Source organism: Phyllobates terribilis, unplaced genomic scaffold (assembly GCF_046119375.1).
Source record: "Phyllobates terribilis strain yellow unplaced genomic scaffold, ASM4611937v1 Scaffold_11__3_contigs__length_659146591, whole genome shotgun sequence".
NCBI classification, from domain to species: Eukaryota; Metazoa; Chordata; class Amphibia; order Anura; family Dendrobatidae; genus Phyllobates; species Phyllobates terribilis.
Genome location: NW_027362771.1, coordinates 536,128,378 through 536,416,735, shown reverse-complemented (window position 1 = coordinate 536,416,735; position 288,358 = coordinate 536,128,378). Strand labels below are relative to the sequence as shown.

Below are 288,358 nucleotides of genomic sequence, written 5' to 3'. Positions count from 1 at the left end.
CTTAGTTTGACACCCTGGGCACGGACCGGGTCACCGCCACGAGGACTACCACCCCCAACGGATCCGGCTCCGGGTATTCCCCAAACATGGCCCAGGGGGCGCGTCAACTTTTGGCGTAGTCGGCAGGATTCCGTGCCCGCAACCACCGGGTACTGCGTGCCTGAAAAAGACTGTTAAACTTACCTGTGGTGAAGATTCCCGCCATCCGTGGAGTTTTCCCGCCATCCGACGCCATCTTTTGCCTTCTTCCCGCCATCCGTGGAGTCTTCCCGCCATTGGACGCCATCTTGAGGACGCCGCGCGGGAAGAAGAGGGGCGTGGACTCTGAAAGCGCGCGAGAACTGAAGCCCTGCCTCACGTCCGGATGTTGCGTAAGGTCCTGGAAGGAGCCCAGCAGACGCCGACGTCACAGGAGCGCGACGGAAGGTCCTCAACCCTGACAATCCACTGCGGAGCCGCGGCCTACGGAAGAGGATCATCGCAAGGTAGGCCACGGTCCACTAGGGGGGAGGAGGATGTCGGATACGGAGGAGAGTTTCACTGCCACAGCCACCGCCAGCACCACCGCTGCTGCGGTCATGCCTTTCACCATGCCCTACATCCCGGGGGCAGCCTGGCTACCCCAGTACTCAGGGGAGTCCCATACCCTAAATGACTTCAGAGAAAGGCTGGATAGCCTCTTCCAGGTGTACCCCCTCACAGAAGAGCAAAAAGTGAGCATCCTGGTGGCTCAATTAACAGGGGCAGCCCAAAGGGAGGTAAAGTCCTGGCCACTTGAGAGGAGGAGGACTGTCGCAGAGATACTAGCCCGGCTGAAGGACACCTTTGATACCCGTACCTCAGCCGAGATCAAGCTTAGATTCTACGGGTGCAAGCAGCGAGCACATGAGAATATAAGGGACTATGCACTAAATCTACAAGAGGCCCTGAGAGCTATTAAGCAGGCTGACCCTGACGGCGTGGGAAACGAAGACAAGCTGTTGACTGAACAATTTATAGAGGGTCTACATTGTAATGCCCACCGAACCCAGTTGCGAGCAATGGCCTTACAGGACCCTCATATGGACTTTGCACAGTTCAAGGACAGAGCCATCCGGGTGCTCCGAGAACCGGCACCAGGTGGCGCTGTGACCCACAAACGCCCTGCTACCATTTACCACCAGGAGACGGCGCCCTTGTCGGCAGGGCCTGTGGGAGCTGATGCGCAGGCTTTAAACAATGACCCGGCTACAGACCTGCACCATCAGGTCCAAGTACCGCAAGAAAGGACCTGGAAACCATCTGCAGTGACTTTGAAGACTTAGGCAAGAAAGTGAAAGAATTGGGAGCGCAGGTGGTCTTCTCATCCATCCTCCCAGTGGATGGCCATGGAACAATGAGGTGGAATAAGATTCTACAGGTGAACAACTGGCTACGTCGATGGTGCCGTCAACAAGGATTTGGATTTCTGGATCACGGAATGAATTACCTATACGAAGGACTACTTGCTAGAGATGGGGTGCGCCTTACGAAGACTGGAAAACATGTATTTGGAAGTCGCCTTGCTACACTCATCAGAAGAGCTTTAAACTAGAACAATGTGGGAAGGGAAGCAAAAGGCCAGAAAAAGCCATACAGCTGACAAATACTATTGAGATCTCTGCTACTGGAAGTGGAAAGGAAGAACAAAGACAAAACAATTTAAATAATAAAAATATGGGAGGAAGAGAAACCAATCACAAACTAAAATGTTTTTATACAAATGCACAAAGCATGGGCAACAAACAAGGAGAATTGGAACTACTAATGCAGGAAAAGGAATATGATGTCATTGGAATCACTGAAACTTGGTGGGACGATACACATGATTGGAATAAAAGGCTAAAAGGATACAACTTATTTGCAAGAAACAGACTTGATAAACGAGGAGGAGGTGTTGCATTGTATGTTAGAAAAGCGTATATCTGCACAGAGATTGAAGCTTCAGAGACTGGGAGTTCTGTGGAAACTGTTTGGGTAAGAATACAAGGAGAGAACAACGGAAAGGACACCATTGTAGGCATTTACTACAGGCCACCTGGGCAAGCTGAAGATATGGATGAACTCTTTATGTATCAAATGACCAAGTTCTCCAAAAAATATGACGTAGTGGTCATGGGAGATTTCAACTATCCAGACATTTGTTGGGAATCTCTCTCAAGTAAAACTAACAGGTCAAGCAAATTCTTATCCTCTCTTGCTGACAACTTTATCTTCCAAAAGGTAGGGGAGAAAACAAGGGGATCTGCTACTTTGGATCTAATCCTTATAAACAGGGAGGAAATGGTTGAGGAGGTAAAGGTGGCTGGGACCCTAGGAGGCAGCGATCATGCTATTATAGAATTTTGGATAACTAGAGGAGGAAGACATGTGAAGACTCAAACTTCAAGGTTAGATTTTAGAAAGGCAGATTTTAAGAGACTCAGAAAGAGAATAGGAGGGATCCAATGGCTGGATGTCCTTAAGGACAAAAATGTCCAGGAAGGATGGGAAATTTTTAAAAATGAGATTCTCAAAGCACAATCGTTAACAATCCCGAAAAGTAGGAAGAATGGGAAGCATTTAAGGAAACCAGGATGGATGAACACAGAACTTAAACACATGCTAAAAAGAAAGAAAGAAATGTTTATTAAATGGAAAGAGGGAGGCATATCTAAAGAAGATTATAATGCAGTCTGCAGTTCCTGCAGGGCACGTATCAGGGTAGCTAAAGCTGACAATGAATTAAGGCTTGCAAGAGATGTCAAAAGCAATAAAAAAGGATTTTGGGGGTATGTCAAAAGTAAAAGAAAAGTCAAAGATGCTATAGGATTTTTACAGGATGAAAATGGAGAAATGGTAAGATAGGATGTTGAGAAGGCCGAACTTTTTAATTCCTATTTTGCATCTGTTTTCTCTCAGAAAGAAAATGTAACATCAACTGATCTTCACTGTCCTTTTAAAGGAATAGAGGAATCCAAGTTATCTGTAAACAGAAAGATTGTGAGGGAATATTTAGCTAACATAAATGAGTTCAAGTCTCCAGGTCCAGATGAATTACACCCCAGAGTACTGAAGGAGATCGTAGAAGAAATTTTAGAGCCACTCTCCATAATCTTTGAAAATTCTTGGAGAACAGGAGAAGTCCCAGAAGACTGGAGAAGAGCAAATGTTGTTCCTATCTTCAAAAAGGGGAAGAAGGTGGACCCAGGGAACTATAGGCCGGTGAGTCTGACTTCTATACCAGGAAAGATCTTTGAACAAATTATTAAACAACATGTATGTAAGTACATGGATAAGAATGAAGTGATTAACCAGAGTCAGCATGGGTTTGTAACTAACAAGTCATGTCAGACTAACTTAATTTCCTTCTATGACAGAATCACTGACTGGGTGGATCAGGGAAATGCTGTAGATATAGTATATCTTGACTTCAGCAAAGCATTTGACAAAGTATCTCACACCATCCTTATTGAAAAAATGACCAAGTATGCAATGGACCAGGCAACTGTTAGGTGGATTCATAACTGGCTTAGTGATCGGACTCAAAGGGTGGTTGTAAATGGCTTCACATCCAGCTGGATGAATGTCTCAAGTGGGGTACCACAGGGCTCCGTCCTGGGACCTGTATTGTTCAACATCTTTATCAATGATTTAGATGAAGGAATTGAGGGTAAACTGATTAAATTTGCTGATGACACAAAGCTAGGAGGTATAGCTAATACTAGAGAAGAGAGAGAGAGAATTCAAAAAGACCTAAATAAACTGGAGCAGTGGGCAGCAACCAACAGAATGGTTTTTAACAGGGAAAAATGCAAAGTACTACATCTGGGCAATAAAAATGAAAAAAGCATATACAGAATGGGAGGAATAGGACTAAGCAACAGTACATGTGAAAAAGACTTAGGTATACTAATAGATCATAGACTGAACATGAGTCAACAGTGTGATGCAGCAGCAAAAAAGGCAAATACAATTCTGGGATGCATTAACAGAAGCATACAGTCTAGATCACGTGAAGTCATTATCGGTCTTTACTCCTCTTTGGTCAGACCTCATCTGGAATACTGTGTACAGTTTTGGGCACCACATTTTAAAAAAGACATAGACAAACTGGGGCAAGTTCAGAGAAGAGCGACCAGAATGGTGACTGGTCTGCAAACCCTGTCCTATGAGGAACGGTTGCAGGATTTGGGAATGTTTAGCTTGCAAAAAAGAAGACTGAGAGGAGACTTAATAGCTGTCTACAAATATGTCAAGGGCTGTCACATTGTAGAAGGATCATCTTTATTCTCATTTGCACAAGGAAAGACTAGAAGCAATGGGATGAAACTAAATGGGAGGAGACACAGATTAGATATTAGAAAAAACTTTTTGACAGTTAGGGTGATTAATGAGTGGAACAGGCTGCCACGAGAGGTGGTGAGTTCCCCTTCAATGGACGTCTTCAAACAGAGGCTGGACAGACATCTGTCTGAGATGATTTAGTGAATCCTGCTTTGAGCAGGGGGATGGACCAGATGACCCAGGAGGTCCCTTCCAACTCTACCATTCTATGATTCTATGATTCTATGATTCTAAGAGCTAACTAAAAGCGTTGCCGCGCTAACCCGAACTGTGCAGTCTTTACAGGTTTCTACTCCAGGGAAGATCCAGCTGGCATCCGGACCGGAGGATATCCCGTGGCGCCGACCAAGGAGGACCCCACCGGCCAGAGGAAGACCCAGCGACCGATACAACGAGGACGGACAACCCATCTGCCGCCGCTGCAATCAACCCGGACATATGGCAAGGTACTGTCCTTTAAACTGGCACAACCTGGGGTAGAGGGCCAACCCCTAGGAATAAGATCACCAGGCCCATCGAACTGGCGTGACAAATACGTGGGAGGACGTCCAGTTTTGCCTGTAGTACTGGATGGCATTCCTATGAGTGCCCTACTTGACACCGGGTCACAGGTCACCACCATCCCGTACGTGCTCTTCAAGCAGTACTGGAATGACTCGGATATAACCCGCTACCCAGACGACGACTTGAGTATCATCGCCAGCAATGGTCAGCCCGTGCCACAGATCGGATTTAAAGAGATGACCATTAAAATCGGTAAAGTCGAACTGGCAGCACAGGGACTGATCATTGTGGACATTGACAAGCGCGAGAGTCACCCAAAGATAACTCTAGGAACTAATGTGATTGAAAATTGTCTTGCAGAGGTGATTCTCATTTTACAGCAGGTTGCCAAGAACACCAGCTCCGGCCAGCAGCGAGTGCTCCAAAAAGAGATCCGGGCACTGATGCGACGGCAACAGGTGGAACTCTCCGGTGGTGAGATTGGTAGCGTGAGAATGTGTGACCCTTTCCCTATTGCCATGCCCCCGAAAAGTGAAATGATGATTTGGTGCCGGGCAGCTATTGGTCTGAGAGGTAGAGATTACCAGGCAATGGTAGAACCAGTCTACTCAGATAGTAGGCCCACCATTTTGACGGCACGGGGGGTGGTTGATGCATGCCATGGGAGGGTGCCCGTTCGCATAATAAATATCGGGAAGAGGGAAGTGTACCTGCCCCGGTATGCTACGCTAGCCAAATTGTATACCATCAACCAAAATTCTGTACAGTCTGTAGAACCCTTGCCTCCATCTCATCCAGAGGAAGGTAACGGCTCTAAGCAACAAATGGAGGACTGGTGTCAGCAACTGCATTTGGGTACTGACTCCACTCCTGCTCACCAAAAGCAGGGAGTCTACCGGGTGATCCAGGAATACGAGAGAGTGTTCAGTAAACACCCGCTAGACTTCGGGCGAGTGAAGGGAGTGGAACATCACATCCCCACGGGAGACCATCCTCCCATAAAGGAGAGGTATCGTCCCGTACCCCCTGCACATTACCAACACGCCAAGGGGATGCTTAGAGACATGAAGGAGGCTGGGGTAATCAGGGATAGCTGTAGCCCCTGGGCAGCTCCACTAGTCTTTGTTAAAAAGAAAGACAACACCATGAGAATGTGTGTAGATTACCGGAAAATCAACCGTATCACACACAAAGATGCGTACCCCTTACCAAGGATAGAGGAGTCTTTGGCTGCTTTAAAATCTGCTAACTTCTTCTCCACTTTGGATCTCACTAGCGGGTACTGGCAGGTTCCTGTAGCAGAGGCGAACCGGGAGAAGACCGCATTCACCACCCCGATGGGACTTAGCGAGTTTACCTGCATGCCGTTCGGACTCTGCAACGCACCAGGAACCTTCCAACGATTGATGGAATGCTGTCTGGGACACCGGAACTTTGAGACGGTCCTGCTGTACCTGGACGATGTTATAGTTTATTCCAAAACCTACGAGGACCACCTGAAACACCTGGCGGAAGTGTTTGAAGCCCTGGCAAACTACGGTCTGAAGGTGAAACCGTCGAAGTGTCACCTGCTAAAACCAAAAGTGCAGTACCTGGGACACGTGGTGAGTGCTGACGGAGTGGCTCCCGACCCTGATAAGATCACCGCGATTAAGGAATGGCCAAGACCCTCCAGCGTAAAGGAAGTGCGGCAGTTCCTCGGGTTGGTAGGCTACTACCGAAGATTCATTCCCGGTTTCACCAAAAAGGCAGCTCCTATGCGGGACCTCCTGATAGGCCAGTCCAGGAAGGCCAAGAACCAGAAGCCGCCCTTCAGATGGGAGAAGTTGGAAGAAGAGTCCTTCCGCCAGCTGAAGATGGCCCTCACGGGGGATGAAATCCTGGCGTACCCTGATTACAGCCAGCCCTTTATCCTCTACACCGACGCAAGTAACATCGGGCTAGGAGCCGTACTGTCCCAGATCCAGCAGGGGAGAGAACGGGTAATTGCTTATGCCAGCCGAAAACTGCGACCCACCGAAAGAAACCCTGAGAGTTACAGCTCATTTAAGCTAGAGTTCCTGGCAGTGGTGTGGGCAGTCACCGAACGCTTTAAGCACTACCTCGCCTCTTCGCGGTTCACCGTGTACACGGATAACAACCCGTTGACACACCTGGACACTGCAAGACTCGGTGCCCTGGAGCAGAGATGGATGGCCCGCCTGTCCAACTAGGAGTTCACGATCAAATACCGGGCAGGACGCTCCAATACCAACGCGGATGCCTTGTCCAGAATGCCAAACCTACTGGACGTAGGGGAAGATCCAGAGGAACTGGAAGAAGTTGAACTCCCCGCGTTTCACCGTCATGGGACTACCCAGTATTCCCACCGTGTAAGGGGTAAGCAATCCGCTACGTTCAACCCCTTACCTCATTACAACTGGGCGGAAACACAAGACAGTGACCCCGCCGTCCGACTAGTGAAGGAGATGCTGACTCGGCCAGATGCCCGCCTTGACCCAGACGCTCTGGAGGAGACCAAGCAACTGTGGGCTGAGAAGAGTCGACTGTTTCTTTACAAGGGGAAGTTGTGCCGCAGAATGGTTATCTCCCGGACGCATGAACTGATCTGGCAAGTAGTGGTGCCAAGAAGAGACGCGGCAATGGTACTGGAGGCATACCACGACGGAGCTGGGCACTTCGGATGGAAGAAGCTGGAGTTCCTGCTGCGCGGACGGTTCCACTGGGTAGGCATGAGAGGAACCATCGAGAGGTGGTGCAGAGACTGTGGCCCATGCAACCTAAGAAGGAAGGACCGTGCCAGCCAGAAGACTCCCCTGCAGTCCATCGTCACCAGGCAGCCGTTGGAACTGGTAGAATTGGACCATGTAAAACTGACCCCCAGCAGAAGTGGCTACGTCTATGCGTTAACCATCGTGGATCACTACTCCCGGTTCTTGGTTGTAGTCCCCGTCAAGGACTTAACGGCTCAAACAGCAGCTAAAGCCTTCCAGCAGCACTTTTGCCGTCCACACGGATACCCAGAGCAGGTGCTGACGGACCAAGGACCTGCCTTTGAAGCGGAAGTCTTCCAGGAGTTCTGCACTCTGTATGGCTGCCGGAAGATAAGAACAACACCCTATCATCCGCAAACCAATGGACTCTGCGAGAAGATGAACCAGGTGGTGATAGACCTTCTGAAAACATTGCCCCTGGAAGAACGCAGTCTGTGGCCTGAGAAACTGCCTGATCTGGTGGACCTATACAACCACATCCCTGTAGGTTCTACCAACTGTACCCCGGCTTACCTAATGAGAGCAAGACCTGGTAAGCTGCCTGTTGATCTGGATATGGGAGTCCTGACACCCGAGGACACTTCACCAGAAGCAGACTGGGACACAGAGAGGCAGCAGCAGTACCGGAAAGTACAGGAGAGCGTTGAGCGAAGTCTCTGTCAAGCAAGAGAAAGACAGGAGAAGACTTACAACCAGCATGCTCCCGCTGTTCCCCTGGTACCTGGAGAGCAGGTCTTGAAGAGGAAAAGACGGCTCCACAAGTTGGACGACCAGTGGGAGAAGGACCTATACACCGTACTGCCCTCAAGCCATGAAAACCCGAAAGTCTGCACAATCAGTAAGGATGGAGGAGAAACCACAGCCATTGTCTCCCGAGATCACCTGAAGAAGTGTCCCGAGCAGCTACGAAACCCTGAAGAAGATCAAGAAAACCCTCGACCCGCAGAGAAAAGGGAAGAGATGGTCAGTACTGTACTCGGAGACTTCCCTCGGTCTTGGACACAAGTAAATGGCGCTGTTGTGGTACCCGTCCTCACCTTCCTCCAGCCAGCATCCCAAGTGCCTACGGAAAAACAGGTAGAGCTGGAAGAGCAGCCGGTCCAGGAGGCAGAAGACCCCACACAAGCAGACCAGGAGAATCGACCCTCTGCTTATAGTGAGCCTGCCGTGCCCCTAGTGAGCCAAAGAGTCCGTAGACAGTTGCCCAGCTTACCTTTGACAGCTCCTACACCCTGTAGCTCAGGACCAGTTAGTGAGCTCCGTAGGTCTACTAGAACCACTAGAGGCCAGTTGCCCGTACTTCGGAGGATCTAAAGTGTTCAGACTGTTTTATTGGTATTTACCTGTTTACTGTTGCTTGTAAATAATTATGTTTTTCCAGTTATTTTATAGGTGTTTTTGTGGATTAACCGGAACTCTGTTGTATATATGTTTGGAGCGTAACCCAGGAACGGACTAAAGACTGTTAAAGACTCGGGGCAGAACAGACCCCTACCTGGTTACGGCTCCCCGTTCTTTGGTGAAATGGACACCCTTTTTGCTTCAAAAATTGCACCCGGTTGCGGACACTCCGTGACCACCCTAACGTGTTTTTCCTTATTGTATTGTTCCTGTTTATACCCTGTTATGTTTTCAAAAATATGTTTAGTCCCGGAGTACTAAATTTTACTAGGGGGGAATGTGGCACCCCAGGGTTCTGGTTACCACAGTAATAGCAATATTACGTCTGTGAGCAGGTGGGAGGTCTCCTGGTCAGGAACCCTAAGCATGCCACACCTCCTGCCCAGTCCTGGGAGGGGAAGAACTTCCCCTATATAAACTGGGGCTGAGGTGGGGTTAGAAAAAAGAAGAAGAGAAGAAGAGGAGTCCCAGACAGAGACACAGTCTGGTCTGGAGTGGAGCTGATACAGGGAGAGCAAGATCAGGAGCTCTGTGGGAGCAGTGATAAAAGGGGTCAGAGACTGGAAGCTGTAGAGCTCGTCCGGACTGGAGAGATCTCACCGGACATGGAGTCCGAGGCTGTGGGGACTGTTCCATACCCAGCAGCAGAAACCGACCGGCAGGGGATTTCAGGTCCTCTGGCCAAGAAACCCGAAGGCACGGTCACACGCAAGGGACCAGCACCGCCGTCGTGGAGCGGAGGCTACCAGAAGGCCCCGAGTCACCGGCCATACGGGTGAGCACCACACGGTACACTCAGGGACGTGGGCTACTTTTACCCGCTTCTAGCAAGGTAGCCAAGAAGAGTACAGTTAGTTGGGGAGGCCTACAACTCCGCCTGGCCAGGGGAGATCCTGTCTGCTCACGGACTGACCAGACCCCGACCGCTAGCCAGTACTCCCGGGAGGGTCTATCGTTGTCACCAGTAAAGACCCTGAACTACACCGCACCGTCTCTGAGTGGTTCCTGGTGCCTGCGTGCAATTCTACCATCCCCATCATCCACGTCCGCTGCCCTGAGGCCATACCCCTCCCGTTGGGGGTTATACTACCCACGCTGCACAACTGTACCACCGGCCTCAGCGGTCTGCCCTGCAGCGGCGGTTTTGTAACCGCATTCAACGGGTGGCGTAGTCGAACAATATCACATCTGCCATTAAAAACATCGCCACTTAGTTTGACACCCTGGGCACGGACCGGGTCACCGTCACGAGGACTACCACCCCCAACGGATCCGGCTCCGGGTATTCCCCAAACATGGCCCAGGGGGCGCGTCATAAGCAGGGAACACTCTGAACTATATTCTGGAGAACTCCCCTTAATTTGACCTTTTACATACTCCTCTGTTTTGTAACTTTTTTAATCTAATTTTTTTCTTTTTTTCATACCAGTGGCTTTGATGGTTAACTTTATGTCCTGTTGAACTTTCCGCCTTCTGGTATTCACCTTTCTACTCTCACCCGCTTAACTCTTCATTTGTAAAGAGAGCACCTAGTGACTTAATGTTTCCGTACACATCGCTACAGAAGTTTGCACAGCTATTTTCTCAGAGATAAAAGGGGTTTCTGCAGATATGACACAAATGTACGAGATGGGAAAAAACCTTCGAATCGCCACTATCGGTATACAATCAGAAATGAAAAAAATGCTTAAAACTTGCCATCAGTTTCCTTTGTGATATCACAATTCAAAGATGGAACAATACGATAACTATATATTGCATGTCACCAGGGCTGGTTTAAGGAAGGGCAAGGTGCAAAACTTAAAAGTGGGGCATGAAATTTTAATATATTGCATCATCACAGAAACATTAAGGGTGCATTTAGCAGCAGCTAGAGGACCGCAGCAGGCAGATGTCAGAAGCTCCTGAGCCCGCTCCAAAAGCTGTACCCTTCGCAATCATGTACATATTTGTGATTTAGTATTAAGGGGTTAAAGGAGATTTGCCTAGGATCACTTAATGATTGCTTGGCGGGCTGAAGGTTTAGCCTCTGGAACCCTCATGATCCTGATAATGAAGGAGCTTCATTACTGCTGCAGCACTGCATTCCCTTCACTGTCATTCCTCTGCACATTGGCGTTATCGGCCACCAGCTGGAACCTGGCTCCATTCAAATGAATGGGATGGCTGCAGTTCTCCCCATAGCCAGATGGCCAGGAGCACTGCACTGAGAAAAATTGGGAAGAGCGAAAATAGGACTCAGGCTCCTCCGTTATTGAGACTGGTGGAAGTCCTAGAAGTGGGTCCCTCAGTGATCATTAAGTCATGGCATATCCTAGTGGTATGTGACCACTTATGGAGATTATTATTATTATTATTATTATTATTATTATTTATTATTATAGCGCCATTTATTCCATGGTGCTTTACATGTGAGATGAAAAAATCTCTAGAACTGCTATTTTATGAAAATATATATAAGTATTTAGTAAAACAGACATATTAGGCGAGCTGTTGGGACTTCTTTACTTCCATATTCCTTTTTGAAAGTGTGAAATAAAGAATGTAATGAATGAATGAGGTTCTATTGGCATCTGAAAATTTTCCAGTCAACTTCTGGGGGCTCACCAATACGTTCTTGTATGTTATAATACATATTATTTTAATTGGGAACAAACTTTGCATATTTCAATAGTGCATGTGAATTTAAGAAAATTTGTAATACATCTGATCAATTAATTCTGCTTTCTCCACTTATGAGAGACTTCTCCATCCCCCTACCTCCTGAACTTGTCATCCTCTCTGAAAAACAGCTGAACTCTGTCTTGGAAAAGACAAGACAGCCTGCAAGCACAGTAAACTGTCAGGATACACCTCCTATTATACGCTGTGAAGAAGACCCCATGAAGAAGCTGAGTTTCTGCGAAACGAATGAGGATTTCTATGTCCCTCACAGAATTTTTTTCTTATCATTTAACTCCTTTATCCTATCCTTTTGACTCATATTTATCCAATGTATTCACATTTTTCTTATTACTCATGTGATATTTGATGTTGTGCTATTTTTTCCATTATTGTTTATATGTATATATTTTCTTTTATTTTTTTGCATTTGCTGGTCACCTGTTTCCCTAACAATTCCAAGTGTTTTTCCTTGGGTATTTGCTGATATTTCCTGCGAGGGAGTCTCTTGTCTCATTATTTGAGCTTAGACTATTATTCTCATTGTGGCACATTGATTTTGTGCTTGTTTTAAATTGGCTTTAATTTTGTCTGTATCTGGTGTTTTTTTTCATTGCAAAATAAAAATATTACATTTCGGAATGTCGATAAATAGTTTATTTTTCTCCTTATTATTGCTTTGTGAAGAGGAATCGTAAGGAGTGAAAAACAGGCAGAGGGAAACAGAGAAAGATTGTGCGCTATTTTCTAATAAGTCTTATACCTAACACCAGAGCTGGATTCACATGCACAGAGCTCAATACTGCGGTATCATTTCCTTCATGCTGCTACTAGTTCTTTCTTTATGGTAAGTAAGGAATGAAGAGCAGTAATCCCTCTCTGTGTGATGTGTATGGGAGAGATCATGGCAGCTTGTCTCCTCCCACTAGCTCAGAGTCAATTGCGAATTAAGAGATAGGGCCCGCAGAGGGGAAAACTAGTGAAAATGCAGTCATATAATGGCCAGAAATAGCGTTATTCCTCATATATAAACACAGGACTGCTTATTCTGAAAAGTTACCTGAAAGTACAGTTATCCTTTAAATTGAGCTTTTAGCAAAAATCATTTTGGTGAAATTGTAACTTCTGTAGATACAAGAGGGCACAATAAGGCAGTGAAAACATTGCAAGAGAATGACCATTTCCTCTTTCTCTCAGAAACTAGGCGTCAAACAGGAACCTACTTGCTTGCGCTATATTCAGAGCCTATAAAAGTGCAGACTTCGGACATACAAGTTTATAGTTCTCATGTAAAGGCAGAAGATTAGTTTAAGAAGTTAAGAAAGCATTGCAAGTCATGTCATGCACATCAGCTTATCTGCATTCAATAAGTGAATATTTCCATCACACCATCTTCAATCTGATACTACAAGTTTACCCGCCAAACACTAGAAGTAACCCTTTTCACAATCATGACTAGGGTATTGAAAAGTGTCTACGTCATCAATAAATAACAACATAGCACTGAGTGATGATGGAATATATATGGCCACAGCAGTCTTTATCAAACACAACAAGTATATGAACAGGAATAAAACACTATTAATTTCCTGAGGAGATCCTGGATGGCCCACCAACACTGGACAGTACCGAACACAACAATTCACAGTCGCACCACTCCAACTCGGATTTGCCAAGCTGTCATGCTACTGACCAAACAACAATTTCCTGTTCCCATGGAACCGTCCCAGTGGGAACTAACCACACAAAATAATGAGGGGGGTCACCATACCTCCGATGGGACCCCAACCCCATTATCCAAGGCTATCCCTGACCTCATCATCTCCAAGATGAGCCAACGCGAACCCTTGCGCCAGAGAGTCCTGCCAAACTTTAACCGCCTTCTCCACACCTTCCCTTACAAGCCCACCTCATTTTAATGTGCGCCATCCTTTCTGAGGAAATCCAGATCTGCAACCTCTGTGTCACACAACTAGACCGCCATTCCTGATAACAAAACTAGACACTGTCCTGTTCACACACACCCTGGTTTTGTTGATTTTATCCACCAATCGAGAGTTGCACCAGGTGAGACAGGCAGGCATTTCTGACCATACCAAAATGACCTTTGGAAATGATGTCTGTAAAACCAGTACTTCCGGGGCCCGATCCAATCTAGAATAATAATGCAACTGGGGAAGAACCCCTTCAAACAAACCTCTTTTAAACCACTAATTAAACTGCCAATAAACAAAGCAAAATAAATCGGCCTCCTCTAATCTTGAACTATGAAACATCTTTTGTAACCCTTTAAAGCTTGTTGAATCATAAAACCCTTCAAAACATCAATAATACCCAGTATTCTAAACCAAAACGACAGACTTGCCATCTTTTTCGATAACCCAGAACTAGATACCTGTCATGAGAAACAATCCCCGATAAAGTACAGAAGCAGCGACAAAAGATCACCACTCATCCCATCATTACCCAACCCTTTACAAAAAGCCAACCATTCTCTCCAGACCGAGTCGTAAGCCGTCCTGGTGGCTTTCCCTAATGACTGTAACATTAACTCCCAAACTATCTGAAGGCCAAGATCCATAGATGATCCGGGCACAGGGTGGCGCACTTCTCTGCACCCAGAGCCAGTGAAAGAAATCGATCCCACTGAAGCGAGAAATGAGAAAGAGAATCAGCTATACAATTTCATACACCTGGAACAGGCCTAGCATGCAACCATGTATTCAATTCCAGACCTCAAAACACTAAATGTCTAAACAGATTCACAACCGGGGTAAGACAAAGACAAACTGTTGATCACCTGTTAAGTTATCACCGCTAAATTATCGCAGCAAAACTTAACTCTTTTGTTATGAAACAACTCACCCCAGACCTCAATTGTTGCCACGATAGGAAATAACTCAAACAGTACCATATTATGTACTAAGCCATCTGCTCTGAAAATAGGTGCCAAAACCATGCATCAGTGAACAATTCTAACTCCTGTCGACCCATTTTTCCATTAAAACCAACCTAAAGTTATAGTGGTGTAAAAAAGGATGACCAGATTCTCAAATCAGCTATATGACTGGCAGATACAGTGGGGAAAAAAGAATTTAGTCAGCCACAAATTATTCAAGCTCTCCCACATAAAAAGATGAGAGAGGCCTATAATTGACATCATAGGTAGACCTCAACTATGAGAGACAAAATGAGAAAACAAATCCTGAAAATCACATTGTCTGATTTGGAAAGAAATTTTTTTAACATTTTGGTGGAAAATAAGTATTTGGTCAATTACACAATTTCATCTCAATACTTTGTTATATATCCTTTGTTGGCAATGACAGAGGTCAAACATTTTCTGTAAGTCTTCACAAGGTTGGCACACACTGTTGGTGGTATGTTGGCCCATTCCTCCATGCAGATCTCCTCTAGAGCAGGGATGTTTTGGGGCTGTCGCTGGGCAATACAGACTTTCAACTCCCTCCAAAGGTTTTCTATAGCGTTTAGATCTGGAGACTGGCTAGGCCACTCCAGGACCTTGAAATGCTTCTTGCAAAGCCACTCCTTCATTGCCCTGGCGGTGTGCTTGGGATCATTGTCATGCCAAAAGACGCAGCCATGTTTCTTCTTCAATGCCCTTGCTGATGGAAGGAGGTTTGCACTCAAAATCTCACGATACATGGCCCGATTCATTCTTTCATGTACACGGATCAGTCTTCCTGGTCCCTTGGCAGAGAAACAGCCCCAAAGCATGATGATGCCAGCCAAGGGCTTCACAGTAGGTATGGTGTTCTTTGGATGCAACTCTGCATTCTTTCTCCTCCAAACACGACGAGTTGTGTTTCTACTGAAGAGTTCCACTTTGGTTTCATCTGACCATATGACATTCTCCCAATACTCTTCTGGATCATCCAAATGCTCTCTAGCAAAATTCAGATGGGCTCGAACATGTAATGGCTTAAGCAGGGGGACACGTCTGGCACTGCAGGATCTGAATCCCTCGTGGCGTAGTGTGTTACTGATGGTAGCCTGTGTAACGTTGGTCCCAGCTCTCTGCAGGTCATTCACTAGGTACCCCGTGTGGTTCTGGAATTTTTGTTCACCGTTCTTGAGATCATTTTGACCCCACAAGGTGAGATCTTGTGTGGAGCCCCAGATCCAGGGAGATTATCAGTGGTCATATATGTCTTCCAATTTTTAATTATTGCTCCCACAGTTGATTTCTTCACACCAAGCTGCTTGCCTATTGCAGATTCAGTCTTCCCAGCCTGGTGCAGGGCTATAATTTTGTTTCTGGTGTCCTTCGACTGCTCTTTGGTCTTCACCATAATGGAGTTTGGAGTGTGACTGTTTGAGGTTGCAGACAGGTGTCTTTTATACTGATAACAAGTTCAAACAGGTGCCAGTACTACAGGTAATGAGTGGAGGACAGAGGAGCCTCTTAAAGAAGAATTTACAGGTCTGTGAGAGACAGAAATTTTGCTTGTTTGTAATTGACGAAATACCTATTTTCAACCAAAATTTGAAAAAAATTCTTTCCAAATCAGACAATGTGATTTTCAGGATTTGTTTTCTCATTTTGTCTCTCAAATGTGCTAAAGGTCTCAAAATATGAACATGAAATAGAGCAGCCCACTGGCAAACAGCAATCCACAAAGCATTCGTCGTTACACATACAACCCAAAAGATTAAAGCAATCCAGATGCACCAGTAAAAGGCGAAAGGCGGCCTCAATGTCCGTCTTAGCCATTAGAGCCCAGCGCCTGCATCTCCATAACCAATCCACTGCCTTATCAAATGAAACATTTGACACAGAGCATATATCATCGCTGATCCCATCATTTACTGATTGACCCGCAGGGTACAATAAATGATGTATCAAGCAAAATTTGTTGGGTTGTCTTTTTGGAACCACCCATAAAGGAGAGAACCGCAGGTGAGACCAAGGCAGTTCTTAAAAGGACCTGCCATGCGCCCCAGTGCCACCTCCTTGTTAAGCTTGTGTGTCACCACTAAAGGGTGGAGACGTGCAGACATAAGGTTATTTCGGCGAAAAAACTGCACATCTGACACAAAAGGTTTCTTAAAACCAAACCTAAATCCATCCGCTAACAATTCTGCTGCCAATCTATCCAGATAAACCCTTAGAAGCGGCAGCATTGCTTCACAGGTGTCAACCCCTTTCTGGTTATTGTCACCGGAAAGTCCTTTGGATTTCTTGAAACATTTTGCTTGGGCGTGGTTCCTGCTGCAAAAAGAGCACTCATGTTTAAGGTAACAGCTTGAGCCATATCGGCATTGACTGTCATTAAACTGCCAACAACATCCTGTCTACTGTTTGGCCGAAGGTGTCAACCCTGTGGTTAAATCCCAGGCCCCAGAAAGAAAAGGTTGGAGAGCAGAATGAGCAGTGACTATAATGCGCATCCATAATGAAATATCCTTATGGTCTCATTGTAAACCTGGTCTAACAGCCTTTTGCTGCTGAAATTGCTTGTCGTAACAAAGCCAGGCAGTTCCACCAAAAACCCTATAGGCTTCACCTATAGAGTCCATATAGTAAAACAAAGGCGATCAGTTCTAAAGGGCCTTTTCCCCTCTCACACTGACTATAAAAGCAAAGGCTTGTAGCCAGTTTGAAAATAGGTATGAGTTATTAACCGATACTGCCTTTTTTCTTCCTCCTCTTTCTTATTCTTATCTGATTTTACTTTTTCCAGTTTAAAATTCATCAATGGGAGTAAGGAAAAAATTTACACATACTCATCTTTCCGAATTATTTCCCTTTTTTCCTGTTTTAGATGAGCCTCCAAAAGGCCATCAAGACAGATTTATACCTCTCCATGAGCAGCCTCATCTAACCTAAACCCGGGGTCTGCAGACCACGTCAAGGCATCCGTCCCAGAAAGAGCCAATACAGAAACTGATGTACCAGGAACTGACGTACCTGAGAACAATGGTGTCACACTCTTACTCCACTTTAAGGAGTGACAATAAAACACTCCAAACCGACAAGAAATTGCATTTTACAGGAATCAAAATAATTTTTTCCTGTATAATGACTTGTATAGAAGAGCCAAATTTAAAAAGGATTTAAAAAAAACTATAATTTAAGTAAACCAAAATAGGAAAAAATAGGAAATGTCAGAAGAAAGCAAAAACTGCCAAACATTAGGGACTCAGAGAGACTCAGATACACCATGTATTAGACATAAAGGAGGGCCTCATATATATTCTGTTCAAATTATCATGTAGTGGTACTCCTACACTCATAAAGTCTATGCACTTTTGGGGGTTATATACCAATGAAATGTACTCCAGACCATGGAATAGTCTATGGGTGAGCAATATAATGCCGATGAAATTTTGAACCAGTTTTTGGCGGGTTATACAGTATATGAACGAAATCTACCTAAGAAGATGTAACACCCCATGGATGAGCAATTTAATACCGATACATTTTTAACACATTTTTTGAGGGTTATATACCAAGGAAATGTACTCCAGACCACGGAATAGTCAATGGGTAAGCAATATAATACCGGTACATATTTAACACGTTTTTTGAGGGTTATATACCACCGAAATGTACTCCAGACTACAGAATAGTCTATACATGAGCAATATAATAAGGATAAAGTTTACAACAAGTTTTTTTTAGGGTTATATACCACCGAAATATACTCCAGACCACAGAATAGTCTATTCATTAGTAATATAATAACAATAAAATTTTGACAAAGTTTTTTAGGGTTATATATCAACTATAATGTACACCAGAACACGGAATAGTGTATGGGTGACCAATATAATAACGATAACATTTTGAACACATTTTTTGAGGGTTATATACAGTACAGACCAAAAGTTTGGACACACCTTCTCATTTAAAGATTTTTCTGTATTTTCATGACTATGAAAATTGTATATTCACACTGAAGGCATCAACACTATGAATTAACACATGTGGAATTATATACTTAACAAAAAAGTGTGAAACAACTGAAAATATGTCTTATATTCTAGGTTCTTCAAAGTAGCCACCTTTTGCTTTGATGACTGCTTTGCACACTGTTGGCATTCTCTTGATGAGCTTCCAGAGGTAGTCACCGGAAACAGTCTTCCAACAATCTTGAAGGAGTTCCCAGAGATGCTTAGCACTTGTTTGCCCTTTTGCCTTCACTCTGCGGTCCAGCTCACCCCAAACCATCTCGATTGGGTTCAGGTCTGGTGACTGTGGAGGCCAGGTCATCTGGCGTAGCACCCCATCACTCTCCTTCTTGGTCAAATAGCCCTTACACAGCCTGAAGGTGTGTTTGGGGTCATTGTCCTGTTGAAAAATAAATGATGGTCCAACTAAACGCAAACCGGATGGAATAGCATGCCGCTGCAAGATGCTGTGGTAGCCATGCTGGTTCAGTATGCCATCACACCTCCTCCTCCATGCTTCACGGTGGGAACCAGGCATGTAGAGTCCATCCGTTCACTTTTTCTGCGTCGCACAAAGACATGGTGGTTGGAACCAAAGATCTCAAATTTGGACTCATCAGATCAAAGCACAGATTTCCACTGGTCTAATGTCCATTCCTTGTGTTCTTTAGCCCAAACAAATCTCTTCTGCTTGTTGCTTGTCCTTAGCAGTGGTTTCCTAGCAGCTATTTTACCATGAAGGCCTGCTGCACAAAGTCTCCTTTTAACAGTTGTTGTAGAGATGTGTCTGCTGCTAGAACTCTGTGTGGCATTGACCTGGTCTCTAATCTGAGCTGCTGTTAACCTGCGATTTCTGAGGCTGGTGACTCGGATAAACTTATCCTCAGAAGCAGATGTGACACTTGGTCTTCTTTTCCTGGGGCGGACCTCATGTGAGCCAGTTTCTTTGTAGCGCTTGATGGTTTTTGCAACTGCACTTGGGAACACTTTCAAAGTTTGCCCAATTTTTCGGACTGACTGACCTTCATTTCTTAAAGTAATGATGGCCACTCGTTTTTCTTTACTTAGCTGCTTTTTTCTTGCCATAATACAAATTCTAACAGTCTATTCAGTAGGACTATCAGTTGTGTATCCACCAGACTTCTGCACAATACAACCCCATTTATAAGACATGAATTTGTACAGAAAAAAATCTTATCCACACAAATAAAGAGAGAGTATTGAGGGTAATATAAAATCATTAATCTTTATTCAAAAATTAAAAAATAAATAAATAAATACCCGTACTTCAAACAAACAGGGGTACAGCCCCCTTAATGCTCCATCCAAAATAGCCAATCATATATAGATATAGACAATTATATTTTATACCCAGGCAAAAAGTAATGCAAATATATATATATGCTTTTGTATATTTTTTTATATAAGCTTATTTTGTATATTTTGCTAACTATGCATAAGCATGTATAAACAAATGACAAGAAGTGGGTTAAGGATGTCACTAAAGAGAGTTAGACAGAACAGTACTCCATACCAATAATCCCCACTTCCAAAAAGAATCTTTTGATTATAATAATAAATTTACCTGGAACAGGACTGCTAGGGATGAGCACGTGAGGGCAAGCCTGAACGGGAGCGTTCAGGCTTGCCCTCACGTGCTCATACCTAGCAGTCCTGTTCCAGGTAAATTTATTATTATAATCAAAAGATTCTTTTTGGAAGTGGGGATTATTGGTATGGAGTACTGTTCTGTCTAACTCTCTTTAGTGACATCCTTAACCCACTTCTTGTCATTTGTTTATACATGCTTATGCATAGTTAGCAAAATATACAAAATAAGCTTATATAAAAAAATATACAAAAGCATATATATATATTTGCATTACTTTTTGCCTGGGTATAAAATATAATTGTCTATATCTATATATGATTGGCTATTTTGGATGGAGCATTAAGGGGGCTGTACCCCTGTTTGTTTGAAGTACGGGTATTTATTTATTTATTTTTTAATTTTTGAATAAAGATTAATGATTTTATATTACCCTCAATACTCTCTCTTTATTTGTGTGGATAAGATTTTTTTCTGTACAAATTCATGTTTTATAAATTTTGAGTTGGGTATGATATATAATTACCTATGGATACCATTCGGGACCTTTTTTGTGCTTGTTAACCCCATTTATAAGGCAAGAAATCCCACTTATTAAACCTGACAGGGCACACCTGTGAAGTGAAAACCATTTCCGGTGACTACCTCTTGAAGCTCATCAAGAGAATGCCAAGAATGTGCAAAAAGCAGTCATCAAAGCAAAAGGTGGCTACTTTGAAGAACCTAGAATATAAGACATATTTTCAGTTTTTTCACACTTTTTTGTTAACTATATAATTTCACATGTGTTAATTCATAGTTTTGATGACTTCAGTGTGAATGTACTATTTTCATAGTTACGAAAATACAGAAAAATCTATAAATGAGAAGGTGTGTCCAAACATTTGGTCTGTACTATACCAACAAAATGTACCCAAGAAAATAGTAAACTGTATGGCTGAGAAATGTAACCCAGAAAAATTCATTTTTTTATTGTTATATATCCAAAAATTTACCCCTGAACACGGAATAGTGTTTGGTTAAGAAATGTAAAGAAGGAAAATTTTTAAACGCTTTTGGGTAGTATTTCCAGGTGCCTGGGCTGTAAGTGACCCAGCTTGAGGTAGTGCCGGAGCCCCCGACATATACAAATGGGCAACAGCTCTCTGTGTCACCTGCACCATTAGCTGCTCAGGCATAGAAGGTGGGGAACCCCAAGGACAATACAATCTCTCGGGGTGATGGTAGCCCTGTCAGGAGACGCATCAATGAGTCTCTCCCAAGCCCGTTCATTCCTGAAGAAGGGTTCATGTTGCTACCTTCCTTCCTAGGATCACATCCACTACATACCAGCAATGTTGCCCCTCCATTTTGAGAAACGTGACCCTGGTTCTAGCCTTCAGCTCTTGCAACCTTCGAGGCAAGTGTTTCGTCTCTACTGCACGATGGTTGAACAAGATGTGATGAGCCTGGTCCTGGCTCGCCTCCTTGCTTCCTCTGACCAGCTTAGGCCCCGCAGTCCGCTCAGCAGTTCCTGCATCCTGGATTTCTCATCTGCAGTGCACAAGAACCCCATCGCTAAATGATGCGGCCTGGGTTCAGGCTTGGTGGGTCAGGGATATCAGAGGGATCAGGACCACAGACTCATGCCACCTCTGCTGTTGCGCCAGCTTCCTCTGGCTGTGAAATTCCTACTCTCATTCCCTCAGGAGTCTTGCATGATTCTGCCATCTTTGTCACCCACTAAGCATGTAACACTGTATGGCAGAGAAATATTCACAGACCATGTTACACTCTGTGGCTGAGAAATGGAACCCTAAAAATTTTTTAACAGCTTTTGATCAGTTATACAGATCACAGACCATGTTACACTGTGTAGCTGAGAAATGGAACTCAAAAATTTTTTTAACAGCTTTTGATCAGTTGTACAGATCACAGAAATATTCAGAGACCACGATACACTGTGTGGCTGAGAAATGGAAGCCAGGAAAATGTTTCAACAATTTTTGGGAGTGTTATATAACACACAAAAGGACCTCAAAGCACGTAATACTTGATGGCTCAAAATATATTACATTTTTTCAGCCCCCATAAAAAAAAGCTGCAGCTATATTTTTTCCAACCAACTGCACAGAACTAATTCATGTCTACAGACTGTATTCTGCCACTCTTCCTGTTCCTGAGACTCTCTCGCCCTCCCTACACTAATTGCACAATGTATGTGATACAAACAGCAAAGCAAAGGATTAGCCCTGACAAGGGCTTTTAGTATAATGGTTCAGCTTCAGCACCAGTATCAACAGTACAGGACTCTGAATCGTTATACTGTGCACACACACCTGTACAAGCATTCTCTCCCTCCAATACGAACTGTCACAGAGCTATGCAATGGCATCAGTGTGCCGAGCCAGGCGTCGCCTGCTCTTTCAGTGCAAGGGGCCTGTACATTCACTGACTCTCCCACTGACTTAGAAATGTTCATTGCTGTCTTCCTCCGGTGCCCCCCTGCAGTCCAAGGACTGATCTGAGAAGTGGCTATTAGTGCTGATGACTGCATGAAGGGTGAAGCCGGCAGCTCCCCTGCGCCGTGGCATCAATTTGAGCACCGACCCTGGAACCTTCAGCCCACGGTTGCAGCCCCCTTACCGTCGCTTCCTGGCGCCGGGTCTTGTCATCACCCGGCACCTGGAGATTGGCCACGACTGGTCCTGATGATATTGCGCGATGAGAAGCAGGGGCCGTAGCCGTGCCCTTATCCCTTGTTTGTGTCAATGCCTGGACTCCCTCCGCCAGCTTTCCACTGTAGAAGCACTTACCGGTTCAGGCCTGATGCTGCTGGGGTTGGTGATGGACTCCTCATGCTCCTAGATCGTCGGGGGACCTCCGGGCTTAAGCGTTCTGGAGGTCAACAGTGTCAGGCAGTAGGGCGTCCTGCATTGCTGTGTGAGACCAACACAGAGTTCAGCTGCTCCTGCAGGCACTCACCACCATGTTTCTCTGGCACTTCTTTCAAGGAGGAAATCACAGCTGGACCCATGGCGTTGGTCCTGGTGCATGGGACCTGGATGTTCCCTGTTTGTGTATCCTGAATGACAGCCGTGCCCCCTGAATGACAGCCGTGCCCCAGGGATCCTCTTCTTCATATAAGGTACCCTGAGATACTTCACCCCAACTAACTGAATTAACAAATCCTGGGCCAAACCCACCCCATGTGACCTGACCTACCTCCTCTAACTGACCCCTTGTGGTGTACATGCAAAACTATCAATTGACCCTTACCTAGCCTCCTACTTTCAAACTCCTGTCATGTCCAGGCCTACTCTAGCTGTGCCCTTTCCAGTCCTATCTTTCCCACTGGTTCTGCTGGCATCATTTTGTTGGTACCTACTGATTATAATATGTACATAACATGAAACATTGACTCACGATAGTTAAAGAATTACAACTCTTCAATCAATGCAAACGAAACAACATTTATGGTTTGTTGACCACCACTGTGGTCCCATTAATGTTTATCATGTGAGGAACTGAATGTGAGTGAGATTGCAGCTCTATTACATAATGCGCGCTGTCAAAAAGATACATATATCGGTAGGAAAATAAAGTAAATACTTTACTTTCTAACACATTGTAGATAAAAATGGCATAAATTCATAACAAGCAAAATATCTATCCTTAGTATAACCTGGAAAATTACCTTCCTGGCTTCCTTTCCGAACTTCCAGCAAAATTACCTTCCTCACCATCGCAATGGAAACCAGGGACATAGCGATTGGGCCCGGAGGTTGATGGGGGCCCGCCAACATGGGCACCTATTTGAGCTGGATGTTCGTCCGAGTACGCACATTCAGCTGAATCATAGAATAGAATCATAGAATCATAGAATGGTAGAGTTGGAAGGGACCTCCTGGGTCATCTGGTCCAACCCCCTGCTCAAAGCAGGATTCACTAAATCATCTCAGACAGATGTCTGTCCAGCCTCTGTTTGAAGACGTCCATTGAAGGGGAACTCACCACCTCTCGTGGCAGCCTGTTCCACTCATTAATCACCCTAACTGTCAAAAAGTTTTTTCTAATATCTAATCTGTGTCTCCTCCCATTTAGTTTCATCCCATTGCTTCTAGTCTTTCCTTGTGCAAAAGAGAATAAAGATGATCCTTCTACAATGTGACAGCCCTTGACATATTTGTAGACAGCTATTAAGTCTCCTCTCAGTCTTCTTTTTTGCAAGCTAAACATTCCCAAATCCTGCAACCGTTCCTCATAGGACATGGTTTGCAGACCAGTCACCATTCTGGTCGCTCTTCTCTGAACTTGCTCCAGTTTGTCTATGTCTTTTTTAAAATGTGGTGCCCAAAACTGTACACAGTATTCCAGATGAGGTCTGACCAAAGCGGAGTAAAGAACAATAATGACTTCACGTGATCTAGACTGTATGCTTCTGTTAATACATCCCAGAATTGTATTTGCCTTTTTTGCTGCTGCATCACACTGTTGACTCATGTTCAGTCTATAATCTATTAGTATACCTAAGTCTTTTTCACATGTACTGTTGCTTAGCTCTATTCCTCCCATTCTGTATATGCTTTTTTCATTTTTATTGCCCAGATGTAGTACTTTGCATTTTTCCCTGTTAAAAACCATTCTGTTGGTTGCTGCCCACTGCTCCAGTTTATTTAGGTCTTTTTGAATCCTCTCTCTCTCTTCTCTAGTATTAGCTATCCCTCCTAGCTTTGTGTCATCAGCAAATTTAATCAGTTTACCCTCAATTCCTTCATCTAAATCATTGATAAAGATGTTGAACAATACAGGTCCCAGGACGGAGCCCTGTGGTACCCCACTTGAGACATTCATCCAGCTGGATGTGAAGCCATTTACAATCACCCTTTGAGTCCGATCACTAAGCCAGTTATGAATCCACCTAACAGTTGCCTGGTCCATTGCATACTTGGTCATTTTTTCAATAAGGATGGTGTGAGATACTTTGTCAAATGCTTTGCTGAAGTCAAGATATACTATATCTACAGCATTTCCCTGATCCACCCAGTCAGTGATTCTGTCATAGAAGGAAATTAAGTTAGTCTGACATGACTTGTTAGTTATAAACCCATGCTGACTATGGTTAATCACTTCATTCTTATCCAGGTACTTACATACATGTTGTTTAATAATTTGTTCAAAGATCTTTCCTGGTATAGAAGTCAGACTCACCGGCCTATAGTTCCCTGGGTCCACCTTCTTCCCCTTTTTGAAGATAGGAACAACATTTGCTCTTCTCCAGTCTTCTGGGACTTCTCCTGTTCTCCAAGAATTTTCAAAGATTATGGAGAGTGGTTCTAAAATTTCTTCTACGATCTCCTTCAGTACTCTGGGGTGTAATTCATCTGGACCTGGAGACTTGAACTCATTTATGTTAGCTAAATATTCCCTCACAATCTTTCTGTTTACAGATAACTTGGATTCTTCTATTCCTTTAAAAGGACAGTGAAGATCAGTTGATGTTACATTTTCTTTCTGAGAGAAAACAGATGCAAAATAGGAATTAAAAAGTTTGGCCTTCTCAACATCCTCTCTTACCATTTCTCCATTTTCATCCTGTAAAAATCCTATAGCATCTTTGACTTTTCTTTTACTTTTGACATACCCCCAAAATCCTTTTTTATTGCTTTTGACATCTCTTGCAAGCCTTAATTCATTGTCAGCTTTAGCTAACCTGATACATGCCCTACAGGATCTGCAGACTGCATTATAATCTTCTTTAGATATGCCTCCCTCTTTCCATTTAATAAACATTTCTTTCTTTCTTTTTAGCATGTGTTTAAGTTCTGTGTTCATCCATCCTGGTTTCCTTAAATGCTTCCCATTCTTCCTACTTTTCGGGATTGTTAACGATTGTGCTTTGAGAATCTCATTTTTAAAAATTTCCCATCCTTCCTGGACATTTTTGTCCTTAAGGACATCCAGCCATTGGATCCCTCCTATTCTCTTTCTGAGTCTCTTAAAATCTGCCTTTCTAAAATCTAACCTTGAAGTTTGAGTCTTCACATGTCTTCCTCCTCTAGTTATCCAAAATTCTATAATAGCATGATCGCTGCCTCCTAGGGTCCCAGCCACTTTTACCTCCTCAACCATTTCCTCCTTGTTTATAAGGATTAGATCCAAAGTAGCAGATCCCCTTGTTTTCTCCCCTACCTTTTGGAAGATAAAGTTGTCAGCAAGAGAGGATAAGAATTTGCTTGACCTGTTAGTTTTACTTGAGAGAGATTCCCAACAAATGTCTGGATAGTTGAAATCTCCCATGACCACTACGTCATATTTTTTTGAGAACTTGGTCATTTGATACATAAAGAGTTCATCCATATCTTCAGCTTGCCCAGGTGGCCTGTAGTAAATGCCTACAATGGTGTCCTTTCCGTTGTTCTCTCCTTGTATTCTTACCCAAACAGTTTCCACAGAACTCCCAGTCTCTGAAGCTTCAATCTCTGTGCAGATATACGCTTTTCTAACATACAATGCGACACCTCCTCCTCGTTTATCAAGTCTGTTTCTTGCAAATAAGTTGTATCCTTTTAGCCTTTTATTCCAATCATGTGTATCGTCCCACCAAGTTTCAGTGATTCCAATGACATCATATTTCTTTTCCTGCGTTAGTAGTTCTAATTCTCCTTGTTTGTTGCCCATGCTTTGTGCATTTGTATAAAAACATTTTAGTTTGTGATTGGTTTCTCTTCCTCCCATATTTTTATTATTTAAATTGTTTTGTCTTTGTTCTTCCTTTCCACTTCCAGTAGCAGAGATCTCAATAGTATTTGTCAGCTGTATGGCTTTTTCTGGCCTTTTGCTTCCCTTCCCACATTGTTCTAGTTTAAAGCTCTCCTGATGAGTGCAGCAAGGCAATTTCCAAATACATGTTTTCCAGTCTTCGTAAGGTGCACCCCATCTCTAGCAAGTAGTCCATCGTATAGGTAATTCATTCCGTGATCCAGAAATCCAAATCCTTGTTGACGGCACCATCGACGTAGCCAGTTGTTCACCTGTAGAATCTTATTCCACCTCATTGTTCCATGGCCATCCACTGGGAGGATGGATGAGAAGACCACCTGCGCTCCCAATTCTTTCACTTTCTTGCCCAAGTCTTCAAAGTCACTGCAGATGGTTTCCAGGTCCTTTCTTGCGGTGTCATTTGTCCCCACATGTATTAGCAGGAATGGGTAGTGATCTGTAGGTCTGAAGAGTCTTGATATCCTGTCAGACACATCTTTAATTTTTGCTCCTGGAAGACAGCACATTTCTCTTGAGGTTATGTCTGGTCTGCAGATAGCGGCCTCTGTTCCTCTTAACAGGGAATCCCCCATGACCACCACTCTCCGTTTTTTCTTCACAACATTCTTCTTTCTCCATCCAGGAGGATTCTGAGGGCTTACAAGGTTATTCATTGCTGGCAAAGTCTTATCTTGCTGTATTTCGTTCCTGAGCAGTATAGGTGCTGACTGCCTCTCTATCCTCCTGCTTCTCTGGGTCACATGCTTCCATTCCTCTGTTTCCTCAGGTGCAGTTCGAATTTCTTCTCTTTCTGAATCATGAAGAGATAATTCTGCTCTGTCTAAGAACTCTTCACCTTCCTTAATGATTTTCAAGGTAGTTAACCTCTCTTCTAGATTTCGCAACTTTTCCTCCAACAGGGACACAAGCTTGCATTTCTGGCATGTGAAGTTTGGCTTTTCCACTGGCAAGTCTGTGAACATGTAGCAGGATATGCAGCTCACCAAATGGCTCCTGGACTCTTCCATGTTCTTACTGTTAATGTTCTGAAAACAGTGAAAAAAGCTTTAAAAAAAAGCTTCAAAATGCGCGCGCCGGTAGGCGCGCGGTTTTCCGATGTCCTCTTTTCAGCTCCAACAGCCAAAATCCAGTGTTCTTTGAGCTCACGGAGACTCTTCACTTACCCCAAAATGCAGTGGGAATATGCAAATTATCTCCTCAGGACTCCTCCCCTGAAATGCATTGTGGCACAGAGACCTGCCGAGTCTCTGGGCTGCAATACAATCTGTCAGCCAATCGGAGGCTGGCAGCTGATGTCAGCATGCCTGTAAATGGGGGCGCATGGCAGTGATGCCATGGTAAGGTGAGTAAAATGGTTGAATTTTTATGCATTAAAGAACAGTTGAAGAATGGGGGACATATATACCAGGATGGACCCAGGATGCGAGACATACACACGTGGTCAAAATTGTTTGTACCCCTCGTTTAATGAAAGAAAAACCCACAATGGTCACAGAAATAACTTGAATCTGACAAAAGTAATAATAAATTTAAAATCTATGAAAATGAACAAATGAAAGTCAGACATTGCTTTTCAACCATGCTTCCACAGAATTTTTTAAAAAATTGGCCTGGACAGAAATGATGGTACCCCTGAAAATAATGTGACAAAAGGGACATGTTTAATCAAGTTGTGTCCACTAATTAGCATCACAGGTGTCTACAATCTTGTAATCAGTCAGTGGGCTTGTATATAGGGTTACAGATACTCACTGTGCTGTTTGGTGATATGGCGTGTACTACACTAAACATGGACCAGAGGAAGCAAAGGAAAGAGTTGTCTCAGGAGATTAGAAAGAAAATTATAGACAAGGATGGTAAAGGTAAAGGTAAAGGTTATTAGACCATCTCCAAGCAGCTTAGTGTTCCTGTGACTACAGTTGCACATATTATTCAGAAATTTAAGATCCATCGGACTGTAGCCAACCTCCCTGGACGTGGCCGCAGGAGGAAAATTGATGACAAATCAAAGAGATGGATAATACGAATGGTAACAAAAGAGGCAAGGATAACTTCTAAAGAAGAGATGAAAGGTGAACTTCAAGCTCAAGGAACATCAGTGTCAGATCGCACCATCCATCATTGTTTGATCCAAAGTGGACTTCATGGGTGATGACCAAGGAGAACACCATTGTTGAAAAAAATCATAAAAAAGCCAGACTGGAATTTGCCAAACTACGTGTTGACAAGCCACAAAGCTTCTGGGAGAATTTACTATGGACAGATGAGGCAAAAATGGAAGTTTTTGGCAAGGGACATCAGCTCTATGTTCACAGATGGAAAAATGAAGCATATCAAGAAAAGAACACTGTCTCTACTGTGAAACATGGAGGAGGCTCCGTTATGTCCTGGGGCTGCATCTAGCACAGGGTGTCTTGAATCTGTGCAGGGTACAAAGAAATCTCAAGACTATCAAGGGATTGTAGAGAGAAATGTGCTGCCCAGTGTCAGAAAGCTTGGTCTCAGTTGCTGGTCATGGGTCTTGCAACAGGATAATGACCCAAAACACACAGCTAAAAACACCCAAGAATGGCTAAGAGGAAAACATTAGACTATTCTGAGGCGGCCTTCTATGAGCCCTGACCTAAATCCTATGGAGCATTTTTGGAAAGAGCTGAAACTTGCCGTCTGGAAAAAACAACCTTCAAACACGAGACTACTGCAGCAGTTTGCTCATGAGGAGTGGGACAAAATACCTGTTGAGAGGAGCAGAAGTCTCATTGACAGATACAGGAATCGTTTGATTGCAATAAATCAAATAGATCACTCTGTTTGTAATGACTCTATATAATATATGAGTTTCACTTTTTGTATTGAAGAACTGAAATAAATTAACATTTTGATGATGTTCTAATTTTGTGAGATGCCCTTGTGTATACCAGGATGGGGGACCTATCACCAGGATGGTCCCAGGATGGGGGACAAATATACTAGGATGGAGATCATAAAGTGGGGAAAATAAGTACTGTATTTGATACACTGCCGATTTTGCAATTTTTCCCACCTACAAAGAATGAAGAGGTCAGTAATTTTTATCGTAGGAACGCTTCAACTGTGAGAGACAGAATCTTTAAAAAAAAATCCAGAAAATCACATTGTTTGATTTTGTGACATGCAGAAGTAGTGTTGTTGCTTAAAAAGCATCCAGCAACTGTTAGAAGTAACACAAGCAAAGGAGACAGGAAGTCTTGTGCTCCAGAAGCATCCAGCAACTAGAGGGGTTAACACAGTCACAGGAGAAAGAGAGTGTTTTAGCAGAGCCCCAGGAGGATTGTGGGGAAGTTGTTTACTGTCTGGCTGCAGCCAAATGGAGAAGTGGTGTGTGTAATCTGTATCTGTTATGTTCTGCTACCAGAGCTAAGGAAAGAGAGGAGATCTGTCCCTACGATAGAACTCAGCTGAATCCCTACGATGTAACAGGGAACCTGATCCTGCGATCAGACCTGCTAAAGTCCTAAGCTAGTCTGTACGAAGACCTATAGATGTGGGGGAGGAATCCCTACAAGTACTAAGGACTGGGAGGAATATGGGACACCTCCTAACAGAAATAGTAGCGGACAGACGAACAAACAAAATATAAAGAACACAGAGGTCAGTAAACCAAGCAAACTAACAGAGCAAGACACAGAGCACAGGCTAGCTAGAAAGTAGATATACAATGAAGTCCAGCAAAGCCAGAAGGGCGGAGCAGGATTAAATAGGCCAACAAGGTCATGTGACCAGCAAAGGAAAAAAAACCTAACAGCAAGGTTCTAACAGTACCCCCCCTTCTAAGAGGATCCTCCGGATCCCCTAGGACCAGGCTTATCAGGAAATCTCCTGTGAAACGCTCTGATAAGTCTGGACGCGGAAACATCATCTGACCTCACCCAAGAGTTATCCTCGGGTCCGAAACCTTTCCAGGCCACAAGATACTGCAAACTACCTCTATACCGTCTAGAGTCAAGGATGCGAGAAATTTCATATTCCCCGTCCTCCACCACCGGAGGAACAGAGGCAGAGGCGTCACCATCCGACACAACAGCTTTTTTTGACAGAGAGACATGAAAGACCGGATTAATTCTCCAGGAGGTAGGAACCTCCAACCTAACAGCAGATTGGTTGACAACCTGAAGCACCTTAAAGGGCCCTACAAACTTGGGACCCAATTTCTTAGAAGGAATCCTCAACCGCAGATTCCTAGAGGACAACCAAACCATGTCACCAACAGCGAACAAAACCTCCTGTCGTTTCCTATCAAAGTAGTCTTTAGATTTTCTGTTGGCCTCCTGAAGATTACCACGCACATCCGTCCAAACTCTTTCCAAATCACCGGAAAAATTCTCCTCCTCAGGCACGGCAGATCCCAACTTGGAGAACGACCCAAACGACGGATGTCTCCCAGAACAACAAAAAAAAGGCGAACAACCAGCAGAAGAAGATGTATGATTGTTCAGAGCAAATTCGGCAAGTGGCAGAAACTCAGACCACCCCTCTTGATTGTCTGCCACAAAACAACGCAAGAACTGCTCAACATCCTGGTTTTTCCTTTCTGTCTGGCCATTAGATTCAGGATGATATCCGGACGAAAACGACAAATGAATTTGTAGCACCCTGAGGATTCGGCTGCTACAGGAGTATTGCACCTCAACCCAGAGGTGTGATATTCCACTCCCGGGTAAGGAAGGAGTGTGGAACTGAGCTCAGATAGACTGCATGCACTACATACATCCCATTCCAGAGGAGCAGGCCGACGGCACTCCCACTTAGAAATGTGCAGGTGCGACCGAGCCTGTTCCTGGCTGGAGTGGGAGGGGGGAGGAACATCCCATGTAGTGTAGGGGCAGAAAGGGGGAGCAGTCTGGGTAGTGATAGGAGCTCATTGGGTGCTGGTCACCTGAGCTCACACATAGAGGGTGTATATAAGGTGGGCACCATCAAAGATCAGGGTCAGACGCAGAGAGTAAGTCAGATGCAGAGGACAAGCCTGCAGAAAGAAACAACAGCCCTGGAGAGAGAGTGGAGTAAAGAAGGAGACCCAGAGGGGGACAAAGAAGGGACCCAAGAACCCAAATAAGAACACCGGGTGAGGAGTCAGCAAGAGGGTACCGGAACCCAAGCTGGTGGGGGCAAAGACATTCCCCAGCCAGAGACCGGAGACCGTGGGCAGTGTCTGTCACGGTCACCCACTACATTCACCCTGAAGGCACACCACAGGAAGGGTCAGGGAACCTAAGGCCAAAGGTTGCCCAACAGAAGGCCCGAGGGAGCTGGACTTAGGTGAATCACTGGTGGGGACGGCTGAAGTAAGGACAGAGGGAGAGCTCAGGGCCACGCTCCGGACTTGTTTGGGGGTTGGCCGGATCCAGGACCTGGTGGACGCAGCACGGCTCGGGAGGTCACTTGGAGCTAGAGTGACCAGGAACATCTGCAGTAAGTAAAGACCCTTAACTGCACTACCCGAGTCTGTCATCATTACCGGCTGCACCGCACCACCACAACCCCCATCCTCTGCGCCTGTCCCCTCTGAGGCTATACCCCTCCCGTTGGGGGTTATCCCACCAAGCTGCGCACCCACCATCAGCCTCAGCGGACCCTGCAGCAGCGGCGGCCACAGTGACCGCATCACAACGGGTGGCGTAGTCGACACAACGAACTTTAATAACATCAGTAAAGACTGCCACATAACCCTGAGCTTGACGCCCTGGGCACGGGACCGGGTCACAGCCGCTCGGAGACTACAACCCCCCATCTGATCCGGTGCCGGGTATTCCCCTCAAAAAGGAATATGTCCCAGGGGGCGCGTCAACTTTGGCGTAGTCGGCAGGATTACGTGCCCGCAACACCCGGGTACTGCGTGCCTGAAGAAAAGTGCAAGTTTACCTCAGAAAGAAGACTCCTGCCGGTTCCGGAGGGTCCACGCCATCGGACTCCATCACCAGTCGTTTCCCGCCGATTGTCCGCCATTTCCAGCTTGTTCCCGCCATCTGCAGAGTTTCCCGCCATTGGGCGACGCTTCCCGCCAAAACCGCAGATTTCCCGCCTTGGAAGAGCAGCGGACGCCATTATGGGCGTGCCAAAGGAGGGCGAGAGGCCACCTCCCATCGTGGGCCGGGGCAGAAAATGGCGCCAAAAGTGGAAACCGCCCCCACCAACAGAGACTGTGATGCTGGAGGTGTCTGTCAGCGTGAAAGAACTACCCCTGGAGCTGACAGTCACCGAGTTGCCCCGGGACCGCCCTCGAAGTGGGAGGAGACGAAAGAAAAGAGCAAAGATGGGTGTCGCTTGGAGCAGTGTAGAACGAGCGCACCCGGAGGCAAGAGGTCTAATGAGGAGTAGCGGAGAAGCTCACCCGGAGTCGAGGAGAGAAAGAGTGGACCCGGGAATGGAGCGGCAGCAGAGCAGCACCGGCCCGCTGGCCAGGAGCCTGCTGGAGGAAGAAGAAGGAGAGCAGAGCAGCACCGGCCCGCTGGCCAGGAGCCTGCCGGAAGCAGAGCAGAGCAGCACCGACCCGATGGTCAGGAGCCTGCTGGAGTCAACAACCCCGCTAGGCTTAGCGGAGATCCTGGCGCAGCTTCCCCGAGATCGGGAGTGCGCGCGGAGTGCCCTGGAGGGCCTCGCGGGAAGGATGGCCCGAGTGCAGAGGGAGATCCTGGCGGAGTGGGGCCGGGAGATGGCCCAGCAAGCTGGAACCCGTCCACGGAACCCGCTCCCCTGGAAGAAGACACCGACTGCCTCTACGGATGACGCGGGAGGACCCAAGGCCGGAGACGGCGCAGAAGAGGGAGCGAGACGCATGGCAGCAGGTAAGGGGGATGCCTATACCCCATACCGGAAGACCGCTTACCTGCCCCAGCTCCCCGTCGCAGAGCCCGAAGGTCCCCCGGCCGTACCCGAGACCGCCATGACATCGCCACCGACTAGGCCCCGACCGGAAGCCGCCGTCGCGACCCCGATGACGTCACGCATCGTGACCCGGAGCGTGGCGCCGGAAGAGGAGCCTCCGGCCTGGTCACAGGGCCTAGCATTTCCGGGCGCCGCATCCAAAGCAGAGCCATCTACCTCCGCGGAGCCTCCGGCCTGGTCGCAAGGCCAGGTAACCCAGGGCGCCGCCGTCCTAACGGTGCCCTTCACCTTCCAGGTGCCCCAGGCCTGGCCGCAAGGCCTGGGCAACCCGGGCGCCACCACCACCGCGCCCGCGCCCGTAATACCTAGGGTGCCACATCTGGGAGAGGACCCCTTCAGCCAGCTAACGTGGCCGGACGGTCGGCCTTTCATCTGGCCCGAAGGATTCTTGGAGCTGGAGCGGCAGAAGCAACTAGGTCCCTTGTGTGAGCCCCTGATCCCGGCTCCAAAGCCCGTGACTCGGGTCTCGCCTCCCCTAGAAGAGGCTCAATTTGCGTGGGACCCCAAGGGAGAAGATCTGATGGGGTTCACCGGAGAGACTCGGGCAGCTGCAGCAGCGCGCACAGAGTGTTGCCGTCAACAGCTGGCAGAGTTCAAGAGAGAGCGGGAGGAGAGGCAGGCCAAAGAGCAATGGGCCCAGACCCGCAGCGCGGAGCAAAAGAGTCGGACCAGAAGGGACCCCCGTGCAGCAGATCGTCCCCGTACCATCGGGACGGTAATAAAGTTTAATGCGCAGCATGGGTGGGGCTTCATAAGGGACCGGAACACCATGGGTGACGTCTTCGTTACACGACGGGACGTCGAGTCCCACCTGCCAGAGGGTCACAAAGGCCGTGACCTCTACGTCGGTGATGAGGTAACGTTCACCCGGCACAAGTGTGCCAAGGGACCTTACGCCCTCCACGTGCATCGATTGACGGAGGAGGAGTTGCGGTGCGAGGAGGAGGAGCAAGAGGACCCGGACGGGTCTGAAGAAACCACCAGCCGTAAGATAAGAGCAGGAGGCAGACGCCGTTGAGTGCGGCAGAGCAGGAGACTGTATATAGTTGCCTGTCGGGGCACAGTGAATCGGAACTGAAACTGAAACTGGAACTGTTGTTGCTGCTAAAATAGTCCCCGTTGGGACCAGCGAACTGTTACCTGTAACCCTTTCCATACCAGGCTGAGGACTGTGAGCAGCCATCCCTTTCCCTTTACCTGGCCGGGGACTGAGAACGGCCAAAACTTCCCTGTACATAGTTGCGCTTGCTAAAGCGCCCCCTACCGGTTTTATAGGAAAAACCATTTTTCTAAAAGACTGTCGCACTCTACCTGGTCACGAGTTGCACGGTGACCAGAGGAACAGAAGAGAGAAAGAGACGACGAGAATGTTGTTTACCTGAAAAAGTTTATATATATATTTATATAGTATTTCGTATAATATTTAATATGTTTTACATGTTTATAAAAATTTGTATGTTTGGTGTTTTTATGTCTTGCAGCCCGAGGACGTGCTGTGATTTACCAGGGGGGAATGTAGCACCCTGAGGATTCGGCTGCTACAGGAGTATTGCACCTCAACCCAGAGGTGTGATATTCCACTCCCGGGTAAGGAAGGAGTGTGGAACTGAGCTCAGATAGACTGCATGCACTACATACATCCCATTCCAGAGGAGCAGGCCGACGGCACTCCCACTTAGAAATGTGCAGGTGCGACCGAGCCTGTTCCTGGCTGGAGTGGGAGGGGGGAGGAACATCCCATGTAGTGTAGGGGCAGAAAGGGGGAGCAGTCTGGGTAGTGATAGGAGCTCATTGGGTGCTGGTCACCTGAGCTCACACATAGAGGGTGTATATAAGGTGGGCACCATCAAAGATCAGGGTCAGACGCAGAGAGTAAGTCAGATGCAGAGGACAAGCCTGCAGAAAGAAACAACAGCCCTGGAGAGAGAGTGGAGTAAAGAAGGAGACCCAGAGGGGGACAAAGAAGGGACCCAAGAACCCAAATAAGAACACCGGGTGAGGAGTCAGCAAGAGGGTACCGGAACCCAAGCTGGTGGGGGCAAAGACATTCCCCAGCCAGAGACCGGAGACCGTGGGCAGTGTCTGTCACGGTCACCCACTACATTCACCCTGAAGGCACACCACAGGAAGGGTCAGGGAACCTAAGGCCAAAGGTTGCCCAACAGAAGGCCCGAGGGAGCTGGACTTAGGTGAATCACTGGTGGGGACGGCTGAAGTAAGGACAGAGGGAGAGCTCAGGGCCACGCTCCGGACTTGTTTGGGGGTTGGCCGGATCCAGGACCTGGTGGACGCAGCACGGCTCGGGAGGTCACTTGGAGCTAGAGTGACCAGGAACATCTGCAGTAAGTAAAGACCCTTAACTGCACTACCCGAGTCTGTCATCATTACCGGCTGCACCGCACCACCACAACCCCCATCCTCTGCGCCTGTCCCCTCTGAGGCTATACCCCTCCCGTTGGGGGTTATCCCACCAAGCTGCGCACCCACCATCAGCCTCAGCGGACCCTGCAGCAGCGGCGGCCACAGTGACCGCATCACAACGGGTGGCGTAGTCGACACAACGAACTTTAATAACATCAGTAAAGACTGCCACATAACCCTGAGCTTGACGCCCTGGGCACGGGACCGGGTCACAGCCGCTCGGAGACTACAACCCCCCATCTGATCCGGTGCCGGGTATTCCCCTCAAAAAGGAATATGTCCCAGGGGGCGCGTCAAATTCCCAACCTGTCACAAAAGGCACGCCAAAAACGAGCCACGAACTGAGGACCCCTATCAGAAACAATGTCAGTAGGAACGCCATGAAGTCTGACAATTTCCTTGACAAAGGCTTTAGCGAGAGTTTTAGCGCAGGGCAGTTTGATGAAGGGAACCAAGTGACACATCTTACTAAAACGGTCCACGACCACCCAGATGACAGTAAAACCCTCAGAGGGGGGAAGGTCAGTTATAAAGTCCATAGCCAAATGTGTCCAAGGAGCACTGGGGACCTCCAAAGGACAAAGCAACCCCGCAGCAGGAGTATGTGAGGACTTAGATCTAGCACATACAGTACATTGGCGTACCCACTTAATGACTTCCTTCTGCCATCCAGGCCACCAAAAACTGCGACCCACCAGTCTCTTGGTCTCAGAGATTCCGGGATGACCTGCCAACCGAGATTCGTGACACTCAACAAACAAATCTCTCCTAAAGGTCCCAGGCACAAACAACCTCCCATGAGGAGTGTTAGATGGGGCATTCTCCTGAGCTTTAAGAATCTCATCTTCCAAAACGGAGTCTAAAGCAGCTATCACAACACCTTCTTGTAAAATGTTTTCCTCTTTCTCAGCACCGACTATGGGAGAAAAACTGCGAGACAAGGCATCCTCCTTAACATTCTTAGTACCAGGGATGTAAGTAACGGAGAAATTAAACCGCAAGAAAAACAGTGCCCACCTAGCCTGACGGGCATTCAGGCGCTTGGCAGCGTCAAGATATATCAGATTTTTATGATCCGTAAGAACCTGAACGGGAAATTCCGCACCTTCCAAGAAGTGGCGCCAGTGTTCAAATGCGAGTTTAATAGCCAATAATTCCCGATTACCAATATCGTAATTCAATTCAGTCTCCGAAAATTTTTTTGAAAAAAAGGCACAGGGATGTAATCCATCCCCGTTATCCTGAGACAATACTGCGCCAACCCCCACAGAGGAAGCATCAACCTCAACCAAAAACGGCCTAGTAACATCAGGCTGCATAAGGATGGGAGCAGAGGTGAACCTCTCCTTGAGATACACAAAAGCTTCAATGGCCTCAGAAGACCACTGAACCGCATCAGCACCTTTCCTGGTGAGATCAGTCAGAGGTTTGACAATACTAGAAAAATTTTTTATGAATTTTCTATAGTAATTGGCGAAACCCAAAAACCTCTGTATCGATTTCAAACCAATAGGCCTAGGCCATTCCTGCACAGCCTGAACCTTAACCGGATCCATCTCAAAACCTTTGCTGGAGATAATGTAGCCCAAAAAACTAATTCTCTGTACAGCGAACTCACATTTCTCCAGCTTAGCAAAAAGCGAATTGTCCATTAATAACTGTAATACCTCACGCACGCTCCGCCAATGAGACTCCAGATCTGGCGAATAAATCAAAATGTCATCCAAATACACAACCACATTTTTACCGATCAAAGGTCTAAGGATGTCATTAATCAGATTCTGAAAAAATGCAGGAGCATTAGTAAGACCAAAAGGCATAACCAGATTCTCAAAATGACCCACAGGAGTGTTAAAAGCAGTCTTCCATTCATCACCCTCCTTCATGCGCAACAGATTGTATGCCCCCTTAAGGTCAATTTTAGAGAACCACTTGGCCCCCAATAACTGGTTAAACAGATCAGGAATCAATGGCAGTGGGTAAGGATTGCGTACCGTAATTTTGTTAATCTCACGAAAATCCAGACAAGGACGTAAACCGCCGTCCTTTTTTTTTACAAAAAAAAATCCAACCGCCACAGGAGACTTAGAGGGCCTAATGTGACCGGCGGCCAAACTTGTCTGTATGTATTCCTCCAAAGCCTTCCTCTCAGGAATAGTAAGGTTAAATAAACGACTTTTAGGAAGAGTCGCTCCAGGGACAAATTCAATAGAACAATCATAGTCTCTATGGGGAGGCAAAACCTGCGATTCCTTCTCAGAAAAAACTCTCCAAAAATCCTGAATAGGAACAGGCAATTCTCCCCTATCCAAAGCTGCAATACGCCCGTTACAACACTTGTCATAACATTTATGGCTCCAGGATTTAATTTCACTGGTAGACCAATCCAGTACAGGATTGTGACATTTTAACCAGGGCAATCCCAATATTACTGGAGAAGGCAAGTTATTCAACACTACCAAATCCAATTTCTCATGGTGAACACCATTAATAGTGAGAGGAAATTCACAGACCTTGAGAGTAATATTCTTCAAAGGGGAGCCATCCACAGAAACCACAGCAATGGGGGATGATAAAGGTTCAGGTTTTAAATTGAGTTTTTCCACGAATCCCCCATCAATTACATTCAGTGTAGACCCGCAATCAACAAACACCCGAAATTCCATTAATTTTTCCTGAGCAATCGTGGAAGCAGCTAAAAATACACCCTTGGAATTTAAACAGGCAATACGGGCATGACTGACCATTTTTTTTTCTTTCTTCATACGAAGCTCACAGCCTTTAATCAAATGACCAGATTTTCCGCAATAGAAACACAAGCCTTCCGAAAAACGACGGTCTTTTTCTTGAGAGCGAGGTGCCACCGATCCAATCTCCATCGGTTCACCACTGTTAGTACACACATTATCATAACCAGAAACTGACATAGCAGAGGATTTGCTCTCATTAACCCTAGCACGCAGTCTTCTATCCACCCGTATAGCTAATTGCATAGCCTGTTGCAAATCCTCAGGTGTAGGATAAGCAATTAGCAGGTCTTTAACCCTTTCACTGAGCCCAGCAAGAAATAGACTTTTCAGAGCAGAATCGTTCCACCCTGTTTGAGTGGACCAACGACGAAAATGTGTACAATATTTTTCGACATTACCTGATCCTTGTTTTAAACGTCTCAACTCAGTCTCAGCTGATGCGACACGGTCAGGATCATCATATAATAGTCCTAAAGCAGAAAAAAAACTATCCACTGATCTGAAGCATGTATCACTAGGTTGCAAAGAAAAGGCCCACTCCTGAGGCTCTTTGCGCAAAAGTGACATTATGAACCCTACGCGCTGGGATTCATCCCCAGAGGACTTGGGTCTCAAACGAAAATACAATAAGCAAGCATTTTTAAATGAAAAAAATTCTCGATGTTCGCCAAAAAATAAATCCGGCAAACATACCTTAGGCTCCAAGAAATGTGCTCCAGAACAGTTACTCACGTGCTGACGGAGCTCGGCCACTTCCAGAGAGAGTCCCTGCAGGCGATGAGCCAAATCCTGAACCGACATCATGATGGAACAGAAAAATCTTTCCTTAGAGAATTTGCTGGCTGGACTTACTGTTATGTTCTGCTACCAGAGCTAAGGAAAGAGAGGAGATCTGTCCCTACGATAGAACTCAGCTGAATCCCTACGATGTAACAGGGAACCTGATCCTGCGATCAGACCTGCTAAAGTCCTAAGCTAGTCTGTACGAAGACCTATAGATGTGGGGGAGGAATCCCTACAAGTACTAAGGACTGGGAGGAATATGGGACACCTCCTAACAGAAATAGTAGCAGACAGACGAACAAACAAAATATAAAGAACATAGAGGTCAGTAAACCAAGCAAACTAACAGAGCAAGACACAGAGCACAGGCTAGCTAGAAAGTAGATATACAATGAAGTCCAGCAAAGCCAGAAGGGCGGAGCAGGATTAAATAGGCCAACAAGGTCATGTGACCAGCAAAGGAAAAAAAAACTAACAGCAAGGTTCTAACAGTATCTCACAGAAGTGCAGGAAAGAGAACAGGATTCAAGTCCAGGGTGAAGCTCAACACAGGTCAGATACCCTGCACTGTTAGTTCAGGAAGTCTATCATTGGGCAGGAAGATAAGGACTGGAAAGAATCCTGTCATAGAGATCATCTCCCTCATCAAACCCTCTCCACCCCTCCATCTCCATGCAGGATAAAGAATGCTGTGCACTATTGTGTCCTTATGAAGGAAAACCTGTGGTTGTGTATGCATAGAAGTGTGCTGCAAAGAGATTTAATCTGTGCTGAATTATGCTACTGAAGAGACTGACATTACTGTGCCTGCTTTAATAGACTGTACTGTGGTGAAGCCTGTTGCATCAAAGAGTTAAATGGTACTGGCCGTACTTGATTAAACTCCACTGTTCAACTTTTTATGAAGACTCTTGTCAAATGTGTCTGGTCATCAATTGAATCTATCATGTGCCTGAGAGAAGCTGCAGCCTATGGTATCCCCTGGGTAACGGTTCCCCCAGGAATCCAACGAATTCATGAAACCCGTCTCGCCCTATCTGAACCTAGCGGCGTGCGTCTAACAATTTTACTGCGTGAAATAAGTATTTGATACAATAGAAAAACAGAACTTAATATTTGATACAGAAACCTTTGCTTGCAATTACAGAGGTCAGACGTTTCGTGTAGTTCTTGACCAAGTTTGCACACACTGCAGCAGGGATTTTTGCCCATCCCCTATAAAGCTCTTTTCCAGATCTTTCAGGTTTCCGGGCTGTTGCTGGGCAGCATTGAGTTTCAGTTCCCTCCAAAGATTTTCTATTGGGTTCAGGTCTGGAGACTGGCTAGGCCACTCGAGGACCGTGAAATGCTTCTTAAGGAGCCACTCCTTAGTTGCCCTGGCTGTGTGTTTCGGGTCATTGTCATGCTGGAAGACCCAGCTGCAGCCTATGGTATCCCTGGGTAACGGTTCCCCAGGAATCCAATGAATTCATGAAACCCGTCTCGTCCTATCTGAACCTAGCGGCGTGCGTGTAACATTGGTGGTCCATACGGGGAGTCCTTGGTATGATCTGCAACATGAACTAAGGAAAGATAAGGGAAAACTGTCCATGCAGTAAAACTAAGCTGAATCCCTATGATGTAGCGGGCTGCCTGTTCCTAGCGAATAGACCTGCCTTAGTCCTCGGCTAGTCTGAACGAAGACCTATAGCATAAGGGGAGGGGTCCCTAAAAGAACTAAGGACTTGGACAAAAAGGGGACACCTCCTAAACAGAGAAGTTGTTGCAGAACACAAAAAGAAAAACAGACAAAAAAGTACTAGAGGTCCCAGAAGGACCAAACGAACTGACAGAGAAAAGCACAGAAGCACCTGGCTAGAGAAACAGTCAAACACTGAAGTCCAGCACAGCCAAAACGGCGGAGTGGAATATAAAGGCGGATGGTCACGTGACCGCAAAACACAAGATGGAAAAACCAAACAGGAGGGTTCTAACAGTACCCCCTCATTTATGGGGATCCTCTGGATCCTCCAGGCCCAGGCCTATCCGGAAACCTCTTGTGGAAAGCTTTAACAAGCCTAGGAGCAGAGACATCATCCATCCTTACCCAGGAGTTGTCTTCGGGACCGAAACCCTTCCAGGAGACAAGATACTGTAATCTCCCTCTATGCCATCTAGAATTCAAGATACAAGAAATTTCATATTCGCCATCTTCCACCACAGGAGGAACTGAGACAGTGGCATCCCTATCTGATACATCAGCCTTTTTCAACAAGGAAACATGAAACACAGGATTAATCTTCCAGGAAGTAGGGACATCCAACCTAACAGCAGACGGGTTAACAACCTGAAGGACTTTAAATGGACCCACAAACTTAGGACCCAGTTTTTTAGAGGGAATCCTCAACCGTGGGTTCTTCGAGGACAACCAAACCATGTCACCCACAGTAAACAAAACCTCCTTACTTTTCCTGTCAAAATACTTCTTGGACTTCTTGTTAGCCTCTTGAAGGTTGCAACGTACATTAGTCCAAACTCTCTCCAAATCACCGTAAAAATTCTCCTCCGGCACCGCCAACCCCAATTTGGAGAATGAACGAAAAGACGGATGTCTCCCAGTACAACAAAAAAAATGAGACGAAAATGACAAATGGACTCCCAACCTGTCACAAAAAGAACGCCAAAAGCAAGCCAAAAACAATATCCGTGGGAATGCCATGGAGCTTGACAATCTCCTTAACAAACGCTTTAGCGAGTGTCTTGGCGCAGGGCAAATTAATGAATGGAACCAAATGACACATCTTATTAAAACGGTCCACGACCCCCAGATAACAGTAAAACGCTCGGACACAGGAAGATCAGTAATAAAATCCATTGTGAGATGCGTCCAAGGCGCACTAGGAACCTCCAGAGAGCAAAGCAACCCAGCAGCAGGAGTATGTGAAGCCTTTGACCTAGCACAGACAGTACACTGATGCACCCACTTGATGACTTCCTTCTGCCATCCAGGCCACCAAAAACTGCGACTGATAAGTCTCTTAGTCTCCGAAACTCCTGGATGACCTGCCAACCGAGACTCATGACACTCCACAAACAAATCTCTCCTAAAGGCTCTAGGCACGAACAACCTCCCATGGGGAGTGTTAGATAGAGCTTCATCTTGAGCTTTCAGAATCCCATTCTCCAAAACGGAGTCCAATGCCGCCACCACAACTCCTTTCTGTAAAATGCTCTCCTCCTCCTCGGCACTGACCGTAGGAGAGAAGCTGCAAGATAAAGCATCGGCTTTAACATTCTTAGTACCAGGGATATAGGTAACAGAAAAATGAAACCGAGAAAAAAAAAGTGCCCACCTAGCTTGACGGGCATTCAAGCGCTTGGCAGCATCCAGATAGATCAGATTCTTATGATCTGTGAAAACCTGAATAGGAAATCTAGCGCCTTCCAAAAAATGACGCCAATGTTCAAATGCAAGTTTAATAGCCAGCAACTCCCGATTTCCAACATCATAATTCAGTTCGGTTTCCGAAAAAAAATTCAAAAAGAAGGCACAAGGATGTACTCCATCCTTGTTCTCCTGAGACAAAACTGCTCTGACCCCCACCGATGAAGCATCGACCTCGACCAAAAAAGGCTTGTTCTCATCAGGCTGCATAAGGATAGGGGCAGAACTGAACCTCTCTTTGAGATACTCAAACACTTCAATGGCCTCAGTAGTCCACTGGACCGTATTCGCACCTTTCCTGGTGAGATCGGTCAGAGGTTTAACAATTACAGAAAAATTCTTAATGAATTTCCTGTAATAATTGGCAAAACCCAAAAATCTCTGTATAGATTTCAAACAAATAGGCCTAGGCCATTCCTGCATAGCCTCAACCTTCACCGGGTCCATCTCAAAGCCCTCGCTGGAGACAATGTAGCCCAAAAAGCTAATTTTCTGCACAGCGAACTCACATTTCTCCAGCTTAGCAAAGAGTGAATTATCACTCAATAACTGCAAAACTTCACGTACACTCTGCCAATGGGACTCTAGATCTGGTGAATAAATCAAAATGTCATCCAAATACACAACTACATTCTTACCAATCAAAGGTCTCAGGATGTCATTAATAAGGTTCTGAAAAAATGCAGGTGCATTGGTAAGACCAAAAGGCATCACCAGATTCTCAAAATGACCTACCGGAGTGTTAAAAGCAGTTTTCCATTCATCACCCTCCTTCACTCGTAACAAATTGTATGCCCCCCGGAAATCAATTTTAGAGAACCACTTGGCCCCCACCAACTGGTTAAACAAGTCAGGAATTAACGGCAATGGGTAGGAATTGAGTACGGTAATCTTATTAATTTCACGAAAATCCAGACATGGACGTAAACCGCCGTCCTTTTTTTTAACAAAGAAAAATCCAACTGCCAGAGGTGACTTAGAAGGTCCCAGAAGGACCAAACGAACTGACAGAGAAAGACACAGAAGCACCTGGCTAGAGAAACAGTCAAACACTGAAATCCAGCACAGCCAAAAGGGTAGAGTTGGAATATAAAGGCAGATGGTCATGTGACCCCAAAACACAAGATGGAAAAAACAAACAGGAGGGTTCTAACAGTCCTGAGCGGGAATTAGTGTGTAGAGGGAGAAGAGGAAACGTGTCTGGAAAAACACAGCAGCACAGCACCTCAATTCAACTCTGCTACACCAGTTAAAGGGGACCAGCCCTAAACAAAACTCACTAGCAGCAATGGATGTGGAAATACAAATGGATAGAATTAGTCAGCTGCTTCTTCAGTTAACCTGTGAAGAACTGAGAACTGTAGCAGAACATATAAAGATGTCAGCAGAACAGATTTCTAAAGCACACAATCGCAGGCAACTGTTAGCTGCCATTAATGCAAAAATGGATGAGCTGGGGGAGAAAGAAGCTGAAGACGTCATGGGGACATTCCTCCAGGAGATAACATAGTTTCTAACCAGGTTGAAGCTGGAGGATGGAGGGACGGCACCAATTAGCAAAAGTGGGAATCTCCATCCGCAGACAGAGCTACAGGAATTGAAAGAACAATTCAAAGCCCTAACAACAGCTCTGCAGGAATCGACCAAAACCTCTGAACGGGTGATAGACTCAGACAGAACCTTCAACCTGCTCGGGTTAGATAAATCAGGGAGACAGTCCTTTCTAACACCACAAACAAGGAAAGAATTCAAAATCCTGGGACAGATTGGAGAGTGTGAACAGAGAGAGAAACTGTCTTATATGAATTTGTTGCACCAGATCGATGCTGGCTTGCAGAAAGGCTACCAACCAGATGAGATCGTTGAGGGGGTGGTGAAAGCGATCAGCCCAGGACTGAACCTCCGCAGTATGCTAGAAATGAAAAGTCAATTGACCTTGCAACAGCTGAAGATGATTTTAAAAGGACACTATAAAGAAGAGAGTACGTCAGAAGAGTTCCACCGACTCATTAACCTCTCACAGAAAAATAATAAATCACCCCAAAGAGCAATTGAACTGAAGGATAGACTGTTGTTTGCATCCAGAGATGTAGAAGCGGAAGAGAAGTTTGATGCTGGAATAGTCCAGAAGAAGTTCTCGAGATCATTGGGATCGGGGTTAATCAGCAAAGATATCAAGTTGCAGCTGAAACAGTACCTAGAAGATCCTGGCATTTTGGACGAAGTCCTAATTGAAAAAATGAATGAGGTCGCTAGCTTGTAGTCAGAGAGCGAACAGAAGTTAAAGAAAGGCTCTGCTCCTAAAGTCACCAAAATGAGTCAGCTGAAGTTGGAGGCCCCTCGGTGGCCAGTCCGAAGATCATCATGGAGACGCTCCAGTGCCACCTCCGAGAGGTAACCTTAAATCACCAACAAAAGAGAGGACCGCCAGCGCTGACTAGGAGGAAGTAATAGGAGAACTGTGAGCCGAGTTGATTGAGGTGAAAAAGTTGATTCGTTTCAGGCCAGAACCTGTATCCCTAAGACCCAGGACTGGGTTCCAAAATAGAACATACCCAGCTTGTGAAGCGTGCCATTCATCAAATCAGAATACGGTGTGTGTCCACTGTCTGAGGTGAGGAAGGACATTATGCCAAGGAGTGCCAATTGTCACGGTCATTTGGGTTAAAAGACAGGAGGTTGCCAGTGTGGGGCGACTGGTAATCGCGACACGGAGGAGGCCCCACAAGCAAATCCAAATCTCACCAAACCCCAGAACGGCGCATGAGGTAAAACGACTGCGTCAGTACTATCCCAAGTGTGTTCCCATCTACAACAGCTGCAAGAGAGAGAGGGGCATCAGTTACTTAATGTCTAGTGCGGAGGTCAAGCGATGTACTCCTGGGAGGAGGATTCCTCGGTCAGTAAAGATAGCCTCATCAGCCTAATTGGTGAAAGGTGCTTTATAAAGTGCCAGCTAGATGGACTCCTGGTAAAAGCACTGTGAGACATAGGACCCCAACGAGCCTTTTAAATGAAGAATGGAGAAGGCGTTACCTACCACATACTGGCCTTCGGTCACTAAAAGAAATTTTAGGACCAGTGGAACTCCACGGCATAGCTGTCAACCAGACCGAAATCCCTTTTATAGGCTGGGTGGAAGTGACTTTCTAACTGAGGGCCACGAAAAACAGCAACACCATTGAGCTTTTGGTACCTTTTCTCGTGACCAGTGATCAGACGTGGCAGAGGATTCTATCCTGGGTTATAATGTAATCAGTGAGGTCATCACGAAACACAAGTCATGGACGCTGGTGGTGAATGCAATTGCCACATCACTTGCCATACTCAACGCTGTGGCGGAAAATGTGATTCACAGAGTAAAGAAAGCACAGAATACAATGCACCTAAAAGAAGTCAAGGTAGGCTGGCGCCAAACCATCATCCCTGGAAACCAAATGGTGGGGTGGGGGTGACGTGTGGAGTCTGGGTAGAACCGGGAAGAAAAGTCCAGAAAAGACTGTTCGTGCCAAAAGACTCCTCAGAATTCTGGAAAGCTTAGTTCAAGGAGAGACTGTGCTTACGATTACTGGGTGGGATTGCTCGAGTGACAGTACTGGTGATGACTACTACGAAACACAAAATTATACTGGATCTAAAGACTGTGTTAGGTCATATTGAAACCGTTAAAATGGTATATCCAGCCAGTGTGAGACCAGCCCAGGGGTCTACCGTGAATTCAGTCTCCCCACCAAGCAACAGGAGTTGGCCAGGGGAGGAAATTGCACGACCCACTTCAGGTTCTGTGATCCCCCTGTAGCCCTGGAACACTTGTGTGCTGAAGATCGAGCAGTAGCAAAACTGATGTTCCAAAGATGACTCAGATATAGGCTGTATCCCGTCGTTGCAGTTGAAAATCAATTTGAAAGACACGACCCCAGTAACCAGAAGTTACATATCTGTGCCGAAACCATTACACTGTGAAGTGAAAGAGTATTTACAAGATCTAATCAACAAAGGTTGGGTCCAAAAGTCAAAGTCGTCTTATTCCCCTCCTATTTACTGTGTTAGGAAGAAGGACGGTACGTTGAGACTCTGCTGTGATTACCGGGAACTAAACCGAAAATCAGTGCCTGATCAGCACCCGATACCAAAGATTCAAGACATGCTGGATAGCCTATCAAGAAGTTCCTGGTTCTCTGTCCTCGATCAGGGTAAAGCATACCATCAAGGGTTTGTTGAAGAGTCCAGTAGACCTTTGACAACATTCATCACACCGTGGGGGTTATATGAGTGGATCCGCATACCATTTGGACTCAGTTCAGCTCCAGCAGAATTTCAGAGGAGCATGGAGACCTGTTTAGAAGAATTAAGGGACGAAATCTGCCAGCCATACTTGGATGACAGTGTGGTACATAGCAAAACCTTCCGGGAGCGTGTTGAACATATGAGGACCGTATTACAGCGGTATCAACAAGTTGACCCCAAAAAAGTGTGAACTGTTCAAAAGGCAAGTCCAATTTCTATGGAAAATTGTGTCCGGAGAAGGATATACCATGGACCCAGCAGAAATCGCTCCGGTACTGGCCTTAAAAGACTAGCGGCCCTCTACTGTCGGGGGGTTAAGGCAGATCTTAGGATTCCTCTCCTACTATCGTACTTACTTTCGGAACTTCTCCTGGATTGCTGCCCAACTATACTTCCTCTTGGGGGGTAGACAGAGTCCACAACACCCACGGAAAAAAAGAAGAACGCGGGTATGACCATGCTTAAAAGAAACAACGCCGTTTCGTTCCAAAAGCCCATTCCCTGCACAGCAGACCACCGGGAGGTATTGGAAGAACTAGTAGACTACCTGGTAAGACCACCCATCTTGGGATATCCTGATTTCAACTTACGATTTGTTCTTTATTGTGATGCTTCTCAGGTTGGACTGGGAGCTGCCCTGTATCAGCATCAAGATGGAAAATTGAGAGTTATCGGTTACGGTTCTAGGACGTTGACAGACGCCAAGAAGAATTACCATCTACATTCCGGAAAATTTGAGTTCCTGGCATTGAAATGGGCTATCTGTGAACTATTTATTGAGGTATACACTGACAACAACCCCTTCATCTATGTCCTCACTACAGCCAAACTGAATGCAACGAGTCAGAGATGGGTCACTGAACTAGTTGACTTCAATTTCAGCATCAAGTACAGCCAGGAAAATGCAATGCAGATGCTGACGGATTGTCGAGAATGCCACTAGAGCCTGAGGAGTTCATGCAAGAATGCTCGGAGAAAGTCAGTCTGGAAGCAATTGAAAGCACTACCCAAGCAGTACAAGCTTATCAAGAGGAAGACACACTATTGTCGTGTCCGTTGACGGTGTAAACCACCATAAAAGCGAGAGAACAAGATCACCCCCTGTCTATTCAACAACTACCAAAAGGAAAAATCCATAAAGCACAATGGGAAGATCAGATAATTGGTAGAATACTAATGAATAATGAATCACCAGCAGTATCTGTTTTAGTTAAAGAATGGACAAAGCTCTACCTCAGTGAAGATGGTATCCTGTATCGTAAAGGAGGAGAAAACCGGCAGTTGGTACTACCCAGAGTATTCTGTAGATTGGTCTTCAAAGAACTCCATGAAAACATGGGAAACCTGGGAGTGGAAAGGACAGCAAACTTGATCTGTGAATGTTTCTTCTGGCCGTACATGCAGAGAGATATTGAGAGGTACGTGACCAGGGAGTGTGAGTGTCGGAAAGATAAATGTCCCAACACATCAACCCCGGCACCTATGGGCAACATCCAAACTACGTATCCGTTCGAGATGGTCTCAATAGACTTTCTACATCTCGATTTGTGCAAGGGTGGCTATGAATACATCTTGGAGGTGATGGACCATTTTACTAGATTTGCTCAAGCATATGCCACCACCAATAAATTGGGTCGAACAGCGGCAGAGAAGATCTTCAATGATTTTGCTTTGATGTTTGGGTTCCCTACGAGGTTAAACCACGACCAAGGAAGGGAATTTGAGAACCAGCTCTTTGCCAAGCTAGGAAAGTACTGTAGAATTCAGAGATCCCACACAACGCCATATCACCCAAAGGGTAATGGACAAGTGAAAAATTTTAACCGGCCATTATTGTCGATGTTGCGCACTTTAACAGCTGATGAGAAGAAAGACTGGAAGAGTTCTCTGTCAAAAGTGGTATATGCCTAGAACTGTACAAAGAGTGATGTAACAGGTTTCTCACCCTTTTTCCTATTGTACGGACGATCACCAAGACTGTCAACTGACATCATGTTCGATACTCCAGGGTCAGACACTTACAGAATGTATCCGGAGTACGTTCGGAAATGGAAAGAATGGCAGAGGCATACAGCACAGCGTCCAAAGTGGTTACGGAAGGACAGAGCAAGAGTAAGGAGTACTATGATCAAAAATGTCATGGAGCAGAATTTGCACCGGGAAGCTGGGTGCTAGTCAAGAACATACGTGAGAAAGGTGGTCCAGGAAAACTTTGTTCGTACTGGGAACACAAGGTTTATGTTGTCGTAAAGAAGAAAGCCAATGACAGTCCAGTGTATGAAATCCTATTGGAAACAAGAGACAAGAAAAACAGAATAGCCCATCAGAATTTACTACTACCCTGTGATAATCTCCCACCACAGCAAGACTTCCCAGAAGTAGACCGACATTGTCCAAGATCGACTAAGGGTCCACCACAGACTGAAGCTCCGGATGTGGATAGTGACTTTGAAAGTTCAGATGAATAAGAACACACCATTGTATTTCTCAGACCGGCAAGGAGAGGGATGTACCATCCTCAGGAGAGTGAACTAAGTCCCGAGGCTCTAGAGTTTGTACCAAGGAGTACAGATGAAGTCCAATTTAGATCTGATAATTGAACACCGGTCCCTGAAGAGACTGATCGACACTCAAGAGGAGCGGAATTACCAGACTGTGCGGAAACAGGCGATTCAGGGGAAGTACAGGAACTTACAAAGGCAGCTCCAAGAGCAACTGAGGAAGCACGGGAAATGAGTGCGGCGGAAGAAACTCCTGTGACCGAAGAACCCGTGGTATCTGAGGAACAATTCACCAGGAGGATGTCGACTCGAGAAGTGAGGAGGCCTGTGATGGTGACGTATGAGACAGTTTGTGAACCGAGCCAAGTGCCAAGGACTGTCGAAACAGGCATCTCTGCCTACGGACCAGGTAAGCCCACTGGAGTGGTATTCACCACCGAGAGGCAGTATGGAAGATGTTGCCTGGTGGAAAGACTTGTTTTCATTCTTTGCTTTTCCTTTAAATACTTTGTAGAAACAAAGAACTGTTAAAGCCTAGTGAGAGAGAGCTGGTTGAAGACATACGAAAAGTTCCAGCTGAAGAGATGCTGATTGCTTTAATTGTGTTAATTGTTTATTTCTTACAGGCGTCCTACCAGAAAAAGGTCATAAGAATAGATTGTTATCAATGTTAATGAACGTTATACCAGTTTGACAATGCCAATCTGTATCTGAAGTTATTCAATTTTCACCACTGTCTCAGAATTGGTCAGATTGACCAATTAAGACGAATTTCAAGGACGACATTCAAAAAGGAGGGAAGAGTGAAACATGCAGAAGTAGTGCTGTTGCTTCAAAAGAATCCAGCAACTATTAGAAGTAACACAAGCAAAGGAGACAGGAAGTCTTGTGCTCCAGAAGCATCCAGCAACTAGAGGGGTTAACACAGTCACAGAAGACAGGGAGTGTTTTAGCAAAGCTCCAGGGGGATTGTGGGGAAGTTGTTTACTGTCTGACTGCAGCCAAAGGGAGAAATGGTGTGTGTAATCTGTATCTCACAGAAGTGCAGGAAACAGAACAGGATTCAAGTCCAGGGTGAAGCTCAACAGAGGTCAGATACCCTGCACTGTTAGCTCAGGAAGTCTATCATCGGGCAGGAAGATAAGGACTGGAATGAATCCTGTCATAAGGATCATCTCCCTCATCAAACCCTCCCCCCTGCATCTTCACGCAGGATAAAGAATGTTATGCACTATTGTGTCCTTGTGAAGGAAAAACCTGTGGTTGTGTATGCATAGAAGTGTGCTGCAAAGAAATCTAATCTGTGCTGAATTATGCTACTGAAGAGACTGACGTTACTGTGCCTGCTTTAATAGACTGTACTGTGGTGAAGCCTGTTGCTTCAAAGAGTTAAATGGTACTGGCCGTACTTGATTAAACTCCACTGTTCAACTGTTTATGAAGACTCTTGTCAAATGTGTCTGGTCATCAATTGAATCTATCATGTGCCTGAGAGAAGCTGCAGCCTATGGTCACCCTGGGTAACAGTTCCCACAGGATTCCAGCGAATTCATGAAAGCCATCTCGCCCTATCTGAACCTAGCGGCGTGCGTGTAACAATTTTACTGCGTGAAATAAGTATTTGATACAATAGAAAAACAGAACTTAATATTTGATACAGAAACCTTTGCTTGCAATTACAGAGGTCAGACGTTTCGAGTAGTTCTTGACCAAGCTTGCACACACTGCAGCAGGGATTTTTGCCCATCCCCCATACAGGTCTTTTCCAGATCTTTCAGGTTTCAAGGCTGTTGCTGGGCAGCATTGAGTTTAAGTTCCCTCCAAAGATTTTCTATTGGGTTCAGGTCTGGAGACTAGGCCACTCGAGGACCTTGAAATGCTTGTTACGGAGCCACTCCTTAGTTCCTTAGTTGCCCTGGCTGTGTGTTTCGGGTCATTGTCATGCTGGAAGACCCAGCTATGACCCATTTTCAATGCTCAAACTGAGGGAAGGAGGTTGTTGGCCAAAATCTAGTGATACATGATCCCATCCATCCCCCCTTCAATACGATGCAGTCGTCCTGTCCCCTTTGCAGAAAAGCACCCCCAAAGTATGATGTTTCCCTCACCATGCTTCATGGTTAGGACAGTGTTCCTGGGGTTGATCTCATCCTTTTTCTTCTTCGAAACATGGCGAGTGGAGTTGATACCAAAAAGTTCTATTTTGGTCTCATCTGACCACATGATCTTCTCCTATGCCTCCTCTGGATCATCCAAATGGTCATTGTCAAACTTCAAACAGGCCTGGACAGATACTGGCATGAGCAGCGGGACCTTGTGTGCCCTGCTGGATTTTAATCCATGATAGCGTAGTGTGTTACTAACAGTAATGTTTGAGACTGTGGTCCCAGCTCTCTTCAGCTCTCTTCAGGTCATTGACCAGGTCCTCCCGTGTAGTTCTGGGCTGGTTCCTGACCATTCTCAGAATCATTATTACCCCACGAGGCAAGATCTTCCAGACTGAGGAAGATTGACAGTCATCTTGTGTTTCTTCCATTTTCTACTAACTGTGCCAACAGTTGTTGCTTTCTCACCAAGCTGCTTGCCTATTGTCTTGTAGCCCATCCCGCCTTGTGCAGGTCTACAATTTTGACCCTAGTGTCCTAAGACAGCTTTTTGGTCTAGGCCATGGTGGAGAGGTTGCAGTGTGATTGATTGTGTGGCCAGGTGTCTTTTATACATTTAAGAAGTTCAAGCAGGTGCAATTAATACAGGTAATGAGTGCAGAGTAGGAGGGCTTCTTAAAGAAAAACTAACAGATCTGTGAGAGCTACAATTCTTGCTGGTTTGTAGGTGATCAAATACTTATTTAATGCAATAATATGCAATTTAATTATTTAAAAATCATACAATGTGATTTTCTGGTGTTTATTTTTAGATTCTGTCTCTCACAGGTGAAGTGCACCTATGAATAAAATTACAGACCTCTCCATTCTTTGTAAGTGGGAAAACTTGCGAAATAAGCAGTGCATCAAATACTTATTTCCCCCTCTGTATATTAGGATGGGGGACATTTATACCAAAAAGGAGCCTGGGCTGAGAGACATGTATACCAGGAAGGGATCCAGGATGGGGGACATATAAACGAGGATGGGGGAGATATGCACCAGGATAGGGCCAAGATGAGGGACATGTACTGTATGCCAGGATGAGGGACATTACTACATAATGGGGGGAGTGGGGCAACACGTAAGTCCTTATAGGATTTAGAAAACTACAAGGACCCATACATCTGACCACCATGCAAGGGGGTGCAGGTTAAAATTTTGCACTGGGGCCCATCGGATTCGAGTTATGCCACTGGTGGAGACCATATGCCTCTTAACAACTGAGAAATGCACTATGTGCATGCCAGTTGCAGGCCTACAGTTAAAGTCCCATAAACTCCACGTATATGAGGTGAGAATGAGTCGGGATGGGACACACTGCATTGTAAAGATAAGGGTCTTACTGTAGAGACTATGTATTTTAACACTTGGCATGTTCTATTTGACACCATACGTGGATTGCTAATTTTTGGGATGCTGACATATAAAGACTGGTACTGTAGATATTTCTCTAATGAGAGGACTCTCTCAGAGTGATTAGGTGATTTCTAGGGTGATGTATGGATCAGACATCATTGAGCTAGGAGTCCTCATATCAGTTCCCATATTTTGCCTTATATTTTTATCTACTGGCGATCTGCTCAAGATAATTTTTTATTACATTTGCACCCATAACCATCTACCTTGCTATTTCAGCTTGATGTAATTTTGGAATTTTCTTTGACTTTCTATTTTAGGATCCATTGTGGATACAGTTTTCATGCATATTTAATAAAAGTGAATGTTTCTATTGGATTTCTTTTTTTTTGGTTTCAGTTTTTCACTATTTTTGCCCCACTAGTTTTATATATATATATATATATATATATATATATATATATATATATATATATATATATATATATATATTGCCTTTCTTCTGTAGTCTCTCACATTCCCTCTATAACCAACAAGGCAACACAAAAATAAAAGAAAACTGCATTTTATAAATCTTTTTTTCAAAATCATTCAGTCAAACTTGCTGTGACCTAAGAAATCCCAATTAATCCTTGGCTCTGAGAAAGAGTTAAATATAAATTTATAAATGCCAACCATGCCATTGTCTATCTCTGCTCTCTGTATTTGTGGATATGCAATGAAATGCTAAAAAAGGAGGCGCATATGAAAAAATACATGAAATGTAATAAGACCAATATATGTATAATATTGTAAGCGCTAGTGCAGACATCATCAAAAAACAGGGAATATTAATATAATGATCGCAATTAGATTAAAAAAGCCCTAAAAAAATGAGAACCATAAAAAGTATATGTATATCCCAGAGAGATGATTCCAACCAATCGAATAGAGGGGTGGGCGCATATGATTACATGCTGAAGCATCTTACAATTAAGGTATGCAATTTCCTTCCCTTTCTATGTTTTCAACAATCGCACTGTGGTACATCAACTTATATTAACTATAGAGGCATTATTTCACATATGTACTTTATTTAAATAATTATCCTTGGACAACATTGTTGTTATCTACAGGACCTATGGAAACACCATCATAAATCCAGTTGCACATGCACTTTATTATGTAGATCACATTAGAGATGAGCGTTGTTCGACTCGAACTGTTCGCCAATCTCAAATTCGAGCTGTTTTGGGCGGTGTTCGAGCCGTTCGGCGAACACGAACAATTTGAGAAAAATTCGGCTGTTCGAGGTTATGTTCGATAACTGTTCGTGCACCAAAATCATAACTGGATTTTTTCTCAGTAATGATGAAAATTAATGTTAATACGCAGTTTGAGTGTACAGCGGGGTGGGGGGAGGGGCAGGGGATGGATCTCTGCAGGAATAATGAAGATCTCCATTTTTTTTTTCTCTTTCCCGCATTTACAGTGGGGAGGTGCAATCTGTCAGCCTATCAGCAGCGCACACACGCAGCGAAGTGCTTTTTTTCACACAAGCAAGGGCATGTGTCATTGGCAGTGTATGTCACATGTCCTTGCCCTATAAGACCCAGCCATTTTCCCCGTCGCCACCATTTTCTCACTGCTGCAGCTGCGTGTTAGATGGCACCGCTGTTGCTGTGTGCGCTATACCTTGTTAATTTCAAGCCAATTTTCGCACAAATCTACAGATAGCTTGGGAGTAGGGAATAGTTGTGATTGCAGTCCTTTTAAGGACTAGGTTACAGCATTTCCTATGACTTTTATCAGGCAGGTCTGTGCTCTTAAATAGATAGATTGTGGGAGTAAAGACTAATTGTAATTGGAGTCCTTTTCAGGACTAGGTTACATCAGTTCCTATCAGTTTTTGCCAGGCAGGTCTGTGCCAGTGCTGTGCAAGTTTTTTTCACAGCATTTGGCTGAATCTAGCAAAGCTAATCCTTTTTGGCCTATTGCAGAGTGTGTTAGTCAGTGGAGTAGCCTATCTGTGTTGCAAGATATACCACCTGTGTATAGAATACCAATTTTTTTACTGCACCTAGTGAAGTAAAATCTTTTGGGCATAGCATCATTCTATTAGTCCATCTATACTGACCTCCATCAGGTTGCAAATTGAATATAATTTTTTTCTGCATCTAGCTCTCAAAAAATATTGGGCTTCTAGCTGTGTGTGGGACTTGTTGTATTAGTCCATCTATACTGACCTCCATCAGGTTGCAAACTGAATATATTTTTTTCTGCATCTACCTCTGAAAAAATATTGGGCTTCTAGCTGTGTGTGGGACTTGTTCTATTAATCCATCTATACAGACCTCCATCAGGTTGCAAACTGAATATATTTTTTTCTGCATCTACCTCTGAAAAAATATTGGGCTTCTAGCTGTGTGTGGGACTTGTTGTATTAGTCCATCTATACTGACCTCCATCAGGTTGCAAATTAAAAATAATTTTTATCTGCATCTACAGTACCTCTGAAAAAATATTTGGGCTTCTAGCTGTGTGTGGGACTTGTTCTATTAGTCCATCTATACTGACCTCCATCAGGTTGCAAATTGAATATAATTTTTATCTGCATCTAGCTCTGAAAAAATATTTGGCCTTCTAGCAGTGTGTGGGACTTTCTCTATTAGTCCATCTATACTGACCTCCATCAGGTTGCAAATTAAAAATAATTTTTATCTGCATCTACCTCTGAAAAAATATTTGGGCTTCTAGCTGTGTGTGGGACTTGTTCTATTAATCCATCTATACAGACCTCCATCAGGTTGCAAACTGAATATATTTTTTTCTGCATCTACCTCTGAAAAAATATTGGGCTTCTAGCTGTGTGTGGGACTTGCTGTATTAGTCCATCTATACTGACCTCCATCAGGTTGCAAACTGAATATATTTTTTTCTGCATCTACCTCTGAAAAAATATTGGGCTTCTAGCTGTGTGTGGGACTTGTTCTATTAATCCATCTATACAGACCTCCATCAGGTTGCAAACTGAATATATTTTTTTCTGCATCTACCTCTGAAAAAATATGTGGCCTTCTAGCAGTGTGTGGGACTTTCTCTATTAGTCCATCTATACTGACCTCCATCAGGTTGCAAACTGAATATAATTTTTTTCTGCATCTAGCTCTGAAAAAATATTTGGCCTTCTAGCAGTGTGTGGGACTTTCTCTATTAGTCCATCTATACTGACCTCCATCAGGTTGCAAATTCAAAATAATTTTTTGTCTGCATCTAGCTCTGAAAAAATATTGGGCTTCTAGCTGTGTGTGGGACTTGTTGTATTAGTCCATCTATACTGACCTCCATCAGGTTGCAAATTAAAAATAATTTTTATCTGCATCTACAGTACCTCTGAAAAAATATTTGGGCTTCTAGCTGTGTGTGGGACTTGTTCTATTAGTCCATCTATACTGACCTCCATCAGGTTGCAAATTGAATATAATTTTTATCTGCATCTAGCTCTGAAAAAATATTTGGCCTTCTAGCAGTGTGTGGGACTTTCTCTATTAGTCCATCTATACTGACCTCCATCAGGTTGCAAATTAAAAATAATTTTTATCTGCATCTACCTCTGAAAAAATATTTGGGCTTCTAGCTGTGTGTGGGACTTGTTCTAATAGTCCATCTATACTGACCTCCATCAGGTTGCAAATTGAATATAATTTTTATCTGCATCTAGCTCTGAAAAAATATTTGGCCTTCTAGCAGTGTGTGGGACTTTCTCTATTAGTCCATCTATACTGACCTCCATCAGGTTGCAAACTGAATATATTTTTTTCTGCATCTACCTTTGAAAAAATATTGGGCTTCTAGCTGTGTGTGGGACTTGTTCTATTAATCCATCTATACAGACCTCCATCAGGTTGCAAATTGAATATATTTTTTTCTGCATCTACCTCTGAAAAAATATTGGGCTTCTAGCTGTGTGTGGGACTTGTTCTATTAATCCATCTATACTGACCTCCATCAGGTTGCAAACTGAATATATTTTTTTCTGCATCTACCTCTGAAAAAATATTGGGCCTTCTAGCAGTGTGTGGGACTTTCTCTATTAGTCCATCTATACTGACCTCCATCAAGTTGCAAATTCAAAATAATTTTTTGTCTGCATCTAGCTCTGAAAAAATATTGGGCTTCTAGCTGTGTGTGGGACTTGTTATATTAGTCCATCTATACTGACCTCCATCAGGTTGCAAATTAAAAATAATTTTTATCTGCATCTACAGTACCTCTGAAAAAATATTTGGGCTTCTAGCTGTGTGTGGGACTTGTTCTATTAGTCCATCTATACTGACCTCCATCAGGTTGCAAATTGAATATAATTTTTATCTGCATCTAGCTCTGAAAAAATATTTGGCCTTCTAGCAGTGTGTGGGACTTTCTCTATTAGTCCATCTATACTGACCTCCATCAGGTTGCAAATTGAATATAATTTTTATCTGCATCTAGCTCTGAAAAAATATTTGGCCTTCTAGCAGTGTGTGGGACTTTCTCTATTAGTCCATCTATACTGACCTCCATCAGGTTGCAAATTAAAAATAATTTTTATCTGCATCTACCTCTGAAAAAATATTTGGGCTTCTAGCAGTGTGTGGGACTCATTGTATTAGGCCATCTATACCAAGCTCCACCAGCTTTGAAATTAATAATAATTTTTAGCTGCATCTAGCCCTGAAAATAATTTTTCCCAATAGTGGTAGCAATAGAAATATGGGGCGCGCGCCTGGCTAACAAAAATATACGCTTCATAACACAAAACACCAGCCTAGCGCACTGCATTAATAAGATGGCATCATCGTCTCTCCCAGTGCTAGGCCTACTACGCAGGCTAGTATTCCTGTGCCTAAAACACAATGTATGGGTCCGCGCTAGCCACTATGCTGAGGGGTATAAAGCTGCTGCTAACGCTTTATCAATTGGCAGATTTTCACAGAGCTCTTCCACAACGCCCACCCATCGGGCAACAGTTGCCCACCCTCCCTATGGGATCTAGTGGCGAATAGTTGATGCCATTAATCAGAGCGTCAGTTGCCCCGTCAACGTGGCAAGCATACGGTAAGGCATGGGAACAGTGGACACGACTAGTAGCAGGCAGACGGGTTGACCAATGTGAACAAGCCAGATCACAAGTCACCATAGAATTTCTCCACCAGCTAATGATGAGGGGCATATCAGGGGCGTCAGCGCAGCGGTGTCTGACCGGAGTAGCATTTCACTTCCAACTACTGAATTGGGGAGATGTGACAAAGATTCATCATCAGACAATCCATAAAAGGGTGGAAAAGGGGTCAGCCAAGTCAGGAATGTAGACGTCCCGTCCCGTGTCACTAAAACTGATTTCTCACATCTTATCCCTAACACCATTAACATGACACTCACAATTTGAAGCAACACTAATGTCTACTGCATTTGTGATCGCCTTCTTCGGGGCGCTATGTATAAGCGAATTAGTCCCTCAATCCAAAATTACCACCAGTGGACGCTTATTACACCAGGAAGTAGTCATAGCCAATAATGCAATACGTGTACGCATACACCAATCGAAAACGGTTCCAGCGGGCAGGGGTACTTGGGTACTTCTACAACCCACAAACGGTACACTGAGTCGGGTAACAATAGTAAAAACATATCTAACCATCAGATCACAAAGTAATTTCTTCGTATCACACATTGATGGAACGCCATTATCAAGATACCTGTTCCAAGCTATATTTAATAAATGCATAACATCGGCAGGGAACCACCCCAAAGATTACGGGACACACTCATTCCGCATAGGTGCGGCCACGGAAGCAGCAAGAGCAGGACTGTCAGAAACGGAAGTTCAGAGGATAGGGAGATGGCGATCCACGTGTTTGGCGAGATACATAAGACCGGACTTGTTATCCTAACGTGGTTTGTTTCTTTTACAGGTGACGCTAAGCCAACAGTGTGAGTGATAGGCCACTCGTATATATATTGGGCACAAAAAAGGGCGAAAGTCCGCCCAGGCGGGAGGAAATTAGAGTTTCATAACACATATTTCAACTGGAGAGGTATTAGAGGCCTGCTATGGCCACAGGTACTAATGGAGGTAATCAAGGTAGGGAGAGAGGCAAGAGGTCCGGTCATCTTAGTTATACAGGCCGGGGGAAACAACCTAGGTCATCACAAGAGCGCATAACTAATGGCAATAATGAAACTAGACACTGAGCGCTTCAGAGAATTTTTCACAAAATTAGCTATAGTATGGTCAGAGATTGTGCCGATAGCGGTATGGCAAGGTGCGCGAGACATCACGGCCATCGAATGGACAAGGCGGGTAATAAATATTCGGATGGCAAAATTTAGAAGAGACGGAGGCGGTGTAGTGATACGACACCGACAACTGGAAGGAGATAAAGCAGGCCTCATACGGCCCGACGGTGTTCACTTAATAGATATTGGACTGGACATACTCCTGTCAGGACTCCAGGACGGAGTGGAACAAGCATTAAGAGTGATGGGTGGGGGTCAGAGTTCTGCATACGAGTACGCTGGATCCTCCGTGGCCTGGAAATAGAAAGGACATGTTGGAGAGTTACACTTGTTGGCCAACTTGCCGGAGTGGGGACCCAGGGCATGCTGCAACAAGCTGAATTATTTTAGAAATAAAATGCCTTTCTAATGGAATGAGTATAAAGAGTTAATAAAGCTGTGACCGATCCTCACCCATCCAGTTGTAAGAGTTACATTATTGGGTTGTCCATGAAAGGGGGGCGGTAGGGGGGCTGAGCATCTGGGTTTGGTTGGGGGTCCCCACAGTCTGCCTAGGCTAGATTAATTTAAAAATTCTTATTAGATACACAGGCGGTGCAGCTTGCTTCGCAGCTGGGCTACTACGCCCAAAGTATTGCCTAGGCTAGATGCAGTTAAAAATTCTACGCTGACTAGCAGACACTGAAGATTTGGAGCAGACCTCTGAGTAAACAGCTCTTCAGACTCAACCATCTGTGTTACCCCAAGCCATAGTGTATGTAGTTTCTTACAGTTAAAAGGGGGGGGGTGCGACCCAACCCACCTGGAATTGACGATGCCAACGTCACGTAAGACACAGCAAGGGGACTCCCAAAATTGTGGCACAGACACCACTTAACCCTAGAACGCATACCTGTGGCCTTGCAGGCCCGCCCAGTTAATTGTTTTCTATTTTCTGCAAGATTGCTTTAGTTAGAATTTTGAAACTCTAGGTATTCTTCATGTATATAGTTGTTTGTCATTTGAGTTTGAGTTATTCCATGTTATTTGCACACGGGCCTAAAGGGCCCCAGGTATGTGAAAGTGTAGATTTTTATGGTCATGCGTTCTAGGGTTAAGTGGCATCAATTGCCCCACTGTTGCTTAAAACGGTTGGTGAGGTGATTTTACCAAATCCCCAAGCTTTTAGTCTCCCAAGGATGACACAGGGGTAGAAATGTCCTTGCGAATCCATGATTTGATCATCTTTATGAACGTGAGTCTGTCTACATTCTCAGTGGACAGCCGCGTGCGCTTATCTGTCAGCACACCACCAGCAGCGCTGAACACACGTTCAGAGAGAACGCTGGCTGCATGGCATGACAAGATCTCCAAGGCGTGAGTGGCGAGCTCCGGCGATTTTTCAAGATTGGAATACCAAAATGAGCAAGGGTCCAGTGACACAGTCATGGCTTCGATGTTCACTTGGAGATTCTCCTGTACCATCCTCTCTAGGCATTGACTATGTGTCAGACTTCTTGTCTCCTGTGGCCTTGCAAAGGATGGTCTAAAAAAGTGGTGAAACGATTCCACAAAATTGCTGTTACCAGCAGATACTGTGTTACTGTTACTGTTTGAGTGATGAAGACTCGACAGTCCCACCGTTGGCAAGTTAGAACTGTGAGATTCACTACGTGCACCACTGGTGTTTTGTGGAAAAGCACATGTAAGATTCTGCAACAGATACTCCTGCATTCGTCAATACCTTTTTATGGCAGGAATTGTTTCGGCAAATATACTTTTGTACCGGGGATCTAAGAGTGTGGCAACCCAGTAGTCAGGATTACTTCGAATTCTGACAATCCGGGGGTCATGTTGCAGGTAGTGCAGCAAGAAGGCACTCATGTGTCTTGCACATCCAGAAGGACCAAGTCCTTGTTGTGTTGGTAGCGAGGTAAGAATCATGCTTCCTTCCTCTGCCCTCTCCCTCCAACCTCGCACAACAGAAATGTGATCAAGGTCTCCCTCATCTGATGAGTCTTCCATGCCCATTGCCAGTTCGTCCTCCACTTCTTCCTCGGCTCCTGCACCTTCCTCAACAGTTTGGCTGCTACCATGCGCCCTGGTTAATCCCTCTCCCCCACCCTCCCATGCCTGCCGCCTTGGTGCTGCCAACCGTCTGGACCTTGGAGATGTTATCCCTTCCGCATACGACTCCTCCTCTACTTCCTCCACCTCCTCTTGTCCCACCACCTGACTCCGAATTCTGTTTAACATGTGCTCCAGCATGTAAATCACCGTAATAGTCATGCTGATAATGGCATCGTCAGCACTAAACATCTTCGTCGCCATTTCAAGACTGTGCAGAAGGGTGCATAGGTCCCCGATCTGAGACCACTCCTCCAGCGTGATTTGCCCCACCTCTGGATCTCGTTGGCCCAGGCTATACGTCAGAACGTATTGCACCAGGGCTTGTCGGTGCTGCCACAGTCGCTGCAACATGTGCAGAGTTGAATTCCACCGTGTCGGCACATCGCATTTCAGCCGGTGAACTGGCAGGCCCAACGACTTCTGTAGAGATGTAAGTCGTTGAACTGCGGGATGCGAACGGCGGAAGTGAGCACACAGCGACCGTGCACTCTGCAGAAGGCCATCTAGTCCGGGATAGTGGGCTAAAAATTGCTGGACAACCAGGTTCAACACGTGAGCCATACAAGGCACGTGTGTGACATTGCCCCGGCGAAGGGCCGCACCCAGGTTTGCAGCATTGTCGCACATGGCCTTCCCTGGTTGCAGGTCCAGTGGAGACAACCTTTCATGAAACTGGGTCTCCAGAGCTGACCAAAACTCCTCAGCTGTGTGACTCACATTTCCCAGACATTTCAAAGTAAACACTGATGCGTTGAGCCCTGCTGCCAGCATAGTAAGGAGGTGTGCAGGATTCCTTCTGCGCAGTTAGAAAGCAGGTGGCATTACCAGACAGGCTTTGGGTGCAGGTGGAGGACCGAGAGGAGGTTGAGGAGGCAGAAGCAGTGGAGGAAGTTCGAGATAAAGAGGATTAACACACAACTCGTGGGGACGGTAAGACTTGGACAGCAGCCCCTTGTCCTGCTGTCACCATAGTTACCCAGTGCCCAGTCAGCGACATGTAACGCCCCTGTCCATGCCTTCTCGTCCAAGTGTCTGTGGTGAAGTGCACCCTGTCACACACAGAGTTTCTCAAAGAAGCGGTGATGTTGTGTGCGACATGTTAGTGGAGCGCAGGCACACCTTTCTTTGAGAAGTAGTGCCGACTGGGCATCTGGTATTGGGGCACTGTGACGGACATAAGGTCTTGAAAATCCTCTGTGTCCAACAGGTGGAAAGGCAGCATTTCTGTAGCCAACAGCTTGCAGATGGTGAAATTCAACCTCTTAGCTTTCTCATGGCTAGGAGGAAATGGTCTTTTACTTTTCCACATCTGAGGGACCGAGGGCTGGCTGTTGTGCTTAGACGGTGTTGAGTAGGGTGTCCCCGGCAACTGCCGGTCTGTGAGGAAGATGCAGGCGGACATGTTAGGTTGCCTTGATCCAAAGGTGGTGCTCTCGATGTCGGAGAGCGCTCAACACTAGCAGGTGTTTCCACTTCCCAATGAACTGACGACCTGCCAATCACACTGGCTGTTGCGGGTAAAGAGGTGGCAGGTCTGCGTCCAAAAACATGTGTGACTGCTGTCCCCCCAGTCACAGAGGATGAAGAGGCTGCGGATGCACAAGATGGGGCAGACGGTGGTTGGCCCAGCCGGCTAGGCCGCATTGTAGCACAGTGAGCTTCCCACTGCAACTTATGCTTCATATCCATGTGACGGTACATGCATGAAGTACTCAAACTATGTATTTTTTGGCCTCTACTTAGCTTTTGCTGACAAATATTACAGATAACACGAGTTGGGTCATCCTTATCGATCTGAATAAATGCCCAGGCTATGCAAGGCTTAGAGCCCATGTGACCTGAAGAGCCACTACGACTTGTGGTCAGAGGCAGAGTTGTGGTTGAGGATGCAGTTGTTGACGTGCTTCCAGTACTCCGTCTCTGTTCAGGAAGGCGCAACCTAACCTCGTCGTCAATAGCATCTGTGATGCCCCGCTGCGCTTGGTATCACAGATCCTACAAGAGTGCATTGATGGAATCCTCCACAAGAGGCCCCCATAAACATTCACACATCTCCACCTTCCACCTCAGACCAGCAGAGGGAGCCCGTTAGGGATATAAATAGGGAAGGTGGAGCTAGACAGTTCAGTTCCTCTGAAGAGTTCCTGCAGTAGAGAAGCCTAAGAGAGGTCAGTCTGCAGTGGAGCTCAGTCTAGTCTAGAGAACGCAGTTAATAGTTCAGCAGTGGAGCACGAGGCTCCTGCTTGCTAGATTCAGGGAGCCCAGATAGAGCTTAAGGTGTGCCGGTGCCGTAAGATCAGTGAAGCGCGGCAAGCTGCCGTTAGTGTGTATAGCCTAGTGAGGGCCCGAGTAGGCCGAAGGCGAGTGGCGAGTTAGTACATAAGGGGCGGAGGAGCTTAACCAGCTCACCCCGAAGCATTTACCGGACACAGGATCCGAGCTTACCGGTATCTCTATGACCCAGTAAGGCATAACCGGAATCCCTGGAGAACTACAAGTCCCAGGATCGCTAAGGTGCTGATATGTAACAGAGCCAGGAGACGCTTAGGCCCCGCATACTGGGAGCGTGAACTCCAAGAGAAGGCCCTACCACAAGGTCAGCCAGCGCAGGACAGAGACAAAGTTAGGCCTAGCTCCAGGCAGGTCAGAAACTTACTACGCAGAGGCAAGAAACAGGAGGCCCTACACCCGCTCATTGGGGAGGATCCTGATATGCACCCTTCACCCTACAGTGCTCCGGGATGTGCCTGAATTTCCACCAGTAAAAGGTACTGAAGTGACTACCGTGTCCGTTCCCGTTCTTGCTCTGACCCAGCTGGGTCTCGCCTGTCCTGCATTCCCCCTGCATACGCTGCCCTGAGACCTAGCTCCACCTGTGGGGAGCTATACCATCGAGCTGCCTTATCACCGGCCTCAGTGGACTGCTGCAGCGCTGGTGCTTGTCACCAGATACCACAGGTGGCGTCATGAACTCTTATAAAATTAACAATTATCCACCCTTTTAAAGAGAGACCCCAGGGTACGGGCCAGGGAGCCGACCACCGCGACATCCCCAAGGCCAGGCAAATGCCCGGGTACCGAGTCATCCCCATCCCCAGGGCTAGTCACATCCTCCTCCACCTCCTCTGCTGACCTCATCGACTGTCTGACTGTGGGTTGACAGTAAGTGGGATCTCCAACCTTGTCATCATCACCCTGTGTGTTATCACACCCGTCGCCCTCAGAGCCAACCTCTTCCTGCCCTGACCGAAAAGTCAAGTTGTCGCTCCAATCAGGTATTTGAGTCTCATCATCGTCTTCATCATTGTCTCCACCAACAGGAGTTACAGTTTGGGAACAAGGGTCTACATTATGCTCAGAACCTTCTTCATCTGGTCCTGGATCCAACTTATAAAGATTCTGGGCATCGGATCAGATCATTTCCTCATCTGGATTAACAGAAGCTCTGGAGCAGACCTCCGTTTCCCAGGCTATAGTATGAGTAAACAGCTGGGCAGACTCAGCCATCTGTGTTACCCCATACTCAGAAGGGCAGCTGGAGACTTGGGAGCTGTGAGGAAGCAAGTGCGATTGGGGTGACACCTCTGAGGACTGGAGTATTTGTGATGTTGAAATTGAGGTGATGGAAAGTCCACTTGAAGGAGCACTTGATATCCGTTGAAGCACCTGCTGTTTTTGTGCCTCATCTAGAATTTGTAGCGATGGGCGTGTCCGTAAGAATGGGATCGTATCACATTGTCCACGAAAAGAAGTCGACATCTTAGTTTGGCTGGAAGATGGTCTTTCTTCTGCAGATGTTACTCCCCCCCCCACCGTGGGGGGCCTCGACCCACCGGCGGACAGGCACCAGTATTGGGATAGGGGGGCTGGCCGTCAGGGTCCACCGCGGCTCTGGCACAAACCCGGCGACACAGAGGTGGCACAGGCAGGAACGGACTGGCCGTGTCGGCTTCTCACTTTTTGGATTTTAGAAGGGCATGACATGCCTATATCTGTGTCTCCCCCTCCTTTTACTCCTCCACCTCTTTTCTTTTCGCATGACTATATGTACTTGTCACTTTTCCATGTGTTAGTTGTGTCTTCTGAGCAGTTTGTCAGCTTTTGGACACCTTTGAAGGTGTTTTCTATGTGTTTCTATGTGTTTTTGTTTGCCTGCCATTGGTTTTAACGGTGTTCGAAGGTGTTCGACGAACAGTTCGACGAACAGTTCGGCGAACACACGGGTGTTCGACGAACCGAACCGAACTCGAACACTACGGGGGTGGCTCAACACTAGATCACATCCAGTGGATATATCTTTAACACCTACACATATAGGCATTTATACATATCACTTCCCAGTACTTATTTTTGTACCTCTTTTTGATTGGTTGGAATCATGTCTAGATTGGCAATGACTGGCTCATGAGATCGGTTTTAATTAAGGATCATTTTTATTGTAGTGCCTATCCAGCCATACCACTTCATCCATATATAATTACAAGCAGACTCATTCTCTTTAAAAATAGATTATTTTTCTTAGTATGAAAGATATATCTTCTGGTCCAGGCTATTTAGAACCGCCATGGGATGAGCAATTGCTCTTCCTCTACATAGCAGTCTGTATATCGGCCCGTCTATGGCAGAGATGTAACATCACGATCATGATGGGAAGCCGCAGCTTTCCTCTGCTGGAAATTCAGAGGCATCTCCTGCCTGTTACTGACCCTGATCTGTCATGAAACATGTGATCTCCTGCCCAACAAACAATACGGGATTATCCTGAGGAACCATGACCTGAATATATCACCAGTAGAGTCTGTACCTTCTTGGGGGATTATGGGTGAAGAACTCACACATACTCACATAAGCAACGCAACTTTATTATTAATGTGTGCTTCACCAAGGGATGTCTCCACACTAGAGGTGAGCAGATCAATCTGCAGAGGAATAAGTTTGAGTCAAATTTCCTGAAGTTTGTGGTTTCTCAAACATTTTGAGATTTGATTCTTGGTTCACCATTTCCCACATGGCTGAAGCATCAGAAAGCAGGCCAAAGTCATTTGGCATCGCCGCATGGGTCTCCACATAACGTGCTGCAGCTTTGGCATCTAGTAGAATATTATATCTTGTTCCGTGGTGGTCATTCCTTTGGTCATCACAGATCAGCAGCTCCCAGGGTAGCACTGTTTGTATGGCAGAGCCGTTTTCGATCTCCACAGTCACTGGGTAAGTCTTTCTCTTCTGTAGAGTGTAAGCTCTTAAGGTCAGACAGGTTCTCTATCTCTCCTCTCCCCCATGTGTATTTTCCAAGCAATTACTGTATTTTTCAGACTATATGACACACCAAACCATAAGATGCACCTACAGTAGGTTTTAGAAACGGAAAGATAGAAAAAAAATTGAAGCCAAAAATGTGGTTACAATGCACTGTTATGGGAGGAAGATCTGCTGACACTGTTATAGGGGCAATGTCCCCCAATTCTGTACTAATATCCCTCATCTTTGGCATATATAGGTCCCTATCATGGTATATATGTGTGGTGTCCGGAGCGCAGGGCGATGGAGAAATCCTCCAGTATGCCAGGCATGAGTCGGATCATCTCTGTGGTCCCTGGTCACACGGTCGGTGGTGGCCATGCCAGGCACCTGGCGCTTTGGAAGTCACAATTAAGGACACACAGCTGTGGGTGTGTGGGGGTTATACACCGCTGTTACTGTTCCCTCTGGGCTGTGAGATGTTGGTGGCGTTCCTCATGATGTTAGGTGCAGAGGGAGAGCAGGAGATGAAATGAGAGAGAGAGTCACAGAGGCAGGTTAATGTTGAACACGTTAACTCTTTACTTCACACAGCCTTAAAGGTGACAGCCATAGATGGTACATTGTTACGCACATGCAGATGGTAAAAGGTTCCATTATCACAGACAGCATTTGGTAAACAGAGACCAAGCGTTAGGTACAAATGAAGAGCAGTATCAGTTAGTCCTCCCAGTGTCTGACGGTGGTAGTCTGACATTGACGCTATAGAGTTTGTGTTTCACCCATCCAGGGTCTATGTCCATACTATGCTTCCCTGTATAACTAACTTTCATGCCGTGTGAAGGGAAATAGATTAATGTTATCCCCATAGTCCTCCATGAGTAGCCACCGCTGGCTGAACGTTGTTCCTGTAGTTCTGGGCTCACTTGCAAAAGTCAGACAGATATGTAAGCTCTGTAGAAACAGGCGATCACTCATCCCATCGGTGGACGTTAGTGCGCCCTCACACTTTTCCTCAGGTTAGCCGGTCCCAATATAGCCTGGTAGGAACAGGGGAATGGATTCCTTCACATGCTGGCTGGGAGCTGTGGTGCTTCTCTGCATGATGTTACTTCATCTCTCTAACTGGATCTGATCTTCAACTCTATCTAACTAAAACTGTACTGAGCGTAACTTTTTATGCAACTAGTAGTGTTGCGCGAGTATGAATCGTTAACCCTTTCAGTGAGCACGCTCGGGTGCTCGCCGAGTATTTTGGCATGCTCGGCATCGATGAAAGTGTCGCCACAGCTGCAATTGTCACATCTGTTATGTTACACGCACGCCGCTAGGTTCAGATAGGGGCGAGATAGGCTACATGAATTCTTTGGAATCCTGAGGGAACCATTACTCAGGGCGACCATAGACCATGTGCTGCAGCTTCTCTCAGGCATACAGGAGTATTGACCCTCAGGCACAGACACATAGGTTGTTTCACTTTCTGACCTGACACACCTGACAAGAGTCCTCATAAACGGTAGAACAGTAGCATTTAATAAGAAGCCACACAGCCAGTGCAAGTTAAGTCTTACGAGCAACAGGCTCCAGTGACAAACAGTACAGTTTCCTTAGCAGCACAGCAGTTCACAGTTTTTCCAGTAGTACAGGACAGCACAGTTCTAATGCAAAGGCACATTAATGAGCATAGCATTCCTTACAGCACAGTGAGCTGGAGGAGAGGGGAGGGTTTGCTGAGGGAGATGATCCCTGTGACACCATTTCTTCCAGTCCTTATCTTTCTGCCCAACAATACTCCACACTGTTAGTTCAGGAACTACAGCTTACCTGTGCTTAGCTTCACTCCTGACTTAAATCCTTTTCACTTGCAGGGGCACTTCTGTGAGATACAGAACACACACACCACCTTTCTCTTCGGCTCCAGCCAGACAGTAAACAACTTCCCCACAATCCCCCTGGGGCTCTGCTAAAACACTCCCCTTTTCCTGTGACTGTATTAACCCCTCTAGTTGCTGAATGCTTCTGGAGCACAACACTTCCTGTCTCCTGTGCTTGTGTTACTTCTAATAGTTGCTGAATTCTTTTAAAGCAACAGCACTACTTCTGCATGTCACATAAGCATGCAAGCAGCGCATGAAATCACTGACATGTGTCCTCATATGCTGAGGTCAGCTGCTGGACTATTCACAGCTCCCCACACCCGGGACTATGGGAGTGGGGAGCAGTGAATATTCATTTTCTTTAATAGCGGGTACACGTGATCGCCCCCCAGAAGCTGCAGGAGCGGCGGCTGTAGCTAACAGTGTGCTGGTTATTAAGGAAAATGAATATTCACTGCTCCACACGCCCATAGTAACTCTCACCTCTCAATACAGGCTTCAGTGCATGGAGATGGGCGGTACTATGGGCGTGGGGAGCAGAGAATATTCATTTGCTTTAACAGCGGACACACTGTTTGCTGCAGCAAGCGGCTCTTGCCTCCTGTGACCCGCTCCTCCACCACTGCCGCCCCCCCCCCTCATCCACAGCTGGACTATAAGGTACCATACATCTGGACTACAAGATGCACCCCAAACTTTCCTCCAAAATTTTGGAGGAAAAAAGTGCATCTTATATGGTACAAACTTTTCAAAATTGAGTTTTGTGCAAATCTATTCGCCGCAAATCCAATTTTTGAGAAAATTCTGCGAAGCTGGCGAATTCGAATTTCAAAAGATCAACTCATTTCTAGTCCACACCTTAGGGCTGAGAGCTCCGCAAGAGAAACTGTGTCCTATCTGAATAGACCAAATACTAAGCATTTAGTAGGTTTTCTAGTTTAATTCTTGATGCGACACAAACCCAGAAATCTATAAACTAAGAACTGTGGAGTTGCTAAGCTGGAGTCTATAACACTATCATAAGAGCATGTATGTACTAAAAGATTTAGCTACACAGCACAGCTTTTGATGATGAGTCATTGGAGCAGCAGACCCATTATTCATGGTTTTTCTCAGCCCCAAATTTCATCCTTTCATCCATCAAAGGGAATATTTTTTTTATTATACATTCGATGTGAAAACACTCCAGTCTCCAATATATCAAAGTTCATTCCTCCCGATTCCCAGGAGCAGCGCAAATTCCATAGTTTATTTTCCCAGAAGTAAATTCATTTCGAAAGTGAAAACCTACAAATATAAAGAGCCCTTCTTAAAAAAAACCCATAAACATTCACTTATGAGAAGATATACAAAGAACAGATGTCATTTAACAATTATCACTTTATTTTTACATCCAGTTAGTTATATAATCAGATTATCAGCTTATAAAATGTTACATGTCCATCAAGAACTATGTCATCCAAAGCAAGAAACCTCCCGCCTCCCAAGTGTTTATGGACCCAATGGCAAGTCTGTAACATATCCCCCATCTACAATGTGCAATTATAATACTGGTCAAAGGAGGATTGTAATGAGAGAAATCTGGGCTACTGGCTGAGGCCCAAGACTCCGGGGAGGCCCGTTGCTGATAGCCCTCACTATAATATTTTGTTCACCACCACCGGCAGGGAGTTCCCCTGAAGCTCTGCTACCGGCAGTAGAGAATGACAGCGCAGCTCCAGGGGAGCTTCCGTCGCCCTCTCTGTGACGTGGCCTGTGCAGTGACAGCATCGTGCCGGTGCCCAGTATGTACGAGATGGCCACAAAAAGTGGAGCTGAAGGACATCCTATAGAGAGGTAAGTATTAAAAACTTTTATTTTTCCAAAAAGTGAGTGAAATGATAAACTAAAAGATAATAAAGGGATAGGGGTATGCATTTAGTATAGAAAAAAAAATACAGTAATGTTGTAGTTGATTCAAATTAATATCTAATGTTTAAAGTGGTTGGCGTTTATCACCCTTCAACTACAAGAACAAAGACCTGTGTCCATTGTTTGAATGGGACATTGATCAATCATACAAATTACTCCTCTGATCAAAATGTTTGGGAGTGATTGGGCACTGTCCTCTGATCTCCTTCACATCTAAAGAAACTGAATTAGATAGAAAACTATGAGCTTCATCTTTACGTAACCTTGATCTTTATTCGGCTATACACACATCAAATTTGGAGTTAGGCCACGTGCACACATTGAGTATTTGGTGAGTTTTTTACATCAGTATTTGTAAGCCAAAACCAGTAGTGGGTGATAAATACAGAAGTGGTGACGTGTTTCTATTATACTTTTCCTCTGATTGTTCCACTCCTGATTTTGGTTACAAATACTGATGTAGAATAGTGACTAAATATTGAACGTGTGAACGTGGCTTTACAAGCATTCAGGATCCCATGATAAGAATCCACGAAAAATGTCTCCAACGCACCAGATATACTGTATATCTTAGTAATCTTCTTCATTTAGCCAAACAAGTGTTATAACACAAGCGTGTTTGGCTGCAACAGCCTTTATCAAGCCATTTAGTGAAGAGAGCACCAAAACTGGAGCTACGAAGCTCGTATATAGATGAAATACCTAGCTCGGAAAAAGGGGCCCTATTTAAATCAAAAAGTGTAAAAACCATCCCACCGTGACAAGGTGTACCAGTCAACTGTCACAAGATAAGGTTTTAATTCTAGAGACAGGACAGGACCGTCACAGCTGGGTTCACCTTGCCGTGGTTGGATGGCATTTATGCTTTTTGATCAAAATTGTGTTAACCAAGTACCCTATGTTATTTACATGTACTATTACTATTTACTTTTTTACGTACTACAGGGTATATGCTTGGGTTTTGTCTGTGAAATGGCCACAGTGTGAATGTGCTCTTACACACTGCATGCATGCTAAAGTTATGCTCCGGCTCATTTCTTTAGTTTTCCTACCTGAAAAAGTAACTTTTCTTTTTTTTATGTGGTGGCTCACTTTGTAGGAAAGTGCAGTCTGCTATACTTTCTGGTATTCACCATCCCGACAGGGGCTTAAACGACACTGTTTTGGAACTCTGTCGTGTAAATGAATACCCATGGGTTGGTTGGCTTATATGCTGGGCGTTATATTGGTGCATGTGCCTGACATGTTCATATAAAGTGATGTGAAGAGGTAATTATACAGTTGGAATCAAGGATTTATACTACTAGAGCCTGAATGTAACACCAGTGTACATTTACTATATTGATAGCCTCAGTGTTAGGCATGGCAGTAATAAGGCTTCAAAATAGGCACCTGTGACAGGCTCCAAGGTCCTGGTATTTTGCACAAAAGCCTTTGGTTGAACTGGCCGATCAAAAATATGTCTTATCAGAAATGGCCCATTGTTTAATTCCTGTTTTTATGTTAAACATATATTTTCAGAAATGTTTGTGATTTTATTTTTCATTGTCACTATCTACAGCACATGTATATAATAATCCTGAAATCTTCACTTTTACCACTGAGCCTCAGATTAAATTGTCAATTCCAGTTCTGTAGAGATCACTCCTCAGCGATCATCTCATTGTCATCACCAGGAGCATCACACTGCAAGGTTATGACGCGCCCCCTGGGCTGTGGGGTACCCGGAGCCGGGCCTGTAGATGCTGGGGGTTGTAGTCACCGTGGCGGTGACCCGGTCCATGACCCAGGTGGTCAATCTAAGGGTAGTTTATGTATATCTGTTATGTATAATCCGACTATGCCACCTGTGGAATGCGGTTATTGGGAACCGCCGCTGCGGAGCAGTCCGCTGAAGCTGGTGGCATGTGCAGCAAGGTGATGTAATTCCCCACAGGAAGAGTGGAGCTTCAGGGCAGCGTGTATGGATGATGGTTGTGGTAGTGCAAGGTATCAGTAATGACAACACGGAGTCTTTGCAGTGCAGTCCCAGGGTCTTTACTGTTGGCAATTATATGGGCCCCAACGGGAGTACTTGCTAGGGATGAGGGCCTGGTCAGTCTGGGAACAATCCTAGAGTCCTCCTGGCCAGGTGAAGTTGTAGGCCTGCCGTTCTGACTATACTCTTTGGCTATCCCGCTTATAGTCATGTTGTAGCTCACGTCCTTGAGTGTAACGTGCTGCGCTCACCCTTATGGCTGGAGACTCGGACCTTGTGTATTCCTCGCTCCTCTGTGGCGGTACGGGTCCTTTCGTGTGGCTGAGGCTCCGGGCTTCTGTTGGGCCAGGAGACCTGCAATCTCCTGCCCTGCGGTATCTGCTACTGGGTATATAATATCAACAGCCTCGGACTCCGGCGTCCGGTCCTCTGTGGATACTATCCAGGACGAGCTAGCTCCAGCTCCAGTCCCTGGCTCTTTACTCCTTCGTGTCCTACTTGACTCCACACACTGAACTCTAGACTCAGACTCTCTAACCCCGCCTCTAGATCCAGTTATAAAGGGCAGGATCCTCCCCTTTCTGGTCTGGGGCAGGAGGTGTTGCATGTAATGTGTTCCTGACCAGGAAACTCCTGTTTTGCTCCCAGACATGGTATTACTACCACTGTGGCAACCAGACCCTCTGGGGTGCCACAGTTACACCTGTGTACAGGCACTATAGGGTAGACCATTCATAAAAAATTATGGTCACAGCTCACCTCCTCACCCTCTCTGTAAAATATCCTCTGCACAGATCAAAGTCACAGAACATGCTCTTCAATAGATGTCAATACGTCACGTCTAGTGATGAGCGAGCATTCTCACTACTGCTCGGTGCTCGCCCGAGCATCTCACTACTTGAGATACTCGGCGCTCGCTGAGTATTTGCGGGGTTGCTCGGTGGGAGCTCAGGTCCCTTCCCTGCATGTTTGGCGCTCTTTAGAGCGCCAATCAGCATGCAGGGGTTACCTGCCACTCAGTGTAATGCTGTAGCCATGTTGGTTGTGGGCATTACAGTGATTGGCTGGCCGCATAGCGTCATCGGGTCTATAACAGACCTGGCGCTGCCATGCTCATCACAGTGTACCTGGAATCAGACAGTGTAGGGAGAGCTGCTGCTGTGTCAGGGAGAGATTTGCTTGTGTATTAGGTAGTGTAGGGAGAAAAACCGTACATTACACATATCCATCTTAACAAACAGTCCTTTTTAGGACTAACTAATCCATCTGCAGAGATATCAGGCAGGCAATGTATATAGGCAGGCAGTGTATATAGCAGACTGCAGTGCATATAGCACAAGAGGCTCCATTCCATTTCTGCCTTCTGCTGCTGTTAGATATTTCTGTACAAAGGCCCAGGTCTCAGGGGCCAGGAATACTTTTCTTTGGATCTTAATCCTCATTATTTGCTTAAAAAGAAATCCACAGAACACGTTTTTTCTGCACCATTTGCTTGTTGGCATTGCAGAATACAGCCAGGTCCTCTCCATATTAGAGCGCTAGAAATCCAGCTATTTAAAACTGTGTTTTCTCCGTCAAACGGATCACATATACGTTGTCAGAAAATACTGCCACTTCTGGCATCCATTAAAAATTTCCTTCAGTGTGTCAGTGACTCGCCCCCTGAGCCGTGGGGCACTCGGATCCGGGCAGTGGGGGAACGATGGGAGTAGTAGTGGCAACCCGGTTCCGTGGCTCAGGGTGGTCAGGCCAGTGGTAGTCCGTTATGTGCTGATGTTTATGTTCGACTACGCCTCCCGTGGATTGCGGTTATTAGGAACCGCCGCTGCATGCAGACCGCTGGGGCTGATGAGGTATGCAGCTAGGGTAGTGTGACTCCCCACGGGAAGAGTGCGGACCCAGGGCAGTGTAGTGGATGTTGGGAGTGATGGTAGTGAGAGTCCCAGTGCTGATAGTGCTGGAGGAGCAAGGAGCACGCAGACAACAGGTTGCAGTCCAGGGTCTTTACTAGAACAGGTAAATTGACCCACAAACAGTCCCAGCTAGGAGGGGACCTGGATGTCTGAGAGCAAAGGGGAAATTGGCCCTGGTCAGGGTGAGGGTGTAGGCCTACCGTGCTTTCTGTGCTCCTTCTGGCTATCTCCTCGTTATAGGGTAACAGCCCACGTTTCCGAGCTTTCCGTGTATTCTCGCCTGTATGGCCTGCGACGTGGGTTCCTTTCTGCTCCCAGCCTTGTACGGCTTTACTGGTCCCTTCGGTTGTGGCAGGGCCTCCAGGCTTCTTAGGCCAAGGAATATACAGTCCCTTGCGGACTGGTTCTCTGCTGGAGGATGTAGAATCCTCCCAGCCTCAGACACCAAAGTCTGGTAAAGTCAGTCTCTTATCTGCCAAGACAGGCTTGCTTCACCTCTTGTCTCTGGCTTGTGGCTCTCCTCCTGCCACACTTCCTCTTAGGTGCAATACAAAACTGTCTGTCCCTGCTCTGCTCTGGGACACGTCTCAGTCCTGAGACAGGCCTTCAAGTTCTCTCTAACCCTGCCCCCAGCACCAGCTTTTATAGGGGCAGCCTGCTCCCCCTACTGGCCTGAGACAGGAGGTACTGCATGCTAATGTTCCCCTGACAAGAGAACCTCCCCCTTGCTCTCAGACACAGCTTTATTACATTTTGTGGCATCCAGGCCAGGGTGACACATTCCCCCCTAGTGAAATTTAGTACTCCGGGACTAAACAACAAACAAAGATAATATACATAACTATAAAACATCAGTAGACAAACGACGCACAGATTGAGTTCTTAAGGTCACAGTGTGGTCTGTGACCGGGTGTCCATATCACCAATACAAAGGGGAGCCTTAACCAGGTGGGGGTCTGTCCTACCCCAAGTCCTTCACAGTCTTAGTTCATTCCTGGGTTAGGCTCCGAACGCAGTCCATGCCAAGTCCCGGTTATAAAAAGTCCATAACCTTTGAGTCCTTACGGTAGCTGCAAGAAACTGAAACACAGAATTACCAAACATGCATGTAACTTGGCAAACAATTCAACATTTGGCAACAAGGTCATTTACAATTTTAGTGCGCTCTATATTTTCCAGCAAGCGGGTATCTGCCCTTTTGTGCTCCTGGTTGATCTCCTTAACCCACTGTCTGGTGGTGGACTGACTTGGCTTTCCCCACTAGCGTTAGGGGTGCAGCTACCAGCTGGGTGTACAGGTAGGGCAGGCAGCTGTCTGCGGGTTCTTTGGCTTACCGCAGGCATGGCAGGCTCACTGTCAGCAGAGGGTTGACTCTCCTGGGCTGCTGGTACAGGCTCTTCTGCCTCTGGAACCGCTTGCTCCTCTTCACCTTCTGGCTCTGGTGTTGGTTGTTGCTGTGCCGGTTGCAGGAAATGCAGGACAGGTACCACTATGGCATCATTTATGCGAGTCCAGGACTGAGGGAACTCTCCGAGAACGGTGCTGATCATTTCTTCCTTGTCCTCTGCGGGTTCAAGGTCACTCTGATCCTCTTCTGCACTACGGAGTTGCTCGGGGCACGTTTTGAGGTAGTCTCTGGAGATGACACTAGTGGTTTCTCCTCCGTCCTTGGTGATTACGCACACCTTTGGGTTGTCGTGGTCAGACTGCAGTACGGTGTAGGGTTCCCTTTCCCACTGGTCGTCCAACTTATGTAGCCTTCTCTTCCGCTTCAGGACTTGCTCACCAGGTTCTAGGGGACCAGCAGGGGCGTGTTGGTTGAAGAGTTTTTCTTGCCTCTCTCTCACCTGGGCCAGGCTCTTCTCCACAATCTCTTGTACCTTCTTGTACTGCAGTTGCCTTTCCGTATCTCAGTCCGCATCCGGGGAGGTGTCCTCAGGTATTAGGACTCCCATCTCCAGGTCAACGGGCAGCTTACCTGGTCTGGCTCGCATCAGGTAAGCCGGGGTGCAGTTTGTAGCATTCACTGGGATATTGTTGTATAGGTCTATTAGGTCCGGCAGTTTTTCTGGCCACAGGCTGCATTCCTCCAGGGGCAACGTCTTCAGGAGATCAATAACTATATTGTTCATCTTCTCACACATCCCGTTGGTTTGTGGGTGGTAAGGCGTTGTCCGAATCTTCTTACAGCCATAGAGGTTGCAGAACTCCTGGAAGATTTCAGCCTCGAACGCTGGACCCTGGTCTGTCAGGACCTGTTCCGGATACCCGTGTGGACGGCAGAAGTATAGCTGGAAGGCTCTGGCCGCTGTTTGGACTGTCAAGTCCTTTACCGGGACCACCACTAGAAAACGGGAATAGTGGTCCACGATTGTCAGGGCATAGATGTATCCTGACCAGCTGGGAGCCAATTTGACGTGGTCCAGAGCTACCAGCTCAAGAGGCTGAGTGGTGACGATGGGCCTCAAGGGTGCCTTCTGGCTGGCACGGTCCTTCCTCCTTAGGTGACAAGGGCCACAGTCTCTGCACCATTTTTCTACAGCTCCTCTCATGCCGACCCAAAAGAAGCTTCCTCTTAGCAGCAACTCCAGTTTCTTCCAACCGAAGTGTCCCGCTCTGTCATGGTAAGCCCCCAGGACCATAGCTGCATCCCGCCTTGGGACCACGACTTGCCAGGTCAGCTCGTGCGTCCGGTGGTTGACAATCCTTCTGCACAACTTGCCTTCGTAGAGGAACAGCTTGCTCTTCTCCTTCCATAGCTGCTTGGCTTCCTCTGGGGCATCTGGATCTAAGCGGGCGTCTTCCCGGGTCAGCAGATCTTTCACCAGGCGGACTGCAGGGTCACTATCTTGGGTCTCAGCCCAGCTGTGGTGAGGTAGGGGATTGATCATCACAGTTGTTAGATCCTCCTCTTTCACGCAGTGAGAGTATTGAGCGGCTCCATACCGGTGAAACGTGGGGAGTTCTACCTCCTCCAGCTCTTCTGGGTCTTCGTCACCTTCAGGTAAGTGAGGCATTCTTGATAGGGCGTCCGCGTTGGCACTGGTTTTGCCGGCCCGGTACTTGATCACGAAGTCATAGTTGGAGAGACGGGCCATCCACCGCTGTTCTAGGGCACCCAGTCGTGCATTGTCCAGGTGTGTCAACGGGTTGTTGTCCGTGTACACGGTGAACTTCGCGGAGGCCAGGTAATGCTTGAAGCGTTCCGTCACGGCCCACACCACCGCCAAGAATTCTAGCTTGAAGGAGCTGTAATTCTCCGGGTTCCTCTCGGTGGGCCTCAGCTTCCGGCTGGCGTACGCGATCACCCGTTCTCTGCCCTGTTGGTTTTGGGACAGTATGGCTCCCAGTCCCACATTACTGGCGTCCGTGTGGAGAATAAAAGGCTGGCCATAATCAGGGTAGGCCAGGATCTCATCCCCCATGAGGGCCATCTTCAACTGGCGGAAGGACTCCTCTTCCGGTTTATCCCACTTGAAGGGTGGCTTTTGACTTCTGGACTTAGACTGTCCGATCAGGAGGTCCTGCATTGGAGCTGCCATCTTGGTAAACCAGGGGATGAATCTTCGGTAGTAGCCTACCAACCCGAGAAACTGTCTCACCTCTTTGATGTTCGAGGGGCTTGGCCAGCTCTTGATTGCCGTGACCTTGTCAGGGTCGGGGGCCACTCCTTCCGCGCTTACCACGTGCCCTAGGTACTGGACCTTTGGTTTCAACAGGTGACACTTTGATGGTTTCACCTTCAGGCCGTAGCCTGCCAGGGCTTCGAACACCTCGGCCAGGTGCTTTAGATGGTCCTCGTAGGTTTTCGAATAGACGATCACGTCGTCCAGGTAAAGGAGGACCGTCTCAAAGTTTCGGTGCCCTAGACAGCATTCCATCAGCCGCTGGAAGGTCCCTGGTGCGTTGCAGAGCCCGAAAGGCATACAGTTGAACTCACTCAGTCCCATCGGGGTGGTGAAGGCGGTCTTCTCCTTGTCAGCCTCTGCCACAGGAACCTGCCAGTACCCGCTAGTAAGGTCCAAAGTAGAAAAGAAGTTAGCTGATTTTAGTGCGGCTAAAGACTCCTCTATTCTAGGCAGCGGATATGCGTCTTTGTGGGTGATACGGTTGATTTGTCTATAGTCCACGCACATTCTCATGGTGCCGTCTTTCTTTTTCACCAGAACCAAGGGGGCTGCCCAGGGGCTACAGCTGTCTCTAATGACCCCAGATTCTTTCATCTCTCTTAGCATGCCCTTTGCGTTCTGGTAGTGTGCAGGGGGTACAGGTCTGTGTCTTTCTTTTATCGGTGGGTGGCTCCCTGTGGGGATGTGGTGTTCTATCCCCTTTACTCTGCCGAAGTCTAGCGGGTGCTTACTAAAGACTCTCTCGTACTCCTGTACCACCCGGTAGACTCCTTGTTTTTGGTGCAGGGGAGTGGAGTCAGCACCCACATGGAGTTTCTGGCACCAGTCCTCCTTTTGTTTCTGGGAGCCATTACTCTCCGCCTGAGGAGATGGAGGCAAGGGTTCCACGGCCCTGATAGCTTTGTGTTCGACCACAAACAGCTTGGCGAGTGTAGCGTACCTGGGTAAGTGTACCTCCCTCTCCCCAATGTTGAGGATGCAGACGGGCACCCTCCCATGACGGACATCAACCACCCCCCGGGCTGTCAAAATGGTGGGCCTGCTGTCTGAGTACATGGGTTCTACCATGGCTTGGTAGTCTCTACCTCTCAACCCGATTGCAGTCCGACACCAGATCATCATTTCACTTTTGGGAGGCATGGAAATGGGGAATGGGTCACTCTATCTTACGCTACCGATCTCACCACCAGACAGTTCTACCTGCTGCCGTCTCATCAGGGCTTTTATCTCCTTGTTGAGGACTCTCTGTTGGCTGGAACTAGCATTCACCGCCACCTGTTGTAAGATTACAATTACCTCTGAAAGACAATTTTCAATTACGTTAGTACCCACAGTTATTTTAGGGTGACTTTCACAACGGTCAATGTCCACAATAATCACTCCCTGTGCCGGTAGTTCAACTTTACCAATCTTAATGGTCATCTCCTTGAACCCCATCTGCGGCACGGGTAAGCCATTACTGGCGATGATGCTCAAGTTACTGTCTGGATACCGAGTGATATCAGCATCAGTCCAATACTGCTTAAAAAGTACATAAGGGATAGTGGTTACTTGCGACCCAGTATCCAGCAAGGCGCTCATGGGGATACCGTCCAGCACCACGGGTAAAACCGGGCGCCCCCCAACGTACTTATCACGCCAATTATAAGGGCCTGGTGATCTTATGCCTGGGGGTTGGCCCACTGCCCCAGGTTGGACCCGTTTAAATTACAGTACCTGGAAATGTGTCTGGGCTGGTTGCATCGACGGCAAATGGGTTGTCCATCCTCTGCGTAGCGGTCTGTGGGCCTCCCTCGGAACGACGGGATCCTCCTCTGTCGACGCCACGGGACATCCTCCGGACTTGAAGCCAGCTCGATGGGTCTTGACGGGTCCACTTGCAATGCCTGGACGGTCCTGGTCAACGGCGCGACGCTCCTGGTCAGCTCCTGGACTTGGTGGTGCAGATCTTTTGACTGGGCTTGGTTCAGGGCCTGTGCATCAGCACCCACGGGGTCCATAGAGGAGGGCGCCGCCTCCTGGTGGTAGGTGATAGCAGGGCGCCGGGGGTTTATAGCACCACTGGTTGCGGATTCACGGAGCACCCTTATGGCCCTGTCCTTAAATTGGGCAAAGGTCAGGTCGGGGTTCTGAAAGAACATGAGGCGCAGTTGGGCCCTGTGGGCACTAGACAGCAGTCCTTCTATGAATTGTTCTGTTAGTAACTTATCCGTTTCCTTCACGCTGCCAGGGTCAGTTTGTTGGATGGCCCTTAGGGCTTCCTGCAAATTTAGGGCATAGTCTCTGATGCTGTCCTGTGCCCGCTGCTTACATCCATAGAACCTCATTTTAATCTCAGCGGAGGTACGTGTGTCAAAGGTACCCCGCAGCCCGGCCAGAATACCCTTCACAGTCCTTTTCTCCTCAGTGGGCCATGATTTTACCTCCCTTTGGGCTGCGCCAGTTAACTGCCCCGTTAGTATGCTAATCCTCTGTTCCTCTGTCAGGGGGTAAACGTGGAACAAACTGTATAGCCTTTCCTTGAAGTCAGTTAGGGCATGGGGCTCCCCTGAGTATTTGGGCAGCCAGGCCGCTCCAGGGATGTAGGGCAGGGAAAAGGGCATCACCGCTGCTGCAGCTGCATTGGTGGTAGTGGGGGCCTCTGTGTCCGACATCTCCCTCCCCCCTAGTTAAGCGTGGCCTACCTTCCGACGATCCTCTTCTGTAGGCCGCGGCTCCGCTGCTGCTGCTATGGACGAGGACCTGGCGTCGCGTCCTGATGACGTCAGCGCCGCTCTCTCTCCCTTCCAGGACCTTGCGCAGCGTCGATGCGTGGGGCGGAGCTTCGGGTCTCGCGCGCTTTCGGCGTCCACGCCCCTCTTCTTCCCGTGCGGCGTCCTGAAGATGGCGTCCGATGGCGGGAAGCAGCTGCGGATGGCGGGAAGACGGCAGAAGACGGCGGGAAACGGTCCAAGATGGCGTCTGATGGCGGGAATTGGCTCCGGATGGCGGGAAACGACTCCGGACGGCGGGAAACTTCGCCACAGGTAAGTTACAAAAGTCTTTTTCAGGCACGCAGTACCCGGTGGTTGCGGGCACGAAATCCTGCCGACTACGCCAAAGCTGACTCGCCCCCTGGGCCGTGGGGCACTCGGATCCGGGCAGTGGGGGAACGATGGGAGTAGTAGTGGCAACCCGGTTCCGTGACTCAGGGTGGTCAGGCCAGTGGTAGTCCGTTATGTGCTGATGTTTATGTCCGACTACGCCACCCGTGGATTGCGGTTATTAGGAACCGCCGCTGCATGCAGACCGCTGGGGCTGATGAGGTGTGCAGCTAGGGTAGTGTGACTCCCCACGGGAAGAGTGCGGCCCCAGGGCAGTGTAGTGGATGTTGGGAGTGATGGTAGTGAGAGTCCCAGTGCTGATAGTGCTGGAGGAGCAAGGAGCACGCAGACAACAGGTTGCAGTCCAGGGTCTTTACTAGAACAGGTAAATTGACCCACAAACAGTCCCAGCTAGGAGGGGACCTGGATGTCTGAGAGCAACGGGGAAATTGGCCCTGGTCAGGGTGAGGGTGTAGGCCTACCGTGCTTTCTGTGCTCCTTCTGGCTATCTCCTCGTTATAGGGTAACAGCCCACGTTTCCGAGCTTTCCGTGTATTCTCGCCTGTATGGCCTGCGACGTGGGTTCCTTTCTGCTCCCAGCCTTGTACGGCTTTACTGGTCCCTTCGGTTGTGGCAGGGCCTCCAGGCTTCTTAGGCCAAGGAATATACAGTCCCTTGTGGACTGGTTCTCTGCTGGAGGATGTAGAATCCTCCCAGCCTCAGACACCAAAGTCTGGTAAAGTCAGTCTCTTATCTGCCAAGACAGGCTTGCTTCGCCTCTTGTCTCTGGCTTGTGGCTCTCCTCCTGCCACACTTCCTCTTAGGTGCAATACAAAACTGTCTGTCCCTGCTCTGCTCTGGGACACGTCTCAGTCCTGAGACAGGCCTTCAAGTTCTCTCTAACCCTGCCCCCAGCACCAGCTTTTATAGGGGCAGCCTGCTCCCCCTACTGGCCTGAGACAGGAGGTACTGCATGCTAATGTTCCCCTGACAAGAGAACCTCCCCCTTGCTCTCAGACACAGCTTTATTACATTTTGTGGCATCCAGGCCAGGGTGACACATCAGTGAAGCAATTCACACCAGTTTGCTGTTCAAACTACTTACCTACAGGCCAGGTATTTAAAACTCTGTTTTCTCCGTGACACGGATCACATATAAGTTCTCTGCTAACTCAGTCATTTGTAGTGAGCATGGAAGATACTGTCCTCCATTTAAAATGGGCAAGGCACATGGCAAGGGACAGGGAATTGGACATGATGGTAATGGTGCATGCGGAGGCCGAGGACAAGGCCATGGGCAAGCTGAAATTGTGCCACAACAAACACCCACATCTTCTCGCCTGACCTTCCTGTTCCAATTTCTAGGGGACCGCAGCACACCACTATTGAACCCAGAGCAGTGTCAAAAGCTTGTTGGTTGGATAGCGAATAATGATTCCAGTCACTTAGCCGCCACCACCACCACCACCCTGTCTTCCACACGGTCAAGTCTCAGTAGCCATGAGTCTGGACCGCATATTCCTCACCCTGATCCTCCTTCCTCCCACCATGCCAAGTGCCCAGAGACAACTGATCCCACACTTGGACACTCTGAAGAGCTATTCACTTTTCCATTTATAGAGTCGGGCCTCTCGCCCGGTCCACTTGAAGCAGGGCAAGAGGAGATCGCGTGTAGCGATGCCTAAATATTTGAACAGCCACGGTCACACGAAGGCGACGGTGGGAAAGTGTCACAAGAGGTGGACGATGATGAGACACAATTGCCAGAAAGTCAGGAGGAGGACCAGGGTGCGGAAGTGGAAGACGAGGTGGTGGATGATTTAGTAACTGACCCAACCTGGCAAGAGGACATGCAGAGCGAGGAGAGCAGCACACAGGGGAAGGGAGGGAGAGCACCCCAACAGGCAGGAAGAAGCAGTGTGGTGGCCGCAGACAGAAGGCAGGCAACCATTCCCCGTAACACCAACACAAAGGAAGTTGCCAGTACAACTGTTAGGTCTTCCCGAGTCTGGTTGTTTTTTAAAGACTCTGCCGATAACCCCAAAAAGGCCATTTGTACCACCTGCCAGCCCAGCATCAGCAGGGGTGGCAAAACGACCAGCCTGACCACCACCTGCATGATTAGGCACATCGCAGCAAAGCACCCGACTTTGTGGGCTGAACTCCAGGGTCCAGGAAAGTGTCTGCAGGTGGCACCATTGCTTCTTCCGCTGTTGTGCATGCAAGTCAATCCCCTGTCCATGGTGCATGCGAAGATGCCTCCTGCCCTGCACCTGTCGTTGCGCACTCTCAAGTAGCAGCATCAGGAAGCACGTACATGTCCTTGTCCCAGCGCAGCGTTCAGTTGTCCATACCCCGGTCCTTGGAACGTAAGCGCAAATATGCAGCAACACTACTAAATTCTCACATTTCACGACTGCTTGCGCTCGAAATGTTACCTTTTAGGCTCATGGAGATGGAAGCATTCCTCGGTACTCGGTCCCCAGCCGCTACTATTTCTCCCGGTGTGCCGTCCCCGCATTACACCAGCACGTGTCCCAAAATATTAGCCGTGCCCTCAACAACGCAGTTACCGGGAAAGTCTACCTAACCACGGACACGTGGACAAGTGCTTGTGGGCAAGGACGGTACATCTCGCTGACGGCACACAGTGGAAGCCGGGACCCAGTCGGACCTTGTGACGGAACATGTCCTCCCGACTCCAAGGATTGCAGGCCCTAGGTCAATCAGGGTTGCACCCACGGTCTACTACTCCTGCACCTCATCCTCCTCAGCCTCCTCCTCCTCTTCAGCCTCCATCTCCGAAATTACCACATTAGTCACAAGCTGGAAGCACTGCTGCACTGCCTCGGCAAAGCGGCAACAGGCTGTGCTGAAGCTAATATGCTTAGGTGACAAACCGCACAATGCTGAAGAGTTGTGGACAGCTCTGAAAGAGCAGGCAGATCTGTGGCTCACACCGCTGAATGTACAGCCAGGCATGGTCGTGTGTGACAATGGCCGGAACCTGGTGGCGGCTCTGAGGCGAGTTCACACACGGACCATGCCTGGCCCATGTGCTTAACCTTGTGGTTCAGCGGTTTCTCAAATCCTACCTGGAACTGCCAGATCTGCTTGTTAAAGAACGCCGTCTGTGTGCCCATTTTGGAAAGTCAGCTACAGCTTCCGCCGCCCTTGCCGTGTTTCAGCAGCGTTTGCAGCTTCCGGCTCACAGACTGGTGTGTGATGTCCCCACGCGTTGGAATTCTACACTGCAGATGTTGGGGAAGGATTTGTGAGAAGAAGAGGGCAGTTGTTGAGTACCAGCATCAACAAGGCCGTCGGTATTCAGTTCAGACTCCACACATAAGACCTCAGGAGTGGACATGGAAGTCAGACGTATGTACAATCCTCCAAAACTTTGAGGACTCCACCAAGATGGTGAGTGGCGATGATGCCATAATTAGCGTCATCATCCCGCTTCTCTGTCTTCTGAAACGCTCTCTGCTCACAATCAAAGAGGATGCATTGCAGGCGGAGCACGATGAGATGGAGCAAGGAACCATACAGCCAAGCCTCATCTCATCCCAACGTGGATTGGGTGACAATGAGGAAGAGGAGGAGGAAGAGGAAGGACAGGAGCTAGTTTCATGCACTATAGACGGCACTACCTGCACAGCTGTCATACCGTCTGTTCAGCGTGGATGGCCAGAGGACAGAGAGGAAGAGGAGTAGGAGAGCATGGTCAGTCATCCTCTTGGTGAGGACACGGAAGTCTTGCCTGTTAGTAGTCTGGCACGCATGGCTGAGTTTATGTTACGCTGCCTTTCCCATGACCCTCGCATTCTCAAAATTTTAGGTGACAGTCATTACTGGTTGGTGACACTTCTAGACCCACGCTACAAGGAGAACTTTATATCTCTTATTCCTGAGGTGGACAGGTTTACAAAAATGGGGCTGTACCAGAAGGCCCTTGTTGCGGAACTATTAAAAAAATTCCCATCTGAAAACGCTGGCGGCAGAGGGCACACTTCATTGGACAACTAAGGAGTACAGGTGAGAGAGACACAACTTCAATCCAGCAGAGGCAGGGGAACACTGTCAAAGTTCTGGGAGAGTTTCCTCAGACCCTCCCATTCAGGGGTGGATTAAGAGTAGCAAGGGCCCCGGGCAGTTTAGAAGTCGCGGGCCCCCCCCCCCACCTGATTTATCACGTGACATGTCACATGATCCCCTGTGATAGATTATGTGATAGTTCACGGGAAATTAATTTTGCACAATATTAATTGTGCTGCCTCATCTGAGAGCAGCACAATATTGGGGCAGATACCCTGATTCCAGCGATGTGTCACTTTTTCAGCTGCTTGTTGTCATTTTGAGAAAATCACCGTTTTATCTGCGGCAGATCTAGCAGCTCTCTGAATGCTGTGCTCTGTATAGCCCCGCCCACACCACTGATTGGCAGCTTTCTGCCCATGCTCAGTGTACACAGAAATCTACTGATCAGTGATGGGGGTGGGGTCCTACAGAACTTACTAGTCATCTAGTGATAATTACCTTCTGACAAATCAATGATTTTATCAAAACAACACTAAGCAGCCCAGTAAGTGACACATTACTGGAATCAGTGCCTCTAACCCTACATTATGCTGCTCTCAGATTAGGTGGCAAAAACCTGATGACAGATTCCCTTTAAAGGAGCTGTAAACACAAAAAAAGTTTGTATTAAAAAAATACAAGCCATTTGTGAAATTAACTTTTTTTCATTGTTAATTCACATTAGACTGTATCTTCAACACTTTTGTCAGCAGGTCTTATTACAGACTCTGAATAGGGCAGCTCTCTCCCTCTCCCTCAGCAGAAAGTCACAGCATGGTTAAAAAACTGGATCTTTTATGATTTTCTCATAATAAATAAAAAAGGACATGCAAGTCCTCCAAACTATTTTCCGTTTCTCTATAGGGGAGGTCCTAAATCTTTCCTGTTCTTTAGTTGATCACATGTCAAAAGGCAAAGCATTTACTATGAACTCGCCTAAAAAAATATACACTTGGAGAGTAATATCATCATCTGCATGTAAATATTCCTTGACTCTAAGGGCTCGCTCACACTGTCGTATAACACGGCCGAATGCTATGTGATGTTTTATCGGATAGGACTCGGCCCTATGTTATACTATGGGACAGTGCAGATCTGCGATTATTGGCATGAGAAAATAATCTCATTCGATATTCGGACCATGTGCACCCATACAAGTCTATGGGTGCACGTAAAACATTGGACTGCACTCGGATGTCATCCAAGTGCAGTCCGATGAACACTCACAGAGACTATGGAGAAGATGGAGAAATTAAGTTCTCCATCTTCTCCATATCTGTGCTGCGAGAGAATCGGATCACACTCAGTTGAAGCTCTGACAGAGTTTGAGCCGAGTGTCATTAGCATAATTGGCCCTATTCTCTTGCATGAGAGAATATATGGCTTAGTGAGTGGACCCTAAAACTGAATAGTAGTGACGGACAGGCACCTCACAAGCGGGATCCATGTAGCTCTCAGATGTAATGTAGGTAGGGCTTCATTCGATGGGGTAGGGCTTAATTTCAAGGTATATAAAAAATGGACTTCAAATAAAAATTAAATGAACACAAAAAGCACTAATTGAATTATTTTTTTCGTATTTATGTTTGCAGCCCCTTTAAAAACCCTTTGAGGACCAAGGCACATATATCTCCCATAGTTTTAAACTGGAAAAAAATTTGATTGAATAAAATTTAAGGTCCTCGAAGGTTTAAGTAGGTCATAAATTCATATGAATACATGCTCATACAATTGCATATGCCATAAGATGAAGAAGAACAGAATCAAAAATATGACATTAAGTGGAGCACTTACAGGCATTCAAGGTGAAAGAGACCAGCAAAGGCATCGTCTCGAATGACAGTAAATGAGTTAGAATTCAGCAAGCTGAAAATGAAGACAGCAGGTTAGAAGCGAAACAGACTTTATGGTGCTCAGAATTAGTCAAACAGAATTTATTGACTGCTCTTGCAAAGCACTGAGACTCCCGCTGTGTATAGATGGTGCCGTGCGGCCTCCCGCTGTGCATAGATGGTGCCGTGCGGCCTCCCGCTGTGTATAGATGGCACCGTATAGATGGCTATGTGCGGCCTCCTGCTGAGTATACGTGTATAGATGGCTAGGTGCGGCCTCCTGCTGAGTATAGATGCCGCACGGCGCTCCCCCCAGAGACAGCAGGAGTTCGCACAGTGCCATCTATACTCAGCGGGAGGCCGCATGTAGAAATCTATACACAGCAGGAGGCCGCACGGCGACATTTATACTCAGCGGGGGGCCGCACGTAGCCATCTATACACAGCGGGGGGCGCACGTAGCCATCTATACAAAGCAGGGGGCCGCACGGCACCGTCTATACACAGCGGGGGGCCGCACGTAGCCATCTATACACAGCGAGGGGCCGCACGGCGCCCCCCCAGAGACATCAGGAGGCCGCACGGCGCCAACTATACACAGCAGGAGGCCGCATGCAGTCATGCACACACACAAACATATACAGACACGCATAAACACATTTGAAACACAAAAATACATACAAACAGACATCACACAATGACATCTGCCCACACACACACACAAACACACACACATACACAGACAGACATCACACACACACACCTGCCCACACACACACACCTGCCCACACACACATCTGTGTGTGTGTATGTATAGTGTGTGTGTGTGTATGTATGTGTGCATGTATAGTGTGTATGTATAGTGTGTATGTATAGTGTGTATGTATAGTGTGTGTGTATAATTTGTGTGTGTGCATTTTTTTTTAAGTTAAAAACAAGTAAAATGCATGTGGCATCAATATCAAGACTCCAGATATAAGGGCCTATTCACACTGAATTTTGCAATGCATTCATCTCCTCTTTCCAGGCTTCTATCTAAATCCCTGAAAAATGGCATTCAAATGGGCCTTGACATAGCCATTGATTTGAACAAAGGCAAACTGAGGCTAAAGACTGAATCTTTAGGCTCCATTTGCTCTGCTTTCAGATGTCTAATTTCAGACAGCACAATCCTGAATTTCAGGGATTCAGTTGTAAGCCTTGTTTAAAGACCTGAATGCAGCGCTGGATGTAGTGTGAATAGGTCCTTACATCCTACACCACCTCAGGGTATTGTTGTTATGGAGTAATGCCCCTGGGTGGCCGCAGTTATGACCACCACCAGGGCTCGCGGTCACCCACCCTAGCTTTGGTATTCTGGGGAGCTGGTATAATGAATATCTGAGAAGAGCCCTAGAGAAGCAAGAACATTGGACAACCAAGAGGTGGTGGCTAAAAGTCAGGTGTGGTGTTCAACAGGGCAAGACTTTCTAACCTGCCCACACACACACACACATACACACATATACACACACACATCTGCCCACACACACACACACACCTGCCCACACACACACCTGCCCACACACACACACACACACACCTGCCCACACAGACACACACACACCTGCCCACACAGACACACACACACCGGCCCACACACACACACACACATCTGCCCACACACACACCTGCCCACACACACACACACACCTGCCCACACAGACACACCTGCCTTCACAGACACACCTGCCCACACAGACACACACACACCTGCCCACACACACACACACCTACACCTGCCCACACAGACACACACACACACCTGCCCACACACACACCTGCCCACACAGACACACATCTGCCCACACACACATGTGCCCACACACACACACACACAGACATCTGCCCACACACACACACACCTGCCCACACACACACACACATCTGCCCACACACACCTGCCCACACACACATCTGCCCACACACACACACTCACCATCCCCCCGGCTCCATTCCTCCTGCCTGCTCTCTCTCCTCTCCGGTGGTAAGTAGCAGTACAGGCCGGGCGCGCACTGCGTGACGTCACAGCTAGGAGACACGGCCGCGCACAGGGCCGTGTCTCCTAGCAGTGACGCGGCCGGGCCAGCACAGGGAAGTTAACTGCTGCAGTGCTGGCCCGGCTGATGAAGAAGTAGCGGCGGCCGCTGCTGGGGGAGCGGTCCGGGGCCCCCCTTCCCGCCACTGCTACCGGTATGTGCCGCGGCGGCCCGCACATATAATGAGGGCAATCCGGCATTAGACACCCCGCCCGGAGCCGCGGGCCCCCTGCATGCTCGGGGCCCCGGGCGGTCGCCCGGATTGCCCTCATTATAATCCGCCTATGCTCCCATTGCACAGGCCCTGAGGTGCGGGGTACTCTCACAAGGAGTGCAAAGTTTTGGAAGATGCTGAGGGAATACCTTGCCGACCGTACCAACATCCTCTGTGATTCCTCTGTGCCTTATAATTATTGGGTATCCAAGCTGGATACGTGAAATGAACTGGCTCTCTATGCCTTGGAGGTCCTGGCCTGCCCTGCCGCCAGCGTTTTATCAGAGTGGGTTTTTAGTGCGGCTGGTGGAATTATAACTGATAAGCGCATCTGCCTGTCAACTGAAAATGCTGACAGGCTGACTCTTATAAAAATGAACAAGGGCTGGATTGGGCCAGACTTCTCAACACCACTGAATGATAGCAGCGTAAAATAAACTCAAATCCAGTGTCTTTTCTTGGGAGGTGTATTCCCATGCACCCAGACATGGGTATACGCTTCCTGATTTTGGCTATTTCCTCTTGACCTCCTCCATCTCCTCATCCTCCACCACCATATCACCAGGGTGACAGTGCTCCGTGATGCAACACCCACATAATTTTTTTCAAGGGTGTTTATGATGCCCGGAAAAAAAAAATTATACAGTATGTTCATGTGTACCCCCCAGGGCCCAGGGGTAAATGTTTGTCAGCCGATACACTTAGTGCATGGGCATTACAAGTATAGGAGGCCCACTTCTTTCTAATGGGAACATTTTTTTATGAGGCCCTCCTCCACGTCTCTTCCAAGGGGCATTGAAGTGCCTCCAAATTTTTGGCAGCCCTTGCATTCACTGCAGAGGCCAACACTATGGGAGACTCTCTCCTTTCTAATGGGAATTTGTAGTTACTGTGGCCCTGCTCTATGTGTCTTTAAATTCTTAGTGGGGCATTTCCTAAAATTGTTCAGCCCTTGGACTCACTGCATACCCTATAACTGTATAGCAGACCCTCTCCTTTCTAATGGGGACATGTCGTACTTGTTACTGTGGCCCTGTTCTGTATGTCTTTAAATTCTTAGTGGGGTTTTTCCTAAAATTGGTCAGCCTTTGGACTCACTGCATACCCTATAACTGTATAGCAGACTCTCTCCTTTCTAATGGGAATTTGTCATTACTGTGGCCCTGCTCTATGTGGCTTTAAATTCTTAGTGGGGTTTTTCCTAAAATTGGTCAGCCGTTGGACTCACTGCATACCCTATAACTGTATAGCAGACTCTCTCCTTTCTAATGGGAATTTGTTGTTACTGTGGCCCTGCTCTATGTGTCTTTAAATTCTTAGTGGGGTTTTTCCTAATATTGGTCAGCCGTTGTACTCATTGCATACCCTATAACTGTATAGCAGACTCTCTCCTTTCTAAAGGGAATTTGTCATTACTGTGGCCCTGCTCTATGTGTCTTTAAAGTCTTAGTGGGGTTTTTCCTAAAATTGGTCAGCTGTTGGACTCACTGTACACCCTATAACTGTATAGCAGACTCTCTCCTTTCTAATGGGAATTTGTCGTTACTGTGGCCCTGCTCTATGTGTCTTTAAATTCTTAGTGGGGTTTTTCCCAAATTTTGGCAGCCCTTGCAGTCACAGCATGGGCATTACCACTATAGGAGACCCGCTCCTTTATAATGGGAACATTTTTTTTACTGAGACCCTCATCTATGTCTCTTCAAATGGGTATTGGGTTGCGTCCAAATTTTTGGCAGCCCTTACAGACACTGGATACGCAATAACAGTATAGGAGAGCCACTTGTTAATAATGGGAACAACAAAGCATAGCTTGCTGATGGCTCTGTAACAATAGCGAGGGCCAACTGCTGGCCTTTTAAGAATAGTAAGGGCCGTCTGATGGCCCTATAAAAATAGGCTTTATGACTTTCAGAGTCCCTCCATCATAAATAAAACAGGATGTGTCTGATGATGTGTCACACACCACATTGCAAGATAAGGTTGTAAAATGTTAAAATGACATTTCCCAGTGAATGCATTTGTCTTAAAAAAAATGCAAAAAAACCCAAAATTATAGGATCTTTCTTTAGTATAAAAAACATCGTCACCAATTTAACCCCAATGTAATCACATTGTTCAGCTCCTGCATCTCCTCCTCCTTCTCCGAAATGACCACATCAGTCACAAGCTGACAGCACTGCAGCACTACCTTGGCCAAGCGGCAACAGGCTGTGCTGAAGATAACATGCTTAATGCTTCATTGACAAACCACCCAGAGCTGCAGAGTTGTTGAAAGCTGTAACACAACAGCCTGATCTGTGGCTCTTACCACTGAACATTCAGCCAGGCATGGTCGTGTGTGACAATGGGCGGAACCTGGTGACGGAGAAATGACAGCCAGAGTAGATACGGTTTCACTCTATGCCAGTCCTTACACCGAGCTAAATACAACTCACATCAAAAAAAGCTGTGGACTGGCTCCGTACTGTCCCTGGCCACATTCACCTGTCCACGTGTTTGTGGGTAGGCGGTCCTTCCCAGTAAGTGCACTGGGGAGGGCACGGGTAATGTTGTGGGACCCATGCTTGTGGAAGGCGGAGACGATACCGGGAAAAATAATGGCGGCTGGGGACTGAGTATGGATACCCGGCCGCCGCCAGCTTGATGTTGTGAAAAGCATTCTGCCTCCATGAGCCTAAAAGGCCACATTTCAAGTGAAAGCAGCTTTAGAGGACTTCCTGGGAGAAATGACAGCTGGGTAGATATGGTTTCCCAAGTCCTTTCACCAAGCTAAAGAATATGGCTGTGGTGAAATACAACACAGCAAAAAAAGCTGTGGACTGGCTCCGTACCGTCCCTGGCCACATTCACCTGTCCACGTGTTTGTGGTTAGGCGGTCCTTCCCAGTAAGTGCACTGGGGAGGGCATGGGTAATGTTGTGGGACCCGTGCTTGTGGAAGGCGGAGACGACACCGGGAGAAACAGTGGCCGCTGGGGACCGAGTATGGACACTCGGCTGCCGCTGGCATGAGGTTGTGAAAAGCTTCCGCCTCCACGGGCCTAAAAGGCCATATTTCAAGAGCAAGCAGCTGCCCAGAAATCTGGCAGTTTAGTGATGCAGCCAGTGGGTGGGTGGCTGGCTGCATACCTGCGCTTGCATTCCAAGTAACAGAAAACTAAGCAGATGGTGGCCTCTATCATCATCATGGCCTCACCTCAGCACTATGAACTCTCCTGAAGGAGAAGCCAGGGCCCACCGGAGGAGTCTACGGTTCTCTGGTGGGCCCATCCAACCCTGCCAAGAAGCAGCCCTGGCTAAGAAAAGTGTGGGGGATGGTTCCCAGACACTCTATGGCTGCTTTTTTAATGTGGATCGAACATGCTTATGCATGTTATTTCTTAAACCACTTTGCAGATCAGGCCATTGTCCAACTCTGTATTCATGAAATTAAATGCGCAAAGAAAGATGTTTGTGTGTCAAAGCACCACGACAAGTGCGATTTAATGTTGGACGGGCTGCCATTGCTTCTGCAACAAGCTGCATTAGAGTACTTCCTGGGAGAAATGACACCCTGGGTAGATAAGGTTTCCCTCTATGCCAGTCCTTTCACCAAGCTAAATACAACTCTCAGCAAAAAAAAGCTGTGGACTGGCTCCGTACCGTCCCTGGCCACATTTACCTGTCCACGTGTTTGTGGTTAGGCGGGCATGAGGTTATGAAAAGCTTCCGCCTCCACGAGCCTAAAAGGCCACATTTCAAGTGCAAGCAGCTGTCAAAAAATTGGCAGTATAGTATTGCAGCCTGTGGGTGGGTGGGTGGCTGGCTGCATACTAACGCTTGCATTCCAAGGAATGGGGTAGGGACAACTGAATGCTGCAGTGGGACAAGGACGTGGACGGTGATTGTTGCAAGTCTGCAATGACAGGTGCATGGCGGGAGGCATCTTCGCATGCGCCAAGGATCACTTATGATGGGCACACTTTTAGGCAGTGACCTGGGAGTCAGAAATGCTTCCAGAGGTCTTCCCCATGCTGTTCCCATGTCTTTTCAGCACTGTATGCATGTGTCTGATGATGTGTCACACACCACATGGACAGATAAATGTTAAAATGACATTTCCCAGTGAATGCATTTGTCTTTGTTGAAAGCAATGCAAAAGTGAAAAAAACGCATCAAAAACGCTATGTGTGAACATAGCCCAAGGTGTGGAGGAGTATTTTTTGTTTTGGTTATTTATTTTGCCTTATATACAAGTCATTACCCTGGAAAGGATGTTCCTTAATATATTTCCCAGGAAAATCCATTTTGGTTTCGTTTTTGTATGTTTTACTGTGAGTCCGTAAGAGTGGCGTAATACTCTGACCACGTTGTTGACAGCAGTAACCTGTGAGTCAGAAATGCTTCCAGGGGTCTTCCCCATGCTGTTCCCATGTCATTTGAGCACTGTTCCCATCGATTTGGGCAATTTGTAGGCCCTCTGCAGACCGCCGGGGGGAGCCGCCTGAAAAATGCTCGAGTTTCCCATAGACTTACATTGGGCTCATTGCTCGGGTCGAGCACCCGAGTATTCCAATTTGCTCGACCCGAGCAATGAGTACCCGAGCAATTTAGTGCTCGCTCATCACTAGTCACGTCCTGTCCATTGTTTCATATGGAAAATCTGTAAAGCATATTTTTGAATGTTCTTAACAGCATCTTAGGCACGACGGTCGCCCTCATAATCGAGTACAAAAAAACAGAATTTACAAAAAGTTCCATCAGCAAATAAAAACAGATGAGAAATAAACAATATGTATTGCTATATGGTTTAACATACTAAACAATATGGTAGATGCATTCTCTTAAAGTGAATCTCTCACCAGCTTTTTATCACCCCATCTGAGAGAAGTATGATGTAGGGGCAGAGACTTTGATTCCAGTGATGTATAATTTACTGGGCTGTTTGCTGCAGTTTTGATAAAATAACTGTTTTCTGCTGCCCACATCACTGATTGGCAGCTTTCTGTGTACACTGTGTATAGGCAGAAAGCTGTCAATCAGTGAAGAGGCAGTGTTATACAGAGCTCATGAATAGGCAGAATTACATAGCAGCAGGTATAATAGTCCTCTAGTGGTAATCTCCTGCTGATAAAACAGTAGTTTTATCAAAACTACACTAAACTACCCACTAAGTGACACATCACTGGAATCAGGGTGTCTTTCTGTACATTTTGCTGCTCTCAGATAAGGTGGAAAAAACCTGGTGACAAATATTCTTTATGGGTCTGGACAAAATTGGGATTCATTTGGCTCCTCATTTGGCTTGTTGGTGCCTTTGTGGAGCAGAATACCCAATGTCTAGTTATCATATGTTATTTATTTTTTGCATATTCATTTTTATAGTTTCACTGTTGACAAAATCCTCTAAATTCACCCCAAATAACAAGGTTTTTTTTGTGTGGATGGCAAGAAGCTATGAGACACACACAAACTATATCAGTAGCACAGTTCCTTACAGTGCTGCTCACCATTATTGGCACCCCTTCATTTTTTCATAGACTGTACAATATCTTCAGAAATAAATGGAAATGTACCAAAGTGACATCCTCATGATTTTTTAATTAGTGGTCCAAAAGTAATATAACTTCCATGTGGCAATTTCAAAGAAAAAACAGAATAAACAGCATGTGCAGCAATAAAGCTACCCCTTATTAACACTTGGTTGCTCACCCTTTGGCATTGCTAACAGCTTCCAAACGTTTCTTGTAGCCATCTATAAGCTTCTTGCACTTCTCAGCTGGAATTTTCTCCCACTCTTCCTTTGCAGTTTGTTCAAGCTCTTGAATGTTTGCAGGGTTCTTTTATCCTAATGGCAGATTTCAGCTCAACCCAAAGATTTTCAATGGGATTGAGGTCAGGACTCATTGCTGGCCATTTTAAAACAGTCCATTTTTTCTTTTTCTACCATTCCTGTGTACTTTTGGATGTGTGCTTTGGGTCATTGTCTGGCTGGTGGACCCATGATCTTTAACTCAAAAAAATTTTATTACACTGGGTGGGACATTTCACTCTAAAATCTCTTGATAATTCACTGATTTCATGATTCCTGTGATATGGTCAAGGCCTCCAGTACCAGACGCATCAAAGTAACCCAACAGCATTATGGATCCTCCACCATGCTTAACTGTTGGTAAGGTGTTTTTTCCTTATTTTTCTTTTAAGCTTCATCTGTAAACAAACTGTTGCTTTACATTGCCATAAAGCTCTATTTTTGTTTCATCTGTCCACAGAACATTTTCCCAGAAGGATTGTGGTTTGTCAGGGTACTCTTTGACAAAGATCAGTCGTTCCTTTTTATATCTATTCTTCATCAATGGTTTCTTCCTTGGCCTTCACCCATAAAACTCTGCTTGGTTTAACATGGGGCATATGGTACTTGTTAAAATAATGACCCCAGATTGTTACAGGCTGGCCTTCAGGTCTTTGGATGTTTGACGTGGTGTTTTTCGAACCATTTGCACAAACCTTCGAAGACAACTCTTGTCAATTTTCCTCTTTCCCCCACATCCAGGGAGGTTCTTGATGGTTCCATGCTTGGCAAACTTCTTAATAACACTGCACACTGTTGAAACTAGGATACCAGGGTCTTTGGAGATGGCATTATATCCTTTGAAAATCTTGTGTTTTCTAATAATAGCAGTTCTGATGTCCTCAGACAGCTCCTTTGTCTTCAGCATTATGAAAAAGGGAAAGGTCCTACCATGTGGCTTTTTAAAACACTGAAGTCATCATTCATTTGCTTATTCATGTCACATGGGCACGAGTGCTTTTTACAAAAGGCTGTTTCACTTGATTTATTTTTTTCAGGAGATTCTCCACATTATGTACTTAAACTTCATGGGTGCCAATAATGATGAGCAGGACTGTATGTTTAGAAAGAAAGAAATATTTACCTGGTGAAAATACTGATATTTTTGGATGAGCAACTAGCATCACACAATTCACTTGCAAAGATGTTTTTTTGCCCCGATCGTAAGACACAACATCAAAAATTCACACATGACTGTCTTTTTATGCCATGATGATGATGATAATCTTCCAAGAAAACAAATCTCACAGAGGAAACAGATTTTCTGTCAGAATTAGATTGTCACAACACTAGATAAGTATCAGACCTGATAGCTGAATGATCCACACTCAACGTGAAAGTATCTGCTGACAATCTAATGTGCACAGCTGTCCGAGGACTTATTTGAGATGGCTTTTTTTCTCAAACTTTTCTTATCCCCGATCAGAATGTGATCAGAGGTTTAACTACTCAGTGTTTTCTCTTCTATGCCACAAATGGTCCAATTTTCCTCAGTATTTAGTCAGTGTGTCAGTTCTAGGATATGTGCACTCGATGCTTTTTTCAGGTGATTTCCACCTGGAATCTGCCTGAAATAACACAGCCGAACTGCTGGAAAAAAATTAACATAATGCATGGAAATATAAAAACTACATTGCTGTGCACATATTCAGTCTTTTGTCACTTCTTTTAACCACTTTAGGGTTTGGAAACTGTGATGCCAGTAAAAGAAGTAGCAGTCTTATTCTTCGCTCGCTAGTTATAATCTGAATTATAAAAAATAGACACCAGCACTGCAAAAACAACGGCAATGCAAAACACAGTCGGTTTTTCCCTGAAGCTACTTTGCATGAAGAAAACTTTGGCAGGTGCGCCAATGTCTTAAAGACGCTGTATGCACATACTCTTACCATCATAGTTTCAGTAGACGTTTTTGTGTAGGAAAAAGTTTCTCAAGATTCTCCTATAAAACAGAAAAATCTGCCGGCTTTAGAATGCAAGTAGGTTTGGAACAAGGCGCTGGGCAGTAGCTGTGTGCCAGGTACTCATGCTTCATAGCCCAGCATGATACATAAAGATGAGGGTCCTGGTTGGGTGTGTTGACTTTGTCTACGGAGACACAACACCCTTGCAGGCCATGTGGTGGGTGGTGACTTCGGCTGGCCAGGACCAGATGTTGAGAGGTTCAATGCGGGAGACCACCAGTCAACAATAAACAGTTTTGTACTAAACAGTAATTATGTAGAATAGATTGTGGGTGTATAACTTCACGAATATTTCCTTTACAACATGGAGCATTTTCACAAGCGGTCTCTCTACCTCTTCCACGCTTACTTGCTTCTGTCTCCAAATTCTTCCGCCTTCACCACAACCCACCACAGTACTACACTGTGTTCCAAATTATTATGCAAATAATATTTTCTCAGATTTTCCCAAATTACCTATATGAATTGCAGTCATTGTAATTTTCCAGTCAAATAACTATTAGAATACAATTGAAAGGTTTTTGTACAAACTGCCTATGATAACAGTATATTTTTAAAAAAATAAAAAACTCAAACTGCACTCAAAATGCATGTTCCAAATTATTATGCACAGCAGAGTTTTCAACCTTTTCATTTTAATAAAGAACAAAAAAATGGTCATTTTTGAAATTATAAGCATTAGCAGGTTATTACAAACTGAAATCAAACAGTTTTCAACTCAAAACTTTATTCTAGGTGATGTTACATTTGCACATAGGACCCCTTGTTCGAAAGGAGCTTCTGAACTCTCTCGTCCATTGAATTTGTCAGGTTTTGGATGGTTTCTGCTTTAATTGTTTTGCATGAGGACAGAATACCCTCCCAGAGCTGTTGCTTAGATGTGAACTGCCTCCCACCATCATAGACACTCTTTTTGATGATGCTCCAGAGGTTCTCAATGGGGTTGAGGTCAGGGGAGCATGGGTGCCACACCATAAGTTTGTCCCCTTTTATGCCCATAGCAGCCAGAGATGCAGATGTGTTATGTGCAGCATGAGACGGGGCATTATCATGCATGAAATGATCTCGATGGTCCAGATGGATGGAGTGGAGGATGGCTGGTTGATGGACACCCCATGCAAACACGGCTACGGCGCTAACAAGGAGGAGGTGGAGTAATGTTTTGGGCTGGAATCATGGGGAGAGAGATTGTCGGCCCTTTTAGGATCCCTGAAGGGGTAAAGATGAACTCCATAATGTATGTTGAGTTTCTCAAACAGCACTTCCTTCCATGGTTCAAGAAGAAGAACCGTGTATTCCGCAGCAAGATCATTTTCATGCATGATAATGCCCCGTCTCATGCTGCACATAACACATCTGCATCTCTGGCTGCTATGGGCATAAAAGGGGACAAACTTATGGTGTGGCACCCATGCTCCCCTGACCTCAGCCCCATTGAGAACCTCTGGAGCATCATCAAAAGGAGTGTCTATGATGGCGGGAGGCAGTTCACATCTAAGCAACAGCTCTGGGAGGGTATTCTGTCCTCATGCAAAACAATTGAAACAGAAATCATCCAAAACCTGACAAATTCAATGGACGAGAGAGTTCAGAAGCTCCTTTTGAACAAGGGGTCCTATGTGCAAATGTAACATCACCTAGAATAAAGTTTTGAGTTGAAAACTGTTTGATTTCAGTTTGTAATAACCTGCTAATGCTTATAATTTCAAAAATGACCATTTTTTTGTTCTTTATTAAAATGAAAAGGTTGAAAACTCTGCTGTGCATAATAATTTGGAACATACATTTTGAGTGCAGTTTGAGTTTTTTATTTTTTTAAAAATATACTGTTATCATAGGCAGTTTGTACAAAAACCTTTCAATTGTACTCTAATAGTTATTTGACTGGAAAATTACAATGACAGCAATTCATATAGGTAATTTGGGAAAATCTGAGAAAATATTATTTGCATAATAATTTGGAACACAGTGTACAGTCCAGTAAGTTAGAGTCCGGTCCTCAACCAGAGGTTCCAAGTCCTTTTCTATCCTGGCCAGTTACCTCTCTGAGCTATAAACTCGAGGCCGTACTGCTAGGCATCCGATTCCAGGACCCATCTCCACTGCATCACTCTGCCTTTCTGTTGCTTTTCCTCATCTTTACTCTGGATCTCGCTATCCACTTCATCAGTATCCACCCATGTCAGGTTCACCCCTGTCACATGGCTCTGCTGACTAGTCAGAACTTAGGTCTGCTCTCACTGTAGGCTGAGCCCTACCTGACTTCCTGACTGCAAACTGTCTCTGTCACCTCATTTTAGACCTTCCCACTCTGGGCTAATCCCAGCTATTAACTCTAACTCTTCCAACAGTTGGTCAGAACGCAACACTGTCACCAATAATGTACATCACAATACACATTACACATCATAACAGTACTCGTGTCTTCAAGGGGGAACATGGGGCAGTATGTCCATCTCCTTACATTTCCCCCTTCTTTAATGGTGGCTGTCCTTGGCCATCCAGAATCTGAAAGACACAAAACACTTTGTCACACACGAATGTATACTAAACAATGGAGTCCTCCTCTTCTCATAGAGTAACACCGACCCGGTCCTACTTGGTTAGGATCCCGAAACTTCAACCATCCAAATTCTTTTAACCCAGCACCAGTCCATTGGGTTAGTTTGGCCCTTCTTGGCAAGGGTCCAGAAACAACAACAACTAAGTCTCTCTCTCTTTACAGAAAACCCACAGTACACAGTAGGGCTCTGCAGGCAAGATGAAAGAAGGCTTTGCCGGACGGAGTGGGAGTTTACACAGATCACGTGCCTCGTGCGTTCCTCTTCAAGAAAATCATACCCCCGCTCCCTGTCGAAGAACAGCACCATCTCCCAATCTACTGTCTCCTTCCCCATCATCCAGTAGAATGTAAGCCTGCAAGGGCAGGGCCATCTTCCCTCTGTACCAGTCTATCATTGTTAGTTCATTTAATGTAAATGATATCTGTATTAGGTATGTAACCCCTTCTCATGTACAGCACCATGAAATAAATGGTGCTATATAAATAAATAATAATAATAATCCCTTGCATCATGTGCTTGGTTAGATCTTCGCCTTCAGGACCGTTCAGGTGGTCCTTCACCCATTGTTCCCTCCTCTTCTTGAGTTGAATCACGTCCACAATCCAGCGAGCCATGTTGGTATTGACTACCCTCGCAGATGTAAGGGCCAACTTAGGGAATGGTGGGGGACTCTCGAGCATTTGGGCCTATAAGGCTTCCATTTGCCAGGCTCTTCCGCGGGCCGAGAACCAAGCTAGGGTAAGGGGTCCAGTCTCCGGTTAAAGCTTGGCTTCTAGTCTACTAATAGGAGATCCGTTAATCTTCTCCGCCAGTCTACCCAGTCTTACCTCTTCTTCCAATCGCGGACCTCGGGATCATCGGTCTTCACTGTAACTTGATAAGAGGGCCAACCCCGTCCGCGACACTGTCTCGCCGCATGACACTAGCGCTCTGCAGCTGGTCACCTCCTTCATAGTGGTTCTCTCCTCTGCTAACTCCGTCAGCCGCCTCAGCTGACCGCATCCTATTCCGTCATCGGACAGCGCAATAGCATCCAAACATTTTCCACTCCGTCACCATACAATGCTGTCCACTCCTAAACTCCCAGGGAGCATATGGAGCCAGCCTTCTTGTCGCTCAGCGTCCCTCATCACTGCTTCACCTTTCACTGGGTGGGTCCTCCTTGAGCTCACCACCCTGCTTCTCTGTTTCCTCCGCCCATTTTCCTTCATCATGTTTCATTGGGCGGGCATTCTATTTCCACTTCGCCCTACTAGGGTTAGCACCTTGTACTGCGGGCTGGCACTTCCAGGTAAGACACTCCCTTCAGTAGGCGAAACCTCTAAGGGGCTGGACAGTTATTTGCGCCCTTTCTATGGGCGGGACCTTCTTGTTGTACTGTGCCACTAACTGCCATTATAAAGTCCATACTCTGCGCCATTTTAGACCATGTAATGGTCACGATCCTCCATGCAACTCGAGTCTTCCCCACATTATTCCTTTCTTCTGGTTGCGACACTCGAACTTACTGACTACGCCAAGTGTAACGTGGTGTGGGGTGGTAGCTGTGGGCAAGGTACTCGTGCTTCACGCCCTGGCATGCTACATGAAGATGGGGGGTCCTGGCTGGGTGTGTGGACTTTGTCTACAGGGACGCTACACCCTTGTAGGCCGGGTGGTGCCGGTGACTTTGGCTGGCCAGGACCAGATGTTGAGGGGTTCAATGAGGGAGACTACCAGTCAAAAATAAACAGTTTTTTACTGGATAGTAACTTAGAGGGAATTATGATCAATAGATAGTGGGTGCATAACTTCACGAACATTTCCTTTACAACATGGAGCATCTTCGCACACCATCTCTACCGCCCAAGGCACTCTATTCGTCTCACGGTTCCCTGTTCCGTCCTGGCCTATTACATCTCTGAGTTATAAACTAGCTAGGTGTCCTGTCCCAGGACCAGTCTACACTGCATCACTCTGTCTTTCTGTCGCTTTTCCTTGTCTGTACTCTGGATCTCACTGACTAGTCAGATCTGAGGTCTGCTCTCACTGTAGGTTGAGCCTTGACGTCCTGACAGCAAACTGTCTTTGTCCCTTCGCTTTAGCCCTTACCAGTCTGGGCTAGTCCCAGCTATTAATTCTAACTCTCCCTACTGTCGGGCACAACGCAACGGACATCACAATACCATTATACATCATAACAGAACTCATGTTTTCAAGGAGGAAGTAGGTGGTATGTCCATCTCCTTACTGTCATCAGTGGCGTAACTTTAAGCTCATGGGCCCCAATGCGAAAGCTCCAGCAAGGCCCTCAATTATTGTAAGTCTTCAACCCCTTCACAACGTGGCCAATTTCCGTTTCCATTTTTTCCTCCTTTTCTTCCCAGAGCCATAACTCTTTTATTTTACTGTCAACATAGACATAAGAGGGCTTGCTTTTTTTTGTGCGACATTTTGAATAATGTGATTCATTTTACTTCATAGTGTACTGGAAAATGGGAAAAAAAATCCAAATGTGATGAGATTGAGAAAAAAAACGCAATTCTCACATTGTTTTTTGGAAATTGTTTTTACGGTGTACATTTTATGATAAAGATGACCATGCAATATGATTCTCCTCATCAATTCGTTGGACCCAACATGTCCAGTTTTTTTATTATTTTAGTGGTGGAAAAAAATAAGAAGTTTGCAAAAAAAAATTGGGGGGTTGTGTTGCCATTTTTCTTGACTCGTAACATTTTCATTTTTCGGCCAATGGAGCAATATGATGGCAAGACAACGTTTTTATTAATACCATTTTGGGATAGATGTGACTTTTTGATCGCTTGTTACAGCATTTTTTGTGGAATTATTGCCACCCAAAAAAACTGAATTTTGGCGTTCTTGAATTTTTCCCATTTACGGTATTTACTGATTGGGTTAATTGTTTTTATATTTTAATAGACTGGACTTTTCTGAACGCGGCTGTATACCATATTTGTGCATTTTTTAATTTTTTTTAATATTTTAATTTTTAATGGGTAGAAGGGGGGTGATTTGAACTTTTAGGGGTTTTTCTTTCACATTTTTTCTTTTTTTTTTTTTTTACTTTTCACTGTTATTGTTAGGGTACTTGAAGATGCAAATTGTCTGATCGCTTGTGCTATAGACAGCAATGCCACATCATCGCTGCATATAGCAGAAATCACGGGCAGAGTGTCAAAGGAGCTCTGTAATGACAGGCACAGAGGTCATCAGCTGACCCCCAGCTGTCATGACAACCCATCGGCAACCTGCAATCACATCACGGGATCGCCGATGGGCGGGGAGAATGAGGCACACATGCCGGCGCGTGTTAAATGCCTCTGTCAGAGATTGACAGCAGCATTTAACAGGTTAACAATCGTCAGCATGCATGTCGGGTTGGGTATACACCCGGTTCCATCTTGTGCTGTACATTTACGGCAGATGTCGTGAAGGGGTTAATAGCAATGGTCTTTTATATAGGCCAAAGAGACTTTTTGGGCCCCTAGGCTCCAGGGCCCGGGTGCAATTGCAACCCCTGCACCTATTTTAGTTACGCCCCCATCATCAGTGTAACAACAGTTTTTTTTCACGGACACATAGACTAGCATTGGAAAGTTTTATCTGTAACTTGGATCAAAATGAGTGATGTCTCCATGTTTTGGTGCAGGTCACTCTATCCGCAAAATAAAAGAGACGTGAACATGGGCATAGACTGTAATTGTTACTAGTTCTATTCATGAAAAACACAGAAAGAACTCATACATGAAAATACTTACCCCAATGTACACATGTCTGACATTTAATATGTAATACACCCTCATTCTCCCTGCCCCAAGGTAAAATTTACCAAAGGCACAGAGGGTAACTCATAGCTACTCCCATAGTGCCGGGGTGGTTTTAGGGTAAAGAGACACCACACCAACATGTGCAGACAACGGGCAGCTTTACTTGGTAAACAGCCTCTCACTAAGTAGGTACAATACTTGTAGACGTTCCCACAAGAACAGATTCTTATCAGTCCAGTCCTCAGATGGTAGTACCTAGATCAACATATCTCCACTGCTGTCAGTCAGGCAAGGACCAAACCTTCAGTACCTGGCAATAGCAAATGTACTACTAAAAAGCTTTCTGTTTAGTTTCCCATCCTTCGTAGACACGGGCCCCAAACCTGGTCACAGGTATCAGCTTCACCTCAGATGGTCACACATTACACTAGATCATGATTGCTCTTCATGCTGCTGTTGTCGCGCCCCCAGGGCAATGGGGTACTCGGAGTCCGGGCCGATAGATGCTGGGGGAAAGGGATATGTCACAGTGGCTGGCCCGGTCCGTGGCCCAGGGCGGTCAACTAAAAGGGGGGAAAGTTTATATGGGGTTTATAGTTCGATCGTGACACCACCTAAGGTTTCTGGTAATTTGTACCAGCGCTGCTGCAGATCTCTGAGGCAGTTGATAAGGCAGCTGGGATGGAACGGCTCCCCACAGGTGGAGTGGGCCTCAGGGCAGGGTAGAGTTTGATGGTGGGTGGTGATGCTGGGACCTGTAGTGCAGGCGGAATGGCACAGCAGGAGTAACTGACAGAGACAGGGGATTCGCTTCAATACCTTTACTGGTGCGGATGTCAGGTACGGTCCAAGGTACTCGGTAGGCAGGGTGCACTTCAGGACTTCTCCCCAGTGAGCGGGTATAAGGCCTCCTGGTCCGTGTCTGCCTCTCTGTATGCTCCTGGCCAGCCTGCAACTGGGCCTAGCTTATGTGTCGTGCTGTTCCTTCACCTGTCGCTTCGTAGTAGGACCTTCTGCTGGCAACCACTATCCCTGGTAACGCTGGGGCCTTCGTGGTTCCTGATCCTGTTAAGGGTTTAGCTTCAGGTCGGCCAGGGACTTGTAGTACTCCTGGTATGCCGGTGATCCCTACTGGGTATAAAGGACCCTGTAGGCGCGGACCCGGTGTCCGGTTTGTATATTTGGGGTGAGCCTATAATGCTCCTCTGCCCCCTCAACTCCTCTCTCCTCCCCTCCTCGCCGTCGGCCACACTCGGGGCCCTCAGAACACAGCAGCAGACAAGCTGCGTCTTCGCTGCTCTCAGCGTCAGCACGCTCTCAGACTCTCTGACTCTGTCTGACTGACTCCTGGCTCCACCCTCCATATATATATCCCTAACGGGCTCCTTCTGGTGGTATGAGGTGGAAGGGTGGAGGTGTTTGTATGTAATGAGGGCCTCTTGTGGAGAAGTCCATCCATGCACCCTGGCTCCTGTGGTACCTGTGAACAGCAGGGTGCCACACTGTCGTGCTTCTAGATTCGAACCCTTGATATTGTGTTCTGTGGTCCACATCTCTTTCCACTAAGCCACAACAGATATACCTTTTCTTTGGGAGTTTTAAATCTGTTATATTTGTTTCTGTCAGTTTTGGGTAACAGGTGTTTTTCATTTACTCTGTTTGTCTGTCCTATCACCCTTCGATGCTGCTTTAAATAACCTTCCCTACTGGTGTTTCCTGCTGGTGATAGACTTTGTTGGATTCATTCACTTTGCTGTTGCTTGTGCTGGTTGCAGTAGTTTTGTGTGTGATTCCTGTATTTGTGTCACCCTGGCCTGGATGCCACAAAATGTATTAAAGCTGTGTCTGAGAGCAAGGGGGAGGTTCTCTAGTCAGGGGAACATTAGCATGCAATGCCTCCTGTCTCAGGCCAGTAGGGGGAGCAGGCTGCCCCTATAAAAGCTGGTGCTGGGGGCAGGGTTAGGGAGAACTTGATGGCCTGTCTCAGCACTGAGACTTGTCCCAGAGCAGAGCAGGGACAGACAGTTGCACTGCACCTAAGAGGAAGTGTGGCAGCAGGAGAGCCACAAGCCAGAGACAAGAGGCGAAGAGAGCCTGTCTTGGCAGATCACGGACTTAATTTACCAGACTTTGGTGTCCGAGGCTGGGAGGATTCTACATCCCCCAGCAGAGAACCAGTCCGCAAGGGACTGTATATTCCTTGGCCTAAGAAGCCTGGAGGCCCTGCCACAACAGAAGGGACCAGCAAAGCCGTACAAGGCTGGGAGCAGAAAGGAACCCACGTCGCAGGCCATACAGGCGAGAATACACGGAAAGCTCGGAAACGTGGGCTGTTACTCTATAAGGAGGAGATAGCCAGAAGGAGCGCAGAAAGCACAGTAGGCCTACACCCTCACCCTGACCAGGGCCAATTTCCCCGTTGCTCTCAGAAATCCAGGTCCCCTCCTAGCTGGGACTGTTTGTGGGTCAATTTACCTGTTCTAGTAAAGACCCTGGACTGCAACCTGTTGTCTGCGTGCTCCTTGCTCCTCCAGCACTATCAGCACTGGGACTCTCACTACCATCACTCCCACCATCCATTATACTGCCCTGGGGCCGCACTCTTCCCGTGGGGAGTCACACTACCCTAGCTGCACACCTCATCAGCCCCAGCGGTCTGCATGCAGCGGCGGTTCCTAATAACCGCAATCCACGGGTGGCGTAGTCGGACATTATCAGCAGAACGTAGCAGACTACCATTGGCCTGACCACCCTGAGCCACGGAACCGGGTCACCACTACTACCCCCATCGTCCCCCTATTGCCCGGATCCAAGTGCCCCACGGCCCAGGGGGCGAGTCAGCTTTGGCGTAGTCGGCAGGATTTCGTGCCCGCAACCACCGGGTACTGCGTGCCTGAAAAAGACTTTTGTAACTTACCTGTGGCGAAGTTTCCCGCCGTCCGGAATCGTTTCCCGCCATCCGGAGCAGATTCCCGCCATCAGACGCCATCTTGGACCGTTTCCCGCCGTCTTCTGCCGTCTTCCCGCCATCCGCAGCTGTTTCCCGCCATCGGACGCCATCTTCAGGACGCCGCGCGGGAAGAAGAGGGGCGTGGACGCCGAAAGCGCGCGAGACCCGAAGCTCCGCCCCACGCACCGACGCTGCGCAAGGTCCTGGAAGGGAGAGAGAACGACGCTGACGTCATCAGGACGCGACGCAAGGTCCTCGTCCAGAGCAGCAGCAGCGGAGCCGCGGCCTACAGAAGAGGATCGTCGGAAGGTAGGCCACGCTTAACTAGGGGGGAGGAAGATGTCGGATACAGAGGCACCCACTACCACCAACGCAGCTGCAGCAGCGGTGATGCCCTTTTCCCTGCCCTACATCCCTGGAGCGGCCTGGCTGCCCAAGTACTCAGGGGAGCCCCATGCCCTAACTGACTTTAAGGAAAGGCTGTACAGTTTGTTCCAGGTTTACCCCCTGACAGAGGAACAGAAGGTTAGCATATTGACAGGGCAGTTAATTGGCGCAGCCCAAAGGGAGGTAAAGTCATGGCCCACTGAGGAGAAAAGGACTGTGAAGGGTATTCTGGCCCGGCTGCGGGGCACCTTTGACACACGTACCTCCGCTGAGATTAAAATGAGGTTCTATGGATGTAAGCAGCGGGCACAGGACAGCATCAGTGACTATGCCCTCAATCTGCAGGAAGCCTTGAGGGCTATTCAACAAACTGACCCTGGCAGTGTGCAAGAAACGGATAAGCTGCTAACAGAACAATTCATAGAAGGTCTGCTGTCTAGCGCCCACAGGGCCCAACTGCGCCTCATGTTCTTTCAGAACCCCGACCTGACCTTTGCCCAATTTAAGGACAGGGCCATAAGGGTGCTCCGTGAATCTGCAACCAGTGGCGCTATAAACCCCCGGCGCCCTGCTCTCACCTACCACCAGGAGGCGGCGCCATCCTCTATGGACCCCGTGGGGGCTGATGCACAGGCCCTGAACCAAGCCCCGTCGAAAGATCTGCACCACCAAGTCCAGGAGCTGACCAGGAGCGTCGCGGCGTTGACCAGGACCGTCCAGGCGTTGCAAGTGGACCCGTCAAGACCCATCGAGCTGGCTTCAAGTCCGGAGGATGTCCCGTGGCGTCGACAGAGGAGGATCCCGTCGTTCCGAGGGAGGCCCACAGACCGGTACGCAGAGGATGGACAGCCCATTTGCCGTCGATGCAACCAGCCCGGACACATTTCCAGGTACTGTAATTTAAACGGGTCCAACCTGGGGCAGAGGGCCAACCCCCAGGCATAAGATCACCAGGCCCTTATAATTGGCGTGATAAGTATGTTGGGGGGCGCCCGGTTTTACCCGTGGTGCTGGACGGTATCCCCATGAGCGCCTTGCTGGATACTGGGTCGCAAGTAACCACTATCCCTTATGTACTTTTTAAGCAGTACTGATGCTGATATCACACGGTATCCAGACAGTAACTTGAGCATCATCGCCAGTAATGGCTTACCCGTGCCGCAGATGGGGTTCAAGGAGATGACCATTAAAATTGGTAAAGTTGAACTACCGGCACAGGGAGTGATTATCGTGGACATTGACTGTCGTGAAAGTCACCCTAAAATAACTGTTGGTACTAACGTGATCGAAAATTGTCTTTCAGAAGTAATTGTAATTCTACAACAGGTGGCGGTGAATGCTAGTTCCAGCCAACAGAGAGTCCTCAACAAGGAGATAAAAGCCCTGATGAGACGGCAGCAGGTAGAACTGTCTGGTGGTGAGATCGGTAGCGTAACCCGTTCCCCATTTCCATGCCTCCCAAAAGTGAAATGATGATCTGGTGTCGGACTGCAATCGGGTTGAGAGGTAGAGACTACCAAGCCATGGTAGAACCCGTGTACTCAGACAGCAGGCCCACCATTTTGACAGCCCGGGGGGTGGTTGATGTCCGTCATGGGAGGGTGCCCGTCCGCATCCTCAACATTGGGGAGAGGGAGGTACACTTACTCAGGTACGCTACACTCGCCAAACTGTTTGTTGTCGAACACAAAGCTATCAGGGCCATGGAACCCTTGCCTCCATCTCCACAGGCGGAGGGTAATGGCTCCCAGAAACAAAAGGAGGACTGGTGCCAGAAACTCCATGTGGGTGCTGACTCCACTCCCCTGCACCAAAAACAAGGAGTCTACCGGGTGGTACAGGAGTACGAGAGAGTCTTTAGTAAGCACCCGCTAGACTTCGGCAGAGTAAAAGGGATAGAACACCACATCCCCACAGGGAGCCACCCACCAATAAAAGAAAGACACAGACCTGTACCCCCTGCACATTATCAGAACGCAAAGGGCATGCTAAGAGAAATGAAAGAAGCTGGGGTTATTAGAGACAGCTGTAGCCCCTGGGCAGCCCCCTTGGTTCTGGTGAAAAAGAAAGACGGCACCATGAGAATGTGCGTGGACTATAGACAAATCAACCGTATCACCCACAAAGACGCATATCCGCTGCCTAGAATAGAAGAGTCTTTAGCCGCACTAAAATCAGCTAACTTCTTTTCTACTTTGGACCTTACTAGCGGGTACTGGCAGGTTCCTGTGGCAGAGGCTGACAAGGAGAAGACCGCCTTCACCACCCCGATGGGACTGAGTGAGTTCAACTGTATGCCCTTCGGGCTCTGCAACGCACCAGGGACCTTCCAGAGGCTGATGGAATGCTGTCTAGGGCACCGAAACTTCGAGACGGTCCTCCTTTACCTGGACGACGTGATCGTCTATTCAAAGACCTACCAGGACCATCTAAAGCACCTGGCCGAGGTGTTCGAAGCCCTGGCAGGCTATGGCCTGAAGGTGAAATCATCGAAGTGTCACCTGCTGAAACCAAAGGTCCAGTACCTAGGGCACGTGGTAAGCGCGGAAGGAGTGGCCCCCGACCCTGACAAGGTCACGGCAATCAAGAGCTGGCCAAGCCCCTCGAACATCAAAGAGGTGAGACAGTTTCTCGGGTTGGTAGGCTACTACCGAAGGTTCATCCCCGGGTTCACTAAGATGGCAGCTCCTATGCAGGACCTCCTGATCGGACAGTCTAAGTCCCGAAGTCAAAAGCCACCCTTCAAGTGGGATAAACCGAAAGAGGAGTCCTTCCGCCAGCTAAAGATGGCCCTCACAGGGGACAAGATCCTGGCCTACCCTGATTATGGCCAGCCTTTCATTCTCCACACAGATGCCAGTAATGTGGGACTGGGAGCCGTACTGTCCCAAAACCAACAGGGCAGAGAATGGGTGATCGCATACGCCAGTCGGAAGCTGAGGCCCACTGAGAGGAACCCGGAGAATTACAGCTCCTTCAAGCTAGAATTCTTGGCGGTGGTGTGGGCCGTGACGGAACGCTTCAAGCATTACCTGGCCTCCGCAAAGTTCACCGTGTACACGGACAACAACCCGTTGACACACCTGGACAATGCAAGACTGGGTGCCCTGGAACAGCGGTGGATGGCCCGTCTCTCCAACTATGACTTCGTGATCAAGTACCGGGCCGGAAAAACCAATGCCAACGCTGACGCCCTATCGAGGATGCCTCACTTACCTGAAGGTGACGAAGACCCAGAAGAGCTGGAGGAGGTAGAACTCCCCGCGTTTCACCGGTATGGAGCCGCTCAACACTCTCACCGCGTGAAGGAGGAGGATCTAACAACTGTGATGATCAATCCCCTACCTCACCACAGCTGGGCCGAGACCCAAGATAGTGACCCTGCAGTCCGCCTGGTGAAAGATCTGCTGACCCGGGAAGACGCCCGCCTAGATCCCGATGCCCCAGAGGAAGCCAAGCAGCTATGGAAGGAGAAGAGCAAGCTGTTCCTCTACGAAGGCAAGTTGTGCAGAAGGATTGTCAACCACCGGACGCACAAGCTGACCTGGCAAGTCGTGGTCCCAAGGCGGCATGCAGCTATGGTCCTGGGGGCTTACCATGACAGAGAGGGACACTTCGGTTGGAAGAAACTGGAGTTCCTACTAAGAGGAAGGTTCTTTTGGGTCGGCATGAGAGGAGCTGTAGAAAAGTGGTGAGAGACTGTGGCCCTTGTCACCTAAGGAGGAAGGACCGCACCAGCCAGAAGACACCCTTGAGGCCCATCGTCACCACGCAGCCTCTTGAGCTGGTAGCTCTGGACCATGTCAAATTGGCTCCCAGCCGGTCAGGATACATCTATGCCCTGACAATCGGGGACCACTATTCCCGTTTTCTAGTGGTGGTCCCGGTAAAGGACTTGACAGCCCAAACAGCGGCCAGAGCCTTCCAGCAATATTTCTGCCGTCCACACGGGTATCCGGAACAGGTCCTGACAGACCAGGGTCCAGCATTCGAGGCTGAAATCTTCCAGGAGTTCTGCAACCTCTATGGCTGTAAGAAGATTCGTACAACGCCTTACCACCCCCAAACCAACGGGATGTGTGAGAAGATGAACAATATAGTCATTGATCTCCTAAAGACGTTGCCCCTGGAGGAACGCAGCCTGTGGCCAGAAAAACTGCCGGACCTGATAGACCTATACAACAATATCCCGGTGAATGCTACAAACTGCACCCCGGCTTACCTGATGCGAGCCAGACCAGGTAAGCTGCCAGTAGACCTGGAAATGGGAGTCCTGACGCCTGAGGACACCTCCCCGGATGCAGACTGGGATACGGAAAGGCAACTGCAGTACAAGAAGGTACAGGAGAGTGTGGAGAAGAGCCTGGCCCAGGTGAGAGAGAGGCGAAGAGAGCCTGTCTTGGCAGATCACGGACTTAATTTACCAGACTTTGGTGTCTGAGGCTGGGAGGATTCCACATCCCCCAGCAGAGAACCAGTCCGCAAGGGACTGTATATTCCTTGGCCTAAGAAGCCTGGAGGCCCTGCCACAACAGAAGGGACCAGCAAAGCCGTACAAGGCTGGGAGCAGAAAGGAACCCACGTCGCAGGCCAAACAGGCGAGAATACACGGAAAGCTCGGAAACGTGGGCTGTTACTCTATAAGGAGGAGATAGCCAGAAGGAGCGCAGAAAGCACGGTAGGCCTACACTCTCACCCTGACCAGGGCCAATTTCCCCGTGGCTCTCAGACATCCAGGTCCCCTCCTAGCTGGGACTGTTTGTGGGTCAATTTACCTGTTCTAGTAAAGACCCTGGACTGCAACCTGTTGTCTGCGTGCTCCTTGCTCCTCCAGCACTATCAGCACTGGGACTCACACTACCATCACTCCCACCATCCATTATACTGCCCTGGGGCCACACTCTTCCCGTGGGGAGTCACACTACCCTAGCTGCACACCTCATCAGCCCCAGCGGTCTGCATGCAGCGGCGGTTCCTAATAACCGCAATCCACGGGTGGCGTAGTCGGACATTATCAGCAGAACGTAGCAGACTACCATTGGCCTGACCACCCTGAGCCACGGAACCGGGTCGCCACTACTACCCCCATCGTCCCGGATCCGAGTGCCCCACGGCCCAGGGGGCGAGTCATATTCCTTAGGGAACTGCTACTCTACCGATCCTAGGAGCTGCTAAGGACATTGTGAGTAAGCTCCCATCGAGTGGGGTCACCATTACGTTATCTGAGGGTGCCAACCTACGTGGTCAGGCAGGCCAGGGTCAAAGAAGGCTTTTTTCCTAGTCGAGCAGAGACCTGTCAGGTTCAAGTATTTCTCTTCCTGATTTGTACGTCACCCGTATGAATGTGCTTTGGCAGTCATAACAGCTTCTCTGCTTAAGAGGTTATCCAGGATTAAGCATGTGATGACCTACTCATGGGATAGGTTATCAATACGAGATTCGAGGGGCTCAACACCCAGCACCCCCACTGATCAGCTAAGGTTCGCACTGGCAGTGGCTGGATATAAGCACTGTATGGAGCACCAGCATACATTGCTTAGTGGCTGCTGCCAAGTACTACAATTTATCTCCCATTAACTTTAATGGAGGTAAGACCAGGTTTACACCAGCCAATCCGTGGTGTTAAACAACTGACAATCGATCAGCTACATACTTTCTGATTGACAATCATTTAATAGCCTGTTTACACAGGCAGACTGTGCTTCGATGCTCACAGAACGATCAATAATCAATTGTTCAGTGCGCATGGACTGCCATTGTTGTCGGCAGCACATGAGCTGTTTACGCAAGATGATGTGCTGCTGAGAATGGTGATCTTTTAAGCAAAACAAAAGATAATTTCACCCGACAAATGAGGCGCTTTGCTCGTTCATGGGGTTGGCTTCAGCCTGTTTATACTGCATGCTTGTTCACGATAGTCAAGCAGTGTAAATGCACCTCAAGTATAAAGCACAGTTGATTACTTTTTATTACTGTAATGATATTATCTATTATATGCACATATTATTAAACCACAAAAACATCTTTAATACTGGTGCATCTCACTAAATTAGAATATCATCAAAAAGTTAATTTATTTCAGTTCTTCAATTCAAAAAGTGAAACTCATATATTATATAGAGTCATTACAAACAGTGATCTATTTCAAGTGTTTCTTTTTGTTAATGTTGATGATTATGGCTTACAGCCAATGAAAACATAAAAGTCATTATCTCAGTAAATTAGAATAATTAACAAAAAACACCTGCAAAGGCTTCCGATGCATTTAAAAAGGTCCCTTCGTCTGTTTCAGTAGGCTCCACAATCATGGGGAAGACTGTTAACTTGACAGGTGTCCAGAAGGCAGTCATTGACACACTCCACAAGGAGGATAAGCCCCAAAAGGTCATTGCTAAAGAAGCTGGCTGTTCACAGAGTGCTGTATCCAAGCATAGTAATGAAAAGTTGAGTGGAAGGAAAAAGTGTGGTAAAAGGTGCACAAGCAACCGGGATAACTGCAGCCTTGAAAGGATTGTTAAGAAAAGGCCATTCAAAAATTTGGGGGAGATTCACAAGGAGTGGACTGCTGCTGGAGTCATTGCTTCAAGAGCCACCACACACAGACATATCCAGGACATGGGCTACAAGTGTCGCATTCCTTGTGTCAAGCCACTCATGACCAATAGACAACGCCAGAAGCGTCTTACCTGGGCCAAGGAGAAAAAGACCTGGACTGTTGCTCAGTGGCCCAAGGTGTTGTTTTCAGTTGAAAGTAAATTTTGCATTTCATTTGGAAATCAAGGTCCCAGAGTCTGGAGGAAGAGTGGAGGGGCCACAATCCAAGCTGCTTGAGGTCTAGTGTGAAGTTTCCACAATCAGTGATGGTTTGGGGAGCCATGTCATCTGCTGGTGTAGGTCCACTGTGTTTTATCAAGACCAAAGTCAGCGCAGCCGTCTACCCAGGGGCGGAACTACCGCCCGTGCAGCCGGTTCATTGAACGGGGGCCCCGAGGGAGAGGGGGCCCCTCCAGCCTCAGCAGGGCCGCCATCAGGGCATGACTGCCCTGACTCCAGTATGGGGCCCGGCCGGTAGGGGCCCCCTCTTATGCATCTCTCGCCTCATGGGGCCCCTGGCCCCATGCTAAGCGCCGGGTCCGGGACATCTCAGCGCTGTGCTGCGCTGCCGTGGCAGCGCCTTCAAGATTCCCCTGACTTCCGGTCATGTGACGGTGCCGTCACATGGCCGGAAGTCAGGAGAACCTGGTGTCAGCGATTTGGACGAGCGCCAGGATTCTGCAGGGATCGCATGGGGGTAAGTATAACAAGTTTTATTTTTTTAAAAATACAATTAACTAGAAGTGGGGGGAATTGGGAGATGCACATGTGTGTGGGGGGGGGGGAATTGGGAGATGCACATGTGTGGGGGGGGGAATTGGGAGATGCACATGTGTGTGGGGGGGGGGAATTGGGAGATGCACATGTGTGTGTGTGGGGGGGGGAATTGGGAGATGCACATGTGTGGGGGGGGGGAATTGGGAGATGCACATGTGTGGGGGGGGGAATTGGGAGATGCATATGTGTGGGGGGGGGGATTGGGAGATGCACATGTGTGTGGGGGGGGGAATTGGGAGATGCACATGTGTGGGGGGGGGAATTGGGAGATGCACATGTGTGGGGGGGGAATTGGGAGATGCACATGTGTGGGGGGGGGGAATTGGGAGATGCACATGTGTGGGGGGGGGATTGGGAGATGCACATGTGTGGGGGGGGGAATTGGGAGATGCACATGTGTGGGGGGGGGGAATTGGGAGATGCACATGTGTGGGGGGGGATTAGGAGATGCACATGTGTGGGGGGGGGATTAGGAGATGCACATGTGTGGGGGGGGGATTAGGAGATGCACATGTGTGGGGGGGGGATTGGGAGATGCACATGTGTGTGGGGGGGAATTGGGAGATGCACATGTGTGTGGGGGGGAATGGGAGATGCACATGTGTGTGGGGGGGAATGGGAGATGCACATGTGTGTGGGGGGGAAATGGGAGATGCACATGTGTGTGGGGGGGAAATGGGAGATGCACATGTGTGTGGGGGGGAAATGGGAGATGCACATGTGTGTGGGGGGGAAATGGGAGATGCACATGTGTGGGGGGGAAATGGGAGATGCACATGTGTGTGTGGGGGGGGGAATGGGAGATGCACATGTGTGTGTGGGGGGGGAATGGGAGATGCACATGTGTGTGTGGGGGGGGGATGGGAGATGCACGTGTGTGGGGGGGGGAATTGGGAGATGCACATGTGTGTGTGGGGGGGGAATTGGGAGATGCACATGTGTGTGGGGGGGGAATTGGGAGATGCACATGTGTGGGGGGGGGGAATTGGGAGATGCACATGTGTGGGGGGGGGGAATTGGGAGATGCATATGTGTGGGGGGGGGGATTGGGAGATGCACATGTGTGGGGGGGGGAATTGGGAGATGCACATGTGTGGGGGGGGGAATTGGGAGATGCACATGTGTGGGGGGGGGAATTGGGAGATGCACATGTGTGGGGGGGGGAATTGGGAGATGCACATGTGTGGGGGGGGATTGGGAGATGCACATGTGTGGGGGGGGGAATTGGGAGATGCACATGTGTGGGGGGGGGAATTGGGAGATGCACATGTGTGGGGGGGGGATTAGGAGATGCACATGTGTGGGGGGGGGATTGGGAGATGCACATGTGTGGGGGGGGGGATTGGGAGATGCACATGTGTGTGGGGGGGAATTGGGAGATGCACATGTGTGTGGGGGGAATGGGAGATGCACATGTGTGTGGGGGGGAATGGGAGATGCACATGTGTGTGGGGGGGAATGGGAGATGCACATGTGTGTGGGGGGGAAATGGGAGATGCACATGTGTGTGGGGGGGAAATGGGAGATGCACATGTGTGGGGGGGAAATGGGAGATGCACATGTGTGTGGGGGGGGGGGGAATGGGAGATGCACATGTGTGTGGGGGGGGGAATGGGAGATGCACATGTGTGTGTGGGGGGGGATGGGAGATGCACGTGTGTGGGGGGGGAATGGGAGATGCACATGTGGGGGAGGGGGATGAGAGAGGTGCACATGTGGGGGAGGGGAATGAGAGAGGTGCACATGTGGGGGTGAGAGAGGTGCTCGTGGGGGGATGAGAGATGCACATGGGGGGATGAGAGAGGGGCACATGTGGGGGAGGGGGATGAGAGATGTGCACATGGGGGGTGGTGAGAGATGTGCACATGGGGGGTGGTGAGAGATGTGCACATGGGGGGTGGTGAAAGATGTGCACATGGGGGGGTTTGAGAGCTGCACATGGAGGGGTGAGAGCTGCACATGGGGGGGATGAGAGCTGCACATGGGGGAATTGGGAGAAAATGAGCTGCACATGGGGGAATTGGGAGTAGGGGGATAATGAGCTGCACATAATGAATGTGGGGTGGGGGAGAGTAAATGATGATGGGGTGGGGAGAGCACGGACATGATATAATGAATTGGGGCAGGGGGTGCATGTAAATAATGAATGCGGGGAGCAGGAAGCATAGAGTAGGGGGCGTTGCGGATGCAGGAGTGTAACTGGTAACAAATTGGCGGAAAGAGTAGAGGTTCTAATTAAATTATATATTGAGTGCCTATTTACAGTTAATGGGGGCACCGTGGTGGATTACAATTTATATTTGGAATGGTAGGTGGCATAATAACTAACCATATATTGATGGTGGATGCACGTCTGTATTCAGCTGCGTAATGTAGAAGTTGGGGAATGTGCTCTAGATAACTGTGTTATTTTATGCAGAGATGAGTCCTGGCTGGAAGACGTGATGGCGGTCTGTGCTGGATGAAGGAGAAAAGCGTAGCTGAAGGACTTCACCTAGAGACGTCACCAGTGAGTCAGTGTATTACATGTACACTTACACTATATACTATGTACCGGGCTCCTGTGTATAATGTCACTGGTGATCACTGTATTACCTGTACACTATATACAGAGCTCCTGTGTATAATGTCACTGGTGATCACTGTATTACCTGTACACTGACACTATATACAGAGCTCCTGTGTATAATGTCACTGGTGATCACTAGATTACCTGGACACTTACATTATACATACCATGTATAGAGCTCCCGTGTATAATGACACTTATGGTAATATTAGTAATGTGGTGGTAATATTAGTAATGTGGTGGTAATATGTGGTCTGGTCATGGTGTGGCAGTTTTTCTCCCTTCTGTGTGGCATTATTCGGTCACTATGTTGTGGTAATATGTGGTCTGGTCATGGTGTGGCGGTATTCCCTGTATGTGGTATTATTGGTCATTTTAAAAAAAAATGTATATGACACATTCCCTTAAAGAAAACTAAATAAACATATATCTAAAAAGAGTATTGCATATTTTAAGAAAATTTTAATAGGTTAGAGTAGGGCCCGGCCAGAAGAGTCTACCTTATCGTGGTGGCGGCTTTAAAAATCTTTTGGCCAAAACAAAAGCTGATGGCTATGTATGTGGCGCCGTCACATGGCCGAACGTCAGGAGAACGTGGTGGCAGCGACGTGGACGAGCGCCAGGATTCTGCAGGGATCGCATGGGGGTAAGTATAACAAGTTTTATTTTTTTAAATACAATTAATTAACCAGGAGTGGGGGGAATCAGAGATGCACATGGGGGGGGGGGGTGAGAGATGCACATGGGGGGGGGGTGAGAGATGCACATGGGGGGGGGTGAGAGATGCACATGGGGGGGGGTGAGAGATGCACATGGGGGGGGATGAGAGATGCACATGGGGGGGGGATGAGAGATGCACATGGGGGGGGTGAGAGATGCACATGGGGGGGTGAGAGATGCACATGGGGGGGTGAGAGATGCACATGGGGGGGTGAGAGATGCACATGGGGGGATGAGAGATGCACATGGGATGGATGAGAGATGCAAATGGGGGGGATGAGAGATGCACATGGGGGGGATGAGAGATGCACATGGGGGGGATGAGAGATGCACATGGGGGGGATGAGAGATGCACATGGGGGGGATGAGAGATGCACATGGGGGGATGAGAGATGCACATGGGGGGGGATGAGAGATGCACATGGGGGGGATGAGAGATGCACATGGGGGGGATGAGAGATGCACATGGGGGGGGATGAGAGATGCACATGGGGGGGATGAGAGATGCACATGGGAGGGGGATGAGAGATGCACATGGGAGGGGGATGAGAGATGCACATGGGAGGGGGATGAGAGATGCACATGGGAGGGGGATGAGAGATGCACATGGGGGGATGAGAGATGCACATGGGGGGGTGAGAGATGCACGGGGGGGGGGTGAGAGATGCACGGGGGGGGGTGAGAGATGCACGGGGGGGGTGAGAGATGCACGGGGGGGGTGAGAGATGCACGGGGGGGTGAGAGATGCACGGGGGGGGTGAGAGATGCACGGGGGGGGTGAGAGATGCATGGGGGGGTGAGAGATGCACGGGGGGGGGTGAGAGATGCACGGGGGGATGAGAGATGCACGGGGGGGGTGAGCTGCACATGGGGGGGTTATGTTTACATAACTTTGTTGCCTTATGAAGGGCAGGGGGGGCCCCCAAAAATTTCTTGCACAGGGGCCCACTACAGTCTGTGTCCGCCCCTGCGTCTACCAGGACATTTTAGAGCACTTCATGCTTCCCTCTGCCGACAAGCTTTTTGGAGATGGAAATGTCATTCTCCAGCAGGACTTGGCCCCTGTTCACACTGCCAAAAGTACCAATACCTGGTGTAAAAACAGCAGTATCACTGTGCTTGATTGGCAGCAAACTTGCCTGACCTTAACCCCATAGAGAATCTATTATAGAGAATCTATGGGGTATTGTCAAGAGGAAGATGAGAGACACCAGACCCAACAATGCAGACGAGCTGAAGGCTGCTATCAAAGCAACCTGGGCTTCCATAACACCTCAGCAGTGCCACAGGCTGATCGCCTCCATGCCACGCCACATTGATGCAGTAATTGATGCAAAAGGAGCCGCGACCAAGTATTGAGGGCATTTACTGAACATACATTTCAGTAGGATAACATTTCGGATTTTAAAAACATTTTTCAAGCTGTTGTTATAAAGTATTCTAATTTACTGAGATAATGAATTTTGTGTGTTCATTGGCTGGAAGCCATAATCATCAACATTAACAGAAATAAACACTTGAAACAGATCACTCTGTGTGTAATGACTCTATATAATAGATGAGTTTCACTTTTTGTATTGAAGAACTGAAATAAATTAACTTTTTGATGATATTCTAATTTTGTGAGAAGCACCTGTATATATGTCAAGCTTTAGTCAGGGGGTGAGTTCAGGAAATCCCTGTCACCACATCTCTACTTTATATCACATATTATGTACTTTTATAAACTGCTGACTTTTACGTTTAGGTTCTATATTAGCTGATGTTATTAAGAATTGCTTAATAAAAGCACAAACTCTTACGTAACATTATAATCACCCAATATAGCTGATGTCTCTAGCTTTCCTGCTCAGTAGTTACTTGTTATGCTGCCAGGCTGATACCTATCATATATCACACCTGTCTCACTGTATTACTTTCTTTTTTTGTTATACTTTTTCTCTTTTTAGTTTCTCCTCCTCTTTTGCCTCTTCGCCCCCACACCTCCCATCACTCCTCATTTCTGTATCCTGATGATGACCTCACTCTTACACCCCCCTAGTTCAGTCACTTCCCCTAAATGTACACAGAATGAGCGAGGGCATTGAGCAGGAAGGATACTACAGACAGACACAGAGTCAATAAAGACTTATATACAGAGACCAGAAAGTAAGGGCATATAGTGGCGGTGCACCCTAAAACCTGCCCGGCGATACTTAGAAGATCTGAATGCAGATAGGAAGGATATTTCAGTTATGTGAAGGCAGATAAGAAGAAATTACAAGGGACACGTAGTGCTGTGTATAAGACTGAGATACTACAGAGTTTACTAGAGAGAGTCTCTTCTCCTGGATACACTGGATGACATAGAACTGCTGAGATGCTGCGCTTCTGGAACGCTGGAAGTTTCTTGATGACACTCCTTATCAATGGTAATGTTATCTTTGCAAAATACTTTTTGTCTTTATGGTTTCCGACAGCCAAGATCACGAGGTGGAGGGAAATTTGGGCACCTAGATGTCATCTGTGTCGAAGGCTCAATATGATTTTACCATTACTATTTACCATTGCTAGCACCGTTTTGCAAAGTGTGTTGGGGTGTTTTAGAGCCCCATGTAGGTTCCCTTTACTATGTCCTATTTTTTTTGTATTTTAATCACAGCATGCTCCAATATTTTGGTGTTTTTGTGGCTCGTTATGAATGGAAATTTAGTGTAAAAATGTTATGATATGGCGCGTGGGAATTTTGTGATGCAAAATGTCAATTTGACCGATTCAAAAGTACATCCTTGGTGACTTTATGGTCGGATTCGGTTGATTCGAGAAGCGAAAAAAAAAATTGTTAACCTCCTACAAAAAAATCTCTGTTATTTTTTAATCTCAATCATAATTAAAAATAAAAAATATAGGTCAATATTTTTTAAATGCAAGGCTGTCGGGGCACGCTCGGCCCTCGGGTCATGGTGTAGCTATTGCTGGAGAGCCGTAGGTCAGAGACCAATGCTGTAGGGTGCTGTTGATAGCATTGGTAATGGATTTGTTTGTACGCATCTGTATTGGTGTCTCCATCACAGATCCATACAAAAAAAACAAAAAACATAACATGCAGCGTTATTTTGTCCGGTATAAGGCTAGACACTTTTTTTCTACTTTCTGCTCTTATGGTGGAGCAGAGCAACATAAATAAACACCGCAGATGTAAACAAAGCCTACTTATGACAGTTTTACAAATAGGGGGAAATTTGGAGGGACATTTGGAGATGAGTCTTTTCAGTCTCTGGTGGCTCAATTAAATATACATTGAGGTACACTTTTTATTGTGCAGTATGGTATTGATGATGATAACTGGGCAGTAAAGGGAAGCTGTCACCAGATTTTTGCTAACCCATAGAGAGCAGTATAATCTAGGGACGGAGACCCTGATTCCAGTGATGTGTCATTTACTGGACTGCATGTTGCCTTTTTGCTAAAAACCTTGTTTCATTGGTTCTTAATTGCGATGCATGCTCAGTGTGAGCTCCATGCGCAACATTTGTTTTCAATGCACAGTGACAGTGCACTCGCTCCCCAAACTCTAGTGAGAAGTGATGAGCCGGCAAGAGAGCGCACTGTCAGAGCACATTGAAAAGGAGAGAATGTGATAAGCAGAAAACAGCCCAGTGGGGCGAGTCTCTGCTCTTCCTGCTCACCGTTTTCTCTCCTTTTAAATCCGTACTGACAGTGCTCTCTTGCCAGCTCACTACGTCTCATTAGAGCTGGCAAAGCAGTGTACTGTCCCTGTGCATTGAAAAGGAATATTGCACAGGAAGCTTATGCTAAGCATATGTCGGAATTGACAACCGACACATGCTCAGTAGAGTAGGGACTAGCCCAGACCCTGAAACGGACGTCACTGATGATGCTTCATTTCAGGGTGGGATAAGCAGATGTGACAGCAGACGCAGCCTCCTGATGTCCTATTTAAGTATCACAGCTTGAACTGGGCATTCTCAAACAAAATGTCAACAAATCAGAAGTAAAAATAAAAATAAAGTAGTTAGATAAAGTAGAGAGGGAACGGTAGGGACTTTTTAATCATAGTATATTAGAAAAACAATTACATTATTACATTAACTAGATAGACATTTAGGATTAAAATCAATGTTAGTTTCGGACCACCCCTTTAAGGTCAGGGACCTGCTAAGAAGTTCGCCATGATGTGGCAGTGGGCTGATCATCAGTCCGATCATGTTTACTAAGAACCTGGTGTTCAGTTTTTTAAATCTTTGCTTTCCCACAGTAGATTAATGTATGAGTTTTGGATGTGGGCTCCATGCCTTTCTTTGTATAGTTATAGCATATGCTATTACATGATACTACTGGGTATTATGCTATGTAGAATACAATGGTTACTCAATAAATAAATGCAGAACTATGCTTGTCAGATATGGGAAGCTGAGCTTGTCATTAGCCATCATATCACATTCATTATCTGTGGTTTTATAGGATTGCAAATCTACAGCATTAGCCATAGGCCAGTTTCACATGAACATATAAGGAGACATTTGTCAAGTCTCAGGCCGATCGAAGGTCTAAAGGCCCCATATACAATAGATGAAAGCTGGCCAAATGCACCAATTTTGGTGGGATTGATCAATCATCTAATGTTTATAGGGGTCCTACCAACTCAGCCAACAACTATCAAATGTGTATGAGTGTTTTAAAGGGAATCTGTCTGCAGGTTTTTGCCACCTAAACTGAGAGCAGCATAATGTAGAGACAGTGATGTGTCACTTACTATAATTACTGTTTTATCAACAGGATACTATCACTAGAGGACTAGTAAACCTGAAGCCATGTAGTCCTCAGTATTCATGAGCTCTGGATTAACCCGCCCACGCCACTGATTGGCAACTTTCTGCCTATGCACAGTGTACACAGAAAGCTGCCAATCAGTGGTGTGGGCGGGTTTATACACAGCTCAGTATTCAGACAACTCGTAGATCTGCAGCAGATAAAACTGTAATTTTTTAAAAAACTGCAGCAAGCAGCCCAATAAGTGACACATCGCTGTAATCAGGGTCTCCACTCCGACATCATTCGGCTCTCAGATGGGGTAGTAAAACCCTGGTGAAAGATTCCCTTAAAAGAAACAAACTGATAAATAGAATCTTATTTTAGCAGCTGTCTGTTCGGGTCCTTAGTCTCACAATTGAGCTGGGCCTTTTAATTGATAATATGAGCACACACAAATAGCCATAAGGCCAGTTCAAACAGCATCTGTAAATTGCATGAATGGCTCAATGTGCAGTTCCTTGTGATCGTCCACAATGAGGAAGGTGTCATGGCTGCCTGTAATATGGACCAGAGTAGAGTATTCTACAATTTTTGGTCATTGTCGGTGTGGAAAATTGGCTATGTGCACTCACATGTTGACAATATTAGGTTTGTGTGCTCGTCTTAGTCCTTACTCTCAGTTATCACAGACATTGCAGCTGTAAAGCTACTTGACTCATTTTTCTCTTTTACAGTACGTTCACCACAATGTAAGGACATCCTTCAGCGCAGTACTATAATGTTACTGTTTAGTTAAAAATGTTTGTGCCACAGTTATGTCTCATCCTTTCCAAGTAAAATGGAGTGTGGTTGGGTAGGGTTATGTGTCTGGTATGCTTTGTGGGGCACGTGTGGTTATACATAGCTATATATAACCAGTGCAGAGGGATATTGTTATTTCCCCGTCTGATGGTCCAAAATACCAGTTAATCTGGAGCTGAGCAAATATAGCCATAGGATGGCAGGAAATTACAGAATAGTCTCACATTAAAGGACTCATCTGCTTTGGAAAATCCCTTTTGTTGCGTTCCACTACTAACACCCCTCCCCAAGAGATCTATGGTGGAACACAGCCGCAAATGTTCAAAACACCAGCGGAATCACTGGAACTGCGAGACAGCTATTAGCATTGTAAAAGAGTTAAAAAGTGATCAGCCACCCTCTTACAAACCATTTCAACATTACAAGGACCCCACTGTTATGTTTTCAGATGTCCTGTAATGTCAGGATATGCTATACTGCGCTGCAAATCGCCAAATCGTACTGTAGCTAGGTAGTATTACGCCATTGTAACTAGATATATTACAGCAATGTCATGTTTATGTGTGATTGTTGTCACTTTATTATGTCTGTGATGCACCAAATAAACAACATCATTGTGATTGATGGTCTTTAAAGCACCACTCCAGCTTTTTTTTTATTGCAGTGCTGCAGTGGTGCCCCTAGTCTTATACACACTAGCTGCCATCTTCAGCTGCTTCCGGTCCCGCTCCTGTCAGTGTCCAACAGTTTGTGACCTGCTGGGTCACTCCAGTGCTTGCTAGGCGATGAGAGCTTGTGACCGTTACCTCTGACTTCCGGTCAGTCAGAAGTTGTGGTCACAAGATGGCAGAGCAGAAACCGGAGTGGCCCCGGGAAGAGCTGAAGACAGCGGCTGGTAAGTATAAGGCTGGGCTTAGGGAACTTAGATTAGTAGCACCACTCTAGTGCTGAAATAAAAAAAATGCTGGAGTGGTTCCTTAAGCCTTAGAAAGAGACGCTCTCATAGATTACAATTTGCAGAGAAGATACACCCCTGGATCCAAAAATGTCTCATGTAGGGTGTTGATGGGTAGTAATTAAAGTCAGTGGCTTAACTTGAAGTTTGTGGGAGCCAAAGCAAAATTTTCACCAGGACACAAAATTTTAATGGTTTTGGTCCTCTAAAATCCTAGCTCCATGACTTGGATGCGATTGCAGCACTAGTGGTGGGTAAGGAATTTGTTCTGTGTCCTAACAGCTAGATGTGCACTAGGTTTCTGGTGAGATAGCATGCTCGTTACTCGAGATTTATGAGCATGCTTGGGTGCTTTCTGAGTATCTTCGGTGTGCTCGAATGTTATGTTTGAGTCACTGTGTGTGCACAATTTGCGACTGTTTGACAGTTTTAATACATGTGAGGAATGCCTGATTGTTAGACATTCCTCCCATGTATTAAAACTGTCAAACAGTCGCAAATCATGCACACACAGTGATTCAAACATAACATTCGAAAACGCCGCAAATACTCGGCGAGTACCCGAGCATGCTCGCCGAAAGTGTTTACAGAACTCGCTTGCTCATCACTAGTTGCCAGATGTTATTAGTTGCGATTCGGAACAGCACAGTTCCATCAACTGTATAGTGGCCACAGCAGGGTACTGTAGATCCATTTCTATTCATTTGAATAGGGATAGATGTGCAGTACCCGGCCGCAGCCACTATACCAATGATGGTACTGTGCAGGTCCACAACTGATAACATTCACCTACTGTGAACAATGGTAACATGTACTCAGTGGGAGTGCCGGGTGTTGTACCCCATCGATTTGATATTGATGAACTATTTAACGGATAGGTCATCAATATAAAGTAGTGGACAAGCCCTTTAAGATCCTCGCTTGTTGGCACATTGACTGATGCCCTCATGTCTCTCCTTCATGCCTTTTCAAAGCGGTGGTCTGGAGGAGACCACTGGAGTAGCAGTGCTGGAGCAGGGGCAGAGTTTGTTGATAAGTGAAGCTTGTTTCTTTATTTTAGAAGCATCCATATACTCTGCTGAGTTTAAAAAAAAAACTAGTGGAAGTCCCCTTTAATGTGCTGGGTTCTACAGAGTAGTGTCTCTGCTCTTGCTAATAAATAAGGATGCTAATAAAGTAACCCCCCTCAACAAAATTAAAATAACCCAATAGAATATTTAAAAACTGATTTTTTTTTTACATTAGACAATTTTAAGATTCTGGTAGAGACCTGTGGAAAGTCCCTTAGAGCCAACCTTCCTGGACTGAAAGCAACTTGCTAGAAGGAACTACGCGACCTAGAGTTGTGCAGTATGAGGTACAGAAGTTTAGCAATTGGTAGGTTTGTATTTAAAGGAGTTTGCCATTCTTAAACTACAATTCTGCAGTCACTCCATGTAACTGCAGACTTGTGAGTCCTCTGGGAGCTGGGGTCATGTGACCGCAAGTTTGTGATTTGCATACTTCCGGCCACATTCTGACTAGACTGTATTCAGCCTTGCTCAATACACCTGTGACGTGCCCCCTGGGCCGAGTGTGCGCGTGTGTGGGATACCCGGAGCCGGGTATCTGGGGGTTGTAGTCTCCGTGGCGGTGACCCGGTCCCGTGGCTCAGGGTGGTCAAACCAGTGGCAGTCTTTATAGGGTTTTTGTGGTTTAATGTCCGACTACGCCACCCGTGGATTGCGGTGCGCGGGCGTCCCAGTACTAGTAGTGCTGTATGCGGTGAGAAAGCAGGAAAGACTCAGAGTCTTTGCAGTGCAGTTCAGGGTCTTTACTGGTGATATTAAGGCAGACCCTCCCGGGAGTACTGGCTAGCATAAGGGGCCTGGTCAGTCTGCGAGCAAGCAGGAGTTCCCCTGGCCAGGTGGAGTTGTAGGCCTCCCCGTCTATCTGCACTCTTCCTGGCTACCTTGCTGTAAGCGAGTGGAAGTAGCCCACGTCCCTGAGTATACCGTGTGGTGCTCACCCATATGGCTGGTGACTTGGGGCCTTCTGATGGCCTCCGCTCCTCGATGGCGGTGCTGGTCCCTTCCTTGTGACTGAGCCTCCGGGCTTCTATGGCCAGAGGACCTGGAATCCCCTGCCGGCTGGGTTCTGCTGCTGGACTTAGAGGTTCCCACAGCCTCGGACTCCGTTGTCCGGTAGTAGTCTCTTCAGCCAGGACGAGCAATATATCTGCTTCCAGTCCCTGGCACTCAGCTCCTGCTCCTACAGAACTCCTAGCTGTCTCTTTCCCTGTGTCTGGAACTTCACTCCAGGCTCAGACTAACTAACCCCACCCCAGATCCAGTTTATATAGGGCAGGTTCCTCCCCTATCTGGCCTGGGACAGGAGGTGTTGCATGTTTAAGGGCTCCTGACCAGGAAACCTCCCACTTGCTCTCAGACGTAATATTTCTATTACTGTGGTAACCAGACCCTTGGGGTGCCACACCTGCATTGAGCGAGGCCGCTCACATCTAGTTGGCATGTGACCACCTGCATGCAAATCGTATACCTGCGGTCACGCACCCACCACTCCCAGCACTGGATGATCCTCACAGTGTGCAGTGTGTGCAATGTGAGGATTCACAAGTCTGCAGTCAGTTTATGTGCTTAAGACTGGACAAACCCATTCAAAGTACATAGTCTGAACACTGCATAGGATTGGTGTTTTCTATGCTTTCTCCATTTAAGGGAATTACTGAGTTTAGGAAACTTTCCACTACACTATTGAAAAATTAGTTAATTGAGGGGAATGTCTGCTGTTCAGGATAGTTATCTTTTGGCGGCAAACAGCAACTCTTGCTCTGGAGGACGTGTCCTCCCCTACAGTGCATAGATAACTCATTGACTGGAATACACACTGTGCAATGCTTCATTCCCCCCATTGTAATGCTGTAAAGAAACTGAACACTCTTTAAAATTATCATCATAAAATAATCCATGGTTTAAATCATGTTTTTGTGTCATATGTCCAGGTGCATCTCACTAAATTAGAATATCATCATAAAGTTGATTTATTTCAGTTCTTCAATACAAAAAGTATAAGAGTCATTACAATCAGAGTGATCTATTTCAAGTGTTTATTTCTGTTAATGTTGATGATTATGGCTTACAGCCAATGAAAACACAAAAGTCATTATCTCAGTAAATTAGAATACTTTATAACAACAGCTTGAAAAATATTTCTAAAATGCGTCACCTACACCTTAAAAACATCTCTAAAATTCTACTTTTTCTCACCTTTGCGCTGCAAAAATTCTTACTGTTACTCTTGATCATTCTGGTCTGGACTATTGCAACTCGCTACTGATCGGTTTCCCTCTAACCAAACTTTCTACTCTCCAATCCATCTTGAAAGTGGCAGGTAGGGTCGTATTTCTGTGCAGCTGCTACACTGATGCCTTTACCTTATGCCAGTCATTGCACTGGTTGTCCATCCACTGCAGAGTACAATATAAACTCATCTCTCTCACCTACAAAGCTCTCCACAGTTCTCTACCAGCCTACATCTCCTCCCTCATCTCTGTCTATCACTCTATCTGTGCTCTCCGCTCTACAACTGATCTAAGACTAACATCCTCTATAATCTGAACCTCCCAATTCCATCTCCGAGACTTCTCTTTTGCTGCGCCAATTTCCAGGAATGTGCTAACCAAGACTATGTGACTAATACCTAGCCCTCACGTTTTTAAGCATGTGTTAACCCCTTTACTCTCGAAGGCTGTTTGCAAGTTAATCACAAGGCCATTTTTTACAATTCTGACCAGTGTCACTTTATAAGATAATAACTCTGGAATGCTTCAATTGATTCCACTGATTCTGAGAATATGTTTTCGAGACATATTGTACTTCATGATAGTGGTAAAATTTATTTGATATCACTTGCGTTTATTTGTGAAAAAAATCTGAAATTTGGCAAAAAAATTTAAAATTTCGCAATTTTCAAACTTTGAATTTTCATGCCTTTAAATCAGAGAGATATGTTACACAAAATAGCAAATAAATAACATTTTGCCAATGTTTACTTTACATTGGCACAATTTTGAAACCCACATTTTTTTGTTAGGAAGTTATAAGGGTTAAAAGTTAACCAGCGATTTCTAATTTTTCCAACAAAATTTACAAAACCATTTTTTGAGTGACCACATTACATTTGAAATGACTGAGGGGCCTCTATGACAGAAAATACCCAAAAGTGACGCCATTCTAAAAACTACACCCCTAAAGGTGCTCAAAACCACATTCGAGAAATTTAACCCTTCAGGTGCTTCACAGGAATTTTTGGAATGTGGAAGTAAGCAATGAACATTTTACTTTTTTTCACAAAAATTTAAATTTAGACCCAATTTTTTTTAATTTCGCAAGGGTAGCAGGAAAAAATGGACCCCAAAATTTGTTGTGCAATTTCTCCTGAGCACGCCAATACCCCGATACAACCACTGTTTGGGCGCACGGCAGGGCTTGGAAGGGAAGTGCCATTTGACTTTTTGATTGTAAAATTTGCTTGAATAATTAGCAGACACCATGTCGCATTTGGGGAGCCCTTAATGTGCCTAAACAGTGAAAAAAAAACACAAGTGACACCATTTTGGAAACTAGACCCCTCAGTGAACTTATCTAGATGTGTGATGAGCACTTTGAATCCCCAAGTGCTTCATAGAAGTTTACAATATGGAGCCGTGAAAAGAAAAAAGTCCAATTTTTCTCACAAAAAATGTTTTTTAGCCTCAAATTTTTTATCTTCAAAGAGGTAACAGGAGAAAATGGACCCCAAAATGTGTTGTGCAATTTCTCCTGAGCATGTAGATACCCCAGAAAGGAAGGAGTGACATTTTGGAATGCACAGTTTGATGGATATGCCTGCTGGTGTCATATCGCGTTTGGAGAGCCCCTGATATGCCTAAACAGTGTAAAACCCCAACAAGTGACCCCATTTTGGAAACTAGACCCCTCAATGAATTAATCTAGGGCTGCAGTGAGCATATTGACACCACAGGGGGATCACAGAATTTTATACCATTGCACAGTGAAGAAAAAAATAATTACATTTTTACCTCCAAAATTTGTTCCACAATTTCTGCTGAATGTAGAAATCCCCTATATATTGCTGTACAATACTGCTTAGCCATACAGCGAGACACGGTAGGGACAGAGAGCTATTTGCCTCCTGGAGTGCAGATTTTTCCAGAATAGTATGCAGACTCTATATACAGAGACCCTAAATGCTAGAATAGCAGAATCCCCCCTCAAGTGACCCTATTTTGGAAATTATACCCCTTTGGTAATTTATCTACAAGTGTAGTGATTGATGATTTTGACTCCATTGGTCTTTTCCATAACCAAGCAGCAGTGGATGTTGCTGAGTGAAAATTGGAAAATGCCGTTGTAGTGACCAGTACATTGTAGTGACTGAAGACACGCACTTGTAAATTAGGCGGGCATTCATTGGTACAGCAATGCCAAACATGTGGAAGCTAAAACTTCAGTTTAGGCACACACTGGAGCTCAGAAGGAAGGGGGGCATTTGGATTTGGGACTGCAGAATTTGCTCAATTTCTTTTGGGAGGCGATAAGCTATGGCGCTTTTCCAGAGCCTTTATGCTACCAGTAATGTGGAAGCCCCTATATTTCCGATAATAGGTGACAGACCTGAGTGGGGACTTGATTTTTTTTGTGGATGGAGTTGAAGCTTTTGCTGGGAACATTTTACATAACATTTTGAATCACATTTATCCTGTGGTTTACGCTGAGCACTTATATCGGGGTTTCCATCTAAATCTCCGAATTACATAATTCAGATGAACCCCCGAGGGAGCTATTCACTATAATGAGGCAGCAGAGTTTCTCTGGACTCTGTCTTGCCTCTGTTCAGCGTTGTCCTCTTCAGAAGTGCACAAAACTGTGGGCGACGACACTTTTATGCACGCCTAATAAAAAGACGAACATTGCTGGATCAAAGGCCAGACGGCGTCCACAGTGCCTCCATCTGCCTCATTATAGGGAATCTTCCGCCGGGGGTTCTGTCTGGATCACGTATTTCAGAGATTTACATGGAAACTCCGGTGTAAGCGCTCAGCGCAGAGCGCAGGATAAATGTGGGCCAAGCCATACTGTGAACTTTAGGAGACTGAATGAACAAATCAACAACAGGTGAAGAATTGGTTTTATTTATTTTTTACGCCATTTCTTGTGCGGTAAAAGTGATTAGATGACTTTATTCTTCGGGTCGGTGCAATTACAGCGATACCAGATTTATATCGGGTTTTTATGCTTGTCAGCTGTCACACACTAAAAGACGCTTTTGATTGCAAAAGCTAATTTTTACATTACCATATTTTGAGAGCTATAATTTTTCCTTATATCAGCAGACAGAGTCATGTGAGGGCCTGTTTTTTACGGGACGACTTGACGTTTTTATTGGTACCATTTTTCGGCATGGAACATTTTTTGAACTCTTTCCATTCTGATTTTTGAAAGGCAGAATGAATAAAAAACAGCAGTTCAGGAATTTTTTGGGGGGGGTTAATGTCATTTCATGTGTGGTAAAATTGATAAGGCAGCTTTATTCTTTGGGTCAGTAAGATTACAGTGGTACCACATTTATAGCGTTTTTTTAAAAGAAAAAATAATTATTTTTGCATTGCTTTATTTTTAGAGCTATAACTTTTTTATTTTTCCACTGATGGAGCTTTATGGCAGCTTGTTTTTTTGCGGGACAAGATGACGTTTTCAGCTGTACCATTTTAATTTACATTCATCTTTTTGATCGCGTTTTATTCCACTTTTTGTTTGGCGGTATGATGATAAAGTATAGTTTTTTGCCTCGTTTTTTATTTTTATTTTTTACGGTGTTTACTGAAGGGGTTAATTAGTGGGACAGTTTTATAGGTCAGGTTGTTCTGGACGTGGTGATACCAAATAGGTGAACTTATTTTGTTTTTTGTTTTTTTTGTTATAAAAATATTTATTTATGGGTACAATATATTTTCATTTTTTATTATTATTTAATGATTTTTTTTTATATTTTTACAATTTTCTTTGCACTTTTTTTTAGTTTTACACTTTGTCCCACTATGGAACTTTCTCTTATTGCAGGCTGATCAGTTGTTTAGTATAGGGATGTAGGAGCATTCCTACACTATAAAAACAGTCAGTTCTACACTGACAGGCAAACTTGTTAGATCATGCACTGCGCATGATCTACCAAGTTTCCTAGCTCTGGTGACCCGGATGTCGTCATGATGACATCGGGTCACCATGGCAAACATCGGGACCCCGCGATGACGTTGCGGGGTCTCCGATCCAAAGGCAGAGGGGCTTTCCTCCCTCTGCTTGCATGCTAAATGCTACGTGCTTAAAGTGCCAGCACCGCTTCCGGCACTGAGCTGTCAAAATCAACTGACACCCAGCGGCCAACAGCCTCTGTGGGCGCAAAATCGCCGAGATGTATCTATACGTCCCTGGTCAATAAGTACCAGCCACAGGGATGTATGGATATGTCACATGTCAGAAAGGGGTTAAATACACATCTCCTTAGACTGGTTTATCACCTCACTTCACTAATCTAATTCTACCCTGTTCCCACTTGTAATTTTTCCTTAGAATCTGGTCCCTTCTACTCATTCTCCATGCACCCAATAGCACTTGGTCACTGGACTAAGACAGATATTGGCTGATGACCGGATCATGTGGGTTTATATCATAAACCTTATTTATTATAATGATGGCTGGACCATACATGACGAGAACGGAAGGGGGAACAAGGTGCCATTTGTTTTCATGTGCTGAGGTGACCTGGTCTATACAAATTCTAGGTGGACTTATGAGAACACATGCATTGCACTTTCCACAGTTCTCATCTAATTTGCTTTTGAAAAATAGCAGACACAGTAACTTGGTTCACACTACTTAATACTGCTGAGTCAAAATTTTGTAATATTTCATCACTGGCAAATTACACAATTTTGAATTCCTGATTTGGTTCTTTAAGTTCAGTTTAAGTAAGTTCAGTTTCCTCAAGGAAGTTGCTGTTTAAAGGAGGTGTCCCCTACTTTCACATTGATGCCCTATCCGGATAGGGCATCAATGTATATTCGGCCAGGATCCCGCACGCGACACCGCCGCCGATCAGCTGTCATAGGTGCCGGCAGCTGAAAGTGCTTACCTGCGGTGCTTGGCCGTCAAGTTGTTGTGGCCGGCGCTTGTTACTGCTTATCTGCCTCTTATTCTGTTGAATGGGAGGCGGATGTGCAGTACCCCGCTGCGGGCACTAAAGACAGACGGCCAAGCACCGCAGGTAAATACTTCCGGCCTGCGGCCGCCGCCGGCACCGAAAGCAGCTGATCGGCGGGGACGCCATGTGCGGGACCCCGGCCGATCATACATTGATGCCCTATCCTAATGATAGGGCATCAATGCGAAAGTAGTGGACACCTCCTTTAACATAATTACCCCATCCATTATTATTAACTCTTTAAGGGTACATATCTATAGTTAGTGCTCAAAACACCACTAAAACTGACTGCCACAATTACATTTGGGACTTCCTTCATTTGAGACATATGCTAAGTTTGTACTGATCTTAGTCACTGTCTGCATTATAGACAAGAGCTGCATTTACCATTCTGCAAGCTTCAGAGCAGTCTTGTCACAGCATCCCTTGGTGACTCAATGTCAGAGAGGCAGAGAAGGCAAAGTCTCATTGCACTGAAAATGCTCTGCTCCCATTTAAGATCATAAGAGATGAATCAGGGAAATAGAATTTATGTCCTTTTCTTATCGATGTAAATACTTTTATGCCCAAAAATGCCAAAAGTATTCTTGGAGTGATACCTTTATTGGCTAACCAGAAAAAAAGAAATATATATGCAAGCTTTCAGAGCACGGAGGCTCATTTTTCTTCCTTTTTCTTATCAAATTCCTGACTCACAGTCTTTCACTGATATGTGAGCAGTGAGTCCAATATAGACCTCTTGGAGGCTCACCTGATGATGTGGATTCTCTAAAGCGAAGGACAGGGTGAGCAGCATGTACTGGAGACCGGATAGCACATGGATCAGCAAGGACCAGTGACGCGCCCCTGGGCCTGTGTCGCGCTGCGTTGCGCACGCGGGAGCTTACCCGGAGCCGGATCTGTTGAGGGTTGTAGTCTCGTGGCGGTGATCCGGTCCGTGCCCAGGGAGTCAGACTAAGTGGCGCTGTTTTAGCGGTAGATGTTGGACGACTACGCCACCCGTTGAGTGCAGCCAGGGAGCTGCTGCTGCAGGGCAGACCGCTGAGGCCGGTGGTAGGATTGTGCAGCGTGATAGTATAACCCCCAACGGGAGGGGTATGGCCTCAGGGCAGCCGACGTGGATGATGGGGGTAGCAGGAACCACTCGGAGACGGTACTGTGTAGTTCAGGGTCTTTACTGGTGACAAAGATAGACCCTCCCGGAGTACTGGCTAGCGATTGGGGCCTGGTCAGTCCTTGAGGAGATGGGATCTCCCCTGGCCAGGCGGAGTTGTAGGCCTCCCAAACTAACGATACTCTTCTGGCTACCTTGCTAGAGGCGGTATAAGTAGCCCACGTCCCTGAGTGTACCGTGTGGTGCTCACCCGTATGGCCGGTGACTCGGGGCCTTCGGGTTTCTGGGCCAGAGGACCTGCAATCCCCTGCCGGTCGGTTTCTGCTGCTGGATAGGAGTTAGTCCCCACAGCCTCGGACTCCGGGTCCGGTGATAACTTCTCAGTCAGGGCGAGCTCTGCAGCTGCCAGCCCCTGACTCCTTGTAACGCTGCTCCCACAGAGCTCCTGTTGTTTCTTCCTATATTTGCTTCCTTTTCTCTGCTTCTTCTCTACTCACTCACCCTGCTTCAGCCCTAGGTTTATATAGGGGAAGTTCTTCCCCTCCCAGGACTGGGCAGGAGGTGTGGCATGCATAGGATCCCTGACCAAGAGACCTCCCACCTGCTCTCAGACATAACATTGCTGTTACTGTGGAAAACCAGACCCCTGGGGTGCCACATTCCCCCCTAGTGAAATTTAGTACTCCGGGACTAAACATATTTTAGAAAAACATAACAAGATATAACAATAACAATAAAGAAACACATAAAGGTGGTCACGGCATGTCCGTAACCGGGTGCAGTCTTTGAAGAAAGCAAGGTGTCCATTTCACCAAAACAGGGAGACGTAACCAGGTAGGGGTCTGTCCTGCCCCGAGTCCTTAACAGTCTTTAGTCCGTCCTGGGTTACGCTCCAACTATGTACAAAGGATTCCCGGTAAATCCACCAAGGACTCCTAAAAATAACTAGAAACACATAATTATACACAAGCAACAATAAACAGGTAACCACAAATAAAACAATTTATACACTTCAAATCCTCCAACGTGCGGGTAACTGGCCCCTAGTGGCCCTAGTGGACCTACGGAGCTGACTGTCTGGCCCTGAACTACAGGGTGTAGGAGCTGTTAAGGGTAAACTGGGCAGCGGTCTACGGGCCCTTTGGTTCACTAGGGATATGGCAGGCTCACTGCAAGCAGAGGGTTGATCCTCCTGGTCTGCTGGTGTGGGGTCTTCTGCCTCCTGGACCGGCTGTTCTTCCAGCTCTACCTGTTGCTCCGTAGGTGCTTGGGATGCTGGTTGGAGGAAGGTGAGTACGGGTACCACAACTGCACCATTGACTTGAGTCCAAGACCGAGGGAAGTCTCCGAGCACAGTATTAACCATGTCTTCCCTTTCCTCTACGGGTCGAGGGTCTTCTTGTTCCTCTTCAGGGTTCCGTAGCTGTTCGGGACACTTCTTTAGGTGATCCCGGGATACAATGGTTGTGGTTTCCCCTCCGTCTTTACTGATGGTACAGACCTTTGGGTTGTCGTGGCTTGAGGGCAGTACGGTGTACGGGTCCTTCTCCCACTGGTCGTCCAACTTGTGGAGCCGTCTTTTTCTCTTCAAGACCTGCTCTCCGGGTACCAGGGGAACAGCGGGAGCATACTGGTTGTAAGTTTTCTCTTGTCTTTCCCTAGCCTGACAGAGACTTCGCTCCACTCTCTCCTGTACTCTCCGGTACTGCTGCTGCCTCTCTGTGTCCCAGTCTGCTTCTGGTGAAGTGTCCTCAGGTGTCAGGACTCCCATTTCCAGGTCAACAGGTAACTTACCAGGCCTCGCCCTCATTAGGTAAGCCGGGGTACAGTTGGTGGAACCTACCGGGATGTGGTTGTATAGGTCCACCAGATCGGGCAGCTTCTCAGGCCACAGACTGCGTTCTTCCAGGGGCAACGTTTTCAGAAGATCCATTACCACCTGGTTCATTTTCTCACAAAGTCCATTAGTTTGCGGATGATAGGGTGTCGTCCTTATCTTCCGGCAGCCATACAGAGTGCAGAATTCTTGGAAGACCTCCGCTTCAAAGGCAGGTCCCTGGTCTGTCAACACTTGGTCCGGGTACCCGTGTGGACGGCAGAAATGCTGCTGGAAGGCTCTCGCTGCTGTTCGAGCTGTTAAGTCCTTGACGGGGACGGCAACCAAGAACCGGGAGTAGTGATCCACGATGGTTAGTGCGTAGACGTAGCCACTTCTGCTTGGGGTCAGTTTTACATGATCCAAGGCTACCAGTTCCAACGGCTGCCGGGTGACGATGGACTGCAGGGGAGTCTTCTGGCTGGCACGGTCCTTCCTTCTTAGGTTGCACGGGCCACAGTCTCTGCACCACCTCTCGATGGTTCCCCTCATGCCTACCCAGTGGAACTGCTCGCACAGCAGGAACTCCAGCTTCTTCCATCCGAAGTGTCCAGCCCCGTCGTGGTATGCCTCCATCACCATGGCTGCGTCTCTTCGTGGCACCACTACTTGCCAGATTAGTTCATGCGTCCGGGAGTTAACCATTCTGCGGCACAACTTCCCCTTATAAAGGAACAGTCGACTCTTCTCAGCCCACAGTTGCTTGGCTTCCTCCGGAGCGTCTGGGTCAAGGCGAGCCTCTGGCCGAGTCAGCATCTCCTTCACCAGTCGGACGGCAGGGTCACTGTCTTGCGTTTCCTCCCAGTTGTAGTGAGGCAAGGGGTTAAACGTAGCGGCTTGCTTACTCCTTACCCGGAGGGAATACTGGATAGTCCCATGCCGGTGGAACGCAGGGAGTTCGACTTCTTCCAGTCCCTCTGGATCTTCTCCTATGTCCGGTAGGTTTGGCATCCTGGACAGGGCGTCCGCGTTGGTATTGGAGCGTCCTGCCCGGTATTTGATTGTGAACTCGTAGTTGGACAGACGGGCCATCCATCTCTGCTCTAGGGCACCGAGTCTTGCTGTGTCCAGGTGTGTCAACGGGTTGTTATCCGTGTACACGACGAACCGGGAAGAAGCGAGGTAGTGCTTAAAGCGTTCGGTGACTGCCCACACCACTGCCAGGAACTCTAGCTTAAATGAGCTGTAATTCTCAGGGTTTCTCTCGGTGGGTCGCAGTTTTCGGCTGGCGTAAGCGATTACTCGTTCTTTCCCCTGCTGGATCTGGGACAGCACGGCTCCTAGCCCGATGTTACTTGCGTCGGTGTAGAGGATAAAGGGCTGGCTGTAATCCGGGTACGCCAGGATTTCATCCCCCGTGAGGGCCATCTTCAGCTGGCGGAAGGACTCCTCTTCCAACTTCTCCCATCTGAAGGGCGGCTTCTGGTTCTTGGCCTTCCGGGACTGGCCTATCAGGAGGTCCTGCATAGGAGCTGCCTTTTTGGTGAAACCGGGGATGAACCTGCGGTAGTAGCCTACCAACCCGAGGAACTGCCGCACTTCCTTTACACTGGAGGGACTTGGCCATTCCTTAATTGCGGTGATCTTATCAGGGTCGGGAGCCACTCCGTCAGCGCTCACCACGTGTCCCAGGTACTGCACCTTTGGTTTCAGGAGGTGACACTTGGAGGGTTTCACCTTTAGGCCGTAGCTTGCCAGAGCTTCGAACACTTCCGCCAGGTGTTTCAGGTGGTCTTCATAAGTCTTAGAATATACGATGACATCGTCCAGGTACAACAGGACCGTCTCGAAGTTTCTATGGCCCAGACAGCACTCCATTAATCGTTGGAAGGTTCCTGGTGCGTTGCAGAGTCCGAACGGCATGCAGGTAAACTCGCTAAGTCCCATCGGGGTGGTGAATGCGGTCTTCTCCCGGTCCGCCTCTGCTACAGGAACCTGCCAGTACCCACTAGTGAGATCCAAGGTAGAGAAGAAGTTAGCAGATCTTAAAGCAGCCAAAGACTCCTCTATCCTTGGTAAGGGGTACGCATCCTTGTGTGTGATACGGTTGATTTTCCGGTAATCTACACACATCCTCATGGTGTTGTCTTTCTTTTTAACTAAGACTAGTGGAGCTGCCCAGGGGCTACAGCTATCCCTGATCACCCCAGCCTCCTTCATGTCTCTAAGCATCCCCTTGGCGTGTTGGTAGTGTGCAGGGGGTACGGGTCGATACCTCTCTTTTATGGGAGGATGGTCTCCCGTGGGGATGTGGTGTTCTACCCCCTTGACTCGCCCGAAGTCTAACGGGTGTTTACTAAACACTCTCTCGTACTCTTGAACCACCCGATAGACTCCCTGTTTCTGATGTGAGGGAGTGGAGTCAGTACCCAAATGTAGTTGCTGACACCAGTCCTCCATTGTTTTCTTAGAGCCGTTACCTTCCTCCGGGTGAGATGGAGGCAAGGGTTCCACAGATTGTATAGCATTTTGGTTAATGGTATATAATTTGGCTAGCGTGGCATACCGGGGCAGGTACACTTCCCTCTTCCCGATATTGATTATGCGAACGGGCACCCTCCCATGGCGTACATTAACCACCCCCCGTGCTGTCAAGATGGTGGGCCTACTGTCTGAGTAAACTGGTTCTACCATTGCCTGGTAATCTCTACCTCTCAGATCAATAGCTGCCCGGCACCAAATCATCATTTCACTTTTTGGGGGCATGGCAATAGGGAAAGGGTCACACATTCTCACGCTACCAATCTCACCGCCGGAGAGTTCCACCTGTTGCCGTCGCATCAGTGCCCGGATCTCTTTTTGGAGCACTCGCTGCTCGCCGGAGCTGGCGTTCTTGGCAACCTGCTGTAAAAGGAAAATCACCTCTGCAAGACAATTTTCAATTACATTAGTTCCTAGAGTTATCTTTGGGTGACTCTCGTGTTTGTCAATGTCTACAATGATCAGTCCCTGTGCTGCCAGTTCAACTCTACCAATTTTAATGGTCACCTCTTTAAATCCGATCTGTGGCACGGGCTGACCATTGCTGGCGATGATACTCAAGTCGTCGTCAGGGTAGCGGGTAATATCCGAGTCATTCCAGTACTGCTTGAAGAGCACGTACGGGATGGTGGTGACCTGTGACCCGGTGTCCAGTAGGGCACTCATAGGAATGCCATCCAGTACCACAGGCAAGACTGGACGTCCTCCCACATATTTGTCGCGCCAGTTTGATGGGCCTGATGATCTTTTTCCTAGGGGTTGGCCCTCTACCCTAGGTTGTGCCAGTTTAAAGGACAGTACCTTGCCATATGTCCGGGTTGATTACAGCGGCGGCAGATGGGTCGTCCGTCCTCGTTGTATCGGTCGCTGGGTCTTCCTCTGGCCGGTGGGGTCCTCCTTGGTCGACGCCACGGGATGTCCTCCGGTCCGGATGCCAGCTGGATCTTCCCTGGAGTGGAAACCTGTAAAGACTGCACAGTTCGGGTTAGCGCAGCAACGCTTTTAGCTAGCTCTTGGACCTGATGGTGCAGGTCTGGAGCCGAGTCATTGTTCAAAGCCTGCGCATCAGCTCCCACAGGCCCTGCCGACAAGGGCGCCGCCTCCTGGTGGTAGGTGGTAGTGGGGCGTCTGTGGGTCACAACGCCACCTGGTGCCGGTTCTCGGAGCACCCGGATGGCTCTGTCCTATAACTGTGCAAATCCCAGATGAGGGTCCTGTAAGGCCATTGCCCGCAACTGGGTTCGGTGGGCATTGCAATATAAACCCTCTATAAATTGTTCAGTTAACAGCCTGTCCTCGTCTCCCACGCCGTCAGGGTCGGTCTGCTTAATGGCTCTCAGGGCCTCTTGTAGGTTCAGGGCATAGTCCCTTATACTCTCATGTGCCCGCTGTTTGCACCTGTAGAATCTAAGCTTGATCTCGGCTGAGGTGCGGGTATCAAAGGTGTCCCTCAGCCGGGTTAGTATCCCTGCGACAGTCCTCCCCCCAGGTGGCCAGGACTTTACCTCCCTTTGGGCTGCCCCGGTTAATTGGGCCACCAGGATGCTTACTTTTTGCTCTTCTGTGAGGGGGTACACCTGGAAGAGGCTATCCAGTTTTTCTCTAAAGTCCTGCAGGGTATGTGACTCCCCTGAGTACTGCGGTAGCCAGGCTGCCCCCGGGATACAGGGCATGGTGAAAGGCATGACCGCAACAGCGGTGGCGCTGGCGGGGGTTGGAGCGGTGAAGCTCTCCTCCGTATCCGACATCCTTCTCCCCCCTAGTGGACCGTGGCCTACCTTGCGATGATCCTCTTCCGTAGGCCGCGGCTCCGCAGTGGATCGTCAGGGTTGAGGACCTTCCGTCGCGCTCCTGTGACGTCGGCGTCTGCTGGGCTCCTTCCAGGACCTTACGCAACGTCCGGACGTGAGGCGGGGCTTCAGTTCTCGCGCGTTTTCGGAGTCCACGCCCCTCTTCTTCCCGCGCGGCGTCCTCAAGATGGCGTCCAATGGCGGGAAAACTCCACGGATGGCGGGAAGAAGGCCGAAGATGGCGCCGGATGGCGGGAAAACTCCACCGATGGCGGGAAGAAAGCGGAAGATGGCGCCGGATGGCGGGAATCTTCACCATGGGTAAGTTTTCACAGTCTTTTTCAGGCACGCAGTACCCGGTGGTTGCGGGCACGAGATCCTGCCGACTACGCCAAAAGTTGACGCGCCCCTGGGCCTGTGTCGCGCTGCGTTGCGCACGCGGGAGCTTACCCGGAGCCGGATCTGTTGAGGGTTGTAGTCTCGTGGCGGTGATCCGGTCCGTGCCCAGGGAGTCAGACTAAGTGGCGCTGTTTTAGCGGTAGATGTTGGACGACTACGCCACCCGTTGAGTGCAGCCAGGGAGCTGCTGCTGCAGGGCAGACCGCTGAGGCCGGTGGTAGGATTGTGCAGCGTGATAGTATAACCCCCAACGGGAGGGGTATGGCCTCAGGGCAGCCGACGTGGATGATGGGGGTAGCAGGAACCACTCGGAGACGGTACTGTGTAGTTCAGGGTCTTTACTGGTGACAAAGATAGACCCTCCCGGAGTACTGGCTAGCGATTGGGGCCTGGTCAGTCCTTGAGCAGATGGGATCTCCCCTGGCCAGGCGGAGTTGTAGGCCTCCCAAACTAACGATACTCTTCTGGCTACCTTGCTAGAGGCGGGTATAAGTAGCCCACGTCCCTGAGTGTACCGTGTGGTGCTCACCCGTATGGCCGGTGACTCGGGGCCTTCGGGTTTCTGGGCCAGAGGACCTGCAATCCCCTGCCGGTCGGTTTCTGCTGCTGGATAGGAGTTAGTCCCCACAGCCTCGGACTCCGGGTCCGGTGATAACTTCTCAGTCAGGGCGAGCTCTGCAGCTGCCAGCCCCTGACTCCTTGTAACGCTGCTCCCACAGAGCTCCTGTTGTTTCTTCCTACATTTGCTTCCTTTTCTCTGCTTCTTCTCTACTCACTCACCCTGCTTCAGCCCTAGGTTTATATAGGGGAAGTTCTTCCCCTCCCAGGACTGGGCAGGAGGTGTGGCATGCATAGGATCCCTGACCAAGAGACCTCCCACCTGCTCTCAGACATAACATTGCTGTTACTGTGGAAAACCAGACCCCTGGGGTGCCACACCAGGACAGCATATAATTCAGGACAACAGACAGACAAGCAGAGCAGGAAGCCCCAGATCAAGCAGAGACAAGTGCTCGGATACACATAGAAATAGTAGATGTGTAGTGAGCTGGCCGGCTCTGGCTGTTCTGTGATAATTGATATAGAGCCTGTTACGGAAGTGATTACACAGGATGATGTTGCCACCTTGTGGCCAGAGGTTGCACCTGCGCAGGGTGTGATGACAGAGAAAAAGACTGAGCCTCCTGTGTCCCGCCCTAGAGAGTCACGTGACCAAAGTGGGAAGCAGGAAAAAGCGCTCGAAGAGTCTGCTGTGGTCTGTAAAAAGAGCCAGGACGGTGTGCAGGTCCTCGTGTGTGGCGCAGGAGAGACTCTCAACGTGATTTCTTCTATCTGACACCATATCCTCGGAGCCTTCCCCAGCTCCTGCACTGCTGAAGGATTCAGCTGTTGCACTCCCTGCTACTGGAGTGTGGACTACATAAGGGGACCCACCAGAGCTTCTATCCGGATCAGAGAGACTGTAAGCGGGACCTCTGGCGAGAGGCCGAAGTATCCCTTCCTTTCTTTCCGCGAATTCTGCTGTTCCTGTTTTTTTTTTCCGGCTGGGACGCCCTCCTGCAAAGACAGACAGGCCTGCGACGGGGGACACATCCTTCTGGAGTAAAGGACTGGTAACGTGTGAGTAGGGACAGTGAGGGTCAGCTTATCAGTACACGTTATTACTGTGCATATTTACGGTTGTCATTTATTGTTTTCTTTCTTTGCTGTGTTAAAAATGTATACGAGTAAAGATACGGTTATCAAGATAGAGTCTGTGTGTGGGGATGTTGCTGGGCCAGATCATGGATACCAATGCGCGGCCTTGCCCGCGGTCACTTCATCTGCATACTCAGTTTAGTAGTTTACTTGCAGAAATGCAGTTACACACAGGAAAGGTTGATTTATTGCAAATCAGATAACTTGCAGCTGAGATGCAGTTACTCACAGGAAAGAAGAGCTTCAAGCATGTGACGCGCCCCCTGGGCCGTGGGGTACTCGGTGCCAGGCTGGTCGTTACCCGGGGATATGTCACAGTGGCGGTGACCCGGTCCGTGACCCAGGGCGGTCATTCAAAAGGGGAATTATTTACAGGGGATTTATGTACAAAGTTCGTGATGCCACCTGTGGTATGCGGCTAAAGGGAGCCGCCGCTGCGGAGCAGGTCCTCTGGAGCTGATGTTAGTGCAGCAAAGCTGGTGTGGCTCTCCACAGGTAGAGCTTAGCTCCAGGGCAGTGTAGATGTTATAGGTGATGCTTGGCGTTGTAGTGCAGGGGTGATGGCACAGATAATAATCACAGAGACAGTGGGGTGCCGTCTTCCGAGTTTACTCACAGTTGTTAAGTTCCTCAGGTTACAGGTTCCGGACTACAACCTCCCACGTCGTGCTGTGTTCACCAGGCAGGGGTTCAGCAATCCCTCAGGTGTGCCTGACAGGACCCCTTTCTATGTGCCTTCCTCAGTCGTCTTCCTGCGCTGGCTTTCGCCCACCTGTCCTGCGCCTCGCAACCAGTGTCCCAATCCGGTAGCCTCGGGTCTTGTCGGGCGACCTGCAGTCCCCCGGACCCTATGTGGCCACCTTTTTGGTGAAATAATTGCGGTTGTGGCCACTGCACCGTGCAAGTACAGCAGCCTCCAGTTCCTAGCTGAGCCTTATAGTTCTCCACTAGTTTAGGGGCCGGTCCCCTCTGCGGCTCGATCCCTCCACTGTCTGGCAGATTCGGGTGTACGGGTGGCCTCCAGCACTTCCCGTACCCCTGGGATCCCTTCTGTTCCTGGAGCCTTTCTTCTGCTCCCTCTCCTCTCTCAGTCCTGGGCCTCTCGGGCTAGGCCCGCCTCCCGAGCAGAGCTCCTGCAGAGCCTCTGCTCCTTTCACTTTCCTCCTCCAACTGAACTCACTGACTGAACTGACTGAACTTTCAGCAGAGTTGAAGGTGCAATAGCATCAGTATTTACAGGAAGGAGGTAGGAGATAGTTGCAAATTAATGGAGAACAGACAGGAGTTTGCTGAGTAGATGATTAGATAGTTGACTAAAGTGGACTGCAAAACAAAGAGTAGCTGGGAACTATGCTTTCTAATTACTCAGGCAGATGGCATCTGCCTGAGCCAGCCTTAAAGGCCTAGAGTGATGACGCCAGAGGTGTTAGCTGGGTTACCAGATTAATCAAGTGTGGACTACTAGGGAGGGTTCTGGCTATGGTAAAAGGGACCGGGCCCTGGGATGAAGCTGTGACAGATGATTAGCAACAACTATGAGAGGGAGCAGTTCTGTGTGCAGCATCAGTATACTCCTATGAGAAGCACCCGTTCTGTGTGCAGTGTCCAGTGTAAGAAGAGACAGTTCTGTGTGCAGAGACTAATGTATTCCCATAAGAGCCAACTGTTCTGTGTGCTGATATTCCAGTGTATGTCTATGAGCGCTAACTATTATGTACGTAGATAGTTTGGTGTAGTCACATGACAGGTAGCACTTCTAAGCAGGGGCGTAATGATAATAGGTGCATGGGGTTGCAATCGCAGCAGGTCCCTGGAAACTTAGGGGGGCCCCAAAGGTCCCTTTGCCCCATATGATATTACTATTAAAGACCTATGGTAATTGAGGACCCCATTGAAGATTTTGTATTGGGTCCCACAAGCTTCATGTTATGTCAAAATGTAGCAGTTAAGTTTGTAGAGAGTCCAATGTACTTCTATGAAATTCAGTAGTTCTGTGTTCAGAGATTAGTGTATTCCTATGGGAGACAGCAATTCCTCAAGAGAGAAGACAGTCTAGCATATTCCACGGCACTGACAGATAATATAGTACAGCGAATACTTTATGGACTCGTCTACTATAATTTAGCTATCCTGGTTCCTTTGAGTAGAAATTATATTTTTGCAAGAACTCAATCCAAGAGTTTAATGAGGAGGGGAGGTGTATGAGAGCTGCCAGGAAGAATTTAGTAGGTCATGATCTGCTGTAGTAAACAGCAAGTAGGAGATAGACCTCCTGTCTACACATGAACTGGACTGGTGGTCAGACTGGAGATGACATGACACAGCTGCCCATAATGAAATGGTTCGAATTGTACTGAGAAGTGAGTCGGAATGAGACTAATTATGCATCTAGAGTATTTCTGCATTCTTTATTTAAACCTTATTAAAATAAAACTGTAAAACCCTTTGACACTAATTTAGAATCTTGAAATGTTACAGCTCATAATAATGTCGTTATTGACCATTTTGGCCAAAGTCCATTCCTCATCTAATAGCTACTACCATCAGGATAAAGTACTGTGTTTCAAAGCTGATCTCCTCTTGAAGGTGTTGGTCCATGCAGAAGTAAATGTAATATCACTTGGCAATGAAATAAATTGTTGGCTGACCACATAAAACATCATCTCTCCGAGTCATTTAGACGTGGAGCTGTGGTTTGCTGCAGCTTCTCCAATGGCTAATAGATATATTGATTGGGGAGCAAGGAAAAAAGTAGCTCATAGAGTACATGTGTTTACGTGAGCAATCAGTATCAAAAGAAGGTAAAAACATGGTGCTCACCATTTGGGTTTGTGCTACCATCAGGAAATCTTATATAATGACACAATACTGGATATAACTGCTGCCAATGTCCTTTTCCTTTAGCTATAGCTGTCACACTTTGCTCAGTAAAAGATATTTCCATGATTGACAAGAGCACACTTATACTCTTGTAAAGTGTTGGACATATAGATGGGTGCTCACATCCAGTTAAAACCCCCACCAGAGGATGTATAGCTAAAGAATGATCTTTATTTGAAAAACAGTAATCTTTCCATAAAGATCATATTTCTGTTATTCAGTCAGTTCCAAAAGTTTTGAGACTGACACAAATTTTTTTTCCATCAAGTTTGTTGCTTCAGTGTTTTTAAATCTTTTAGTCAAAAGTTTCTCTTGTTAGTGAAGTACTGTTATAAATATTTCATGAGTTTATGAACTTTTTTTGACAAAGTGTAAAGTTTATGCAAAGACTCACCCCTTCACCCTGGCAGCTGGATATCAGCTTCTGGGCCAAATCCTGATTGATCCATGACCCATTCTTGCTTAATTAGTGCTCAGAGTATCATAATTTCTGTGTTTTTGTTTGTCCATCCGCTTTTTGTGGATTGACCACATGCTCTCAATGGGATCAAGATCTGGGAAGCTTGCTGGCCAAGGACCCAAGATTTCAGTGTTTTGTTCATGGAGCCACTTTGTAATCACTTTTGCTTGTGACATGGTCTCCATCATGCTGGAAACAGCGTGGTTCATCATCAAATTACTACTAGATCACTGGGATAAGTCACTCTTGGAGGATGATTAGATCCCAATCTTTATTTATGGCAGTGTTCTTAGACAAAATTGTGAGTGAGCCCCCTCCATGGATGAAAAGTGACCCCCACACACATGAATGGTCCCAGGATGCTTTACTACTGGCATGACGAAGGACTTATGGTAGCGCTTTCTTTTCAGGACAATTATTCTTCCAGATGTCCCAAACAGGCTTCATCAGAGAAAATAACTTTACTCCATTCCTCTGTAGTTCAGTCTCTGTACTTCTTGGAGAAAGACAGTCTGTGTTGATGGTTTTCTAAGAGAAAATTGGCTTCTCTGCTGCCCTTCTTGATACCAGGCCTCCAAAAACCTTCTCGTGACTGTGCATGCAAATGCACTGACAACTGCCTGCTGCCATTCTTGAGCAAGCTCTGCACTGGTGTTGAACCAATCACGTAGCTGAATCCTCTTTAGGAAACGGACTTTGCACTTGCTGGACTTTTTTTGGGTGCCGTGAAGCCTTCTTCACCGCAATTAAATCTCTCTCTTTAATACGGCAATGGCAAGACTCATTAAAGGGTTGATATTGACTTTTAAGATTGAGACATCCAAAAGGTGGCACCAGAGATCAAGACCTCTTCCTTTTGAAGAGACTATTTGCATATTTAAATTCCCAGACTAGCATTGCATGGCCTATAAGTCTCCTTACACCAGCATGGCACTCTCCGCAAGGAGAAACGTTCTCTCTTAAACCCCTATAAAAAAAACTTTGTAATGTATCTTATCAGAGAAGACAGCTTCCTTCTCCACTTATCAGAAATTTATTTTCCTCTGCTACCTCCTGAATTCACAATCCTTGCTGAGGAAAAAGATAAAATCTGTCTTGGTCAAAGCAGCATGGATAAATTCATTATGTCGCGGTAGCCACGCTTTCAGTATGGCGGCTGAACTGCATTGTAATGATATTTACCTGTAGATTAACCCTACTTCTATAGGTTAATAGCATTTGGATCATGACAGGTATCCTTTAAGCAAATTCACTTTTCCTATGTCTACAAATCTAGATACTTTACAAAGTGTTTGTCCATCATTACAGCAGGAAATAAAAAGAGCGAAACTGTTCAAAAGCACAGAGAGAATATGATGGCCAAAGCAGATAAGAAATACAGCATAAAACAACTCTCAAAAATAACCTATCCCTTCCTGTTATCTGTAAAAGTCAAGGGAACCCCTGAATGATTACAGAACATTTCAAGGACTGGTCCCTTCAACATGTTGACAAGGATAAAACATTGATCTACTAATCCCACCCCGACAAATGACAGAAAGTTATCATATTAATGGATTAGTCCTGGGCAAAAAGAAATTCAGAATGTCAGTATTGGTGATATCCATCAATTTAGTTAAAGTAATTGTTTTATTCTTAATGCCAGTTTGATTCTGTCAAAGGAATGTGATATAGCTGTTGGACAAATATGAAAGGGAGATTGGCAACACGAAAATAATTTCCAACAAAAAGGTCATAAACATGAACTACCTCAATAAAGATTTCCAATCACCATAAAAAACTGCATTTACGTAAACCAGATTTTTTGAAAAGAGGATGTTAAACGAATGAAATTAAAAAATTATTTATTTTTATTACATCAATTTAAAACCTTCAATAAAAAAGCATAAAAAAGCAGTGGCTTATCGATCCCATACAAGAAGTCTTCCAATTGATAGATCGTAATAATAATATATCATATATTGTATTATTGCACAAAAAGGAGTGGGGAAATTGATGTAAACATAAGACCCATAAATATGATGTTTATAATGTCAATTCCAACTGTAAAAAAGTCAAATATTGATCAAAAATTATTATAATGTATTATATTACCCTATTGCACAAGAAAACAAGAAGAAAGGGGAAGTAGTATTATATATCACGATTTATGGGAATATATGTATAAGTACATATATCTCCTGAAAGGAAGTTGTTTTTCCCCAAACCGTATTCTATCAATTATATAAATCTAGTATTGATTGCAAGTGTAGAAGTAGCCTTCCATTCAACAATGTGTTATTAACTGCATAACTCTCAAAGGATTCATAATGGTGTGACTGGTGGAAGTATAAGTCTATTAGTTACAAGTGTAATGATAAACTTCCATCAGTCTCCCCATTCTAATTATCAGAACAGTGCCTTGGAATGATCATGCAAAATCATTAACATACAGGAGGTTCAAATAATACACTTACTGAGTATTTCAAAGACATGGAGACAAACTCACAGGGATCCGCCCGACGACGCCGTTTCGCTTATGTGCTTCTTCGATGGGGCGAAAATAATGTTTGAACCAAGCACAAGCGTTCAGTGCCTACTTATCACAACCAAACCATTCAGTGTACCCTTGCCTCAGCCAAACCATTTGGTGCACTCTTGCCTCAGCCAAACCATTCGGTGCACTCTTGCCTCAGCCAAACCATTTGGTGCACACTCGTAGCAGCCAAACTGTTTATTGCACACTTGTCTCAGCCTTACTATTCATTGCACACTTGTCGCAGGCAAACCATTCAGTGCACACTTATAGAAGCCAAACCGTTCAGTGCACACTTATCGCAGCCAAACTGTTAGGTGCACAGTTGTCACAGCAACACCATTCAGTGCACACTTGTCGCAGCCAAACCGTTCAGTGCACACTTGTCACAGCCAAACCATTCAGTGCACACTTGTCGTAGTCAAAACATTCAGTGCACACTTGTCATAGCCAATCAGTTCAGTGCACACTTGTCATAGCCAAACCGTTCAGTGCACACTTGTCACAGCCAAACCATTCAGTGCACACTTGTCGTAGTCAAAACATTCAGTGCACACTTGTCGTAGCCAATCAGTTCAGTTCACACTTGTCATAGCCAAAAAGTTTAGTGCACACTTGTCATACCCAAACCGTTTAGTGCATACTTGTCATACCCAAACCGTTTAGTGCACACTTGTCGCAGCCAATATGTTCAGTGCACACTTGTCGTACCCAAACTGTTCGGCTCACACTTGTCACTGCTTAACCATTCGGTACACACTTGTCCCTGGCAAACCATGCATTGCACACTTGTCACAAGCAGACCGTTCAGTGCACCTTCCCACCTACTTGTTTTCCATCTTTTCCCACCCCCCTCCTTCTTGATTGAGAGCTCTGACTTCGTAAGAGCCAGAAGAAGGTGGAGATAGATGGAAGACGAGTAGGTGTGAAGGTGCACTGAACTGTTGAGCCATTCCAAAGATGCACCAATTACCTGTTCTTTTTTTTTTTAACAATCATTTTGTGCTGACAAACTCCTTAAAACATAACAAAACAATCTACCAGGTAAAGACATTTATTCACGATTATAAGATAAATTCTCACTGTACAGTTATTTTCTGGGATTCCCAAAGGTGGCAATTTATGAGATGGTGGGAATGTGTATGTTGGAACTACCACTTTGACAATCATACAGTATAGCATTTCTTGAAAGTTTTCACGCCAGTTTCTACCAGCTCTGCCAAAATGGGTGGAATTGGAACTAGGGCTTTATGCTCGTCTGATTTATGACGAGCTATGGTGTTCTTTATAGCACAAATTTTACTGGTAGATTTCTGCCATGGTACTTTGAGGCACACGCCACTTGTCAGGTGCTTCTGATTCATTAGTAGGCATGTACCTCTTAATGGATCAGGAGCATCTGACTCCAATATGCCCCATTATCAAGGCCAGCGAGAAAATCACTGGTCTTGCTGAATCGGGGCTTAACTTTTTTTTTTATAAACCTGATGTAATGGAACTGCCACGTATGAGTGCAGAATACTAGCACTTAAGTAAAAATATAAACTATAGAGGTGTGTACTATTGTGAAATTATTGAGAATTGTACTCAGCGTTATCTTATCCCTGTGCATTACACGTATATGGATCAATACTAGTTTACTATTCCCTGAAGCTCGGTGACATCCTATTTTTGTATGATGCCCAATTATGTATACGTGCACAGCTCACCTGCTGAATCAGATTTATTTAAGTTGGCGCCATTGTTAGTGTTAATACTATTTTTCTTCTGAAAACTTTTTTATAGAAGTTGCAGGAAATGATATAACATAACTAAATATCATCCGAATCCTTTAGATAAAACAGTTCTCAGTGTGTATGCGTCAGCAGGTGCAGATTCAGAGTGAATTCTCATGTTTTGTGATTTTTTTTTTGCACTAATTAGAAATAAGTCCTGTCCCTAAGAGTGTAGAATAGAATGAGATTTCCTGGATTGTGGCTTGTTGCTACTTGTATTATCCACACAGTCCACAATGAATACAAGCAGCACTGAATAAAAAGTAATATCATGTACACCAAAAGAGGTAAATTCCCCAATGCTGAAACAGAGACAGGAATACGCTGCTGCATGCTGAAACACCTACAGTGTAAAATATGCTGATGCAACACAAATACCCGGAAATTATGTAAATGCCGTTATATTAACTCTTTTATATCCAAGTCCTTCAAAAACCTAGTGGTAATGTATCAGCAAAAAATGACTGTTCAAACCAAGCACAAGCACTCAGTGCACCCTTAACTTGGTCAAGAAGTTAAGTTCCATCTGTCTGTGTTTCCCCTGTCTCATGTGAAGCCTGAGCTGTCAATCAAGGAAGAGGATATGGAGATAGATGAAAAACAGGTAGATGGGATGTTGCTGAACCATGCCAAGGATTGGACCTAGAGCCTGTGCTTGGTTTAAACAGTAATTTTGTGCTGAAAGACTCCCCCAAGGGCACATAGAAATGACCATATTCTCAGTCTGAGTGCGATCCAACAAAACATCAGATCGCACTCTTCAAAGCTTCCCCTGATACCGTTTCTGTTATAGAAGGCCTGTGGATTTTCTTTGTTAAGCATCCACCATCATGTTCACGTTCCATCTACCTTGGTATCTTCGTTCCATCTCCTTGATATCCTGATGAAATCTTTCTCCTTGCTCTTCGCTAACAGCACCAAGGTTTTCGAGAAAATAGTCCAAATAGGAATGTAAAAAATGTAACTTCAAATTCATCAGACAACCCAAGGCTTTAAAATGTTTCAGCATATTCCCCACAATGGACTTAAATTTGGATCTTTGTTGTTACCTAGAAATTTATTCACGACTTCTTTAAAAGAATCCTAAACCCTTTTCTCAACTACTTTAATTTTGTTCCAAACACATCATCCTTCATGAGTTTACGAATATCCGGACCCACAAAAATGCCTTCTTTCAGTTTTGTTTTGGACAGTTCCTGAAACTAAGTACACAGGTACTTAAAAGTCTCTCTTTAATTCGATAGAGCTTTCACAGATTGCTTCACCTGTCAAAGCTTAATGTGGAGTGGTGGCAGGATAACCTTAGTGGGATCAACTAAACTTTCTGCAACCATGTTCTTTAGTTCCGGGTGCAAAGATGTTCTGGTTGGCCAACATTTTTTAGCTCCAGTCATGAGTTCTATCCCGACTGTCCCATTCACACAAAAAGCATGGGTTCTTTGTGTATCCTCCTTGCTGCCCAAGAAGCAAAGAGAGAACTTGCAGATCATCACATATTGACCATCCTTAATCTCCGTAGTTAAGTTTCTTGAGAATAAAGTCATAGCTTTCCTTCAAGTGCACAGAATGTCCTACAGGCACTAAAGCATACTTGCTGCCATTGTGCAGTAGCACAGCTTTCAGACTTTTTTTTGGATGAATCAATACAGAGTCTCCACTTGCTCACATTGTGCTCAATGTTACATTTTCCATCAGCTGAGGAACATCACTGCAATACACTAGAGCACAGTCTTCAGAAAAGAATGGAAGGAATTCCTTTTCTCTTCTTCTACACCATGAAAAACATGTACCAGGAGCTATCAGGTTCTTTCCTTCAGTCTAGAGCCTAAAAGTTCTGCAGAGTGTTTAGGAAGCTCCAAGCCCCTGACTAAATCACTTAATTCAAGCTGTGAAAAAAAGCTTTTGGTGTTCATGTTCTGAACTTCTGGATCAGGTGTATCTTCACGTTTCTCCGGAGGTGAAAGGACAGATATTCCTGGACTATGAGACACAGGGCGAATCGCTGACGTGAGGTCGGGATATATAATTTCCTACTTATTTTTAAGGTTGAATCCCTCCACGTTGCACGTACAAAAATAGCAGTCATCACTATAATTTCGCAGTTCCCACCAGATCATAGGCACGCCAGAACGAAAGCTCTCTTTCTTCCCTTTTGACCACTGTCGTAGTTCTTCTACACAAACTGAACACACTACATGTGGAGCCCATGACTTGTCCTGATCACCTAGTTTTACACCAAAGAATGCATAATACACTTTTCTAATGAAGTCCGTAATGTTCCTTAGTTGTTTCTTCACTACAAAACAACTGCAAATGTTGCAAAAGATTTCAGAAAACTCCCTTGTAGCGATTTCGATCACGTTGTTAGAAACAGAAGCTGAATCCACCACGACCACTAAATACTGAAAGGAATCGTGGTAAGTACACCACCACACTTATGAACTCTGTCTAAAAGAAAATCTGCCTTTGCTCCCCATAGCAACCAATCACAGTGCAGCTTTCTTACACTGCTGAGGTAAAATGAAAGCTGTGCTCTGATTGATTGCTATGGACACAACAACACTGTTATGAACTGTAACTTAAAAAAAAATCTGGCTTTACTGCCCATAACAACCAATCACAGTGCAGCTTTCAGTTCTTATACTGCTGAGGTAAAATGAAAGCTGTGCTCTGATTGGTTGCTATGGACACCACAACACTGTTATGAACTGTGACTAAAAAAAATCAGTTTTTACTGCCTATAACAACCAATCACAGCGCAGGTTTCATTTCTGATACTGCCGAGGTAAAAAGAAAGATATGCTATGATTGGATGCTATGGACATCACCACACTCTTTGGAAGCTGGGTTAAAGGGAATCTGTCACCCCCCTGTGATATTTGAGACCTCTAATATGGGCAAACAGGTGATAGAAAAGTAAATCTATACCTACCTGTATGGCCCATAGCAGAGGTCTGACTGCAGTTTGAGCTGTCTCCCCCCTGTGCTCTGTCTCTTTCCCCCCTGTGCTCTGTCTCTCTCTCCCCCATCTGCTGTCTTCTCCTCTCATGTGATCTCTTCTTTCACCTGTGTACCCCATGTAGACACGTCGCGCATCTGCAGCCGGGATCAGCAGAATGATTCACTGCACCTGTGCGGAATTCGCGCAGGTGCAGTAAATCAGACCGCCGCCATCTTTGGCGGATATCTTTGGCAGATAGCGGCAGTCACATTAAGACTGCGCATGCGCTCCTCCTGTACAAAGATGGCGGCGGTCAGTGAATCATTCGGCTGATCTCGGCGGCGTGTTCGCGACGGTGTTCCGCTTGTGGTACCGCGCAAGAGGCTGGAACCACCGGCGGTTTCCATATTGAGACACCCATCACTTGGGTGTCCCAATATGGCGGTCGACGAACTTCTGCTGCTTGGAATTCTGGGATCCGGACATATCTGGATGGAACAGGATGTGAAGACATTACAAGATAAGTATATATTAGATGCCCCCCCCCTCCCCTGCACGTCATAGGGCCCTGTGACGTGCACTGGTCTAACGCATTTCCCGCGCATGCGCACTGCTACGCTCACATCAGGAGCGCTTTGTTTCCTCCCGGCCCGTTTGTCTCTGCACTGTTCCGCAGTATTCTGATGTTTTTCAACGCACTGTAGATATGGGAAGTTGACATGACATCTGGACTGCAATAAAAATATATTCGTATGGATAATTTGTCTTCTTGGCTACAGATACAGCTGTGTGATTGCAGAAATAAGCCCTCACACAGCACTGTCAACTGAAGAATGAAAACGTATTGGGTCTCAGAAAATGGTGACAAAGGCATACATTTTTTTTTTTCGAATTTGTGAATTTTTTTCACCTTCTAAATGATAATAAAAAAAATGCAAGTTTTCTTATTGCCATAAACGTTCTGACCTTGGAAATCATATTGCCATGTCATTGTTACTGAGCAATGAACACCATAAAAACATAATGTGTCATTCAAAAGTATTGGAAGAAAAGTAGGAAAAAACAAAATCCAAAAACGAAAACTCATCTGATCCTTAAGGGGTTAGGCTATGTTCAAACATTGCATTTTTTCAGCGTTTTTTTATGCGTTTTTTTATGCAAATTTTCAGCTGCGTTTTACAGCACCAGCAAAGTCTATGAGATTCCAGGCATCTCATGCACACACCTTGGTTTTTGTTTGATCAGTATTTTGTGTTTTGCATGGCTTTTTGCACAATAGAGAATGTCACTTCTTTCAGCGTTTTTTCAGCATTTTTCACCCATTGAAAGTAATGGGTGGTGAAAAAACGCTGGAAAAAATGCCTAGTGTGAAAATAGCTATCAGGTTTTGCTGAATTTTTAGTGAAAAAGTACAGCAGTATGTGAAACTCATTTATTTTTGTGATTTTACCATTTTGTCTTTGTCACCTGAGATGGCAGTTGGCATTAATACAGTGTAATTAAATTAGTTATGTGTACAACATAACTAATGGCTGAGCTAGGTGTGAGATTGAACAATACCTGTGGCCCACTGACGTGTGAAATTGAACAATGCCTGAGCAATTCAATAGCAGACCATAGTGTGAAAATAGTGTCCTACAAACTGAATGCACTGCCAGTGTTTTAGAAAAACTATTCCTGAACAATTCACCTCCCCCCACTGTTACATTTGTAATTCTGGTTAATATTGTTTCACATATGTCTTGCATTTGTGACCTGTTTTCATGCTTCTGTGGTGGAAGCAAACCTTAACTTCGGAATTCTGAAAAACGCGCAAAAAACCACACCAAAACCTGCGTTTTTGACACACCTTCTTTCCTGCCAAGAGATCAGGTTTTGCTGCAGAAAGAAAACGCTGAAAAAATGCAACGTGTGAACATACCCTTACAAAGTCAGGATAGTTGGAGGTTCTGTTGAAGATTTTGCTTTACAGCCCACAAGCTTTAAGTTATGCCACTGCTGTCATCCTATTAAGATGACATGAAAAAAAGGGGGAGAAAATAATCAGCTCACCTGATTGCTGTAGGCTCTTGGGGCAAGGAAGCAAGGAGATGTGCGGCCTCACGTGTTAGTTCAAAAAGCAAGTAAGAGGAAAACCAGCTTCCAAAAAATATCAAGATTTATTGAAGAAGTAAATCCACACAGTTTAAAAGTACATGTGACGCGCCCCTGGGCCTGCTGTGTCGCGCAGCGTCTCGCGCACGGGGGCTTACCCGGAACCGGATCAGATGAGGGTTGTAGTCTCCGAGTGGCGGGGACCCGGTCCGTGCCCAGGGAGTCAAACTCAGTGTGTGGCAGTCTTGATAGGTGTTATTTGAGTGTCGACTACGCCACCCGTTGATTTGCAGCTATGGAGCTGCCGCTGCAGGGCAGACCGCTGAGGCCGGTGTAGAATTGTGCAGCGTGATAGTATAACCCCCAACGGGAGGGGTATGGCCTCAGGGCAGCCGACGTGGAAGATGGGGGTAGCAGGAACCACTCAGAGACGGTGCGGTGTAATTCAGGGTCTTTACTGGTAACAACGATAGACCCTCCCGGAGTACTTGCTAGCGAACGGGGCCTGGTCAGTCCTTGAGCAGATGGGATCTCCCCTGGCCAGGCGGAGTTGTAGGCCTCCCAAACTGACTGTACTCTTCTGGCTACCTTGCTAGAAGCGGATATAAGTAGCCCACGTCCCTGAGTGTGCCGTGTGGTGCTCACCCGTATGGCCGGTGACTCGGGGCCTTCTAATGGCTTCCGCTCCACGATGGCGGTGCTGGTCCCACGCGTGTGACCTTGCCTTCGGGTTTCTGGGCCTGAGGACATGAAATCCCCTGCCGGTCGGCTTCTGCTGCTGGGTAAGAGTTAGTCCCCACAGCCTCGGACGCCGGGTCCGGTAAGAAAGCTTCTCAGTCAGGGCGAGCTCTGCAGCTGCCAGCCCCTGACTCGTAGTAGTATTGCTCCCACTGAGCTTCTGCTGTTTCTTCCTATGACTGTTTCTCGTCTCTACTCTCCTTGACTCCTAACCCTGCCTCAGCCCCGGGTTTATATAGGGGAAGTTCTTCCCCTCCCAAGACTGGGCAGGAGGTGTGGCATGCACAGGATCCCTGACCAAAGGACCTCCCACCTGCTCTCAGACATAACATTACATTACTGTGGAAACCAGACCCCTGGGGTGCCACATTCCCCCCTAGTGAAATTTAGTACTCCGGGACTAAACATATTTTAGAAAAACATAACAAGATATAACAACAATAATAGTACAATAAGAAGAAACACATAAAGGTGGTCACGGATATCCGTAACCGGGTGCAGTCTTTGAAGAAAGCAAGGTGTCCATTTCACCAAAACAGGGAGACGTAACCAGGTAGGGGTCTGTTCTGCCCCGAGTCCTTAACAGTCTTTAGTCCGTCCTGGGTTACGCTCCAACTATGTACACAGGATTCCCGGTAAATCCACCAAAGACTCCTATAAACAACTAGAAACACATAATTATACACGAGCAATAAGAAAAACAGGTAACCACAAATAAAACAACTTATACATTTCAAATCCTCCAACGTGCGGGTAACTGGCCTCTAGTGGCCCTAGTGGACCTACGGAGCTGACTGTCTAGCCCTGAACTACAGGGTGTAGGAGCTGTCAAGGGTAAACTGGGCAGCTGTCTACCGGCTCTTTGGCTCACTAGGGGTACGGCAGGCTCACTATAAGCAGAGGGTTGATCCTCCTGTTCTGCTTGTGTGGAGTCTTCTGCCTCCTGGACCGGCTGCTCTTCCAGCTCTACCTGTCGCTCCGTAGGTGCTTGGGATGCGGGTTGGAGGAAGGTGAGTACGGGTACCACAACTGAGCCATTGACTTGAGTCCAAGACCGAGGGAAGTCTCCGAGCACAGTACTAACCATGTCTTCCCTTTCCTCTACGGGTCGAGGGTCTTCTTGTTCCTCTTCAGGGTTCCGTAGCTGTTCGGGACACTTCTTCAGGTGATCCCGGGATACAATGGTTGTGGTTTCACCTCCGTCTTTACTGATGGTACAGACCTTTGGGTTGTCGTGGCTTGAGGGCAGTACGGTGTACGGGTCCTCCTCCCACTGGTCGTCCAACTTGTGGAGCCGTCTTTTTCTCTTCAAGACCTGCTCTCCGGGTACCAGGCGAACAGCGGGAGCATACTGGTTGTAAGTTTTCTCTTGTCTTTCCCTAGCCTGACAGAGACTTCGCTCCACGCTCTCCTGTACTCTCCGGTACTGCTGCTGCCTCTCTGTGTCCCAGTCTGCTTCTGGTGAAGTGTCCTCGGGTGTCAGGACTCCCATTTCCAGGTCAACAGGTAACTTACCAGGTCTCGCCCTCATTAGGTAAGCCGGGGTACAGTTGGTGGAACCTACCGGGATGTGGTTGTATAGGTCCACCAGATCGGGCAGCTTCTCAGGCCACAGACCGCGTTCTTCCAGGGGCAACGTTTTCAGAAGATCCATTACCACCTGGTTCATTTTCTCACAAAGTCCATTAGTTTGCGGATGATAGGGTGTCGTCCTTATCTTCCGGCAGCCATACAGAGTGCAGAATTCTTGGAAGACCTCCGCTTCAAAGGCAGGTCCCTGGTCTGTCAACACTTGGTCCGGGTACCCGTGTGGACGGCAGAAATGCTGCTGGAAGGCTCTAGCTGCTGTTCGAGCTGTTAAGTCCTTGACGGGGACGACAACCAAGAACCGGGAGTAGTGATCCACGATGGTTAGTGCGTAGACGTAGCCACTTCTGCTTGGGGTCAGTTTTACATGATCCAAGGCTACCAGTTCCAACGGCTGCCGGGTGACGATGGACTGCAGGGGAGTCTTCTGGCTGGCACGGTCCTTCCTTCTTAGGTTGCACGGGCCACAGTCTCTGCACCACCTCTCGATGGTTCCCCTCATGCCTACCCAGTGGAACCGCTCGCGCAGCAGGAACTCCAGCTTCTTCCATCCGAAGTGTCCAGCCCCGTCGTGGTATGCCTCCATCACCATGGCTGCGTCTCTTCGTGGCACCACTACTTGCCAGATTAGTTCATGCGTCCGGGAGTTAACCATTCTGCGGCACAACTTCCCCTTGTAAAGGAACAGTCTACTCTTTTCTGCCCACAGTTGCTTGGCTTCCTCCGGAGCGTCTGGGTCAAGGCGAGCCTCTGGCCGAGTCAGCATCTCCTTTACCAGCCGGACGGCAGGGTCGCTGTCTTGCGTTTCCGCCCAGTTGTAGTGAGGCAAGGGGTTAAACGTAGCGGCTTGCTTACTCCCTACCCGGTGGGAACACTGGATAGTCCCATGACGGTGGAACGCAGGGAGTTCGACTTCTTCCAGTTCCTCTGGATCTTCTCCTACGTCCGGTAGATTTGGCATCCTGGACAGGGCGTCCGCGTTGGTATTGGAGCGTCCTGCCCGGTATTTGATTGTGAACTCGTAGTTGGACAGACGAGCCATCCATCTCTGCTCTAGGGCACCGAGTCTTGCTGTGTCCAGGTGTGTCAACGGGTTGTTATCCGTGTACACGATGAACCGGGAAGAATCGAGGTAGTGCTTAAAGCGTTCGGTGACTGCCCACACCACTGCCAGGAACTCTAGCTTAAAGGAGCTGTAATTCTCCGGGTTTCTCTCGGTGGGTCGCAGTTTTCGGCTGGCGTAAGCGATTACTCGTTCTTTCCCCTGCTGGATCTGGGGCAGCACAGCTCCTAGCCCGATGTTACTTGCGTCAGTGTAGAGGATAAAGGGCTGGCTGTAATCGGGGTACGCCAGGATTTCATCCCCCGTGAGGGCCATCTTCAGCTGGCGGAAGGACTCTTCTTCTAACTTCTCCCATCTGAAGGGCGGCTTCTGGTTCTTGGCCTTCCGGGACTGGCCTATCAGGAGGTCCTGCATAGGAGCTGCCTTTTTGGTGAAACCGGGGATGAATCTGCGGTAATAGCCTACCAACCCAAGGAACTGCCGCACTTCCTTTATACTGGAGGGACTTGGCCATTCCTTAATTGCGGTGATCTTATCAGGGTCGGGAGCCACTCCGTCAGCGCTCACCACGTGTCCCAGGTACTGCACCTTTGGCTTCAGGAGGTGACACTTAGAGGGTTTCACCTTCAGGCCGTAACTTGCCAGGGCTTCGAACACTTCCGCCAGATGTTTCAGGTGGTCCTCATAAGTCTTGGAATATACGATGACATCGTCCAGGTACAACAGGACCGTCTCGAAGTTTTTGTGTCCCAGACAGCACTCCATTAATCGTTGGAAGGTTCCGGGTGCGTTACAAAGTCCAAACGGCATACAGGTAAACTCGCTAAGTCCCATCGGGGTGGTGAATGCGGTCTTCTCCCGGTCCGCCTCTGCTACAGGAACCTGCCAGTACCCGCTAGTGAGATCCAAGGTAGAGAAGAAGTTAGCAGATCTTAAAGCAGCCAAAGACTCCTCTATCCTTGGTAAAGGGTACGCATCCTTGTGTGTGATACGATTGATTTTCCGGTAATCTACACACATCCTCATAGTGTTGTCTTTCTTTTTGACTAAAACTAGTGGGGCTGCCCAGGGGCTACAGCTATCCCGGATTACCCCAGCCTCCTTCATGTCTCTAAGCATCCCCTTGGCGTGTTGGTAATGTGCAGGGGGTACGGGTCGATACCTCTCTTTTATGGGAGGATGATCTCCCGTGGGGATGCGGTGTTCTACCCCCTTAACTCGCCCGAAGTCTAACGGGTGTTTACTAAACACTCTCTCATACTCTTGAACCACCCGGTAGACTCCCTGTTTCTGGTGGGAGGGAGTGGAGTCAGTTCCCAAGTGTAGTTGCTGACACCAATCCTCCATTACTTTCTTAGAGCCGTTACCTTCCTCCGGGTGAGATGGAGGCAAGGGTTCCACAGACTGTATAGAGTTTTGGTTGATGGTATATAATTTGGCTAGCGTGGCATACCGGGGTAGGTATACTTCCCTCTTCCCGATATTTATTAGGCGAACGGGCACCCTCCCATGGCGTACATTAACCACCCCCCGTGCTGTCAAAATGGTGGGCCTACTGTCTGAGTAAACTGGTTCTACCATTGCCTGGTAATCCCTACCTCTCGGACCAATAGCTGCCCGGCACCAAATCATCATTTCACTTTTTGGGGGCATGGCAATAGGGAAAGGGTCACACATTCTTACGCTACCAATCTCACCGCCGGAGAGTTCCACCTGTTGCCGTCGCATCAGTGCCCGGATCTCTTTCTGGAGCACTCGCTGCTCGCCGGAGCTGGCGTTCTTGGCAACCTGTTGTAAAAGGAAAATCACCTCTGCAAGACAATTTTCAATTACATTAGTTCCTAGCGTTATCTTTGGGTGACTCTCGTGTTTGTCAATGTCTACAATAATCAGTCCCTGTGCTGCCAGTTCGACTCTACCAATTTTAATGGTCGCCTCTTTAAATCCGATCTGTGGCACGGGCTGACCATTGCTGGCGATGATACTCAAGTCGTCGTCAGGGTAGCGGGTTATATCCGAGTCATTCCAGTACTGCTTGAAGAGCACGTACGGGATGGTGGTGACCTGTGACCCGGTGTCCAGTAGGGCACTCATAGGGATGCCATCCAGTACCACAGGCAAGACTGGACGCCCTCCGACATATTTGTCGCGCCAGTTCGATGGGCCTGGTGGTCTTTTTCCTGGGGGTTGGCCCTCTACCCCCAGGTTGTGCCAGTTTAAAGGACAGTACCTTGCCATATGTCCGGGTTGATTGCAGCGGCGGCAGATGGGTCGTCCGTCCTCGTTGTACCGGTCACTGGGTCTTCCTCTGGCCGGTGGGGTCCTCCTTGGTCGACGCCACGGGATGTTCTCCGGTCCGGATGCCAGCTGGATCTTCCCGGGAGTGGAAGCCTGTAAAGACTGCACAGTTAGGGTTAACGCAGCAACGCTTTTAGCTAGCTCTTGGACCTGATGGTGGAGGTCTGGAGCCGGGTCATTGTTCAAAGCCTGAGCATCAGCCCCTACAGGCCCTGCCGACAAGGGCGCCGCCTCCTGGTGGTAAGTGATAGCTGGGCGCCTGTGGGTCACAACGCCATCCGGTGCCGGTTCTCGGAGCACCCGGATGGCTCTGTCCTTGAACTGTGCAAATCCCAGATGAGGGTCCTGTAGGGCCATTGCCCGCAACTGGGTTCGGTGGGCATTGCAATATAAACCCTCTATAAATTGTTCAGTCAACAGCCTGTCCTCGTCGCCCACGCCGTCAGGGTCGGTCTGCTTAACGGCTCTCAGGGCCTCTTGTAGGTTCAGGGCATAGTCCCTTATACTCTCATGGGCCCGCTGTTTGCACCCGTAGAATCTAAGCTTGATCTCGGCTGAGGTGCGGGTATCAAAGGTGTCCCTCAGCCGGGTTAGTATCCCTGCGACAGTCCTCCCCCCAGGTGGCCAGGACTTTACCTCCCTTCGGGCTGCTCCGGTTAATTGGGCCACCAGGATGCTCACTTTTTGCTCTTCTGTGAGGGGGTACACCTGGAAGAGGCTATCCAGCCTTTCTCTAAAGTCCTGCAGGGTATGTGACTCCCCTGAGTACTGGGGTAGCCAGGCTGCCCCCGGGATATAGGGCATGGTGAAAGGCATGACCGCGACAGCGGTGGCGCTGGCGGGGGTTGAAGCGGTGAAGCTCTCCTCCGTATCCGACATCCTTCTCCCCCCTAGTGGACCGTGGCCTACCTTGCGATGATCCTCTTCCGTAGGCCGCGGCTCCGCAGTGGATCGTCAGGGTTGAGGACCTTCCGTCGCGCTCCGGTGACGTCGGCGTCTGCTGGGCTCCTTCCAGGACCTTACGCAACGTCCGGACGTGAGGCGGGGCTTCAGTTCTCGCGGGCTTTTCGGAGTCCACGCCCCTCTTCTTCCCGCGCAGCGTCCTCAAGATGGCGTCCAACGGCGGGAAAACTCCACGGATGGCGGGAAGAAGGCCGAAGATGGCGCCGGATGGCGGGAATCTTCACAGATGGCGGGAAGAAGGCTGAAAATGGCGCCGGATGGCGGGAATCTTCACCACAGATGAGTTTGAAAGTCTCTTTTTCAGGCACGCAGTACCCGGTGGTTGCGGGCACGAAATCCTGCCGACTACGCCAAAGTTGACGCGCCCCTGGGCCTGCTGTGTCGCGCAGCGTCTCGCGCACGGGGGCTTACCCGGAATCGGATCAGATGAGGGTTGTAGTCTCCGAGTGGCGGGGACCCGGTCCGTGCCCAGGGAGTCAAACTCAGTGTGTGGCAGTCTTGATAGGTGTTATTTGAGTGTCGACTACGCCACCCGTTGATTTGCAGCTATGGAGCTGCCGCTGCAGGGCAGACCGCTGAGGCCGGTGTAGAATTGTGCATCGTGATAGTATAACCCCCAACGGGAGGGGTATGGCCTCAGGGCAGCCGACGTGGAAGATGGGGGTAGCAGGAACCACTCAGAGACGGTGCGGTGTAATTCAGGGTCTTTACTGGTAACAACGATAGACCCTCCCGGAGTACTTGCTAGCGAACGGGGCCTGGTCAGTAGAGATGAGCGTTGTTCTACTCGAACTGTTCGCCAATCTCAAATTCGAGCTGTTTTGGGCGGTGTTCGAGCCGGTCGGCGAACACGAACAATTTGAGAAAAATTCGGCTGTTCGAGGTTATGTTCGATAACTGTTCGTGCACCAAAATCATAACTGGATTTTTTCTCAGTAATGATGAAAATTAATGTTAATACGCAGTTTGAGTGTACAGCGGGGCGGGGGGAGGGGCAGGGGATGGATCTCTGCAGGAACAATGAAGATCTCCATTTTTTTTTCTCTTTCCCGCATTTGCAGTGGGGAGGTGCAATCTGTCAGCCTATCAGCAGCGCACACACGGAGCGAAGTGCTTTTTTTCACACAAGCAAGGGCATGTGTGATTGGTAGTGTATGTCACATGTCCTTGCCCTATAAGACCAAGCCATTTTCCCCGTCGCCACCATTTTCTCACTGATGCAGCTGCGTGTTAGACGGCACCGCTGTTGCTGTGTGCGCTATACCTTGTTAATTTCAAGCCAATTTTCGCACAAATATACAGATAGCTTGGGAGTAGGGAATAGTTGTGATTGCAGTCCTTTTAAGGACTAGGTTACAGCATTTCCTACGACTTTTATCAGGCAGGTCTGTGCTCTTAAATAGATAGATTGTGGGAGTAAAGACTAATTGTAATTGGAGTCCTTTTCAGGACTAGGTTACATCAGTTCCTATCAGTTTTTGCCAGGCAGGTCTGTGCCAGTGCTGTGCAAGTTTTTTTCACAGCATTTGGCTGAATCTAGCAAAGCTAATCCTTTTTGGCCTATTGCAGAGTGTGTTAGTCAGTGGAGTAGCCTATCTGTGTTGCAAGATATACCACCTGTGTATAGAATACCAATTTTTTTACTGCACCTAGTGAAGTAAAATCTTTTGGACATAGCATCATTCTATTAGTCCATCTATACTGACCTCCATCAGGTTGCAAACTGAATATAATTTTTTTCTGCATCTAGCTCTGAAAAAATATTTGGGCTTCTAGCGGTGTGTGGGACTTGGTTTATTAGTCCATCTATACTGACCTCCATCAGGTTGCAAATTAAAAATAATTTTTTTCTGCATCTAGCTCTGAAAAAATATTTGGGCTTCTAGCAGTGTGTGGGACTTGGTCTATTAGTCCATCTATACTGACCTCCATCAGGTTGCAAATTAAAAATAATTTTTTTCTTCATTTATCTCTGAAAAAATATTTGGGCTTCTAGCAGAGTGTGGGACTTGTTCTATTAGTCCATCTATACTGACCTCCATCAGGTTGCAAATTAAAAATAATTTTTTTCTGCATCTAGCTCTGAAAAAATATTTGGGCTTCTAGCAGTGTGTGGGACTTGGTCTATTAGTCCATCTATACTGACCTCCATCAGGTTGCAAATTAAAAATAATTTTTTTCTGCATCTAGCTCTGAAAAAATATTTGGGCTTCTAGCAGTGTGTGGGACTTGGTCTATTAGTCCATCTATACTGACCTCCATCAGGTTGCAAATTAAAAATAATTTTTTTCTTCATTTATCTCTGAAAAAATATTTGGGCTTCTAGCAGCGTGTGGGACTTGTTCTATTAGTCCATCTATACTGACCTCCATCAGGTTGCAAATTAAAAATAATTTTTTTCTGCATGTAGCTCTGAGAAAATATTTGGGCTTCTAGCAGTGTGTGGGACTTGGTCTATTAGTCCATCTATACTGACCTCCATCAGGTTGCAAATTAAAAATAATTTTTTTCTGCATCTAGCTCTGAAAAAATATTTGGGCTTCTAGCAGTGTGTGGGACTTGGTCTATTAGTCCATCTATACTGACCTCCATCAGGTTGCAAATTGAATAAAAAAAATTTCTGCATCTAGCTCTGAAAAAATATTTGGGCTTCTAGCAGTGTGTGGGACTTGGTCTATTAGTCCATCTATACTGACCTCCATCAGGTTGCAAATTGAATAAAAAAAAATTTCTGCATCTAGCTCTGAAAAAATATTTGGGCTTCTAGCGGTGTGTGGGACTTGGTCTATTAGTCCATCTATACTGACCTCCATCAGGTTGCAAATTAAAAATAATTTTTTTCTGCATCTAGCTCTGAAAAAATATTTGGGCTTCTAGCAGTGTGTGGGACTTGGTCTATTAGTCCATCTATACTGACCTCCATCAGGTTGCAAATTAAAAATAATTTTTTTCTGCATCTAGCTCTGCAAAAATATTTGGGCTTCTAGCAGTGTGTGGGACTTGGTCTATTAGTCCATCTATACTGACCTCCATCAGGTTGCAAATTAAAAATAATTTTTTTCTTCATTTATCTCTGAAAAAATATTTGGGCTTCTAGCAGCGTGTGGGACTTGTTCTATTAGTCCATCTATACTGACCTCCATCAGGTTGCAAATTAAAAATAATTTTTTTCTGCATCTAGCTCTGAAAAAATATTTGGGCTTCTAGCAGTGTGTGGGACTTGGTCTATTAGTCCATCTATACTGACCTCCATCAGGTTGCAAATTAAAAATAATTTTTTTCTGCATCTAGCTCTGAAAAAGTATTTGGGCTTCTAGCGGTGTGTGGGACTTGGTCTATTAGTCCATCTATACTGACCTCCATCAGGTTGCAAATTAAAAATAATTTTTTTCTGCATCTAGCTCTGAAAAAATATTTGGGCTTCTAGCAGTGTGTGGGACTTGGTCTATTAGTCCATCTATACTGACCTCCATCAGGTTGCAAATTAAAAATAATTTTTTTCTGCATCTAGCTCTGAAAAAATATTTGGGCTTCTAGCAGTGTGTGGGACTTGGTCTATTAGTCCATCTATACTGACCTCCATCAGGTTGCAAATTAAAAATAATTTTTTTCTTCATTTATCTCTGAAAAAATATTTGGGCTTCTAGCAGCGTGTGGGACTTGTTCTATTAGTCCATCTATACTGACCTCCATCAGGTTGCAAATTAAAAATAATTTTTTTCTGCATCTAGCCCAGCCAATAGTTTTGGCCTAATACCACAGTTTGGCCACTCAGCTCTGCTCGGTTACCATCCATTGTTTTTTTGTGCAAACAACTCCAGAGTTGTGAATTAGTTAACCACCAAAATGAGTGGAAAAAGGCCTGCTGCTGGTGGAAAGGGGAATAGGCGTGTTGGGAAGGGGAAAAAAGGTTGTGTCCGTGGGGTAGGTGCAGAAGAAAGACCATCTTCCAGCCAAACTAAAATGTCTACTTCTTTTAGCGGACAATGTGATAAGATCCCTTTCTTACGGCCACGCCAATCGCTACAAATTCCAGATGAGGCACAAAAACAGCAGGTGCTTCAACGGATATCAAGTGCTCCTTTAAGTGGGCTCTCCTCCACATCAACTTCAACATCACAAATACTCCAGTCCTCAAAGGTGTCACCCAAATCGCACTTGCTTCCTCACAGCTCCCAAATCTCCAGCTGCCCGTCTGAGTATGAGGTAGAACAGATGGTTGAGTCTGCAGAGCTGTTTACTCATACTATAGCCTGGGAATCAGAGGTCGACTCCAGCGCTTCTGTGAATCCAGACGAGGAAATGATCTGCACTGATGCCCAGAATCTTTATGAGTCGGATCCAGGACCAGACGCAGAAGGTTCTGACCATAATGTAGACCCTCATTCCCAAACTGTAACTCCTGTTGGTGGAGACAATGAGGAAGACGATGATAAGACTCAAATACCTGATTGGAGCGACAACTTTAGTTTTTTGTCAGGGCAGGAACAGGTTGGCTCTGAGGACGACGGGTGTGATAACGCACAGGGTGATGATGATGAGGTCGGAGATCCCACTTACTGTCAACCCACAGTCAGCCAAGAGATGAGGTCAGCAGAGGAGGTGGAGGAAGATGCTAGTGACGACGAGGTCAGGTTGCGCCTTCCTGGACAGAGACGTAGTACTGGAAGCACGTCAACAACTGCATCCTCAAACACAACTCTGCCTCTCACCACAAGTCGTGGTGGCTCTTCAGGTCGCATGGGTGCTAAGCCTTGCATAGCCTGGGCATTTTTTCAGATCGATAAAGATGACCCAACTCGTGTTATCTGTAACATTTGTCAGCAAAAGCTAAGTAGAGGCCAAAAAATACATAGTTTGAGTACTTCATGCATGAACCGGCACATGGACATGAAGCATAAGTTGCAGTGGGAAGCTCAGTGTGCTACAATGCGGCCTAGCCGGCCGGGCCAATCACCGTCTGCCATATCTTGTGCATCCGCGGCCTCTTCATCCTCTGTGACTGGGGGGACAGCAGTCACACCTGTTTTGGGGCGCAGACCTGCCACCTCTTTACCCGCAACAGCCAGCGTGATTGGCAGGTCATCATTTTCTTTGGAGGTGGTAACACCAGCTGGTGTTGAGCGCTGTCCGACATCGATAGCACCACCTTTGGATCAAGGCAACCTAACATGTCCGCCTGCATCTTCCTCACAGACCGGCAGTTTGCCGGGGACACCCTTATCAACCCCGTCTAAGCACAATAGCCAGCCCTCGGTCCCTCAGATGTGGACAAGTAAAAGACCATTTCCTCCTAGCCATGAGAAAGCTAAGAGGTTGAATTTCACCATCTGCAAGCTCTTGGCTACAGAAATGCTGCCTTTCCGCCTGGTGGACACAGAGGATTTTCGAGACCTTATGTCCGTCGCAGTGCCCCAGTACCAGATGCCCAGTCGGCACTACTTCTCAAAGAAAGGTGTGCCTGCGCTCCACCAGCATGTCGCACACAACATCACCGCTTCTTTGAGAAACTCTGTGTGTGACAGGGTGCATTTCACCACAGACACTTGGACGAGTAGGCATGGACAGGGGCGTTACATGTCGCTGACTGGGCACTGGGTAACTATGGTGACAGCAGGACAAGGGGCTGCTGTCCAAGTCTTGCCGTCCCCACGAGTTGTGCGTCAATCCTCTTTATGTCAAAGTTCCTCCACTGCTTCTGCCTCCTCAACCTCCTCTCGGTCTTCCACCTGCACCCAAAGCCTGTCTGGTCATGCCACAAGCTTTCTAACTGCGCAGAAGGGATCCTGCACACCTCCTTACTATGCTGGCAGTAGGGCTCAACGTCATCAGGCGGTTTTTACATTGAAATGTCTGGGAAATGTGAGTCACACAGCTGAGGAGTTGTGGTCAGCTGTGGAGAACCAATTTCATGAATGGTTGTCTCCACTGGACCTGAAACCAGGGAAGGCCGTGTGCGACAATGCTGCAAACCTGGGTGCGGCCCTTCGCCGGGGCAATGTCACACACGTGCCTTGTATGGCTCACGTGTTGAACCTGGTTGTCCAGCAATTTTTAGCCCACTATCCCAGACTAGATGGCCTTCTGCAGAGGGCACGGTCGCTGTGTGCTCACTTCCGCCGTTCGCATCCCGCAGCTCAGCGACTTACATCTCTACAGAAGTCGTTGGGCCTGCCACTTCACCGGCTAAAATGCGATGTGCCTACCCGGTGGAATTCAACTCTGCACATGTTGCAGCGACTGTGGCAGCACCGACAAGCCCTGGTGCAATACGTTCTGACGTATAGCCTGGGCCAACGAGATTCAGAGGTGGGGCAAATCACGCTGGAGGAGTGGTCTCAGATCAGGAACCTATGCACCCTTCTGCACAGTTTTGAAATGGCGACGAAGATGTTTAGTGCTGACGATGCCATTATCAGCATGACTATTCCGGTGATTTACATGCTGGAGCACATGTTAAACAGAATTCGGAGTCAGGTGGTGGCACAAGAGGAGGTGGAGGAAGTAGAGGAGGAGGAGTTGTATGCGGAAGGGCTAACATCTGCAAGGTCCAGACGGTTGGCAGCACCAAGGCGGCAGGCATGTGAGGGTGGGGGAGATGGTTTTACCAGGGCGCATGGTAGCAGCCAAACTAGTGAGGAAGGTGCAGGAGCCCAGGAAGAAGTGGAGGACGAACTGATGGAAGACTCATCAGATGAGGGAGACCTTGATCACATTTCTGTTGTGCGAGGTTGGGGGGAGAGGACAGAGGAAGGAAGCATGATTGTTACCTCGCCACCAACACAACAGGGACTTGGTGCTCCTGGATGCGCAACACACATGAGTGCCTTCTTGCTGCACTACCTGCAACATGACCCTCAAATTGTGAGAATTAGAAATAATCCTGACTACTGGGTTGCCACACTGTTAGATCCCCGGTACAAAAGTAAATTTGCAGAAATTATTCCTGCCATAGAAAGGGATGCACGCATGCAGGAGTATCAGCAGAGACTGTTGCAGAATCTTACATGTGCTTTTCCACAAAATACCAGTGGTGCATGTAGTGAATCTCACAGTTCCAACTTGCCAACCGTGGGACCGTCAAGTGTTCAGCACTCAAACCATAACAGAACCACAGTATCTGCTGGTAACATCAATTTTGCGGAATCATTTCACCACTTTTTTAGCCCATCCTTTGCAAGGCCACAGGAGACAAGAAGTCTGACACATAGTCAACGCCTAGAGACGATGGTACAGGAGTATCTCCAAGTAAACATTGAAGCCACGACTGTGTCACTGGACCCTTGCTCTTTTTGGGCTTCCAATCTGGATAAATGGCCGGAGCTAGCCACTTACGCCTTGGAGATCTTGTCATGCCCCGCAGCCAGCGTTCTGTCTGAACGTGTGTTCAGCGCTGCTGGTGGTGTGCTGACAGATAAGCGCACGCGGCTCTCCACTGATAATGTAGACAGACTCACGTTCATAAAGATGAACAAATCATGGATCCGAAACGACTTTTCTACCCCTGTGTCATCCTGGGGAGAGTAAAAGCTTGATGATTGGTTAAAATCACCCTACCAACCGTTTTAAGCTTTCAAATTACTAATCATGTTTATCTGTATCTTGACTGGAAAATAATTTGGGCTTTGTAGCAGTGTGCAGCACTGATCCTATTAGGCCATCTATAATAAGCTTCACCAGATTTAAAATTAAAAATAATTTTTAGCTGCATCTAGCCCGGAAAATAATTTTGGGGCTCCGAGATGCGCAAGACACATAAGTGCCTTCTTGCTGCACTACCTGCAGCATGACCCTCATATTGTCAGAATTTGAAGTAATCATGACTACTGGGTTGCCACGCTCTTAGATCCCCCAAACTTTTCGATCAACCTTTTCATTTTAATAAAGACCAAAAAAATGGTCATTTTTGAAATTATAAGCATTAGCAGGTTGTTAGAAACTGAAATCAAACAGTTTTCAACTCAAAACTTTATTCTAGGTGATGTTACATTTTCACATAGGACCCCTTGTTCGAAAGGAGCTTCTGAACTCTCTCGTCCATTGAATTTGTCAGGTTTTGGATGGTTTCTGCTTCAATTGTTTAGCATGAGGACAGAATACCCTCCCAGAGCTGTTGCTTAGATGTGAACTGCCTCCCGCCATCATAGACACTCCTTTTAATGATGCTCCAAAGGTTCTGAATGGGGTAGAGGTCAGGGGAGCATGGGGGTCACACCATAAGTTTGTCCCCTTTTATGCCCATATCAGCCAGAGATGCAGATGTTTTATGTGCAGCATGAGATGGTGCATTATCATGCAGAAAAATGATCTTGCTGTGAAATACACGGTTCTTCTTCTTGAACCATGGCAGGAAGTGCTGTTTGAGAAAATCCACATACATTATGGAGTTCATCTTTAGCGCCTTCAGGGATCCTAAAGGGGCCGACAATCTCTCTCCCCATGATTCCAGCCCAAAACATTACTCCACCTCCTCCTTGTTGGCGCTGTAGCCGTGTTTGCGTGGGGTGTCCATCAACCAGCCATCCTCCACTCCATCCATCTGGACCATCGAGCGCTGCACGGCACTCATCCGTGAACAAAACAGTTTTGAAATCAGTCTTCATGTAATGTTTGGCCCACTGGAGCCGTTTCTGCTTGTGTGAAGTGGATAGAGGAGGTCGACAGGATGGCATATGCACAGCTGCAAACCTCTGAAGGACCCTGCATCTTGTTGTTCGGGGGACGTTGGAGGCACAAGCAGCTTCAAAAACTTGTCTGCTGCTATGACAAGGCTTTTTTGCCGCTGCTGTTTCAACCTGACGTAATTGCCTGTAGGAAAGAGTCCTCAATTTGCCCTTATCAGCACGCACACGTGTGTACTGTGAATCAGCTACATACTTCTTGATTGCCAAGACACTTCATCCTGATCATCGCACAATGTTGATTGTAGTCATGCCTTGACCTAAACACTCCACAATTTGTTGCTTCTCAGCAGCCGACACATCCTTTTTCTTTCCCATTTTGGCAGAAAATGTAGGCTGCTTAATAATGTGAGAGAGCCTTCTTAAGTAGTCTTGCCTTTCATTGGACACACCTGCCAAACTAATTAGCACAGGTGTCTGCAATTGCTTACAGTGATATAAAGAGCCCTGACACACATCACCATCAATGAGTTTAACTGACAAACAAACAAATTCTTCCCTTATCACTCCTAAACACTTTTTGCATAATAATTTGGAACGCGGTGTACATGTGCTTTTCCACAAAACACCAGTGGTTCACGTAGTGAATCTTACAGTTCTAACTTGCCAACCGTGGTCTGTATGGAATTGTTCAATAAAGGGCCCAAAATTAAGATAACATAGATGGGAGAGGTCTCTATGAATAGGAATTCCTAAGTATTTGATACCCTGTGAGGGCCAGGCAAAGGGAAAGTTGGACTGGATGGAATCCTATATGGATTTAGGGAGGGAGACATCGAGGGCCTCAGACTTCGCTGCATTGATTTTAAAATTTTACCATGTAACAAAGTGATCTATTTCAGCCATAACAGCAGGGATGGATATATGTGATTGAGTGATATATACTAGGACATCATCAGCAAATAGAGAGCACTTGTACTCGGTGCCTCCCACCTCAATCCACCTAATATTGGGGTTATGGCGAATTGATGAGAGCAGGTGCTCCGTCACTAGGATGTATAAGAGAGGGGATAGAGGACATCCCTGCCTTGTCCCATTGGTGATTGTGAAAGGTGATGAAAATGTTCTGACGCACCCCCTGGGCCTTGGGACACCCGGAGCCGGACCCTTTTTGGTGGATGCTGGTGGTTGTAGTCTTCGTGGCGGCGATCCGGTTCCGTGGCTCAGGGCGGTCAAACCAGTGGCGGAACTATTTATGTGGTTTTGATGTTTAAATGTCCGACTACGCCACCCGTGGATTGCGGTCAGAGTGAACCGCCGCTACAGGGCAGACCGCTAAGGCTGGTGTTGTGGGTGCAGCAGAGCGTAGCATAACTCCCCACGGGAGGAGTATAGCCTCAGGGCAGTGTATGCGGAGGATGGGGGTGATGGTGCAGGGCAGCAGCAGTAACGACACGGAGTCAGTGATGCAGTTCAGGGCCTTTACTCACAGTTCTTATTATCCAGACCACGTCTGCAGGTAACGGCTGCCCACGTCGTACTGTGCTCACCAGGTGAGGGGCTCAGACAACTCCCAGATAACTTTGGAGCGCTTCACAGGACCCCCTTTGTGTGTCCTTTGTCTGGCCTTTCTTACCAACACTTCTGTCCGGCTGCCTCGGGCCTCCTCTTGGTAAACTTGGCGCCAGTTTCCCTGACCCTATGTGGTGCCTTCCTAGCGGGTGGAGCAAGGGGCTGCGCCACATAAAATGTCAGAGCCTCCGGTTTCTAGCTGAGGGTCGTTTCCTGCCTCCACTAGTTCGGGGACCGGTCTCCCCCTTTGGCCTGACCCCTCCACGCAGGTGGATTCGGGCATGCGGTGGCGACTCGCCCGTCCGCACCCCTGGGATCCCTTCATTCCTCGTTCCTGGAGCCTTCTCCGCTCCTCTTCCTTCCTTCTCCCTCTTGCAGGCCTGGGCCTCTGTTACTAGGCCCGCCTCCGGAGCAGAGCTCATGCAGAGCCCCTGCTCCCTGCCACTTCTGCTCAGACTTCTCTGCACTGAACTAAGATGGTGCCCACCTTTTATACTCCCTTCTCAATGCACCCAGGAACTGCTTCCTCCCTGCTCCTGCACTGCAGGGTTCCCCTTCCTCAGTGTTCCCTCCCCCCACTCCAGCCAGGGACAGGGACTGTCGTGCCCATCTCAGGGGCATATTGGTCGCCCTGCCCCACGGCAATGTGGTGTAATGCATGCAGGTGTCGGGTCCTGATCCACACTCCATCCTTATCTGAGAGTGAGATATCACACCTCTGGGTGAGGTGCAATACGTCTGTAGCAACCGAGCCCTCGGTGCTACAGTTCCATTTATCTTCAGCCTAGGTGACGTATTGTGATACAGGGCCGTGATTTTGGCTATAAAAGGGTCCCCTAGACCCCTACCCCAAGCTTTTTAAGAGAATCATATATGGCGTGCCAGGAGACTCTATGGAATGCTTTCTCAGCATCCAACGAGAGTATCTACTTACAAATTTTTAACTGCATCTAGCCCAGGAAATACTTTGTGCCTAGTAGCAGTGTCTGCTAGTCAGCGGATTATCCCGGCTGTTAAGCAAGCTACACCACCTGTAGTTTGGACACTTAATTTTTTCAAAGGAAATGCTTCGGGACCACGGGATACTTAGTGAAGAGCATCAGGAGGCACCCCAAGGCATAGGGGCTGGGACTGGCACTAGGATGCCTTGCGGTGGACAGCCGAGCTCGATCCTTATAAAAGCTTTTTAACTGCAGCAGCTTTAGTGGACGCTACTGGAGCTGGAATTACGCGGCTGCTGGCATGAGACTTGCCCTCCAATAGATCCTTGTAAATGGATTTAAAGTGTATTCATTCAAATTAGAGGGACAATTTAAATTAAAAAGCTTAGAGCTGCCTCCACCACAGGGGGGCTCTCTCGACCCACCAGCGGACAGGCACCAGTATTGGGAGAGGGGGGCTGGCCGTCAGGGTTCACCGCGGCTCTGGCACAAACCCGGCGACACGGAGGTGGCACGGGCAGGAGCGGACTGGCCGTCTCGGCTTCTCACTTTTTGGATTTTAGAAGGGCATGACATGCCTATATCTGTGTCTCCCCCTCCTTTTACTCCTCCACCTCTTTTCTTTTCGCATGACTATATGTACTTGTCACTTTTCCATGTGTTAGTTGTGTCTTCTGAGCAGTTTGTCAGCTTTTGGACACCTTTGAAGGTGTTTTCTATGTGTTTCTATGTGTTTTTGTTTGCCTGCCATTGGTTTTAACGGTGTTCGAAGGTGTTCGACGAACAGTTCGACGAACAGTTCGGCGAACACACGGGTGTTCGACGAACCGAACTCGAACACTACGGGGGTGGCTCAACACTACTGGTCAGTCCTTGAGCAGATGGGATCTCCCCTGGCCAGGCGGAGTTGTAGGCCTCCCAAACTGACTGTACTCTTCTGGCTACCTTGCTAGAAGCGGATATAAGTAGCCCACGTCCCTGAGTGTGCCGTGTGGTGCTCACCCGTATGGCCGGTGACTCGGGGCCTTCTAATGGCTTCCGCTCCACGATGGCGGTGCTGGTCCCACGCGTGTGACCTTGCCTTCGGGTTTCTGGGCCTGAGGACCTGAAATCCCCTGCCGGTCGGCTTCTGCTGCTGGGTAAGAGTTAGTCCCCACAGCCTCGGACGCCGGGTCCGGTAAGAAAGCTTCTCAGTCAGGGCGAGCTCTGCAGCTGCCAGCCCCTGACTCGTAGTAGTATTGCTCCCACTGAGCTTCTGCTGTTTCTTCCTATGACTGTTTCTCGTCTCTACTCTCCTTGACTCCTAACCCTGCCTCAGATCCGGGTTTATATAGGGGAAGTTCTTCCCCTCCCAAGACTGGGCAGGAGGTGTGGCATGCACAGGATCCCTGACCAAAGGACCTCCCACCTGCTCTCAGACATAACATTACATTACTGTGGAAACCAGACCCCTGGGGTGCCACACATGTCACTGGGGAATCTCACATGATGGAATAAGCAATGCGTTTCAAACACAGTCCTGAGTTCTTTGTCAGAGCTTTGAAACGCGTTGCTTTTAAACTGCGTGGATTTACTTCTTCAATAAATCTTGACATTTTTTGGAAGCTGGTTTTCCTCTTACTTGCTTTTTTATCCTATTAAGACCCACATCTTATGTCCACCTTGGAATTCATCACAGTTCATATTCTTTGTGACAGTGCGCAACTTCCTCCGTGTTCCTGGCAGATCTAATTGTGTCCATAGTTAAATGTGAAGGGACTTTGGACTTCCTCTCTGTCGTCTGCCCCAAACGTGACACGTGTGGGTGCTTGAAATTAGGATGATTCTTTTTTTTTTTTTTAAATATAGAAATTTGTGAATATTTCAAAATAACATTGACATTGATTTCGAAGGAGGAAAATAAAGTGTACAACTGCCCTTGATCTGAGACCAATGGGTGCCTGGGTAAATTTACTAGACTCCAGCTTTCGTTTTCCTCATGAATGTGTTGCGCCTCCAACCGTGATGTGATGAGTTGCCACGTGACCACTGTAGCCAGTGACAGGCACAGTTGTCCATGTGTTGACGCATCATTTTAGATCTGGACGTTCAGAGACCAGTTGGGAACCAGGCAAACCTCAGCAAGGGAGCAGCAGGCGATTGGTAAGATGAGGGTTCTAATTTTTTTCTTTTTCACACTACAAAATCTACATCATCATCAGCACCATATGGAACGGATTTACTGCTGCAGATTTCCTATGGATTTGCGGTGGTGAAATAACCATTTGGTATGTACAAGGTGAATTTTTTGGGCAGGTTTGTGGTGAAATCTACATGTAGCACAAAATGATCAGCTATATCTGGACTTACCCTTTACAGGAATCTTCTCTTTTTTGGTTGTCAGCATTGTATTGACAACCCTCCCAGTGTCAAAGAGATCAACAATAATATAAAGGAATTATATGTTCCCCTATGCTTGTTTCTCTCCTTATTAGTTATACTCTTGCCTTATATAACACCATCATATTCAGCAGCACTTTACAGATATTATCATCACTGTCCCGATTGCAGCTCACAATCTACATTCCCTATCAGTATGTCTTTGGAGTGTGGGGGGAAACCAGAGAACCCAGAGGAAACCCACGCAAACACAGGGAGAACATACAAACTCCTTGCAATGTTGTCCTTGGTTGATTTAAACCCAGGACCCCAGCGCTGCAAGGCTGCAGTGCTAACCACTGAGCCACCGTGCTGCCCTTATATTCTGAACATACTGTATATTACCGTGTGGGATCTATCTTTCTATAAATAAATGAGTTTTTTATTTTTCAGTTTTGTAGTCTTCCTCCATTCAAAGAGTTTTGTGAGCTCCAGAATACTTCTGTTCACATAAAAATCACTTCCTGCAGTCTGTTAATACCTTAGATTTTCTTTTACTCTTTCCATGGTATATTCTGTGTATGTGGATCCTCTCTGTTCTCTTATTTAGTATCAAATCTTTATTACATCCACAAAAGGCCATACATAACTCCAAAACTGAACCCTCAAGGTACTCCAATAGCCAACACCAGCTGCTCCACTGGTCTAGTAATAAATGACTTTGTACCTCTTCTCCGTTCCAAAGTAGTTAAGTCTTTCTTAATGGTTATACCAATCTTATACTATACAGAGGGCACGGAAAGTACTCAGACCCCTTTAAATTTTTCACTCTTTGTTTCATTGCAACCATTTGGTAAATTCTAAAAAGTTCATTTTTTTTTCTTATTAAAGCACACTCTGCACCCCATCTTGACTGAAAAAAACAGAGATGTAGAAATCTTTGCAAATTTATTAAAAAAGAAAAACTGAAATATCACATGGTCATAAGTATTCAGACCCTTTGCTCAGTATTGAGTAGAAGCACCCTTTTGAGCTAGTACAGCCATGAGTCTTCTTGGGAATGATGCAACAAGTTTTTCACACCTGGATTTGGGGATCCTCTGCCATTCTTCCTTGCAGATCCTCTTCAGTTCCGTCAGGTTGGATGGTGAACGTTGGTAGACAGCCATTTTCAGGTCTCTCTAGGGATACTCAATTGGGTTTAGATCAGGACTCTGGCTGGGCCAGTCAAGAATGGTCACAGAGTTGTTCTGAAGCCACTCCTTTGTTATTTTAGCTGTGTGCTTAGCGTCATTGTCTTGTTGGAGGGTGAACCTTCAGCCAAGTCTGAGGTCCACAGCACTCAGGAAGAGGTTTTCATCCAGGATATCTCTGTACTTTGCCGCATTATGTTTCCTTCAATTGCAACCAGTCGTCCTGTACCTGCAGCTGAAAAAAAAAAAACATAGCATGATGCTGCCACCACCATGTTTCACTGTTGGGATTGTATTGGGCAGGTGATGAGCAGTGCCTGGTTTTCTCCACACATACCGCTTTGAATTATCACCAAAAAGTTCTATCTTCGTCTCATCAGACCAGAGAATCTTATTTCTCATAGTCTGGGAGTCATTCATGTGTTTTTGAGAAAACTCAATGCGGGCTTTCATATATCTTGCACTGAGGAGAGGCTTCCGTCGGGCCACTCTGCCGTAAAGGCCCGACTGGTGGAGGGCTGCAGTGATAGTTGACTTTGTGGAACTTTCTTCCATCTCTCTACTGCATCTCTGGAGCTCAGCCACAGTGATCTTGGGGTTCTTCTTTACCTCTCTCACCAAGGCTCTTCTCCTTTGATTGCTCAGTTTGGCTGGACGGCCAAGTCTAGGAAGACTTCTGGTGGTCCCAAACTTCTTCCATTTAAGGATTATGGAGGCCACTGTGCTCTTAGGAACCTTGAGTAATGCAGAAATTCTTTTGTAACCTTGGCCAGATCTGTGCCTTGCCACAATTCTGTCTCTGAGCTCCTTGGGCAGTTCCTTTGAGCTCATGATTCTCATTTGGTCTGACATGCACTGTGAGCTGTAAGGTCTTATATAGACAGGTGTGTGCGTTTCCAAATCAAGTTTAATTAAACACAGCTGGACTCCAATGAAGTAGTAGAACCATCTCAAGGAGGATCTCAAGTAAATGGACAGCATGTGACTTAAATATGAGTGTCTGAGCAAAGGGTCTGAATACTTATGACTATGTGATATTTCAGTTTTTCTTTTTTAATTAATGTCTACATTTCTGTTTTTTTCAGTCAAGATGGGGTGCAGAGTGTACTTTAATGAGAAAAAAAATGAACTTTTTAGAATTTACCAAATGGCTGCAATGAAACAAAGAGTGAAAAATTTAAAGGGGTCTGAATACTTTCCGTACCCACACTATGTTTTTATTTTATGATTGGTGGTGGTCTGATCTCCATCAATGTCGAATAGATATGCCATTCATTTTATGACTTCAGACGGTTCAACCTCTAGGAACTTAACCAATGTCCATGATTGGTGGTGGTATAACCTCTCAGACCTCTAATAAGATCTCTATAGTATACCATTCCTTTATGATTGGTGATAGTAACCTCTAAGACCTTTAATCATATTTCTAGGATATGCCAGTGCTTTATGATGGGTGGTGGTAGAACCTCTTGGACCTTTACCAATATCCATGATTTGTGGTGGTACAACCTCTCGGACTTCTAATGATATCTCTAGAATATGCCATCACTTTATGATTGGCTATGTTTCAACCTCTGAGACCTTTACCAATATCCATGACTGGTGGTGGTACAACCTCTCAGACCTTTAATGAGATCTCTATATAGTATATCACTAAACTATGCCATAATAGTATGATCATGAAGGTTTGACCATGAGAGCCTGTCTACAGACTGCATTGTGCCACTACAATCTGATGAAAACATATCCTGTAAGTGCTTAAGACATTGCTCACGTCAAAGGAGAACTGTTCTTCTTCAGAAACCCAGAGCAAACAGCCCTATTTTTTTTTACCAAAATCCATACAAGCATTAAAACAGATACTTACTCTCTCGTGATGAGGTTATATTCACCTGGCTTCATAGAATATAAACAAAATCTTGGTTCTCCCCAATGGAAATTCTCAAATCATTGTATAATTTTTCTTATCAACAGGTCTTCAAAGTACCACAAGCAATACATTATCAAGCCCAGGTGAGAATAAAACTCTAGATTTACTTTTTGTATACAATTTTTATTATTTAAATTGTTCCTACCTAAAACTATCTATTCATCATTCTAAAGGCTGGCATTAGGAAATGAAGTTACTGAAAGTCTAAATTTACAAAAATTATATGATAAAAAAATGTTTTGTTTTTCTTTATTCTTATTTTTTTAGCTAGGTAAAATATTCAGAATGTGTGTATAGTCTGATCCTGCTGTCATGCGTCACTCCCTTTGGCCTTTTTTTTGTTGAACTGCAGAGAGTAGAAGGTGGATAAAAAACACAAAACTACAATGTCTGACTACGCAGGTTTGTTTGTAGTCTGTAACCATGGAGATGGATCTGCATGGTGCTACAGTTTGATATTTAGATGTATTCAAGCAATTAAAAAATGGTTACAAAATGTACAAAGGTATATGTAATCTAGAAGTGATGAAAAAAACTACTAGCCACTCAGGATAACATATAGTAGAAAATTTAATTTGTTCAATTGTTATTTTCTAGGTCCTCAAACTACAACACTCAAAATTTTAAATAACACAGGTAAATAATTGGATTTTATTTTTTAACAGCAAGCTTAGGCTCTGTTCACACTGCATTTCTGCAGTTCTTTGGGGGATCTGCCTGAATTTTTTTAAAACCGGATTCAACCAAACCCCTAAGGGGGCCATAGACTGTAATGACACAAAAAAAGAGTTCAAATAAACTGTGCATTTTTCTGAAAAAGTCCGTCTATTCAGACAGGCACAGAAATATAGTAGACTATGTTTCCACACCCATCTGAACAAATGGAAACTTTCAGAAAAATAAAACACAAATGGAGTTCATTTTAACTCTGTTTGTGCCATTGCCAATTATGGTCCCGTCGGGGGTTTGTCTGAATTACATTATTAGGGGGATTCAGGCATAAGGCCAGGACGCACTGCAGCACGGCAAAAAGGCAGGACCTTAGGATATGTGCACATGTTGAGTATTTGTAAGGATATCCCTCTTGAAGAAACAAGTTTATTGTTGTAAAATGTTATGTGATGCAATGTGAATCGCGATGTATAGTGTGACTTGTAAAGTGTGTTAGAGGTGTTAGCAATGCTGATAGTGTGTGCAGTTTGACAATACGGATAGTGAGAGTTAATGTTTGGGATTAGTCCAGAGTGGGAGGGGTTGAGTGACAATTTCCTGTCAGGGAGCCAGATAGGGCCTGGAGTTCAAAACAAGTGGACCTAAAGGTCCAAGGTGAGCAGTGTCGCATTCTGGGATGTCCCTAAGTGAGAGGAGATAGATACAGCAACAAAAAATCCAATGTTAATCTCATAAAGATTGTTTATCAAAGCCAGATACTAGAGATTTAGCCAGACTACAATTTCCCCACAATCCCCCTGGGGCTCTTCTAAAACACTCCCTGTCTCATGTGACTGTGTTAACCCCTCTAGTTGCTGGATGCTTCTGAAACACAACACTTCTTCTGCATGCCACATTCCTGCTCAGTAAAAAGTTTATTTCCAAATGTTGGTGTCTCTCACTGAACTGTAAAACATCTGGTCCTGGCAAACCAGCAACATTGATTACATGTTACCTGCACGGACATATGCACCATCACTGATTAACTGATTAAATTTGCTGATGACACAAAGCTAGGAGGGATAGCTAATACTAGAGAAGAGAGAGAGAGGATTCAAAAAGACCTAAATAAACTGGAGCAGTGGGCAGCAACCAACAGAATGGTTTTTAACAGGGAAAAATGCAAAGTACTACATCTGGGCAATAAAAATGAAAAAAGCATATACAGAATGGGAGGAATAGAGCTAAGCAACAGTACATGTGAAAAAGACTTAGGTATACTAATAGATCATAGACTGAACATGAGTCAACAGTGTGATGCAGCAGCAAAAAAAGCAAATACAATTCTGGGATGTATTAACAGAAGCATACAGTCTAGATCACGTGAAGTCATTATCGGTCTTTACTCCTCTTTGGTCAGACCTCATCTGGAATACTGTGTACAGTTTTGGGCACCACATTTTAAAAAAGACATAGACAAACTGGAGCAAGTTCAGAGAAGAGCGACCAGAATGGTGACTGGTCTGCAAACCATGTCCTATGAGGAACGGTTGCAGGATTTGGGAATGTTTAGCTTGCAAAAAAGAAGACTGAGAGGAGACTTAATAGCTGTCTACAAATATGTCAAGGGCTGTCACATTGTAGAAGGATCATCTTTATTCTCATTTGCACAAGGAAAGACTAGAAGCAATGGGATGAAACTAAATGGGAGGAGACACAGATTAGATATTAGAAAAAACTTTTTGACAGTTAGGGTGATTAATGAGTGGAACAGGCTGCCACGAGAGGTGGTGAGTTCTCCTTCAATGGACGTCTTCAAACAGAGGCTGGACAGACATCTGTCTGAGATGATCTAGTGAATCCTGCTTTGAGCAGGGGGTTGGACCAGATGACCCAGGAGGTCCCTTCCAACTCTACCATTCTATGATTCTATGATTCTATGATCACAGCACAAGTCCATACACCCAGCCAGGACCTCACTTTCATGTAACGTGCCGGGGCGCGACAGATGGGTGCCTCACCCACAGCTACAGCTCCTCACCATGTAACATTTTTATGCTTTTTTATGTGCATTTTTAATGCATTTTTACATGTGCTTTTTTCCCATACTTAATGGGTGAAAACTGCTGCAAAAATGAATGGACAAGCTGCAGATTAAAAAAACAAAACGCTTTGAGGGTTTCGATACACAAGGAAAAGAATAGGCAGAGTGTGCATGAGATTTCAGATATCTCATTTAGGCCACAGCTCCAATATCAGTATTCGGTCAGTATTCGGTCAGTATTTTTTCTCAGGGGTGGGAGCCAAAACCAGATGAGGAACAATCAGAGAAAATGTATAATAGAAACAAGTCACCAATTCTGCATTTATCACCCACTCCTGGTTTTGGCTCCCACTCCTGAGAAAAATACTGACCAAATACTGATAGTGGAGTCATGGCCTTACAATAAATCCAAATTCTGGCTTTGTACATGGTGGTGAATCACTTTTTGATGTTCCTATTATCTAGTTAAAATATTGCTTTAAATACAGTTTTTCATGTTTATTTTTATCTGTGCACCACAGCCCATACTCTAAACACAACAAAAGGGGCTTTGAGAGCAAGGAAGGATAGGAACAGACAGCTCAGGAAGGGTCTTCTCAAGAGGCTGATCTTTAAGAAGTTAAAATTAACATAAGATGACACGGTTGTTTACAGAGGCTTGACAGCCATGAGGTCCCAAGGAACGACTATGACCATGACTGCAGATGGAGCCAAGTCTTTTTAAGAAAGTCTTAAGGATTACAAACAAGTGCACAATTTCTGGATGCAATCACCTTTACAGAGACATCTGACAAATGGATATGATGCGCCCCCTGGGCCGTGGGGTACTCGGTAGCTGGGCCGGTCGGTGCTGGGGGATGTCACAGTGGCAGTGACCCAGTCCGTGGCCCAGGGCAGTCAATAAAAGGGAAAAGTAAAAGGGGAATAAAGTTTTTAGAGATAATGTTCGTGACGCCACCTGTGGTACGCTGCGCTGGCTCTCGCCCTCCTGCCCTGCGCCTCACAATCAGTGTCCCAAGCCGGTAGCCTCGGGTCTTGTCGGGCAACTTGCAATCCCCTGGAGCCTATGCGGCCACCTTTTCGGCGATGAAATTGTGGTGGTTGGCCGCTGCACCTTGCAAGTACAGTAGCCTCCGGTTATCTAGCTGAGCCTGATTATTCTCCACTAGTTTAGGGGCCGGTCCCCTCTGCGGCCTAATCCCTCCAAGTCCGTGTAGATTCGGGTGCACGGGTGGCTTCCTGCACTCACTGTGCCCCTGGGATCCCCTCTGTTCTCTGGAGCCTTCCCTCTGCTCCCGTCCTCTCTCACTCTCTCTCCTGGGCCTCTCAGACTAGGCCCGCTCTCCTCTCTCCTGAGTGGAGCTCCTTCTGAGCTCCCACTCCTCACTGTTTCTCTTCTGTACTCACACTGCACTCCTGCTCCAAGCACTGGAGCAGGAGACTGGCCTGTTCTAGAACCTTCTACCTTCTTTTTATACTCTTCCTGACAGTGCTCCACTGAACTGCTTTCTCCACCTACACCCACTACATGGTTCCCCATCTCTTGGTTCCCCCCCTTCCAACCAGGGACAGGGCTCAGCAGTGGATTCGTGCATCTTGCCCCTCCTGCTGGTCTGGAATGGTGTAGTGTTGGATGTAGGTGGATGGGTCCCAGGTAGTACTCCCTCTTACCTGAGAGTGGGATACCACCCTCAGGGGCGCCACAGATATAATAGGCACCTGACTGAGATTTTTGAGGTGACAATCACATGGATTTTTGCCAATCCCGTTTATGCGACAATGGCAAAAATTTCTGCAACAAATCTGCTACATGTGAATTCACTCTATGTGAAAAATTCACATAAAAAAATGCTTCAAGTACTTTCTGAATAAGCTTATTCCTGATTTAAATGGGAAAAATAAATGTTGGTATTCATACAGTGATTTTTTTTTTACCAGGCTTTAGGGATCCGCATTAAACTTGACTTTGAAGTCAAAAGACTGCACCAAAAAAGTGTGTAAAATAAATGGTTCAGAAACTGCATAAAAACCGGAAACCTGATTATTTTTGCCACAACAGAAAAATATTGCAAGAGATCCACACACACTGCAGGTGTAAAAAATATTATTCTGCTCTTTCATTCCCACTTTTTATTTAGCATTTTAAAAAGACTTACAAAAATGTCATGCCTTTGTAGGATTTCAATAGTGTTTTATTTAAATGCAAATATGCCATACACAGAGCATGCCCTGTCCCTGATCCCCTTTAAAATTACATTCATTTCTAAAACAAATCTACTTCTTATGAATTTGCTCTGAGAATACTTGTACTTGTAAGTTTTTAATAATAAGTCACAATAAAACGTATCTGTCACCAGATTTCACAAAACAAACTGTATACATCATGAAACATCTCTCTTAGACCTCGTGGATGCTTGTATACATTGGTTTGAAATTCATATCATAATGGTGGCTGTAAAATCCTTTTGCATAGTTCAAACTTTCCGCCATCCTACCTGACTGACAGTTCATCAGTGTCCATCCTCCCTGTTGCAGTTGAATCTCCATCCACCGAGTTTGATTGATAGCATCTCAGTGTCCCTCCTCCCTGATGTATTGGAACCTCCTCCCACCTAGCCTGATTGACAGCTCTTCAGTCTCCCTTTTCCCTTCTGCAGCTGAATCTCCACCCACTTAGCCTAATTTACAGCTCATTAGTCTCCCTTCTTCCTGCTGCAGCTAAATCTCCACTCGCTTAGCCTGGTTTACAGCTCCTCAGTCTCCCTCCTCCCTGTTGTAGTGGAACATCCTCCCACCTAACCTGATTGACAGCTCCTCAGTCTCCCTTCTCCATGCTGCAGCTGAATCTCCTCTCACCTAGCCTTATTGACAGATCATCAGTGTCTCTCCGCCCTGCTGAAGCTGAATCTCTTGCTACGAAGCCTGATTGACAGCTCCTCAGTGTACCTCCTCCATGCTTCACCTAAATCTCCACCCACCTAGCCTGATTGATAGCTCCTCGGTGTCCCTCCTCCCTGCTGAAGCTGAATCTCCTCCCACCTAGCCTGATTGCTAGCGCCTCAGTGTCCCTCCTTACTAGCCTGGCTGGCTGACAGCTCCTCAGTGTCCCTCCTCCCTGCTGAAGCTGAATCTCCTCCCACCTAGCCTGATTGATAGCGCCTCAGTGTCCCTCCTCCCTGCTGAAGCTGAATCTCCTCTCACCTAGCCTGATTGATAGCGCCTCAGTGTCCCTCCTCACTAGCCTGGCTGGCTGACAGCTCCTCAGTGTTCCTCCTCCCTGCTGAAGCTGAATCTCCTCTCACCTAGCCTTGCTGGCTGACAGCTCCTCAGTGTCCCTCCTTCCTGCTGAAGTTGAATCTCCTACCACCAGCCTGATTGACTGCTCCTCAGCTGACACCTCCTTAGTGTCCCTTCTACCTGCTGTTGCTGCAATCTTAACACTGCTCAGTACAAGCTGCAGCTGTCAGTCAGGCTAGGTAGATGGAGACTGGAGTCATTTATACTTTTGAGCTCTCTCACTTATTAGCTTCGTTAAAAATGCTAATGCTAATTTTCATATTCAGATTATACAGCCATTCTGACATGAATTTCCAAAGTAAGTACACCCGCCTCATTAGGGCTAAGAGATCTATATGATGATGTATGCAGCTTGAACTGCAAAAATATTAAAAGATCCATCCATGGTTCATCTGTAGAAGCCATGCCACCCAAGACCGGAGAGCTAAAGCGTGGTTCATGCCCCCATAGAATACTACCGCTATGGGTTTGGGCACCATAACGCAGTCAACCAAGCAAATATACAAAATAATTCTGTTCAGGGCATATAAGACTTTATTTCTGACACAATTAGAATAAACCTAAAACAGTGCATGTGTTGATAGAAAAGACATATGATCTTTTACACACAGATAATAACGTATTTATAACTTTCTCACTTATATTAGTTTCATCCTCCATAAGTACATTTACCACAATTGTTGAAAAATCAGGTAAGAATTGTATTTTTCTTTATTCTCCTTTTTAGATTCCTTCATGTGATTTCCATCAGTCTAGTAATCAGATAAGGACAAATTATGTAAAAAAAAAACACATACGATAGTATATTTAATTCCACTTGGAGATAGAAAACATAATTAAGATTCACCTTCATTACTGCTACCTAAAAACAACAATATCGTTACCAGTGTAGAATAGGAGAGGGACTGTCAGTCATTACATGTCTCACACTGGTAACGCCCCCTTACATTTACAATAATCTCTGGAGGCAGATTCTCAGGGAGATCTATGTCCGGCCCATAGATCTTAACAGTTCATTTTCATATTTAGAAAAACGAGGATATCTCCGGAATAAGACATTGGATAGCAGATATCAAGGTATCATTTTATTCAGTTTCCTATGACCTACATGTCCATTTTGTTGACTTTGAAGGATGGATTTTATTGACAGATTCCCTTTAAAAAGAGTAGATGAAAGCTGGTCGTTAAAACACGTGTCATGAAGAATACAGTCCCTCTGGCTTGATTATATTATGGTTCTGTTACCTGCGTTGCTGATGTTTTTCTCTTCACTTTCACTTTAGGTTGTTTCTACATATGCCATCATTGCTATTTGGTAACATAATAATAATAATAAAAAAAATTAAATTTGGGTTATATTAACAATAGGACTCACCGAGATTTTCTGGATTTTTTGTGGAGCACATTTTTAACTTGCATTTTATCATTTTGATGAACTCTAATATATAGATTTTGACAATTTTTCAAAATCTTGGTTCTCCCCAATGGAAATTCTCAAATCATTGTATAATTTTTCTTATCAACAGGTCTTCAAAGTACCACAAGCAATACATTATCAAGCCCAGGTGAGAATAAAACTCTAGATTTACTTTTTGTATACAATTTTTATTATTTAAATTGTTCCTACCTAAAACTATCTATTCATCATTCTAAAGGCTGGCATTAGGAAATGAAGTTACTGAAAGTCTAAATTTACAAAAATTATATAATAAAAAAATGTTTTGTTTTTCTTTATTCTTATTTTTTTAGCTAGGTAAAATATTCAGAATGTGTGTATAGTCTGATGCTGCTGTCATGCGTCACTCCCTTTGGCCTTTTTTTTGTTGAACTGCAGAGAGTAGAAGGTGGATAAAAAACACATAACTACAATGTCTGACTACGCAGGTTTGTTTGTAGTCTGTAACCATGGAGATGGATCTGCATGGTGCTACAGTTTGATATTTAGATGTATTCAAGCAATTAAAAAATGGTTACAAAATGTAGAAAGGTATATGTAATCTAGAAGTGATGAAAAAAACTACTAGCCACTCAGGATAACATATAGTAGAAAATTTAATTTGTTCAATTGTTATTTTCTAGGTTCTCAAACTACAACACTCAAAATCTTAAATAACACAGGTAAATAATTGGATTTTATTTTTTAATAGCAACCTTAGGCTCTATTCACACTGCATTTCTGCAGTTCTTTGGGGGATCTGCCTGAATTTTTTTAAAACCGGATTCAACCAAACCCCTAAGGGGGCCATAGGTTGTAATGACACAAAAAAAGAGTTCAAATAAACTGTGTATTTTTCTGAAAGAGTCCGTCTATTCAGACAGGCACAGAAATATAGTAGACTATGTTTCCACACCCATCTGAACAAATGGAGACTTTCAGAAAAATAAAACACAAATGGAGTTCATTTTAACTCTGTTTGTGCCATTGCCAATTATGGTCCCGTCGGGGGTTTGTCTGAATTAAAAAAAGGGTGCCTAAAAGAAAGGCCTAGAGTTCACAGCTCGCAAGGTAACAGGCCTAGACAGGACTGAGTACGAGAGACAAATAGATTGTCCCGGGCGGGAGTTACAGAAGTCTGGCCATACTGGCATCCTAAGGGGAAATAAGATGTTGAACCATGGGGCAAGTAAATGACTCTTGCTAAATAGGACTGTAAAGTTAAAGCTGGGTTGTGGTGAGAAACAGTGGAAACAGAGGACCAGTAGCGAGGGTAAAAGAAGGATGGAAAGTGTGTGGAAAATGATTTAGGTTATAAAGGAAATGTTCATATCATAGAATCATAGAATGGTAGAGTTGGAAGGGACCTCCTGGGTCATCTGGTCCAACCCCCTGCTCAAAGCAGGATTCACTAAATCATCTCAGACAGATGTCTGTCCAGCCTCTGTTTGAAGACGTCCATTGAAGGGGAACTCACCACCTCTCGTGGCCGCCTGTTCCACTCATTAATCACCCTCACTGTCAAAAAGTTTTTTCTAATATCTAATCTGTGTCTCCTCCCATTCAGTTTCATCCCATTGCTTCTAGTCTTTCCTTGTGCAAATGAGAATAAAGATGATCCTTCTACAATGTGACAGCCCTTGACATATTTGTAGACAGCTATTAAGTCTCCTCTCAGTCTTCTTTTTTGCAAGCTAAACATTCCCAAATCCTGCAACCGTTCCTCATAGGACATGGTTTGCAGACCGGTCACCATTCTGGTCGCTCTTCTCTGAACTTGTTCCAGTTTGTCTATGTCTTTTTTAAAATGTGGTGCCCAAAACTGTACACAGTATTCCAGATGAGGTCTGACCAAAGAGGAGTAAAGACCGATAATGACTTCACGTGATCTAGACTGTATGCTTCTGTTAATACATCCCAGAATTGTATTTGCCTTTTTTGCTGCTGCATCACACTGTTGACTCATGTTCAGTCTATGATCTATTAGTATACCTAAGTCTTTTTCACATGTACTGTTGCTTAACTCTATTCCTCCCATTCTGTATATGCTTTTTTCATTTTTATTGCCCAGATATAGTACTTTGCATTTTTCCCTGTTAAAAAACATTCTGTTGGTTGCAGCCCACTGCTCCAGTTTATTTAGGTCTTTTTGAATCCTCTCTCTCTCTTCTCTAGTATTAGCTATCCCTCCTAGCTTTGTGTCATCAGCAAATTTAATCAGTTTACCCTCAATTCCTTCATCTAAATCATTGATGAAGATGTTGAACAATACAGGTCCCAGGACAGAGCCCTGTGGTACCCCACTTGAGACATTCATCCAGCTGGATGTGAAGCCATTTACAACCACCCTTTGAGTCCGATCACTAAGCCAGTTATGAATCCACCTAACAGTTGCCTGGTCCATTGCATACTTGGTCATTTTTTCAATAAGGATGGTGTGAGATACTTTGTCAAATGCTTTGCTGAAGTCAAGATATATTATATCTACAGCATTTCCCTGATCCACCCAGTCAGTGATTCTGTCATAGAAGGAAATTAAGTTAGTCTGACATGACTTGTTAGTTACAAACCCATGCTGACTCTGGTTAATCACTTCATTCTTATCCATGTGCTTACATACATGTTGTTTAATAATTTGTTCAAAGATCTTTCCTGGTATAGAAGTCAGACTCACCGGCCTATAGTTCCCTGGGTCCACCTTCTTCCCCTTTTTGAAGATAGGAACAACATTTGCTATTCTCCAGTCTTCTGGGACTTCTCCTGTTCTCCAAGAATTTTCAAAGATTATGGAGAGTGGTTCTAAAATTTCTTCTACGATCTCCTTCAGTACTCTGGGGTGTAATTCATCTGGACCTGGAGACTTGAACTCATTTATGTTAGCTAAATATTCCCTCACAATCTTTCTGTTTACAGATAACTTGGATTCTTCTATTCCTTTAAAAGGACAGTGAAGATCAGTTGATGTTACATTTTCTTTCTGAGAGAAAACAGATGCAAAATAGGAATTAAAAAGTTCGGCCTTCTCAACATCCTCTCTTACCATTTCTCCATTTTCATCCTGTAAAACTGTGTGCCCGCTATCTCCTGTATATATTACCTACCAAGTTCCTGTTACACGTACGCCGCCTAAGTTCAGATAGGGACGAGCCCGGTTACATGAATTCGTTGGAATCCTGGGGGAACAGTTACTCAGGGCGACCATAGGCTGCAGCTTCTCTCAGGCACAGGATAGACTCAATTACTGTCCAGACACATTTGACAAGAGTCCTCATAAACGGTAGAACAGTAACATTTAATGAGGCATGACCAGTGCAATTTAAGTGTCTCTTTAAGCAACAGGCTCCAGTAATAACAGTACAATCTCCTTTGCAGCACAGCAGTACACAGTCTATCCTGTAGCACAGTACAGCACAGTTTTAATGCATACACAACCACAGGCTTTTTCTTCACAAGGATTCAGTAGTACACATCATTCGTTATCCTGCATGGAGATTGGGGGGGGGAGGTTGATGAGGGAGATGATCCCTTTCACAGGATTCCTTCCAGTCTTTATCTTTCTGCCCGATAATACTCCTCACTGTTAGCTCAGGGAGTCTATCTGACCTGTGTTTAGCTTCCTTCCTGACCTGAATTCTGTTCCCTTGCTTTCTGTGAGATGCAGATCATACACCACCTTTCTCTTCGGCTCTAGCCAGACTACAATTTCCCCACAATCCCCCTGGGGCTCTGCTAAAACACTCCCTGTCTCCTGTGACTGTGTTAACCCCTCTAGTTGCTGGATGCTTCTGAAACACTACACTTCTTCTGCATGCCACATTCCTGCTCAGTAAAAAGTTTATTTCCAAATGTTGGGGTCTCTCACTGAACTGTAAAACATCTGGTCCTGGCAAACCAGCAACATTGATTACATGTTACCTGCACAGCACAAGTCCATACACCCAGCCAGGACCTCACTTTCATGTAACGTGCCGGGGCGCGACAGATGAGTGCCTCACCCACGGCTACAGCTCCTCATCATGTAACATTTTTATGCTTTTTTATGTGCGTTTTTAATGCATTTTTATATGTGCTTTCTTCCCATACTTAATGGGTGAAAACTGCTAAAAAAAACGCTAAAAGAATGGACAAGATGCAGATTAAAAAAGAAAAAAACGCTTTGAGGGTTTAAATACACAAGGAAAAAAATAGGCAGAGTGTGCTTGAGATTTCAGATATCTCATTTAGGCCACGGCCCCACTATCAGTATTTGGTCAGTATTTTTCCTTAGGAGTGGGAGCCAAAACCAGATGAGAAACAATCAGAAAAAAGGTATAATAGAAACAAGTCACCAATTCTGCATTTATCACCCACTCCTGGTTTTGGCTCCCACTCCTGAGAAAAAATACTGACCAAATACTGATAGTGGGGCAGTGGCCTTACAATAAATCCAAATCCAAATTTTCTATTAGCTTTTTTTTAACACTTATTTAATTTTTGGGATCAGATTGCTAAATCTGAGTGTAGCCTAAAATGATGTGGTTGTATTATGGTTATATACAGTCGTGCCGGCACCCTTAAAATTGTTCCAGAAAATGAAGTATTTCTCCCAGAAAATTATTGCAATTCCACATGCTTTGTTATTCACATGTTTATTTTATTTGTGTGTATTGGAATAACATAAAAAAACACAGAAAAAAGCAAATTGGACATCATTTCACACAAAAACCCAAAAATTGGCCGGACAATATTACCCACACCTGTTACTTGCCACAGGTGAGTCTGAACGTGCATCACATGCTTGAAACAAAGTTGTTTACTCACATTTTTGGAAAGGTGGTAACAATTTTGTGTGAAATTATGTCCAATTTGCCTTTTTTTCTTTTTTTTTTTATGTTCTTTCAATACACATAGAGGAAATAAAAAATGTGTATGACAAAACAGAGAGAAACTTCATTTTCTATAACAATTTCAAGGATGTCAACACTTTCGGCCATGACTGTACATCCCTCTACCGTGTTAAAGGGGGAGTCCAACTTAAAAAAAAAAACATAAGAAAGTGATGGTTAAAACGTAAAAAAATAATGTACACTACCGTTCAAAAGTTTGGGGTCACCCAGACAATTTTGCGTTTTCCATGAAAACTCATACTTTTATTTATCAAATGAGTTGCAAAATGATTAGAAAATATAGTCCAGACATTGACAAGGTTAGAAATAATGATTTTTATAAGAAAGAATAATTTTCTCCTTCAAACTTTGCTTTCGTCACACAATGCTCCCTTTGCAGCAATTCCAGCATTGCAGACCTTTGGCATTCTAGCTGTTAATTTGCTGAGGTAATCTTGAGAAATTTCCCCCCATGCTTCCTGAAGCCCCTCGCACAAGTTGAATTGGCTTGATGGGTATTTTTTGCGTACCATACGGTCAAGCTGCTTCCACAACAGCTCAATGGGGTTGAAATCTGGTGACTGCGCTGGCCACTCCATTACAGATAGAATACCAGCTGCCTGCTTCTTCCCTAAATAGTTCATGCATAATTTGGAGGTGTGCTTTGGGTCATTGTCCTGTTGTAGGATGAAATTGGCTCCAATCAAGCGCTGTCCACAGGGTATGACATGGCGTTGCAAAATGGAGTGATAACCTTCCTTATTCAAAATCCCATTTTGTACAAATCTCCCACATTACCAGCACAAAAGCAACCCCAGACCATCACATTACCTCCACCATGCTTGACAGATGGCGTCAGGCACTCTTCCAGCATCTTTTCAGTTGTTCTGCGTCTCACAAATGTTCTTCTGTGTGATCCAAACACCTCAAACTTTGATTTGTCTGTCCATAAAACTTTTTTCCAATCTTCCTCTGTTCAATATCTGCGTTCTTTTGCCCATATTAATCTTTTCCTTTTATTAGCCAGTCTCAGATATGGTTTTTTCTTTGCCACTTTGCCCTGAAGGCCAGCATCCCGGAGTCGCCTCTTCACTGTAGACTTTGACACTGGCATTTTGCGTGTACTATTTAATGAAGCTGACAGTTGAGGAACTGTGAGGCGTCGATTTCTCAAACTAGAGACTCTAATGTACTTGTCTTGTTGCTCAGTTGTGCAACGGGGCCTCCCACTTCTCTTTCTACTCTGGTTACAGCCTGTTTGTGCTCTCCTCTGAAGGGAGTAGTACACACCGTTGTAGGAAATCTTCAGTTTCTTGGCAACTTCTCGCATGGAATAGCCTTCATTTCTAAGAACAAGAATAGACTGTCGAGTTTCACATGAAAGTTCTCTTTTTCTGGCCATTTTGAGAGTTTCATAGAACAAACAAATGTAATGCTCCAGATTCTCATCTAGCTCAAAGGAAGGTCAATTTTATAGCTTCTCAAATCAGCCAAACCATTTTCAGCTGGGCTAACATACTTGTGCAAGGGTTTTCTAGGGTTTTCTAAACATCCATTAGCCTTCTTACACAGTTAACAAACACAGTGTACCATTAAAACTCTGGAGTGGTGGTTGTTGGAAATGGGCCTCTATACACCTATGTAGATAGTGCAATAAAAACAAGACATTTGCAGCTAGAATAGTCATTTACCACATTAACAATATATAGAGTGTATTTCTCATTCATTTAATGTTAGCTTCATTGAAAAAAATGTGCTTTTCTTTCAAAAATAATGAAATTTCTAAATGACCCCAAACTTTTGAATGGTAGTGTTTAACCCCTCTTTAACCCCAGTGCATCCAATGTATTCCACTCTGGTGGTCTTCAGTATAACGGGACTCAGTCACGTCCTATAATTAGTCATATGAAATCTGAAGCCTGCGACTGGCTGCGCATGATGCCAAGAGAGACGCATCCGGTGGCGTCCCATTCCAGTCACGTGACTGCTGCAGCCAATCATAGGTGTCAGTGGTCAAGTAACTGAAGAATAGGACGTCATTACTTTCTGAGTGCCACGGGAGTTAGATAGGGTGAGCGCACTACCGCCACATTCATTGAAGATAGCCGTGCCAATCTCCTGTAGTCTGATAGGCAATGAATGACGCGGTCGCACATGTGGGACCATCAGTTCCTGAAAATTGGGCACTCCAGCGCCCTGTTCTGAGGATTATTAGCGGATCCAGCGATCACCTAATTATTGACTATCCTGAAGGATAAGGGATGACTTGCATTTATGGCAGACAGATCCCATTGTTTTACATTCATACTTTTTCATAAGAGTCCGATTTTAGATTGCAACTTTCATCTTTAAGAAAAATCGGCCTACACATCTTCTCAGGTGCCCTAAGTGTTGTATAAGATGGCGTGAATAAAAGGAAAAAAAAAGTGTCCTATGACGGACAGATATCGTTGTGGGGCCCCTCTTCATGGGTGAGATGTGCTGGTGACTAATCTTTTCCTGGTTTTGTTGAATTCTTGAAGAGTTGGATGAAGCCACATGTTGCCCAGAATTACAATCAGAAATGTGTATCAGAAATCATCTGCAGCCTTTCCTGTTTTCTATAAAGAGCTCATAGTATGTAAAGTCTCCCTGCGGAGAGCGGAGAGCCGGGACAGGAAATGCTCTTCTTTACAATGTGGGCGAATGGCCAAATAGAGCTTGGTTTGCTAAAAGTACAGACATATGAGCTCTAGAGTCAGAAGGCAAGGATTTAAAGGGAATCTGTCACCAGGTTTTTGTCATCTAATCTGACAGCAGCATAATATAGAAACAGAGACCATGATTCCAGCGACGTATCACTTACTAGGCTGCTTAATCTAGTTATGATAAAATCACAGTTTTATCAGCAGGAGATTATCATTAGAGGACTAGTAAACTAGTCTTCTTTATTCATTGGCTCTGTATAACCCCACACCCACCACTGATTGGCAGCTTTTTGCCTATGCACAGTGTACACAGAAAGCTGCCAATCAGTGGTACGGGTGGGGTTATACAGAGCTCATTAAGAGAACTAGTATATTTGCAATTGAAAAAACAAAGATTTTATCAAACTGACAGCAAGCAGCCCAGTGACACATTGCTGGAATCAGGGTTTCTGCCCCTATATCATGCTTCACTCAGATGAAGTAGCAAAAACTATCTGGTACAGGACTGATCTGCTCTCACAGCCAAGGCTGGGACTTACATTTTTGGCAAAATTCAGCTGACAGTGAAATAATTGGGGTGTGCAGAAAGAACCCTGGAAATTTAATCTCCAAACTGATATCATGTTATACTGTAAAGCAGCTATTACTGTTAGCAGTATATATAATAACCCTGTGCAGTACTCAATATACATTCCTTCTAAATTGTTTCATTAATACAGCCACAGTATGCCCAATTAATACCACCATACCATGTACAGTCAATACAACACTACGATTCTGCAATAATGACATTATGCTTAGTTAATGTTACCAGTAATTTTGCGTTCTCAGTACTGAGATCCCATTATAATTTTAATTTTTCAGATTACCAAAACCATAAAGAAATGGATGAATCTCATGATTCTGTCTCCTTAGATTTGTTACATGGGGTTCTCAAGTAGTTCCCTTATTGGGGTTGTCCACAACTCAGACAACCCCTTCTCAGTCACTATTTTTCCCCCAGGTAAAATAATAACACATATACTCACCTCCGGTGCCAGCACTATTCCAGCAGTGTCGGCACTGGCTCTCCCGGGGTTAGCTTGACATTGTTATGTCACGCAATCCCTGCAGCCAATCAGCGGCCACTTCACAATCCTTCGGACAAATCTGACATCGGGGAAAGAAAGCAGCCGAAGCTCTAACTTTCTCCGGATGTCAATTTTGTCCGAAGGAGTGGAAATTGAAGCAGCTGCTGAATAGCTGCAAGGATTGTGTGACATAACAATGTCATGCGAGCCCCGGGAGAGAAGATTCCAACATCACTGAAACGACACCGGATTTCATTATAGGTGTTATTATTTTACTGGGGAAAACATGGTGATTTAGAAGGGATTGTCTGAATAGTGGAGAACCAATTTAAAGGGTTAATTTCAAGTTTAAAAGTTATCTCCCATGCACTGCATAGCAGAATATTTGGGATCGCTGGGGTCTACCTGCCGTAGCCCCCACTGATCCCGAGAACCTTGGCTCTGTAAAGCCCTGGCTGAATGAATAAGAGGAGCTCTCATGTACACCACTCCATTCATTCAAATGGGAGTGCCAAACATCAGCCAGTGCTGCACTCATCAATCTCTAGCTCTCCCAGTAAGAGTGAATGGAACAATAGTGTGATTGATTGACCTCCTCTTCATTCAGCCGGGGCTCTTCAGAGACCCAGTTCTCGGGATTGGTGGGGGTTCTGGCAGTCAAACCGCCAGAGATCGGAAAGTTATATCCTATCCCGTGGATAGGCACGTCGCAGCTAACGATGCACATAGCAAATACTCTTCTACGTCTTCCTGTCTCCATGGATGACAAGCACAACTTTATGGAGTCCAGACAGCACCATAAAACGCCTGATCTTTACTCTAATTCATAGTCATATTCCAAGATATTCCAAGTGACAGCAGGAAAATCCTCCCTGTAATCATATAAAAATGTCAAAAACAAAATCCTACATTGAGATGTCGTGCTATTTTTTTTACTTTTAAGCCTCTTTTGTGAGTTTGTGTATTTGTGTTTTCCTGATACTCCCTTCTGTTGTAGGTGGCAGCACCACAATGAGCCAAACAGATTTAAAATGTCCCAACGGAACTTTACCTCCAAGTATGTATGAATGCCTGTCCCATACACATTACTGTAGAACGCTTGTAAGTTATATTATCCTGTAAAATTCACTGATGTCCCCATGCTACTAGCGATCTCTGTTTACCTTGCTGTAGTGATGACGTACCCGTCCATCCCAGTGATCACTGCAGTAAATCGCCGGCCTCGGCAGTGTCGTGGTCTGATGACAAATAAAAAATATTTTTGATAAAGGGCTCAGACTGGAATAAATTAAGAAAATAATCAATATTCACCCTCAGAGTTCCAGTTTTTACCCTTTTCCGATCGCTGATGGTCATACTTTAACAGCAGGTTACTGCTATATGCCAGTATTTGGCTGTGTCAAGTTGGGATCACAAAGTATCCATCACGTATAGATTCTTTTATTTTTTTGTATACCAGTCTGCGCCGACGAATTAAAGTTATGCCATGGCGCTCACTTTTGTAGATATGACCTATTTACAAGGCACGGCCTTTATGACCTTGTACTGTCTGCTTCCATCTAACAATGCTGGGTAGTCTATGCATCTCAGATGACTAGTCCAAAATAGGTCAGTGGCTGCTTCTCCTCGCTCCACTAGACTAAAAGGTCTCTCCCTATACTGTCTGTCAGTCTAGGGATGTAGATTGGGGAGAAGCCGTCAGAGACTTTCCTTGGACTGTTCATCTGAGATGCATAGTCTCCGGCCAGCTTCCAAAATAATTTCAGAATTAACAATTACGCTTAACTGACTGCAATAGTGCAAACAGTGTCTGATTTATGCTGCCAGTGGTTCAGATAATATGAATCTCATGACAGGTTTCCATTAAAGGAGTTGTCCGGTCATCTGATAAAAGTTTGCACTCACCCGATGAGACTGTAGACTTCTGAATCCTCACCGCGCGCAGTGCGTACACTGTCAGGATAGTCTGGTATTGCCGGTGAGAATATGCAATTTTCATACTTTTGGCCACATTCCAACTAGACATGCTCACCACCCACTCTCAATACAAGTGAATTGAGTGAAGCCGCGGACACCTAGTCGGAATGTGATTGCGTGTATTCAAATCGCATACCGCCCGCCAGTGGCATACCGCCGTGCACTCACTATGTGGCCCAGTGCCATCACCGCCTTCCCCCCACCAGTCATCGCAAGTTCAACTGCATCGCAATCCTGAATGCCTATACAGTTCAAAGCAGTGATGAAAGAGGGAGCGTCCCCTATCACTCTTCCTCGGTGTCTGACAACTCAGTGCAGTGCTTCAGAACGCTCGCTGCAGAGACCAGAGCAGCGGTGGAATGAGGAGGAGAGGTGAGTATTGTATTTTTTTCTTTAAATCAGTGAACTATGGAGTGCATTATACTATATAGAGGACTAAAGGGTACATTATATTATATGGAGGACTGTGGGGAGTGCATTATTCTATATAGAGGACTATGTGGAATGCATTATACTATATGGAGGACTATGGTCAGTGCATTATACTATATGGAGGACTACGGGGTGCATAATACTATATGGAGGCTGCATTATACTTTATGGAGGACTATGGGGAGTGCAGTATACTATATGGAGGACTATGGGGAGTGCATTATACTATATGGAGGACTATGTGGAGTGCATTATACTATATGGAGGACTATGGGGAGTGCATTATACTATATGGAGGACTATGAGGAGTGTATTATATTATATGGAGGGCTATGGGGAGTACATTATACTATATGGAGGACTATGGGGAGTGCATTATACTATATGGAGGACTATGGGGAGTGCATTATACTATATGGAGGACTATGGGGAGTGCATTATACTATATGGAGGACTATGAGGAGTGTATTATATTATATGGAGGGCTATGGGGAGTACATTATACTATATGGAGGACTATGGGGAGTGCACTATACTACATGGAGGACTATGGGGCATATTATACTATATGGAGGACTATGGGGAGTGCATCATACTATATAGAGGACTATGGGGAGTGTATTTTATTATATGGAGGGCTATGAGGAGTACATTATACTATATGGAGGACCATGGGGAGTGCATTATACTATATGAAGGACTATGGTGTGAATTGTATTATATGTAGAACTATGTGGGGGCTATTCAATTATTTGTAGGGCTAGCTATGTGGGAGCCTTTATACAGCATGTTAGCAAATATACAGTGTGAAGATTTGTGTGGAGTCCATCATACTGTGTGGAGGGCTGTGTGGGGGCCGTTATACAGTGTGGAGAGGTGTGGGGCCCATTATACTGAATGGAGGGCTGTGTAGGGGTCACAGTTGAGGGATCATACTGTGTTGGGGTCACTATACTTTTCGGGTGGTTTTTGAGAGGTGGGGAACAGTAGGGTCATCATACTGTGCATGTGGAGGGTACTGTGGAGGAAGTCACTGTGGGGGTATCTTACAGTGTTTGTGGGGCACTTTTGTTGACATCATACTTTGAGTGTAATGAAAGGGGAATCTAGGGCTCCAGTAGAAGGAAAATTACTTTGTAAGGCTGCAGTGTTGTGAGATATGCTCTTTTTTGACCCCACTGAATATTTTTTTTTTTGGGGGGGGACCAATTAGAACTTCTGCTATGGGGCCCCATGATTTCTATGTACCCCCTCCTGCCGCTGTCTCCAGCAATACCAAAGAATCCTGACACCGCACACTGTAAGGATTCAGAAGTTTTATCCGAAGACCAGACATCTCCTTTAATATAGCCACAAAGAGATAAAATGAAGATGTTTCCATAAAACCTAAACTGACCTCTGTAATTATCTTTCAGATACAATCAACTGTAATTATCATATCTGCCCAGAAGGCCAGCCCTACAATGAGTCATATCCCTGTATCCCAGGGTATAAAAAAGAAGATGATGGAGCATGTGTAGGTAAGTGTTGTGTGCGCTCTTTGCTATACAGCGTACTGTACTGTATGGCTGTGTGCCCACGATGCGTTTTTGGTGCGTTTTTTGGTGCGGATTTGCAGTGCATAAACGCTCCAGAAACACATTGCATACCTTATCCCATGACTTCCTATGACATTCTGCAAGTTCTGTGCACATGGTCAGGATTTTTTCTGCGCATATTTTACTCGCAGAAAAAATACGGACATGACCAATTCTTGTGCGTTTCTGCATGCGTATTTGCCTATACAATGCATTGGAAAAACGCAAGGCAAATACGCATGCAAAAACGCATTAAAACCGCATGTAAAAACCGCATGTAAAAACCGCATGCGTTTTTCTGCCATGGAGATGCAGAAATGCTCAGGAAAATTTCTGCTTCATTTCTGCATTGTGGGCACTAAGCCTATACCAGGACATATATTCAGACTGTGGCCACTGTCTCACATATACCTCATGAGTGTATAAACCCAACAGAAGCTTCTTCTCTGGTGCCCTACCTGTGAGTACAGACAGGAAAATAATGCTGGACAGACACACGTCCGTGTAATCTCAACCATTGTTTTGATGTTTGTGGAAATGTTTAGACCAGTATAGTGGCAGAAAACTGCTCTTATCTGCCTGCACAGTGCCGCCATCAGCAGCGGCCGACAGCTATTGGAAGTTTATGGGGGCTTAAGTCTTACACTTCCTACTATTGGCCCTTTTCCCCTCTTTCTGCCAATGTCCAGTGTTATGTGTTTTGACTGCATAGTAGTAAAAGGAAAGTCATGATATTGAGAGATGTATGGACTGAATCTCATACTATGTCCCTGTGCCACAACTAACCTGTACTTCTACTCCCGTTGGCCATTTCCAATCCCCGATTGCTCCTACTGGAGGTCCTACTGTGGCATCCCAGTACCCGATCTACTGCTGCTAAATGAGATAGTTGTAGCGTGGTAGTAGATTTATTCCATTGTGTGTACTGAGCTAGGGGATATAATACATTGAATTGTAAATTGGACTTTCCTGCCATCTACTGGCCAATGTGTGTATATGAAAGTGAGATGATTAATCTCCACACAACAAGCTGCCATAGCAATGGCTGGGAGGAACCTCCCAGCTCAGGGCACACACTTACTGAACACTGGTACAAACCAGATGTGGGCGATTTCTGCTGCCTAAGTATGGGATAGGACAGACTTTATTCTCTCAGAGAAGAGTTTTCAATGCCAGTCTACGCTGAGGGGACATTTTTCCTCACATAATCTCCTTCACAAAAAGAGTGAAGTGTCTTCTAGTCAAGAGAGAGAAAGCTGTACATGGACTCTCCTGCTCTCTGGTTATCCTGATCACTTCTAGCCAGGACCAGATCCACGTGGCTGCCACGCCACCGACTTTGTGTAAACCTACCCCCTGCGAGAGGGAACGGTGGGCTAAAAATTATGAGTACATCCTCACTTTAGTGTGTTCCAACAGAGAGACAATCTGTGAAGGTCCCTCCATCAGTGCAATATTTCGTGGACTGCGCATAGCAAGTGAAGAGAACTCTGCTGCAGCCGCCCTGGACGATAACAATGCTTGTCTCATGAGGAGAAAACCATTACTTCCATATGCACAATATACTGTGAACTTTGCCTGTAAGAGAGACTGCACCCTGTTACCTCATTCAGTAAAGTTGTTATGTTTACAAGTTCACCTGCGTGTCTGGCTGCTTGAGATTGCACGAAACAACACGGGCACTCCAAAACCTGTGACGCGCCCCCAGGGCAGTGAGGTACTCGGTGTCCGGGCCTATGGATGCTGGGGGGGGGGATATGTCACAGTGGCTGGCCCGGGCCGTGGCCCAGGGCGGTCAACAAAAAGGGGATAGTTTATATGGGATTTGTAGTTTGATCGTGACGCCACCTGTGGTGATGCTGGGACTTGTGGTGCAGGAGAGATAGCACAGCTGAAATAACTGAGGAGGCAGTGCAGTGCAATCATCCGAGTTTTACTCACAGTTCTTGTTCAAAGTTCTCAGGTACACGGTACGGGTGTCCATCTCAGCGTCGCACTGCGTCTACCAGACCGGGGATTCAGCTCTTCCTCAGATGTGTCAGGAGCGCTTGACGGAACCCCGCGTTCTTTATGTTCCTTGCTAGACTGACTTCTCACGCTGAGTCTTCTCCCTCCTGCCCTGCATTCCCCACACTCAGTCCCACTCGGGTGTTCTGAAGTCCCTCTGGGCAACCTGGAGTTCCCGAACCTGCTTGACCCTCACGGTGACTAGGATGAGACTGTGGTGACTGCACCATGGAAGTGCAGAAGCCTCCGGTTTTTCCAGCTGAGACCTGGAGTAACACGGCTGGTCCAGGGGTCGGTCCCCTTCTAGCGGCCTGATCCCTCTGACATGGGGCGTGCGGGTGCCGTCCTGCACTCACCGTACCCCCTGGGATCCCTTCTATAGAATGGGGCCTTCCTCCTCTGCTCCCTTCCTGGGCCTCTATCACGAGGCCCCACTTGTGGAGCAGAGCTCCTAAAGAGACTCTGCTCTCCTCCTTACTGCTCACTCACTTGCTGAGCTGAACTGCCACCCTAAGATGGCTTCCCATTATATACCTCCTACAATGGTGCTCCCCTACTCTACATCCTCCACCCACACCCACTACTGGTTCCCCCTCTCTTTGGTCCCCCCCACTCCAGCCAGGGACAGGGCTCAGCAGGAACACAATGCATCTTGTCCTTCCAGCCGGCCTGGAGCAGTGTAGTGTTGGATGCAGGTGTTGGGGTTCCGGGTAGCACTCCCTCCTTACCTGAGAGAAGGAGACACCACACCTCTGGGTGAGGTGCAGTACCTCTGTGGAGACTGAACCCTCAGGGGCGCCACACCTGCACCCAGACACCACCACTACAGGAGTGCGCCTGGTGGGTCCTATACCATCCACAAGTGCCATCTCCCGCTTTTGAAATTGTTGTGGACACGAGGGAAGTGTTGAGGGGTCCAGCGACCCACTTCAGCTATCTTGACATCATTATCTGCTGCCAGTGAGGCTTCACATCCCAGCTGGCACTTCTGCAACTTCTGGCGCCTCCCCAGTGGCCCACCACACTACTATACCCCCCACACCTCTGAGATACCAGGCCAGGGTTCACGTTGTTCTGAAGTATAATATTCAATCACCTTTATAGTCCTCTGCTTCATGTCTTGTGATAGTACAGATGATATATATACACCTACTGTATCCTCATCCATCCCTTGTAGACTGTGAGCCCTCACGGGCAGGGTCCTCTCTCCTCCTGTACCAGTCGCCGTCACGTTTTGTTAAAGATCATTGTAATTGTTTTTCTATGTATACCCCTTTTCACATGTAAAGTGCCATGGAATAAATGGCGATATAATAATAAATAATAATATAATGTAATGGATACAGTATATATTTTGCAACCTGTAATCTACTGGTTCCGGCTAATAACAATCACACTCGCATGTCTTTCATGGGTTTTTTTTGTATTACAGAAATAAATGAGTGCAGAGATGGCACACATTTTTGTGATGCTTTTGCTGAGTGTAGAAACATCCCAGTTGGTTATTACTGTGAATGTAAAAAAGGCTACCAGAGAGAAAATCTAACCAAATTCTGTCCTTCCGGAGTCAAAAAACTCAACAAATGTGCAGGTAAGTGATAACCGGCAAAATCAATAAACCGTTACATGGACATGCACCAACACATCAAACTATAAGTGACCTGACCCTTCAATGCACTGAAAAGAGAACCTACGTCAGTAAGCATGGCCTACTTATTTTATCCATAACTACACTCACATTTGTGGCCCGACTCCATACTTACCAATGTTTTGAAGCCCAAAATTTAGGTCCGAGAAACAGCCACAAACCATGTACTTTTGGGCAAAGTTTGTATAAACACTTCCTTTTTTTTAGCTCAGGTCATGGGATTGTCCCAGCTAAATTTTTGAGCCCTTCGTGATGTGTACATGTATATGCTCTACTGAAGTAAAGTTTTTTTTTGTGGTTGTGTAGGGTGGCATGGGGCGGCAGCCAAGGATGAGGCACTGGTCTCTTACTTATATGTCCTGGCGCGATACATGAAAGAGTAGGTCCTGGCTGGGTGTGTGAGTTGGTGCTGGACTTACGCCTGTGCAGGCCGCTTGTAGCCGTTGGTATTGGCCGGCCAGGACCATCGGTTCCACAGTTCAATAAGGGAGAATCCCGTTCTAAAACAGTCTTGTCTGAACGCCAACTTGGTAAGGGTTATGTACAAGGGATAACAGGTGCAAAGTTTTATGGACGTTTCCTTTACAGCAAGAAGCATTTTCATACACACAGTATCCTTCCTCTGTAGTCTACTCCAGGGCTGGTGAAGCACACTGTTTCGCCCTACTGCGTCACAACCCAGCTTGTCACCACTGTCCTAATCAGCAAGTCTCTCCACCTGCTCAGCTGTTCAGCGTCCTATTTCTTCCACTACTGGCGCCCTGGATCTACCACTTGGGAGCCCCACTAGTCCCACGAATTCAGTCCTGTTTAGGTCCGTTACTTACAGCATTTTATAAGCTCAGGGTTTCTCGTGAGATGTCATCCTATCCAAGGACCCTGTTCCGGAAGGACACTCTGTCTTGTCAGTAACTCAGGATCTAACTATCCCACGCCTCAGTCATCTCTTGCTATGGATCATGCCTTGGCAGCACTGCTCACTTTACACTCTAAACTCCAACTAACTATGCACAGGAAGCAGTCACTTGCCCTAACACTAATTCCCTTCCACTATGGGCTAGTCCCGAACGTTAACTGTATCCTTACCCTAATGTCGCTGTCTATCTACAGTCACCTATCTTATCCTACCTATCTTATGTCCTAAACCCTGAACTAAGTCTTATCCTACGCTGTACACTATGCATAACCATATTACACTACATTACAACATACTTCACATGACACTACATATATACAAAGATGCAGGACATTATTTACACAAATGCGATTGGTGTCTACAGGGGTAGAAACACGACAACCCAGTCCACGTCCTTACATTTGATCTATGTCAATGGCTGTACATGGATATCAGCATTGACATGGCCTTTAAAAACTTTCTAGGTTGCCATTTCCATTGTGTTCACAATGTTGGACCTATTCCTGACTCATAAAAAAACAGAGAATGAAATAGTAGCAGGAGTAATAATTGAACCACAGAGCAAAACTTAAAAAGCACCACAAATACATTAAAAAGTAAAGTATAAAAATGGAAATAAAAAAATATATAAATAAGAATCGTCCCTCATTTGCCCCTTAAACATAAATTAATGAAACAAACAGAAGCATATTTGAAATATCAAAACAAATGTGTAAAAAAGTGGGAATAATCAAATTACAATATTATTTTAACCATATGTTAAATGCCCCAAAAAAACAAGGAAAAAATGCCAGAAGTGCTATTTTTCATCCAAAACAATACAATAAAAAGTTATCAAAATTTCATATTTACCCCAAAACAAAAACAATAAAAATGTCAACTCAGGGCAAAAAAAAACAAACCTTTACACAGCTCCATGGATTTGAAAAACCAAAAAAAGTTACAAGTCTCCAAAACAAATTTTTTTTTGTTTTTGACAAATTTTAAAATGTTTTTTCACCTCTAAATAATAAAAAAAAAAACATGTACGGGTCTAGTATTGCTATGGTCATATAGACATGGACAATTATTTTTCCTGGTTATTTTTACTACACAATGAAAGCTGTAAAAACAAAACCCAAACACAATGGCAGAAACGCAGGTTTCTTCACCAATTCATTGCATTTGGATTTTTTTCCTATGTTCTCAGTGCATTGTTTGATAATATGAATGGTCAGTCAAAACTACAACTTGTCCCGCAAAAAAAGTTAAGCCTTCGTATTGCTATGGAACAAGGGGAAAAAAAAGGAAATGCAAGAACGAAAAATTCCCAGGTCCTCAAGGAGTTTTACTATTAAAACCCCATACATCATTAAAGTAATTTAAAAGCTATCCAAAATCATATATGGAGAAGTCGTGTGATAAAAGGTGTAAATAAGAAAAACCCACATTGCCATATTGATGCTATTGATCTTTCAAAACCAATGTCAAAAAGGGACATATTGTACAAATCCTTGGTCGTCGTGTAGAACAAATCAATTGTATCCTAGGGCCATGTCTTAAATGTATAGCTAGAGACATCAACAACAGGACAGTCTAATAGCATTGTTTTATCATGTTATCCCCCCAGTTATCACTGAGGCACGTGTATGCGCTGCGATGGGGGTAAGCGCCACACATGACCGGCATGCTGATTATTTGGTCGGCGCACTAATCATGAGGTTAGGATAGCATGCTGGTGATACAGTTTTGGCGTGTGCAGTTACTGTAGGCAAAATATATATAATCATGGCCGAAAGTGTTGGCACCCTTGAAATTATTACAGAAAATGAAGTATTTCTCCCAGAACATTATTGCAATTACACACGTTTTGTTATGTTTATTTCCTTTGTGTGTATTGGAACAACACAAAAAACTGGCAAAAAATAGGCAAATTGGACATAATTTCACACAAAACCACAAAAATGGTCCGGACAAAATTGTTGACACCCTCAACTTAATATTTGGTTGCACACCCTTTGGAATAAATAACTGCAATTAATCACTTCCTATAACCATCAACAAGCTTCTTACACCTCTCACCTGGAATTTTGGACCACTTTTCTTTTGCAAACAGCTCCAGGCGCCTTCTCCCAACAATTTTAAGATCTCTCCACAGGTGTTCAATGGGATTTTGACCCAGGCTATTTCAGAACTTTCCAGCACTTTGTTTCCATCCATTTTTGGGTCCTTCTTGAAGAATGTTTGAGGTCATTGTCCTGCTGGAAGACCTATGAACTAGGACGCATACTCAGTTTTCTGAAACGATCCATTGCGACCCAAAATCCTTTGGTAATCTTCAGATTTCATGATTGCACACAATCAAGTCACCCAGTGCCAGATGCAGCAAAACAACCCCAAAATATCTTTGAACCTCCACCATATTTGACTGTAGGTACTGTGTTCTTTCCTTTGTAGACCTCATTCCGTTTACTGTAAACAGTAGAATGATTAGCTTTACCAAAAAGCTCTATCTTGGTCTCATCTGCCCACAAGACACTTTCCCTAAAGGATTTTGGCTTACTCATGTACATTTTGGCAAAGTACAGTCTAGTTTTTTTAATGTCTCTGTGCCAGCAGTCATTCAAATGACGGATAGTGTACGCTGACACTGATTCACCCTGAGCCTGCAAGAGAGCTTGAATATCTTTGGAATTTGATTGGGGCTGCTTATCCATCATCCGGACTTGTAGCCTTAAGATTGTTGATATTCTGAGAACAATTGTGGTTCTCAAGTCCTCAGACAGTTCTCTTCTTGTCTATCTGTTCACCATGGTTAGTGTGGCACACACAGACACACAATGCAAAGATTGAGTCAACTTCTCCCCTTTTTGTCTGGTTTCAGGTGTGATTTTCATATTGCACACACACATGTTACTTGCCACATGTGAGTTTGAACGAGCATCACATGCTTGAAACAAAGTTGTTTACTCACATTTTTGGAAAGGTGCCAACAATTTTGTTGGGCCCATTTTCGGCGTTTTGTGTGAAATGATGTCCAATTTGCCTTTTTTCTCTGATGTTTTGTTATACATGGTTATAACAAAACGTGTAATTGAAATTTTTGGGGAAAATTACTTCATTTTCTGGAACAATTTCAAGGGTGACAACACTTTTGGCTATGACTGTATATCACACATGTGAAGCTCTGGCCCGTGGGCCAAATCTGACCAGCAGAGTGGTTTTATTTGGCCTACGACACCAGAATCACCACCTTTACTGTATGTGGGCCCATTATACTGTATGGAGGACTATGTGAGGCCCATTATACTGTATGGAGAACTATGTAAGGCCATTATTCTGTATGGAGGACTATGTGAGGCCATTATTCTATATAATGGTTGGCCCGTGGCTTTGTTCAAGTTTTTCATTTTGGTCCTCTGTGTGTTTGACATCCTTGCTGTATATCATTTGGCGCTATAATATTTTTTTTCCTATTAGTAAGTGATTTTAACTTCCTGATTGTGAACAAGGTATATGACTGGCCTATACAGTCAAGGGACGGCCGTAGGATATGATTGATTTGATTTCCATTACAACTAGGGATAGATATGCCACTTTTTTTAAATATACTGCATGTCTATGTGTGAATATGTTTATACTTTTTTACTTTTTGACTTGACAAAGGCCATTTTGTGGTCAAAGTATTGCACTATTTGGCTGAATATATCATGTGATTAATAAAGACGTCCAATGAGGAATAACTTTGGTGCCTTCAATATTTCTGTTGGATCCATTGGTGATTGAGTAGTGAGTTGACCTAAGTCAGCACAGAGCTGGAGAAGTGGTGCAGCGGAGCTTTGAAACATAACTATTAGAGGAGGTTGATGGCCAGGTCTAGTCACATGCTCCTCCATCAGCAGCCATTTTATGGACAGAAGTGTTGGTCAGTTTGTGAGGAAAGCTGCACTAACAACAAAAAGTAGCCGACCTCTTTAACTCCAACTAACACACATCCCTGATGCCCCTTCCTGGACCTATAAAAGATTGTCACATTGCCTACAGGACGTGATCTTGTGACGTCTGCTTCTGTCAAAAGGTGCCGCCATATTTATTCTGCTAGCGGCGCTGTTGATGGGGAAGATGTCAGAGCCGAAGACTCTGTACAGTCTCTGTCTAGTCACCAAGGCTGGAGTGACTGGGACCTGTGGTACGGTCCAATCTGACAGTATGGGTGAATGGGTTGTCCAGCTGGAGTATCAGCTTCTGTCTGGGCCAATTGGTCAGTACAAGAGCGTACTATTACTCCCAGCTTATTGCTGGGAGCTGCCACATATAATTACTAGCCCTGGTTCACATCTACAGTCCAGCTCCTGATAACCTGTGCTTTCCCAATTTTGATTTTGGCCCATTCTTTTCTTCTGCCTTCTGATTTTGCTCCTTCTTTTCCCTCCTGGTTTGACCTCGGCTTATGCAGAGGTGATTTTACGCTTTGTACCTTGACTGCCCTCCTGGTTCTGACTCGTCTACCTGACGACACTGCCAGCCTGCACCACTGACCAGTAGCCAACTCTGTGGCCCCTACTCAAGGGATCCCTGTGGAAGTCTAGATTCCTCTACTGGTGTTAAGTGGTGAAGACCAGGGAAAAAGCTGGGATCTGGTAAATGGAGTGGCTTTCTTAAGCCAGTAGCCATTTTTAGAGTTGCCAGGAGACCACTGTCAGACCCACATTATAAAGATACTGCCTGTTACACGATAGCCACATTCTACACTTTATGCAGTTTACGATCTGATGTAAATGCTTGCTTAGGTGGTAAATCAGCACTCATATCCAAATAATATACTCTTTTACCATAACATCGTTTTTTTATTTTTTTGCCGCATTATTGGCTACGATTTTCATAATTATTGCAAAACCACATAGGTTTTTAGAAAAATGATACTCATATTAATCCACCCATCTCAACTTCAAGATGGCACCTCTTTCCCATTTCTCATACAGTGGGTACGGAAAGTATTCAGACCCCTTTAAATTTTTCACTCTTTGTTTCATTGCAGCCATTTGGTAAATTCTAAAAAGTATTTTTTTTTCTCATTAAAGTACACTCTGCACCCCATCTTGACTGAAAAAAAAACAGAAATGTAGAAATTTTTGCAATTTTTTTTAAAAAAGAAAAACTGAAATATCACATGGTCATAAGTATTCATACCCTTTGCTCAGACACTCATATTTAAGTCACATGCTGTCCATTTCCTTGTGATCCTCCTTGAGATGGTTCTACTCCTTCATTGGAGTCCAGATGTATTTAATTAAACTGATATGACTTGATTTGGAAAGGCACACACCTGTCTATATAAGACCTCACAGCTCACAGTGCATGTCAGACCAAATGAGAATCGTGAGCTCAAAGGAACTGCCCAAGAAGCTCAGAGACAGAATTGTGGCAAGGCACAGATCTGGCCAAGGTTACAAAAGAATATCTGCATTACTCAAGGTTCCTAAGAGCACAGTGGCCTCTATAATCCTTAAATGGAAGAAGTTTGGGACCACCAGAAGTCTTTCTAGACCTGGCCGTCCAGCCAAACTGAGCAATCGTGGCAAAAGAGCCTTGGTGAGAGAGATAAAGAATAACCCCAAGATCACTGTGGCTGAGCTCCAGAGATTCAGTAGGGAGATGGGAGAAAGTTCCACAAAGTCAACTATCACTGCAGCCCTCCACCAGTCGGGTCTTTATGGCAGAGTGGCCCGACAGAAGCCTCTCCTCAGTACAAGACATATGAAAGCCTGCATAGAGTTTGCTCAAAAACACATGAAGGACTCTCAGACTATGAAAAATAAGATTCTCTGGTCTGATGAGACAAAGATAGAACTTTTTGGTGATAATTCTAAGCGGTATGTGAGGAGAAAACCAGGCACTGCTCATCACCTGCCCAATACAATCCCCACAGTGAAACTTGTTTCACCTTCCAACAAGACAATGACCCTAAGCACACAGCTAAAATAACAAAGGAGTGGCTTCAGAACAACTCTGTGACCATTCTTGACTGGCCCAGCCAGAGCCCTGACCGAAACCCAATTGAGCATCTCTGGAGAGACCTGAAAATGGCTGTCCACCAACGTTCACCATCCAACCTGATGGAACTGGAGAGGATCTGCAAGGAAGAATGGCAGAGGATCCCCAAATCCAGGTGTGAAAAACTTGTTGCATCATTCCCAAGAAGACTCATGGCTGTACTAGCTCAAAAGGGGGCTTCTACTCAATACTGATCAAAGGGTCTGAATACTTATGACCATGTGATATTTCAGTTTTTCTTTTTAATAAATTTGCAAACATTTCTACATTTCTGTTTTTTTCAGTCAAGATGGAGTGCAGAGTGTACTTTAATGAGAAAAAAATGAACTTTTTAGAATTTACCAAATGGCTGCAATGAAACAAAGAGTGAAAAATGTAAAGGGGTCTGAATACTTTCCGTACCCACTGTATATTGTGTAGAAAAGAAGACAAGCCACTGCCAGCATGGCATCTCCTCATATACTGCTGCCAATATGTCCCCTATTTCCACCAACATTTGTTTTGTTCCACAAGTTTTGTTTTTTTTACCAAGAGTATGTTATCATCTTCCACAGATATAAATGAATGCAGGAATTCCCCAGGTATCTGTGAATCTAACTTTATCTGCAACAACACAGCAGGCTCATATAACTGTACGTGTGATGGTGGATTCACAAATGTTTCCAACGTTTGTGTAGGTGAGTACATCCTATTTCTCTTCCTCTCTCCCTGTCTGCCATTTGTGAACAACAGTGGTTTTAAAGAAGGGGTTGTCCACTACTTAGACAACCCCTTCTTATACTCACCTCCTGTGCCATTCCAGCGGTGTCGGCACTCAAGTTCCTGGGGCTCATGTGTTTGTTGTGACACGTGAGCCCTGCACACAATCAGTGCTGGCGTCACTGTCGCAGCCTTCAGACGTATAAGTAATCAAGAGGAGGTGAGTGGCGGATGTCTGGAACGGTCGCGGATCTCCTGACCCAAACTCAACAGCCTTACATATGCCTATAAGACTGTTGAGTTTGGGTCAGGAGTAGTGTTGAGCATTCCGATACTGTAATATCGGGTATCGGCCGATATTCGCGGTATCGGAATTCCGATACTTAATTCCGATACTTTTACAATATCGGATACCGGAATCGGAAGTTCCCATAATGCCTGCGCTCTGTAGTGTCTGTGAAGGATGACAAGTTGGATGGCAGCGCGATCCAGCCTGTCATCAGAATGCCATCCCAGCGGGGGAGAATTCTCCTGATTGTTTAAAAGCCGGCGGGCGGTATAAAGCCGCCGGCTTTTAAACAATCACACAGCCCCATACTGCTTCCCCGCAGCCTCCCACCCCGATCCTCCGCTCCCGTCGCCACCTCCCATCCCGATCGTAAGTTAGGACCGGGCGGGGAGCGCAGCTCCAAGGAGCGGGGAGTGAAGGACCCGGGCGGGGAAGCCGGCAGTGAAAAGACTTCACCGCCGGCTTTCCCGTTCTGTGCTGCGCTTTCCTGCCGGTTATTTCAAATGAACAGCTGAGGTATCAGGTGATGCCGATCAGCTGTTCATTTGAAGTCGCCGCGTTGCCCTCAGAGGGTTCATGTGAGTTCATGCTTGACTGCATGAACTCACATGAACTTTCCCACGGCCGCACAGGTCAGCCTCACCTCCCAGACCCGTCATGATTAGTGTGTGTGCGGGGTGTGTGTGTGGGGTGTGTGCGCGATGTTTGTGCGGGTGTGCGCGGTGTCTGTGCGATGTGTGCGGGGTGTGTGTGCGGGGTGTCTGTGCGATGTGTGCGGGTGTGTGCGGTGTGTGTGCGTGCAGGCAGACATAGGCCGATGTGACACTACTACTCCCATCGGCCTATGTCTGTCCCCCGTCCACTCCTGCCAGCAGGATCAGCTCGATGGGAGCAGTAGTTCCCATCAGACTGATCCTGCTATTTAAATTGCCCTACTGTGTCCCCAATAAATGTTAAATACATGTCATTGGTGGCCAGTGGTTACCTAAAAGAAATTAGTTCATACATTACCTGTCCCCGCCGATCGCCACCTAAAATAAAGTAAAAAATAAAAAACTACACCTATACTCACCAAGACACCTAATTCCCCGAAGCCATCGATCTCCTGTAATAAAATATAAAATAATAAACCACAACCTTATCCTTACCCCTCCGTAGTAGTCCACGAGTGTCCCACGAAGATCTCCAGTTCAGAGCAGCCACATAGAATGTGACCGCTCTGAACCGCTGCCGCCGCTAGAATGACAGTATAAGCGGGTTCACCGGAGTTCAGGCAGCGCTGCTCCGGTTAGCTGCTTTACGGCCCTGCTGTATAGTGAGAAATTCCCACGGTACAGCAGTGCCGTAAAGGAGGTCTCCGGAGCTGCGCTGACTGAATGCACTCCGGTGACCTCAGTCAGTGGCTCCCGCTGCCGGGAGCGGACGTGTTCCCGGCAGCGTGAGCTTACAGCAGCCATGCACAGCTGTCACCATCTCCAGATGTGACAGCTGTGCATGGGAGATCAGCGCAGGAACGTGGACAGGTAACTATTATTTTTAGTAAACTAAGAATTAAATAAAATTGTGTGTTTTATTTCAAATAAATTATTTTTTTCTGGGTGTAGTGTGTGTTTTTTCTTTTTAACACTTTGTAGGTTAGTAATGGGGTGTCTTATAGACGCCCATCATTACTAACCTGGGCTTCATGGCAGCTGGCGCTGACATGAACCCCACCACTATTACCCCCTGCCACCGCACCAGGGCAGCGTGGAAGAGTGAGGCTAAGTGCCAGAGTTGGCGCATCCTATGGATGCGCCATTTCTGGGGCGGCTGACGACTGGTGTTTCTAGCCTGGGAGGGGGCCAATATTCATGGCACCCTTCCTGGGCTATTAATATCAGCCCCCAGCTGTCTGCCTAGCCTTTGCTAGCTATTAAAATAGGGGGGACCCCACGTCATTTTTTTTGGGGGGGTCCCCCATTTTAATAGCTAGTAAAGGCTAGGTATTCAGCTGGGGGCTGATATTAGTAGCCTGGGAAGCTCCGTGGGTTTTACCCCCTTCCCAGGCTTCAAACATCTGCCCCAGCCGTCTGCTTAACCTCCGCTAGAGACTAAAATTATGGGGGATCCCACGCCATTTTTTTTTTAAATAAATCCATTATTTTAACACTAAATGACATTTGAGGAGTTAATAAAGATGCAGTCCCTAAATTATTATTTATTTTTTAATTAATTTTTCCCAAAACTTTTGACGTGGGCTTCGCCATATTTTTGTATGCCAGCCAGGTACAGCATCCAGCTTCTATGAACGCGCCATTTTCCGGGGCGGCTGCGGACTGCAATTTTCAGCGGGGGGCAGAAAGCTTGGGCCTCCCTGCGCTGCAGATTCCATCCCCCAGCTGCCTAGTTGTACCTGGCTGAACACAAAAATAGGGAGAAGCTCCACGTTTTTTTTTTTTTAATTATTTCATGAAATTCATGGAATAATTAAGAAAAAAAGGGCTTCCCTATATTGTTGTGTCCGGCTAGGTACAAATAGGCAGCTGGTGGTTGGGGGCAGCCCGTTCCTGCCTGCTGTACCTGGCTGGACCCAAATATAGTGCAAAGCCCCACGTCAATTTTTTTTTAATTATTTCAGGAAATTCATGAAATAATTAAAAAAAAATATGTGGGGCTTCGCCCTATATTTGTGTCCAGTCAGGTACAGCAGGCAGGAACGGGCTGCCCCCAACCACCAGCTGCCTATTTGTACCTAGCCGGACACAGCAATATAGGGAAGCCCTTTTTTTCTTAATTATTCCATGAATTTCATGAAATAATTTAAAAAAAAAATACGTGGGGCTTCGCCCTATTTTTGTGTCCAGCCAGGTACAACAAGGCAGCTGGGGGCTGGAATCCGCAGCGCAGGGAGGCCCAAGCTTTCTGGGCCCCACCCGCTGCAAATTGCAGTCCGCAGCCGCCCCGGAAAATGGCGCGTTCATAGAAGCGCCATCTTCTGGCGCTGTACCCAACTCATCCAGGGCCCTGGTGCGGTGGCTCACTGGGTAATAAAGGGGTTAAGGCCAGCTTGGCATTATCAGCTGGCCCTAAGCCCGAAATTCATGGGGTCACGCCAATATTAGACATGACCACCATGAATTTCTAGTAAAGTATTTAAAAAAAACACAAACACCCAGAAAAAAGTCCTTTAATTGAAATAAAGACACAATTCTTTATTGTTCTAAATTAAACCATACTTACAGTCACACCCATTCCAGCTGAAGCCAACGATCTCCTGCAATAAAAGTAAAATAATAAAGCAACCTCATCCTTACCTTTCCATGGTTCCCAGGACAGTTTCAGCTCTGCTACATCGAGATGACAGGCTGGACCGCAGCAGAACGCTGCCATCCAGCCTGTCATCCCGCAGACACTGAGAAGCGCAGGCATGCTTGCGCTCCTCAGTGTCTCGCTGTGACGGCATCCAGATGAGCGGAGGTCATGTCCAATGAACTCAGCTCACCTCATGCACGTCACTGACAGCGTGGGAAAATTCTCCTGCACTCAGCGCTTCAGCGTGAGAATTTTCCCACGCTGTCAGTGACGTGCATGAGGTGCGCCGAGTTCATTGGACATGACCTCACCTCATGCACGTCACTGACAGCGTGGGAAAATTCTCACGCTGAAGCGCTGAGTGCAGGAGAATTCTCCCACGCTGTCAGTGACGTACATGAGGTGAGCCGAGTTCATTGTCGGCTCATCTGGATGCCGTCACAGCCAGACACTGAGGAGTGGAAGTATGCCTGCGCTTCTCAGTGTCTGCGGGATGACAGGCTGGATGGCAGCGTTCTGCTGCGGTCCAGCCTGTCATCTCGATGTAGCAGAGCTGGAGCCATCATGGGAGCCATGGAAAGGTAAGGATGAGGTTGGTTTATTATTTTTCTTTCATTGCAGGAGATCGTTGGCTTCAGCTGGAATGGGCGTGATGGTAAGTATGGTTTAATTTAGAACAATAAAGAATTGTGTGTTTATTTCAATTAAAGGACTTTTTTCTGGGTGTTTGTGTTTTTTTTAAATACTTTACTAGAAATTCATGGTGGTCATGTCTAATATTGGCGTGACCCCATGAATTTCGGGCTTAGGGCCAGCTGATAATGCCAAGCTGGCCTTAACCCCTTTATTACCCAGTGAGCCACCGCACCAGGGCCCTGGATGAGTTGGGTACAGCGCCAGAAGATGGCGCTTCTATGAACGCGCCATTTTCCGGGGCGGCTGCGGACTGCAATTTGCAGCGGGTGGGGCCCAGAAAGCTTGGGCCTCCCTGCGCTGCAGATTCCAGCCCCCAGCTGCCTAGTTGTACCTGGCTGGACACAAAAATAGGGCGAAGCTCCACGTTTTTTTTTTTAAATTCATGAAATTCATGGAATAATTAAGAAAAAAAGGGCTTCCCTATATTGTTGTGTCCGGCCAGGTACAAATAGGCAGCTGGTGGTTGGGGGCAGCCCGTTCCTGCCTGCTGTACCTGACTGGACACAAATATAGGGCGAAGCCCCACATCAATTTTTTTTAATTATTTCATGAATTTCCTGAAATGATTTAAAAAGAATTGACGTGGGGCTTCGCACTATATTTGTGTCCAGCCAGGTACAGCAGGCAGGAACGGGCTGCCCCCAACCACCAGCTGCCTATTTGTACCTGGTTGGACACAACAATATAGGGAAGCCCTTTTTTTCTTAATTATTTCATGAATTTCATGAAATAATTAAAAAAAAAAAAATGCTTGAAGCTTCTCCCTATTTTTGTGTCCAGCCAGGTACAACTAGGCAGCTGGGGGATGGAATCTGCAGCGCAGGGAGGCCCAAGCTTTCTGCCCCCCCCCCCCCCCTGCTGAAAATTGCAGTCCGCAGCCACCCTGGAAAATGGCGCGTTCATAGAAGCTGGATGCTGTACCTGGCTGGCATACAAAAATATGGCGAAGCCCACGTCAAAAGTTTTGGGAAAAATTAATTAAAAAATAAATAATAATTTAGGGACTGCATCTTTATTAACTCCTCAAATGTCATTTAGTGTTAAAATAAAGGATTTATTTAAAAAAAAATTGACGTGGGGCTTCGCCCTATATTTGTGTCCAGCCAGGTACAGCAGGCAGGAACGGGCTGCCCCCAACCACCAGCTGCCTATTTGTACCTGGCCGGACACAACAATATAGGGAAGCCCTTTTTTTCTTAATTATTCCATGAATTTCATGAAATAATTAAAAAAAAATTGACGTGGGGCTTCGCACTATATTTGTGTCCAGCCAGGTACAGCAGGCAGGAATGGGCTGCCCCCAACCACCAGCTGCCTATTTGTATCTGGTTGGACACAACAATATAGGGAAGCCCTTTTTTTCTTAATTATTCCATGAATTTCATGAAATAATTAAAAAAAAAAATGCGTGGGGCTTCGCCCTATTTTTGTGCCCAGCCAGGTACAACTAGGCAGCTGGGGGCTGGAATCCGCAGCGCAGGGAGGCCCAAGCTTTCTGGGCCACCCCCGCTGCAAATTGCAGTCCGCAGCCGCCCCAGAAAATGGCGCGTTCATAGAAGCGCCATCTTCTGGCGCTGTACCCAACTCATCCAGGGCCCTGGTGCGGTGGCTCACTGGGTAATAAAGGGGTTAAGGCCAGCTTGGCATTATCAGCTGGCCCTAAGCCCGAAATTCATGGGGTCACGCCAATATTAGACATGACCACCATGAATTTCTAGTAAAGTATTTAAAAAAACACAACACCCAGAAAAAAGTCCTTTAATTGAAATAAACACACAATTCTTTATTGTTCTAAATTAAACCATACTTACCATCACGCCCATTCCAGCTGAAGCCAACGATCTCCTGCAATAAAAGTAAAATAATAAAGCAACATCATCCTTACCTTTCCATGGCTCCCACGACAGCTTCAGCTCTGCTACATCGAGATGACAGGCTGGACCGCAGCAGAACGCTGCCATCCATCCTGTCATCCCGCAGACACTGAGAAGCGCAGGCATACTTCCACTCCTCAGTGTCTGGCTGTGACGGCATCCAGATGAGCCGAGGTCATGTCCAATGAACTCAGCTCACCTCATGTACGTCACTGACAGCGTGGGAAAATTCTCCTGCACTCAGCACTTCAGCGTGAGAATTTTCCCACGCTGTCAGTGACGTGCATGAGGTGAGCTGAGTTCATTGGACATGAACTCGGCTCATCTGGATGACGTCACAGAGAGACACTGAGGAGCGCAAGCATGCCTGCGCTTCTCAGTGTCTGCGGGATGACAGGCTGGATGGCAGCGTTCTGCTGCGGTCCAGCCTGTCATCTCGATGTAGCAGAGCTGAAGCTGTCGTGGGAACCATGGAAAGGTAAGGATGAGGTTGCTTTATTATTTTACTTTTATTGCAGGAGATCGTTGGCTTCAGCTGGAATGGGCGTGATGGTAAGTATGGTTTAATTTAGAACAATAAAGGATTGTGTCTTTATTTCAATTAAAGGACTTTATTCTGGGTGTTTGTGTTTTTCTTTAACTTTGACTATGGGGTTAGTAATGGGGGTGTCTTATAGACGCCTCTCCATTACTAACCTGGGCTTGATGTCAGCTGGCATTATAAGCTGACATCAACCCCAACCCTATTACCCCCTGCCACCGCACCAGGGCAGCGTGGAAGAGCGAGGCTAAGTGCCAGAATTGGCGCATCCTATGGATGCGCCATTTCTGGGGCGGCTGACGGCTGGTGTTTCTAGCCTGGGAGGGGGCCAATATTCATGGCACCCTTCCTGGGCTATTAATATCAGCCCCCAGCTGTCTGCCTAGCCTGTGCTAGCTATTAAATTAGGGGGGACCCCACGTTATTTTTTTTGGGGGGTTCCCCCATTTTAATAGCTAGTAAAGGCTAGGTATTCAGCTGGGGGCTGATATTAGTAGCCTGGGAAGCTCCGTGGGTATTACCCCCTTCCCAGGCTTCAAACATTTGCCCCAGCTGTCTGCTTAACCTCCGCTAGAGCCTAAAATTACGGGGAACCCCACGCCAATTTTTTTTTAAATAAATCCTTTATTTTAACACTAAATGACAAGTACAGTAATCAACACTATCACTGTACTTCATATATATGTGACTGACATGTTTCTATCTATCTAATCTATGTGTGATTCTCTATTCTTTCTATTCTAAATTGTCGGGTACAGATGCTGAATTGCCGGCCGGCTTTCTTAAAGAGACGGTGCATGAAAACACTATTATTTTTTTAAATAAATCCTTTACACTAAATGACAAGTACAGTAAGCAACACTGTCACTGTACTTCATATATATGTGACTGACATGTTTCTATCTATCTAATCTATGTGTGATTCTCTATTCTTTCTATTCTAAATTGTCGGGTACCGCTGCTGAATTGCCGGCCGGCTTTTTTAAAGAGACGGTGCACGAAAACACTAATATTTTTTTTAATAAATCCTTTACACTAAATGACAAGTACAGTAAGCAACACTGTCACTGTACTTCATATATATGTGACTGACATGTTTCTATCTATCTAATCTATGTGTGAAGCTGTATTCTTTCTGTTGTAAATTGTCGGGTACCGGTGTATGCCGCTGATGAATTGCCGGCTTTTCATGTCATTCTACATTATTCTTAGTTGTTTTACTTCATGTAGAATTAACCTACAAGGAAAGAAAGGGTTTATTTTCATTCCGATATTTGTGTCCCATTGACTTGCATTGGTTTCCGGTATCGGAATCGGCGATATCCGATACTTTTTGGGTATCGGCCCGATCCAATCCGATACGATATTTCCTGATATCGGAAGGTATCGCTCAACACTAGTCAGGAGACCTGTGGCCAGTTCGAACATCACGGTCCATGCTCAGATCATGAATGTAGAACATATGAAACCATCCTAACCCAGTGTTCAGTAACAGATGGACCATCTCTGCTATCTCTGTTCTATATTGTTTCTCTACACTGTACTTGGTTGTCTCCATCATTCTCATGGGCTTTGAAAAGAACAGCAGAGTACACGCTTGCTGGCACTCCATGTATACTCCTAAACACCATGGAGGAGCATGGAGCTCGTTACCCCCATTCCAGTGATCAATGGAGGGCTCCATGTTCAAGCACCCAGCGTTCATACATTTATCACCTATACTGTAGTCAGTTTTAGTCTTGACATAAATGCTGCCGCCAAACAATATGGTTTACATCTCCTTCTATTCCTTGGCTCTTTATAGTTGTCTATGATTACAACCAGGGCTGTGGAGTCGGTAAGCCAAACCATCGACTCAGACTCCTCATTTTCTCTGACTCCCGACTCCAACTTCAACTCCGACTCCTCGGCTAAGACTCCACAGCCCTGCCTCACTACTGAGCGGGTACATAAAGTGCAGCAGATTCATCTCAACTAAAGGCCGAGATCCTTAGATCAGGAATAGGACAGACATTTATAGGACACTTCATAACTTTCCCAAATTCTTATGAAAACATTTACAGTACTTACTGCATTGTTCTACTGGACTAATTTATTATATATTTTAGGAGTTGGAGTCGGTCCATTTTATACCGACTCCAACTCCACCAAAATGGACACCGAGTCCTACTCTGTCTCCGACTCCATAGCCCTGGTTACAACCCCACTGTTTTTCCATTATTGTCCCCTGCAGCAGTTTAAGGGTAATCGTTAAGGGAATCTGTCACCAATATTTTACTACCCCATCTGAGAGCAGCATGATGTAGGGACAGAGACCCTGATTCCAGTAATGTGTCATTTACTAGGCTGCTTGCTGCAGTTTTGACAAAATCAATGTTTTCTCTGCTGCAGATCTAGCAGTTCTCTGAATGCTGTGCTGTGTATAACCCCGCCCACGCCCCTGATTGGCTGATTTCTGTGTATACTGTGCATAGGCAGAAAGCTGCCAATCAGTGGTGGAGGTGGAGTTATACAGAGCTCATGAATTTGGAGTACTACATGGCAGCAGGTTTACTAGCCCTCTAGTGATAATCTCCTGATTAAAATAGGGATTTTATCAAAACTACAGTTAGCAACGCAGTAAGTGACACATCTCTGGAATAAGGGTCTCTGTCTCTACATATATATTACTGTATATTCCCATATTTCCATTCCTTACTTTGACATATTGTTTTCTTCACAGCAAAGTGCATATACAATGGAAGCAAAGAGAAATGTGTAGATGAACCGGTAAGACATATCTATATATCTGTACTAGAGATGTGTGAGACTTAACCAGACTAGGAAACATCCATATATTAAATGGATAATTGTATGGGAATCTATTATTTTTATGTGAGCTAAAGAACAAAACTAAGAGCATGCTTATGGCAAATAGTATACAGCTCCTATAACCCGAGTTTGTTAAAAGACTTTTATATAATTTCTTCTGGCTTCTATAAAGGTAAAATCGGATATTATAATACATATATACATACTGCACATACCACAGCTGAGGATGAAAGTTTCCTCCATCTTTCTGCAAAATGCAGCATAAATTTGAAACCCAAATATTACTTTCACACAAGCTGCTAATGGAGGAGCAAACAGTATTAACTGTAATTGTCTGCTGGCATCACCTGCTGTATATTTATAACAGAAGGTGCCAGGGAATATACAGCTGAGAGACCCCATATACAGTGAGAACAGGATATACTTTACAGCTGGGACTCTGCTGCAATGGCCAGAAGCAAAGCTAACCCCTTAGATGCAGAAGTCAATGGCGAGCGTGCCATCTAAGCGGTTAGACAGAGCTTAGTAACTCCTTCTGTCACCCCATTGACTACAATTCATCATGATAAGGTGCCAATGGATCTGTGAATGCGTATTCCCATCCTGTACATTTATAGCATACCCACCGGATTTGTCATGTATGTATAGTAGATGTGGGTGCCACCAATGAGACCCACATCTATCTCAAGAACGGGACCCTGACACATGTCGTAGTCAGTGGAGATGACTCGCCCCCTGGGCCTGTGTTGTGCGTGCACGTGTGTGCGGGGAATACCCGGAGCCGGATCGCTGGGGGTTGTAGTCTCCGTGGCGATGACCCGGTCCGTGCCCAGGGTGGTCAAATCAGTGGCAGTCTTATTAGTATGATAATGCTCCGACTACGCCACCCGTGGATTGCAGTCAGTGGGGACCGCCGCTGCAAGGCAGACCGCTGAGGCCGGTGTTGTGTGTGCAGCTAAGAATGGGATGACTCCCCACGGGAGAAGTATAGCCTCAGGGCAGTTGGTGTGGATGATGGGAGTGATGGTGCACGAGCTCAGCAGGAACAACTCAGAGTCTGTGCAGTGCAGTTCAGGGTCTTTACTGGTATTATAAAGCAGACCCTCCCGGGAGTACTGGTTAGCAGTAGAGGCCTGGTCAGTCTGTGAGCAAGCAGGATCTCCCCTGGCCAGGTGGAGTTGTAGGTCTCCCCGTCTATCTGCACTCTTCCTGGCTACCTTGCTGTATGCGGGTAGAAGTAGCCCACGTCCCTGAGTGCACCGTGTGGTGCTCACCCGTATGGCCGGTGACTTGGGGCCTTCTGTTAGCCTCCGCTCCACGATGGCGTTGCTGGTCCCTTGCTTGTGACCGTGCCTCCGGGCTTCTATGGCCAGAGGACCTGGAGTCCCCTGCCGGTTGGATTCTGCTGCTGGATCTGGATGTCCCCACAGCCTCGGACTCCGTGTCCGGTCTTAGTGTCTTCAGCCAGGGCGAGCTATCTGGCTTCCAGCCCCTGGCACTCGCTCCTACTCCTACAGAGCTCCTAGTTCTTGCTTTCCCTGTGTCTGCTGTCCTCCAGACTGGACTGCGTCTCTGTCTGGGACTTCACTCTGTCTCACTAACCCCGCCCCAGACCCAGTTTGTATAGGGCAGATTCCTCCCCTCCCAGAACTGGGGCAGGAGGTGTGGCATGCTTGAGGGCTCCTGACCAGGAGACCTCCCACTTGCTCTCAGACATAATATTTCTATTACTGTGGTAACCAGACCCCTGGGGTGCCACATTCCCCCCTAGTAAAATTTACTACTCCGGGACTAAACATATTTTTAAAGAGACATAAATGCAGGGTATAACAATAACAAGACAACATGAAAAAGTACATTTTGTGGTCACGGCGTTTCCGTAACCGGGTGTCCATATCACCCAAGGTGAAGTTTTTGAGAAGAGGTAGGGGACCTGTCCAAAGAAAACCCCTTGCGTTGGCCTTGGGCGTGGCTGCAAGGCAAGCTAACTACTTTGGGCCACACAGGGGCCACGCCAAACAGGTTTTTGTTCCGTGACCATCTTCGCAAGAGGCACTATGTGCAACTATCTACAAGAATTGTTCCGGTTATCCAGCGTCCATAACCTGTTAGTCCATAGAAATCTGCAGGGTAACTGAGAAACATAATTAATAACAGGCAACAACAAAAACCATAAACATTTTCAAGAAACAGGTAAATTCACAGTGCATTACTTTATATTCTCCAGCGAGCGGGCATCTGACCTCTAGTGACTCTAGTGGAACTACGGAGCTCACTAACTGATCCTGCACTACAGGGTGTAGGAGGTGTTATGGGTAAGCTGGGCAGCTGTCTGCGTACTCTTTGGCTCACTAGGGGCACGGCAGGCTTACTACTAGCAGAGGGTTGATCCTCCTGCGCTGCTGGTGTGAACTCTTCTGCCTCCTGGGCCGGCTGCTCTTCCAGCTCTACCTGGTCTTCTGTAGGCACTTGAGGGGCTGGCTGGAGAAAGGTGAGGACGGGCACCACGATAGCTTTGTTTACTTGTGTCCAGGTCCGGGGAAAGTCTCTGAGTACGGTGCTGATCATTTCCTCCTTTCCCTCTATGGGTTGAGGGTTTTCCTGATTTTCATCCGTGCTTTGCAACTTCTCGGGGCACTTTTTCAGGTGGTCTCTGGAGACAGTGGCTGTGGTCTCTCCTCCATCCCTGCTGATGACGTACACCTTTGGATTATTGTGGCTTGAGGGCAGTACGGTGTACGGGTCCTTTTCCCACTGGTCGTCCAACTTATGGAGCCGCCTTTTTCTTTTCAAGACCTGCTCTCCAGGTACCAGGGGAACAGCGGGAGCATGTTGGTTATAAGTCCTCTCCTGCCTTTCTCTTGATTGACAGAGACTTCGCTCGACGCTCTCCTGTACTTTCCGGTACTGCTGCTGCCGTTCTGTATCCCAGTCTGCCTCTGGCGAGGTGTCCTCGGGTGTCAGGACTCCCATATCCAGGTCAACAGGCAGCTTACCAGGCCTTGCTCGCATTAGGTAAGCCGGGGTACAGTTGGTGGAACCTACCGGGATGTGGTTATACAGGTCCACCAGATCAGGCAGTTTCTCAGGCCACAGGCTGCGTTCTTCCAGGGGCAATGTTTTTAGCAGATCTATCACCACCTGGTTCATCTTCTCACAGAGTCCATTGGTTTGGGGGTGATAGGGCGTTGTTCTTATCTTCCGGCAGCTGTACAGGTTGCAGAACTCCTGGAAGACCTCTGCTTCGAAGGCTGGTCCTTGGTCTGTCAACACCTGTTCCGGATACCCGTGTGGGCAGCAGAAATGCTGCTGGAAGGCCCTAGCTGCTGTTTGAGCTGTTAAGTCTTTGACGGGGACCACCAATAGGAACCGGGAGTAGTGATCCACGATGGTTAGGGCGTAGACATACCCGCTTCTGCTTGGAGCCAGTTTAACATGGTCCAGAGCGACCAGTTCCAGCGGCTGCCTGGTGATGATGGGCTGCAGGGGAGTCCTCTGGCTGGCACGGTCCCTTCTTCTTAGATTGCACGGGCCACAGTCTCTACACCATCTCTCAATGGCTCCTCTCATGCCTATCCAGTAGAACCATTCACGCAGCAGGAACTCCAGCTTCTTCCATCCGAAGTGCCCTGCCCCATTGTGGTAGGCCTCCAGCACCATAGCTGCGTCCCGTCTCGGTACCACAACCTGCCAGATCAGTTCATGTACAAATCACAAAGGTCACATAAATATACTTCCTGAGTTTACAATATAACACACAAAAAGCTCAAGCTCAAGTGGCCCAGCTTCAAAAGGAAGATAAATAAAATTTTGTAGATAAAAAATAAATTTTATTTCCAATCTTTAAAATCAACAAATAATTAAAATTAATTAAAAAACAGAGACCTTCGGGTTCCATCCATCAACATCATGCATAGATAACAGGAAGCACAGCTTCTCGAATAAATACAGAGTAATTGTATAATATAGTCCCATACAATATCAAGTCGTCCTATATCAGCCAAAAGTAGCCAGGTAAATACACCCAAAACTGCAGACTAAATAACAATACTGGACTCAGTTACTAATCTCAGACATAAAGGTGCAAAGTGCATATATCAGGGAAATCCCTTATTATGAATAGAGACCGCTGGATGTAGATAAACAGATATAAGTAGATAAGTAGTAAATCAAAGCTGGACTAAAGAATATATGTATTAAATCACATGAGGAGGGAAGGAACCAACCCCGACGACGCCGTTTCCCCTTCCAAGGGGAAGAAGCACTTTGCGAAACAGCGTCGTCAGGGTTGGTTCCTTCCCTCCTCATGTGAGTTAATACATATATTCTTTAGTCCGGCTTTGATTTACTACTTATCTACTTATATCTGTTTATCTACATCCAGCGGTCTCTATTCATAATAAGGGATTTCCCTGATATATGCACTTTGCACCTTTATGTCTGAGATTAGTAACTGAGTCCAGTATTGTTATTTAGTCTGCAGTTTTGGGTGTATTTACCTGGCTACTTTTGGCTGATATAGGACGACTTGATATTGTATGGGACTATATTATACAATTACTCTGTATTTATTCGAGAAGCTGTGCTTCCTGTTATCTATGCATGATGTTGATGGATGGAACCCGAAGGTCTCTGTTTTTTAATTAATTTTAATTATTTGTTGATTTTAAAGATTGGAAATAAAATTTAATTTTTATCTACAAAATTTTATTTATCTTCCTTTTGAAGCTGGGCCACTTGAGCTTGAGCTTTTTGTGTGTTAGATCAGTTCATGTGTCTGGGAATTGACCATTCTGCGGCACAACTTCTCCTTGTAGAGAAACAGTCTGCTTTTTTCCGTCCACAGTTGCTTGGTCTCTTCCGGAGCGTCTGGGTCCAGGCGGGCATCAGCCTGGGTCAGCATTTCCTTCACCAGACGGACTGCGGGGTCACTGTCTTGCGTCTCCGCCCAGTTGTAGTGGGGTAAGGGGTTGAACGTAGCGGATCGCTGGCCCCTCACACGGTGGGAATACTGGGTAATCCCATGACGGTGGAACGCAGGGAGTTCGACCTCTTCCAGTTCTTCTAGATCTTCCCCTCCGTCCGGTAGGTTTGGCATCCTGGACAGGGTGTCCGCGTTGGTATTGGAGCGTCCTGCCCGGTATTTGATCGTGAACTCATAATTGGACAGGCGGGCCATCCATCTCTGCTCCAGGGCACCCAGTCTTGCAGTGTCCAGGTGTGTCAACGGGTTGTTGTCCGTGTACACGGTGAACCTGGAAGAGGCAAGGTAATGCTTAAAACGTTCGGTTACCACCCACACCACTGCCAGGAACTCTAGCTTGAACGAGCTGTAATTCTCAGGGTTTCTTTCCGTGGGTCGCAGTTTTCGGCTGGCGTAAGCAATTACCCGTTCTCTCCCCTGCTGGATCTGGGACAGTACGGCTCCTAGCCCGATGTTGCTTGCGTCCGTGTGGAGGATAAAGGGCTGGCTGTAATCAGGGTATGCCAGGATTTCATCCCCCGTGAGGGCCATCTTCAGCTGGCAGAATGACTCCTCTTCCAGCTTTTCCCATCTGAAGGGTGGCTTCTGGTTTTTGGCCTTCCTGGACTGGCCTATCAGGAGGTCCTGCATAGGAGCTGCCTTCTTGGTAAAACCGAGAATGAATCTTCGGTAGTAGCCTACCAACCCGAGGAACTGCCGCACTGTCTTTATGCTGGATGGTCTTGGCCAGTCCTTAATCACGGTGATCTTGTCAGGGTCGGGAACCACTCCGTCAGCACTGACCACGTGTCCCAGGTACTGTACCTTTGGCTTCAGTAGATGACACTTTGAGGGTTTTACCTTTAGGCCATAGTTTGCCAGGGCTTCAAACACTTCTGCCAGGTGTTCCAGATGGTCCTCACAGGTCTTGGAATAGACGATGACATCGTCCAGGTATAATAGGACCGTCTCGAAGTTCCGGTGTCCCAGACAGCATTCTATCACCCATTGGAAGGTTCCTGGTGCGTTGCAGAGCCCGAACGGCATACAGTTAAATTCGCTGAGTCCCATCGGGGTGGTGAATGCGGTCTTCTCCCGGTCCGCCTCTGCTACAGGAACCTGCCAGTACCCGCTAGTGAGATCCAAAGTAGAGAAGAAGTTAGCAGATTTTAATGCAGCTAAGGACTCTTCTATCCTTGGTAATGGGTACGCATCTTTGTGTGATACGGTTGACCTTCCTGTAGTCTACACACATTCTCATGGTGTTGTCTTTCTTTTTCACTAAGACTAGTGGAGCTGCCCAGGGGCTACAGCTGTCCCGGATTACCCCAGCCTCCTTCATGTCTTTTAGCATCCCCTTGGCGTGCTGATAGTGTGCAGGGGGTACGGGTCGGTATCTCTCCTTTATGGGAGGATGGTCTCCTGTGGGGATGTGATGTTCTACCCCCTTTACTCGCCCGAAGTCTAGCGGGTGTTTACTAAACACTCTCTCGTACTCCTGAACCACCCGATAGACTCCCTGTTTTTGGTGTGAGGGAGTGGAATCAGTACCCAAATGCAGTTGCTGACACCAGTCCCCCATTGGTTACTTAGAGCCCTTACCTTCCTCTGGTTGAGATGGAGGCAAGGGTTCCACGGCCTTTACAGAGTTCTGGTTGATGGTGAACAATTTGGCTAGCGTGGCATACCGAGGCAGGTGTACTTCTCTCTCCCCGATGTTTATGATGCGAACGGACACCCTCCCATGGCTTACATCGACCACCCCCCGTGCTGTCAAAATGGTGGGCCTACTGTCTGAGTAGACGGGTTCTACCATCGCTTGGTAGTCTCTACCCCTTAGACCAATAGCTGCCCGGCACCAAATCATCATCTCACTTTTCGGGGGCATGGCAATAGGGAACGGGTCACACATTCTCACGCTACCAATCTCACCACCAGATAGTTCCACCTGTTGCCGTTTCATCAGTGCCCGGATCTCTTTTTGGAGGACACGCTGCTGGCTGGAACTGGCGTTCTTGGCAACCTGTTGCAAAATAAGAATCACCTCTGCAAGACAGTTTTCGATTACGTTAGTACCTAGGGTTATTTTTGGGTGACTCTCGCGACGGTCAATGTCAACAATGATCAGTCCTTGTGCCGGCAATTCAACCTTACCGACCTTGATGGTCACCTCTTTAAATCCTATCTGTGGCACGGGCTGACCATTGCTGGCGATAATGCTCAGGTCGTCATCTGGGTAGCGGGTTATGTCCGAGTCATTCCAGTACTGCTTGAAGAGCACGTACGGGATGGTAGTCACCTGTGACCCAGTATCTAGTAGGGCACTCATAGGAATGCCATCCAGTACCACAGGCAAGACCGGACGTCCCCCTACGTATTTATCACGCCAGTTCGATGGGCCTGATGATCTTATGCCTGGGGGTTGGCCTTCTACCCCAGGTTGTGCCCGTTTAAATGACAGTACCTTGCCATATGTCCGGGTTGATTGCAGCGGCAGCAGATGAGTTGTCCGTCCTCGTTGTATCGGTCGCTGGGTCTTCCTCTGGCCGGTGGGGTCCTCCTCAGGACGTCCTCCGGTCCGGATGCCAGCTGGATCTTTCCTGGAGAAGAGACCTGTAAAGACTGCACAGTTCTGGTTAGCGCGGCAACGCTCTTAGTCAGCTCTTGGACCTGATGGTGCAGGTCTGTGGCCGGGTTATTGTTCAAAGCCTGCGCATCAGCTCCCACAGGCCCTGCAGACAAGGGCGCCGCGTCCTGGTGATAAGTGATAGCAGGGCGCCTGTGGGTCACAGCGCCACCTGGTGCCGGTTCTCGGAGCACCCGGATGGCTCTGTCCTTGAACTGTGCAAAGTCCAGGTCAGGGTCCTGTAAGGTCATTGCCCGCAACTGGGTTCGGTGGGCATTGCACAGTAGACCCTCAATAAATTGTTCGGTCAACAGCTTGTCTTCATTCCCAACGCTGTCAGGGTCTGCCTGCTTAATGGCTCTCAGGGCCTCTTGTAGGTTTAGAGCATAGTCTCTTATACTTTCGTGTGCCCGTTGTTTGCACCCGTAAAATCTGAGTTTTATTTCGGCTGAGGTTCGGGTATCAAATGTGTCTTTCAGCCGGGCTAGTATTTCTCTGACAGTCCTCTTCTTCCTAGGTGGCCAGGACTTTACCTCCCTTTGGGCTGCCCCGATTAACTGGGCCACCAGGATGCTTACTTTTTGCTCTTCCGTGAGGGGGTATACCTGGAAGAGGCTATCCTGTCTTTCCCTAAAGTCACTTTGGGTATGTGACTCCCCTGAGTACTGGGGTAGCCAGGTTGCCCCCGGGATATAGGGCATGGTGAATGGCATGACCGCAGCAGCGGTTGCGCTGGCGGCAGCTGTGGCGGTGGAGCTTCCCTCTGTATCCGACATCCTCCTTCCCTCCCTAGTGGACCGTGGTCTACCTTGCGATGATCCTCTTCCATAGGCCGCGGCTCCGCAGTCGATCGTCGGGGTTGAGGACCTTGCGTCGCGCTCCTGTGACGTCAGCGTCGCTCTCTCTCCCTTCCAGGACCTTGCGCAGCGTCAAGACGTAAGGCGGGGCTTCAGTTCTCGCATGCTTTCGATGTCCACGCCCCTCTTCTTCCCGCGCGGCGTCCTGAAGATGGCGTCCGATGGCGGGAACCAACTGAAGATGGCGGGAAATGGCTCTAGATGGCGGGAAGACGGCTGCAGATGGCGAGAAGACGGCTGCAGATGGCGGGAAACGGCTGCGGATGGCGGGAAGCTTCTCTCAGGTAAGTGTAAAAGTCTTTTTCAGGCACGCAATACCCGTTGGTGGCGGGTTGGTTTGAATCCTGCCGACTACGCCAAAGTTGACTCGCCCCCTGGGCCTGTGTTGTGCGTGCACGTGTGTGCGGGGAATACCCAGAACCGGATCGCTGGGGGTTGTAGTCTCCGTGGCGATGACCCGGTCCGTGCCCAGGGTGGTCAAATCAATGGCAGTCTTATTAGTATGATAATGGTCCGACTACGCAACCCGTGGATTGCGGTCAGTGGGGACCGCCGCTGCAAGGTAGACCGCTGAGGCCGGTGTTGTGTGTGCAGCTAAGAATGGGATGACTCCCCACGGGAGAAGTATAGCCTCAGGGCAGTTGGTGTGGATGATGGGAGTGATGGTGCACGAGCGCAGCAGGAACAACTCAGAGTCTGTGCAGTGCAGTTCAGGGTCTTTACTGGTGTTATAAAGCAGACCCTCCCGGGAGTACTGGTTAGCAGTAGAGGCCTGGTCAGTCTGTGAGCAAGCAGGATCTCCCCTGGCCAGGTGGAGTTGTAGGCCTCCCCGTCTATCTGCACTCTTCCTGGCTACCTTGCTGTATGCGGGTAGAAGTAGCCCACGTCCCTGAGTATACCGTGTGGTGCTCACCCGTATGGCTGGTGACTTGGGGCCTTCTGTTAGCCTCCGCTCCACGATGGCGGTGCTGGTCCCTTGCTTGTGACCGTGCCTCCGGGCTTCTATGGCCAGAGGACCTGGAATCCCCTGCCGGTTGGATTCTACTGCTGGACCTGGATGTCCCCACAGCCTCGGACTCCGTGTCTGGTCTTAGTGTCTTCAGCCAGGGCGAGCTATCTGGCTTCCAGCCCCTGGCACTCGCTCCTACTCCTACAGAGCTCCTAGTTCTTGCTTTCCCTGTGTCTGCTGTCCTCCAGACTGGACTGCGTCTCTGTCTGGGACTTCACTCTGTCTCACTAACCCCGCCCCAGACCCAGTTTATATAGGGCAGATTCCTCCCCTCCCAGGACTGGGGCAGGAGGTGTGGCATGCTTGAGGGCTCCTGACCAGGAGACCTCCTACTTGCTCTCAGACATAATATTTCTATTACTGTGGTAACCAGACCCCTGGGGTGCCACAGAGACATAGTCAGATATCTCTTTCACTTATATAGGAATTCTGACCATCTCTCTACTGACCACAGACCAAGACGGGGGACTCTCAAGATAGATGATGGTCTCATTGGTGGCATTTGTATCTACTAAACATTTATGGCATATCTATTGGGAATGTAATAAATGTAAGGGATAAGAATACGCCTTCAACAACCTATTGGCATCTTATTGCATTGAAAGAGGAGTCAATGGGGTGACAAAGAGAGCTCCCTCAGTCTAACCGCTTAGATTTCCCAGTCATCATTGACAATGATATCTAAGGGGTTATATGGCCCAAATGGAAAAAAACCCTTTTAAGGTTAGCTGAAGGCCCCCAGGTCTGACATCTAAGAACTCCTCTAATTAGTTAATTTAATGAAAAACTGTTTTTTGACATTTTCAAAAATATAGACTAAAAATAAAACACTTTTACCCTAAATATGGCTCCAACGACGGAAGGAGTAAATTTACCGTTATTTTAACATGTGCATTTTTAAGGTTTATTTGAAAGCCTATTGAAGTATTTCTAGAGAAAAACACCATAAAAGATAACTAGGAAATGTTGGGTTTTAAAATAAAAAAAACATTGATCTTAAAAAAACAAAAACGTTATGGCCCTGAATTATCTAGATTGGCGTTTTTCACTCTGGTCTTGATGAGGGGCATGCTGGCGTCAGACGCTGTTGATTCATTAAGAGATGCTCACCTCTTAATGAATTCAGAACATCTGTAAATTGGTGTGCGCCTAGCCACAAATTTTACTCCAGTCGAGGACTAGAGTTAGATTTGTACGAACGGGAGTTGGCATATCTACGCCTCACCCCAGCTCTGCCCTCTTTGTCAGAGCTGGACCAATATGACCTGAAACCACCAAAAGTCGCAAAATTTTAGTGCAGCCTCAAATTTTGCGACTTTTTGAAGCTAGAGAATTCTGGAGTAAAAGCTTTGATGAATCGGAGCCTTTATTCCTGGAAAGGTGCTTTTAAAATATCCAATAAACAGTGTCTAAATCCAGTCTAGTGACTTTTCCACTAAAGAATAATGGGAGGGGATCAATAGAATCTAGATTAATTAAGTAAATTGGTGAGAATGTGTAATAATTAGCATTAAATCATCAGAATTAGGATTCATTTCTCTATGTTTCTCTGTCCAGTTCCAATGCAAACTGAAGAATTTCACTGATAACTTTACACCACTGTGTCACGGTGTCTCCGGTCAGCAAAGACTGTCAATGGAGGAGGTAAGGCGTCAGGCAAAACATCAGGGACCCAAAAAATGTACCAAAGGTGTGAAAAAAAAAACTCCTGTTTATAGCACTTTTCATGTTTTTCCATCATCTGATTCTCTTTAGATTTTATGCAATGTTCTCATATGTGTCAATGAAATACCAGCAGATCGTTTTAACTGAATTTCCCTTCTTAAAGAGGACCCTTCACTGGATTTTTCTTATTTAGTTAAAATAAATACCTCCTCAAGTGCTGCTCCACTGATCCTGGAACAGTTTTTCTTTTTCTTCTCTACCCTTCCGTTCCCAAATGATACCCCCTGGTAATAATGTTGTAAATTTTCCCTTTAACCAATTGGACGCTTACTACAGAACTTCTCTGTGGGCGTTGGCTTTTTCTCCTCTGCTGCTGGCCAATCAAAACACAGCCACCGAAGTTCTGTGGTATACACCCAGTTAGATGAAGGAAAAATTGGCATAATTGTTACCGGGGGGGGGTATAACTTTGGAATGGAGGGGCGCAGAATGAAAAGAAAAACAGTTCCAGAGTCTGTGGAGCAGCAAATGGAAGAGGTGGTCAGCTTAAATAAAAAAAAATTCCATTGACCAGTCCTCTTTAAACAGCAAAATGAACCCGTGTTTTAGTTAAAACGTCACATGTTTTCGAGCTTGAGAAGTAATGATTTCTTTGATTTACTCTCTCTGCTTCTTGAAGCTTTTGAAAGGCTTGGATGATCTGATCGGTGGATTCAGCTATGACAGTAAGACTGACAGATTACAGAAAGTCGGACGCTTGCTGAATAGGGTGGAGGTAACGATACAGAACTTGGCTCTTTTGGAACAGCGTCCTATGTCACATTTCAATCAAAATAAAACGATCAGTGAGTATTCTCATGGAGTGTTCTTGATTATTAAAGGGCTTGGGATGAAAGTCTTCCTTCACTCCATGTGACTTCAAAATTCTACAGTGTGTCAAGCGTTTGCTGTCAGGATTCTCCAGTCACATTACTGCAAGTATGTAATTTGCATACTTCCTGCCACATTCCTACTAGTTGTGCTTGGTCTATCTCAGTACACTTCTATTGAGATAGGATGAGCACTTCTAGTCTGCACGTGACCACAAGCATGCAAATCGCATACTAGCGGTCACATGACTGACCGCTCTCATGGGCAATGCCAGAGAATCCTGACAGTGAACACACCACACTCTGGAAAATTCAGAAGTCTGCGGTCACATAAAGTGATTAAATAAATATGTTCACACACAAAAATGAAATATTACAGTTTACTTAAAGGGGTATTCCCATCTCCAAGATCCTATCCCAATATGTAGTAGGTGTAATAATAATAATATTAGCAAATACCTCCAATTAGAAATGTAGTGTAGTTTTTCTGATTCGCTATGTCTCTTTCCTCATGTGTAGGACCTTAGGTATCCATGGTTACGACCACTAGCAACTAGCTAGATAACTGTCACTCCATCAGTGGTCGTCACTATGGATACCTAAGGTCCTGCAATGCCCTGCACATGAGGAAAGAGACATAGCGAATCAGAAAAACTATACTACATTTCTAATTGGAGGTATTTGCTAATATTATTATTATTACACCTGCTACATATTGGGATAGGATTTTGGAGATGAGAATACCCCTTTAAATGAAAAAGACAAATGGTGCAAAAACAGACAATGTATGAAAAGATAAGAAAATACAACATATCAGAAGACCATATAAAATAAAATACATACAGGATATACAAATTGCATATCAACAGGACATGGAATAATAAACATGCATTTGGCTCCCCCTGTTGTACAAACATCGAAAAGATTTTATCCAACAAAAGTAGACTTAACCTTCAGCACTTCTTCAGGAGTTTTATCTGGGCTTTTCTGTTCTTTGTATAGCACAAGTATACCCCTGATAGTGATATGGAATACTAGGTGTTCATGATGATACTATGTGCTCTTTGTACTTTGTTTAAATAGGTTATCAGGAAAATGTATACCATTTCACAAGGACTGTAATATGCAGAGTCCTAACAGTGTGTAATGTACTCAGTGCTAGGATTCTGCCTTTTTCCCATGTGATCATCACATAAAGGCTTCATATGCAATTTTCATACAGCCAACCACGTGCCGACTCTGCTTTTGTCAATTGAGACCATAAGAAGTAGTTTTACAGGTTTGCTAAGGGTCCTGGGATACGCATTTTGGAATTTTTTCATCCTGGCTTACCTTGTTACATGTAATTGAATGGTTAAACTCAACAAACCTAACTTTTACTTTACATATCCCAATAGATATTCAAGTTTCAACTGGTACTTCAGATAAGGGCACACTCTCACTTCAAAGCACAAAAAGCAACATACAACTGGATTCTAAAACAGCGGCCGGGAATACAGGTAAACTTAACAGCTGCGCAGTTTTCAGGGCTCGTACACATGGCATAACTGCCTGCAAGCATGCACCCTGTACGGTGGAGCCTGTAGGGGTAAGCATTACAAATTCAGAGGACACTAGTGTCCCTCCGCCCGATTCCTCCATGAGGCACAGTATTCCATCCTATAATCAATGCTTCTACTGGAGAACACATCCATTATTTAGTGTCAGTTGAGCAGTATCCCTGATAAAGGTACAAAAAAACGAGCATCAGGGTGCACGGGCCTTGTCTTTCAGTCATTATGTTTCATTTTATGTGGTGTTTTGCTACTTTAATGTGGTTAAAACTGCATCCAAAAGTTCCCCATGACGTCTGCCATTTTTTTCTCTATGTTCTTTCTACTCTAGTAGAGTCTTAAGGGTTAATTCATAAATCATTTTCGCCTTTTTTTTTTGTGTTAAAAAAGGTTGCAAATTATGATGCAATACACAGTTAAGCCAAAATTTTGAGACTTGCCATTTTTGCACCAGTTCTGCCAACTGTTTTGGAAGGGGGGCAGATCAGGTCAGAAGGGGGTATGAGTAGCCCAACAGATTTACAATAATTTATGCCACAGGGGTGAGATAAATTATCGCAGATATTTAATCAAGTACATGATTGGAGCACATTTCCTAACATCAATCCCACAAATATTACTCCACTGGCCACTTCACCAGGGCAAGTGGGAAGAGCCAGGCAAATCGCCAGAATTGGCACATCTAATAGATGCGCCTTTTCTGGGTCAGCTGTAGGCCATTCCCATAAGATAGAGGGGACCGCACGTCATTTTTTTTTAACTTTATCTATTGCATAGGCGCCTGCTCTTGCTGCTATCAGTGAGACCAGGCATATGCTGATGAGAGTAGTACTCTCATCAGCCGACGCCTGTGACTGGCGGTAACCAAATGGCTCATGCGCTGTCATCTGTGTGACAGCATGGTAACCGCAGCGCTCTGACCGGCAGTAACAAACTTACCGCCGATCAGAGCCGGTGTTTCCCGCGCTGTCACACAGATGACACTGTGGGAAATGCCGGATGTTTGGGCCCCACATTGATTTGAATGGGGTCCGGGTTTGGGTTCGACTTTGGGTACTATTCTGGTACCTGAACAAAGCCCATCACTATTAATAATATTCATCACGTATTTCACGGTCTAGCAAAGTTTTTCCAAGATTTATACATAGTGGCACATGTACATTTGTACATTTGCTATCTTGCTATTATTAAATATAGCATTTAAATATATTTAATTTTTTCCTACTTGCTTCCCACAGGTTTCGCATTATTAGGATGCATAGAGTATAATAATATCACTCACTTTCTGGAAGAAGCCGATCTCCTGGAAGAAAAATCAACAAATGAAAGCTTTAAACTTGTCTCTCCGGTGGTCAGTGTCTTCCTTGGCATCAGTAGCACTTCAAGTCTTCAACAACCAGTGTCACTAAGACTGAATATTACGGAAAAGGTAAGGAATATGTACACGTATAGAATACCGGCACAACAACAGCAAGCGTGTACAAACCATTGACTCATTAGAACAGGTCACCATTTATTAATTGTAAATGCTCATACAGACGTCCGTGCAACATGGTACAAGCACAGACTGCAATGCATGGGCTAGAACAGATCAGTCCCTGGATAGTATGGCTAAGAGTCCTGTTGCAGGGTAGTATGGCTAAGAGAGCTGTGCCAGACCTCAAAGTCCAAGATGGACTGCTTCCTATGCTAAGAACTGGCTGTGTCTGCTCTGATTCAAAGATGGAGCCACACAAAGTGCTGGCTGACATCTTTCACTTTTTGTGCTGGCTGACTGCGTTCATTATTTATGCTCGTTGACTGCATTCACTGCTTGGTCTGGCTGACTGCGTTCACTGCTTGTGCTGGCTGACTGCGTTCATTGCTTGTGCTGGCTGACTTCGTTCACTGCTTGTGCTGGCTGACTGCGTTCACTGTTTGTGCTGGCTGACTGTGTTCACTGCTTGTGCTGGCTGACTGTGTTCACTGCTTGTGCTGGTTGACTGCGTTCACTGCTTGTGCTGGTTGACTGCATTCACTGCTTGTGCTGGCTGACTAGATTCACTGCTTGTGCTGGTTGACTGCGTTCACTGTTTGTGCTGGTTGACTGCGTTCACTGCTTGTGCGGGCTGACTGCGTTCACTGCTTGTGCTGGCTGACTGCGTTCACTGCTTGTGCTGGCTGACTGCGTTCACTGCTTGTGCTGGCTGACTGCATTCACAGAGTTCACTTTATTTGCTGGCTAACTGCATTGACTGTTTGTGTAGGCTGACTGCGTTCACTGCTTGCGCTGGCTGACTGCGTTCACTGCTTGTGGTGGCTGACTGCGTTCACTGCTTGTGCTGGCTGACTGCGTTCACTGTGCTGGCTGACTATGTTCACTGCTTATGCTAGCTGACAGCATTCACTGAATGTGCTGGCTGACTGAATTCACAGAATTCACTTTATGTGCTGGCTGACTGCATTCACTGTTTTTGCTGCTAACTGCGTTCACTTTTTGTGCTGGCTGACTGCGTTCACTTGCTCATTCATAAAGACAGCACCTGCTCCTTGTGTTGGTGCCGCCCCCTCTGCTAAGCGCTGGCTACATCTGCTCAAATTTCAAGATAGCATCAGCTCCCTGTGCAGCCTTCATCCCTTCTGCTGAGCACTGGATGTGTAGAACGTAGCCAGTATTTAGTAGAGGGGGTAATTTCATGATGGGGGCGGGTGCCATTTTAGATTTTGAGCTCCACAATACGGAGCACACTTCCACAGTACTCCGTATTGTGAGCCGGTAAGCACTCCCCAGCAATTTGATTGACAGCATCTGTGCACAGTCACCTGTCCATCAAAGTGCCGGGGCATGCTGACAGCCACCACTCTCAATACTGTAAACGGTGACTGTAGCCGTTCCTGAATGCCTCTATGATTGAAAACCGGGAATATAATTACCAGAAAAGAAGATCTCTTCTTAAAGAACTCTGTAATTCACAGGAGGATTCTAGAAAATTGACTTGCGTGTCCTGGTCAGTATCAGACAATAGTTGGAGCAGTAGAGGATGTGTGATGCTGAAAAGTGATAATAATGGAGTGACCTGTAACTGCACACACTTGACCAGTTTTGCCGTCTTGATGCTTTTGCACAACTATGAGGTGAGACACGTTTGATTATATTTTAGCCCTTTTTATCATGAAAGGTGTAATACAGTGTGGAAAAAAGTATTTAGTCAGCCACCAATTGTGCAAGTTCTCAAACTTAAATAAAAAGATGAGAGAGGCCTGTAATTGACATCATAGGTAGACCTCAACTATGAGAAACAAAATGAGACAACAAATCCTGAAAATCACATTGTCTGATTTGGAAAGAAATTTTTTTCAAACTATGGTGAAAAATAAGTTTTTGGTCATTTACAAACAAGCAAGATTTCTGGCACTTACAGACCTGTAACTTCTTCTTTAAGAGGCTCCTCTGTCCTCCACTCATTACCTGTAGTACTGGCACCTGTTTGAACTTGTTATCAGTATAAAAGACACCTGCTGAATTGCATCCAAAGAACACCATACCTACTGTGAAGCATGGGGATGGCAACATCATGCTTTGGGGCTGTTTCTCTGCCAAGGGACCAGGACGACTGATCCATGTACATGAAAGAATGAATGGGGCCATGTATCGTGAGATTTTGAGTGCAAACCTCCTTCCATCAGCAAGGGCATTGAAGATGAAATGTGGCTGGGTCTTTCAGCATGACAATGATCCCAAGCACACCACCAGGGCAACGAAGGAGTAGCTTCGTAAGAAGCATTTCAAGGTCCTGGAGTGACCTAGCCAATCTCCAGATCTAAACCCTATAGAAAACCTTTGGAGGGAGTTGAAAGTCCGTGTTGCCCAGCGACAGCCCCAAAACATCACTGCTCTAGAGGAGATCTGCATGGAGGAATAGGCCAACATACCAGCAACAGTGTGTGCCAACCTTACAGAAAACGTTTGACCTCTGTCATTGCCAACAAAGTATATATAACAAAGTATTGAGATGAACATTTGTAATTGACCAAATACTTATTTTCCACCAAAATTTGAAAAAAAATTCTTTCCATATCAGACAAAGTGATTTTCAGGATTTGTTTTCTCATTTTGTCTCTCCTAGTTGAGGTCTACCTATGATGTCAATTACAGGCCGACCTCATCTTTTTAAGTGGGAGAACTTGCACAATTGGTGGCTGACTAAATACTTTTTTCCCCACTGTATATATTCTTCTTAATAATATTGTACATATTGTAAATTCCCATTGAGATGTAATTAAATAACAGTTGTACAAATCATCACATCCTGATTCTGGCAACTGTGTAAAGACTTTAAGTAGTAGTGGACAACTCCTTTTCAATCCATGTTTCCTCCTTGTAAAATAATAACACCTATACTAAACTCCGGTGCCGGTGCTGTTCCAGCGGTGTTGGCATTTGCTCTCCCGGGGCTCGCATGACATTGTCATGTCATGTGATCCCTGCAACCAATCAGCGGCCACTTCACTCTGCCTCCCTTTGGACAAAACACATATATCCGGAGAGCTGCTACTCTCTCACTTCCTCCGGATGTATGTGATTCATCTGAAGGTGGGGAAAGTGAAGAGGCCATTGATTTGGAACAGCGCCGACACCAGAGGTGAGTATTTGTGTTTTATTATTTTACTTGGGGGGGAAGATAAGGATTGAGAATGGGTTGTCTGAGTAGTGGACAACCCCTTTAATTGACAAATTTCATATTTGGGATTCTGGGAGACCACCGGTTGTGGTGTGCGAACATCCCAGCATCATGCGCAAGAAACCTTCTTCTGTTTGTGAGATTTCAGCAGCGCCCAAGAGATTTACCTATTCTACTGGAAGTCTGGGAGGTCGCTCTATTAACAAGGAGTCTCCTGGACGTTCTGGTAGAATTGGCAAGTGATGAGTGGCCCTACTACACTTCCTTTGAGGTTGGCTCCTTTACATCTGAAAACCACTGACATTAATTGCTCTTTCACTGTTTAAAAAAAAGAGGTTCTTCAGCAGCTTCAGTGTATTATTCTATATTAAAATGTATTTAAAGGCATAACCCAACTCCAATCATATCCGCATCTGGAGGTCAGCGGGGCTGGTAACGTCATGGGACCACTCAGACCATGTTCCAGCATGGTCAGACACAGCCATTACACAGTACACAGCAGGGGCACATTTATAAGATTATCTCAGCACAGGAACATTTTATTTAAACACATCCAATTGTGGAACTTATTATTATTCCAAGATCTATTGATTAAAATGAACTTTTGTTCGTGGGACAACCCCTTTAAGTAATATATCAAGTGTCTTCAGAGAGGGTGTTTGAGCGTCTTCTCCACCTTTACACCAGCGGTATTGCGCACTTGTCTAATTCATTAGTTCAGCCTGCACTAAGGACAACTATAGGCAGATTTAATGGGTAAAGTTACGTAATTTAAAATGAATCAATGAGCCAAAGCAGGAAGGAGGCAAAAGGAAATCCATTCTGTTCTATGGTAATATTTTAAAAATTGAGAAAAATAATTTTGTAATTGATTTAAATCATTATTTAAGGTTTTATTCTGATAAAAATAAAACTGTGTAACGTAATCCTCACACTCTGTATTCCAGACCTGGGCTTTGACTCTCATAACACAAATTGGGCTCTCCATCTCGATCCTGTGTCTTGTGCTGGCCATCATCACTTTTTGCTTTTGCCGCTCTATCCGGGGAACACGTAACACCATTCACACGCACCTGTGTATCAGTCTCTTGTTGGGAAACTGCCTATTTCTTGTTGGAATCACAGCGGTTGGGAACGAGGTAAAATTCGATCACATTTTTAATTCTATGACTCTACAGTTTTACAGTATTAGATATGATTGGATTTTATTTTACTGCCATTTTGTAAATTTATGGTATCTGCACATGGGAGTGTTTTTAACCTACTACTTTTTGCGTGTCAGGAAATGCTCTGTCTTTGGGGAGTTTTTAGAGGAGTTTTTCATTTCCTAAAGCCGTTTTGAAGAGTTTTTGAAAAGTTTTGGAGAGTTTTTCTCCTGAAGTGTTTTTGCCGCCTTTTCATTGAACAGTGCCTAGTTTGGAGCGGATTCCATCAGGAGAGACATCAAAGAAGTGACGTGCACTTTATTTTATCTCGCTAAGATCACACAAACGTATATAAAAAAAAAATGATCCGGTTTTCATCCAGAAAAAAAAAGGTCCATTTTCTATCTGTATTTTCATCCTGTTTTATACATAATAAAAATTACAAGACCAAATGCAGTTTTGTATGTTAATAATTGCAAAGTATCCGTAAAAATTGAATGCAGTTGATTTATATAGGATCCAATTTTTTTGGTGCACCCGTGGGCAAATCTCATCCGAAATATAAAAGAGAATAATGCATGCTGCGATTTTTTTTTCATGCAGACGTTTGGTCCTTGTAAAAAAAAAAAAAAAAGGCATCTGAACAGCCTCACTAAATAACAATGGTCCTATTGAGGTACGTTTTTTTTCACGGACAGCACCCAGACCAAAAATAGAGTCATGTGAACCCAAAGAGTAAGAGCTCATGAATCCAAGTGTATTCAGGCTCCTCCCACCCAGCCTGACTGACTAACAGCTGCAGCTTGTACTGAGCAGTGTGAGATCTCAGCAGGGCGGAAGGACACTGGGGAGCTGTCGGTTAGGTTAAGTGGGTGGAGAATGACAAATTTTCATAAAGGATTATAGAGTCGTTCTTGACTCACTTGGACAATGTAATGTACAGAATAGTTTTATCGTTATACAGATGTGTCCGCTAGTGATGAGCGCAAGTGCTCGTTAATCGAGTTTGCCGAGGGTGCTCCGGTATGCACCGAGTATCGTGGCTGCTCAAGTGAGATGTTTGAGTTCCCGTGGCCGCATGTTTCGCTGCTGTTAGACAGCCACAAAACATGTGTCTGTCAGACAATCGCCTCATGTTTTCTGGTTGTCTAACAGCCGCGAGGACTCTAGCATGTCACTCGAGCACCGGCGATACTCGGTGCATACCCAAGCACCCTCGGCAAACTCGAGTAATGATCAGTTACGCTCATCAATAGTGTCCACCTATAATTTTACATGAATTTCATTAAGACAGACAATTTTTCATTATATAAATTCAGTAAATTACATGAAAATGTTTATCAGTACAAAGCACTACTCACAGTTTGCAAAGGAAAAGCTGCTGAACTATACAAGCTTTTGACTCTACTTGCGCCATTGTTCCTTGAAGTGATGAAGAATATTCCTCTAACCCATTGACATCTGGTGGTAATTGTGGCCTTGTCTTGTCTTATGTCATGGCTTTTTGCTACATAGGTGGTTTGTGGGATAGTTGCAGCACTCCTTCATGCTTTATACCTCTGCTCCTTTTGTTGGATGGCTCTGGAAGGATTGGAGCTTTACCGCATGTTGGTAACAGTATTCAACACCCACCTGAAGAAAAGATACCTCCTGGCAGTGGGGTACGGCACGCCAGCCGTGATCATCATAATCAGCGCAGCCATTTATCATCAAGGATACGGCACCAAAAAATAGTGAGTAATGGTGAATGGTGGAAAAGTTTGTGATGTCCAATAAATCTATCAAGATATAGTGTCGTATAGAAAAGATTAGAATTAAAGAGGGGGTATTCCAATTCTTCATAAATGGGTATTGTTGGAAAATGCTTGGAAATACTAGCAGTTTTGTAATTTACTGCTTATTAAAAATTTCAGTTGTTCCAGAGATAGTAACACTTTTATTTTGTTTACAGACAGTTGCCTTGGAGACTGACTACCACTGCTAGATAGCAACACATGTGCAGTGCTTACAAGCACTCTTCCATTGAGCTTGTCAGCATTTCTTTAAAGGTGGCCAGCACAATGTTATCTCCTTATAATGCCCAGCTTCAGCACAGTGCTTACAAGCGAGACAGCAGCGGTGGTCGGTGTCCTAGACAACGAGCTGTAAACAAAATAAAAGTGCTAATATCTCAAAAACAACTGCAAATTTTAGCAAGCAGTAAATTACTTGTCTTTACCAGTACTATTCAACAATATCCTTTTATGAAGAAGAGGATAACCCTTTAAAGGGGTGGTCCAGCACCTAAAATTTATTTTCTAAATATATATCCTTACACCCTAACCACTTTTGCAATTTGCTTTATTACACAATTCCCTACACTATCTTGCTAACCCCTAAATGTGTTTTTTTTTAGAGGAGCACCGCCCTCAAACGAATTGTTAGAAGAGGGCGGTAATAGAAGCAGGGGGCAGTGCTAGAAACTGAGGGGCGGCGCTGAGGTCACTCACCCTGCTTCTATCTCCACCCCTGATGACCTCTGCTTTCAGTTAGAAGCTACGGCGGCGGTGATAGAAGCAGAGTGCTGCACTCACCTTTCTCACAGCGTCCATCACCGAGGATCCAGTACATCTTCAGAGGGGGCGGTGATGCAGGAAACTAGTGAGTAACTGCAGCGCTGTCTGCTGTGATATCCTGTTCCAGGAGAGGGTGATGGACGCTGTGGGAAGTGAGTGCAGCCCCAGCCTCCTGTGATGTCCTGTGTGAGACCCCTCTCAAACAAAACGTCACAGGATGTACAGTAAAAAAAAAAATACAATAAAACACAATTATGGATTAGCTAGATAGGGAAAAGTGTAGCGTATTGTGTAATAAAGGAAATTACAAAAGGGATTAGGGTGTAAGCATAGATATTTAGAAAATACTCTTTTAGTGCCGGACCGGCCCTTTATGGAGTCATATTCAAATTCATGCTTAAAGCAAAGGTCAGGCACCCAAAATGTACATCATAAGCCCCCCATAGCATTGAAAACACATTTGTGGGAGTAACATGGTTCGCCATCACCAGCTTTGACTACCCATTCTGTTTACTCCAGTTTTATTACAAGCACCAGCACAGACTCAGACAACCACTTCCTTCATGTTGGAAATTATGGTGGTACTAATCACCATGAATCCATCACCATCCTACAGGTAAAAGGTAGACATGACAAAATATTTAAACTGACCGTCCAATTGGACAATAAACTTGTAGTTAATGGCCTCCTTTTAACACCACGTCCAATATTTTCTGCTGATGGATTTTTTAACAGATCTTTCTATTGGAAGGATCTTCATTTATTTTCTGATGAAGATTTTCATAACTCATGAAATAGACATAAGTTCATAAGTAATAAAAAAAATACATTCTATTTTAAAAACATATATTTTTGTGGACTTGTGCATCCCATGATGGCTTTTTGGAAAAATAAAATCTGTAGTTGTTTTAGAGAGTTTGCCATTTATCAAAATTATATACTTCCCCTTCCAAAAACTAAAAGTAGACTCCGATTTGACTCCCTGTCATTTTTCTCCTCAGTTCTTTAGCCAAGTCATTAACTTCTAAATCTCTGTATCATCTCTTAAAGTGAAGGCTAATGAACCGAGCCAAACAACTAGCCCCCTTCATCACGTTACGAGACACTAGAGCCTGTGTTGGAAGATCCACCAGGATCAAGCAACAGGAATGTGATTGGGTCATCCATAAAGTTCTCAAAACTATATGTCCATGTTAGGACATCATCACTGCAGCAAAAAGTATAGAGACCAGTAGGGGACCCGGAAGCGTCAAAAGAGACCTCTAGAAAAAAGCATTCCCAGAATGAAGGAGCCCACCCATCGCTCTGCAGATTCATGTGGGTCTTTACACAAGACAGTTTCATTTCCACAGTTGTCTGTTGAGGTCCCAACTGTAATTATCATGAGATACCGGGAATCTATACAGAAAATGATCCTCTTCGTCAGGGCAGCCATGATGGAGGAGCCGCCGCTAAAAAAGCATTCCCAGCATGAAGAAGCCCACCTATCGCTCTGCAGATTCATGTGGGTCTTTATACAGACAGTTTCTTTTCCATAGTTGTCTGTTGAGGTCCCAAGCTGTAATTAGCATAAGCTATACAGAAAATGATGCTCTTCGTCAGGGCAGCCATGATGGAGGAGCTGTCGCTAAGAACCAATGAAAATTACAGAGAAAAGCTTTACGAGTGAGGCAAATGGCTTCCTTAGAGGCGAAAGTGACATTTTCAGATTTTTCCTTTTATGGTCACTTTAAGAATTAATCAAAGACTTTTGAAACATTTTTAATTTTTTTTCCTGTTTTTGGTTAAAAAAAATTGAAAAAATTAAAACATGTAAATGAAAAAAATCCTAAACTTTTGCCATTATCTTGTCTCGCAGTTGCTGGTTGTCTCTTGAGAAAGGTTTTATCTGGGCTTTTATGGGACCTGTATGTGTGATTATCCTGGTAAGTAAATTTTCAAGTCAAGCATCTAAACTTCTTCATTTAGAGGTGGACACACTCACATTAGATTAATCCCTGATGAACCCACTATGCCTGACGCTTTGTTCTCAAGGGAGATAAGCTGTGCTAGAAGTGTCTAGCAGCGGTTTTCCCACTCCCCATTGAGAATCCCATTGAGCCTGCTAACACCAGTCGAGCATGTGTGTGTACAGGAAGGGGCCCATCCGTCCCTTAATGATTTCAGTGCCGCTTTCAGCTGCCGTGCGCCAACACCAGAAGGGTAGTCTACGAAATTATTGTGGTGTAAATTATAAATTTGTTGGGTACAGATAACGCCCCATCTTACCCAAGCTCTATCCGCTAAGTTGGCAGGGCAGGTCGAGACTAGAATAAAACCGCCATAATAAGTCGCCAAATTGCTGTGCGAATTAAACTTGTGCAAAAATTTTGTAACATTTCAAGTAGTAATATTATGCCGGAAAACTGGAAAAAAAATGCTTGACAAATCAGGGCCTTGATGTTTTAGTCCACAAAAAAAAAGTAACATGCAAATTGCCTCTTCAGAGAAAAAGAGGACTTGAAATCTATAGCGCCACCTATAGGAAGCAACAATCCTACAAGTCACAATCAACCCTTTATTGAGTCGTGCAATATGACTTAGGATAAAAGCCAAACCAGAATCTCAATTTGCAACCACTTCTTTCGGGGATGTTTGCCCCTCATCAGTGCAAAGTATGAGAACTGATTTGGCTAGATGAGAGGCTCTAGACTGGGGTCTAAGAGGTAACGTTTCACCTTGTGGAGAGTGACCAGCCAGGCCTGGCATGTCAGTGTGAGGAGACTTATAAGCCATGCATGCTCCTCTGGGAAATTAAATATGCAAATTGTCTCTTTAACGAGCCTTTCAAGGCTGTTTATCCCTATAGAACCTCTGTGCACTGCTCCCTGATATTGGCTATGTTCATACGTTGCGTTTTTGCTGCGGTTTTTTTTTTTTGTGCAGGCGAAATCTGCTCTCTTGGCAGTAAAGAAGCTGCTTTAAAAAGCAGGCTTTCCTGCTTTTTTTGGTACGTTTTTAGTGTGAATTAGACGTGTCACTTTTCTACAGTACATGTTTAATAAAGTCATTTTTATTCAGCAAAAATGACGCAAAAATGCATGGTTGTGTTTTCTTTTGCATTGTTTTTGCACTTTCTACGGTGAAAGAATTAACATGCTACAGTTTTCAAAACCCAGCAATTTTCCAATTCAGCAGGGAAAAGAAACAATTGTGTGAAAGAAATTTCTGAAATCTCATAGCTGGTACTGTAAAAATCTTTCTGCTTTTAATTTGCATAAAAAATGCAGCCAAAAAAGCGCTGCAAAAACGCAACGTGTGAACATAGCCTTGATGGGTATTGCAGCTGATATCAGATGATACACCGGGATATGGTAAATAGATAAATGAAACAAAGCTGATTAGAAATGTAGATAGATACTCAACATAACCCCTAAAAAAATTATGTATACTAGCTTAAATATACAAATTGTCTTCAAATCGAGGAAGAGGACTTGAACTCTATAGCGCCACCTATTGGAAGTAGCAATCATACAAGTCAATATCAACTTTTTAACGAGCCTTGCAATATGACTTAGGATAAAAGCCAAACCAGAATCCCAATTTGTAAACACGGTGTTTCAGGGTATTGCCCCTCATCAGTGCAAAGTATGAGAAATGATTTGGCTGGGTGAGAGGCTAAGACCAAAGGGTAACGTTTTTCCTTGTGGAGAGTGACAAGTCAGTAGCTACTTCCAATAGGTGGCACTAGAGTTGAAGTCCTCTTCCTCTCTGAAGAGATAATTTGCATATTTAATTTCCCAGAGGAGCATGCAAGGTGTTTAAGTTTCCTCATACTGGCACGCCAGACCTGGCATGTCACTCTCCACATGGCAAAACATTACCTCTTAATATACTAACTTGCACACTGAGAAGCCATAATATTAAAAGCCCCAGCCTAAAATTGTGTAGGTTTGTGGCATTTGGCATCAAGACATTAGCAGCAGCTTTTTAAGTTCTGTAAATTGTGAGGTGCATATGTGCATATGGCCTACAGGGATCAGACAGGATTTTCCAGCACATGACATTGAATTGGGATCTGTTTGGAAACCGAGTCTTCACCCTTCATCTCTTCATCACGTTCCTCCATTCATGAACAATTTTTGCAGTGTGGCAGGGGGTATTATCCTGCTGAAAGAGGCCACCGCCATTAGGGATGCCTCTGTCACGAAGGGGGGTACAATGTTTATATAGGTGGGACGTGTCACAGCCACATGATGCCAGGACCATCAGTTTCCCAGCCAGTTGCCCCATCACACTGCCTCTGTTGGGTTATCTACTTCCCATAGTACATCCTGGAAAGTGAACCCAGATGAACACATGATGTAAAAGAAAATTCATCACACCAGGCCGCCTTCTCATATTGCTCCATTTCCCAGTTTTAGTGCTCAAATGGCCTCTGTAGGCACCTACCATGGTAAGCAAGGACCATCTGACCGGCCCTATAGATGCTCTGCGTCTTCCGAAACCTTTCTATCATGGCCAGTTGTAACTTTTTCAGCATTTTTTCTCCGTCTTCTGTTGGATGGCACCAAATGGGCTCTAAACTCTCCGCCCTATTGATGAGTCTTAGATGTCCATGATGCCGGTTGTCCATCCTTGGTGTACCAACCACTGCTACTGGGACCTGCCACTTAGGAGATGCTCCGACCCAGTCGTCCAGTCATGACAATTTGGAAGGCATCTACTAATATACCTTTCCGATTCAGGTGAACTGTGGCATTTTTGTGCTCACCGTGTGGAAACTGGCAGAGAAAATGTCTTCCCTCAGCCCAGAGCAAGGAAAACTAAAAAGAATCAGGTAAGTGGCACGTCACTTATGTTCTAAGTCCTCAGAATTTTATCTGTGTTGCTCACATTACTACGACTGTCACAGGAACATTTTCCTCTCCAATGGAAGGTTTCATTTGACACATTTTATGTCCCTCAGCAATGCAGCGGCCATTTTGCCCTTCATCTCGTCAAAGTAGCTTGAGGCTGCATCAACTCTCAAAATGGAGGCAATGTGGCATGGCCGCCCGGACCCATTCACTTGTGATGAGCGCCAGACACAATCCTGGTCAGCCCCTTTAATCCCATCCCGATATCTGCCACAACATTCTTGGCGCTACATAAATGACAGGTGCCAGCTGTCATGCCTCTAATCTCTGACATGGTACCATCCCGGTGGTACGTAGATTCATGCTGGTGCCGATGAGTTGCCATAGTTAACAAGGGGCCTACTAAAAACAACCTGTGGCTCGGCTTCACTGGGGATCATAACAAATGTCACTAGATATGGCACAAATTATTGTAAATATTGCAGTATGTAGTACAAGTGATTAAAGTCCCCTAAGGGGACCGAAAAAAAAAGTAATAAAAAAAATTAAAAACTATCAGAAATGCTTGAATCACTACTTTTCTCCAATACAAAACTAAATAAAAAAAAATAAAATAAAACATATTTGGTATTTTTTTCACATTCATTACAAAATTATTTAATTTGTAAGTTAAAGGTAAGCACCTTTTTTAATAAAAATTAAAAACATAAAAAAACTTTTTTTTTTTTTTGCCCATTTTTCATTAGCGCCTTGTTCTCCTTTTAATTTGTCATTTTTTTTTATTTATTTTATATTTGTTTTGGTTTTTTTATGTTCACCATTGTGGGCAAGGTTTGGGGGGTCTCAATGTTTTCAGCTGATTCATCAATTGTGACTTTTAGAAAAAGTCTCACATTTTTTCAGCAGAAGATGCGACTTTTTGCACTAAAAAGTTGCACGAAAGATTAAAGACAAAAATGAAGAGCATTGTTTAACCCAGACGACGCCATGCTGCCTCAATACACATAACCAGTGGGTTTAGGTGGCATCACTGACGTTATGGTATCCAGTAAAGGCACTGGTGACCACAGTGGTGCAGTTGCATTGATGACTTTGGCTTTACCAGTGGTCTCCAACCTTTGGCTCTCCAGTTGTACATGCCCAGGTCATGTCTTGTTATACCATTATGGGTTTATTATATACGCTATGTACATGCTCCATTTCTATGTGGCTAAGTGGAAGCTTACTTTTTTAGGACCCTGACGGTGACATCTTTGGCCCAACTGTGTATCCTGGGGAGCTGTTGGGTATTCGGCTTCTTCATGTTCAGCTCTGCTACCCCCTTCTTCGTATACGCCTTCACCATCCTCAATACGCTGCAAGGATTACAGATCTTCTGCCTGCACTGCCTGATGCACAAAAAGGTGAAAGAAAGGGGGCGCAATATGGGGAGGGTCACGCAGGGAATTAAAGGGGTATTCCCATCTCCAAGATATTATTACACCTACTACATATTCGGATAAGAATAGTATTAGCAAATACCTTCAATTAGAAATGTAGTATAGTTCTTCTGATTCACTATGTCACTTACCCCATGTGCAGGGCATTGCAGTAGCTCAGGTATCCATGGTTGCAACCACTAATAGCTAACTGGCTCACTATATGATTGGTCATAACCATGGATGCCCAAGCTACTGCAATGCCCTAAGTGACATAGTGAACCAGAAGAACTATACTACATTTCTAATTGGAGGTATTTGCGAATATTATTATTTCACCTACTACATATTGGGACAGGATCTTGGAGATGGGAATACCCCTTTAAGTGCTCTCACCGTAATCCTATTCATTGACCCGCAATATGTTCTCTGCTACATTCATCCGTCAGGTCCGGGCAGAGTATAAGATGTGGCTGTGTGCACTCGCACATTTCAAGGCTCCAGCTTACTCCGAATTCAGCAACACCAGCAATACGCACACACACACCAAGGTAAGAGGCTGCCGGCAACATCCCTGCCGATTCCCATATAGAATGTGGCGTAACATCTCGTTTTAGGGGAGTTTAACCCTTTCATGACCGGGCTATTTTCCATGGTTTAGTTTTTTTCCTCCCCTTTTTCCAAGAGCCATAACTCCCCCCCCATCCACACAGGTGTGTGAGGACTTGTTTTTTGCAGGCCGAGATGTACTTTTGTTTGACATCATTCATTCATCAAGTGCATCTAAATTGTTAAAAAAAAAAAAAAAATGCAATTCCACAATTATTTTTAGGTTGTTTTTTTTATTGACCGTGTTCACTATACGGTAAAACTGACCTGGTAAAATGATTGTCCAAGTCAGTACGACTAGACAGATATCAAACATGTAGTTTTTTTTACTACTTAAATAAAAAAAATAAAATTAAAAAAAAAACAAATCGGAAATTTTTAAGTAAAATAAGCAAAAAATTATGTCGACGTTTTCCGAGACCCATAACTTTTTAAATTTTCGGGATAGGGGGCTGGGTGAGGGCTGATTTTTTGTGCCCTGCGTGGATGTTTTTATTGATACCATATTGGGGCAGATACGATGTTTTGATCGTCTCTTATTGCATTTTCTTGCAATGTTGCACTGGTTAAAAAAAAAAAAAAAAAACATAATTCTGGCGGTTCAATTTTTTTTCTTATTACGCCATTTACCGATTAGATTTGTTTTATATTTTGATAGATCGAACTTTTATGAATGCAGAGATAAAGGGTGGTGATTTGAACTTTTTTTTTCATATTTTTAAGAACATTTTTTCTCACGTTTTACTGTGCTTCTTAGTCCCTTTGGGGGACAAGAAGCTGCGATCGTCTGACAGCTTGTATTATGCAACCCCTGGCAAAAATTATGGAATCACCGGGCTCGGAGGATGTTCATTCAGTTGTTTAATGTTGTTGAAAAAAAGCAGATCACACACATGGCACAAAAGTAAAGTAATTTCAAATGGCAACTTTATGGCTTTAAGAAACACTAAAAGAAATCAAGATTAAAAATGTGGTACTCAGTAAGGGTAATTTTTTTCAGACCAAGCAGAGGAAAAAAATTATGGAATCACACAATTCTGAGGAAAAAATTATGGAATCACCCTGTAAATTTTCATTTCCAAAACTAACACCTGCATCAAATTAGATCTGCTCGTTAGTCTGCATCTAAAAAGGAGTGATCACACCTTGGAGAGCTGTTGCACCAAGTGGACTGACATGAATCATCGCTCCAACACGAAAGATGTCAATTGAAACAAAGGAGAGGATTATCAAACTCTTAAAAGAAGGTAAATCATCACGCAATGTTGCAAAAGATGTTGGTTGTTCACAGTCAGTTGTGTCTAAAATCTGGACCAAATACAAACAACATGGGAAGATTGTTAAAGGCAAACATACTGGTAGACCAAGGAAGACATCAAAGCGCCAAGACCGGAAACTTAAAGCAATATGTCTTCAAAACAGGAAATGCACAATAAAACAAATGAGGAACGAATGGGAGGAAACTGGAGTCAATGTCTGTGACCGAACTGTAAGAAACCGCCTAAAGGAAATGGGATTTACATACAGAAAAGCTAAACAAAAGCCATCATTAACACCTAAACAGAAAAAACAAGGTTACAGTGGGCTAAGGAAAAGCAATCGTGGACTGTGGATGACAGGATGAAAGTCATATTCAGTGATGAATCGCGAATCTGCATTGGGCAAGGTGATGATGCTGGAACTTTTGTTTGGTGCCGTTCCAATGAGATTTATAAAGATGACTGCATGAAGAGAACATGCAAATGTCCACAGTCATTGATGATATGGGGCTGCATGTCAGGTAAAGGCACTGGGGAGATGGCTGTCATTACATCTTCCATAAATGCCCAAGTTTACATTGATATTTTGGACAGTTTTCTTATCCCATCACTTGAAAGGATGTTTGGGGATGACGACATAATTTTTCAAGATAATAATGCATCCTGCCATAGAGCAAAAACCGGAATTAGTCTTACCGGTAATGATGTTTTCAGGAGTCCACATGACAGCACCATAGGAGGAGTAATCCCATATCCTGTGTAGGGACAGGAAGCACAAGAGGTTAAAAGCCCTCCCACCCCCAACCTCCTCAGTGATTTTCCAAGAACCACATTGGCTGGGTACAACAAAATGTTATTTTTAGACTTGCTTAGACATATGTTAGAATCACATACTGTAGCAATATAGGGAGGGAAATAAGGGTGCTGTCATGTGGACTCCTGGAAACATCATTACCGGTAAGACTAATTCCGGTTTTCCAGGTTTCCCATGACAGAACCATAGGAGTATACCCAAGAATTCATAGCTTAGGGTGGGATAACTGCATGAAGTACCTTCCTACCAAACGCAGATCTCTGCTGTGAGAGAACATCTAGCTTGTAGTGTTTGCAGAAAGTACTATATCCTGACCATGTGGCTGCGGTACATATCTGTTCAATGGTAGCCCCTGCTCTAGTTGCCCATGAGGTGGAAATTGCTCTGGTGGAATGGGCTTTGATAATTTCAGGGGGAGGCTGTCCTTCTGAAAGATATGCTAGATTAATCATGAATGTAACCCATCTAGCTAAGGATGGTTTTGAAGCCTTCCTGCCTCTATTTTTTTCCCCAAACTGTATAAAAAGATTAGAGTCTAATCTCCAGTTCCGAGTGGCTTCTAAATAGGCCAACACTGCTCTGCGGACATCGAGATGGTGGAACTCTTCCTCCCTCTGATTCCTAGGGTTTTCGCAGAATGGTGGAAGAACCACTTCTTGGTTTAAGGTCATTGATGACACCACCTTCGGGGAGAAACTTGGATCCAGCTTCAGAATGATGCAATCATCCCGAATCTGCATACAAGGCTCGACAATAGATAGAGCCTGGATTTCACCCAACCGTTTAGCCGTGGTGATTGCCACCAAGAAGACTGTTTTCAGAGTCAAGTTCTTTATTCCCAACTCATTAACTGGGCCGAAGGCAGGTTTACAAAGGACTCTCAGGACAAGATTCAGATCCCACGGAGGGGAAGAAATTCTCTGGGTAGGCCTAAGTCTCTGGATTGCCTTGACAAACCTGATTATCCGGGGATGCGAGGACAATGATGTGTCGAAGAAAGCACCTAGTGCCGCAATCTGCACTTTCAAGGTACTTGGTCTAAGACCTGCGTCAAATCCTGCCTGCAAGAAATCAAGGATCGCAGGGATGTCTGGCTGAGAGGTGTCTACCGTCCTGTGGAACTGACAAAAGGTCTTCTAGACTTTTTTATATATGGCCTGAGTTACAGGTTTTCTACTAGCCTGCATAGTCTGGATCACTCTGGCGGATAAGCCCTTATTTCTTCAGGATCTCCCCTTCAAAAGCCAGGCTGAGAGCTGGAGTTGTTGAAGATTCCGATGCAACAGTGGACCTTGCGTCAGAAGATCCTCCTGAAATGGTAAAATGATTGGGTCTTCCAACGCTAGATGACGTAGAAGGGAGAACCAACTCCTCCTTGGCAAGAACGGGACAATTGCTATGACTGTCGCCCGATCTTCCTGAATTTTCCGCAGCATTCTCGGAATTAGAGGGGCAGGTGGGAAGGCATATGTTAGGCCTTCTCCCCAATATTGTGAGAGAGCATCCACTGCCAGAGGATGATTTCCTGGGTCGAGAGAGAAGAAAGATGTTTTCTTTGCATTCATTCTGGATGCACAAAGGTCTAGGTGCGGCTGACCCCATCTGCGAGTTAGTTACTGGAACACCTCTTCGTTCAGTTCCCATTCTGAAGCCTTCATCTGACGCCTGCTGAGATAATCTGCCTCCTGAGTGTCGGATCCCCGAAGGTGAACTGCTGAAATGGAGCTCACTATTTTCTCTATCCCTAAGAATATCCTTTTGGTCAGGGACTGGAGAAGTGGATGTCTTGGTCCGCCCTGATGTCTGATGAAGGAGATTGCGGTGATGTTGTCCGACAGGATTTTTACATGTCTGTCTCTTAAGACCGCCCAGCTTCTCTGTAGGGCTTCCCAGATCGCCTGTAGTTCCCGAAAATTTGATGATCGGGTCTGAATCTCTGTGGACCATGTTCCTTGGAGATAAGAATCTCCCACTCGAGCTCCCCATCCTGAGAGACTTGCGTCCGTGGTCACTAAAAGACAAGGTTCCAGAATCCACTGCACTCCCATCTGTAGATTCTTCTGGTCGAGCCACTAGTGTAGAGAGTCCTGGGCATCTCTGGACAAAGACATCCTCCTGTCTAGGTAATTATGATGTCCGTCTGTCACTTCCAGTATGCATTTCTGTAGAGGCCTGGAATGCAACTGGCTCCATCTGACGCAGGTGATGCATGACGTCATAATTCCCAAAATACTCATTGCCTTTCGGATTGAAGGTTTCTTCTCTCTTGAAAAAGAACGAATCCTTTGTGGAAATGAGAGCATTTTGTCTTCCGGGAGATAAGACTTTCGCCTTCGGGAGTCGAGCTGGACTCTCAGGAAGATGTGTGAAGTACTGGGGATAAGATTGGATTTTTCTTTGTTCACAATCAAACCCAGGTTGGTAAATGTCTGTAGGACAACTTCCAGATGTTGCATCATAGAGGAGATCCTGCCACCACCAGGAAGTCGTCCAAGTACGGAATGATGGTAATATCCCTGAGTCGGATATAGGCCACCACCTCTGCCATGATCTTCGTAAAGATTCTGGGAGCATATGACAGGCCAAAGGGAAGACATCGGAACTGGTAGTGCAACTCTCAGATATTGCTGACTTGAGGAATGTATTGGCAGGTGGTAGTATGCATCTCTGAGGTCCAGGGTGCACATTACCGCATCTGCGTCTATTAGAGGAATGGCTGATCTTACTGATTCCATGCGGAATTTTTTGTAACTGACCCATCGGTTTAGGGGTTTCAAGTTGATTATTGTACGGAACTCCCCTGACGATTTCTTTATTGAAAACAGAGAGGAGTAATGGCCCTGATGTTGTTCGTGTTCCGGAACTGGCACAATAACCCTCTGATGTAGCCGCTTCTCTATGTCTGCTCGTAGACGGGAAAGAGAGGTAGGGGAACCCTTTGTCAGGCAGAATTTTTGAGGGGAATATTGAGAAAATTCTATCCTGTAACCCTGTGCTATAGTTGTTAGTATCCAGGGATTTTGAGTGACCCGATGCCAACTGTTTTTGAAAAACTTAAATCGCCCCCTCCCCCCCCCCCACTCTGACATAGTCATTGTCGTTTTGGACGGGAGCTAGTACTGGGCTGGTATTTCCTATCTTTGTTCCCCTTATTAAAACTCCAGCTTGCGGACCCCCCTTTTTTCTGAGTGTTATATTTATGGGAGGGGAAGGGTTTTCCGAAAGGGCTGCTCCTTCTTTTTCTCCTCAGGGAAGCCCTTCTTTCTATCGGACGCTTTTTCTAGAATGTCATCTAGTACAGGTCCGAATACTCTGAGCCCTGAAAATGGAATAGAGCACAGCTTGTTCTTAGAAGCTGTATCTCTAGACCATGTTTTTAACCAAACAGCTCTACGGGTTGAGTTGGAAAGCACATTATTTCTAGCCGCAAATCTGACATATTCCGCCGGAGCGTTGGCCAAAAAATTTAACAGGGGCAATGATTGAAGGAGAGTTTCCCTCGGGGTGCCATCCCATAGGTGACACTCTAACTCTTCTAGCCCGATTCTCATGGATCTGGCAATAGATGTAGCAGCGATATTAGATTTAATGATTGCCACCGAAGATTCCCAGGCTTTTTTCAAAAGTCCGTCCGCCTTCCTATCCATAGGATCTTTAAGTCCTGACTAGTGTTGAGCGAGTATGTTCTGTTAACCCTTTCGCCGAGTATGCTCGGGCCGAGCTCCGAGTATTTACAGCTGCTCGGTGATAAGGTTAAATCGCTCCCGTGTGCATGATTTGCAACTGTTTGACAGCTTTATTACATGTGAGGAATGTCTATTTCTTACACATTCGGACAGAACATACTCGCTCAACCCTAGTCCCGACGAGTCCTCAAAGGGGATAGAGGCTTTCTTGACCACTTTAGCCACTGGGACGTCAATTTTAGGAACAGTGTCCCACACGTTGGTGTCCTCTGGGTCAAAAGATAGTCGGGCGTGGAAGTCTCGTGGTATAGAGTCTCTTCTCCGCATCTTCCCATTCCTCCAGTATCATGTCTTTCACATGAGCATTAACAGGAAAAACCATGGATCTCTGGGTTTTAAGACCACCAAACATCTCATCCTGAATGTTACTGCTCTTCTCCGTTTCCTCTACGTGCATCGTGTTTCGGACGGCTCGTAGAAGAATATCCATACCATCTGAGTGGAACATATATCTTTTCCATTCCCCGCCCTGAGGTAGACTAATGGTCTCACTGTCAGAGTCGCCAGATGGGTCGATTTCACCCTCAGAAGATGGTGCTACATCTTCTCTGGGTCTTTTGGGTCCCAGGACATCCTGGACTCCTGAACCTGGGGACTGTAGAGACGTGATAGAAGCCTGAACTTCTTCTTTAATTATACTGCGCATCTCATTTAATAAAGACCCGTGCTCCTCCTTTAGCATGGAGGCTCTACATTCAGCACATAGACGCTTTGTAGGAGTCGGAAAGTCTGATGTTACAATCCAGGCACCTCTTGGATTTTACTGTGGCCTTTTTTCCCAGAAGGAGGTGGCAACTGCCCAGAGACACCCTATAAAAAATATGGAGGGCCTGGTAAGCGTAAGCCCCATTAGCCATATAAAAAGGGGCAATGGTACACTTACATGACTCTGCGGCGACACGGTGTGACAAGTCAGCCATTGTACTGCCAGGGGTGCCAAAGTTTGTTGCGCCGCAGCCCCCCTTCTTATACTTTACCTGGTCATCCTGTCATTTTCTCCTGCTCCCTGGCGTCTGGTCTAACCGCGGTTTGAATTTCCCACGCGACCGCCACCGGAAGTCGTCATCTTCGGCCTTCCGGTTTCGACGCCGGGCGGTCCTGGAGCCGGGAGAAGCCGGACCCGCCCAGAGCAGAACGTCGAGAGCCCCGGCGATGGGGAAGCAGCACCCGGAGGCTCCAGCACACCGGAGGGCTGAGGGACTCCCGGCAGGGAGTGTCGGCCTAGGATCCGCTTGACGGCGGGAAGGAGAGAGCCGCGGCCCCCCCGATCCCCCGGGGTCCCTCGAGGTAAAAACCTTTTCTTCAGTGCTCCTGCACCAGCGCTCCTCCAGCACTCCCTGTCCTGTGTAGGGACAGGAAAAACACTGAGGAGGTTGGGGGTGGGAGGGCTTTTAACCTCTTGTGCTTCCTGTCCCTACACAGGATATGGGATTACTCCTCCTATGGTGCTGTCATGGGGACGTACTGGAAAACTGTGAAAACATTCCTTGAAAGAAGACACATAAGGTCAATGTCATGGCCTGCAAATAGTCCGGATCTGAATCCAATTGAAAATCTTTGGTGTAAGTTGAAGAAAATGGTCCATGACAAGGGTCCAACCTGCAAAGCTGATCTGGCAACAGCAATCGGAGAAAGTTGGAGCCAGATTGATGAAGAGTACTGTTTGTCACTCATTAAGTCCATGCCTCAGAGACTGCAAGCTGTTATTAAAGCCAGAGGTGGTGCAACAAAATACTAGTGATGTATTGGAGTGTTCTTTTGTGTGTTTGTTTTTCATGATTCCATAATTTTTTCCTCAGAATTGAGTTCTTTATGAGACATAAAGTTGCCATTTGAAATTACTTTAGTTTTGTGCCATGTGTGTGATCTGCTTTTTTTTCATCAACATTAAACAACTGAATGAACATCCTCCGAGCCCGGTGATTCCAGAATTTTTGCCAGGGGTTGTATATAGCAGTGGTTCAGCATCCATACTGAATGACATCGGATTTCAAAGTGAAATCACCGCATGCTGCGATTTGTCTTGACTGACAGATTCTGCCAGTGAAAAAAAAAAAATTGTGCATCAGCTTCTGCCTCATTGAATAACATTGGTCCAAATGCTACCTGCTTTATAAAAAAAAAAAAAAAATAATAATCAGAACACTCGTCCGATGTATACACTGGTGTGAACGAACCCTGAGAGATTGATAGCAGCATTTAACATGTTAACAGTCACATGATGGTTGATTAAATCAGTCATCATCTGCCGGGAAAGATGCAGACTCAGCTTGAGGGTCTGCACCAAAGCAAGGACACGACATATGACATAACAGTAGGTCATATGTCATGGAGGGGTTCATCTATGCTGAGTAAATCCTGAACTAGATAAGCCATAATTATCAGCAGGTAGTCCTGAGTGGAGAAGTGAACAGTTGGGGGTCCCTCTATTGCAGACCTGGGCAAACAGCGGCTCACAGGCCACATCCGGCCCTCTGGCTGTTCCAGTCCGGCCCACACACCGAGACCGCTGAAAGGCTGAAACAGTGCCCTCAGTCGCCCACTGTCACCGCTATCTGCATCGATGGTGACAGCTGTGAATACACTGGTGGAAGACGGAGCCATTGGCTCCATCTTCCACCAATCAGCTTGAGACGTCATTGCGCATGCTGTCATTTCAGCGCACTGACGCGGAGACTCAGGAGACAAGAGCAGAACGCCAGGGGAAAGGGAGCAAGGCGAGTAGGTGTTGTTTTTTTCCCATGTGTATGCGATATTTGTATGGGGCTCACACTAAATGTAGGAGGCTCTGTGGGGGCTCACACTAAGTGTAGGAGGCTCATACTAAAGCCCCCGTCTCACATAGCGAGATCGCTGCTGTGTCACGGTTTTGGTGACTCACCAGCGATGTCGCTATGTGTGACACTTTGCAGTGATCAGGCCCCTGCTGTGAGGTCGCTGATCGCTGCAAAGTGTCCTGGACCATTTTTTGGTCGTTTGCCTCCCGCTGGCCAGCACACATCGCTGTGTGTGACCAGCGGGAGCAGCGATCAGGCTGGTAACCATGACAAACATCGGGTTACTAGGGGCACACGCACACTTAGTAACCCGATGTTTATCAAAATTACGAGCCTGCTAAAGTGAGCGGTAACCTCCCGCTCACCGTAGCAGAGTGGTAACCATGATAAACAACGGGTTACTAGGTGCGCGTGTGCCCCTAGTAACCAGATGTTTACCATGGTTACCAGCCTGCTCCTGCTTCAGCAGCAGGCTGATAACCATGAGCAGGACATCGTGGAAAGATGGATTTTGGTAAGACCTTACATGCTCCCCTGCCATAACACAAATGCCTGCAGCGGAGATATCCTCCTGCAGGGACAAAAAAAAGCAGTCACCACTTGAAACAGTAACAGCGGCTGCCGCCGCAGCCACTGAAGCACTCAGACCACAGAGAGCACTTACCCAGCTGAGCGCCACAGGGACCCCCAGGGATGTGTGGCGCCGTGGCCCTTTGCTCCCCCCCACGGCGGAGCACGCAGGGACCCCACAGAAGCGGTGTGCGTCTCCGCCAGGGAGCGCCCTGTATCCCCCGGGGCCGGCAGGCTTCTACGGGGACCTCCTTAGGGGGTACGCAGATCTGCCAGGGGAGGGTCCCAGCAGCGCCGAGACCCCCTGAGACCTCTAGACCACGGGGGGTCCAGGTCTGGAAATGATAAAATAAAATTTTTTTCTGAGGAGCTGCAAAGGCAGCGACTATCCTCTGCGACCTCAAATTTTAGACTGAAGGACATGGGAGTAGGAGGAGCCTAAGCTGGAGGGGGTCGGTCGTCACTTTTTCTAATCTGAGGTGGACTATCCTGTGAGGCTCCGCCTACCCCACCAGTAATGGATCTGTCTCACCCTTCCTTCCCTTCTGCTGCTGAAAGATTCTTTCCACGATGTCGCTGCTCCCCTGATCGTTGGGGAGCCTGCCTGTTTGACAGCTCACCAGCGACCACATAGCGACGCAGCAACGATCCCTGACAGGTCGTATCGTTGTCGGGATCGCTGCAGGGTCGCTAAGTGTGACGGGGCCTTAAGTGTAGGAGGCTGATTGGGGGCTCATTGTGTATAGAAGGCTATATGGAGGCGATGCGGGGGCTCATACGGTATATAGGGGGATGTCAACATACTTAATTCTGCTCAATATTATGTGATATTATATTGTGTGTTAATATTAGTATCGAGCAGTTTATTTCAGCCTATTGGTTCGTCCCTTCACAATAGTCACGGTCTCATGTGGCCCCTCAGAAAATTAATTGCCCACCCCTGCTATATTGTAATCATGTTATTCAAGTGTTAAAAGATAGGAAATGCTTCACATGTTGTAGATTTGAAGATGAAAAATCTGCAGCAGATTACAGTAGCAGCAAAATGAATGAAGTTTCCAAAATGCTGTGGATAATTTTGGTGAGTAACTGGACCTATGCCAAGTGTTTTTAAATCCACGGCATCTTGTCTTTCTGCATTTTCACTATTGATATCTTTGCCATACAAAAGGGTGAAACCTGCCACAAAATCTGTGTGTAATGCTCATAGATCAGCAACAAACTCCAATTTTATTTATTTATTTTTTTTTAAATATGCCATAGAAAGTAGTGTCCCTCTGTCATGTGAAAAAGAAGGGTCACAACGACCACAATTCATAGTTCCACTGTGACCTCCTGATAAGAACTAAACATATGGAGAAAAATACTGTAACAGAGGAGCTTCATGGCCAATCAACTGCATGCAGCCTTACATCACCAAGCACAATGCAGAGCGTCGGATGAAGTGGTGTAAAGGCGCCACCACTGGAAATGTGTTCTGTGCAGCCACAGATTGCATTTCTCTTATCTGATGGACGAGTCAGTGTTTGGTGATTCCAGGAGAACGTTACCTGCCTGACTGCATTGTATCAGCTGTATTGCTTGGTGGAAAAGTGCTAATGCTATGGGGTTATTTTTCATGGATCGGCCTTGGCCCTTTGCTCCTCAGTGCATGGTCCATGAAGACATGGTTGAGTAATTTTGGTGTGGCAGAAAAAAAGACTGGCCTCAGAGTCCTGATCCCCATCCAACACCTTTGGGGATGAACTAAAACAAAAGATTGTGAGTCCAGCCATCTCCACCAACATCAGTGCTAACCTCACAAATGCTCTTCTGGATGAATGGGCAAAAATTCGCACCGACACCAACAAAATCCTGTAGAAACCCTCCCAGAAAAGAGCAAGCAGTTATAGCTGCGAAGGTGGGGAATCAACTCCTTTAATGCCTATGGATTTAGAATAGGTGTAATGGGGAGGGGGCACAATACTTTGGACCATAGTTTATACTTATGAACCCTCATTAGACCCACCTAAGATCACGGAGACTTTGCAGTAATACTGATTTAGGAATTTCCCTGCAGATTTCATCCTTCGAAATGTAAAAGTTGAGATCTGCAGGTAATCCACAGCACTTTTTGTAACAGACTGAGGCGCCATGTGCTCTGGCTTTTACCACTGTGGTATTTCTGCAGTGTATCGCGCAGACATATCCCTGAACTGGTGAGAGAGATGAAAACTGGACAGAAGTTCACTGTTACTTGTGATAAATGCGCCAATTACATGTGTTCCGTCACCTTTCTGTAATCTGCATGCTCCGTGTCTCCTTACAGGCCAAAACGGGCAAGGAGTCTGGCTTATGATGACTGGCGCTTGGCTACTAATAGACTCCTTATCACAAGTGTCTTCCTAAAGATATTTCCCCACCATTCGGCTTCACCAAAGAAGAAAAAAAAAAAAATGGAAACCTCGACAAATCGCCGCAGACCGCAAGTCACAAGGACGTCACAAATATAAGATCCAAACCATAAAAAAAAAAAAACTTTAATTTTTTTTCCCTTCTTTACATAAAAGCCATGAATAAAAAACCCACAATGTTGTAAAACCAAAATAATTTCTTTGTCACCGGGCGGTGCGGCCAGACGAGAGAACAAATGAGGAGCCAGAAGAAAACGCTGAAGAACGGAGGAGGCCGGGTTATCGCGACTGTTCAACTGTGGAGAGAGGAGAGGAGGCTGCGTGAGCGCTGCGCATACATCGGGTGTACATAGCTATGCTTCCAATGCCTGTGGTACATATTTATATAGACATGCACTTTGTATACCAAGCTAATAAAACACAACTTCTGCTCATGGTGGCGTATTATTAATGCTACAGACATCTGCCTCGTGCTGGACCGCGCCAACAAGAAGAGACGGCAAACTGTATGGAGGGGCGAAAGATCATAAAGATGGGGTGCACATACTAACATAAGATCCACATACTATATTGTCCACAGCCTTACAGGCAGATTTAATAGGGATAGATTTATACACCTCCCCCTATCAATTTTAAAGGGGTTATCATTGACTTGGACCCCCCACAACTCACATGACAGCCAGATGTACAGTGTGTAGAGAGGCAAAAAGAGCACAGCGCCATACACTGCGGTACTGTGGCTCAGCTCCTATTGAAGTGGATGGGAGCAGAGGCGCATTACCCAAGAACAGCCGTGACACAAAGGTCTGAAAATTGTACATGTGGCTGTGTGTGAACTCCGAACAGCCAACTGTGTGGTGGAGCAGGGAGTCCGATCCAATACTGATGACCTATCACAAGGACAGGCCAAGTATGTGATAGTCTAATGATATCATACATGTGGACATCCCCCTTTAAATTACTCAAATTTACAAGCCTCCGTAAATTATAGGAAGATGTAAGCGCAGGCTTTAGGCAAAGCATCTATTAGAGAGATTTCCAACATTAGGTTATCGCCTACCCAAAGGCCTCAACGGGGTATTCCAATCTCCAAGATCCTACCCCCAATAAGTGTTAGGTATAGTAATAATATTAGCAAATACCTTCAATTAAAAATTTAGCATAGTTCTTCTGATTCGCTAGGTCTCTTTCCTCATGTACATGCATGGCAGGACCTTAGGTATCCATGGTTAGGACCACTGATATAGTGACAGCTAGTTGCTAGTGGTTGTAACCATGGATACCCAAGGTCCTGCAATGCCTGAAAGTGAGGAAAGTGACATAGCGAATCAGAAGAATTGTACATAAATTTCTAATTGGAGGTATTTGCTAATAATATTAATAAATATTGGTATTATAAGATTTTGGAGACTGGAATACCCTTTAAATGTTGGAAATAACCCTTTAAAAAGGGGTGTTTGTCAGCACAGAATGACTGATTAAACCAAGCATAGATGCTCAGTGCACCCTTGGCACGGCCAACAGTTTGGTGCACCTTCCTCTACCTCCGCTTTTCTCTGTATTTATAAAGCCAGAGTGATCAAAGAAAGGGGGTGGAGATGGAGATAAAACACAAGCAAGTTGGAAGGTGCACCTAAATGTTTGGCCACACCAGTAGGCACAGAGCGCCTGTGCTTTGTGTGAACAGACATTCTGTGGTTTGTCCAAAACAATAATGGGCTATACACAACATCCCCGATCCTAGACCCAATGAGGGACGATTCCTCTAACACTCAACCAGGGGAGGTTTCTAGTTGTGACCACACCAATAAATGAGAAGCGGCCATGTATAGGAGAAAACCAGGAGGGGCCATGCTATCTGTGGACCTTTCGTTCCAACGATTGTGGGAAATCCATGGGTGTCACAATTACAATATTACATTGAAATCCTTAATACTCACTGTAAGTAGATATGTCTATCTCATCAGGCAACTCGCCGACATTAACTTCAAATCTGTCCTGAACGTCGTTCAGAATTTTGGCGTCTTGCTCGTCAGACACGAAAGTAACAGCCAGACCCTTCGTACCAAACCGACCGGCACGAGCCACCTGGACGAGGGAAAAAAGGAACGGGGTTAGGCCACGGGTGGAAATCATGAAAATACAGATAAGGCTGTCCAGCTCCAGTGCAGATAATCAAGACAAGTTCTAGTCCGGGGCCTCACCCTGTGCAAGTAGGTGTCAGAGTCCTCCGGCATGTCGTAGTTGAACACGATATTGACTCTTTCGATGTCCATACCACGTCCGAAGAGATTAGTAGCGACCAAGATTCTTCTCTGGAAATCTTTAAACTGTTGGTATCGGGAAAGCCTGCGGGACAGATATTAGGTCAGTCATCTCCATCGGAACAAGGAAAATCTACAATAGGGATCGAGATATTGTGCTACTACAACTCCCAGCCTCCCATAACATCCACAGGCTATCAGGGAATATTGGAACTTGTAGTTTCACAATATCTGTGGCTCCACAGGCCGACCCAAGATCTAGAATAAGTATATGCTTGTATGTATAATAATGTGCACATTATTATAGTCCAGAGCTGCCATCACAATTGTGCGAGCTTCAGAGGATCTGAGCAAGCTTGCTGACAGTTTCCACTATTTAAAGTGGGCACTGCCTATAAATTTGCAAACACACACACACACACACACACACACACACACACAGAACTGACCTCTCTTCTTGCATCATGCCCCTGTGGATTGCAATGGCCGGGAAGTTCTGCTCTATCAGGAGCTGTGCCAGCGCCACACATCTCTGTACAGACTTTACAAAGATCACCACCTACAGGAGAGACGGACAAATGAGACCAGTGCAGAAATCCCAGTCACAGCTCCCATCACAGCTGTCAGACGATCTATACCCCAGGAGGAGCCTTGGGCTTATAGTCAGTCTGACAGAAGCGACAGGACAAGAGATGTGCGGGATGGGAAGTGACAACTACTCCAAGCATGGTAATGGCTCACAGATGGTCGTCGCACCATTCAGTGTTTGAATCTCAACTCCGAAGGACACGACCCATGTTACACCAGTGTATCGCCATCATTTTGAAGCAGAAGGAATGGACAGGTAACTTATCCACTTGACTGCTTTTAAAGCCCAAAGTGATTAAAAAAAAAAAAAAAAAAAGTGATAAAAGATGAAACGTGCGCACAGCAAGGTGTTCTGACACTGCTGTGCATATGTTAAATTGTTTGGCTGATCTTTTCTCTCTTTTCTTTTAGCGGGCTACAGGCAAAATCCACCTGAAAGACATAGTGTGCACATACCCTCAAGGTGGTCTTGTGTATTGAAAACTTTTGGCCTTAGCTGGGTGAATGAGGGACTTATACATACATTTAAAAAGTGGTTGTCTGGTCTCCAAAGAAAAAAAAAAAAGATAATTCTGCACGCTGAATTTGCCGGTTTCTGAGCTGGGACAGGAGGGTATGTATGAGTTACACATACTCCCGGCTAGAGCCCGACTAGTGGGCACACCCTCGCTCCATACACTTGTATACGAGGCCACGCACTGTCCAGTGGACGCTGTCTCACTCCACACAAGTGTATGGAGAGCGAGAGGCCATGCCCACTGGCTGGGAATATGTATAACGCATACATACCCTCCGATCCCGACAAATCTCCGCAGCGCACAGCACAAAATCTGGGGGGATTCATAAGTCGGTTTAATATGTATGCAAGAAACATCTCAGGCATCGTAGTGCTCAGACGTGGGGTGCACAGACCCCCAAATACAGATCTTTCATACTAACCTGGTTAAACTCCAACACATCCAACAGGTCGAACAACTTGCGGTTCTTCTCGCTGTCCTTCAACTTGACGTAATATTGCTGCAGGCCATGAAGTGTCAGCTTGGTTTCGTCATCTACAAATACCTCCATAGGCTGGGAAAAAAAAAAGTAATGTACAGGACAAATGAACAAAAAGAAACTAAACCATTAGGTACATGTCACAGTTTTCTAAATCTTTGTGACTTTGTTCTGTGTGCCCCTATAGCAGATCGGCGGTGGTCAGGGTCCCAGGACACTCAAAACTGCCCACTCTCCACCTCCGAGACATGCACAGATTAGGAGACAGCCCTCATCTGAGATTTCTAGACAGACGCACACTCCTTACATCATAGCGGAGCTGAGTGTTGTGGCAGTCTCGCCTGCTACACATTACTGTACAGAGGCTGGAGGAAATGCCAACACTAGCTGGTATCAGAGCTGGTATAGGGGGCAGTTCTTGTCTAAAACTCAGGAAGTAGGTAATGCAGCGTACATGTGTGACATTACAGAAAGCAGACGCGTTTGTCAGGTCCTATAGACCATACATTTCCCAGCTCAGAAAATGGTCTACAAAAGCGAGAAAAGCAGCAGTGTACTTACATCCTGCATGAACTTCCTGCAGACGGGACGGATCTCCTTGCTGAGCGTGGCGCTGAACATCATGCACTGCTTCTCGTGAGGGGTGAGACGGAAAATCTCCTGCACGTCCCCGCGCATATCTGAGGGGAGAGCACAATACAAGATACTTACAGCACTGCACACAAAGGGACACTGATTTTTCTTCTGTATCTCCATCTCCTGCCACTTTGGATAGACATGTATGGCTAAGGGCAAGACCCCCAGCTATTATCTACAATCGGTGATGGACTCAGGGAGCAAGTGTGCATCTTACCTGCAACATCACTACAGGGTAAAGGAAGCATTACATTGTGTGACATTAATATAATGCACAGATGGGGCGATGGAGAGATCGGCTGTTGGGTATTCTGAGTCAGAGGTGGGATCACTGCTGCAAGACCCACAACTAGTAGTTTTGCAGAAAATCTTTGTTTACAGGCAGCTTTTTTTTCTAAAACACACACAACTGTGTCTTACTCACCCTCCTTGGGTCCACCACCGAGTCTCAGCTGCTGGGCCCAGTGTCTGTTATTCTCTATAGTACTGATATCAAACCAACAGCGTTGCAGCCAATCAGTGAGCTCAGTTAATGGCTGCAGCTCTGTCAGTGTGACATCAGCACTGCAGAGAATGAAAGACATGCACGTCTATGAGAATTCAGAAAGGAGCTCTGAAGTCTCATTTTGGGTCCCATAGACTTGTATTGAGGAAAAAGTGACATACGGGAACACACAGTGATCCGGTGAGTGACAAAAGTAGTTACGTGGTGTCGGAGTGACCCGAGTGGGGCTGGAAACAGGTGAAGACCCTGTTCGATAAATATGTAACTACACACCTGATCCCTATAATTATACTGAAAAAAAAAAAAAAAAAAAAACACAAGGCAAAACATTGGATTGGTGCTTGAGAAACTGCAGCCAAGGTTGCTCAGCTTTAAACGAGGTGATTTTCATTGCCCACTATCACTTACCCAGCTGCTCCAGCATCTTGTCACATTCATCCAGAACAAAGTGCTTGACGTTCTTCAAACTGAGGGTCTTTTGTCTAACCAAGGCCAAGATACGACCCGGGGTGCCAACCACGATGTGAGGGCAATTTTTGCGTATTGTATCTTCATCTTTCTTGATGGCAAGCCCGCCAAAGAAAACGGCAACCTAGAACCAGAACAGTAATGAAATACATGGGAGGAAAGAGCGAGAACACACACAAAAGGAGTAGTTTGTCCCTCTTTTACCTTCACTGAAGGCATGTACTTGGAGAAGCGCTCATACTCCTTGCTGATCTGGAAGGCGAGCTCCCGTATGTGGCACATCACCAGAACCGATACTTGTCCTTCAATCGCCTCGATCTGCTGAAGAGTGGCCAAGACGAAGACAGCGGTCTTGCCCATACCAGATTTGGCTTGGCACAATATATCCATGCCAAGGATGGCCTGAGGAATACATTCATGTTGTACTGCAATAGGAAAACACAGATGATATTAATACAAAGTAAGGGTCACTAATCCGTGATGTTATAGTCTCACTGGGTTACATCACTTTACAATCAGTGGAATCATGACCTCTAAGGTCCCTGCTGTCCCTCCTCAGATGTCGCTCAGCACTGCCTCCATTTCACTATTAGGTCCCAATAATCAGCAGAATGGAGGGCTTCTGTCCATCATCTGAACTGAGCAATGAGCAACCTGGACATTCACTCCACTCATAGTCAATGAGACTGGAGGAGAAAGCTGAGCTCTGATCCCCCTTCTCCAGTCCCAGAGAATGAATGAAGCTGCAGTCAAACATGGTGCCTTCAGGTTTGGCAATCGAGGAGGGTCCCATACACTGCTGTGTAGGAAAAAAGGGACACAGCACTAAAACAGCACTGACTCCTTCATCCTCAGGTTCCAGAAATTGGACCCCACTAGTCACAATGCCAACATACCCTGGTGCTACCAACACATTTGCTTAGTCACCCAGTGATTCCTTTTATGTAATAGAGGTTACAGCGGGACAGTCTACAGCACATAAATATTGTATTTTTCGGACTACAAGACTCACTTTGTTCCCAAAAAAATTTGGGAAGAAAATGGGGTTGCGCCTTATACAGCTCACCGGGGAGGCGGACTGATAGGAGACAGGGTCGCCACTACAGGAAGCCAGTGACGGCATGAGTGGGGCGATGCAGGAGCCAATGATCTCCCTGTGGTGGGCTTCACAAAAATGATGCAGTGTCAGAACATGAGCAGACAGCTTAGCGACCGGCCGAGATCTCAGTCTGCGCATTCGCCACCATTTTGCTGAAGCAAACCACCGGGAGATCAATGGCTCCTGCCTCGCACCACGGGGACAACCCTTCCTCCCACCCAGGAGCCCTCAGCATCACCCCACTCATGCCGTCGCTGGCTTCCTGTAGCTGCGACCCGGTTTCCTATCACTGCACGCTGAGCAGTATAAGACGCAACTCCATTTCCTCCCAAATTTTGGAAACACTCTCCTCCCAGCCCAGGGCCCACAGCATTGCCCTACTCCTGTTGCCGCCTTCCTGCAGGGATGACCCTGCCTCCTGTGACCCCATTCTACTGTCGTCACTGCCCGCCATCCCCTTGGTACGCCAAATTCGGACTCCCATTTTTTTTTTAATGTTTAATTTTTTTTCTATTTTCCTCTTTTAAGTTTGGGGTGCGTCTTATGGTCCGAAAAATACGGTAACTCAATCACCCTACGCAAGGACAGCCCTAAGCTTTGGAATGAACCCACTTACCTTCAGAGGGATGCTCAAAACCACAGTCCACAATGGCTCGCAGCAGCTCTGGCTTTAGTAAGAAGTCTCTGAAGCCGGAGCTGTGGATGGACACATAGGAGCCTTTCACCTCCTTCCTGCCGGTCGGTGCAGGGGTCTCAGTGGGTGCCTGGGGCTCATCGTCTTCTTCATAGTCCAAGAGCTCGTTTTCAACATCTTGTTCTGTCATGGTGCCGTCTGTCTGTAACACAAGTGATGGGTTACCGAGCTGTCATTACAGAGGAAGGAATCAATGAGCAGTCATGGGAGGCCAGGTCTGTCACATCTGCAAACACCACTGGAGAAGGTCATCAGCATGTACACATGGGGAATAATGAGAAAAGATCCAGCTCGCCATCACAGGATGCCTATGTAGTGCGAAGCGCAGCTGTGCCTGGACACAATCAGTAGCAGAAAGAGGTAGAAAATCCAGCATCTAACTTAATTTTTTAAATATATATTTTCTTTATTAGTGAATAATGGTAAAAAAAATTGTTAAAATTCCAAATTCAAAAGCATGGCTACAGGATCAATGGAGAAGGCATTGCATAGACCAGTGTTCCCCAACTCGGCCCTCAAGAGCCACCAACAGGTCATGTTTTCAGGATTCCCTTAGTATTGCCCAGGAGTTGGAATTCTTGCCTGTCCAGGTGATACAATGAGGACCGGAGTTGGAGGAACACTGGTCTATACCATACCTTCCCCATTGATCCTGTGGCAATGCTATGTTTATGATGCTGGATTTTCTACTTTTTCGCGCTACACATTAAGAAACGCAGCATAACAGGAGGGCAATAAAAGGAGATTATGCTCTTTAAAACGTTAAAGAGCAAGAAGGGAGGCTCAAAAAATAAAGAAACCTCAGTACAGTGCCCCCCAGAATCCCCTGCACTGGAACGCATGACGTCCCAACCTGCAGTCGCTGGGCTGTATGGTCACAGCTGTCAGGTGAATGGTGGTGATGGCATCAGCTTTTCCAGTCAACAGCAGACCGTTGGAGCAGCAGCACAGACAGATTTGAGAGCCCACTTATTTTATAAGGCTGTGTGCCCACTATGCGTTTTTAAGCGTTTCCGCAGTGGCAATTCCGCTGCAGAATTGCTTAAAAAACGCATGGTAGAAGGTCTGCAATGTTCCCCAATGATAATCCGCAGGTGCTGTGCACATGCTGCAGAGATTTCCGCTGCGGATTATCATTGTGGAAAAATAAGCAGCATTACCAATTATTCTGCGTAATCGCAGCGTTTTTACCGCCATTAACTTGCATTGAATCACTTAATATCCGCATGACTACATGTACACATGCGGATATTAAGCGATTCAAAGTGCGGATGGTACCCGGGTCTGGAGAAGAGGAGACTCTCCTCCGGACCTGGGTACCATAGAACCTGTATAAAAAAAAAAAAAAAAATTAAAATAAAAAATAAACATTATACTCGCCTTCCGATGGCCCCCGGTCTCCATAGCGATGCGTCCTGGCTCCCCGGCAGCTCGCGATGGTCTGAAAGGACCTTCCATGACATCATTTAGTCATGTGACAGGTCACGCGAGCGCTGACGTCGGCGGTCGCGTGACACGTCACATGACTAAATGACGTCATGGAAGGTCCTTTTACACCACCGCGAGACACCGGGAAGACGGGACTAACAGTACAGGAGACCGGGGGCCATCGGAAGGTGAGTATAATGTTTTTTTTTACCATTTTTATTCTTTTTTTTTAACTATTACTTGGTCACACTATATAAATCCATGCTGGTTGCATGGATTTATATAGTGTGACCAAGTTGTCAAGTACTTTCCAAATGATGCTAAAATCGTTTGGAAAGCACTTGACAACCCGCATGCGGAAATGCATGTGAAGAAAGCTTCACAGCCGCTTGTCCCTGGCAGGAAAAACGCATGTAAAAATGGGTTTTTCTGCCAGGGAGATGCAGAAAGGCTCAGGAAAAATCCGGAGCATTTCTGCATCGTGGGCACTTAGCCTAAGGCTGCGTGCCCACTATGCGTTTTTGCCGTGGAATTTCCGCAGTGAAAACGCTTAAAAAAAAAAACGCTTGGTAATACGTGCCCCATGTTCCCCAATGATAATCCGCATGTGCTGTGCACATGCTGCGGAAATTTCCGCTGCGGATTATCATTGCGGAAAAATATGCAGCATGTCCATTAATTTTGCGGACACGCAGCGTAATCGCCGCCACTGACTTGCATTGGACCGCGTGACATCCGCATCACTGCATCTGTACATGTCGATATCATGCGGTTCAATGTGCGGATGGTACCCAGGTCTGGAGGAGAGGAGACTCTCATCCAGACCTGGGTACCATAGAACCTGTTAAAAAAAGAAATTAAAATAATAAAAAAAAAATTATACTCACCTTCTGATGTCCGCCCGGTGTTTTCTCCCCTCCGTCTGGTCTGTTGTATGGGTCGCGGTGTTGTGAAGGACCTGCCATGACGTCATTGAGTCAAGTGACCTGTCACATGACTCAATGACGTCACCACAGGTCCTTCACACAACCGCGAGCCGCCCAAGACACCGGACGCAGCGGAGAAAACACCGGGAGGACATCAGAAGGAGAGTATAATTTTTATTGTTTACCATTCTTATTCTTTTTTTTTTAACTAACTTAGTCATACTACTATAAATCCATGCCGTTTGCATGGATTTATATAGTGTGACCAAGTTGTCAAGCACTTTACCAAGTGATTCGCTTAATAACCTGCATGCGGAAATGCATGTGAAGAACGCTTGACAAACGCTTCTACCTGGCGGGAAAAAACGCATGAAAAAACCGCATGCGTTTTTCCTGCCAGGGAGAAGCGGAAAAAATATGCAGCATTTCTGCATCGTGGGCACATAGCCTTAGGCTGTGTGCCCATGATGCGTCTTTGGTGCGTATTTGCAGCGTGTAAACGCTCCAGAAACGCATTGCATACCTTATCCCATGACATTCTGAAAGTTCTGTGCACATGGTCAGGATTTTTTTCTGCGCAGATTTTACTCGCAGAAAAAAAACGGACATGACCAATTCTTGTGCGTTTCTGCATGCGTATTTGCATATACAATGCATTGGAAAAACGCATGGCAAAAACCACATGCGGTTTTCTGCCAAGGAGATGCAGAAATGCTCAGGAAAATTTCTGCATCGTGGGCACTAAGCCTTAGTCTCCCTGCCCCCTGTGACTTTTTACAGACAATGCATGGTAACAGATCTGATCACTGACCAAGCACAGGAAAACCATCAAAACCTTAACGAGACACACAGGCCTCCAAAAACACTAAGATCATAGACAGTTGCTATAATAACTGTTGTGACCGAACGGTATCGGCCGCCGTGTTAAGTACAAAGTCAGTGGGTCATCAATGAGAGTGGAAAACTGATGACAGGAGCCCTATCTGAAGGGAGAACATGTGCACCGCAGCTCCATTCATTCTCTATGGGACTGTGGGAGATGCGGTAGCGCCAGACATCACCATCTCTGACAGTCCCATAGAGAATGAATGGAGCTGCAGTGCACGCTTGTCCACAGACTGTGCACTGCGGAGCCCAGTGATCAACAAGCTCTACCCGCTCCCAGACAGAGGGCGTAGTACAAATCCTGTAAGAGTGTCAAGTATAGCGGCATCCTGTGAGCTCTCCTTATGGTGGGAGAAGAAGCATAGAGACCCCACATGAACCCCACCTTCATTCCCAGCTGTTCCTGCACCTATTTGAGATTTTATTAGTCGGCCATTTTGTTAAGAAAAAGTGACCCCAGCTGTCAAACAGCACCTGATATCTCAGCTTCTCGGAGGTCACTGACCTCATTCACAACCACCACAGTGGAGATACAGACACTCCCAGCCTGAAATGGCTGATAACAGAGAGAAAGAGACACCTACACACTGCAGGTCGCTAATGGTTTAACAGTTATAAATAAAGTTTGTTGAAACGAGCAAAAAAAATTATTTATCTTATGTTCTAGGAACGTGAGATCATTACAATAAACTTTATTTATAAGGGCCTCATTCTCGCCATCGCCCGCTCGTACACACAGCGCCCGGGCCTATCCGTCCCCACTGACCCATACATCGATTATCCCTCCAACCACCATTACCCGCCATATGCCCCGGACATCCTGTGAGCACGGCCGGCGCTAACCAGAGCTCACCCTCCGCCCTCTATCCGTCTCCCCGCCATTCAGTAATTAATTCCCCGCCCAACAACAACTGCTCGTCCCGCTCACCTCTCCGGCTTCTCCTCCACGTGTGCTACAGCCTGACCCCGCCGCTGAGCCTAGAAGAGAGTAGGCCAGCGCAAAGCTCCTCCTACTTGTTGTGATTGGTCACTTCCTGATGACGTCAGAACATTCCCGTCTTTCTATAGGTTATAAAACTCCTAGGCGGGGCGTAGCGTCCAATGGAACAAGGAAGAAGCCAGGCTTTTGTTAAGACAAGCTCGGCAGCTCATTGGTCAGATAAATAGGCGGGGCGTCAGAAAGAACCAATAGCAGCAGGATAATATCGGAGGTGACGTTTGATTTTTTTTTTTTTTTTTTTACAGCTTTATTGATACAATCAAGTTAATAATAAAATAATAAAAATATGTCCCTTCAGTCAGAACCGTTGTATGCTTTCCTGCACCCACTTTTTGTGCATTTTCTATGCGTTTTTTTTCAAAAACTGCTCCTTTTTTGGAAAATTATTTTGGAGATTTTACTTTCCTGAAGTAGTTTTTTTTTTTCTTTATGTTGTACGGTCACCCAACTTTTTTCGCAGGCAAATTTTGCTTCAAAATCCACCTGAAAAATCACCCAAAAAAGTAAAAATACCCATTTTTATGTAAAAAAAAACTCCATTGTGTTCCATTGTTCAATCTTTAACCCACAAAAAAAAGGCGCCAAACGTTTCATTAAAAGAGGTGATGTCTCCATTTTTCTGGCATTTTCCGTCAAGTCGGTAGAAAAGCTCAGAAGCTGGCTGGGAGTCTTCGTGAGCGTTTTGTCAGCGTTCTCAGAAACCACTAACGCTCGCGTCATTGTTGAAAGGAATTAAAAAGACGCTAAATCCCCCAAAAACTATGAATTCTATTAGATAGGCAATAAAATATCCCTCAGAACAAAAACAGAAGTCCCTGGTAGTTAATATGGGGTAAAGCAGGACAAAAAATCATCCTAATAATCCCCATAGAGATCACTAAGGAGCTGCCCTCCGCGGCCAGGCAGCACCACCTGTTATAAGGCCACGTTCACACCATCAGTATTTGGTCAGTATTTTACATCAGTATTTGTAAGCCAAAACCAGGAGTGGAACAATCAGAGGAAAAGTATAATAGAAACACGTCACCACTTCTGTATTTATCACCCACTCCTGGTTTTGGCTTACAAATACTGAGGTAAAAAACTCACCAAATACTGAACGTGTGGCCTTAGGATTAGAGATGAGCAAACCCGAGCTGTAAAGTTCTGGGTTCATACCGGTGCTGAACTCCGAACACGGACTTCTCCTTTAAGTCCGTTTTACAGTTCGGGAAGGAGAGAGGGGGAGATTTTCCAGCTCCAAAGTTCGGGTCCCCATTGATTTCTATGGGTTCAAGTTCGGGTACAGTTCTGGTACCTGAACTGTGGACTAAAGTTTAGTCAAACCCAAACTTCCACGGGTCCGCTCATGACTACTTAAGATGCATTTCCAGTTGATTTTTTGTCCTACTTTACCCCATATTACCTACCAGAGACTTGTGTTTTTGTTAGGCCATGGCCTCACTATCAGTATTCGGTCAGTATTTTTTCTCAGGAGTGGGAGCCAAAACCAGGTGAGGAACAATCAGAGAAAAGGTATAATAGAAACAAGTCACCAATTCTGCATTTATCACCCACTCCTGGTTTTGGCTCCCACTCCTGAGAAAAAATACTGACTGAATACTGACCAAATACTGATAGTGGGGCCGTGGCCTTATGAGGGATATTTTATTGCATAGCTAATAAAATTCCTAGTTTTTATGGGGATTTAACGTGTTAGAATTATTTTTGATGACCCTCTAGGTATCATAATCAATGTAAGCTCAAATTAAAAGATGCTCCGGTAGTCAAATACGTTATAAAAGCGTTGCGGAAAAGACTATAAATCCCTTGTTTTTATTAATGTTTAAATACAGATTATGTTATTGATACTATATGGATCTCTTCATTTTTCTCAGGAGTTTCTCTTATCCTGTGAAAGGTTATATATGATTTGGAAAACAGCAGCATGTCACTTCTTCCAGCGTTTTTGCAGCATTTTTGCAGCATCTTTTCACCCATACAAAGCAATGGGTAAGTGCAAAAAGCAGTAAAAAATGCTGGTATCAGGTTTTATTGTGTCTTTGGTGCAGAAAACGCAGGAAATTGCATCATGCTTTTTTGGGGGACCCTAAACTTTATCAGCATGCACAAGAGACAAATGTACCTGAAAAAAGCACAGCAAATACGCAGCAAAAAACTGCTTTTTGTAAGCAGCTTCTTTACTGCCAAGAGAGCAGATTTTGCATGCAGAAAAAACACAGCAAAAACGCAATGTATGAACATAGCCTTAGAGAAGTTTCCTTCAAAATCTGCTGCAACAAGGTCATATGCACTTTTTTTTTCACCTGGCATTTTGCTATTCTGCCATAGTTGGTCAGGTTCCCTTTTTACCTTATTGCCTGAGCAGTAAAAGATAACCGGTAACTTCATTCCGTGGGTCAGGACAGTTATGATCAATTCAGATTTTCCGCTTACATTTTTATGTTGTACTACTTTAAAATTAAAGGGGTTGTCCAGGTTTGTCATGAGAGTCTGCAATCGCTCCATGTGATTGCAGACTTCTGAATTCTCTCATGGCGCACCACACGCTCAGGATTCTCCAGTGTCAGCGGTGAGAGCGGGCTGTCATGTTACCACTAGTATGTGATTTACATACTGATGACACATGGATGACAGTGTGACACATACCGGGGCCTGGGAATCAGGAGTACAGTTAGCGCTGTTCCCAAGAGACGGTTGCTGAAGAAATCACACATCATTGTCCCCTGCTTGCTCTGCGATCAGTGCTAGCAAGGGACAATGTTGAGAGTAGTATCCACCTCCCGATGTCTCCAAAACCTGTAAAAGTAAGAATAAAATGAAAAAAGTCATTATACTCACCTGGATTGAGGTGGCCACATAAGCTGAGGAGCAGAGGAGAATGACTCGCTGCAGTGAGTAGGCCCCTGACCTGCGCTGAGCTCAGTGAGTGGTGTCCTGTCACTCAGTGAGCTTAGCGCAGTCATTCTCCTCTGCTCCTTAGCGTGTGCGGTCGCCTCAAGCCAGGTGAATATAATGATTTTTTTTATTTTATTCTTATTTTTACAGGTTTTAGAGACATCAGGAGGTGAATACTACCGTAACATTGTCCCTTGCTAGCACTGATCGCAGCGCCATAGGGGACAATGATGAGTGATTCCTTCATCACCCAGTGCTTGGGAACAGCGCTAAATGTACCGGTGATTCCCAGGCACCGGAACGTGTGATCCCGATGCGGCACATGGGGGGCACACGTATGCCATACACGGACATCTCCAGTACTGTTTTTTCCAGTACTGGAAACATCTGGAAGTGTGAAAGAGGCCTTAAGCTGTGTACATAATAGGTGCAGAAATACTGCAACATAAAAAACTGACCAAATACTCACCCTGAGAACGTAGCCTTAGGCTTTGTTTATTGTAGTAAGTTTGCATTTGTATTGCGTAGAGGACACCTGGTGCCATTTTATAGGGCGTTGCCCAGCTGTAGGGTTCTGAATACATTCTTGGACAAGAGAGAAAAAGATTTTATGGTAAATTTGTTCTTTAAGTAGAAACTAGTTTCCATTACAATAGATCTAGTGTTCTGACAGGTTTCTAGTCCAATATAATATGAAGTAATTGGAGATCTAAAGCTACACCCCAGTAATAGAATCCATTTACACCAATACAACAGGAGCTAACCCAACCCTCCTGCTGGATTCTCCAGATCTACAATACTGATGGTCAGTTCTCCACAGTCTCACTCCAGCACTGTGGCCCTTTCATACAGCGGAGGTCCCAAAAATGGAATTCTCACTGATCTACTCTTGATCCTAAAGACCACAATAGATAAAAGTTCACCAAACACATCGATTTTGGTGGGATCAGCCAACCAACTAATATGTATGGGGGCCTCCCAACTCTCCCCTCAAAATAGCTGAGCATTCCTATATGGCCACGTTTGAGTATTTGGTCAGAGGAGTGGGCGATAAATACAGAAGTGGTGACGTGTTTCTATTATACTTTTCTTCTGATTGTTCCACTCCTGGTTTTGGCTTACAAATACTGATGTAAAATACTGACCAAATACTGAACGTGTGAACATGGCCTATATGGGTGAGTAAGGAGACATAGCTGATCGTTCACCCGGCTGCTATCTAATGTGTAGGGCCAACTTTAGGCCGCCAATGTTATAGCATGGGCAAACCTTTTTAATTGCAATAAGTAGAGGATGTGCCCCTCAGTCCTGCTCGTGGACGGGGGGTACAATCTACATAAGTTAGGAAACATGATGAGCTGACAGGACTCACAGAATAATGGCCCCTTCCTGCAGTGCACACTTTTATTACAATGGGTGCTCTGCTCAACAAACGTCTCTTACTAACCATTACCTCCACAAGGGGGCGGTCTATACGTCTCCTAATGACTTATTACAGATCAGCACATAGAAATCTGTTACAGTATTAGGGAATTTTTAAATCAATTTTTAGCTGAGAATTTACTCTGCAGCGCTGTGCGTAGACGGCTATCTGGAAAGTAGACATTTGGTAATGCCAAGTGTGTACTGTTGTGCCTGTTGTATGACTTCCTAAGAAAAACTCACAAAGGAAAGTTCTCCAGTGTTCCTATTGTGATATCCAGATACCATTATTTAGGCCCCTGTACTTTTTTTATTTTCCCATCTGAATCCTCATTCCTGATCTTGACTTTTCTATTTTGACTGATGACTCCCGCAGAAGACCCGATGACCTGAAGTTCTGGGTTCGTACCGGACAGTAGGTGTCCGGTGCTAAACTCCGAACATGGACTTTTCCCGGAAGTCCGTTGCAATGTTCGGAGTCCCGAGGGGAGAGAGAAAGATTATTTCATACCCAAACCCAGATTTCAGGTCTCCATTGTTTTCAGGGGTTCTAGTTCAAGTTCGGGTACAGGTCTAGTACCAGAACCGGACTTTGGAATGAAGTTCAGGTACAGGTCTACTACCCGAACCGAACTTTGGAATTAAGTTCAGGTACAGGTCTAGTATTCGAACCGGACTTTGGAATGAAGTTCAGGTACAGGTCTAGTATTCGAACCAAACTTTGGAATGAAGTTTGGGTTGGGTACCAGAACCCGAACTTCCACGGGTCTGCTCATCCCTACTGATGACTACGAGGCTACTACCCCTAGGAGGTCATTCTGAGGGTTAGGACTCATTAGTTCTTGAAAGTGATATCCACTTGTTCTCCACAAGTGACAAGGGTGTTTTCCTTTATTCCCTACATGACTGAGTGTTTTTTAATTTTTACGCTTTCTTTTTTCCTAATAATAACATGCAGTGTTATTTTTGCTACTTTTTTATGCAAATTAAAAGCTGCTTTTTACAGTATCAGCAAAAGCTATGAGACTTCAGAAATCTCAGACACACAGTTGTGTTTTTTTCCTGACTGAGTTGGAAAATTGCTGCTTTTTTATTAAGTCTGTAGCATGTCAATTCTTTGACCATTTTCGGTGAAAAAACGCAGGTACAGCAGGATGAGAAACTCATTTATTTTCGTAATTTTCCCAAGTATAAACCATAATGTTTTGGTTTCCTCACATGAGCATGGATGGTATTTTTTTTCCTATATTGTAATTTGCCCTTATCTCTTTTTTATAACGTTTTTTTCCTGACTCCAAGTACAGTTTAAATAAATTAGTGATAATTAAATGAAAGTAAATGATGCCCGAGCAATTCATCTTCCCCTGCTGTTTGTACCTTTGCAATTGTGTATTTTTCATGGACTCATATTCACAGTTGCGCTTCATACATGAATCCAGTTTTTTTGGTCAGAATAGTGAATATTTTTTCAGAAATAAAAAAAAACATTTTTAAAGCAATCTTTTTGTGTTTCTTTTAAATAATTTGATCATTTGCCCTTTTTTTGCAAAAATGTTTCATTTATTCACATACGTCTTGCATTGGTGGCCTAATACCCTGTATTGTTTACGCTTGCAAGGTAGAAATAAAGCTGAACTTTGGGATTCTGAAAAACGCAGCAACAAAAGCAGCAAGAACATCGGATCTCACTCAGCCAATGTTTGTCTATGGGGCCGTGCACATGTTCAATTTCTTTTTTGAACAGAGACTTCCTAGGAAAAAAATTGCAGCATGCCTGATTTTGATCAGATATTCGGATCACACTCGGCCATGCAAGTTAATTAGTTTGTGGGAAACATCTGAGTGCAGTCTGTATTCCGCGCACTGACACAATGGAGAAGATGGAGAAATTTTGTTCTCCATCTTCTCATCTGAAACGCACAGCATGGTCAGTTTACACACAGTGGGCTTGAGATTTCAATAAATCCCATCCACTCTTCTTGAACTGTAGGATGCTGTGTTTTTTGTACAGAGCCAAAAACGCATTGAAAACTACTTGTGAGCACACAGCCTGATAGGAGCAGAAGAACTGCAACATCGAAAACTCATACAGTGTGTGAACATAACCTAAGAAGTTCAGTCTGGGGCTAAATTTCACAGGAGTACTAAGAAGGCAGATATGGGGGCCTTCAGCTGTGACTTTTTTTTGTGGGGGGTGGGGTTGGGGCAGGGTTTGTTATCAGCGCCATGATTTTTTAGGGACCTAGTTTTTTGTTTTGTTAGACATTTTTACATGTTTCTTATTAGGATGGGCGGACCGGTGGAAGTTCCGGTTCTGGTACCGGACCTGATCTGTTTGGGTACTAGAACAGTACCCGAACTTCCACCAGAACTCGAACCCCTCTCTCGCGCTCTCTCTCTCCTCCGTGGACTTACCCCGAATACTGCACCGGACTTCAGCATAAAGTCAGTGTTCAGCATTCAGACCCGAACAGTCACTGTCCGGTATGAACACTGAACACTTCTGTCCGGGTTCGTCCATCTCTACTTCTTATGCAATTTTAAGTAATGTTTAACTTTATAAAAAAACATATCTAACTCATGCTACATTCTAAAAAACAAAAGTTACTATCCCAAGAAACGCATAAAAAGTCTGTAAAATAAATCACTGTAATGCGTTGTATATTTTTCTGTTGACTTTAAGCTAAAATCATTAAAAAAAAAGCAATAAAAATTCATGGCATGTGAAGAAGCCGTCAATTGGTTTCTGATACATTGGTCAAAATTTATGAGACCTGCCTGAGGGTATATGTATACAAAATGCTTGAGATGCCTTCGCACCTGTCAAGTTTTTCCTAGATGAAGACGCTTCTGGAAAAAAGATGACATTCTTTCTCCTGAAGTAGCTTCGCTGGAGATTTTGCCGTAGTTTTTGCAGTGGCAAAAACCAAAAGGAAGCCACCCCGGAAAATGAACTTTCTACTTCTTTTAATTGCTTCACGGTTTCAAAACACTGTATACAGAGAAATATTGAGGGGTTTAAAAGAGAAATTAAAGAACATAAAAAATAAATGATCAGAGATCTGATGTTTTGAAACGAGGCAGGTCTACAAGCAGAGAACAAGAGCGCAGAATTGTAGATCTAATGACATCAAATCTGACATCTCAGAAACAGATGTCGCTGAGTCAGAGGGATCCGTTAGCGAAAACGAACAGGTGCAAAACTCAAAAGTGGTCCCAAAAGAAATCTAAAACAAAGGAAAACTCTTTTTTTCTAAATCATGGAATGGACCCAAAACAAATAATTTTCAGAAAGAAGAGGGACTCAGCAAGGGGGACTCCTCTTCATATGCATCCTCAGCTTTCTTAATGGAGATGCAAATAAGGTCTACAAATATAACAATACCAACGCTTTTTGGCAAAACTACAACAAGATTAAGTGGGAGGTCCAAATAGTTCTCTTTTTACCACTCTTCTTCAAACAACTACCTTTAGTTACTAGAACTCCATCACTTTTTCTAAATGGTACAAGACAACAGGTTCCTTCTTAGGGAACAAATGTCCATGGCATGTGAAAAATATTAAGATTTGAGAGTCCTCAGTGATTGATACGTTTCAATGGCTAACTGAAAAGATGGTAACAAATGGCAAGCTTTCGAGACTACTCAGGCCTCTTCATCAGGCATAGAATAACATAAAATCTTGCAATTTGTTACCATCTTTTTTTCAGTTAGCCATTAAAAGGTATCAACCGCTGAGGACTCTCAAATCTTAATATTTTTCTGTCTACTGGCTAACACGGTACAAAGATATAGCTTTTTCCTCTATCAACATGGCATTTGAAGAAAGTCGTCAATTGGTTTCTCATACATTGGGCCAAATTTATGAGACCTGCCTGAGGGTATGTGTACACAACATGTTTAAGACGTCAAGTTTTTCCTAGGCGAAGACCTTCTGGAAAAAGATAGCATTCTTTTTTCTGACTCAGCTTTGCTGGCGATTTTGCCGTCGTTTTTGCAGTGGCGAAAACCAAGAGGAGGTCATCCCGGAAAATGAACTTTCTTCTTCTTTAAATTGCTTCGCAGTTTCAAAACACTGATGCGGATAAAATAAGTAACAAAAGAATGAACATATGGACAGCAATGTCATTTTTACATTGCTGTGCATTAGGTTCATTTTTTTAGGTTTCAGGCGGATGTTGAGTGTATATACATGGAAGCAATATTCACACAGAGTTTTCTTTTTTAGCTTTTAGACTTTTTATTTTCCTAAAATTGTATTATTTTTCTTTTTAAGATTTTTGAAGAATTTTTTCCTGACGTGTTCTTTGCAGCCTTTTAATTGAACAGTGTCAGGCTTAGAGAAGTTTCCATCAATATCCCCTTCAAAGAAGTGACATGCACTTTCTTTTTTTCTCCAGGCATTTTTCAAAAACTCCTCATATGAACAACATACTGGATTTCCCATGGAAATGAATTGGAAAGAGTTTTGACATTTTTTTTGGAAAGCGTTTGAAGAAAAAATCCACCGTAAAAAAACTCCTCAACTCAGTGTGAACATAGTCTAGGGCTATAAACACTTCAAAACGCTTTCTATTTCTTTCAATACTGTTCATATGAGCAGGTTTTTGATCATTTTTTTCCTCTTCAGATTTTGAAAAATGCCTGGTGGAAGAAAAAGAAATTGCATGCCAATTTTTATGTGTCATTTTCAATTATAGTGCTTTTTTGTCTTTGGCAATTTTTTATCAGAGGGGAGGTTATCAAAAAATTCTGGTATTTTGACCCTGATTCGTCATTGCTTTTATGCTTTATGCCTGTTTAGCACTTTTATTTTTGTTTGTTCCCAATTCATTATTCTATTTTTTTTAAGTCTATTTTATATGTTGTCGCCTGTTTTTTTTTCCGTTTTGTGGCCGGAGTTTAGCAATTCCAGATGTTTTTAGGAACTTCTTTATTTGCGACAAAATTTGGCGAAACTCTACTCCAGTCTCCTTTTCCCCCACCCCTGAAGTGATTTTATGCATGTTTGATTAAAAATTTGTTTTCTTTTTGTGACACTTTGAAAAAGATGCGACTTTTTGCTCAAAAAATTCCAAAAATGGTTAACAACATGAAAAAAAAGATTTTAAGACTTTCCACAAAATTCATGAACCATGTGCCAAGTTTTGATAAATTTGGGGCAATAAATATCAACGAATACCACAAGACAAGAAAAGCGACTTAAAAAAAACTTAAAAAAATGCAAATGATGAATTGGGGCCTTTGTTTTCATAGTGATTTTTGTGTGAGATAAATAACATAATATTTGTTTAGTTCAGACTTTACCCTGTGGCGATATCCATTGTATTTCTTTTCCTTTCTTTTTTTTGGGGAAGTGGGAAATTTAATTTGATTTCACTTTTGTGTGATTTAAATCTTCTCATCAGTAGAGATGGGCAAACCCGAACAGAACTCTTCAGCGTTCGTAAGTCCGGTGCAATGATCAGAGTGCGAAAGTTCCCAAAAGTTCGGCTTCGGTACCAGAACCCGAACTTCCACCGGTCCGCCCATCCCTACTCATCAGTCATTGTTGTGTTCTGTTATAGTAAGGTTGGCTCCCTGTTTGCATTTGTATTGTGTACTGGACATCTAGTGCTATTGTATAGGGTGGTGCCCACCTATAGGATGTTGTCCATCTGTAGGGTGTTGCCCAACTGTAGGCTTCTGAATACATTCTCAAACAGGATTTTATGTTAAATATGTTCTTTATTTAGAAACTAGTTTCCATGATAATAGATCTAGTGTTCCCACGGGTTTCTAGTCCACTATAATATTAATTGGAGTCTCTAAGTCTACAATCCAGTAATAGAATCCATTTATACCAATACGACAGATGCAAACAAGGTCTACAAATATAACAATACCAACACTTTTTGGCAAAACTACAACAACATTAAATGGGAGGTCCAAATAGATTTCTTTTTACCACTCTTCTTCAAGCAACTACCTTTATTTACTAGGACTCCATCTCTTTTTCTAAATGGTATAAGACAACAGGTTCCTTTAGGGAACAAATGTCCAATGTAACACCTACTAAGGAAAAAGCACTAGGCTTAGTCTTGAGATCTTTAATCTATCTTCTTATCATCTAAATGACGATCAGATATCACTTTTAAAAAGGGGCCCTTCTTTTGCACCTACAGTTACATACAATGCATTCACTTGAACAAAAGAATGATACTAAATACTGTCAGAGAAATGATAATTTACTGTATACTTACCTGCATACTATATATACTGAAGTAATACTAAATATACATAAAAGCATTATGGGCCTTTAATTGTTGTTATTTTTATTAGTAGTAGTAGTATTATTATTAACAATAATTAGCCAACAGTGATAATCATCCCGTGGGCCAAGGTTATTAACCAAACCAGTCTATTTAAGCTTTTTCTACATGTTTACTGTAAAAAATATTATTTTATATTATGATCATTGTTAATGCATGAAATCTGTATATTTAAATATGATATACAATAAAAAATTATATTGTGGTACTGTGTTAGCTAGAAATACCGATTTAAATACTTTTATGCCCAAAAATGACAAGAATATTCTAGGAGTGATACCTTGATTGGCTAACCAGAAAAAATTATATTTGCAGCTTTCAAAGCACAGCAGCTCCTTCTTTGTAAACCTGCCTGAAGAAGGAGCCTCTGTGCTTTGAAATCTTGCAAATATTATTTCTCCTGGTTAGCCAATGAAGGTATCACTCCTAGAATATTTTTGTTATTTTTGGGCATAAAAGTATTTGCATATATTTAAACTTATGATTCCTATATAAATAACACAACTGAAATACCATTCTTCTAAGGTTAAATAGTTTAATACACCTTGTTCGGCTGGATTTGGAGACATCCATTGACATGCGCACTACAGTATGTCAATATACGCAGCTTTTGTTTAGTCTGGACACTAAGTCCACAGGCATGTGCATTATATGATTACATCTTTTTCAATCTGTAAAATCCTAAGTCCAGTGACATGCACATTATTGTAACACAGTCCGGTTAGTTTAACATATGCAGGTTGGCACTCCATTTGGCCACCTTTCCAGTAGGGTCTGTTTGTTTTTTATGCCGGACAAAATAGTGTGGTAGTCTATACTAATATGTCCTTCTGGAGGCTTGCAATTAAAAATGTAAGGTTAAGTTCCCACAATGAGTATTATAATGTAATAATTCCCACAAGTGTCCTCTTAGGAAATAATAATGCCCCAAGTGCCCCTAAAGAATAATAATGCCTCTTCAGTGCCTCACAAAAAGTATTAAAGCCATCTAAACGTTCTCTTGTCAATAATTCACCGAAAGTAATAATGCATTCTCCACATATAGTAATAATTCCCCCTGAGATCCATACATACAGTAATATTGCCCCTAACGGGGTTAGGTATACCCTTTGTCCCATTACCACGCCGTTAATGGTAAGCACACTTCCTACTTACAGTAACCCCACCTTGGGGTAATACACTGTTGTTTAAAACTAATGTTGTTGATATTATTTTACTTATTTTGGATGATGGGTCCTCTTGACCCCAAGTTCAAATTTGACTTTGTTCCTTTTTCTTTCCTGTTTAGCCTAAATACTCCTTCCCTGGTCTGTGAATCCTAGCTCCTGCAATGCTCCATCTATGAGATGGCTCCCCCTACTCACTGGGACAGGTCCGAGTTGTCAGCACACCAACTTATATGGCCTCCATTGCTACAGGAAGGATGAGTACTGACTGCCTTACAGGCGCTAATACTTACACTACTCCCACAAACATTCACTTATTTTCATGGAATGTGGATGGCTTGAATACTACTGCCAAAAGAAAAAAGGTTCTAACTCACATTGAAAGATTAAATATCAGATCACGGCCTGGTACAGCTGTCTTGGGATTTTTTACCAAACACTACTAAAAGTTTAAATTGGAAATTTCTATCCTAAATAGCATATTCCCCAGATTTTCAGTCTTACCTAAAAACAAACAAGGATACCCATCTCATTTGGGCAGCGTCCAAGGTGGTGATGGGGGGCCACATCATAAGTTATGTGACCATGCAGAAAAAAACATCAAAAACAACACTTTCAAGCCCTACAAACTGATGTGCTAAAAGTTCAAACAACATGCATAGATAATTTCAGCCCTGAAACTAAAGAACACTGTGAGGAGATAAGAATACTGTTTTATTCATACTTCCAGGGTCATGCCCAATGGTATCACTCAGCCATCCAGAATAAATATTACTGTTGGGGTAATAAAGTAGGATCCCTATTGGCATAAGTCACTCAACCACAATCAAACCGCTCTTCAATTTTACAAATACAGGACCCCAAAACTAGAGTGTTACATATGGACGAATCTACAATTATTGAGGTCCTCCAGAATTAATATGAAAATCAAATTTCTTGAATTTCTCTTCTTACCTAATTTATGAGAAACCCAAAAAGAGTGTCTTGAACGGCAAATATCAGAGGAAGAAGTGAGCAAGCTATACATTCTACCCCAAGCAATAAAACTCCAGGCCCAGATGGCTTTTCCAGTGAAAATCCTCTCTCTCTAAAGGTCACTTCATATCTTATCTACTTATTCAACCTAACATTCAAACACTCATCATCCATAGACAAATTTGCAGAAAAAAGGACAGTTCTCTCTAAACCAGGTAGAGATCCCGCACTTCCTTATTCATTTCGCCCTATAGATCTTCTGAACCAAAACTACAATTTTTTATCAAATATCCTAGCTACTGGCCTACAATCAATCCTACCTGATATCATAAATGAATCCCAACAAGATTTCCTCAAAAACCGTCAGTCAATAAAAAACATACGTAAAGCAATGGAGGAAACACTGACCCAATTTACCTCCTCCGAGGTACTAGACAAGGCTTCCCCCTTTCACCACTCCTATTCAACCTACCCATAGACCTTTTTACTTTACAACATTGAAAAATCTTCTACACACTCTGGGGTCATAATAGGTCAACAGGTGGTAAAAGCAATGGCTTTTGCCAATAATTTACTCTTAATGGTCTCCTCCCCAAGAAAAACACTTCCTTCTATCCTAGATACTTTAAAACAAATAGGCTCTTTATCTGGTTACACGCTTAACATAGACAACTGTAGGTACTAATTTGAAAAGGCTCAGCCTGTCTGAGTTAGACACAAACAATACTAATTAAATGCAAACTTTCTTTGCGCTTTCTGAATGTGGAGATCACTAGGATGCCTGCAGGTATTTTACTCTTCCAACATCCAAACATGTCTAACAAAACTGGAGTCAAATCTGTCTACATGGTGGAAGTTTCCCTCACTTTTATAGGTAGAGCAAATCTTTTATAAAATTATATAAATTCCCAGACTACATCATATTATGCAGGTTCTCCAGGTCTATCTCCACCCCAGAGATGAGAGAAGAATTATTTTTCTTTGCCGATCCTTCATATGGGGCAACAAAAAAATCAAAAATCTCTTTCAAAATCCTGCAGCAATCTAGGCTACACGGTGGACTAAACTTTACAGAGATACACACGTTAAATTCAGCCTCCTTGCTTCGAATAACTAGTGACTGGATTCACAATACTCCATACTACACTGGTCCTCACTTAGACCAGACTTTCTTTCCCCGACTATCCCTACACAACCTTTTCTCTACACTCTCCTTATAAAGACCTTCCATCATCAGTAAGGGAAAATTACCTACTGATTACAAAATGGCAGGCCTGGAACAAAACTAGGACACTTAAAAAAATAGACCTCTTATTTTTATATAATGCAGTCGTTGGCAGATGGTACCAACAAGGTGTTCTCTCAATAGGTATGTTTTTTTCACCGAACCTCAAAGCAATTTATTCACTTCAGACTCTAAGGAAAAGACACCCAGAAATACAAATCCCATTTTTTCCTTACCTGCAGGCAACCAGTTATGTGGGTAGATGCCTCCGTACCCTCTCTCCTCAGCTATCACAAGAGGCTGTATATCTGCTCTGTTCAGATATCTTCATATACTTTATAGCTATTGATTACAACCAGGGATGAGCGGACCCCTGGAAATTCAGGTTCGTCAGGTTCGACCAAACTTTAGTCCAACGTTCAGTCCGGGTACCAGAACTGCACTCGAACTTGAACCAGAACTCGAACCCCATTGAAATTAAAGGGGACCCGAACTTTGGAGTTGGAAAAGCTCTCTCTCTCTCCTCCCTGAACTACCGAGCTGTAAAGTGGACTTCCAGGAGAAATCCGTGTTCCGAGTTCAGCACTTACGAACCTTGAACTTTATAGTTCGAGTTCGCTCATCTCTAATTACAAGTCAACGATGACAGGCCTTCTTTGTTGAAAGCTTTCAATACTGGACATTGAAATATCTGATTATTAACCTATTCCGTAATAACACTTCTATCTGCCAGATGTGTCGAAATGACCTCAAGGATTTTCCACGTGTCATGTATTTCCCCATCCACGGGCATGTATCTACCCAGATGATACAAGCTTCAAATGTTGCACCCCCAAGCATATACTATGCAGTACTTGTGGTCATGTAAGGTAATAGGAGAATACTGGCTGAGGATCAGAGACTTTGTCTTAAAACACCTGACTACCTTTCTGCCCTTCGATATATATTCTGAGGTTTGTTTGGCTAGATCCCAATAAATACCGATATGACAAAAGTTCTAAAAAACTTCTACATTTAGTAACAGCAGCTACAAAAAAAAAACATCCTCCAAACTTGGATTCCTCCCCCCCAGACTCCATCAAATAAACTATTTCTAGAAAAAATAGCCTTCCTGTTTTGTATGGGTTGAGTGGAAGCATCTATCCTTAAAGAACCTAGCGTAAAAAAGTTTTTTAGACATGGGAAAGTTTCATTCCTGTTCTGCCCTCTAACATCCCAATTAAAAATTAAGACACATTTCTGCAATGCAACCATATCTAGAAATGGAGCTACTAGATACCCAACCATATAACCTACCTAATATGCCAATAGTTTTATATTGTCTATGTACATCTACTAATTAGTATACAAACGTTTTATGTAACTGTCTGAACACTTCAACCCTAGGTAGCCAAGTTGTTCTTCTTTTATTGATTAAAATCTAAAATTTCAATAAAAACAAGTTTAAAAAAATGTTAATGTATGTTATACTGTATACTCTTATATCCACAATAAATGTCAGAGCATATTGTAACCACATTTGTTGGCTGAGTAAGGTTTCATGTTCTCCAGCAGCTATTGTAAACTGAAGGTCCCGGGAGGGCATCCTTGTCAGTAAGGCTGATCTGACCGTATCCTCCAAAAAAACGCTAAAGCCTCATTCTCATTAGATTCTTATTAGACAACTTCAGAGCTTTTCTAGCCATTTCAACCACTTTCTTAATATAGGTTCTAGGAAACCCTCAACAGGTGGCAATGCACATTACAACCACTAAGTGGCCACATATGGCATAAAAGAACTCGTGAGTTGAAATCATGTTTTCTTTTCAAAGCTGGTCATCTCTAAACTTCTGGAACATTTGGTCCACTCCCATCTAATCCGCTGTCTCACAGATAACTCTCTTCTTGACCCTCTACAATCCTGTTTCCGCTCATTACATTCGACTGAAACTGCCCTTACTAAAGTCTCTAATGAGCTACTAACAGCTAAATCTAATGGTCACTACTCCCTGCTGATTCTCCTGGATCTCTCTGCAGCATTTGACACTGTAGATCACCAGCTCCTCCTCACTATGCTCCGCTCTATAGGCCTCAAGGAAACCGCTTTCTCTTGGTTCTCCTCCTACTTCTCTGACCACTATGTCACTTTATCTTTTGTTGGCTCCTCTTCCCCTTACTGTCGGGGTTCCTCAAGGATCAGTTCTAGGCCTCCTCCTCTTCTCTCTATACACTTCCCCTATTGGACAAACCATCAGTAGATATGGATTTCAGTACCATCTCTATGCTGATGACACCCAATTATACACATCGTCTCCTGACATCACCCCTGTATTTCTACAAAATACCAGTGACTGTCTGCTGTTTCTAACATCATGTCCTCCCTCTATCTAAAACTGAATCTCTCCAAAACTGAACTCGTTGTATTTCCTCCCTCTACTAATCTTCCTAAACCCAATACTGCCATTGGTTCTACCATTACTCTCTAGAAACACACCCTCTGTCTTGGGTTATACTTGACTCAGATCTTTCTTTTCACTCTTTACATCTGATCACTTGCTCACTCATGTCACCTGCACCTCAAAAGATCTCTAGAATTTGACCTTTTCTTACCATTGACTCTGCAAAAACTCTTAGTGTCACTGCTACACCGATGCCTCCACATTATGCCAGTCATTGCACTGGTTACCCATCCGATATAGAGTCCAATATAAATTTATCAATCTCACTAGCAAAGCTCTCCATAGTTCTGCACCACCCTACATTTCCTCTCATCTTTGTCTACCAACCTACCCGTTCCCTCCATTCCACTTCCAACCTAAGACTAACATCCTCAATAATCTGAACCTCCAGCTCCCTTCTCCATGACTTCTTGCGTGCTGCACCAATTCTCTGGAATGCACTACCCAGGGTTATTCGATTAATTCCAATACCCACTGTTTTAAGCATGCCCTAAAAACGTATTTCTTTAAACTGGCCTATCACCTCAATCACTTATCTAACTACTCCTGTTTCACCCTTCCAAAATGTTTCCTCTAAATCTGGTCACTCATAGAATATGTTTACACAGCCTCCATGCACTTAATAGCCCCTTGTGTCTGTACTTGTAGGCTTCACATGTCACTTTCCGCAAGTAGAAACGTTACCCCTTAGATCCCGGTCAGATGTCTCTCACCCAGCCGAACCAGATCTCACACAGTGTCTGGGAATTAAGATTTTGGTTTGGCTTTTTAAGTCATGTAGCAAGGCTCATTAAAGGGTCGATATTGACTTTTAGGATTGCTACTTCCAATAGGTGGCACTAGAGTTCTAGTCCTCTTCCTCTCTGAAGAGATACTTTACATATTTAATTTCCCAGATGAGCATTGCAAGGCTTAAAAGTATCCTCACGTTGGCATGCCAGGCTTGACATGTCACTCTCTACAAGGAGAAACGTTACTCCTTGGATTTCTGTACTTGTACACACACTGGCTGGTGACTGGTTCATGCAGTGTTATGTAACTACCCTATTTATTATATTGATGGCTGGACCATACAATACAAACATTTTTACTATTTACCTTTGTGTCCCCCCTATTTCCTCGTAGATTGCAAACTTGCAAGCAGGACCCTCACTCCTCTTGGTATCTGTTGAATTATGTTATTCTGTAAGGTCTTTATTGTCTGTACAAGTCCCCTCTGTAGTGTAAAGTGCTGCGGAACATGTTGATGCTATAGAAATAAAGTTATTATTGTTAAAGACACATCTTCCAGCACTACAAGGGATCAGACATTTTCAAATCCAACATTT

The 288,358-nt window shown here is 45.6% G+C and overlaps 2 protein-coding genes across 7 annotated transcripts; one reads left to right on the top strand and one right to left on the bottom strand.

Moving 5' to 3' along the window:
* Positions 1-119,720: 119,720 nt before the first annotated feature.
* Positions 119,721-259,362, top strand: LOC141166802 (adhesion G protein-coupled receptor E5-like). 6 transcript variants are annotated; one of them, XM_073653846.1, is made up of 24 exons: positions 119,722-120,294; positions 177,985-178,023; positions 178,538-178,576; positions 184,580-184,624; positions 184,962-185,009; positions 185,459-185,497; positions 186,012-186,050; positions 194,987-195,046; positions 197,814-197,918; positions 201,415-201,573; positions 209,134-209,256; positions 218,692-218,738; positions 229,793-229,879; positions 230,580-230,745; positions 232,167-232,268; positions 233,561-233,751; positions 235,278-235,436; positions 237,931-238,122; positions 239,644-239,861; positions 242,542-242,608; positions 245,411-245,502; positions 246,756-246,924; positions 247,389-247,490; positions 259,023-259,362. In XM_073653846.1, exons 1-24 carry the CDS (start codon positions 120,243-120,245, stop codon positions 259,050-259,052), a joined length of 2,370 nt encoding a protein of 789 aa, XP_073509947.1. In that variant the 5' UTR covers positions 119,722-120,242; the 3' UTR covers positions 259,053-259,362. The 6 variants fall into 6 exon arrangements, with proteins under 6 accessions (XP_073509948.1, XP_073509950.1, XP_073509951.1 ...); XM_073653847.1 differs by lacking the exon at positions 184,962-185,009 and having other exon boundaries at positions 119,721-120,294; XM_073653849.1 differs by lacking the exon at positions 209,134-209,256 and having other exon boundaries at positions 119,721-120,294.
* Positions 259,204-270,677, bottom strand: DDX39A (DExD-box helicase 39A). Its single transcript, XM_073653852.1, has 10 exons — positions 270,525-270,677; positions 266,280-266,499; positions 264,769-264,989; positions 264,505-264,688; positions 263,517-263,635; positions 262,899-263,030; positions 261,821-261,930; positions 261,312-261,456; positions 261,048-261,195; positions 259,204-259,403 (listed from the first exon to the last, which is right to left on the bottom strand). Exons 2-10 carry the CDS (start codon positions 266,485-266,487, stop codon positions 259,387-259,389), a joined length of 1,284 nt encoding a protein of 427 aa, XP_073509953.1. The 5' UTR covers positions 266,488-266,499; positions 270,525-270,677; the 3' UTR covers positions 259,204-259,386.
* Between the last annotated feature and the right edge of the window lie 17,681 nt (positions 270,678-288,358).

What these genes read in the sequence shown, in the direction of transcription:
- LOC141166802 (XM_073653846.1), top strand. Translation starts at nt 120,243, where the DNA reads ATGCTGCGCTTCTGGAACGCTGGAAGTTTCTTGATGACACTCCTTATC. An exon ending in ATTGGATAGCAGATATCAAG is followed by an intron (nt 185,010 to 185,458) that starts GTATCATTTTAT and finishes TCTTATCAACAG; the next exon opens with GTCTTCAAAGTACCACAAGC. An exon ending in CAATCAAAATAAAACGATCA is followed by an intron (nt 230,746 to 232,166) that starts GTGAGTATTCTC and finishes ATATCCCAATAG; the next exon opens with ATATTCAAGTTTCAACTGGT.
- DDX39A (XM_073653852.1), bottom strand. Translation starts at nt 266,487, where the DNA reads ATGACAGAACAAGATGTTGAAAACGAGCTCTTGGACTATGAAGAAGAC. An exon ending in TTTTGAGCATCCCTCTGAAG is followed by an intron (nt 264,990 to 266,279) that starts GTAAGTGGGTTC and finishes TTCCTATTGCAG; the next exon opens with TACAACATGAATGTATTCCT. An exon ending in GCAGGAAGTTCATGCAGGAT is followed by an intron (nt 263,031 to 263,516) that starts GTAAGTACACTG and finishes TTTTTTTCCCAG; the next exon opens with CCTATGGAGGTATTTGTAGA.